This window comes from Anguilla anguilla, chromosome 1 (assembly GCF_013347855.1).
Source record: "Anguilla anguilla isolate fAngAng1 chromosome 1, fAngAng1.pri, whole genome shotgun sequence".
NCBI lineage: Eukaryota > Metazoa > Chordata > Actinopteri > Anguilliformes > Anguillidae > Anguilla > Anguilla anguilla.
In genome coordinates this window covers 33183123-33424853 of record NC_049201.1, presented here as the reverse complement: position 1 = coordinate 33424853, position 241731 = coordinate 33183123, and the positions used below count along the sequence as shown (strand labels likewise).

The 241731-nt window shown below is 39.7% G+C and overlaps 3 protein-coding genes and 1 long non-coding RNA gene across 11 annotated transcripts; 2 read left to right on the top strand and 2 right to left on the bottom strand.

The window, feature by feature from the left end:
- Nucleotides 1–15487: 15487 nt before the first annotated feature.
- Nucleotides 15488–37455, bottom strand: LOC118234617 (dual specificity protein phosphatase 23-like). 2 transcript variants are annotated; one of them, XM_035431285.1, is made up of 4 exons: nucleotides 36715–37455; nucleotides 36060–36317; nucleotides 30643–30931; nucleotides 15488–16721 (listed from the first exon to the last, which is right to left on the bottom strand). In XM_035431285.1, the coding sequence occupies exons 3-4, from the start codon at nucleotides 30910–30912 to the stop codon at nucleotides 16536–16538; spliced, it is 456 nt and encodes a 151-aa protein (XP_035287176.1). In that variant the 5' UTR covers nucleotides 30913–30931; nucleotides 36060–36317; nucleotides 36715–37455; the 3' UTR covers nucleotides 15488–16535. The 2 variants fall into 2 exon arrangements, with proteins under 2 accessions (XP_035287176.1, XP_035287182.1); XM_035431291.1 differs by lacking the exon at nucleotides 36715–37455 and having other exon boundaries at nucleotides 36060–36318.
- LOC118234599 lies at nucleotides 17731–23226 on the top strand. 2 transcript variants are annotated; one of them, XM_035431259.1, is made up of 3 exons: nucleotides 17731–17875; nucleotides 20548–21337; nucleotides 22522–23226. In XM_035431259.1, the coding sequence occupies exons 2-3, from the start codon at nucleotides 20647–20649 to the stop codon at nucleotides 22767–22769; spliced, it is 939 nt and encodes a 312-aa protein (XP_035287150.1). In that variant the 5' UTR covers nucleotides 17731–17875; nucleotides 20548–20646; the 3' UTR covers nucleotides 22770–23226. The 2 variants fall into 2 exon arrangements, with proteins under 2 accessions (XP_035287150.1, XP_035287142.1); XM_035431251.1 differs by lacking the exon at nucleotides 17731–17875 and having other exon boundaries at nucleotides 20184–21337; nucleotides 22522–23218.
- Nucleotides 37456–66318: 28863 nt separating the features above from the next.
- Nucleotides 66319–208707, bottom strand: LOC118229507 (protein FAM184A-like). 6 transcript variants are annotated; one of them, XM_035421500.1, is made up of 18 exons: nucleotides 208504–208707; nucleotides 199584–200384; nucleotides 197734–197869; nucleotides 178141–178322; nucleotides 160249–160434; nucleotides 147850–147972; nucleotides 142689–142850; nucleotides 141581–141702; nucleotides 125973–126123; nucleotides 123946–124158; nucleotides 122305–122458; nucleotides 121912–122039; nucleotides 96704–96888; nucleotides 77420–77602; nucleotides 75841–75958; nucleotides 71594–71698; nucleotides 69979–70187; nucleotides 66319–67478 (listed from the first exon to the last, which is right to left on the bottom strand). In XM_035421500.1, exons 1-18 carry the CDS (start codon nucleotides 208684–208686, stop codon nucleotides 67397–67399), a joined length of 3423 nt encoding a protein of 1140 aa, XP_035277391.1. In that variant the 5' UTR covers nucleotides 208687–208707; the 3' UTR covers nucleotides 66319–67396. The 6 variants fall into 6 exon arrangements, with proteins under 6 accessions (XP_035277391.1, XP_035277409.1, XP_035277430.1 ...); XM_035421518.1 differs by having other exon boundaries at nucleotides 77456–77602; XM_035421507.1 differs by lacking the exon at nucleotides 66319–67478 and adding an exon at nucleotides 67995–68745.
- A 7-nt stretch (nucleotides 208708–208714) lies between these two features.
- LOC118229526 lies at nucleotides 208715–219811 on the top strand. Its single transcript, XR_004765687.1, has 4 exons — nucleotides 208715–208853; nucleotides 215524–215629; nucleotides 215944–216076; nucleotides 219752–219811. It is a non-coding gene; the product is annotated as an uncharacterized LOC118229526 (long non-coding RNA).
- The last annotated feature ends 21920 nt before the right edge of the window (nucleotides 219812–241731 follow it).

Sequence of the window (241731 nt, the reverse complement as noted above, 5' to 3'; positions counted from 1 at the left end):
ATGAATATGCTAACTGACATGTATACACAACTGTAATTTACGGGTAGGTTACTGACAGGAACTACATTCTTATCATGCTGCTGGGAATTGTATAAAATATTCTAAAATGCCACTTTTATCATTTTGGATGTAAAATTAGGCGATTAAACAGATTTGCTTATTAGCACAGTAGTATTTTAGAAAACTACATGCACCAAGGTAAAGTTGACTCACATTATGTGTTGTGACTATAGGTGAAATGTAGTAGATCAAATAGTTTTTCTCTCTTGTGCTGCAACAAGACTTGTTTGGTTCACCAAGTTAAGCTTAGAGGTTAGAACAGAGGTAGGAAATTCCAATCCTGGTGGGCCGGTGTGTATGCAGGCTTTTGTTTCCACCAATTACCCCGGTGAAATGAGCTAAATTGGCCACCACTGGTTCACTCGCTGATGAAGTCACAGTAAAACATTGCATACAGGGACACAAGAACAGTCTCCATGGTCATTCATGTGTTTATCAATAAATCTAGCAAAAATGTCAGATGGCATAAATATTAGGGCTAGGGCTACTTAAGTAATTAAGGCCAGATGTTGGCAGAAAAACCAGAAACAGATCCGGCCCTTGTTTCCCAACTCTGGATTTAGAGGTTCCTTCTATTACCAGTACCACTACTTTTCCACCCTTCTCAGGTCATAACCAGGAGGAACACATTGTGATTTAAATATTGTAATGCGAATGCCCCGGTGTCATTTCTTAAATGGAATGTTAAGGTTTACTGTTGACTAGAGGGAACAGCAGCTCACATTCTTAAAGAGGAGATAAAGCACTCAGTAATGTGACTCTGGTTCATTTACTTTTTATCTTGGGCCTGCATTCAAATCTGAAATTGACCTGTATTTGTTTTAAAGAATGAACCAACTCTTTTTTATCTTTACTAGCACTAGGGTGCGGCCACCTTGGAACAAGCTTGGTTGTGTGAATGGTTTTTTTCAACTGCTCAAGGTATTGCTGCTACTGAATTGCTGACTTTTTGATGAACTTGGACGATTTGTTAATCGGATCACAAACTGACTGAAGCCAGATGCTCAGCGATCAGTCTTTGATTTCAGTGGGTACAGCGTAGGTGAGACTGACAAGCCAGCTGTGAACCAACTGCTGCAATCATCAACAACAGGGAAAGGCAATAAAATGCGCTTGCTAGGCGGAAGAGCAAGAGGCAATCTTAGATTAAAAGGTGTCTTGAATGAATGGTGAATTTTCACAAAATCTGCCTTAATAATGAAATGGTCACTGCACACCCATTGCCCCTGTCCCACAGGTGGACTAATTCTCATTTGACTTTCTTCAGGTAATACAAAAGGACCTTCCTTGGGTTCTGTTTTTTCAGGGTTTTTTTATTTATTTTTTTACTGTGCACAGTCTAGTAGCAGCAGTAGCTTGAGCAGCCGAGACAAACATTGACATGACGTAAAGAATTAGCTTGTTCCACAATGGCCATGCCCTAGTGCTAGTAGTCGCCAAAAAACAAGCTTTTGTTTATTTTTCTAGCAAATACAGGTCAACTTCTGGTTTGAATGCAGAGCTCTGTCTTGTACAAAATAAGAAGCTAATTAACCAGAGTCATGTTAACACGTATTTCATCTTCCCTTTAATGAAGACTTCAAGACCTAGCTGATGAAGGCTAAAGGTTTGGCAACAACAGAGCAGCATTTATGGTGCCATAGATTTCCATGGCATAATACATGTCATTAAGTGTCATATCCATTCATAAATATGATATAGCATTATTATGACACAATCTGCAGTTTGTGTTATGACACAACTGACATAACCTGTATAGAAGGCTATTATGACAGGGGTGTCATACCAATGATTCACCATGACATTTGAAAATGACCATGTCAATTATTAGTTGAAAGCTATGTCACTATGTGCCAGCTTGCCAAATAGTGATACATGCAAAAACACCCTGTCTTGAATTTATATTCTTTTCTGTGTAGGTTGGGATGAGTTTATCCTGACAGATAATGTACCAATGTTCATTTTGTGAGCTGAGAATTAGAAAGTATTTGCATTTTTTTAAAATCCAATATGAGTTAAAAAAAAGAGTAATCTTTAACTGGTTCTTCATATTTAATCATTATTCACAAAAAAAATCAAAACAGACAAAAACTAAACCTATTTGCACATCCCTCTCTGTGCTTGGTGTTAAAAAGTTTCTATCTGCATTCCAATCTGAAATCAATGTCTAAGTTTAAAATCTAAGTCATTATTGTTCAAGCAGAAAAGGGATAGTTTATATTTTTAGAAAAACTGTCATTGGATTCTAGCCTAATTCCATTATGTTGAACGTAATAGTGGTTCTGTCGAGACTTTTATTTTGGAAATAAAAATGATACGAAACAAAAGTCGTTATTGTCACTAGCTTCATATTTCACTGATATACAGACATGGCATGAAAGAACAAAGGGAACGAAAAGCAGATAAGTATGAACAAATGAACAAATGTCGTGTCAATAATGAAAGCGAGGGGTGAGTTGAAAAGATTGTAGGTCATTAGAGGTAATTTCTTGTTAATAGGAGCTAGCTAAAGCCTAGTTCTTTTTATATAGCTTTCTTTCGTTTTGTCGGGTTTTGTCGGGTTATTGCTCTAACGAGATCTAGCACCTTATTCCTGAATTCCCTTCCTCACCCAGTGAGAATGTGTTTAGGAGCCCCAGATCTATAGAGAAATTCAACAACTGTATTATGCTACATCCTAAGCTTGTGCTTAGACTATAATGGACATCTCTCCTCCCACTTTGTTTTGTAGTCAATCATGAAGCATATGTATGCTTCTTGGAGCTACTGTCAGTGTCCCCACAAGATCCATCCTGACCAGTACAAATGGTTCAGACACCTGAGCAGTTCCAAAAGATTTGGGAGTGGACAATGAATTACTTGAACTGGGATGTATTTTTTGTGTTGTGTGATGTTCACTGTGGGGAGTTCAGGAAGAAGGTGCTGTCCTATTTCCATGTATTTTCAATGACTTCTCAATAATGACATCTTTGCCTTTTCACTAAAAATATGGCTGAGGCTCACTTTAGTTTTCTTATGTGCTAACGACGGATTCCCCCCTGAATTTTATGATGGAGTGGTGCTGAGATATCTTTCATGATATCCTGTGATAGGCCTACTACTTAGAGTTGAGGCCAAAAGTTTACATACATCTAAGCTAAAGATATTTGTGGTGGGGTGGGCGTGGTTTGAGCGTCGGCTGCAGAGAGAGAGAGAGAGAGTGAGAGGAGCGGCTCTCGGATCCCTCGTCACAACTGTCAGGTGGAGGTAATCAGCGCCGATAATTATCAATTGTTTGATTGCGCTGATTGCCTCTGATTGTTTTCAACAGTGAGCCTGGGGTTTTTAAAAGCGGAGACCGGGAGTCTTTGGGGCGGAATGCCGGAAAGAAGACGGAACCTTACTGAATTACCGAAAACCAAAAAGTATCTGTGTTCCGTTGTAGCCAGGCGAAGCCGGTGAAATAAAAGAGCACGCAGTGCTACAAAACGAAACCTTGTCTCAAGTGAGTCTGTTGGCGGGTAGGAGGGGTGGCACTCACTTGCCACAGTGGTGGCCCGTGCGGGGGGATCGCGAGTAAGACGACCGACAGTTCACAAGAGACAAACATGGAGCATAGCCCGGAACAGGGCTATGCTCCATGTTTGTCTCTTGTGAACTGTCGTGCGTGCGCAGACCTCCCTCCAGACTCAGGCTCTGCTGCAGCTGGCGGCTGCGGGAGAACCCAGCTCCCGAGAGCGACAGACCGGGTCCCCCGTAGCTCTCCATATACCCAAGATGACCCCGGATGACGACGCGGAGGCGTTCCTCGATGGCTTTGAGGTGGCAGCCAGGGCGTGTCGATGGCCAGAGGAGGAGTGGGTCGTCCGCCTCCTGCCCCTCTTAACTGGGGAAGCCCAACAAGCTGCACACAGCTTAACCCCCACAGCGCGGTGGCAGGAGAGGACCGGCCGTTCGCATACGCCCAGAGACTGCTGGACATAGCGCGTCGGTGGCTGCGACCGGAACTCTGGTCAGCCGACGGGGTGGTGGAGCTGGTGACCCTCGAGCGATTCATTGATGGCCTCCCGGGGGAGACGGCGAACTGGGTGAGGTGCCATCGTCCGACCGGGTTGGCGGCCGCCGTCACCCTGGCGGAGGACCACCTGGCGCACTACCCCCGCGGCCAGTCCCAGCAGCAGCAGCAGCAGCAGCAGCAGCAAGGACGGGCAGACACGGCTGGTTAAGTGGTTATCTCCTCTGGTGTTTGCAGTGCGGGAGGTTCCCCAGGCCTCCACGGGATTTTCTCTCTTTGAACTACTGTTCGGTAGGAAACCCCGGGGGATATTGGACCTAGTAAAAATGAATTACAGTACGTGCTGGACCTGCGAGCAAAACTCCATACACTGGGTAAGTTGTCACGGGAGAATTTGCTCGAGGCGCAGGCACGTCAGCAACAGCACTACGACAGAGGAGCTAAACTACGTCAATTTTCACCGGGAGATAAAGTTCTTGTGTTACTCCCTACCTCTAGTTCTAAATTACTCGCCAAGTGGCAAGGGCCCTTTGCGGTCACACGGCGAGTGGGGGAGGTTGACTATGAGGTAGAGCGTACTGATAGAGAGGGGGCAAAACAGATTTATCACCTCAATCTCCTGAAAGCGTGGAAGGAGGTGGTGGCTGTCTCTCTGGTTACGGTGGATAAGGAGAGAGATGAGCTGGGGCCGGAGGTACCAAATTCGTCCAATCAGATCTCCCCCCTTTCAGATGACCATCTCTCACCGAATCAGAGGGCAGACCTTGCCTTGTTGCAAAAGCAGTTTGCTGATGTGTTTTCCCCCATACCAGGACGCACGCACCTCATACACCACCACATTGACACTTCCCCGGGGGTGACGGTGCGGACCCGCCCCTATAGGTTGCCGGAACACAAAAAGAAATTGGTTCAGGCAGAGATAAAGGCAATGCTAGAGCTGGGGGTAATAGAGGAATCCCACAGTCCCTGGAGTAGCCCCATTGTGCTGGTAGGTAAGCCTGATGGGTCTATTCGCTTCTGTGTGGATTATAGAAAAGTAAATGAAGTGTCACGGTTTGATGCTTATCCAATGCCTAGGGTCGACGAGCTCTTGGATCGGCTTGGCACGGCTCGATTTTTTTCGACGCTGGATTTAACCAAGGGTTACTGGCAGATTCCCTTATCTGCCAAATCTAAGGAAAAAACGGCTTTCTCCACTCGGGATGGTTTGTACCAATTCAGGACACTTCCGTTTGGGTTATTCGGAGCCCCTGCCATCTTCCAGCGCCTGATGGATCGGGTATTGCGTCCGCATGCTGGATATGCTGCTGCCTATCTGGATGACGTAATCATCCATAGCAGCAGTTGGGAGCAGCATTTGCAGCATGTGGGGGCAGTGCTCGAATCCCTAAGGCAGGCAGGGCTCACGGCTAACCCAAAGAAGTGTGCTATTGGCCGAGCTGAGGTACGGTATTTGGGGTACCACTTGGGAAGTGGACAGGTGCGGTCTCTAGTGGACAAAACCGCTGCGATTGCAGCCTGTCCCCGACTCAAGTCAAAAAAAGAGGTAAGGAGGTTCTTGGGGCTGGCCGGCTATTACAGAAGGTTCATCCCGGCATTTTCGGAGCTAACCAGCCCCCTAACTGACTTAACCCGAAAAGGTGCCTCAGATCTGGTCCAGTGGACGGAACCGTGCCAGCGGGCGTTTTTAGAGGGTAAAAGAAGCTTTCTGTGGGGAGCCGCTCTTGTTCACACCTAACTTCTCTCTCCCTTTTGTTTTGCAGACCGATGCGTCAGACAGGGGGCTGGGGGCTGTTTTGACCCAGCAGGTGGAGGGAGTCGACCGCCCCGTGCTGTACATTAGCCGAAAACTGTCACAACGGGAGGCGAAGTACAGCACGGTGGAGAAAGAGTGCCTCGCCATTCGGTGGGCGGTCGGAGCCCTCCGTTATTACCTTCTGGGTCGCCCATTCACCCTCTGTTCGGACCATGCCCCCCTCCAATGGCTCCACCGCATGAAGGATACCAACGCCCGGATCACTCGGTGGTATCTGGCTTTGCAGCCTTTTAACTTCAAGGTGATCCATAGACCGGGCGCACGGATGGTCGTGACTGACTTCCTCTCTCGCCCCCAGGAGGGGGGGGGGGGGGGAAGGGGGGGGGTTGGTCATCGGCCGGATGGCTCCCCGGCCTAAGTCGGGCGGTGGGGGTATGTGGTGGGGTGGGCGTGGTTTGAGCGTCGGCTGCAGAGAGAGAGAGAGAGTGAGAGGAGCGGCTCTCGGATCCCTCGTCACAACTTTCAGGTGGAGGTAATCAGCGCCGATAATTATCAATTGTTTAATTGCGCTGATTGCCTCTGATTGTTTTCAACAGTGAGCCTGGGGTTTTTAAAAGTGGAGACCGGGAGTCTTCGGGGCGGAACGCCGGAAAGAAGACGGAACCTTACTGAAATACCGAAAACCGAAAATGTATCTGCGTTCCGTTGTAGCCAGGCGAAGCCGGTGGTGAAATAAAAGAGCACGCAGTGCTATTCAAACTCAATTTTTCACAACTCTGCACATCATGTTACCATATATTTCTTCTGGCAAGACAATTAGGGCATCTACTTTGTTCACATCAGAGGTAATTGTAAAACAATCGATTAGAGACAGATTTATTTCAGCTTTAATTCACTATATCAGAATTCCAGTGGGTCAAAAGTTTACATACACCAAGTTGACTGTCTCTTTAAACAGTCTGGAAGATTCCAGAAATTGATGTAATGACTTTTTAGAAGCTTCTGATTGGCCAATTGTCATAGCTGTGAGTTCATTGGCACCTTTGGCTGAATTTAAGGGCCTACCCTTAGAGCCACTACTCTTTGCCCTTGATACCATAGGAAGATCCAAGAAACTCAGCCAAGACCTCAAAAAAAATGGTGGACCTTCACAAGTCTGATTCCTCCTTAGGAGCAATTTCCAAACAACAGAAGGTACCACAAGCATCTGCAGAAACAACTGTATGCAAATATAGAAATCAAAAAGATACCAAACCACAGCTTTTGTTCCAACGTAATCTAAATTGCAGTAACCAAAAGACAGCAGAATAGTCCAAAAGAATCAGAGATGAAATGTAGAATGGCAGTCCTAGATGTAGGACTCAGATTCCCACTTACAACTGTTACAAACGTCTTCCCAAGTTGCCCAAAACTTAACAGAATTAATTCAAAGAAAGCCGCATATTTTAACCAGTGAAAAAGAGGAGGGGGCAGGGGCATGGACACTCTCTCTGACACACACCCGCAGACATAGATTCACACCTAACCCCCCAGTTCCTGCTGTTTTATCTCCAAGCTACGCCGGCCGAGCACTTCCTCTGGCTGAGAACAACCAAATAGCGAATTACATGTCTACACCAAATACTAACAAAGTGTATGTAAACTTTTGTCCCACGGAAAATCTGATATAGTATATATAAGCTTAAATAAATCTGTCTCTTAGTGATTATTCTGAAATGGCCTCTTATGGAAATAAAGTAGATACTCTAATTGACTTAACACAGGAAAGGTATGGCAGCATTAAATGTGTGGAGTTTGAATGTTTTTAGCCTAGATGTATGTAAACTTTTGGCCTCAACTGTAAATAAACAGTTTTAGGCTGATGGTAACTTTGACAAGGTAGACCTTAAAAAATTTACTAAGCACACTATTATAGCATATTTTCTTAAAATAAGAGTGTACTTAGTTCACATTTGAATCATTTCTTAAGGAAAATATACTTACGGTTATACTTCTTCTTAACAACATTTAGTAAATGAACTATACAGAAAATGATACTTAAAATACTTAGTAGTTGTAAGCCACTAGTGATCACTGGATGTTTACATTACATGAGTTGAGTGAGCCAGTTGTCAAAGTCAGACTAGTGGGTCTATGTTTAAACTTCATGTGTAGCCTGTTTTTCTGGGTTTTTTTTTGTTTGTTTGTTTGTTTATGTTTTGTAAGGAGGTTTAGCACTATGATGGCATAAAAGGTCACATCTGTCTAGAATGTAAACAAGTTAGGCATTCTTCATGGTAAGGAGAAATTTCAGTTTCACCAACACCTTTTTAGGCCAATATAAAACTTTAAGTTCTATTCTGGGGAAAATGCTGGGTTGAAAATTAAGCCGCGTTTCCACCAAAATTACCCGGAACTTTTAGTCCCAGGAACTACTTTTCAAGGAACTAAAAGGTTCCTTCAGCCCATGGTTGTCTGCGTTTCCACCGCGGTCTAAAGTCCCGCGAAGATTAGGCAAATTAGCCCACTGACGTATGAAAAAGCGACGTTGGCGTCGGTCCATCTGTCCTATGATTTCTTCTGTAACCCCATACTACCACTGAAGTAGCCTTATTTTCTAATAATCAGGACAGCCCGGAGGAGTTTATTCCACTTATATACAACGGGTTACCAACAATGATTATATATGGTTACTTTTGTATTTATTTTTTTTATCAATTTAATCACCTGGAATTGAAATATTCTTCTGCAGCCGTTTGGGCATATTTTACCGTTGTCAAGCAAAACTGTCCTTGGTAGTTGAACAAATGCAACAAACATGTTATGCAACAAATAGGATATAACAGGCCAATAGTCAGATTGTAACTGTTTTATATATCCTCTCAAACACATTCATTATGTTTTTATGCGAACATTCGCTTTCATGTCTTGACATCCGAAGCGACAGAATGCATTCACATTTAGGCTATATGTATAACTGGCAACAACAGCAGAAAACATGCACACGTTGTAAACAATTTGCTGTTTGATTACTTTCTCATCGTCAATTCCATATAGGCTAATCACAAAATGACAAGAATAGAACGAAAACTCAGACTTGCGTGAAAATTTAAATTAGTAGTCGTACAGCCACCGTTTGCTTTCCTTCGAAGTTACTGCTAGCCGAGCAGCGAAGTGTGCCCTCCAGATGCGAACCATTCACCATAAATTAGTCCATAGTCTTCCTGGTCTTTTCGTGGAATTGAAGAATGGCAGAGTAAAATTACGGCAGTCTGAAAAAGCTAAAGGGACGATTACTAGAATTAACCTGTTATTTTACCCTGACAAAAAGTGCGGAAGGTGATTTCCAGTTTGCTTTTACTGTATCACCAATGTGAGCTACGCAGAACTACCGCATACCTCACATAACTGTATCAAACGTTTTGAGTCAATTACAACGGGCTAACAAAGAAAATCCGGAAGAAAATATTCAGCAACCGAATTAATCCGTTTGAATGTTTTGGTACGTAATAGGCTATGCTGTCCCAGCACGAATGCTTTTTATTTAGAAAAATTATAAAACGAATACTAAAGCAAGAAAAGAACAGAAGAGCACACGTTATAATTCCAAGACGTTGGCAGGCTATAACCAAAACTAGGCTACTGCGCCGCATAACATACAAGTTTGATTTGAAGTTATTATGAAAATAAACTGGTTTGTGGCTGCATATTTTTAAACATGGTGGCTGAAAATAAACACAAAAAAATGCTGCGAGTACTCGACCAATCAGAAATGTTCAGCGCTGCAAGCTCCACCCAAAAGGTTCCTGTACTTTCGGAAAGTACTACCCCCCGAGCAGGAACATTTTGGGGGGTAAAATAAAGCCCCCGGAACTAAAGTTAGACCCTAGTTCCTGCGGTGGAAACGCACTGAGTTCCTCAAAAGGTTCCTAGTTCCGGGGTAAAGTTCCTGCGGTGGAAACGCGGCTTTAGTGTGAAACAATTGGGATTGCTCACCACAGAGTGAAAACGAATGAGCTAGCTAGCTAGTTTTATAGCCATTGTTTAACTGGTTAGTTAGCCAGAGTGTTTGCAGCAATAATCTAGCTTGCAGTTATTAAGTACTCTCTAACAAAGGAACTTGACTCTAAAATGCGTCAAGTTTTTGATTCAATAAATATCGTAATGAGTGCCATCCTTAACCTGTATTTGATATGGCATAAATATGTTGAGTTGCAAACAAGCTAGATTCAGTAATTTTGTGGCAGTATTGTCTATGCTTAGCTAGTGTGTGTGCGTGTGTGTGGGGGGGAATACCAAACATAGGCTGCAGTGTATGCAGAAAGTGTATTTTTTCTGTATGTTGAATGGCAAACAGGGCTCCTTTGCCATTTAGCATCAAATACTGTCATATATGTTCTTATTCACCATCCAGAAATGTTTCGTTTTACTGCATGTCATATAATGGTACATACAGCAGTCATTCAATAATGATCATTAAATAAAACACTGCACACTGAAAGCTCAGTATTGAAAGCTAAATATATAACTGACCATATTAATAGTGTGGTTCTCTGTTCTGTTGAATACTTAGTGTGATTGCTTCAGCAACATCTTGTCTGTTCTCTTGCATACTTATTGTTCTTATTTTCTTCCCGCTTAAATTTAAGCACGCTACACTTACTACAGCTTTTAAGCCAGACATACTATTCCAAGTTCATAATATTCAGCTTGCTTCACAGCAGTGATTGTTCAAACCTTTTTGAAATTCCAAATAGTTTTCCAAATATTTAAAGTGTTTTGGGGGAAAGAATTCTATAGAGAATGTATGGGGAATGAAAGGTAAATTGCAACAATGGCAATGACATGAGGGGAACGTCCAAACACTCAAAAACGTGTCTTCCTTTCCTTCACTACCACCTCTCCTCCATGACCTGGAAAACGCTCTTTGTGTCCTCCCTTCCTCCAGTGTTCCAGTATTTGTTGAGATGAGCAAGCAGCTTCATTGTTTTTCAGCGTGGACACTGAACATTGGGAAACAATAACACAATACAAAGTGACATCTGTTTTGCTGATCTGCGAAAATGTTTCAGAATTAGTGTAAGTGAGATGGAATGAACTAGCAATGTAGGCTGTTACAGTATAGCTAGGTGAATTAGCGCTACATATGTTCAGAAGTTGAGCATATTGGGATTCTGGAATTAAATGATGTTTATATATTATGAAATATACAATGTATACTACGTTTACTTTGATCTAATGTTGCCGGTTACATATGAATTGGTGTCTGGACACAAACCGTGAAGTCGGGATCATGTTTTTAGGCTACTGTAGCAAGTACTTGTACTTGCAGCTTTAAATGGGTTGACCACGTGTAAAATCTGTGATTGGGTATGGGACTCTGTGGGCTCTGTAAAATAAATGATCATGATGGAGCTATTTCATCCAGGGATTGCCATTATCCATGAAGCTCATAAATTCCAGTGGTTACTCAAGGTATTGCAGTGTAGTAAACCACTGGTGCCAAAAAGCATATTTCCCCATTGAAGTCCATTAAAAATTACGAATTTACCCCAGCCAAATTAAATTCTTTTAGACAGAATGTTTTAGCTCTAAAATTTCTTCACACCGAACGAATTACTCTGCAGGCACCAATTTTGTTTTTTTCCTGAGTCCCACAGAAGAATATATACGATTTATTTCATTCCAATTTGGTCTGCATGGTTGTCTTTGCCCATATTATACTTTTTCCTGTAGACAATGACTCAGTATTGCAGTAGGTGACAAGCTCTTATTTTATTACTACATTTTGTTTATATACATAGGCAAAAATATAACGCAAATTGCAAGTTTCCATTTGAATGAAAAATAAAACTTAATATTGATGAAATCTTTTGCTTTCTCTCATGCACCGCACAGGCATTCAAGACAAACAAGCAGAAAAATCAAGTGAATTATATAAGCTAGGTGTTCCAGTCTGCAATCGGTTTTCACAACGATGCATTTTGCTTGAGACGAGGGTCACGCTGGCTAGGAATAGCTAGGAACCGTAGGGAGGTCATTTACGGCTTTAGAAAGCACCTGATAGACTACAATCAATCACTGACTTACCGATCATGTTTCTATTTATTTTGGAAGTCACTTGTCTATCTCCTTTAGACAACAGTAGCTAGTAGTAGCTATCTCCTATAACACAGGATGGCTGAGTGCACATTTCTCGACTGTAGGATTTAACCACTTCTCGCAATCCCCCTTATGGTTGGCATAAAGGCTAAAGACATTCAAACTCAATTTTTCACAACTCCACACATTTCATGTTACCATACATTTCCTTCCTCCTGACAGAACTAGTGTAACTCAGTCAGGTTTGTGGGACATTGCTCGGACATTTTCTATGGGATTCAGGTCAGGGCATTGTGATGGCCCTGCTAGAAGACCCAGTTGTGACCAAGTTTTAACTTTCTAGCTGATGTCTTGAGGTATTGCTTCATGTAGGCCTATGTCTAGATAATCCTCCTTCCTCATGATGCCATCTATTTTCTGAAGTGCACCCGTTCCTTTTCCAGAAAAGCACCCTTACATGATGCTGCCACCCCTATGCTCACAGTTGGGATGACTTTCTTCAGATTAAAAACCTCACCCTTTTTCCTCCATATATAGCACTGGTCATTATAGCCAAACAGTTCAATTTTTGTTTCATCTGACCAGAGAACACTCCTTGCGCGACAGCCTTTCAGGCCATGGCAATTTAGGATTCTCTTAATGGTGGATGTAGATACTTTGGTATGTGATATCTCCAACTCCTTTACCAGCTTGTGGTACCTTCAGTTGTTTGGAAATTGCTCCTAAGGAGGAACCGGACTTGTGGAGGTCCACAATTTTTTTTTCTGAGGTCCTGGCTGAGTTGCTTGGATTTTCTCGTGGTATCAAGGGCAAAAAGGCAGTGGCTCTAAAGGTAGTGTCAGGATGCGTGGGGGGTTCGGACCCAAATGCAGAGGGGGAAAAAACACAACTCCAAATAGGGTAGGAACAAAAGACTTTACTTCACAAAAAGGGGACAAAGGGAACAAAAAGCCTCGCAGGGCAATTCTTCCAAAACAAAGGAAAACTTCAGACACACAGGAAAAACCAAAAGTCCAAAAACACGTGGGAACAGAACGTGGCAGGAATACGAGCAAAGACACGCAATCAAATGACCAACAAACAACAAGGATCCAGCACCTGAGTTCAGGAGACGGGAAACTTAAATAGGCAGACACTGACAAGACACAGGAGGGCACCATGAACAATCAGGCCACGGAAGGGAAGGGGAAACGAGACAACCAGCAAACCATAATTAGACAATTGAAAACAATCATACAATTAACAGGGGGGAGCAGGACACAAAACAGAAGTGCCGCCATCTGGCGGCCCAACAAGGGAAACACAGACAGGAAAACACAGAACCATGACAGGTAGACCCTTAAATACAGCCACAAGTGCCAATTAACTCTCAATGAACTCCCAATTATGACAGTTGGCCAATCAGAATCTTCTAAAAAGTAATTACATCAATTTCTGGAATCTTCCGGACAGTTTAAAGAGACACTCAACTTTGTGTATGTAAACTTTTGACCCACTGGAATTCTGATATAGTGAATTAAAACTGAAATAAATCTGTCTTGAATCGATTGTTTTAAAATGACCTCTGATGTGAACAAAGTAGATGCCCTAATTAACTAGCCAAAAGAAATGTATGGTAACATGAAATGTGCAGAGTTGTTTGAATATCTTTAGCCTAGGTATATGTAAACTTTTGGCCTCAACTGTAACAAGCACCCCCTCCCTGTAGTCTTATCTGCAACTACACACCCCACCCATGACACACTGGACAATAGTGTCTATCTGGGCATTCATAAAAATATTATTTCACCAATAACAAAATCTTACTCCGTCATAGAAACAAGATAAACCCAACAATTGCCTTGAGATATGCCAATACAGAAGTGAAAATGCTGCTCACTGAATAACAAAATAAACAAGACAAATTTTTCTAAAATTATGGCATGTCATTCTACTGTCAATATCTCTGATTAAATATGGAATAAATATACAACCTTACCATTGGTTATTCACGTAGAGATGTCCTTTTTGAGACCTGAGTGGTCATATATTATCTTGGACAATCTGTTTATGAAATGTACGCTCATTTGTGATACCTGGGTACCTTCCAAAATAGCTGTGCGTAATACCACACATGTTGTTTATGGTGTTGTTGCCCTCTGTAGTACAGGCTTGATGGACAATTAATCTATCCAACAGGTGATAGTATACGCTTTCTAACGATGTATAACATGTCTAATTTTACTTCTGGAATAGTGTTTTATAAACCTGCGTAACCGAAAGTTGTGAATCATCACCACTGCCTTACGCATTCACTCTGGGGTAGCAGTAAAAGGTACTGCACCGGGCAAAGCGCTATCGTTTAGTCTTATTTTGTAAAATATTATTATTATTAGGACTTCTAAGCATAGCTAAGCCATATGTTTGCTGATGGACCTAGCTGACCCAGTTATCTGGAGTTAATCATAAAAGGAGTATGACAGCATTGATTCTCTGTCTCTGTTTACTGAACACAGATATCATTTTGTCATCGCTATGTAAGTATTACAGCTCAAAATATTTTGGTTATTTATTTATGTTATTATATGTTATTTTTTAAGTTGAGTGTCTTTAAATATGTTAGTGGTATTTTATAATGAGGATATTTCACAATGTAACGTAAGTCTTCACCGGTAGCACAGTAATGTTTTTTTTGTTTTCATGCACCTGATATGACGTGAAAGTTGGAACATCGCCAAAACGTGTTGGATGGTTGAATATTGTTTTAATGTTGTCCCATCCCCATACAAGAAAACATTACGTACTGTAGAGTACAGAAAAAAATCTGATATCAATGTTTCATCTTAAAACTTCATAAGGGGCTCATTTATATGCTTTATAATGGACAAAAAACATTTTATTCAGTTTTGGAGAGATTTTGGATTTTACTGGACCCATAGATATTTTAGACCACTGTATTGACGAAAAGTTTGTAATTCCAACTTGAAAATGATCCAACAGTGAGTTTCTTGAGTTAAAACCATAGACCGTATAAAAATAAGTATTGTACCTTACTGAACCCGTGTTCAGCAGTTGTCTACGACCATGAAATGCACTTTTTTGTACGTCGCTTTGGATAAAAGCGTCTGCCAAATGAATGTAATGTAATGTAATACTGGGGTAAAAGGCTTCACTAAATAGAGGCAAGTTGTTTCCGCTTGGTTAAAACAGTTGATTTGTAGTGAAATACACGATGTTCTGATTTACAGCAATGCATAATTTAGAAATTTGCTTCTTGGATCTTTAGTAGTTCTACATATCCACCCTTAGATTTTATGAACTTGTGGTCAAGAAGTTTTTGATCCAGGACATGTATAGTTTAACCTGCTGTACATATGGGATCTCTCTTCATTGCTAACTAAAAAAGACAAAATTAATTTTTGCTTTTTTGCCTGAACAATTGCATTTGTGGCACTTTATTTCTTCCTAAATTATGACTATAAATTAATATAATTTAGTATTGTAAATGGTTCAAATGTCTTGCTTCATTTAAGCCATTCAAGTCTCTGTGATGCTCACATCTGGAGTTATAAAGCTTTAAATAGGGTACCCCCTAAATGGGCAAGGATTGGGCAGATTTGGCATGTGAGCAAAGGGGTTAAGTAATAATAACAACACAACAAGACAATAAATACAACTACTACTACTATCCCTACTACTACTACTACTAATAATAATAATAATAATAATAATAAACTATTCCTGATTTTACCTACTTAACCATGCTATAGCTTGCCAACTATATGAACCCTTACAATGGTCATAAGATAAGACTGGTAAGATTTTAAGATTATACAGCTCTCAAACTTCATCAGGTAACTGCTAAACAACTTCTGAAGCAACAACACTAAAGTTTATTCATAGACCTTACATTCTAGTTGACCTTGATCTATTACAGTGATGACTATGATAAGCAGGAACAGTCCCTTGAAAAAAAGGCAGCCACAGCTTCTCCAGAGCACAGGGCAGCAGCTAGAGCCCCACCAAAGCACAGAGCAGCAATACACACACACACACACACACAACAGGATTAGAAATACCTCATGTTCTCAAGAGGAAGTGGATTATTTGTGTATCCAGGAGTTTTTGTATTTTATCACAGATGTCACCTCCAGTTGCATAGCCTTAACTGGCATAGAAGAGTACTATCTACAACACACTACCTATCTCCCTTTATTTCAGATTTTATGCCACTAAAAGCTTCACGCTGAGTTTCACGATTGCAGCTCCTAATTAAATAAGTGATCAGGTGAAACTGATCAATGATGTCTGAAGGGACAATAGGTTGAGTGTTTGGATTTTCCAGGAGTGCCAGGGTCAATTGTTGCGAGAGCTCTCCACTTCCTTTTTTTAAAAATATAACTATGATTATAGTTGGACAGCTCTGAAAGAAACCTCTGTAGCTTATTTCAACTGTTTTCCATTAGCAGCCTATTTTCATTTAATACACTTCCTTTGTAACCAGGGAATTTCAAACCTGATGACTTTTAACATTGGTGTATTAATATGTAAATACACCAATAGGTAACAGCTTGAATAAGACACCAAAATAAATTATTCCAAGCTCTTTGTCTTTCATTAACACTGGTATTGCAACTGAGTCATTTTTGGCTGATTATTAGAAACTTATTTAATGTGATAGTGAAACTGCACCACTGCTTTCTCCTGCTCATGAGTCTCGATGGAACCAGGGCGTATTCTGCGGATTTCAGTGATGGCATCAACACCGGTGATCTTTCTCTCCTTCACCAGGTAGCAAGCCAGCATTGTCCCAGTTCTCCCATAGCCGAGTAGGCAATGCACAGCCACCCCCTGTAACAGATAACTTACTTCACTTAGGTGATCTTAACCCCTTAAACCCCACTGAAAACCCAGGACTTTTAGTAAGACCCCCCCCCCCTCTTAAATACAGCACAGACTTGGTTCAAAGCTTGAAATAAAGAGCACATTTGTACATTCTGTAGGAGAATTTTGAGACTCCCCATGAGTGTGATGACATCACATGTTAAAGTTAAGGTATTCCCATCAATGTTGATCAGACTGTTTCCTCCAAACTCTCGATGCTGCATGATAAAAATATATCACATGTATAACTATATCCTAATATAATCAATATGTAATCCAATAAACCTATATCAGTAGTTGCAGCTTAGCTTATGGAAACACAAGAAACCACAGTGTACACTGTAGAAAGAAAGCAAACGCAGAAGGCTTAAAAAAACCATACTTACTCAGCAGAAAATTAGTGCCAAATAGACATGCTAGAAAACTAATACTTTACAGTGACCCATGTGTAACCTGAATAAAGTAAAAAAAGTACAGGAGGCTATAACTCTGTGAACTTGTATGTATAATGGAAAAATACAGAAAGCAATGAAGTGTGTGCACAGTGAGAAAGTACAAAGTAAGGGAAAATTGGGGTACCTGTCCGCTATGATGAAGATTAATTAAGAACATCAATAGAACCGAAAATCAGTTTTGGGGCACCTGTCCACTATGATAAGATTAATTATTGATACATTAAGAACATCATAAGGACCGAAAATCATTTTGGTGCAAAGAAAGTCAAGTTGACCCATGAACAGGAAACTGAAACTCCTTACTGTGCCAAAAAGACCAGATGGCTGGGATTTTCAGGAATGTGTTAAAGGGGGGTTGTGGGCACAATTTGTGTATAAAATGTGTGCAAAACTGACAATCGGGGTTCAATTCTGCTGAATTGATCCGGCTTTGTGCACCTGTGCAATAAAGTCTAAAACTTTCTGAAGAGCTTGCTGCTGTTGTGTCTTTTCCCTCGTGAAGTTGTTTTCTACAGATTGGCGATTGGCGTGGAAGTCTGTCGGTTCCTAGACACGACATTTGGGGGCTCGTCCGGGATACGAAAGAGGGATCACTGAAGCTCCCGGCTCCTGGAGACAGAGGCAGAGGGTACTTGCCCCGTAAAAAGCCGTACAACTTATCAAAAGGTAAGAATATTCCACCATTTTTGTTTCGGACTAGGGCCCTGTCCCCTCTGACCTCCTCTGCACGACCGCCGGGAGTGGAATCCTCTCGTAAAACTAACCCGGACACTAACACCGAAAACTGAGGAGAAGAAGAACGGCGAGCTCTTCAGAAACGTGCGCTACGAACCGTGAGTGAATTGAGTGTGGTATAAGAACAGGACAATATATGTTTTTGTGTTGCACAGTGTGCTGGAACTAGGAATAAGTGTTTAAATGCATTGTTGCTGCTGAAGGTTTTCACTGTTGCTGTTGTTTGTTGCAAAGTGTGCTGGAACTAGGAATAGTGTTTAAATACATTGTTGCTGCTGAAGGTTTTCACTGTTGCTGTTGTTTGTTGCAAAGTGGGCTGGAACTAGGAATAGTGTTTAAATACATTGTTGCTGCTGAAGGTTTTCGCTGTTGCTGTTGTTTGTTGCAAAGTGGGCTGGAACTAGGAATAGTGTTTAAATACATTGTTGCTGCTGAAGGTTTTCACTGTTGCTGTTGTTTGTTGCAAAGTGGGCTGGAACTAGGAATAGTGTTTAAATACATTGTTGCTGCTGAAGGTTTTCACTGTTGCTGTTGTTTGTTGCAAAGTGGGCTGGAACTAGGAATAGTGTTTAAATACATTGTTGCTGCTGAAGGTTTTCACTGTTGCTGTTGTTTGTTGCAAAATGTGCTGAAACTAGGAATAGTGTTTGAATACATTGTTACTGCTGAAGGTTTTCACTGTTGCGGTGGGTTTGTTGTAAAGTGTACTGGAACTAGGAATAATATTTGAATATATTTTTGCTGCTGAAGGTTTTCACTGTTGCTGTTGTTTTAAAAAGAGGTGCCAGAGACTTGGGAGGAGAGAAACCCAAGAAAGGCCACCTGCAAGAGCTCTGGTAAAAGCATGTTTGGGAAAAACACTGTCCTCTGAGGTATAAAGTAAGAGAAAAAGTATTGTTGGTAAGGTAAAATATTGTTCAACTGTGTTTATGCTTAGATTAGATGCTTGTGCTTGCGCGGAACTAACGTTGTATTGAGTAAAAAATTGTGATTTATGTGTATGTACAACTATAAAGGAGAAGGGTGAAAATTAAATGATAAAGTAAAATAGGAAAATAAGAAAAGAAACGGGAGGTGTGTAGAAGGTAGAAGGGAGAAAATAAGTGAAAAAACTGAGGTTAAATATATATAAATCTTTAAATAGGAAAATAGGATAAAAGTGTTAAAGTAAACATAAAATAATGGGAAAAGGAGAGAGAACGCCGGTTGAAATAATCACAGGAAAATATCCTGGATGTAAAAAGGAGATAGAACATATATCAGAAAAATGGAAAAAAAGAACTAAAAGAATGGCGACAAAATGGCCTAAGGGGGGTACGTTTGATAGGGAAATATGCGATCAGATGGGAGGGGTAATAGCAAATTACAGAACAGGAGACAAGTCAGAAAAAAGAAAGCGAAAAAGAGAACAGGAAAAAAGAATTTTAGGATGGTTTAGGTCCGCTTCCCTAGAAAAATATGTAGGAATGAGTGGGGATCGCAGTGAAGAAATAATTCCTCCTCCGTATGCCCCACAGTCATCGGGACATACGGAAATAAAAGAGAAAAGCGTGTATCCAATAGGCCCGGTAACATCTGCAGTAACAGTGTGTCCAGTAGTAAAAGTACAGGTTCAGATACAAGGGTGGGTAGAACATGAGGAAAGTGAGGAACAGCTCAGGATAGAGAGAGCGCGGCTCGAGGAAGAAAAGGGAAAAATAGAAAAAAGGGTAACAGAGCTAAAGAGAGAATACAAGGAAGTGGAGGAATTAGAAGAGCTGTTAAAAGAAAAATATAACCAGTATGATGAATACCATAGCCAGTTAATAAAAAAGGCAAAAGAGATAAGAGACACTGAGAAAAAACAGCAAACGTCTAAAATATGCCAAAAGCCTGAACAGGTGGGGCCAAAAAGGGACGAGGAAACACATAAAAAATGCAAAACTGCGGGGTGGGGAAATTTTAGATGGGAAAAGCTCCCGTATAACACGTGGGAAGAGCTGAAGAAAAAAATTACCAAGAGAACAGATTCCCGAGATAAACATGAGACAAGTTTAACAAAAGGCACTACGAGTAAAAAGCAAATGGTAAATGGTAAATGGACTGCATTTATATAACGCTTTTATCCAAAGCGCTTTACAATTGATGCCTCTCATTCGCCAGAGCAGTTAGGGGTTAGGTGTCTTGCTCAAGGACACTTCGACACTCCAAGGGCGGGGTATGAACCGGCAACCCTCCGACTGCCAGACAATCGGTCTTACCTCCTGAGCTATGTCCCCCAAGCAGAGTATGAATTAGAAAACAATGAAGGGGAGGAGTTCTCCCCAGCAGAAAAAAGTGAGGTGAGCGACAATGAGGTATGCCAGACAAACAATAGCGAGGCAAAAGAGTCAGACGGGGGAGAGGGGCCTGCACAGGTGGGGGGAGATTTAGCTGGGCGATATCAAAACATAAGAGAAAGGCCGCCGACCCGGCGTAACCCAGCAGCAGAAGGATATAGCCATAATTCTAGTAAACCCAATACTATAGCACCATTGTTGATTAAGGTAGGGGGTGTACCCCGATACATTCCCTGGTCCACCCAAGATATGCATAATGTAATAACCAATCTCCCTGATTTGCAGAATGGAGCAAGCCACTGGATCAGGGTGCTGGAGGAGGAAACGACAGGCCGGATCCTGGCTGTGGGGGACCTGAAGGCTCTCCTGGGAAAGGTTGTGGGGATGGAAACAATGCTGGACATATTTGAGCAGGCTGGCTTTGACCGAAACCATGCGCAGTCTCCAGCAGTGGACGGTGGGCCGTTTGATAACGTGCGTAGGGTTGTTTGGACTGCTCTGCGATCCCTGTATCCCGCACGACCGGACATAACGACCTTAACGGGACCGCTGTTAAAAGACAATGAACTACCGGCAACATACATCCACACGCAGTTGCGCAGGTGGAGATTGTTAACTGAAAAGGACGTACAGGCAGATCCCATAATGACCACCCTCTTCCGCAAAGCCATCCGGGAGGGGATGTCACCGGAAGTGGGGCGCCGCCTCGATGAGGTGGTGGGACTGAACACCATGACACACAGAGAGTTTGTAGATCATGTGGTGCACGCTGTGGACAGACAGCGGAAAGAAGGGAAAAAGATGGAAGATCAAACAAAAGACATTCAAAGGAAGCTACTGCAGTTGCAGCTGGAGGAGCTGAGAGCCAAAGAAAAAAAGGCGAGAGAAATAAAGGAGCTGAGAGCCAAAGAAAAAGAGGCGGAAAAAGTGGCATCTGTGAAAATACAGTATATGGACAATGAATTCTTTGATTTTGAAGCCACTCCCCCGCCTGAACCATGGAGCAGCCGGATGGTGCCCCAGCCGACGGTGGTCTACGACTTCTCCGGCATCCCTCACCCAGTGGCCATGCAAGGTAATATGAAAGGGGGGGGGCACCCAACCTGGTGGGTATCAAAGGGGGGGAGGGCCAGGGAATGGTGGTCAAAATAATCAGTGGAAGGGGCAGTTGAATCAGAATAACAACATGCAAAATAGAAATTGGAACCAACAGAGTTTTCCTAATCAACAGAGACAGGGCCCCATATTTTGCTATGGATGTGGTCAGGAGGGGCACATAAAAAGATGGTGTCCAAACACCCAAGGGATGTACCCAGGTAACCAGGGGACTTGGGTACCTAATCAGCCTCAGCAATCGCAAGGTTACCCCAACTTGGCCCCACCTCCCCAGGCTAGGCCCCCATATCAGAGTATGGAACCTGTAAATTACCAAGGTGCCCAATAGGGGTGCCCAGAGAACCCAGGCAGAGTAGGGCAGCATGTAATGATAACAAACGGGCCAGAACAAGAGCCTATAATAAATGTACAAATCGGAGGAAAAATTGTCCCTATGATGATAGATACTGGAGCAACATGTACATGCATTAAGAAAGAATATGCTTTACATCTGCCACTGTCGGGAGAAGTTATTCAAACAGTAGGGTTCTCTGGGAAAACAATGTTAAGCCCGACCACAAAACCGGCATTAATAAAAATAGGCGCAAAAGAAGCAAAATTAGAGGCCGTAGTAGGGGATATTAAGACACAAGTAAAAGACCAAGTGTGGAACACTTGACAAAAATATGTTGAGACCCAGATCCCGCAGGCAGCTGAGCCAGAATATGACTTACATTGCACTATGAGGTTCGATCCCTACCAGGATCCAGATCTAGAAAGAGAGTGGGGTAAGGGAAAAAGAGAACGACAATATATGGTGTCAAGTGCGCTCCTGATAGGACAAGAAGGAGCAGCGTTAAACGTAGAAAGGACCCCATGGATTGAGCAGTGGTTTTATGACGAAGGTGCGGCCCCACACATAACGTTAAAAGTCAATCCAGGCTACCAAGCTAAGGACTTAGGACCTATGGTTAAGAGAGCAGAAGAGCTCCAGTTCAGGCCAACAGAAAATGCTTTAATTTGGTGCACAGCAGATCAAAAAATGATCAAAATTATGGCAAGTGCTCAGATGTGGGGAAAGCCCCAATTGGTGAGGGTACTGTGGGAAGAGAAATCTCAAAAGTGTGGTGTTGCAATATGTTGATGACTTATTACTATGTGCAGATACAAAAGAACAGTGCATAAGGGGGGCAAAGGGGGGACACAAGGTGTCCAGGAAGAAGCTGCAGCTCTGCTCTCAGAAGACGGGGAGAGCGGAGGGACTGCGGGCGCTGACACCAGCCCAGAGAGCAACAGCACCAACAGTGCCCCTGCGGGTCCAGTGCGAGAATCGCAGGCCGGCTTTCCAGTGGAGTGACGCGCAGACCGCGTACTCTGGATTGGAAGATATACCAGGAACCTACCACCTATGAGGACTGCAGCAACACATCGTGCTACGAATCAACGTGTTAAGAAATTGTGTATGATAACTTTGTGGGGTCACTTAGAATAATACGTACAGCTTTGATATGTATAATCAAATTTTGCGACTGGAGAGAGTGTTGGAGGAACCATGGGAACAACGTTACATTGAGGAATCTGATACATTTGGATGCTGCTATGGCAGCAGGGGATGCGCAGGCACCCAACATAATATACATGGGGTGGTGCACACCCGACACTGTCTGACGCTGAGAATAAGAATACAGCGAGGGGTGTTTTTCGGGGCCATGAGGTTTGACCCCGAAAGGGGGGAATGTAGGAGAATTTTGAGACTCCCCATGAGTGTGATGACGTCACATGTTAAAGTTAAGGTATTCCCATCAATGTTGATCAGACTGTTTCCTCCAAACTCTCGATGCTGCATGATAAAAATATATCACATGTATAACTATATCCTAATATAATCAATATGTAATCCAATAAACCTATATCAGTAGTTGCAGCTTAGCTTATGGAAACGCAAGAAACCACAGTGTACACTGTAGAAAGAAAGCAAATGCAGAAGGCTTAAAAAAACCATACTTGCTCAGCAGAAAATTAGTGCCAAATAGACATGCTAGAAAACTAATACTTTACAGTGACCCATGTGTAACCTGAATAAAGTAAAAAAAGTACAGGAGGCTATAACTCTGTGAACTTGTATGTATAATGGAAAAATACAGAAAGCAATGACGTGTGTGCATAGTGAGAAAGTACAAAGTAAGGGAAAAGTGGGAAAGTACAAAGTAAGGGAAAATTGGGGTACCTGTCCACTATGATGAAGATTAATTAAGAACATCAATAGAACCGAAAATAAGTTTTGGGGCACCTGTCCACTATGATAAGATTAATTATTGATACATTAAGAACATCATAAGGACCGAAAATCATTTTGGTGCGAAGAAAGTCAAGTTGACCCATGAACAGGAAACTGAAACTCCTTACTGTGCCAAAAAGACCAGATGGCTGGGATTTTCAGGAATGTGTTAAAGGGGGGTTGTGGGCACAATTTGTGTATAAAATGTGTGCAAAACTGACAATCGGGGTTCAATTCTGCTGAATTGATCCGGCTTTGTGCACCTGTGCAATAAAGTCTAAAACTTTCTGAAGAGCTTGCTGCTGTTGTGTCTTTTCCCTCGTGAAGTTGTTTTCTACAGATTGGCGATTGGCGTGGAAATCTGTCGGTTCCTAGACACGACAATTCGTACCAAAATGACCAAATCCCCTGATCACATTGGAGTTTCACTGTGTAAATATACAGAACATATTTATTCTGAAAAACAACAAAGAAATCCCAAACTTTTCTTCATTCTGTAGTGATTATATGTACTTTTGATACTGGACCATAGTTCTTGTTCCAATCGTACCCCAGGATATATACACCAGGATAAAAATGGATTGGAGTGGATTGAAAAAAGCAGCAAAATTTGAAATGCATTCTTACAAAGATGGGCTCAAATGTCCCCAAAACCTCTCCAGATGCTAATTCCATTGAGTGTGGTACCCTCTGGAATCCCACAAAACAAATATTCTTTATTTACCCATCCTCTCTTTTTGACTAAGCCCCGTATTTCAGTCAAATGGTGTCCTTTTGATGAGCGTCTATATATAAAAAGTGTTCATACTGGTTACTAAAGGTTATCAAACTAAATTCATTGAAACAATCAAAACGCTTGGTTTTATCTTACAGTGTCCTCTGACCTGCACTCACCTGTCCGGCTCGCTGTAAATCAGGCTTGTAAGCAGTAGGCTGATATAATTTACATATGAATAAAATGTAGTACAGTGTCCCAGCACCGCTTTTATTCCTTAACAAAGCTTACAAAGGAATTTTACAAGGAAGTGTGAAGTGAAGGAACTCATGTCTTTCACCAACAGCCTCACATGCAGATACATACAGATCTCACCCTGATCACAACAAGGTGAGAGTCCACAAGGAGGAAAATGACAAAAATATACAATCAAATCAAACAATTTACAATATTGTACACTTTATCACGACTGCAGTGTTTTTTATGCAAGCATTCGCCTGTAAACAAAGCTCCAATAGACAATTGCGCTAAGCTTCCACTGCTGCACAATGCAAAAAAGCAAAGTGAAACTAACCGGGTACACAGTAGTCTTGGCTATCCTGCAGCTACTTTCACTTTGCTTTTTCACATTGCACAGGAGTGGATGTTACAGTAACCTTACAATGTTGTCTTTTTTAAGCTAATTGACTTTCGAACATAGTTTATGGCTTTCCAGTCTCTGTGATGCTCACACTTGGAGTTATAAAGCTTTAAACAGAATGGGCAAGGATTGGGCAGATCTGGCATCTGTGCAAAGGATTTAATTAAACGCTTAACGTTAGATAGTTACAAGTGCCTTATTTTTCCTCTCCGGTTCTGCTACTAGTTGTCCGGAGCCACATCGAGCAGTTTTAAGTTGCGGTCTTGGTGTCTCTGCCTCAGCAGTAACTTACTCTAGACTTAGGGAGAAATAAGGTGATAGTTATGGAGTAAAAATGTGGCCGCAGCTGTGTGAAATTCGATTTCCAGTGGGAGTTTGCCTGCCAGCAATGCTGGCTCATTGAACACCTCGAGACCAAGATCCTTGCTGGACTCCAGAGTTCTAGGAACTAAGTAGCATGTCCTTCATGGAACTGGTGTGCACTCCACAACTGGGAAGGGGGAGACTCCAGAGTAGGCAGGGAGAGAGAGTTGGGTGACAGTAGGGCACAAGAAAAGAGCATGCACACCAAATAGGGCATCTCCAGAGGTTGTGGTGTCCAGACCCTTGACCATGAGAGTGGGAAGACTGATGAGCCACTGGGCACCCAGATGGCCACATCCTACCAGAAAAGGAAGCTGGTGGTAGTCTGGGACTCTATTAGAGGGGTAGACAGCATAGTCTGTTCACACAAAAAGGTGTGTTGCCTGCCTGGTGTACAGATAGGAGATCTTCTGAAGCGTGCAGACAAGCTCCTAGCCAGAACAGGGAGAGACCCAGTGGTTATGGTTCATGTAGGAACCAATGATAATAAGTAAGGGTAGGTTCTGCAGGACAAATCTGTGGAGCTAGCAGAAAAGATTAGGAGCATAACCTCCATAGTACTTTTTCTGAAATATTACCGGTATCACGTGCATGCAGAGGGAAGCAGTTTTATTGAGAGGTTTAACATGTGTCTACAAACCTGGTGTAGGAAAGAGTGGCACAGGCAGGGTAGGACATTTTCATTTTTTAAAGGCTTTTTAAATCCAGGGACATTTTCAAAATAACATTTCAGCTTTGTCACAAACATTAGCAGTGACCTACTAGTCTCATAAGCCGCATTTCCACCAAACGTTACCGGAACTTTTAGTCCCAGGAACTACTTTTCAAGGAATTAAAAGGTTCCTTCAGCCCATTGTTGTCTGCGTTTCCACCGCGGTCTAAAGTCCCGCAAAGATTAGGCAAATTAGCCCACTGACGTATGAAAAAGCGACGTTGTCGTCGGTCCATCTGTCCTATGATTTCTTCTGTAACCCCATACTACCACCGAAGTAGCCTACATTATTTTCTAATAACCGGGACAGCCCGGAGGGGTTTATTCCACTTATATACAACGGGTTACCAACAATGATTATATATGGTTACTTTTGTATTTATAGATTTTTATCGATTTAATCACCTGGAATTGAAATATTCTTCTGCAGCCGTTTGGGCATATTTTACCGTTGTCAAGCAAAACTGTCGTTGGTAGTTGAACTTGGACCGTTGTTATGCAACAAATAGGATATAACAGGCCAATAGTCAGATTGTAACTGTTTCATATATCCTCTCAAACACATTCATTATGTTTTTATGCAAACATTCACTTTCATGTCTTGACATCCGAAGCGACAGAATGCATTCACATTTCCAATATAACTGGCAACAACAGCAGAAAACATGCACACGTTGTAAACAATTTGCTGTTTGATTACTTTCTCATCGTCAAGTCCATATAGTCTAATCGCAAAATGACAAGAATAGAACGAAAACTCGGACTTGCGTGAAAATTTAAATTAGTATTGGTACAGCCACCGTTTGCTTTCCTTCGAAGTTACTGCTAGCCGAGCAGCTAAGTGTGCCCTCCAGACGCGAACCATGCACCATAAATTAGTCCATAGTCTTCCTGGTCTTTTTGTGGAATTGAAGAATGGCAGAGTAAAATTACGGCAGTCTGAAAAAGCTAAAGGGACGATTACTAGAATTAACCTGTTATTTTACCGTGACAAAAAGTGCGGAAGGTGATTTCCAGTTTGCTTTTACTGTATCACCAATGTGAATTACGCAGAACTACCACATACCTCACATAACTGTATCAAACGTTTTGAGTCAATTACAACGGGCTAACAAAGAAAATCCGGAAGAAAATATTCAGCAACCGAATTAATCAGTTTGAATGTTTTGGTACGTAATATGCTGTCCCAGCACGAATGCTTAGCATTTTATAAAACAAATACTAAAGCAAGAAAAGAACAGAAGAGTACACGTTATACTTCCAAGACGTTGGCAGGCTATAACCAAAATTAGGCTACTGCGCCGCATAACATACAAGTTTGATTTGAAGTTATTATGAAAATAAATCGGTTTGCGGCTGCATATTTTTAAACATGGCAGTTGAAATAAAACAAATAACACTGCAAGTAGTCGACCAATCAGAAATTTTCAGCGCTTGCGCCCCACCCCAAAGGTTCCGGTACTTTTGGAAAGTACTACCCCCCGAGCAGGAACTTTTTTGGGGGTAAAATAAAGCCCCCGGAACTAAATTTAGACCCTAGTTCCTGCGGTGGAAACACACTGAGTTCCTCAAAAGGTTCCTAGTTCCGGGGTAAAGTTCCTGCGGTGGAAACGCGGCTATATATGGGCAATTGGCATCAATATCAATAAAAAATAGGTGGGGAAGATTGTGGCATCACTGGGTTTCTGATCACGAAGCAATCCATAGTAGCTATGAGGTGGGTGGCGTCTTGCAATTCAGAACACACAAACTTGATGGGAAATGTAATGATCACAGAATTCTTGTTCTATGAGTGTGATGATGTATGTCCACGCACATCCTTACACGTGTATTTGCCTTTCCAGATTTTTTCTCAAAAATAATAATCCTAATAATAATAATAATAATACATTTAATAATACATTTCCTAACAATAATAATGAATAAAATAATAAGTAATATAATATAATTAAGGCTCATTGTTTTCATTTTTAATCCAAGAATTTACCGATGCTCATTTGGAGTATCTTTTAAAAAGGGTGAAAATCGGTAGAAAAATGTCAAATGCAAAAATATGGGTGCAAATCAGATCATAAGTATAAGAATACAAAGATCAGGGTGAAATTAGATTTTAATTCCAAACACTGATAACTTACTACTTTTCATTGGATAATCAGCAGTTTGTGTGCACTTTCTCCACATTTTTCTCTCCACTATCTATTTCTGGAACCTTGTTTCGAGCCACCCTGCATGCTGAATCACCAATCATTGGGCTCCTGTGCATAGCAATTGTTGCTAACCACCACAAAGTCCACCAAGCTTTTGTTTCAAAATCATTACCTTATGTGAGGACTGTAACTAAAATGAGGAGTTGTAGGAGTCTGTATACCCAAGGGTGAAACTTTAGTTTGAATATTGAGGGTGGCTGAACTGCAACCTTCTAGAGCGGTCTGGGGGCATGCCCCCATGGAGGAAAATTTCTTAGAATTCTTAGGGGAAAATATTTCAGATTACGAATCAGTGAATCAAAATACTGGATGAAGTTGTGGAGCAGTCATGGCTTAGTTACTGAAAATCACAAAAAACTGAGGAAAAAGTAGCAGAAATCAGAGATTTTTAACATTCATTTATTAATTTAATTAATGGATCTCATGCTCAACAGTGGGAAATGATTGAAATAACATACGCAACTATACAGAAACGGTAACAAATGCTTGAAGGTTCAAAAAAATCAACAGGCACTTGCTGGCTACTCGGAACACCCTACGGACGAAACACTCAATCAATTGGCTGGTGCATTTATTCGCTTATTTCGGACCACCACAGAAAAAAGAGCAGGCTTTTTTGCTTTTTTTTTTTCCAGAAAAAATCATTTTAAAAACTGTAAGACATAAAAATGACAGCTCTGAGAGCAATAAGGCTGAATATTGTAATATGTGTGCTAAGGTTTTTTTAAAAACTACGGGAAGCTAAGAGGCTCTTTGAAAGGCAAATTGGCCAAGATGCAAAAAAGTAATCCTGACCTAAACATTTCTTTCAATATTGTAGTAAGAAAAGGAAAGTCAAAGAGGATGAAAGGTGCACAGGAATAAAGGATCATAGCCTTACAAGAATAAGGATACTACTGTTGCCTTAAATAGTTACTTTGTTGAGAGTTTTACTAGAGAGGTTAACGATAGACTGTAGGGCATATTCAATAGTCAGAATGTCTTGGAAATATTTATATGGAGGATAAAAAGTACTGGATAAATTACATATACTAAAGACAAATAAGGCAGCATGGCATGGCATATACCCAGGGGTACTTAAAGAGTTAAGTGAGATTATCTTTAAACCACTGGCAGGTGTTTTCAGATTTAGTCTTTAGAAACTGGAGAAATATTAGAGAGCTGGAAGAAGGGTAATGCAATACTAATATATAAGAAAAGGGACCATACTGTTAGTTCAACTTGCATCGAATGTAAAATAATGGAATCTATCATTATCATATCAAGTAATCTGTCATATCAAGTTAGAATTGTTTCTTGAACATAATATCCCAAGGGATAGCCAGCATTGTTTTTGCAAAGGAAGGTCATGCCTGACAAACCTTTTGGTGTTCTTTGAAGCTACTAGCTACAAGTGTTTTAACTGTAACAAGGTTTATGATATTTACTTAAATTTCCAAAAATAATTTGATATGAGAGTCTTAGTAGGAATCACAGGACGGATTTCATAGTGGGTTTGGAACTAGCTACAGGGTAGAACACAAAGGGTAGTAGGAGGAATCTTATCCAAGCAGGGCACTGTGGGAAGTGGAGTTCCCACAAGGATCGTTGCTGGGACCACTGCTCTTCCTCATTTATATCAATATCATATCAGTAGTGGGCGGAAACCTGGCAAATGAAATTCAATACGGCTAAATAGTAAAGCTCTACATGTGAGATGTAAAAACATGGATAGGATTACTTTATGGGAGGAACCATATTGCAATGTGCTCAATTTGAAAAAGTTGCTCAAAACCTTTCAGGTTCTACGCACTGTGCTGTAAAAGCAGTAAATAAAAGGCTAACAGGAGGCTCGGATGTATAGGCAAAAGTATCGAGCATAAATCCAAGGAATTTATGCTTATCTTATACAACACATTTGTTAGACGCTCTGTAAAAGGTTCAAAGAAGGGGAACCAAATTGATTCCTGGTATGAAAGATAAAAACTATGAGGAAAGGCTTGGAACCACCTAGTGTAATTATGAAAATCTTACTGTGGTGTGGGGATGGCTGGTTTAAGCAGCCACACCTGCCCTGGGTCAAGCTAATTAGACCTGGCCAGTTGGATAATTGGTTAAGAATTAGATAATTGGACCCAGGAACAGGAGTGGCTGCACCTGTGCGTAGTGAGGTAATCACTGCGCACAGGTTAAATCTTCCATCCCCACCCACACAAGGAAGCTTCTCTTTCATGACAGTGTTTTAGATCTGCTCACTTGGCTGTAACATCTTGCCGAACCCTCGTAAATAAATCTGGACTGCTTGAACATCATCTCCCTGTGTCTCTGTGCTGGAAGGCCCCTAGGAAAGCCACTTCGGTGGCCTGTGGCAGGCGTGTTTGTCACACTTACCTCTCCTTTTGAGTTAGCCTCTTCAACAATGGACAGAAACCTTTTTATCTGATCCATACTAGGAGCACAGAAGTCATCTATTTTAACACGGTGTAGTTTCAATTCTGGACAAGTGTCGTAATAGGGAGGTCTCCGCTCACATAAACAGACCAGGTGCTGAATATTATTCTCCAGGAGAAATTGATAGTGAGCAGGTATACGAGGCATAGCCAACCCCGCCAGCTTGTTTGGAACTACCCAGGAAAAGTTTGGTGGTTGTGTAAATGCCATTCTCTGACAGATTTGAAACCTAAGGAGAAAGGAAACAAAATGGATGTCTATAAATGCAGGAACTGATTGGTTAGCTTAAATGAATGATTAGTAAAACAATTACAAAAACCATTTAAGCATCATATTATCGGGTCACACGCCACAGATGCAGAAGCACTTATTAAGTTGGCTTAAAAAGCCAACTCACTCTTCTCCTTATTATTTCTTCTTATTCCACCTAAATTTTCTGTACACTACTCCTCACACAGCTTTTCAGCTAGACCAACCAAATTTGGCCCGTAGCTTCACCTAGTATGGGATTGCATTGCTTGTGCTCTCGGTGTCGATCATTCAAATAGTTTTGCGATATTTACAATTTTATTTTAAGACAATTTCCATTAATTAACATTAATAGAATGTTCAGAATCTGAACAACACACTTGCAGCTGACATCACAATCGGCTGTCTTGCAAGGCTTTTAACAGACAAAATCTCTGGCAAGGTGAGTAATGTTAGCAACATTAATGTGAGTTCAACCCAGTATTTATTTCAACAAACACACACTACACTCTGACCGTCACGGTTCGCCAACAGAGTAGCGCCCCTCCTGATATAGCGGTAGCATTCCAATGCAGCTTGCGCATGGATTGCTCACATTTTTTACATCATAAAACCGGAAAACAGATCGGCCAAAATCTCCATGTGGCAGGGCTGGGTTTCTGGGAGAGGTTCAGGGCAGTCTGAGGACCACGCCTACTGGTTAAGTAGGCACACGCACTTGGAGCGCTTCAATAATTAATCCAGGTATTTTAAGTGTGCTTTCTTCCCAGTAGGAGTCTGTGTGACCGAGGAAGACATAAACAGAGAGAGAGAGAGAGGAACGTACCAGCACGAAAAAGGCTGGAAAGTGCTTTGTAGTTTAATCCCTTAGCGCACATGCCAAATCTTGCCAATCCTTGCCCATTTAGGGGGTACCCTATTTAAAGCTTTATAACTCCAGATGTGAACATCACAGAGACTTGAAAAATGGCTTAAATTGTACAATTTACAATACTAACGCAGATTAGTTTATATTCATAATTTTGGAAGAAATAGTGCCACAAATGCAATTGTCTAGACAAAAAATCAAAAATGAATTTGCACTTTTTTAGTTTGCAATGAAATACTGAGAGATTACATATATACAGCAGATTAAACTATACATGTGCTGGATCAAAAACTTCTTGACCACAAGTTCATAAAATCTAAGGGTGGATATGTTGAATTACTCTCGATGCATGAAGCAAAAAATAAGCAGTGTACCCAGCGTCTCCAAATCTATCCAAAATGTCTAAATTATGCATTGCTGTGAATCACAACATATTCACGTATTCAGTCGGAATTACTGTCCGTACAGTGGTCTAAAATATCTAGGGGTCCAGCAACATATCCAAAATCTCTCCAAAATTGAATAAAATGTTTTTTGTCCATTATAAAGCACATAAAAGAGCTCCTTATGAAGGTTTAAGATGAAACATTGCTATCAGATTTAAAAAATAATGCAAAAAAATATTGTCACACAATGCGGTACAGTACCTAAATGTGTAATAATTAACTCTTGTATGTATTTCTATACTCTGTACTCTCGTATGTTTTCTTATATGGGGATGGGATGACATGAAAACAATTTTCAACCGTCCACCACATTTTGGCAATGTTCCAACTCTCACGTCATCACTGTTGCATGCTTCACAAAAACTATTACACTACCATCCAACACTTACATTGCAGTGTGAAATATCCTCATTATAAAATACCACTAACCTATTTAAAGCCACTCAATTTAAAAAATAACGTATATAACCAAAATATTTTCAGCAGTAACACTTCGGTTAAGCTGATCTATAAATCTTTATTCCAAAAGTAAAATTAGACATATTATACATTGTTATAAAGACTATTCTGTTGCCTATTGGATAGATGAACTGTCGATCAAGCCAGATTGTACTACAAAGGACGACACCACCGAAAACAGCATGTGTGGTATTACGCACAGCTATTTTGGAAGGTACCCAGGCGTCACAAATGAGTGTATATTTCACACCAAAAAATTGTCCAAGACTATATATAACCGCTCCGTCTGGAAAGGGACATCTCTACGCATAAAACCAACGATAAGGTTGTATATTTATTCCATATTTAGTCACAGATATTGACAGTAGAATGACATGGTATAATTTTTGAAAAATTCATCCTGTTTATTTCAGTGTTCTGTGAGCAGCGTTTTTCACAGCTGTACTGGCATACCTTCGGCTATTGTTGGCTTTATCTTGTCACTACAACGGAATACAACATTTTAGTGGTAAAAGAATGTTTTCATGTATGCCCAGATCGACACTATTGTTCAGTGTGTCATGCGTGGGGGGTGTAGTTACAGATGAGACTGCAGGGAGGGGGTGTTTGGTAAATGCACGACCAGCACAACAATGATCGAGCGGCGAAACTCCGTATTCGGCATAATTGTCCTAAATTGTCTACTAATAAAGCTAGAACACCGAGTTTGAGTTTTCAACTCATAATTTGGTTGCAGGAGCACAGAGGGGCTTTGCGCTAAGAGGTTAATTACCCATACTTCAGATGTATATTAAATGCTGTAATATGGAAACATCAGATACCCAAGCATCACAAGCTATTTTTATATGCCTTATTTACCGTACCTAATTCCATAAACCACTCAATGAAGATGAAATAATCTTTAATTATTTGGTAATCAATTTAAAAAATCTGAGCCAATGCTGAAAACAAATGCGTGTGAGGCTATGTATGTATGTATGCATGCATATATGTTATGTACAGTGCAGTGCGTAATTTTAACAGTGACAGTTTTTGTTGCTTATATATATACAAAAGGCTTCAATTCCACATCACCCAATATGGATTTATATACCCTCAAATTAACCACACAGTCTGCATTTTAGCCTCATATTTATTGTTTCATTCCAAATCCAGTGCGCTGCAGTACGGAGCCAACAAATATTAAGAAATTGTCTCACTTTTCAAATATTCATGTACTGCACTGTATATGCATTACCTTTTGTAGATTCATGCATATATGTATGTATGTACACTCCTGGGCAAAAAAATGGGCCAAGCCCAAAATGGCAAAATGTTAATTAAATAATGTGCTACTGTATAAGTGAATTTCCCTGTTTCTAGCTTTTCCCCAAACAGTTCACTGCAGCAAAAGTAAACGAGCAAATGGTGGCACAGGTCTCAGGAGTATATTTGTTTAATTCTTGCTAATTTTCTGACCAATGATTTGTTGTTAAGACCATTAAAAGCTTAATATTTTGCCATTTTGGGTTTCGCCCATTTTTTTGCCCAGGAGTGTATGTATGTATGTACGTATGTTTCTCCCCAAAATAAGATTGTCTCCATAACTTTTTGGGTAATTTGCATAAAATAATAGCATACTGCATGCCGTTTTGACATAATCCCACTCCAAACTTTCCATGTAAGACAATACAGTAATATAGTACTAATTTTAAAATGAGCATTTCGGATTGAGTTTTGCATGCAGAATCAAAATGTCTAACATGACCCTGTGTATGACTGACCAGGTCGTGAATAGGCCTACCTGTAAAATGACTCACTTGAAATGGTACTGCAGCGTATTCAAATAATCCCATACATTAATATAGGTTTCTTGAAAAAAAATGAATATTCTGGATCTGAATTCCTCCCCAATCAAAATGTCTCAAAATTCTAACACTTGTTTATGACATACCATGTCCTGAAATAGCTGTGAAAAAATTTACGTGAAATATTACTGCAATATTTTAAAATGATCTCACTCCAAACTGTCCATGTAAATACAGTAAAAGTCCCTACTGAAAACAGGGACATTTTGGATTGGAATTTCTCCCCAACATCAAATTGCCAAACATTTCGCTCTGATCATTTCAGAGGTCCTGTCACAAACACACTGTCAGATTTTGGAGAAAATTTGAAATTGGGGCAAAAAATACATGTCCACAAATGGACCTGTTTTCTATAGCCTATTCATTGTTTCCCATATAACAGTACTTTTGAAATATTTACTGGGTGGTTTAAGGGAATTATGCACGGTAATTATGGTGTGTTTTTAAAACGGATAACTGATATTTCCATATTAGAGCCTTTAAAATACACCTGAAGTAAACATATTTTAATGCACTCCCACCCTGCCATTTCACCACTTCCTACCATGTCAGTTCTCTTTAAGCATGATTCACAGGAACTATTTCTTGGCCAGCTAGCTTTGATGCAAAGCACAAAACCAAACAAGCGAGCAAGCAAGCCAACTCGTCAACTAACTGCCTATTTAGCATCGCTAGTTTGGTTTAATTCAATTCAGTAACATCAGAGCATCAAATAACGCACATAGATTAAGAAGAGAGGGTATAGATGGAGGGTGTTAAAATATGATCTGGTGATATTGATGGAATAATAAGGTTATTATTCCATTATTATTAATGGAGCTGGAGTAATAAGGTTAAGCTTTTCAAGCTTCAAACTACAACCTCCTTACAGCCTGATTTGTTCCATTTCGATCGGTGCTGGAAGGTCCAGTTCCAGCCTTTGAGGCTGCTAAACAAACTATTTTATGTTATTTGAAGGTTTAGTGCAGGCTCACATTCAGGTAATTACTCAAATATTGCATCGCAGGCTGATGCTTTTCGGATTTAGGGCGTGTACAAGCTATAACAAGCCTGATAGATAAGAAAAGTAGTTGATCATAGTGTATCTCAGGTTGTATTTACTACAAGTGGACAGACGCGCTCGCGGCGATGTTCTGCGAGCGCAGGAGCAGTGCCGTTATATTTAGTCACAGTTCCAGCTAGCTATAAATATCGAAAATATGCTTCCATTCACAAGCAAACTGTCTGCGTCAGCACGAATATAAACTGTATAAAAATGCCCGGAAAACGAAATGCGTCTTTACTTGTAGGCCCACATGCCCGAACTAATGCTCGGGACAAAATCTGAGTAAAATTAATCTCGGCGAACGTTTTCTTATTAGGGTAATGTTCCCCCACAGTCTAGCTTTCAGCTGGCACTCCCGAGCAACTTAATTAGTTATGTCAGCAAACGTTTTCTTTTTGTTTGGACAAAGTCCACTCTTCTAAATACTTATATAATATACACACCTTTTCACTTATCAGTCTTGCTTGGCTGTCTTGGCTTCATCACGGGACCACAGAAAACACTGTCAGGTTAGGTGTGAGCTAGTCTGGACCAGAGACTGTAAAAACGCACGCATGTACTTTCCGGAGCAAAACAAAGGGAGGAGCCTCGTCTGTCCCGCGGAGCCAGCGGATATGTTTTTCCTAGGATGAATCTGGGAAGTTCCCGCCCTCAAACGCCAGGATTGGCCAGGTCAGCCTGTCAGTGAGCCTGGCAGGAGTCTGGAAAGAGAGAAGTTGCACCAAAGATTAACGTTATAAATATCACAGATGTAAGTTTGATTAATTGTCCTGTCACATACGTTTATATTTTTACTATCGTTCATTTAGTCTTTAGCATGTAAGTGAGACCGATGTTATCACCTTAGCGCGAAAGTGAAACCGATGTTATCACCAGTGCTGTTGTACTGGTGATAAATGAATTTACCTCAGGCTCGAGAGCATCTAGCCTGAGGTAAATTCATTGATCATGAACTGAATTGAATAGGATAACGTTAGCTAGATACCAGGTAGCTAGCTAGCTAGCATTCGCAACTACAACACCGGCGTTCACACGTTATAGTGTAGAATTGGCATCCCTGATCCACCCAGACGTACGCGAATTATACATACAACTTACTTGGAATGTATATATCTGATCCCAGGGGTGCATCATGAAGAAAGAAAGAACACACTGAAGAAAATGCGTGATACTGTCCTGGAAAACATCACTGACTGTCCACTGTTGAAGGTCAGATTAATTCACAATAAACATGGTAGATTAATAGATCATAGCTACCACAAATTTTGAGAAAAAGGTCTGACGTGAATTACAAAGTACACATTTTTACACCCATACCATTTGTAGGATTGCCTACCCTCAGGGCACACAACACATATCCATATCCATATCAAAATGTATCTTGTTACAAAATACATCTCAACTAAATGTATCAAAATAAAATACAAAATACTGGAGCAAGAAAATGTATCAAGATAAAATACATGTATTTTGTATTTTCAAAATACAGGAAAATACATTTGTAACATTGGGTATTCTGAATTTGTTAAAAATGGCAGAACATTCAGATTTTTATAATGTACACAAGGCTCTGGTGAGAGTTTGAACCATACAGGAAGCAAGAACAGGAAGTAAAATGCTACTGTATATGCATATGCCTGTACTGTGTATGTACATAGTGTAGCGACCGTATTGGACAGGATGTCAGTGTTTGTGTTCATTTGATTTGTGTCTTTGTGGGCTGCTAGCCACAGACATGCCCTGTGTGGTTGATGACGGGACGTCCTTGTGGCTGGTAGGTCAGTGGGTGAGAGGGCGGGTCGGAGAAGGGCATTATGGGAGGGACCCGGGTTGTCTGTGTTCTTTGGGCGGGATGCTGGACAGGAAGATGGTGTGTTAGAAATGTTGTAAAGAAAAGTTAATCTGTTAAACTGTTGCTTTTGGCGTTGCTACAGCTGCACAGTAGCCTGTTCGACTTAAATAAACCGCAAATTTGCGAACTCTTTTATGATGTGGACATTTCTTTTTCCCCGGTAGCGAGACCGCTACAATATTTTACCCTGGCATAAACACACTTGCACACATATCCACGCATGCACACAAGAACACTCACACCATTTTCACACAGTATATCCCCAAAATGCCAGACAGATTTCACCTTACTGTTCAACCTTTCTTCTTGGACTTGAAATGAAGAAATCACTACAAATAACAAGAAGCTGTGTTCAAATACTTGGATTAAATGTTTCAACAGAGCTTTTTTGCCAACTGCCTGCTTCATTTTTTAATTAATCTTCTGTCATTTAGCAATCAAACACGCACAGTGTAAAACCTGTGGGTAAAAAGGATACGCGCAAATCACCAGTGGTGGTAAACAAAAACGGTACTCAAGAAAAAGTATTGTTACATGTTAAGGTTATCATAAACATAAAATGGGTACAAACACCCAATCTTCCTCTTCCCATTAGCTACCCAACTGACAAGCTAACTTGCTAACCATTAGCTATGCACCAGCCTACAGGGCTCCAGACTAACGTTTTACATTGGTGGCACTGGTGCACCTAACTTTTTAATTTGCACCAGCACATAATTTAGGTGCACCCAAGAAATTGCAGCTCATTCGTGTCACTACAATCAGAAAAATGTATTTACACAAAATTCAGGAACTCAGCTTTGCTCGAAGGACTGCATAATTTATTTTTATCGCAAAATGTGGATCATAACACAGCTACATTCACAGTTTATACTGCTCACCCAACTCTGCGCAGATCAGCACAGATCTGTCTGCCGTGCCGTGAGTTTGCTTACACTGTCTTGCCCTCCCACAGGCAGCTCAGCTGCTGCCAGTATCCCTAGCTAGCTAGCTGGCTCACTCACTTCTTTAGCCACACATGTATCGATTGTTTTTATCTTTAGCCTTTAATCTATGGCTTTCAACATGTGTACATTCTAAAAAGTAAGATATATTTTATATAGTTATTGCAGTTCAGATAAAATGTTAACCTTGACAGACAGTCCACTGCACTGGTTGAGGCAGGAGGAAGCATGTGTTGGCTTGCTTGGGAGATTGACTTACAGAAATACTTTGAGTAGTGTGGGCTTACAAAATCACTGTGTGTGAGTGTGTCTAAGTGTATTGCTCTTCATTTTAAGATGTATTTACATTATTTTTTATGAATCATGGAGAAAGTATTTTGAGTATTTTGAAAATACAAAATAACTCCACTCTAAAGTTTGTATCTTGTTACAAATTACATTTGAATTTTTTCAGCCCTGTCAAATACAAATTACAAAATACTCAAAAGTAATTGAAATACGTATTTCAAATACAAGTAACAGAAATACTGCCCATCTCTGCACATATCGCATATTAAGTTAGCAGGCTAGGTGTGAGATGTGAGACTGTCTAGAGAGCTAACGTGATCTAGCTAACATTTTTTTTAAATCCCACCCTTGGGATGAACAGTTACTATTGAAAGTGCAATTTCCATATTGGTTCAGTATAACAAATAGCTCAGTAATTGTATTGTTAATTTCATACAATCTTCCAAGGGCACCAATGTGTTGTGGTCATTTGTTACTAAACTTTGTAAAACAAGGTAATACTGTTTAATCTCTGCATGACAATAACCAGAACTTGTGTACTACATTTGATTCTACAGCTATATTAATTGGATAAGAAAAGTTGGGTCAACATTATCACGTGCATTCAAACTCAAAAAAATATTTGGGTTCGAACCCGAGCTAGCCCACTAATTTGCTACAGTTACACATAAAGAGCATTACTGTGAAATAATGATTTCTTGGGATGGTTTATTAACAGATGGACGTGATTTCTTATGATGGTTTATTAACAGGCAGACGTGGAGAAGTTGCAGAGTAAAGTAAGACATGTGGCTAACATAACTTGATAAAATTAAGAGATGCATGGTAAAGCGGTTTTAAAAATCCTAAAACCAGTGATTCTGTTTTTATTATCACACAAGAAATTCACGTCAAGGGCATTAATAGTGACATTTCTCACGATGGTTATCAACACAGGTGGACATGGAGTTGCCTGCGTCGAAAAATTAACTCGCGTTTTCTTTTTATCCGTATTTATCGAGCGTCTGATCTAGGATCAGCTTTACCCTGTCCATATCCTAATCTTATTCATTATGACATATGAAGCACAACTGATCCTAGATCAGCCCTCCTACTCTGAAATGGCTACATAGTTTCGTCCAGTCCAACGTTAAGGCTTTTACGTAGTCTGTAAGCACAGGGTGCATACGCTGTGCGGACGGATCAGGGATGGACAGTCCGCAGTCGTTTGCCCTTTCATAGTCCAGTCGTACCAATGCATACCCAAGGCCTATATTTCCCACAATCTTTGCGCATCGTTCTCCTTTTCTGCCGGAAGTTACAGACTGTAAACAACATGGGGTCCTTGCCCAGCGTTGTGCTTATTTCTCTCCATGAATTGTTGTTTTTCTGGAAATCTTTATAATCCCATTGGGATGAATCGTAGAGGTGTCTATACCTTCTGACCTCTTCAACCAGTCTCTCTTCAAACGTTGACTCCATGCCTGTTTTGTGTATTCCGCCTCGCAGCGTGTTTCCCGTGCCACATGAAATGCATGTCGATGTGAAACAGTTTCATACCGAGCCATGATTTGTGTGACACTGGTATGCGAACACTAGGTACGCGCGGTCACAAAAATTGAGCTTCTCGTGGACATGCCCAGGCAGACGTATGCTGAGGTTCGCTATTTCGTCATTTTGACCACGTGGACCCCAGCAGAGTCCGGTCCGTGTATGCTACGTCTGGACCATGATTTGGCCATTATACTCCAAACACAACACAGCGCAGAGTAGGTTAAAACCTGGCTAACATGACTCGCTAAAATTGAGAACTGCGTGGTAAATTTGTTTCTAACAAATCTGTTTCTAATCCTAACACCAGCGATTACATTATTATCACCGCCATGTTTTTTAAAACTTTCCAAGCAAGCGGATCACATGATGGGTTTGGCTTTTGTGATTGTATCAGGGTTTGGCTTTTGTGATTGGATCATTCCTCATGAATTATTCACGAAATTCCCGGATTCTTCCTAGGAAAAAAATATTTGCCCTCGACACTCTCTCTAAGTCCCGACTGAAACACACCAGCGAAACGAACAAAGCTATTGAGCTATCCCAAATTATCTGCTAAAAACAGAATTATGGACATATTCGAAGAAGAGAGTTCTCAACGGCATGTGGTCGAGGAAAGAGCTCCAGAGTTGAATGAGTGTTGCATGAGAGGACGGATTGTTTTGGTTTATAATTTAGAATTATGCGTTTGTTGAAATTGAATTTGGATCACAGATGAAGTGGCTTTAAGAAATCGAGTGTGAAGTGGTGGAAAGAGGAAGTAAGAAAAGAAAAAAGGAATTGAATATGAAGATAAGGATGATAAATATGTAGTTGGAATAAATGTGGATGTGAGGCCCGGGTATGGATGGGAAGCAAATGGCATTTTTAATGACGCCCACGAAATAAGGAAACTCGTAAAGAAGGAGATTGGGGAAGTAAGAGCAGTGAGGGTAACCGGGGGGGATTGTAATCGTGGAGTGTCAGTCGAAGAGACTGAGGGACAAGGCTCTTAAAATCAAAATACTTGAATCGACAAAAGTAGTTAGTTTTTTAATGAGAGAAAGAGCGCTACAGAAAGGTGTTATTAGTGGGGTCCCGTTGTCGGTAGATGCCATTGTTTTTTTAGAGGTAGAAGGAGTTTTAGGGGTAAAGCGGATGATAAGCTATCGGGAGGGAAAAGAACAAGAATGTGGATCAGTGCTTTTAGAATTTGCGGGAAAATTACCGGAAAGAGTCTTTTTAGGTTATGTTTGTTACAGGGTGAGGGAATATGAGAGGATTCCACTAAGGTGCTATTGGTGTCAGGATTATGGGCAAGTGGCAGCAGTGTGTAGGAAAAAGGATCACAGGTGTAGAAGGTGATGGAAAGATGGGTGTTCTGATGATGATTGTATGGTGTCTAAAGAACAGGCAATATGCTTTCACTGTGGGGGAAACCATGAAGCAGTATGAAAGAAGGAAGAGGGAAAGTGAGGTGGAAAGAACACGAGTGCAGAATAAAAGAACATATGCAGAAGCAACCAAGGGAGTGAGGGCAGAAGCGGGAACTGAAAGGAAGGAACAGAATAGAACTGGAATAGAGGGAAAAGATCAAGGGAGATGTGACAAAGAAATCATGCATTTGGATAGAAGAAGGTTTCTGGCATTTATTGCAATAGTAATTAACTGCAAACGAGATGGAAACAAAATCAGAGAGAAAGAGATTTCGAGTATACTGCCCTACAAAGCCTAACGGTGCATGTCCACTGCAGCGTCGAAAGCAGCGCGATTCGACGCCTCCCATTCATTTCTTATGGGACAACCGCCAAGCGGCCCCGCAATGCATTCTGGTAGCGGCGCGCAACTTTATGCAAATGAATCCGTCGAGCACGTTCCATTGAACCAATCAGGTGAAGGCTGTGCTGCTGTTTCTTCAGCCAGCTAGCCAAAATCTTGTTCATTAACAAAAGTTCTGCGCATTTTGAGGATGGAGGAAAAACAGATAATTTCTGTAGCTGCATTCTCGGTGTTATATGAGGTAGAGAGCAGCTATTACTAGCTTCTTGTTGCAGTCCATGGCGGGTTTGTGATATATTGGGATGTTATCTGGATTTAAAATCGCCGGCGAATTATCCGGTTTGATATACGATAGCTAGCTAGCTAGCTTGTTAACTTGGCACTAACTTCGCTACCCCTAACCCAAAAACTTAATAAGTTAAGTCAGTTATACTTGGAGAGTAATGTTAATTTTATTCTGGTTATTCCACTCCTTTGCAAGCTTATTAGACAAAGTATATTGTGATGCTCCTATACTTATACATGTTGCATGAACGGGAACACATTTTCAGCAGGACTTCGTAACACCCACCAGCGCCCACCACATATTTTTTTTGACACGCCCCCAAGCAGCCGGGCGATGTGAAGCGACGCGTCGACACGCGATGTTTGATGCTGCAGTGGACATGCACCATAACTGCAGTAACTACGCAAAGGGTAAAACTGAGAAAAATGATTTAAAGTGTTTTAACTGGCCAGCCGTCATGGTTTTTGGGCACAAAAATTACCTCATGAATACAGGTACAATTAGTGCAATATTACTTATATACCTATAACCCATTTGACTGGCCAGTTAAAACACTTTAAAGCCATTTTTCTCAGTTTTACCCTTTGCATAGTTACTGCAGTTAGGCTTTGTAGGGCAGTATAACGGATGTGAAGGGGGGACGAAATACAGGGAATTTTGGCGAAAGGGTTTGGAGGGAGTCAGACGCCAGGGATATAGCGAAATAGTGAAGAATCGTGGTTCAGGTATGGGAGGGTGGGGCTATTTTTTTATTTAATTTTTTTTTGAGAACTAAATCAGATGCCAATGTACACAGTAGGTGGCGGTAAGGCACCAATTTAGGTTTGCCAACTGTCATTAAAATCAGAGAAGAAGAAGAAGATTTGAATCCTGTTATATCAAAGACTTACTAAAAACATGGCGTGACTTTGTTGAAGGACCTTCAGTGCGTATGTTTGGATACGCTGTTATCGAACAGAGATGCTCGCTTGCTTGCCTACAGGATTTGGCAAAAGTTGAATTTTTCAAGCATGGCCTACGGTATGCAGTCTACTATTAATTTATAGAAAAATGGCTAGAAGAAGCAATGGTTTTGATTGTTTGCCCGTTAACGTTAGCCATTTTCCCCAAATAGTGGCGAACTGATGCAGGTCTGTGGAAAAGTTTGCCTCCGGTAATGTTTTTCTGGTGCACGTTTCAGACCACGCCTGGCCAAAACAAAGGTATTCGAATCTCTTTGGCCAAAATCGTCACCACATTTGGAGTGTCGCCTCTCTGCACTCTGATTGGTTGGGAAAATACAACTATCCCGGGAAGGTTGCCTCCTTCGTTTATGCCTAGAACGTCAAGACATCGGCCAGGCTCTGTTGAATGAAGCGAAGCGAAAGTGGAAAAAAGAGACTGGCTCACGAGGCTAGCTGTGGGCTCACAAGCAACTAGCTGGTTCTGCTGCTGTGAATCAATATTACCCACACTCGTTTCTATGTCAGGATGGCCGAGCGCTCCAAGGCGCTGCGTTCAGGTCGCAGTTTCCCCTGAGGAAATATGAAATTGGTCTCTGTTGGGCTCCCAAAAATAGAAACGACCATTTAAAAAAAAAAAAAAAAAAAAAGCCCGAAACTAAACGCAGTTAAAAAGTTAACTAACAATGTCAGGGGCATAAAACTATTAATATAACAGTTTGGTACAAGTAAAACTGTCATATATTAAAATTGTCAATTTGCATATATAATGTCAATCTATACGTTTTATTGTGCAATCTTGTTTGTTTCTTTAATCATTCAGAATGTTTTTTTCTAATATTCCGATTCTATGTTCAAGAACTCCATTACTTTAAATTACCAGTAGTGATTGTTACATGAATGTTCAGCTTCTACATTTTAATGACATACAAATAGTAATCAATCAATACTGTATGCTTGCTTATAAAAATGTTTATTTACATTGTTTACAATAGTACTGATTCAGAACATTGCTAAACAGTAAACCACAAATCATATTTTCAGATTTTTATCCAGTTATGAATATTTTCTATTTTGTCCATCATGGAAACAATTTTTCTTAAGAATTAAATACAACATATGGCATATTTTAACCAGTGCCATACCAGTCTAAAATGCTTTATAAATGATCATAATGACAACAACAACAATAATAATACAATATAGCTGCAAGCAGCAATGAAGGGGCCAAGCACTAGGGCCAAGCACCACCAGGTAGACAAGTAATCAGAACAACCACTGAACAAGACACCAGTCCATCACAGGCTGAACAGACACATTGACACACACTCTTACAATTACACCTATGGGGAATATAGCATGTCCAATTGACATTACCTGAAAAAACCAGAATACCCAGAGGAAACCCATATGAACACAAGGACAAGGTACAAACTGAAAGCAGACGCACTCCGAACTTGAAACCTCCATATTGTTAGGCAGTAGTGCTACCCATTTGCACCACCGTACTGCCCCCCACTACATATATGTCAAGCTTAAACATAAGCAGTGCCATAAAATGCAGTGTGCCTTCTTGGAACATTGCAATAAGAAGTGCCAATGCTGTCGGAGGAGTGCAATTTTTGGGTATTTGAAAAAATCCAAAATCGTGGGAATAATGGCAGAGAACATACCATATTAGCTGAATATAATAACATGTCCCTGATTAGAAAAGGACCCCCCATTTTTCAACACCTTTTTTTGGTAAAAGACTTTTTGAAGATCAAATCTTAATTTTTAAAGAAAATAATTTCATTTGACATGAATTTAATAAAACTCACTGAATAAAATAAGGTATGCTGATATATTTTCTACATGTTTTAAATGAAATTGCATTTTATTTTCTTTTAAATGTGACAATCACATTTTCAAATGAATAAGTTATTTTAATTAAATAAAAATAAACTAGTCTACTGGGATTTCTAATGCCATTAAACCATCTCTTTGTGAAAAGCAACCATTTTACAGATAAATGGTGCCATCTGCTCTTGTTAATGTATAATTACATTAAAAAGTCTAGTCCTCCCATGTAAGACAACCTCACTTTTCAGATGCAATTTCTGAAAAAAAAGAATGCTGTCTTATATTCAGGCCAACATGGTAAGTCCAAGTGTTTCTTCAACACTATTTAGTGTATTAGTTGTGGCAGTAGGTCAAAAGGTGCAGGAGATGTGCCTATTTTAAGTGTTACAAACTGACCTTTTATAGTTTTGCATAAAATTCAAAATGGCGGAAAATCTAAGTAACCGGAAGTTATGGGTCCTTACAAATTTGTTCCTCATGACGAGTGGCATATGTGTGCAAAATTTAATGATTGTAGGTCAAACAGGGCATGAGATATGCCTGTTCAAAGTTTGCAATTTCAATCGCTTGCTATAGTGCCCCCCTTTGGCCAAGCAATGTAAAATTTGTTTCATGGCCTGTTGGCATAATTCTGTACCATTCTGCAAAGTTTTGTAAAAGCCGACCTGTCGGTTATAGGGGCTGCCATAGACTTCCATGGCAGAAAGCATTTGAAGCATTTTTCAAAAAAGTCTAATTTGCGGAAGATCTAATAGGCGGAGCTTATGGGTCCTTATGGGAAATGTGTTACGCTTGATGAGTGCACATATGTCCAAAATTTCATGACTGTAGCTCAAATGGGGCAGGAGATATGCTTGTTCAAATTTATCCAAAAACCACACCTATTAGCTCATGATAGCACCACCTTATGGCCAATTGGCATAATATTTGCTCCCTGTCCATTTGGAGTGCCCCTATACCAATGTGCCAAGTTTCGAAAAAAAATTGACATGGTGGTTATGCCTAAACAGGAAATGAGCTCTCTAGCGCCACCATTTAGTCTGATCGGGACAAAAATAGAGGAATAGCCTCCACGTATGTGTGCTGATATTTTTAACGGCAAACGGCAATGGGTGCATTGGAACCCCACAACTCTAGGACAAACAGTTCAAAAGTTATAAGCAAAAATGCACCTTGAAATTTGGCCTGTTGGTGGTGCTACAGAGATGGATGGATTGACCCCAAATTTGATGCATGGATACATTGGACTGTCCTTTATCAATGCACCAAATTTAATCAAAATCCACCAAGGGGTTCTACGGGCTGCCATAGACTCCCATTGCGGAAAGTATAATAATAATACTAACGATTACAATAGGTGCCCTGCACCTTCGGTCCTTGGCCCCTAATAATAATTTAACAGTACAGTAATACATACAAGACTATAGATTAAACAGGTGGCAACTGTTATGACATCTGAATGTCATACATGTTTATACAGTGCTATAGCAGTCTAAAATCCTTCATTCCAGGTAAAAAAAATGCTTTGTTTTATTTCATTTTGCTCATTGCCATTTTTTAAGGTTATAATACAGCCTGTGATATTAATGTGCCTGCTGGGCCCCAGCCTACCAGACCTAAATGGGTGGCCAGACACACACATACACATACCCCTTTTCCACCAATGCAAACCTAGTTCTGGGCTGGTGCTAGTGCCGGTTCGCAGTTGGTTCAGCTTGCGAACCTTCTAAGAACCGGTTTGCTTTTCCATGGGCTAGAGAGCCACGTCATTACGTCACTGTATACGTCTCCGCTTTCCCAGCAACATCGTTACCTATTAAAATATATGTCAGGTAAAAATACAGATAATAAACTGTCTAAATGTAAAAAACCAACTTCATACATATACATTTATTTATATTATTACAGCCTTATTTACTATATCAACTTTAAGACAAGCAACACGCTCGGAATTATCTCATCGCGACCCATTAAACCCAATGGCGCAGACATTGCTTAATAATTTCAAACTGCTTTCCTAACGGCTATTTTGCATCCTGCGACTTGGGTTACAACTGTGAATATGTATGGATTCCTTGACGTGCTGACAGCGACCACCCTTTCTCATATTAACCTTAAATAAGCAAGACAGGACACTTATACATTTTCCTGTCTATCAAACGAAGGTGGTCGATAATAGGTGCTCTCACTCTAGCTCGCTAGGTCGATATAGCTAGCTACCTAGCATCGACTATGCTGGTATCGATCACATTGCAGCACAAATCTAATAAATTAATGATACACTGATTTCTATCCAGCCCCTGACATAAGCGGTTCTTGGTTCTAGAACAGCCAAGTGTTGGTGCCGCTCTGGAACCAGTTTTTCGGGCCGAGAGCCGGTTCTTTTGCTGTCAAAACGTGAAGAACTGGTTTGAGATTAGGCACCGGCTCCGAACCGGCCCTCAAAATGTCTTGGTGGAAAAGGGGTAAAAGACTATTTAATTAAATAAGCAAGAATGTTGATTTGGGGTAGACTTGCCATAGATGTAGAAGCACAAATAGGGATGTTCTGATCTATTAAAGCATTCAGACACAGGAAAAAATGGCCATTTGGTTAGCAGACACCTTATTGGTACATTTTATTCTGGAATATGGGTACAAAGCAGGTGCTTGAATAACAATATTATAATTGCAAATGTCCAGCTTTTACCTGGTATGTTTCATGCTGTAAAGGAGGCTATTTTGGCTTTGTTAATAAACTGTTATTGACTTAAGCTTTAGAACTACAAATTTTACTTTACAAATGCCCTCTAAATTTAATGTTACTGAGCATTTAATGTAACATCAACACTATGATAGTTGCAATTATATTATATACTGCCCCTGCACTGTATTGTGAAACAATGAAAACTATGATAGGTTTCTTTTATGATAGGATGGTTTTATGTTTCATTTTTTGGCATATTAAAAGAAATTGACTCATCTAGTGGCATTAAAAAAACATAGTTGACACAGTGACAGGTGATACAGATGAAAATGACCGATCAGGTTTATAATAAATAAATAAATAAATAAAAATGTAGCTAGCTATTGGTTATTTCTAGAACATTTCATTTTCTTAGTGTGAGCTAGGTTATTTGATTAGCTATATATGAAAATGGCAAATGGAGTTCAGTCCAGATATCTAGCTACAAAGGATCTTTCATAAAAAGTAAATGCATTAAATCTGCAAAATTAAATAAAAAAAAACTCATATGAAACAATTCATTAAAATGCCAGAAAAAATACACTTAAAGGTTCTAAATATATTTACCTTGTTGTGACTGATGTAAATTAAGAACAGTTCCTCAGATTAGATCGTCTACCGTAATTTAAACCGGTGAACGTTAGTTGGCTACCTTGTTTGAAGCTGACAGGTATTAACTTGAGCCGCGTTTCCACCGCAGGAACTTTACCTCGGACCTAGGAACCTTTTGAGGAACTCAGTGCGTTTCCACCGCAGGAACTAGGGTCTAAAGTTAAAGTTCCTGCTCGGGGGGTAGTACTTTCCGAAAGTACAGGAACCTTTTGGGTGGAGCTTGCAGCGCTGAACATTTCTGATTGGTCGAGTACTCGCAGCATTTTTTTATGTTTATTTTCAGCCGCCATGTTTAAAAATATGCAGCGGCAAACCAATTTATTTTCATAATAACTTCAAATCAAACTTGTATGTTATGCAGCGCAGTAGCCTAGTTTTGGTTATAGCCTGCCAACGTCTTGGAATTATAACGTGTGCTCTTCTGTTCTTTTCTTGCTTTAGTATTCGTTTTTTACATTTTTTTTATAAAAAGCATTCGTGCTGGGACAGCATATTACGTACCAAAACATTCAAATGGACTAATTCGGTTGCTGAATATTTTCTTCCGGATTTTCTTTGTTAGCCCGTTGTAATTGACTCAAAACGTTTGATACAGTTATGTGAGGTATGCGGTAGTTCTGCGTAATTCACATTGGTGATACAGTAAAAGCAAACTGGAAATCACCTTCCGCACTTTTTGTCAGGGTAAAATAACAGGTTAATTCTAGTAATCGTCCCTTTAGCTTTTTCAGACTGCCATAATTTTACTCTGCCATTCTTCAATTCCACAAAAAGACCAGGAAGACTATGGACTAATTTATGGTACATGGTTCGCATCTGGAGGGCACACTTCGCTGCTCGGCTAGCAGTAACTTCGAAGGAAAGCAAACGGTGGCTGTACCACTACTAATTTAAATTTTCACGCAAGTCCGAGTTTTCGTTCTATTCTTGTCATTTTGCGATTAGCCTATATGGAATTGACGATGAGAAAGTAATGAAACAGAAAATTGTTTACAACGTGTGCATGTTTTCTGCTGTTGTTGCCAGTTATACATATAAATGTGAATGCATTCTGTCGCTTCGGATGCCAAGACATGAAAGCGAATGTTCGCATAAAAACATAATGAATGTGTTTGAGAGGATATATAAAACAGTTACAATCTGACTATTGGCCTGTTATATCCTATTTGTTGCATAACAACGGTCCAAGTTCAACTACCAACGACAGTTTTGCTTGACAACGGTAAAATATGCCCAAACGGCTGCAGAAGAATATTTCAATTCCAGGTGATTAAATCGATAAAAAAAATAAATACAAAAGTAACCATATATAATCATTGTTGGTAACACGTTGTATATAAGTGGAATAAACCCCTCCGGGCTGTCTCGGTTATTAGAAAATAATGTAGGCTACTTCGGTGGTAGTATGGGGTTACAGAAGAAATCATAGGACAGATGGACCGACGACAACGTCGCTTTTTCATACGTCAGTGGGCTAATTTGCCTAATCTTCGCAGGACTTTAGACCGCGGTGGAAACGCAGACAACCATGGGCTGAAGGAACCTTTTAGTTCCTTGAAAAGTAGTTCCTGGGACTAAAAGTTCCGGGTACTTTTGGTGGCTTAAGGTAACTAGCTAGCTAAAACCATGTTAAAATTAATATTTGTTTACATTTGGTAATGTTACCGTACTTATCCGTAGCTAGCCATCTAGCTGGCAAGGTAAATTCGCTTGTCGTAACTTTTTCTCAGTTCTCATTCAGTGAAATTTGCGGTTCTTTACCTACCGAAGCAAGAAAACAAAACAGCGATTTACACATTGAGATGCCATCCCGCCAAGTTACGACCTTGGCGGGGCGGCATGCTCCATACCTATACAGCACCAATAGTTTGCCACTTTTCAGGGTTCCCCATGCCTATACAGCACCGAGTGTTTGCCACTTTTCAGGGTTCCCCACAGAAATAACCACAACAGCCACAGACACTCTTAAAAAAGCCCTTAAAAACATTACATTCTGTACATTTTCACCCCATTTCAACAGACAGAATTCATAAACAAGTTCACATGTCCACTCAATAAAGCCCCAAACTAAGGGGATTTTGCGTTTTTTCCTTCTACTACTTCCTCCTGCCACCTATCCCATAAACAAAATGTCTCCCCATTGGACATTTTACCGACACCAGCCAATCCTTCACCTACACGAGCCAATCAAAATCTTGCATACACAGGCAAAATAGCCATATCTTTTTACTCTGAAACCTTTCTCAACAGCTAGTCTGTTTGTGGCTGAGTGGTCCTTAACCTGCTTTTTTCCTCACTAATAATTGTCTATTACTACTCAATTATTGCCTTTGCACCGCATGTACCCGGCGTTCACCTAATGTATACACTGCATTATGACGTACCACCTACACGTTCAGTTAACCAGCTACAATATTGCAAAGCTATATGGATTCAACGAGAGCACTTCTATTATCACCCAAGAAATGTCCTAGTTTCAACAGCTAGCCCGTTTGTGGCTTAGTGGTAAATGCCACAGTTCACAGATCATGAAGTCATAGGTTCAAGCCCTGCCTCAAGCAAATTTCTTAAATGTGCTTTTTTGCTCACTAATAATTGTCTATTACTTCTCAACAATTGCCTTTGCACCACATCTACCCAGCGTTCACCAAACGTTCACACTGCATTATGACATACCATCAAAAGTATTGATATCAAAATGATGCCAAGTTACTATACTACAAACAATATAGGCTATCTTGCCTCACTGAAATTAAATTCCGAAGCAATGCTACCCAATCTTTCCTCAGTTGTTTCAAGTCACTTGGCCCTGTGTGTATAAGCATACAGTACATGGACAGGCCAGATGTGTGGATGGGTTTGAAAGAGTCAAGACTGATTGAATAGGTGTCAATAAGTTCAATTTGTATTGGTATGTATGCGTTTAGCTGCCCAGCCTTTCTGTTCCGTGAATGACTGTATGTTTCCTGGTATAAATGTTTGTTCGTAAATGTGAATGTAACATGCTGCGAGGGAAATGTCCCCATGGGGATAAAGAAGCATGTATGTATGTACAATATGTATTTTACATGCAGTATTTATTGTAAGTAGCAAATATACGAGAACTTGTACATTTAGTAAAATGAAGTTGACAAGTAAGTATAAACATATGTTTTGTGGAGGAATATGCTTCCTGTAGGTATTCACCAGCAGTTTTGTACATTAATTTAAATGTGTGGCATGAGGCAATTACAGGTATTTGACACTTTGATGTGACACAAAGTTTGAATGACATTGTAAAATGGTAAGATTAAAAAGCACAGGGCCAATGCAACTTGAAACAGTTGAGGAATGATTGGGTAGCATTACTTTGGAATACAGCTTATTTAATTTTGGTGAGGCAAGATAGCCTATTTTGTTTGTAGTACAGTAAATTGGTGTCATTTTGACATCAATACTTTTAATGGCAGGCGTACATTTTGGCAGTTTGAATGAATGAGTTATAGACAGTGCTTTGTATGTGTGAGAAACTTGGCATTTTAAACGTGTTTTTTTCGAGATATACAAGAACTGGAAACAACTTCCGTTTACCGGTTCCATGGATTCCTATGGGAGCTACTCAAAGGCGCATGAAGCCAATTCATGAATGCAGCCATGTTTGACTATGGGCCACTGGCACCAGAGTGTGTGCACTGGGTGAAGGATCACGGTAAATGCAGAAAAATAAAGTTAACCTGCGGGGGTGTGCTCCGAGAAAGCTTTCAAATCATCTGACGAATTGTGGACTTCTGGCAAAATGGCGAACTGAGCACATGTTATTTTGTGAGCTCTGTTTGTTTGTCCCCCAAAATTTAGAAAATAGTCCTTCTTAACATAAAACTTGTTTTATAGATATTTCTGTGCAAAGACTGAACTCTTTGCACAGAAAAGACTTTTTATTTAACGTTATTCTCACCACTGTTTATAATGCCGAAACCTAACCAGACGAAGTGTAACGTTACTGCTGCTATAGCACTGTCTTCGCACACTTACTGTGGTAATGCTAGTGATGATGACATGGAAACCTCATCCTCGAAGGTACGGCGTCCCCTACCTGAAACCCCCACCAAAATTCCGGTCCCACTCAAGAAATTAAGAGAGGAAGAGGAGGTATCCACCATACACCGCTGTGAACAACCTCTCTGCTATGCTACAAGAGCTTAATGTGCAAATGAAGAACAACATTGTCATGATTGCAGAAGTGGCCAAAAGTGTGGAGTTCAACCCCGAAGAAATAAAAGACCCTAAGTCCAAAACTCTTACTCTGGAAAAAGAGGTTACAAAAATAGGGACAGAGAATGCCAATCTGAGAGAGAGAGAGAGTCCTGGATCTTGAGCGTTATAAACGCCGCTGGAATTTGAAACTGCGCGGGCTCAAGGAGCAAGAAAATGAAAACACGAGAGAGACGGTGTCACAGATTCTGGTCAAGATTTCTCCACAATGGACTGACAAGATCAACAGCGTTGTTGACTTGGTACATCGGCTGGGCAAAATGGAGAAAGGCAGGCATCGCCATGTCGTCATGCAGTTCACCATGAGGCACTTCAGAGATGAGCGCTGGCATCTGACCAAGGGCTCTGCAATGTGCAAGGAGCTGAATGTAAGTTTTGCAGAGCACATCCTACCGGCTGACAGGGAGGTGAGAGCAGCAGTATGGCCACAGATCAAGCAAGCCAGAGAAGCAGGTCAGCAAGCATATTTCAGAGGGCCGGCTGGCTACATAAATGGAAAAAGAATTGTGGTCCCCTAATTTCTTGTTCATCTAAGTACATAACTCAAATCACTTTATTGACCTAATACTTGGAACTTTTTTTCATTTCTAAGAAGGACATTTCAGTTGATAGCCTACAAAATGGACATTGCCTTATATTCATATTCTAAAGCAGTCTTTTTCCTACAAACAAACCTCGAGTTACTATTTTTAAGGTGTAAGTTGTTCTTTAATGTTCTCTAATAAATCAGATTTCTGTTTTATTCCACTTAATGCAACGGGCCTTAGAGACAGTATTAAACGAAAGGCAATTTATTTTTTCTGCAAAAGCAAGAAACCGCATTGTGTTTTGCTACAAGAGACTCATTCTAATGAAACTGATGAAAAGTTCTGGACAAACAAGTGGGGTGATAAGATTTTATTTTGTCATGGAACCAATCGCTCTGCAGATACTGCAATTCTATTGAACAACTTACCTGGAAAAGTAATTACTTCCAAAAAAACTAAGGACGGACACTGGATCCTATGTGTTTTGTCAACTGAGCACTCCTTTGTTATTTTGGGGAATATTTATGAATACAATAATATAAATCAGAAAAAGAGCTTACTTTCCGAAAACAATAATATTATTAGGGATCTGGAATTTAGATACCCAACTGATAATATTGTGTTAGGACGTGACTTCAATATGGTGTATAATGAGTGGTTGGACCGCTCACCCACCAAGTTTCATAACCATCAATATAATCCTCATCTAGTCAATTTTTGTAGTAGTCACAATCTGATTGACCCATGGGGCATTGTACATCCTAATTTTAAAACATTTTCTTGGTTTAAGCCAGATGGTTCAAGTAGGTCTAGGATTGATTTTGGTTAATTTCTGACTGTATAAAAGAATTTGTTGCTGACTGTTCTATATCTACCGCTACCTTATTCGACCGTTGTTTTATTAGTTTAACTTCGAAACCTACTAATGCTTACAAGCGAAATAAGGGTTGTTGGAAGTTTAATGCCAGCATGTTACATTCTGAGATCTACTGTCAGGGAGTTAAAGATATTATTACTGAAGTTTCCTAAGATGCCAGCCTTTCTTCTTATCTCTCCAAATGGGAATTTTTGAAAATTATAATAAGAAACGTTTCCATATCTTTCAGTAAACAACTGTAACAATCCAATGAAACCTATTACTTTTGTAGTGATTTATATTCTTCTAATTTCTCACCCGATACAGCAGAAATCTTCTTTGACAAAATCAAAGACTTCATTCCTCAAATAACTGAGGATTTCAGAAATGACTGTGAGGCATCTCATATGAGGATCTAGAGAAAGCAGTGCATTGCTTGACTCCTGATCGCTCTCCTGGCCCAGATGGCCATACAGCAAATTTTTATAAATATTTTTGGTAACACATCAAAGTACTTTTATTTGAAACACTAAAAGAAACTATAGAAAATGTATCACTTCCACAGACTATGAGGCAAGGTTTAATAGTTCTTATTCCAAAACCAGGTAAAGATCCCAAAATATTGGAGAATTTGCGACCAATAACGCTCCTCAACAATGTTTACAAACTGCTAACACACATATTTTCAAATCATCTCAAAGAAGGGCTTTGTCAAATAATAAGTGACACTCAGTCAGGATTTATGAGAGGGAGATCTATACATAACAATGTGTGCCTAGTCCTAAGCTTGCTTGAGTATAGTGATTATATAAATGATGATGGCTTTATTCTTTTTCTTGATTTTTATAAAGCTTAGCTTTCGACATTGTAGAACATCCTTTTATTTTCAAGGCATTGTGACTGTGATTTTGGAGAGAATTTCAGGAATGTAATCAAATGCTTTTATCACGACACTAACAGGTCAATATCTTTATCAGGTGGTACTTACCCTCATTTTACAATTAACAGAGGTATAAAGCAAGGCTGCCCAATTTCACCATCACTCTTCTTAATTGCAGCTGAAATGCTCTCAATTCTTATAAAAAATTCAGATATTGAGCTATTGAGTGTCTTTGAGAACCAAATAGTCATAAGTCAACTGGCAGATGACACAACTTTGTTTTTGAAAAATGTTGAGCAGGTTCCAAAGGCTATTCAGATTATAGATTTATTTTCCAAAGCATATGGTTTACAACCTGAAAAAGTGTGAATTATTAGCTATACACGACTGCCATCTTGTGACAGCAAGACATCCCCATTAAAACTACGGTCAAATACTTAGGTGTGCATATTACAAAGGAGACTAAATTAAGTGAAACTTTGAATGTATGGAACAAAATGGATGAATGAAAATTAAGATTAGACAGATGGTTAAACAGAGATCTTTCTCTTTTTGGTCGCATTTATATAACAAAGATGAAAAGTCTATCAAGGTGCATTTATACAGCTTATTCTCTTTCCATATCTAACAAAGCGGTAAAGACCATCAACAAGTTAAACTTTGACTACATTTGGAAAAGAAAATCTCATTATTTAAAGTTACAATCTCGAAGATTTCAGTTTTGTTCTCTTTGGCGGTGCCAATGGCGAGAAGCGGTAATTGCAGGTGTGTTTTTGGACCTCACTACCCATAGATCCAACCGGATCCAACCAGTGTCGCCTGTGTGACATCAGTCAGTTGGCACCTGGGCCATGCCAACTATTACACTTATTATTTACTGAATAAAAAAGGGTTGTTATACAAGTAACATTATGTACATACTCATTCATTGTCTAACATTAACTTAAGCTGTCTCTACACTGCCGAGCCGGGTTAAAATGCTGTAGTAGACCTGGGGTAGAATTAGTGATGATCAATTTCCACAAACGTTCTTTATCCACCTTTTGCTCGGTATGAACATCTTTACACTGCAGAGAAGAATTTGCGGGATTCGCTGTGGCTCGTGCAATTATGTATCTCGTGCATCATCATCGTGAATGATTGTTGTGTGATATTTTTGAAACAGCTGCCTTGTTTCTGGTTTTGCTAGCTAAACTGTTCGAGAATAATGCTAAGCTGGGTGTTAAATTAGCAATCAGAATAAGAAGAATAAAAGAAAAACAAAGGAGATTTCATCAAAAAAGGGCATCAAGGCTGAAGGAACATATGAGGAAGCGTAATAAAATAATAACAACGTTAATCCATACTGCCGTATTCTTTCATTAATTTTCTCCAGCTTGACATCTTTACACAGAAATCAGACCCGGCTCTGCTCCACCTATACCCCGGCTTATATATTGATGAACTTGATGGCAATGTAAATAACGGTAACGTTAAGACCAGTTAAGATCAATGATTCGCAACGAGACGAAACGGTTTTAGAATGTTGCAGGGAAAATTGCAGCGATGTGAACTGGTTAGTTGCAGAGCCTCCGAAGCCGTTGCCTAGGGTCTCAAAAGACCCACCTTGTCAAATCGCCAAGTGCAGTTTTAGAACGTTTACAATCAGACGTCTTGGAATTTTGCAAGTTGCATCCAGTCTCGTTGCGAATCATTGATCTGAACTGGCCTTTAGTTAGCTACATTGTAACGCTGCAACAAGGTAGCATTGCATTCGAGAGACGGTTTGCGAGATCGGTAGCATTAGCTAGCGTTTTTTCTAATTGTTAGCTGACATTAGATTGTGTTAATTACATTAGCTAGCTAGCTAATGCAACGTTACCTGATATGAGAGAACGATACTGTGCGCAACGTTGTCTAAACTAATGTTGCCTTTATTGACATGGTCCGGTAGCTAGCGTTAGCTGTGCAAATAGCTATGTAATTTAGTAACGTTACATTGTCATCAAATGTAATACGAAATCTACATCAACAAATAATATGACCCCTCATGTTACATAAAAACTTATTAGGGTTCCATAACCCCCCCACCTTTAACTCTAAACTTTTCCGCAGACACCGGAAAAAACAGTACGCAGCTCACACACAAGTGAGTTGAAGAGCAAGCCTGTTGCGTTAGCTCCGCCAACCCTCTCTGGTGGACCAACCACTGATGGGTGATGGAAAACGCGTCACTATCTATGCGCCGCTTGTGATTTTTTCCCGGGAATGTCGCCACAGACACCCAGTTCTTTAATCATAAATAATAATAATAATAATAATATAAATAAATATAATAATAGGCTCAATCACCATTGTGTAACCTAATTCAGCGATAGATAGTGACTTAACAGACATTTATTTTAATGAAAATCTTTGAGATTATTACTTTAGAGAAAGCAACCATGGTAAAAGACTATGAAGATGGTGGTCTTCAGGCCGTTGACTTTGACTGTATAAATGGAACTGTAAAGATCAAATGGTTAAGATACTTTCTAGTAAATAACAACAGCTTTTGGTATTGTGTTCCCAGGGAAATTTTTAAAAAGATTGGTGGTATTGATTTTCTTTTATGTTATGACTTTTTTGTTCAAAAATTACCTGTAAAATTGTCCTCATTCCATTCACAAGTACTGTTATATTGGAAACTATTGTACAAACACAATTTCACACCGCACGATGTTCCCATCTAGAATTGCAGATTCATTCTTTTTAGAAATAGGTCTTTATTTTTCAGTCACTGGATGGAGAAAAAGATTTGGGCTGTCACCCATTTATTAGATGAATCTGGTAACATCTTACCTTTTGATGAATTCTGTATGAAATTTAATTTCCAGTGCAACTGTAAATCATATGATAAGGTTATTAAAAGCATACCAACTTCTTTTATTTTGATGACTAAAAACGTACTACCTCATATGGTTGCCCCCCCCATCCCCCTTCACTGATAATTAATGGACATGATTTCTCTAGTAATGTTTTGCCAAACAAAGTGATCCGTGGTCTCATTACAAATGTTTTATATCCTATGCAATTCAGCAGGAACTCAGCTTCTCATACCTTTTGTCAGCCTACTTTAAAGAAATTACGCATTAACTTCTTAAGCTTACCTTTACCTCCAAAAGCAAAATAGCTTCACTTCAAAGTATTTAATGATATATATCCTTCAGGAGAACTCCTTAGACAAAGGTTCAACTTTGATCACAATGCCTGTATATTCTGTGATGAAGAAATAGAAACTACGGATCACTTAAGCCGCGTTTCCACCGCAGGAACTAGGGTCTAAATTTAGTTCCGGGGGCTTTATTTTACCCCCCAAAAAGTTCCTGCTCGGGGGGTAGTACTTTCCAAAAGTACCGGAACCTTTGGGGTGGGGCGCAAGCGCTGACAATTTCTGATTGGTCGACTACTTGCAGTGTTATTTGTTTTATTTCAACCGCCATATTTAAAAATCTTCAGCTGCAAACCCATTTATTTTCATAATAACTTCAAATCAAACTTGTATGTTATGCGGCGCAGTAGCCTACTTTTGGTTATAGCCTGCCAATGTCTTGGAATTATAACGTGTGCTCTTCTGTTCTTTTCTTGCTTTAGTATTCGTTTTATAAAATGCTAAGCATTCGTGCTGGGACAGCATATTACATACCAAAACATTCAAACGGATTAATTTGGTTGCTGAATACTTTCTTCCGGATTTTCTTTGTTAGCCCGTTGTAATTGACTCAAAACGTTTGATACAGTTATGTGAGGTATGCGGTAGTTCTGCATAATTCACATTGGTGATACAGTAAAAGCAAACTGGAAATCACCATCCGCACTTTTTGTCACGGTAAAATAACAGTAATCTAGTAATCGTCCCTTTAGCTTTTTCAGACTGCCGTAATTTTACTCTGCCATTCTTCAATTCCACAAAAAGACCAGGAAGACTATGGACTAATTTATGGTGCATGGTTCGCATCTGGAGGGCACACTTCGCTGCAAGGCTAGCATTAACTTCGAAGGAAAGCAAACGGTGGCTGTACCACTGCTAATTTAAATTTTCACGAAAGTCCGAGTTTTCGTTCTATTCTTGTCATTTTGCGATTAGCCTATATGGAATTGACGATGAGAAAGTAATCAAACAGCAAATTGTTTACAACGTGTGGATGTTTTCTGCTGTTGTTGCCAGTTATATTGGAAATGTGAATGCATTCTGTCGCCTCGGATGTCAAGACATGAAAGTGAATGTTCGCATAAAAACATAATGAATGTGTTTGAGAGGATATATAAAACAGTTACAATCTGACTATTGGCGTGTTATATCCTATTTGTTGCATAACAACGGTAAAGTTCAACTACCAACGACAGTTTTGCTTGACAACGGTAAAATATGCCCAAACGGCTGCAGAAGAATATTTCACTTCCAGGTGATTAAATCGATAAAAATCAATAAATACAAAAGTAACCATATATAGTCATTGTTGGTAACCCGTTGTATGTAAGTGGAATAAACCCCTCCGGGCTGTCCCGGTTATTAGAAAATAATGTAGGCTACTTCGGTGGTAGTATGGGGTTACAGAAGAAATCATAGGACAGATGGACCGACGACAACGTCGCTTTTTCATACGTCAGTGGGCTAATTTGCCTAATCTTCGCAGGACTTTAGACCGCGGTGGAAACGCAGACAACCATGGGCTGAAGGAACCTTTTAGTTCCTTGAAAAGTAGTTCCTGGGACTAAAAGTTACTTTTGGTGGAAACGCGGCTTTACTTTCCTTCTGTCTTTATAGCAATACTTTCTGGTGTGATATGTATGATTGGCTAGAATCAATAATATTTTCTCTCTCCCATTTTACCAGAAATTATATTACATTAGGAATCATAAAGAAAACTGAACTTCTGTTGAATACTTTATTTATTTTACTGCTTTTACCTGAATGCCTGTTAGGTGCATGAGAGAAAGCAAGAGATTTAATCAATATTAAGTTTTATTTTTTATTCAAAAGGAAAAATGCACTGTGCTTTATATTTATATGTATATTAACAATGTGTAGTAATAAAATAAGAACTTGTCACCTACAGCAATATTGGCTCGTTTTCATTGTTTAAAAGAAAAATTACAATACGGGCAATGACAACCTGTCAATACGATTTGCTGTACTGTAATGTTGTTAGTCATGCTATCCTGAACTCTGGTAGTGACAATCTAAGTAGTACAAGGTGGAAATTATTCAAGATGTCATTGCCTAGTGCTGATCAATGTACCCCATCACTTATAACCTGTCCCGGTTAATTGTGCTTTGTGTCTGTGTGTTTAAAAAAAAAAAAAAAAATTAATTATGACATACACACTAAGATATGACAAATCCACAGAAAAATGAACGTTCATATCCTCAGAAAAGCGAGGAGTAGCCTACAATTAAAAGGGAACCGCAAAGTGAATTCTAAAACAGTGGTATTCTACAAAAAGCTGTAGCCACTGAGGTGATGGTTGGTTTATCACAGCACACAGGCAAATTTTTTTTACCATGTTTATCATCTTCATAACCACTTCATCTTAACCAGCATCATTCGAAATAATTTAAGAGCAAATTAAATATAGCTACTCTCATTATTTAATTTATGTTGTCCTATTTATTTTTCAAAAGTGATTACGTTGTCATCATCAGCACCATCATCATGCAAAGACAGAAATACTACAACTAATAGCATTTTAATGATATTAGGATATTAGTATATCAAAATGAGAATGTAGTCTAAATAATATTGTGGAATTAGCATAATAGAATCTTAATTTAAGAGCCACATATGCATAGCTTTATTAGCTACTAAATATTTATTTGTTACGAATCATCACCATGAACAATGGACACAAGAAAATTATGGCAGGTAACATTACCATTAATATTAATATATCAAAATAACAATATAATCAAAACAATAGTGGCGGTGGATTCATGTTATTCTAGGTCATGGTTTAATACTCTGCATATTCTGATATATTGGTTCTGTGGAAGCAACACTGAATTCAACCCTTTTCTGCATCGATGAGCCAATAACAGTCTCATATTCGTTCATGTATGAGACGAGCGGGTGTGCTCGTCTAAACAGTTACGAGCACTGTGACGTAAAACTATGCTGACCAAATTGGAATGAAATCTAAAATCCTATATCTTCTTCTTTGGGACTCAACAAAAATTGGTGCCTGTGTTGTAATTAGATCAGTGTGAAGAAATTTTAGAGATAAAAAGTTCAAAATAATCGAATTTGGCCAGGGTAAATTCGTAGTTTTGAATGGACTTCAATAGGGAAATTTTTGGCACCAGAGGCTTATTAAACTGCAATATCTTGAGTAACCACTGGAGTTTATGAGCTTCACCGATAATGGCAATCCCTGGTCCCCTGGATTTACCTCACTTAAAATTTGTGCATCTCTCAGCCCTAGACAGTCGAGTAAGCGATTGGTTAATTCTTGGTAAATTCTTGGTAGACATACGCTCCCTGATTGGCTGCGTCTTTCAATTCTTGGTAACGATATTGGATTTCACTACCAAGAATTACAGAGACTCACTTCTTTTTTGGGGTGGTGTAAGATTTGATTGGTAAGTAATGAACGTGCAGAACGGGTCCTGAATGGTAAGAAATGGACCGAAGAGCTGGAAAGATTTGATTGGTATTAAATGGATGGGTCAGAGCACGTGATATATATTTTTTTTGGAAAAATCAGAAAAAAAGGAAAATGGAACCGGAACCTTGTTATTGATTTGTCCTTAGAGTATATAATATGTAGAGACAGCTATAGACTCCAATAGAAACCTATGGGGAGCACATCAGAACCAGGAACTTTCCAAGTACTGTCATTTTTATATATCTCATACTTTGTTTTCTCAAACTCTGTCGTATGGCTTGGTCATACACTGGGGAGTGAGCTTCTCCAACTTCCTTTTCCTTACCTTTGGAATATATTAACATCGTGCCTCTAGAATAACTCTTTTGAACCTGCCCCCACATTCAGTCTTGCAATCAAGAATTTGCACCCAGTCTATTACTTAAATTTGCTCACATCTTATTAAAATTTGCTTGTCTGAAATAAAAAATTCTGGTCGTAGAGGAGACCTTCGCCAAAATATATCAAAACTAACTGCAGAATGATTGCTTGTCCCCAGTGGCTCAATGACCTCCATGTTACAAATCAGTGGAGATTGTTACATAGCACCAGATGCAGAATTAATTTCCCTCTTGTAGGCTTATTTACATACCATGCCAAAAAAGGTCATTTATAACATCAAAAAATTCTTCCTCACTTGTTCCTTGTCCTGTTATCAATTCCTGATTGTAAGGTAACTGAAGTTACCCTTAATAATAGGCTCACTTTCCTGACAAGTTTGTTTTATGTGTCCAAAAAGCATTGAATTCACACTACTATCTGAAGCTGGTGTAGCGCCAGTATTTGGCTCATGTGATCGTCCGGTAAACTTGCAAAATGTAGTTCAGTGATCTTTTTGAAGTTGAATTTTTTACAGTGTATGTGTGTTTGTGTGTGAAATCTTCCATAAAACAGGGAACAGGGAGCAGAGATCATATAGCCAGAAAAGATACTTAATCATTATAAGATAAATAAAAGATGATAAAATGGCCAACTGCATAGAGCCAGTGTGTACTTGGCTTAATTCCCTTTCTCTGCTACTTTATGGTTAACTATTCATTTGCATGTTTGAAAATGCTGCAGGTTTGAAACTCTACTGTCATACCTACAGGATACCTGAGCATACAGTATATTCAGCTGCATAAGTTGAAAATATGAAAAATGTAAGCTGTGTAATGTAATCATATCAGGATAAGGCCATCTTACAAATTATAATAATGAACACGAGTCATTGGACTATGCTGGAGTCGCCACATTAGATGGCACTCCCATTTCACTTTGCCCACATGCTCTACAGGCAGTCTTCATTCATCCTATGCTTCCAGGATCACACTGCACTCATCACTAATCTCTTCTGTGTCATCTGCATGTGTAATGACATAAATGTCATGTAATGAAAGGGAGAAAGTGCAGTTAATTGTACATACTTATATTTATTATATTATCTTTCCTAAAAGAGACCCCAGCGGGTTAACCCTTGCAGCACTGGCATCATGCTACCTCTGAATTTTACAATTCATTTATTCAGATGTTGGTTTATTGCCATTGGTTGATAGATACAATTGGAACAAACATTTAGTCATAATTATTTCCATTTTAGAATGTTTGTTTATTTTTTACAAATTTCATATTAGATTAAATCAACTGTAATTTAAACATCCGTGGTAATATTGTGATCTTTGGAACAGTTAAATATTTAGATTTCAGTAGCTAGCAATCCATGATATAATGACCTCATGGTTTAGATGTGTTTTCATGCACTAGTGTAATAAATATCCAATGTATTTTATGGGGCATTGGGATGAAAATGTGTTTCCTGCTATAGCATGTTAAAAATGATGCAAGAAAATGCTCTTAAACAGAGGCTGTAATACACACCAAAACCACAAGGTTGTAGAACATGCACACACAATCTCATTGCCTCTTGTTTGAGGTGCCTCTGTTGCCTGGTGCTGAATCCACACAGAAGTGAACTCCAGGACGGTCAGAATTCTTTGTGGCATGGAGTCAACAAGGTGCTGGAAACATTCCTTAGGGATTTTTGTCCATGCTGACTTCATAGCATTAAGCATTTCCTGAAGATTTTTCAGCCATATATTCATGATACTGTAAGAAACCCCTCAAACACACGGAACAGGAGAAGTGGCAAAGGAGTAGGTGTAATTTTACCCGGTGCTACTGGAACAGGATTCATTTAATGTTATCTTGGTTATCTGACTCTGACAAAATAATGTTTTAACCTTTCCTCTGTGCTAACAGTTATGTAGTGTGGCTCTGTACGGATCGCAATCTATCATGGTGAACATGGCATGTGTAGCCTGCCTAAATAGAATTGTTTATCTTGCTATGGCATTAATGTATAGGCAAGTGGCTACGGAATACAGATATCCTGAGTTCTGTGAGTTACGTCAGATATGTAGTTTTTAGATTATATTTTCAGATAAGACAGTCACTGTTTGCAAGTACACCTCCACACTTCACATCTCACCAAATCAGCATTGCCAGGTTGACCCCCCCCCCCCCCCCTTAATCATGCCCCCTCCCTTGTAGAACCACTTAAAAATTCATTCTTTTCTTTAGCTGGTTAGTCAGATTCAGGAGAAGGGAAGTTGTTCTTGGGTGCTTAACTTCAGCCAGTAACATTCTGTTGCGGTGGAGTTTCTGGGGTGGATATCGTTACCACCCGAGGAATCTGAACTTTGCATCTGGGCCTGGTGTTGTGATTTGTTTGGTGCACACAGTATGACATTTCTGTCTTATAGCTTACCTGCCATTGTTACATTTTTATCCATTACTTTTTAGAATATCCTGCTCTCTTTTCTTTTATGGAATCTTGGCTTTGTATGGGACTATTTTGGGAGATTTCCTTTCATTTATCGCTTGTGAGACTAACTTGTCTGCGCCTGTAACATTTGTTATTTTTTTATTTATACCTTATTTGTTAAGGTAGTTGAACCTGGTCTTTAGATCAGACATGAATATTTGTTGTAACTTAAATTTCTTAATTATCATCTGGTTGTACATAATGTACAACTGTACATTTGATAAAGGTTGATCCAACAGGTTGCTCTGCCTATCAAAAAATTTGGTGATTTCATTAATAATTGATATCTTTGATAATAATTAACAAATTAAATAGACTAAATTCTATTACATATTGGATAAGTGGTGATTTTAACAGTTGATTTCACTTGATCCTCACTTCACCGACAGTTAGGATCCTGAAACTGCTAGGTGCGCAGTGGTAACAGTCAAAAAGAAATTCCAGGTTAAAGTGAATTCAGTTTATTTTACAATATGTTCAATGACAGTAATATGAAGATGCCTAAGTGTGTGCGTAGTGAGATGGCTTTACGTGAATGGAATGTAGTCGATTGTATTGAGTCTCCCTGAACCACTGCACTTTTCCTATTATGTACTCAAAGATCAAAGCAAAATACCAAATCATCAAATAAAGACAGAAACATAACAAAACATGTTATGCACTATCTCTGTAAGCATATAATACCGGATTAACCTTTGTTTCTGGATGGGTGCTGACCCAAAGGTATCAAGATCTTTAGTCAGCACTCCACCACCAAAGACACAAACTTTTTTCCCAAGATGTCAGCTTTCCAACAATACAAAACATAATTACACTGTATTAGGGAAAACCCAAATTTGACATAATGCTGATCCAGTAGGATGTTCTGCAACTGAACACTGTCTTTTTATCACCCCTGCTGACTCCCGGTTAGCACAGTAAACAGTCTGTTTTCCTTTGGGGGTCTGATAAGGGGCAAACTTCTGTAAACCAGCCTACATTGTGAACCTCCTGTTCACCCCCCTTCCCAAAGGTGCTCTGTTGGATTGAAATCTGGGGACTGTGCAGGCCATTGGAGGAAACTGAAGTCACTGTCAAGTTTGTGGACCCAGCTTGAGATGATGTGTGCTTCGTGACATAGGGCATTATCCTGCTGGGAGTATCCATTTGAGAAAGGGAACACTGTGGCCATAAACGGAAGTATATGGTCAGCAACAATGCTTTCGTAGGCTGTGGCATTCAAATGATGCTCAACTGGAAGCCTAATGCATGCCAAGAAAACTCTCTCCACACCATCACCACCACCAGCAGCTTGCACAAGGCAGGGTGGATCCATGGATTCATGCTGTTTCTACCAGATTCTAATCCTACCATCCGCATGTTGCAGCAGAAATCAAGTCATCAGACCAGGCAACAATTTTTCAATCTTCAATTGTTTTGGTGATCACTTGCCCACTGTAGCCTCATCTTCATTTCACTCAAGAGTAGTCAGTCAACACTATAAAAGCAATAAACCACACATGCAACAAGAACCCACAATAAAATAAGTATTATTTTCATTACTAAAGCTACAAACTGATATTTAAATACTGACAGCAAAGAGCACATTAGCAAACCCCGTAAGATAACATGTCGGATATGTTCTGTGTGGTATATTTATTTATCTTAAAAGCCCTTTGAGTCACAATATAGCATCTCTCATTGGCATATGAATGACTTTTTCTTAATCATAAAATTATTATGAGAATGCAAATAAAAATGTTTGCATTCTCATAATGTATTTTTTAAAGAATTTATCGTCATACTTATAATGAGCACAGAAGGAGAAAAGTCAGCACCATAATATTTGGGACAAAGACATTTTTTATTGATTTGGCTTTGAATTCCACAATATTTGATTTGTATTCAATCAATTCACATGTAGTGCACATTCTCAGTTTTTATTTTAAAAGGGCATTTTTATACATTTTAGTTTCATCATGTAGAAAATACAGCATTTCTAAATGGCTTCCTTGACTTTCATTGGCACAACTCTGGTCCTCCTGTTAAGAAACAACAATATCAGACTCCAAAGGCAATCAAATGTTAGAATCCAAAATAAATACTGAAAGCTTTCTTATACCTGCACTAAGGAAGCAATTGAAATGTATAAAAAGTGTAATTTCTGCATGAGGGAACCAAATACCCTTTAAAAAGCTGGGAATGTGTACTTCAACCACATGTGAATTGTTTTATTACAAATCTAAAATTGTGGAGTACAGTATATATATATATATATATGTATAGTTTCAAGAAAATGTTTGTGAACCCTTTGGAATTACTTAGATTTCTGCATTAATTACTCATTCACATACTATTTCCAACCAAGACTGAATATTTAAATATATGCATTCAGGATTGACAAGAAGTATAATTATTAGTTATTAGTTTAAGCAGACTTAGATGCAGTTCAGACCACATTTAATGAGCAATTAATGCAGAAATCCAAGTAATTCCAAAGTGAACTCCATAATGTTTTTGTTTTTTTAACCAATGTTTGATATATGATTTTTTAACCAAAGTTTGATAACGGCGGGACATCATAATATCTGTTAAGGCAAGGTTGTATTCTGTCTACTGATGTTGATGGAACAGTAGCAAAATTCAAGATGACCAATAACAATGTCACAAAAAAATGTCAGTTGTTTAATTGTAACAATCATGAGTTTTATAATATAAAATAAATTATCACATTATTTAAAAATTCGGCAAGACATCATCATGGTTCTGTTCTACTAAAATTGTTGATGCAACAGTAGCAAACTCCCTGTGCATTTCTAAAGTAAGGTATGGAGATGAGATCCTGTATGGAATTTAAAGGAAATATTAAATATTAATGCACCACTCAATGGGAAATGGCATCAGAGGCCATGTCTGATGTACTTATCATCACTGTACATACACATCGTTCAGAGTGAAGTAAAGAACAGTGTAATGGTTTATCACTGGGCAGTCACTCTGGACTTTCACAAATGTGCTTTGCAACTGCCTCATGGAGGAAAGGTCAGAAGGAGAAGTATCGAGCAAACCACTCTTGTCGTTGGGAGTCAGGTGTTGCCGTGGGTGACTCTTCCTTATCAGGAAGGCTGCATGAAGAAAGCAGACCGAAGCATTGTGACATTAAGATCACATTGCCACCTGAAAAGCAACAGGGTTATGACATGGGTACTCTCAATGTCTTGCACTTTGTTTTTTCTCCAAAGCCCTTTTTAAATACACCTCATGTAACACTAAAGCAAAGTGAACACAAAAAAATGGCACATGCTATTTTCTGGCATATGTATGTTTTTGGTGTGCATTTGATATATACTTAAATTTCCCCTTTCTATTTTCAAGTACTGATATGCACATTAAATGAAATGAAATATATGGTAAGTTTTGGTTTCCTTTATATATAGATATTGCCACTAAAGAACAAGCTTTTGATTTTCAGGGCACAGAAACTATCATTATGAACAGGGCTTACATCTGCTGATTGCTATGATGCTGGAGGTGTGCAAATAAGGGGTTTTCTTGTCCTACAAGGTCAACATCAAACAGTTTTAATTCCAGTTCTTAAGATTCAAATTATATGGCTAAGAAATGACCATATACGTAGCCTGTTAAAATTGTAATAAGACCATTTATTATTTTTAGCTATAAAGTTTCAATCAATGGATAAAAATGCATTAAATCACCAAGTTTCAGTATACCCCAGTCTTTATATAGATGCCACAGTTCCATGGTAACCAATCTACCCTGTTTTGGACAATGCTGTCATATTCACAGCTGCATGCAAATACAAGCTACGTTGCAACACATGCCAAACACCTTAACTTAACTTAAATTGCATAACATCACATGCCATATGGTTGGTCAACATTGCTCATCAAAAAAGGAGTGAGCACAAGACAAACAAGGTTTAATTTATGAAAAGGCAGAGATTCAACGACAAAAAAGGGGGACAATTCAAAATATGCATTATTTTTATGGTTATACCTCCACATTCATTCCAATGGAAAAGTACAAAAACCAAATGATGGAGACTCACATGCTAATATGAACTCAGAACTGACTGTGGACACTGCAACGGCACAGCTTATAAAACTGACCACTCCAATCATAGATAAAAGTTAAAAGAAAAAAGTATGGGATGAAATGTGTAAGACGTGATTTTAAATGATGATCATTGACATGCAGTATATACTGAACAATAAGGTAGTCAAATTAATCAAAAACTACACAAGCATGTACACGTCCATAAATATTCAAATGACCATAATGTTGCATGCTCTGATCCGCTGCCCTTAAAAAGCCCTTGGAGCATTGTTCTTTTCCCCCAAACTGATTGTGTCATTTCCACAGAGGTTTGCACTGAAAAAGAAAATAGATGGGAAATCTCCAATGCAATATCTCTCAAGACACAACTAGAACCAGACAGAACCTTGGGCAAAGACAAAAAGAGCACCTCCTTCAGAAACATGGCTAGCCAAGGGGAAATCCTTACACTGGCTTGCATGTCAGATCTGTTGTCCCAGATCCTTCTTCAGCTGTTAACTACTGAACTTCAAATATAATAATAAAAACCCTTATTATCTATCTGAGCCATTGATAATGTAAGCTAACTCTGTACATTTTGTAATTTCCGCACCATCTTACCTGATTTCAATAATATTTTAAATGCTCAATTTTTGTTCAAACCTGCTGTCTGACTATTGAGTCATTCCTTGTTGGTTTTATTGTGATTCCATTGCTGAATTAGTAAACTATTTTCCAAGATCTCAGAGAGATTGCAATCTCATTGAAACATCATGGTGAAATAAAGGTTAAATGCTGCTAATACAAAACCTAATTTTCTTTATATGCTAACAGGTCTTGACACTCTCAAATCCTCAGCAAGGCTATTAAGAAATACAAAATGCGGATGCATCTTTGTTTTATCTTTGGCAGCAAATGACAGCAAATATAAAGGAAAACTCCAGGCAAAAACACTTACTTTGTTAGCAAATGTGTATTAAACTCCATTGTGCCTGCAGTGGCAATATCACTGTGTGACAGCATGTCATGTACAGAACTGGCGTTTAACTGCGAAAAACTGAAATGCTACACAAAATAGCACAATAGGACTTGGGTTGCGTTTTACATCACCAATATGCTATTTGTTTCTAATGATGTCGAAGTGTTGTAGGCTGGAGTTATCCTTTAAAAATAAGGTACAGTACCATACCCAGACAGCTGTCTAAAACTACAAAAGATGGCCAGATTTTTATTTAACTTTTAAAAATTTAATTATCACAAATATCCCAGTGTATAAAGCTAGTCTGTACAAAAATAATCTATGTGGAGTATGGCCTCTTTGCCCTGAAAGTAGTTTTTTGCTGAATTTGCAGCTCAAAGCAGAGGTTTTTTCTTGCTGAGAAGCACACCTAATCTTATCCTATAAGCACACCTATTCCTTGGCCTTTTAGAAACCAAATACCACCATGCAGAATCACAATAGTATGAGGCAGGCCGGAGTGAAAACCATTAGAGCAATCCTCTGAATTGGAGCATGTCCCTGGTACTGTCGCCCCTGAGGGGATGGATTAGTGATGAGGTGTGCCTCACCTCGTGAGTTTGGTGGACTCTTTCAGAGGAGGGTTTGATGGGGACACAGGTTTGATAGTGTCGAGCTCAGGGTGGTGAATTGGGGAGTTGGGGGCAGGGTCTAGATGGCTGGGAGGGGGAGGCCCTCTCCCTGTCCCAGACAATTCCAGAGCGCCTAGACTTGGAGAGCTGGTGAATCTGTTCCCTGACTTGTCATTCTTTCTCTTTTGCTACACAAAAGAAGACAAACAAAAAAGAATGGCAGGGAAAGTCTAATTAGGGACAAGCTCTCTCTCTTAAAAAGAAGCAGAACACAAACCTGCTGCTGTAAGCATTCAGTCATGAATGGAAAAAGTTATCTTGGCTGCTTTGGTTTAAAAATATATTTTTTTAAATATCATCTGAATGGAGAAGCTATGAAAAGGGACAGCAACAAATAATTTCTTGAAAAGTATAATTGAATCAGATGGATGAACAGGTATATAAAACAGGAACATCTGCATGCACAAACACATGCATCCGTGCACACACATACACACACATTCCTAAAATGCAAACCCAGGTGGGTGCTACACATTGGTCGTGGGTGAGGGGAGTTCCCACTCATCACTGTAAAGCACTCTGAGTGTTCGGAAAAGTGCTATATAAATGTAATGATTAATTCATTCATTCATTCAAATGCTGAACACGTTGGCCATGCAAAGAGATTCATTGTACCAAAACAGGTCTGCAGCATTACTGCTGTAATGGAACACTGCTTTCCTCGGCAATCAAAGTGCTTCTTTCCAAAGATGAGAGTGGAGTTTTTCCAAATTTAGGATAACCTGATCAAACCACATATTAAAACAATTTAAAAGGCTTCAGTTCATACAGCTAGTAGAAATTTAGAACTGTAGAACTGACTTTGGTGCTCTACTCTGTAGCTTCTAAATTGTCCATGAAATTACTTATTCCATAGTTAGATACCAATCACTGATCTTGGATGGTCCCTAGATTTTACATATAATGGTTAGGACAAAGATTAGCAACTAGAGCCCCAATCTCAAAAAGGGAACTTTGTAAACACTTTTCAGGGCAGTGAAGTGAATCGGATCATTGTGAATTTAAGTCTTAGCTTACATTGCTTCCATCACTGTACTGTCTGTCTCTCAAAAGCTGCAAAAATGGGACAGCCTTTGCCAAAAAAGTCATGCAATCTCACAAACACACTGAGTGAGAAGAATGAATTTTGATACTGGAGTGAGATTGTGGACAGTGATATACACTCATAAAGATATTTGGTAAGTGTGCTGATTTCTCAACTAAAAGTATACAGCGTGGTGTGTTTGAATCACATACTTGTGAATGAGGGGGGAAAGTGTTTATGGGTGGGTAACCTGATTAATTGAAAAGGGAGCACAGAAAGTCGAGCACCTAATACAATGACCTTAAGTAAAAACCATACAGTAGTATTTTTTATCACATTTACCAGCACTGCTCTATATTATTTAAATAAACTTCAAACAGTGTGTTCTTTATCAACTATAAAATGAGCATGAATTTTTAAATTAGTTGTATTCAGATGCATTGACGGAGCAAGATCTTGTGAATGTCTGAAAAGGACAAGGTGAATTTAAACCTGTTGTGGTGTACTCACCTTTACGAGGGGGTTAATGACGCCAACATTGGGGCTGGGGTTGAACACTTTGTTGAAGTTAGTCTCTCTGTTCACCAACTCCAGCTGATAGAATTTTTTGTCATCCTGTCCACAACAAGAGGAGAGAGGTGTGCTAAGCTTAAAAAAGAACTACAGGAACCTAAGCTGCTCTTTGAGAAGCAAATTGCCCAAGATGAAAAAAGTAATCCTAAATGTTTTTTCAATACTGCAGTAGGAAAAGGAAAGTGAGGGAGGATGTTAGGTGCACAGGAATGAATAAAAAGCTTTATAAGAATAAGTATATTGCTAATACCTTAAATAGTTACTTTGTTGAGAGTTTAACTAGACGGGGGTTACTAATGGACTGGAAGGCATATTCAGTATTCAGAATGTCTTTGCAGATATTGATATAAAGAATAAAGAAGTACTGGATAAATTAAATATATTAAAGACAAATACGGCAGCAGGCCCTAATGGCATATACCCAAGGGTATTCAAAGTGTTAGGTAAGATCATCTTTAAACCACTGGCAGGTATATTTAAATATCTGAGGACTGAAAGCAAGGTAATATTATACCAATATATAAGAAAGGGGTCTGTACTGATCCAGGAAACTACAAGTCCGTCAGTTTAACTGGCATTGCATGTAAAATACTAGAATCTATCATTAAAGACAAGTCAGAATTGTTTCTTGAATATAACAACATCCTAAGGGATAGCCAGCATGGTTTTTGCAAGGGAAGGTCATGTCTGACAAATCAATCAATCAGATTTTATTTGTATAGCGTATTTTAAGCATTTGTCACAATACGCTTTACAGACAACCCTGGCCTAAACCCCCACAGTAGCAAGCTGAAGGCAACAGTGGCAAGGAAAAACTCCCTGTGGCAGATGGGAAGAAACCTTGGAAGGAACCAGGCTCAAGGGGGAAACCCATCCTCCTCTCGTCGGCTCAGGGTGCTGACTGGTGACCAACATGTCCGTCAGTTTTATAGGGTTTATGATGATATGACAAACCTTTTGGTATTCTTTGAAGAAGCTACCAAGTGTTTTTACTGTAACAAGTCTTATGATATTATATTCTTGATTAAGGTATTGAAAAGGTACCACAAGAGACTTATTAGCAAAATGAAGACAGTAGGGATTACAGGAGGTAAATCAGATTCAGATGGATTCAGAACTGGCTACAGGGTAGAATGCAAAGTGTAGTTGGTGGGATATTATTTGAGCTGGGGACTATGGGAAGTGGAGTCCCACAAGGATCGGTGCTGGGACCACTGCTCTTCCTCATTTATATCAATGACCTTGGCAGAGACATAGAAAGTATATTAGTCACATTTGCCAATGATACAAAACTAGGAGGCCCAGCTAATAGTTTGGAATCTACTAAAGTAATCCAAGAAGATTTAAACAAAATCTAGAAGTGGGCAGAAATGTCACAAATGAAATTCAATATATCACCAAACGTGAAGTTCTGAACGTCGGAAATAAAAACATTAGGCATGATTGCTTTATGGGAGGAACAAAATGGGCATGTGCTCAATTAAAAAAAAAAACTTGGGAGTAATGTTTGATGAAAGCCTTTCAGGTTCTAGGCACTGTACTTCTGAACATCAGAAATAAAAATATTAGGCAGGATTACTTTATGGGAGGAACAAAATGGGCATTTGCTCAATTAAAAAAAAAAACTTGGGAGTAATGTTTGATGAAAGCCTTTCAGGTTCTAGGTACTGTACTTCTGAACATCAGAAATAAAAATATTAGGCAGGATTACTTTATGGGAGGAACAAAATGGGCATTTGCTCAATTTAAAAAAAAAACTTGGGAGTAATGTTTGATGAAAGCCTTTCAGGTTCTAGGTACTGTACTTCTGAACGTCGGAAATAAAAATATTAGGCAGGATTACTTTATGGGAGGAACAAAATGGGCATGTGCTCAATTTAAAAAAACAAAAACTTGGGAGTAATGTTTGATGAAAGCCTTTCAGGTTCTAGGCACTGTACTTCTGAACGTCAGAAATAAAAATATTAGGCAGGATTACTTTATGGGAGGAACAAAATGGGCATGTGCTCAATTTAAAAAAAAAAACTTGGGTGTAATGTTTGATCAAAGCCTTTCAGGTTCTAGGCACTGTACTGTAGCAGTAAAAAATTTCTTGGGGATGGGATGCTGGGATATATAGCCAAAAGTATTGAGTATGAATACTTATCTTATACAATACATTTGCTAGACCAAATTTGGAGTATTGTATACAGTTCTGGGGACTGTACTACAAGAAAGATATAAAGGCCCTGGAAAAGGTTCAAAGAAGGGCGACCAAACTGATTCCTGGTATGAAAGATAAAAGCTATGAGGAAAGGAAACCTGTTAGCACACATGCCAAATCTGGCCAATCCTTGCCCATTTAGGAGGTACACTATTTAAAGGTTTATAACTCCAGATGTGAACACGACAGATACTTGGAAAATGGCTTAAATGATGCAGGACATTTGTACTATTTACAATACTAGCTTAGATTAGTTTATATTCATAATTTTGGAAGAAATAAAGTGCCACAAATGCAATTGTCTAGGCAAAATCAAAAATGAATTTGCTCTTTTTTTAGTTTGCAATGAAATACTGAGAAATTGCATATATATAGTAGGTTAAACTATACATGTCCTGGATCAAAAACTACTTGACCACAAGTTCATGAAATCTAAGGGTGGATATGTAGAACTACAAAAACTAAGCAGTGTACCCAGCATGATGCAACAGTGAGTTTCTTGAGTCAAAACAGTTGATGTAGTGAAACACATGAATATGTTGTGATTTACAGCAATGCATAATTTAGACATTTTGGATTGATTTGGAGATGCTGGGTACACTGCTTAGTTTTTGTAGTTTTTGCTCAGAACTTCTCAAGAATAATAGTATTTTCCAAGAAATGACGAAAGTCATCGATAAAATTTCGCCAGGTGCAGTGTCTTTACTGCTACCACAGACTGTATGTGCAATGCAGCTATACTGAGACAAAACCTTCGGTTACGTTGAGCTATAAAACGCTATTCCAAAAGTAAAATTAGACATATTATACATCGTTAGAAAGCATATTCTGTCACCTATTGGATCGATTAACTGTGAATCAAGCCAGATTGTACTACAAAAGACGACAACAGCGAACACAACATGTGTGGTATTACACACAGCTATTTTGGAAGGTACCCAGGCGTCAAAATGAGCGTATATTTCACAAACAGATTGTCCAAGACAATATATGACCACTCTGTCTGGAAAGGGACATCCCTACGCATAAAACCAATGATAAGGTTGTATATTTATTCAATATTTAGTTCCAGATATTGACTGTAGAATGACATGGTATAATTTTTGAAAACATTGTCTCGTTTATTTCGTTATTTAGTGAACAACGTTTTCACTGCTGGATTGGCATATTTTATGGCTATTGTTGGGTTTATCTTGTTGCTATGACGAAATACGATTATTGAGTGGTGAAATAATATTTTTATGAATAACCAGATATACAATATTGTCCATTATGTCATGGGTGGGGGTCACAGATTAGACTGCAGGGAGGGGGTGTCGTGTATCTTCTACTAATGAAACTAAAACAAAGCGTTTCTGTTTTCAACTCACACTTTGGTTGCAGGAACAATGGATGTTTGAGTTGAACAATCCAGGCATGCCGGGGGTGTGTGCTAAGAGGTTAAGATGATTTATCACTTCAAGATTAGTAAAAGGAGACTTAGGGGTGATCTGATTGAGGGTTTTTAATTCATAAAGGGGATTAATAAAGTGAACTACAAGAGATTCTTCAGGTTTAGTTCTGTTAGCAGAACGAGGGGACATAAATGTAAATTAGTGAAAGGTAAATTCTGCACAGACATTAGGAAGCATTTTTCACACAGAGAGCAGTCATTGTATGGAATAGTTTGCCATGTCATGTAGTAGAGGCAGAAACTATGGGGATTTTCAAGAACACTAGGTACAATTTGATCAGGAAAATGGCGAGCATTGCTGGGCTGAATGGCCTGTTCTCATCATTATGTTATGTTACTGTATGTTATGATATGTTATGTTGAATGTTGCTCAGTCTAAACTGCTTCTGCCAGTACCAGTTGACAATAGGTGAAACTTAATCTCTGAAAGTTCATTTTTAACCAGAGATGTGACGTGATGTGTGGTAAATGGCTGGCCTGTGGAAAAAATGTTGCCCTGGTTTTGACATTCTGTATGTGAATGCTCACCACTAGCTTCTTGACCAGTGCTTCCCTCTCTGACACCATGTCCTTTAGCTCCGCAATCGCCTGGAGATCCTCAGCCCGACTCTCTCTTTTCCGGAATTTGTTCTCTGTACCCTCAAGCCTGAGAAGAACAATGGAAGTGACACAAAACATGACCTCATTAACTTACCTTCAGGTTAGTTTGCTCTGCTTTCGTTAGTAAATATGAATACTTCAGCAATTGCAGTTTATGATAAATATACTTTATCTTAATGCCCTGTGACTTTTAAGTCATTGAATTCTGAGATTCACCCATAATATAGGTAAACCTGTCCCTTCATTTATTTTTTCTTTATGCATTTATTTATTATTATTATTATTATTATTATTATTATTATTATTACTATTATTGCTTATTTTTGAATATGTTTTTATTCTTGAAAGCCCTTATAAAAGGGAATTCCAAATTATATATTGTATGATTACACAGGGCAATGGATAAACTTAATTTAGTATATTGCAAGGACTTCACCCACTCATTTCATATCTAAAAAAACAATAATGACATTGTTTACAATATTTGTGACTCTGTGCCAGGCACCACAACTGCCTCAGATCATGCCTCAATCATAGCTGGGGGGAAATATCTCTTTCAAAGAATTCTGGCCAGTACTGACCATTGATGCCTGTCATCAATGAATATTCATAGCAGGCAGGCCTGGAATGTGCTATGTTTTTCAGAGATTTCCTGGTATAATGTTGTGGCAGGGCTTGGTTTGTGGAAGAGGTTCAGGGCAATCAGAGGACCACTGGTTAAGTGGGCACATGCACCTGGAGTGCATCAATAATTAATCCAGGCATTTAAAAAGTGCTTTCTTCCCAGTAGGTGGCTGTGACAGAGGAAAACACAATCCAAGAGAGAGTGGAAGGTACCAGCATGTAAAAGGCTGAAAAGTATTTTGTAGTTTTGGTTATTTTATCTTTGTTATTTTAGTTTAGTTTTTATTATTTTTACCCGGATAGCCTGAGGGAGAAAGGCAAAGCTGTTTTGTTTATTTTTGTAGTGACTGCATTCACTCTCTCTCTCTCGCAGTTGCTAAATAAACACCGGAATATTCTAGGATTTTCGTATCTCTCTGCATCCAACTCTTCTGTCCAGAAAAGGAGTGTGTCACGGCGTGCGATACATGTTTTTTGGCCCAGGGAGATTCATAACAAACAAAACAAGTAAATCTTGCTGTTGATGAGTATACATAAGGACATGTGAATTCCTTGGAAATATTTAGGTTAATCGGGGTATATGCCAAAATTTTGGTGACGCTTTCTATGAAAGGCACTGTATAGAAGAAATTATCTCTGCAACCCAAAATGAGGCCACTCGACATTGATTAGTGACACAGATCTACTACTAAGCCAAATACTTCCGTGTGTTACACACACTCAGATAATTCCTGACAGTGATTCCAGTTAAAGAGGTTCTAATGAGGGTTGTACTTTTACATCTGGTAAAGAACACACGCATATGTGTGTATGCTTAAATACATGCATGCATGCACTCTTGACACACGCAGGCGCACACACACACACACACACAAATACAAACCTACAAGGGCATGCACATATGTGCACATACACATACAAGATCTGCAGCGCAGAGATCTTGTCCTTCAGCAGCTCCTGAGCCTTGTTGAAATCTGACAGCATGTTCTGCATGTCCTTGCTGTGAGTTGCATTCAGCTCGCCCATCTCCCTCTCATGCTTCTTCAGCAGGTCCTGCTCATGGGCCCTGAGCATGCCAGAAAGGTTTTATAAACACATACAGTTTTTTAAAATATGAAAAAGAGGATGCACATGTAATATAATAGATCTGCAAATTCCAGACATACATTTAATGAATTGTATTTACAATTCCAATACATAAAATGTTTAGCATTGTTTTGTCCCTATGTGGCCAAAGAAGGTAGAAATGTAGTGAAAGAAATTGAGGGGGAAAAATATGGGTTTCAGTCTTTATGCATACATATAGGGACAACTATTAAATGACAGTACATTGCTTGTTAGGCAGTCACATACATTTTTTTCTTGAGATCTCAGTCCATGCAAGATTGTACAGAATCTGGGCTTCCCAGATCATAGAATCAGTGCTCACTGTCTCCAATATAGTCCAAGAAGGGGCCCCAGATTTTTAAGAACTTTAGAGGTATGTCCTTGAGCCAAAATCCTATCTCCTCGCAATGAAAAGAAGACCACTGAGCAGTTTCAATACGGGGGGTTTAATGTTCAATGCTGAGTGTAACCCAAGAATGCCTGACATAGGTTTAATATCTAGGCTTTTCCCAAACATAACATCAATTTCCTTACAGGCCCCAAAAGTCTCTAATAAATGAGAAGTCAAAAATACAATAAAAGTATGACCACTTCACAGGAGTAAAGTGGAGCCTATGAGTAATTCCAAATTGCATCTCTTTAGCGTTGTTGGTGGATATGCAACCAGATAGGCTTAATCAAACACTTTCCCACTCACTATCTAGGATATTTTCCCCCAGATCAGCCTCTCTGGGATCACCTGAGATTGACAAGGATTTGTAGAACCTGGCAGTAGGTGTTCTGATGTCACAGTCTCGAATGACCCTCTCTACAGGAGAATGGGAGAACCCATCAGGGTGTAACCAAACGGTGGAGGAAATATAACTGCACACATGCGGGTACATGAAAAAGGTGATTTGTAGGAAGGCTGTACTGCTCCCAGAGCTGGACGAAATACTTCACAATGCCAACTGCCACAAAGTCTCAAAGTCTGCCATCTACAGCATGAATGCCCTTATTCCACTCTACATTCAAGTGATAAGAGCAGTGTTTGATATACACGATGGTAGGACGAGCATGGGCACATCTTTTTTTTTTTGCTGGGAAGGGTGGACTCTAATCATACAGAATCATTCAGACCGCACCTTTTTAAATATCAGGCGCATTGTCTTTTCTGATTGTTTGGAAGTGCTGAAAAGTTGACCGCTAGTCAATCTGCGTTTGAAACCGCATACTACACACTGCATTACTGTGCTCTACACAGTAGTATACAGCATGCCACCATATATTATTCATACTGCTGTGTAGTGAACAACAGTCCAATGACATCGTCAGAAAAAAAATTTACTACCAAGAGAGCGCCGTTTTACCACAGATAAGTACAGTTTCTACCAGAGTATAACAGCAAGAATCAATAGTTTTTTTTTCTTCCAAAACATGTCCTACCTTCCATTGTTCAATTCAATAATGATGCTCAGAGGAGGTGACGAGGCATTTGGACGAAGAAGGAAAATTCTGCCTTTTTTTCTGATTTTTTAACATGAATCCACTCTAAGTGCAAGCATAATTAGCTAACAGTTCTGCATGCTATCAAATAATTATGATTGTTAAAATATCGGTGCAAAGCTCTTTTTACTGACTCGGGAGTAATGATTTGTTTTCTCAGTTGAGTCATTTATTTTACTTGTTTGATTGACTGAGCGGCTCCGTTGCACTCCAACCGACATGTTTTTAAACATAATAAGAGGGGTGGGCTAAAATTCATATCACAATATTTTCCACTGTCCGGACGATATCGATATGATATAACGATATATGAGAAAAAAATTCTGAATCACTTTTTAGTAGCCCTTCTTAGTTAAATTACAGTATGTATTTTAACCTTATATAACCAGAAAGAGTATGCACCTGAAAAGGTTATTTTTTTATTGTGTAATTGTTTTTCTCGAACGGTGCAAACATGTAACATGAATAAAGTTAGGCCTATATGAATTACATTAAATATTATTTAAAATTAAATAAAATATTTCAAGTACACAGGCGATAAAAAAAATGAAATAATTTTTTGCTACATGGAAAATAGGGTCATTACAAACTCAAATATGTTAAAAACTGTAACCTTTTCAAACTAAACTTTTCAAGCCTCAACCATCAAATATCAATCTTCACATCAACCTTTTTCACAAGTTCCGTGCTAGGAACACCAGCCTGTTGACCGTTTCTGGCTTCAGTGTTGCCCTGCGAAATGTGACATGTGACCACATTGCCCCTAGTGCTGAATGCCCTCTTAGAGGGCGAACTTGTGGCAGGGATGCATAAGTACTTCTTTGCCAAACAACTCACACGTGGGAAATTAGATCCGTGAAATCGCCACCACTCCAAAGGATCAGACTCACTGTCTGCTGCCATCGCCAGAATGTCGCTGTTCAGCTCTTGCTCGATGATCTGCCTCTGTGAACATGAGGCAGGTGCACTGCTGGTCTTCTTAAAGAAGCTCCCAAGGCTCTTGGGCTTCTTGGCTGATTGTGGAGCAGTGGCAGCTTCTTTCTCCCTGTTAATGTGATCCTCTGCAAGAGACGATTATCACAGGGCTGTGTTCTCCACCAGGAGGGCTTCGGTCTCTGAGGCAGCTCTCACGTTAACCTCTTAGTGCAAAGCCCCTAGTGGTCGGCACGCCGGCGTGCCAAGATTACTGAACTCAGACATTCGGTGCTACTGCAACCAAAATATGAGTTAAAAACAGAAATGCGTTGTTTTAGTTTCATTAGTAGACGATACATGATAACTATGCCGAATACGGAGTTTCGCAGCGCCACCTTTGTCGCTCTGGTCGTTCATTTAACACGCACCCCCTCCCTGCAGTCTCATCTACAACTACACCCCCCACCCATGACATAAGACAATAATGTCTAGCTTGGCATTCATAAAAATATTCTTTCACCACTAAAAAATCGTACTCCATCATAGCAACAAAATAAACCCGGCAATAGCCCTGAGATATGCCAATACAGCAGTAAAAACGCTGCTCACTGAATAACGAAATAAACGAGAAAGTTTTTAAAAATGATACTATGTCATTCTACAGTCAATATCTGGTACTAAATATTGAATAAATATACAACCTTACCGTTGGTTTTACATATATTGTCTTGCACAATCAGTTTGGGAAATATTCGCACATTTGTGATGCCTGGGTACCTTCCAAAATAGCTGTGCGTAATACCACACGTGTTGTTTACGGCGTTGTCGCCCTTTTAAGTACAGCCTGGGTTGATTGACAATTCATTTATTCAGTAGGTGAGAGTATAAGCTTTATAACGATGTATAACATGTCTAATTTTGCTTTTGGAATAGTTTCATAGGTCAGCGTAACCGAAAATTTTCTTATCATCGCATTCACTCTGTGGTAGCTACGGTGGCCGACAAGGGCAAACGCGCTACAATGGCCCAAAACATTTCCATTAGGAGAAACGTGCTCCAGCTTCAGAAACGATGCCAATTCAAAAACACATACGAAAATCCAATACAAATACAACAACGGAAACGTGCTCCAAATGAAAAAAAATGTGCTGCGGAAAGCCAAAACAAATACATTAACAGCAAACACGCTGCAAATACAGAAACGATGCAAAATCAAAAACACACAAACTCCGAAAATAAATGCAACAGAAAAACTCTGCATATCCAGTCAACACAACGGAAGTTCTCCAGAAGAGAAAAAAAGAGATTAAAAAAATAAATAAATAAAGAGGCTACATAGAAAGGTAGCCTACGTATTCTTTTTTACATTTGGCCTTAGTCTTTTACAATATTATAAAAGAGCAACAGATTTACGTAGCTAGCATTGGCATGATAGAGACTTTGACTTTTACAAGAGGTTGTTAGCGACAACATTGTGTGCCAGATCTTGCATTTAACTCTAGCTAACGTTGTCTGTAGTGGTAGCTAACTACTTTCCGGGAGACCCGAGTGTTTTGATTGCATTTAGTTTTCTCTCCTCTACATCATCTCCACATGGGATAGGATACTTAATTGATCAGCGAGGGGACATTGCATAATGGTATGCTCTACATAGAGTAGAAAAAAAACTTTTTTTTCAAAACTTTTTTTCTACTCACATAGATCATAAACCCTTGAATATAAAAACGACTCATTGAAATCGGTTGAGAAATGTAAACGTTATAGTGGTTTTTATCCAGAAAAACCGCAGCTCCCCCGTTTACTTGTATTTGTTTTCAGGCCAGTCTTGCCTGGTCCAATATGGCGGTGACGTTGACGGACGATCCAAAGCTAAGGCCATGCGGCGTCTATGTATATATGTCTATGGTTTTCACGGTCGGGAAAACTTTTAGGGCAACGTCAGCTAAAGTCAGTGACTCACAGCGGTTGGAATGAACGGTAACGGTAATCTTATATTTGTAACATTACCTATCAATATGCCAGCTAACGCCAGTGTTAGCTAGCTAGTTGTCAATTAATGAACTATGATATCTGATAGTATGATAAGTAGCTAGCTAGTTAATAGCTGTGAATGTGAATGTGATGTTCACTTAACTTAGAAAACTACCTGGCGATAGCTAAGCAGGGAATTAACGTGACTCCCCATGTTGCAGTGTTAGTAACGTTAGTTTGTGTAACGTCAGGGGCGTTTTTACATTAGGGGCACGCGGGGCAGTGCCCCACCAAAGGTGGCGCTGTGGTGCACGATTATTGTAACATCTGAACATTGTGGCATAATGTATTTTCTATTTAATACAAAATAGTGATTCAGTGGTGAAATTGGCGTGCATAAAATATAATACACTTGACTCACAATCCTTATAGTGCTGTTTTGGAGTAATTTCCTTTGTGTGTACGTGTGTGCTCGCGCTGCAGACTGCGCTCCCTCTCTGCTGTGGGGCAGCGGAGCACTCTGCCCCATCGTTGCTAGGAGAACAACGTGAGCGTGATCTGCATAAGCAGGGAAAACCTCCCGCAAATTATGTTGGACGGAGGGGCAGAAATGTTTCTGCCCCTACGAATTCTGCCTAGCAACAGGTGAGCCACCTGAGGTGACGAAAAAATAATAAACGTAACCGTTAATCGGTTGATGTGTGTCTTTTGCTAATGCTAGAGTGAGAGCACCTATTAGCGACCATTAGCGAAATATCGGTAACAACCTGTACTTAGTTATATATGAAAAAATGTCATTGTTTTCCTTCAGTGGTTATTTTTTCAGTACTTTCGCGATTTTGTTCTGTGCCGGCAAATAAGTAAGAGGTGGTCCTGCGCTAGCTTTTGGTTGCTAAGAGGACATGTATCGACCACCCCATATAAATGAAGGAACTTGACATAAATTTGCTAGCATACTGTATAAGTGTCCTATCTTGCGTATTTGAGGTTAATATGAGAAAGGGCGGTTGCTATCAGCACGTCTAGAAATTCATACATATTCACTATTGTATTCCAAGTCGCAGGACGGAACATAGCCGTTAGGAAAGCAGTTTGAAATTATGAAGCAACCTCTGCGCCATTGCATTTAATGGGTCAGGAAGAGCTAATTCTGAGCGTGTTGCTTATCTTAAAGTTGATATTGTAAATAAGGCTGTAATAATGTAACTAAATGTATATGTATGAAGCTATTTCTTTTTTTTGTTTGTTTTTTTACATTTAGACAGTTTATTATGTGTATTTTTACAGGACTTACATTTAACAATGTCCAGTTCTCTCTAATAAATATGAAGTAAATACACTACCGGTTAGGGTGGTTGATATACGCCCCTCCCCCCCTTCCGGTGGTCGATAATAGGTGCTTTCATTCTAGCTAGCTTTATTTTATTGTTCAGTTTGGAAATCTTTCTGCTCCCTTGCACTTACAGCGCAACCCATATAATAGCATAGGCCAACCGTAGACTAATTGGCTACCTTTAATTTTTGTTATGGTGACGTCATACAAAACTGCCCCACCAAATGCCATGCTAAAATCGCCACTGTGTAACGTTATGGACACGTCTTGCAAAATTACAAATTTGTTTTAGCTATTGATATCTCTTTTTAACGTTAGCTCTCCCTCAATATTTAGAACATGTGCATTTGTCCCCCTGAATTTTGTGTTTTCCTTTACATTTCCACCATAAATTAATACAGAAAAGGCACAAATTGGTGCATAAAAATTCACCAGAATGCAGGAAATGAAGTGTTTGACACTCAAAATTTCCTGGGGGAGGACCCCCACACCCCCCTGCTTAATGTGTCCCCCCCAGTGTTCAAACGAAACCTACGCCACCAGACATTTGGTTAGTGTTACATAGTTTAAATATTGTTTTCTTTTTTCACAGGGTAATGGCCCCCGGACCCCCCTACAAAAAGTGGATGCTATAATTTAATCCTTTTGTCCCACCCCCCATTCTCAAAATTAAACTACGGCCTTGTTTACATACCTGTAGCAGCCAATAATGTAATAACTACCGTTAATGTAATAACTGCCAATAACGTAATAATTTTTCCGTTCTTAATGTAATAAAAGTCGATAATGTAATAACTGACCAATAATGTAATACATTTTCTGAACCAATAACGTAATAACGTTTTGCATATAATGTAATAAGTTATTACATTATTGGCTGGTTATTACATTATTAGCTGGGTTTTTAAAAAATCATAAAAAAATGTAATAACAGGAGCCGATAATGTAATAATATACTTATATCGCTTTAAGGTTTATTTATTGGCTATAAAGTGTCACACTTCCATGACACTTACCCTTGTTTCCTCTTTCAAATAGCTGCTCAAAAACCTGACCACATGCGCACACACACACACACACCTACTCTCTCTCTAGGAATTATGACTATTTATTTGTTTGTGGTGCTTGGTTAGACTTATCTCCAGCCCTGCCTTCTACTCCTTAACCATTTGAGTATCAAATGAAGTGCGAGCACATATGTTTGCAAACACAGACAATTACTCTTATGTCATATAATATGAAATCTATACCTCTTTGAAGATGCTTTGTCCACGAATACAAAGACCACCATTTCTTTTCATGAAAAATGTCATCTTTAATTAAATGTATTTAAATAACTTTTTCAAGCAAACTGTTTCAACCACACTATTATAGCTATTCAGCACTCTCTCTCTCTATGTATATATACCAAACCTGACTCCTGAAAGGTTACATGAACATGTATTACCAAATCAGAATCCTTGCCCTATTGACATCCCTGGCTATTTGAATACAGTCATGACAAGCTCAACAAAGAGCTCAACAAAAACCGAAGCAAATTATATCTATAGTTCATTCTTTTTTATTTTTGCCATTTTCTCCAATTTTAGTTGTTATACCAATTCTCTGTGTGTATCACGGTCCTGATCGATGCGCTATCCTCTGTTGGTCTGGGGAGGGTGTAGACTACCACATGCCTCTGATACATGTAGAGTCACCAACTGCTTCTTTTCACCTGACAGTGAGGCAGAGGTGGGAGTAAGTCACACTTGTGCAAGTCACAAGCAAGTCTCAAGTCTTAACCTCCAAGTCTCAAGCAAGTCCCATGTCACTGTGTTTAGACTCAAGCAAGTCAAGTCGAGTCACTAGTAAACGTCAAGCAAGACAAGTCAAGTCATTGCTCAGGTCAAGCAAGTCACAAGTCAAGTCACCATGAAAGAAGTGCTTAAAACAAGAGAGAAAGGGGCACAATGGCAAGCCATGTCATGAGAAAACTGCACCTGTTAGTGAGTTAGTTAGTTTCTACAATTAGGGATGGGCATGGTTAGGATTTTATCAATACCAATACCACTATTGATACTGCTTATCAATACCAATACTTATCAATACTCTTATCGATACTTCCTAATTTGGAGTGCAAAATACATGTTGTTAAAAGAATTATCAGTACTACTTTTATATTAGTTTGGGCAAAAAATATTTAACAAAATAGTTCTGCTTAAAAAAATGAAACATTGTTTTCTGAGACAAAACATGATGCTGGGACCAATTGGTATAGATACTGTAAATGTAATGTGTATCAAGAGAATGTTTATTTCTTTAACCATCCTTTATTATTATGATAAAACTGAAAGATGTGTTACCAAAGTTATCTTTGTAGGTCATGTTATATACTATATTTTACAGTTTTTTTTAACATAATTTTGCATTAAGAGGTTGAAAGTTGAGCACAAGGCATAATAGTGCCAGTTTGGTTGAAGAAGTTATTTAAATACACTTGATTAAAGATTATATTTTTCATGGAAAGAAGTGTTGGTCTTTTTTATTTGAGAACACAGCATCTTCAAAGAGGTATAGATTTCATATTATACAACATAAGAGTAATTGTCTGTGTTTGCAAACATGTGTGCTCCCACTTAATTTGGTACTCAAATGGCAAAGGAGTATAAGGCAGGGCTGGAGATAAGTCTAACCATTAAGTTACACAAACAATTAATTCCTAGAGAGAGAGAGAGAGAGTAGGTGTGTGTGTGTGTGTTTTCTCAGAGTTAGGACTAAGATTCAGGGGTCAGGATTGGCCTGGTTTTTGAGCAGCTATTTGAAAGAAGCAACAGTAAGGGTAGGCCTAAGTGTTATGGAAGTCTGACACTTGATAATAAATAAAACTTATACATAGTGGTACAAGTATATTATTACATTATCGGCTCCTATTATTACATTTTTAATGATTTTTTTTAACCCAGCTAATAATGTAATAACCAGTCAATAATCTAATAACTTATTACATTATGTGCAAAACGTTATTACGTTATTGGTTCAGAAATTTTATTACATTATTGGTAAGTTATTACGTTATCGACTTTTATTACATTAAGAACTGAAAAATTATTACGTTATTGGCAGTTATTACATTAACGGTAGTTATTACATTATTGGCTGCTACAATACCCTATAGGAAAAGCAACATTTTTGTTGTTGCCCACCTAAATAATCCAAATGCCCACCTAAAGATGGCATCCTAGTAACACCTCTGTTGTAATTCCCACTTGAAAATGATGCAACAGTGAGTTTCTTGAATCAAAACAGTTGATTTGTAGTGAAATACGTGAATATGTTGTGATTTACAGCAATGCATAATTTAGACATTTTGGATAGATTTGGAAACGCTGGATACACTGCTTAGTTTTTGCTTCATACATCTATAGTAGTTCTACATATCCACCCTTAGATTTTATGAACTTGTGGTCAAGAAGTTTTTGATCCAGCCCATGTATAGTTTAACCTGCTGTATATATGCAATCTCTCAGTATTTCTTTGCAAACGAAAAAAGTGCAAATTCATTTTAGATTTTTTGTCTAGCCAATTGCATTTGTGGCACTTTATTTCTTCCAAAATTATGAATATAAACTAATCTGCGTTAGTATTCTAAATTGTACAAATAGCTTGCTTCATTTAAGCCATTTTTCAAGTCTCTGTGGTGTTCACATTTGGAGTTATAAAGCTTTAAATAGGGTACCCCCTAAATGGGCAAGGATTGGCAAGATTTGGCTTGTGTGCTAAGGTGTTAATGTCCTCCAGCTTCTCAGTGGACATGTACATGGTCTTGAATCTTGGGTCCAGAAAGGTACCCATGGTGAGCAGCTCATCTGTTGCAGGGTCAGTGTACTTGTCATTCAAGTAATCGAGAACCTTAATCTTGATCTCCTGGGTCAGTTCTGTATCGCCCTCATTCTGATTCAGAACCTCATTTAACAGATGGATGACAGGCTTCAAATAGGACATGCTCACATACGCTTCTCCTGAGAGGGCATCTGCAAAATCCTGGAGTGGCTTCAGTGCTGCTGTGACCGATTCCAAGACCTGGATGTCTTGTCAGGTAGGTACAAGGTGCCGTGTCTTTTTGTCTGCTGCCAGGACTTGTGTAATGGCCTTTTCCTGCTCCAGGACTCTTTCAACCATCTGCAGACGAGATCCCCACCTTTTCAGGGATTCCGTAATGAGCGTGTGCAGGGGCAGGCTTCGTTCATTCTGTGCACTCATCAGGGCCTTGTGCTTTTTCCAGCTGTATGAGAATGTGCTGACTATATTCTTGCACACCCCTGTGGCCTGGGAAACCCGAGTTTCGTTTTGGACACTCCTCTCAGGAAATTGGAAATAAGAAATCAAATAATTACTATAGAATCACAATACAATAGCAATCACAATCTGCTATAATTACAACAATGTAATGTACAACATGGACACTGGACATTACAAATCTAACACATGCATAGATTTACATTCAACTGTTAGTTGTGATACAAGAGCTAGGTTGCTTTATAAGACTGGTTCATTTATAGAGTAAGGTATGTTAGTTGTTAATTAAAAAGAGGGGTGATAAATTCATGTATTAAATTAATATATAAATTCATATATAATCTATTCATTATAAATAAATAAAAATGCAATTTGGGTACTGTTTGGATATTGCACACATTTACAAATCTGATGTGCTTAGATTTAGCCTACATGACTGATGTGAGATGTATTTTTTCTTTATAATAAGCATCATACACGGTAGGCTACAGTCTTGAAACTTACAGCCTGTGTCCGAAACACCCAAGGTCTGTCCACTTATTCAGCTGCAATGCTTTGATTATGTTCGATCCGCTGTCGGTTGTCATACATACTTGACGCGACACTTTTAAGCCCCAGCACAAAAGTGCATCCCTCAGCCCGGCTGCGATTATTTCCCCGGTGTGGTTGTCTGGGAAGTAAGAGGTCTGTAGGTATTTGCTTTGCAGTTTCCAGTCACCGTCAATGTAACGGATTGTGAGGCTTATGTATGGTTCTGTGGTACGGCTTGACCATAGATCTTTCTACACAGTTTGAATGGGTATCACGTCCTGCGCTATGTAATGACGTAATGTGTTATTGCACTTGTTATGTCATGGCGAGTACCGGCAGCGAATGATGACTTGATTGATTGCTGAGTGGGAGTCGCGCTTGTCTTTGGGTGCGCTCCGCGGCTAACTGTTGCATGCATTCAGGCGCATTCTTCATATTGACGGACATGCATGGTTTTCATGTGGGTAAACAGATTGCTGGTGTTTCCACCTTTGGCTAAAACAACACGGTGACACAACCTACATAATATTGTTTGTTGGTCGAGGTCGGAGATTTTGAACCCAAACCAGTTCCAAACGACAGAGGAGCCCCCCTTCTTTTTAACTAATTCGTCATCGTCCTCTTGCTCTTGATCAACATCACTTTCTGCGTGTTTGCTCATCATTGATTGTTCACTTTTGCACTTATAATATATATATATTATATGGGATATATTGTTATAGCCTATTCTTCAATCTCACGAGTTGTTCACGGTGTTTGCAAACTGCAGCTGTATATGCACGCTTGTTTGTTGCTACATGCGCACAACGAATGCATGCAACGTCCGCTCAAAAAAATAGGTCAACATATTAACATGCTTCTTTTTTTCCGTGAGAAACTCGAGAGGCAGTATGTTTTTATTAAAACAAAAAATAAATGTAGCTACTAACTACTATCACTCAATTGAAATTTTGAACAAAACAACATGAATGTCAAATTATAATTTATGAATATATAACGGTATGCACGGTATAGCAAAATCCATATTGTGGCACAACATAATACCGGTAGTCACGTTAATACAAGTATAGCGCCCACCACTACATGATAATTTATCGCATTGTGCAAAAGTATTTAGATGACGTGATGCAGGACATAACATTGTAAAACCAAAAGTAAGCCCATTAGCTGCTGACTGCCTAAACTTGTGTTTTATGAGCGAAGGAATGGGCATTACCCTAAGCTACTGAACAAAATACACGATAATCACAACTCTTTCGGGGCTTGAGAATAATGACTCTTTTGAGTTCTTCTAATCAGGTTATCTAGTTGTGCTTGCTATCAGGATGATACATTGCAATGGTTTAGCGCTCATGGGACAAATTAATCTATCATGCCAAATAACAATATCACAACATCACAACATTTTCGAGTCTTCTTTCACCAATAACGGAGTTCCTATGCGCCCTGGGAAAGAGGGGATTACTGAATCAGTTGTCTAATATCTGTGCAGAAGTATTAGGGTTGATCAATTTAATTTCCTGTCTATTGAGGCTTGGAGCAAATGCAAACATTTCACATAAAACAGTTTTTTAAATTCATTTCCTTAGTATTGGCACCAGGAGATTTAATATTTGGTATTATTATGCATGCAACATTCACTGGAAATTACCATATCATCCTAAAACAAGTATTAGATTGCAAGGAAGTGTATCAAATGTTCAAACCATATTTTCAATAGCACTGAACTACATATGTACAATGAGTATAGCACCATTGGTGTGAGAAACATCACTACCAAACTTACTGTGCCTATAAGCCCGCATTGAATACCACCATTTTGTGAATTATCAATTTAGGAAATATTGGGTAGCATTGCTTTGGAATACAGCTTGTTTCATTTATGTGAGCTAAGATAGCCAATATTGTTTCATGTAATAATTGTGATATGAATACTTTTAATGGCAGACCTAGATTTGAAAGAATGGCCTGTAGACAATGCTATGTATGTGTGAGCCACTTGGCATTTTTGTACGTTGAAAACGTGTTTTTCATCAGATATGTATTTACATCTAGCTAGCTAGCAGTACGATCTGAAACGTTAGTGCTAGCGAGACATATCTAATTAGTTTGACAGTTACTAGTCTGGCTAGTCAGACATGAGAGTTGCCACGATATAGCCCAGCGTCTCCCAACCGGTGTGCCGCGGCACTCTGGTGTGCCGTCAGGCGAGGTCAGGTGTGCCGAGTGAAAAATCCTATAAAATTTTTTTTAATGTTTCAAATGAATTAAAAAAAATTAAATGAACAAATCCCATTCACAAAAGCCTAAATAAATGTAATTAAAATACATATAGCTTAATTAAAACCCCAAAAGAACATTTAGGCCTACATGCGTGTGTGTTTGGAGGGGGGCTGCAGTGTGTTTATTTTTTAAGCTTTTGAGAGTGGTGTGCCATGAGATTCTGTAAATTTGGAAAGTGTGCCACAGAAGGAAAAAGGTTGGGAAACGCTGATATAGCCTACCAAAAACATACTGTTATTCACCCCTAACCCCATTGCTAACAGATAGCAATGACAATATGGCCCTAATGTTAACAGAACTGGCTAGTCACATGGTTTTGCTGTTGCTTTACTGGAGCCAACACATTATAATTAACTGCCTGCTTGCCACTTCAGACAGAGTCAGTGTATGAATGACTGGCTACTACTGTGCCTCAAAGCTGCCTATGTGCACTGGTTACAGCAGCGCTAGACATAACAGTCTCCTGTTGTTCTCAATGTTCATTTAGAACTTTATAACGATTTAATTATTCACACTTGGAGAAGCTGGCCTGATTTTGCAAGACAGCATTGTGTTTACCCATGTTACCCATGTCTATGGACAATTCAGTATCCAAACTTCTCATTTTGAGGTCTCATTCAAATTTAATCATAAAAAAACTTGACATGTCTCAAAATGGCTGATAGAATGAGATACCTTGCAACAGGTTATGTTTAAATTTTACACAAAAAAGTCATAATTTTTTACACCAATTTTTTAAAGGGGTATCCATAACACAGTAATGGCATAAAATGGCACAAATTAACTCCCAGGGCTGAATAAACTTTGGTCTGAAAGTTTCAGCTGAACCCCAAGACAACAACAAAGGAACTGGTGATGGAGTTGGAGGAATCAGGTACCAAAGTATCTACATCCACCATTAAGAGAATCCTACATCGCCATGGCTTGAAAGGCCGTCGCGCAAGGAAAAAGCCCCGACTCAAAGACCAGCATAAAAAAGCCAGATTGAAGTTTGCAGTCTATCACCAGGATGAAGACCTAGCCTTTTGGAGGAGGGTTCTCTGGTCAGATGAAACAAAAATTTAACTGTTTGGCCATAATGATCAGCGCTATGTATGGAGGAAAAAGAGTGAGGCTTTTAATCTGAAGAACACCATCCCAACTCTGAAACATAGGGGTGGCAGGATCATGCTGTGGGGGTGCTTTACTGGAAAAGGAACTGGTGCACTTCAGAAAATAGATGGCATCATGGGGAAGGAGGATTATCTAGAAATACTGAAGCAATCAGCTAGAAAGTTAAAAGTGGGTCTTCCCACAGGAAATTGGGCCTCATTCACCACTATCTTCCTAAGTTTTTTCTTAAATTTGTTATTGAGAAAGGTCCTAAGAAGAGTTTACGTCAGATCCATGACGTGTTCTTAAAACGCAGAATTGTTCGCAACCGTGTTCTTATAATGATGAATCCCGTTGTCTTTGTGAACTGAAAGCACGTGCCAGTTGTTCCTAATTAGCATAGGTAAACACCCCGCCAATCCCCATAAATGGGCATGAAATGCAGGGCCGTGTGCACACACAGAAATCACACACAGAAATTGAAAAGAAAAGTTGAGAGAGAAGTCAAAAATGCCCACACGAAAATCTAAAGCACCGGACTCCAAATGTAAGAAAAACTTCAGTAGTTCTGAAGTGGAGGTACTGCTGCAGGAAGTGAACAGCAAACGACCTGTCATATGTAGTAGCGTCAGTAGTGGACATAAAATAACACAAAAAAAGATGCATGGGATGCTATTACTCGTTCAGTGAACACTGTATCCGGAGGTCGCACAACTGATGAAGTAAAAAAAAGATGCTTTGATGTCAAATCTGAGGCAAAAAAAAAACTGCTGGTGGGAGTGGTCACAAGGAATTGCATGTTATGCATTCAAATGACAAAGCGCTTCTCGTCACATTAATACCGCTAATTAAATCAACCGGCAGTAAACTGCATCGGAGAAACTAGCTGTTTCAACCCGTCGCTGCACAAAACACTGCACAAAAAATTTATTGCCAGTCATTTTGGTGTCACCCCCCTCTGATGGTGTCACCCGGTGTGGTCCGCACCCCCCTAGTGACGCCTCTGAATAAGCGTTCTCTTCTTCAACAAGTCCACGTGTTTAATAAAAAGTGCTACCTAAGTGCTTAGTTTGTATTCAAAATTTAAACATTTGCTTTTGCAGTATAGACCAAACATTGCATAATTGAAACCCCCAAAAATAAAAGATCACTACAATGGTTTGATTTTTATCATTTATTTACAGATGAACTCCCACTGAGGCAACCACCATCTGAGGCGGAACCTGGCACCTTAGTGCTTTGTAAAATAATGAAAATAATTATTAAAAAATATTATAAATGATAAAAATATTATTGTAATTTAAATCCTATAATATTATACAACTATAGAATTGAAGAAAACGCAATAACCAATTATTTTGCACAAACATGTCAGCATTCAAATGTGCGTAAGTGTGCTCTTGAGTGTGCATAGATTCTGTTCTTACCTAAGAACAAATCCCAAATAAGAAAACATTGGTGAATGTCAGAATCTTTGTGAAAACTGCGTAAGTGGGTTTAAAGAAGAAAATTCTTCTTAAGAATGGTTGGTGAATTAGGCCGTTTGATTCTAAGCACACCTACAAAGTTGTAACAAAATGGCTTAAAGACAACAAAGTGAAAGTATTGTAGTGGCCATCACAAAGCCCTGACCTGAATCCCATAGAAAATTTGTGGACTGAACTGAAAAGGCATGTCCGAGCAAGGATGCCCACAAACCTGACTGAGTTACACCAGTTCTGTTAGGAAGGGTATGGGCAAAAATTCCGGCAAAGTATTGTCAGAAGCTTGTTGAAGGCTACCCCAAGTGTTTGATTCAAGTCAAGCAATTAAAATTCAATGGCACCAAATACTAACCAAGTGTATGTAAACTTTTGACCCACTGAAAATCTGATATAGTACATAAAAGCTGAAATGAATATGTCTCTTAGCTATTAATTTGAAATGACCTCTTATGGAAATAAAGTAGGTACCCTAATTGACTTAACACAGGAAATGTATGGTAACATGAAATGTGTGGAGTTGTGAAAAATTGAGTTTGAATGTCTTTAGCCTAGGTGTATGTAGAGTACATGCTGTTGTGCTCAGTGTAACAACAAACTGTTGAATACTCTGCTTGTATTCAAAAACCAGCTTAGTTAAAAGCAGCCAAGTAATCATAACATTACCTAGCTAGCTATGTGATGTGACATGTAACTGCATAGCTACCAACATTACACATCAAATTACATCCTATGTAGTTACATGTCACATCACATTATGAAGAAACCAAAATACAAATGACGATTTTTATGTCTATGTGCATGTGTCTGAAATCCAAAATGCCTCTGCTCGTATTCAAGCTAACGCTGTTAGTTAGGTCGGGCACTATTTTCAAATCAATCCAACAAGAATGCATTTAGAACATGGCTGGTTTATCTGACCACCCCATGCTCTCTCTAGTACAGTGGTATTTTGTATAGCAGATGTTTGCTTATCTGAACAGAGATAGGTTTACTTTTAAATCAATCAATTACAGAATGAATTAAACAAGACTGTAACCTTTCAAATGAGCCCTTTTGAAATGCTATTCCCAAGTAATCTAACTTCATACTGCCAGGGGGGCTCTGCGTCAAGACCCTGTTGATAGTGAGTGAATCCGTGCAGCTGAAAAGCCAGCTGGTCCCCCTACAAACTCCGCATTGTTTTATAAAATGTATTTATAATTATAGCAGATTGGAGAAAAATGTTCTAAGCAGTGACGGAAGTATTTTAAGAGTTTGAAAAAGCCAGAATGAAGTTTACAATTTCACATTGGATAATTTTCCATTGATTAATACGTTCAGGATGTGAACAACACACTTGCAGATGCAAGCTACAATAAGATGCTGCTGCTGCCGTAGGTACAGTCTCTCTTGCAAAGCTTCTAACAGTGTGTTCACACAGCGAGCAACTCTACTAGGCTGAGGGAGGGGCAGGAGCTTCCCGTTGTATCCTCTTAGCGGTCTTGTGCAACTGCATATTATTGAAGAGAAGTAACAGCGTCATCAAAGACTTATATTTGCCATACAGCCATTATGTCAGGACATAAATATTTGTTATTGTTATCTTAGCCATATATCTTTCTATATCTCTCTCACTAGTTAGCCACCTAGCTAGCAACCTCTCTATCCCTCTCACTAGCTGGCTAGCAATCTCTCCATATGTCTCGCACTAGTTAGATGCCTAGCCAGCGATCTCTCTATCTCCCTCACTAGCAAGCTAGCAAGCAAGTTGAGACTGCCGTCCAAGTGTCATTTTCAGACGCTTATCCCTGTACTCTTTTTTTAAAAACGAGCAGAACAATGATTCGCTGTTGATGGGTGATGCACGCGAAAAGTTAAACTGTGGGCAACGTTTTTCGGGCAATTTTGGTGGCTTGGTCACCCAGTTGCTTGTGTTGCTGGGTGTTCACAGCTCCATAGAGAATGAATGGACTTGTGGCAATTTGGTTGACAAGTTGTTGCTGTGTGAACACACCTTTACGGACAAATTCCCTGGCAATAGGTGGATGATGTTCGTCGCAGCAAGGTTAGCAACAGCACAGCACGTTCAACCTGAACTAATATCAGCTTTCAGTTTCAAAATGTGCAATTTAGAGAGTTTTTAGGACATCTTGGAAAACAAGCTTCACTGCTTTTATTTATCTACAAAATTTTTTTGCAGTACCCACAAAAGGTTAGGGGTAGATTTTTTAAATAATAATATAATTTTGATGCTGGCTCATGTGAATTTGTGAGATAAACAATACAGTTGCATTTTTATATACATTTTGTCTACTATGAATAAGTCTTCACATATTTCCTCAGTTTTGATACATAGTCTTGATAGCACACGTGCCATTCAAATAATACCATAAGCCATCTGCTGTGTGATGCTACAAAATGTGTAAGGCTTTGTTTAAGAGTAATACACCCAGGTGAATACTGCCTTTATAGAAGCTTTGAAAAAAGGCTTAAAAGTTGCAAAAGTGGATTGTGGATGCCCTTGAGTATTTAACCCGAGTTGAATACCCCTGGATATACTCCTTCCATCTAAACAGATTCCCTGAATCTACTATACAATGTTGCTATGTTATTTTTATTTATTTATGCAAGTAAAATGAAAACTACAGAGTGATAGCGTAATCAAGAGGCCGATTTTACAAAGTTGGGAACTTGCTAATATTTTGGTTAATGAATAGCCAACCACTTGCACTGTAGAATACGATTTACATTATTGAATAGATCGACCTTTTCTTTTTATCATAAGACCACATTAGCAGCTACGTGTTGTCAGAAAAACAAAAAAGCAACTAAAGAGGTTTGTTTTGTTTTTTTTTAAGTTTTTTTTTTTTGTTAAGCATTAATAAGCAGTATCTTTTTTAACTTTTGTAATGGTAGTTCAGCCAGTCTAATAAAAATATCAGCAGTCCCTCCTCTCATGCACAGATTTCTCAGTCTGTAAATCTGTGTTTTTATAATTTTGTCCTTGCCGTCATGGCCTTAATACACAATGCAAATTTTATTTTAGTAATTGGTTGAGCAACCTCTCTGATATATACAACGCATTAATTGGTAGGCCAATTTGGAGTCATTCTTTTAGGCCACATAGTAGATTTTAAGCTTATCAGTTAATCATTGTTAAATGATTTATTGGCACCAATGATCGATTAAAATAATTGCACAAAATTGTAATCGACAATACTGATGGACTTCTTCTGTAAAAAGGGGAAAATGGCTGATGATAGACCAAAACTAAGACCAACCCAGGCCAGTCATGTAGCAGGCAGAAAGCATGGTCAGGTTGTGGCAGTTAGGACCGGTGTTGAAATGACCACTGACTAGCATGTCATCATGTACCAGCTACTGTTGAAATCTCATGCTTTGGAGGAGAACACATGCTCGAGGTTGCAGAAATCATTGCTGAAAAAATTAGGATTCCACACTGGGGAGTAAATTGTGGTGAAAGCATTAAAAAAATGTTAATTAAGTGTTGGTACCGTCTTAAGGAACAAATTAAGAAATGCCTCAAAGCCCCACCTCCCGCTTATGTCAGGCCCCGCCCCTCTCAGCCCTGCCCCCTTACTTCAGGCCCCTCCCCTCCCAGCCCTGCTTCCTTATGTCAGATCCTGCTCCCTTACTTCTGGCACTGCTTCTCCCAGCCCTGCCCCCAAGTGCCAGATCCTGTCTCCTTCACCTCATTTGTTGGCTGGCCTCGCTACGAATCCTGAGTACTTCTTGGCCCTTGAGCTCCAACTCCTTGGTGAGTGTGCTTATGGTCTCATTGAGAGAGTGGATCTCATGATCCAGGTTGGTTATACGGTTCCTCCTGCTGCTCAGCTCCTCCTGCAGCTCCACAATCTGTCCCGTAAGATCCCTCTCCTGTGTGAAAAAAAAGAGATAGGGGTAAAGGGAGGGAGGAATTTATGATAGTATGAATGTCTCTGCACAGCCTGTCGTAATGACAAGTTGTGGTTATGATTAATCATTGGCATTGGTAGCACTGAAAGGCTTGTATGTTTTTCCTCAAAGACATCTTCAAGATGCATGTTCAAGATTTTCATTCCCCTGGTGGTATAAACCATGCACCTTTCCAGCAATTGTGGCTAGCCTTGCTAAATTCCACACAATAGTTCATATGCATCTACAGTGCCCTCCAAATGTATTTGCAATTTGTTACTTTTGCTATATATTTAAGGCATTTGGATTTGAGAGAAAAAGATGAATATGAGACAAAAGTACAGTCAGTCAGCTTGTATTTCATGGTATTTACATGCATAGATGTATTACCATTTTACAGTAAGCTGTTTTTGTGTTGAGCCCCATTTTCAGATATACAAAAATGATTGACAGTGGCATGACGCTTATAGTTTTTGAAATGTACTGTTGTGTTCAACTACCGAATTTAAAAGGTCATATATAAAAATGTTTTCCTTCTCTGAATGTTAAACATGACAGAATTATGTATAATTTCATGTTTATTGATCAGAACAGGCTTGCCTTTGGTTAAACATGATGTTAACATGTTTGCACCACTGCAAAAGCAGCACAGGAGTGACTTCCTCACTCTTTCAGTATGTATGTTTGCATAAAGTATGTTTGTAAAGTAGAGGAATCATTTATATTTTAATGTTAATAATGATCAGATCAGGTTAGTCAGTTAGCTTTGGTGCCATTTTTAGTTCTGTTGAACGTGATGTCAATACGCTTGTCAAAGACACTACAAGTGAATATGAACATAGCCTATAAAAATGGCAGGTTTAATACTTCACTTTTGTTCACCAAAAACTTTATACTGCTGCATTACACTTTGTAGTTACTGGAGAAAGCGGCCTATGTGAACTGTATTAATTTCATATAAAATAGGTTGCAATCTCGTTTTGTTTTGGAGGGACACTGCTGTATAAATAAAAGTAGGAGTATTGGTTTTTATTATTGTCTGCCATAGTTTGATTGAGGAAGGATGTGATGATTGCTGCACAAAGCAACATAGCCTATTAATCAGAAGAAGCTGTAGCCAGCTAGCTTCAGTGTCATTTTTCCTTGTTAAATGTCACTGTGGCAAACAAGCCTGCCACAGGCCACCGAAGTGGCTTTCCAAGGGGCCCTCCAGCACAGAGACACAGGGAGATGATGTTCAAACAGTCCACGTTTATTTACGAGGGTGGCAAGATGGTACAGCCAAAGATCAGATGTTAACACTGTCATGACCGAGAGGCTCCCCTTTGTGTGGGTGGGCATGCAGCTCTGCAACAAACAGTACAGGAGCACAAACTTATTTGAAAATATCAAAGGCTATATATCATGGATATTACTAGTCTGTATAGGCTACACCGTCAGCGTGTTCTCCAAGACAGAATTATTGAATGGGGAACTAAAATTTGACAAGGGCAACAATTTACACAATGATCACATGGGATCTGATTGTGTGTACCCAAATTGTCACTCCTAAATAGACTCATCAGTAGAGCAGCATTGCTTATCCCTCTGTGTAGATCTCACCGACCAGATTTCTACTTGCAAAAACTTGCAAAAAACAACTAAAAAAAAGACTTGAAACTGCAAAAACATGAAAGTGCTAAATCCTGACCTCGGAAAAAGATTGTAGCATGCAAAAACTTAAACACGCAACCAAAATTTACACGCGTAATATTTTGCACTGAATTTATTAATTCAAATGTGTTGTGTTGAAACAGTTGAATTCATATTTCTGCATATAGTTACTACTGCTACTGCTTTTATTACTGCACACTACTATAAAATTGATTGAGAATCGCATATGAGACCAAGATGACATGCTAAATAGTAATAATACGAAATTGCAGTTGTAAAAAGCTATTTATTATTTTTGGCTGGTAAAAAATGTGTCTGGCCTGTAAATTTTTTCATCTACCAGCCACCTTGACAGGTAAGCCAAAAAGTTAATTTTGGACCCTGTGCACTTGCTATCTGGGGGTTCAGGCCTAGTGTTCAGGCTCTTTTTGCCCTGTCTTCTTGTCTTGCTAATCTGTAAGCAGTTTTCTGTAAAAAATACAAATAAAATTTTATTGAATAGAACTGAATAATTGGTGGAAACAAATACCTGCATACACTAGCCCTTCAGGACCAGAATTGCCGACCCCTGCTTTAGATAGTACTACTACTGAAAGAGTCCCCCCATTAGAAATAATTGGGGATCTGAACTGATTTCACCTTTAAGTTTCATGAAAACAATCTGATACTAAAGCTTAGCTTCATACATAGAAATAGACCTTGCTTCCCTGTTTACCAGAAAGAAATTCATTGAATCCACTTTTCTTTCCACTGATCCACTGTCATTGGGCCTCATTCACGTAACGTGTACGATCACAGTTGATCGTAAACTGTCTGTAAGAATGCTGCCAAGAACATTTCGGCGTTCATCATTTATTTCTTATCTGTATTTGCTCATGGCTGTTTCCTTATGCTAATCACATGAACAGGATTGCACATAAAATTTACAAACAGTCAGCATTCATCATCTCATACACCTGCAATACGCACAAAAAAGGTCTGCACATGTGTCATGAATTCCATATTGGTTTTTCGCAGGAAGAATAGTTATAGTTATAGTTATAATTTAAAGTTATAATTTAAAGGAGTAACATGGTGGTTTTCACACTTTCTCGGTTTTATGTGCTATTTGCACAAGAGGCATTGAAGAAACATGATGAGTAAAGTGTTAAATATGTCCGTTCTTTATTTTTGGAGAAATATGCGTTTTAAATTTATCGTCCTATTTTCAACCGGTTGAGAATGTTATCAACTTAGTGCGTCACAAGTACAGTAACCACTCCCCTTTCCACGCCCCGTAAAGAAATCTGACTGGACACACTGTCCTGATAGTGTGCTGTGAAGTTTAGGTAGACAACAAGGCTGAATCCTTCTGACATAATTTACGCTCAGATCGCCTAGTTTCACTCACTGTGGCCAAGCGGAATCGATAACGTTTGAGAAAATACATAACTTTAAAAGGTTTAATTCAATCTTCTACTGGGACTTTTGCCGTTCATTGAGGGTGTGAAAGAAAATTTCGGTGCCGCTGACTATAATCGAATGTTTTTCAGATTTACCGTTCGATTGAGCAAGTACCATTCAAAGTACATTTTTATTAGGGATGAGCGAGTACACCATTATCTGTATCTGTATCTGTATCTGTTCAACCAACAAAATTATCTGTATCCGTATCCGTACTCGGAATGGGTGGGGCTTAACCGGAAGTTGGTATTTTAACATCTTAGCAAAGCCCCTAGTGGTCGGCACAACGGCATGCCCAGAGTACTGAATTCAGACATTCAGTGCTACTACAACCAAAGTATGAGTTAAAAACAGAATGGCTTTGTTTTAGTTTCATTAGTAGACGATACATGACAACTATGCCGAATACGGAATTTCGCCGTGCCACCATTGTCGTTCTGGTCGTTCATTTAACACGCACCCCCTCCCTGCAGTCTCATCTGCAACTACACCCCCCACCCATGACATAATGGACAATATTGTCTATCTTGGCATTCATAAAAATATTCTTTCACCACTAAAAAAATCGTATTCCGTCACAGCAACAAGATAAACCCGATAGCCCTAAGATATGCCAATACAGCAGTGAAAATGCTGCTCACTGAATAACAAAATAAACAAGAAAAAGTTTTTAAAAAATGATACCATGTCATTCTACAGTCGATATCTGGGACTAAATATTGAATTAATGTACAACCTTACCATTGGTTTTACGCGTAGAGATGTGCCTTTTGAGACTGAGTGGTCATACATTGTCTTGGACAATCCCTTTGTGAAATATACGCGCATTTGTGATGCCTGAGTATCTTCCAAAATAGCTGTGCGTAATACCATACGTGTTGTTTACGGCGTTGTCACCCTTTTTAGTACAGGCTGGCTTGATTAACAATTCATTTATTTAGTAGGTGAAAGTATAAGCTTTCTAACGATGTATAACATGTCTAATTCTGCTTTTGGAATAGCGTTTTATAGGTCAGCGTAACCAGACATTTTCTTATCATCGCATTCAATTACGCATTCACTCTGTGGTAGCAGTAAAACAAAGACGCTGCTAACAAAACGTTGTTAACGATTTTTCGGAATTTCTTGGAAAATACTATTATTATTGAGGACTTCTGAGCATAGCTAAGCCATATGTTTGCTGATAGACCTAGCTGTAATAGTTTTATAGTGTAAGACAGGAGCGGATAGAACTATATCATTGGTCTCTCTCTCTATCTACTGAAAACAGATAAGATTTCATCATTGCAATGTAAGTACTACTGCTCAAAATACTCCGGTTATATACGTTATTTTTGAAATTGAGTGTCTTTAAATAGGTTAGTGGTATTATATAATGTGGATATTTCACACTGTAATGTAAGCGTTAGTTAGTAGTGTAATAGTTTTTGTGAAGCATGCAACAGTGATGAAGTGAGAGTTGGAGCATTGCCAAAATGTGGTGGATGGTTGAAAATTGTTTTCATGTTGTCCCATCCCCATACAAGAAAGCATACGAGTACAGCGTTTTGAAATATGTACAAGAGTGAATTATTACACATTTAGGGACTGTACCACATTGTGTGACAATATTTTTGCATTATTTTTTAATTTGATAGCAATGTTTCACCTTAAACCTCCATAAGGGGCTCATTTATATGCTTTATAATGGACAAAAAGCATTTTATTCATTTTTGGAGAGATTTTGGATATGTTTCTGGACCCCTAGATATTTTAGACCACTGTACTGATGGAAAGCTTGTAATTCCCACTGGAAAATGAAGCAACAGTGAGTTTCTTGAGTCAAAACAGAAACTCGTTTGCAGTGAATATGTTGTGATTCGCAGCAATGCATAATTTAGACATTTTGGATAGATTTGGAGACGCAAGGTACACTGCTTAGTTTTTTCTTCATAAATCTATAGTAGTTCTACATACTTAGATTTTATGAACTTGTGGTCAATATATTTTTGATCCTGGACACGTATAGTTTAACCTGCTGCATATATGCAATCTCTCAGTATTTCATTGCAAATTTGTTTTGGATTTTTTGTCTAGACAATTGCATTTGTGGCACATTATTTCTTCGAAGATTATGAATATAAATTGGTATTGTAAATTGTACAAATGTCTTGCTTCATTTAAGCCATTTTTCAAGTCTCTGTGGTGTTCACATCTGGAGTTATAAAGCTTTAAATAGGGTACCCCTAAATGGGCAAGGATTGGCAAGATTTGGCTTGTGTGCTAGGGGGTTAATGGATATAAGTTACCTTCAGTTAGCTCTATGAAAATGTTAAATAAATGGATTTGTCACTTTACACTATTTTCAGAAATTATTTTAAAATGCGGTTTAATAACAAGAATATGAACTGTCAATGAAAAAGCTTGTATTGTTTTTTTCAGTAACTACAGTCAATCTTGATGGCTATGACCCAAATTGGGCTTGTAGGCCCAGCCTAAAGAACAAGACAAAAGCCGCGTTTCCACCAAAATTACCCGGAACTTTCAGTCCCAGGAACTACTCTACCAGGAACTAAAAGGTTCCTTCAGCCAATGGTTGTCTGCGTTTCCACCGGGGTCTAAAGTACCGCGAAGATTAGGCAAATTAGCCCACTGACGTTGTCGTCGGTCCATCTGTCATATGATTTCTTCTGTAACCCCATACTACCACCGAAGTAGCCTACATTATTTTCTAATAACCGGGACAGCCCGGAGGGGTTTATTCCACTTATATACAACGGGTTACCAACAATGACTATATATGGTTACTTTTGTATTTATTGATTTTCATATATCCTCTCAAACACATTCATCAACAGCAGAAAACATGCACACGTTGTAAACAATTTGCTGTTTTATTACTTTCTCGTCGTCAATTCCATATAGCCTAGGCTAATCGCAAAATGACAAGAATAGAACGAAAACTCGGACTTGCGTGAAAATGTAAATTAGTAGTGGTACAGCCACCGTTTGCTTTCCTTCGAAGTGTGCCCTCCAGATGCGAACCATGCACCATAAATGAGTCCATAGTCTTCCTGGTCTTTTCGTGGAATTGAAAAATGGCAGTAAAATTGAGTAAAATTACGGCAGTCTGAAAAAGCTAAAGGGAAGATTACTAGAATTAACCTGTTATTTTACCCGGATAAAAATTGCGGAAGGTGATTTCCAGTTTGCTTGTGCTGTATCACCAATGTTAATTATGCAGAACTACCGCATACCTCACATAACTGTATCAAACGTTTTGAGTCAATTACAACGGGCTAACAAAGAAAATCCGGAAGAAAATATTCAGCAACCGAATTAATCCGTTTGAATGTTTTGGTAGCCTACGTAATATGCTGTCCCAGCATGAATGCTTAGCATCTTATAAAACGAATACTAAAGCAAGAAAAGAACAGAAGAGCACACGTTATAATTCCAAGACGTTGACAGGCTATAACCAAAAGTAGGCTACTGCGCCGCATAACATACAAGTTTGATTTGAAGTTATTATGAAAATAAATTGGTTTGCCGCTGCATATTTTCAAACATGGCGGGTAATGGCGGAAAATAAATACAACACAAATGCTACGAGTACTCGACCAATCAGAAATGTTCAGCGCTGCAAGCTCCACCCAAAAGGTTCCTGTACTTTCGTTAAGTACTACCCCCCGAGCAGGAACGTTTTGGGGGGTAAAACAAAGCCCCCAGAACTAAATTTAGACCCTAGTTCCTGCGGTGGAAACGCACTGAGTTCCTCAAAAGGTTCCTAGTTCCGGGGTATAGTTCCTGCGGTGGAAACGCGGCTAAAGAGAAACAGGTAGGCATTCTCATTTGAGAAATAAAGTAAGTGCTTCTATTGTGACTGACAGCTACATTAGCAAGAATGTAGAAGACAGAATTACAGTAATTATGTGGCAAACTATCACATTAATGAACATGCAAATCGGAAGCTAGCATGCTAGTTTGTTTGCATTTTTCACCTGAAACCCTCACTTCCTTCAAAAAGGGTGTTTAATGACATTTCACTCACTAAGCATTTGTAATAATGACAATAATAAATTGGACAAAAAGCATTTTATTCATTTTTGGAGAGATTTTGGATATGTTTCTGGACCCCTAGATATTTTAGACCACTGTACTGATGGAAAGCTTGTAATTCCCACTGGAAAATGAAGCAACAGTGAGTATCTTGAGTCAAAAGAGAAACTTGTTTGCAGTGAATATGTTGTGATTCACAGCAATGCATAATTTAGACATTTTGGATAGATTTGGAGACGCAAGGTACACTGCTTAGTTTTTGCTTCATAAATCTATAGTAGTTCTACATACTTAGATTTTATGAACTTGTGGTCAATATATTTTTGATCCTGGACACGTATAGTTTAACCTGCTGCATATATGCACTCTCTCAGTATTTCATTGCAAATTTGTTTTGGATTTTTTGTCTAGACAATTGCATTTGTGGCACATTATTTCTTCGAAGATTATGAATATAAATTGGTATTGTAAATTGTACAAATGTCTTGCTTCATTTAAGCCATTTTTCAAGTCTCTGTGGTGTTCACATCTGGAGTTATAAAGCTTTAAATAGGGTACCCCTAAATGGGCAAGGATTGGCAAGATTTGGCTTGTGTGCTAGGGGGTTAATGGATATAAGTTACCTTCAGTTAGCTCTATGAAAATGTTAAATAAATGGATTTGTCACTTTACACTATTTTCAGAAATTATTTTAAAATGCGGTTTAATAACAAGAATATGAACTGTCAATGAAAAAGCTTGTATTGTTTTTTTCAGTAACTACAGTCAATCTTGATGGCTATGACCCAAATTGGGCTTGTAGGCCCAGCCTAAAGAACAAGACAAAGAGAAACAGGTAGGCATTCTCATTTGAGAAATAAAGTAAGTGCTTCTATTGTGACTGACAGCTACATTAGCAAGAATGTAGAAGACAGAATTACAGTAATTATGTGGCAAACTATCACATTAATGAACATGCAAATCGGAAGCTAGCATGCTAGTTTGTTTGCATTTTTCACCTGAAACCCTCACTTCCTTCAAAAAGGGTGTTTAATGACATTTCACTCACTAAGCATTTGTAATAATGACAATAATAAATTGGACAAAAAGCATTTTATTCATTTTTGGAGAGATTTTGGATATGTTTCTGGACCCCTAGATATTTTAGACCACTGTACTGATGGAAAGCTTGTAATTCCCACTGGAAAATGAAGCAACAGTGAGTATCTTGAGTCAAAAGAGAAACTTGTTTGCAGTGAATATGTTGTGATTCACAGCAATGCATAATTTAGACATTTTGGATAGATTTGGAGACGCAAGGTACACTGCTTAGTTTTTGCTTCATAAATCTATAGTAGTTCTACATACTTAGATTTTATGAACTTGTGGTCAATATATTTTTGATCCTGGACACGTATAGTTTAACCTGCTGCATATATGCAATCTCTCAGTATTTCATTGCAAATTTGTTTTGGATTTTTTGTCTAGACAATTGCATTTGTGGCACATTATTTCTTCGAAAATTATGAATATAAATTGGTATTGTAAATTGTACAAATGTCTTATAAAATAATAAATTTATTTTATATAGCGGTTTTTGTGGTCACAAAGACGCTTTACAATAAATGGTACATACATACAGACATACATACAATGAAACATACAATTCAGAGAGAAACAAAGGGCGGAAGACAAACATCAAGGGAAAGCTAGGGAAAAGAGGTGGGTTTTAAGACTAGATTTGAAGGAGGTGAGTGAGTCTGAGGTACGGATGTCAGGGGGGAGGGCATTCCAGAGTTTGGGGGCGGCAACTGAGAAGGTGCGGTCGCCAAAAGAACGGTGCTGAGAGGGGATGGTGGTGAGGAGGCCGGCAGTGGATGAACGTAACTGTCTGGGTGGCTGGTAGGGGAGCAGTAGATCAGAGAGGTAAGTGGGTGCGAGGCCATTTAGGGATATGGAAACTAGGAGGAGGAGTTTGAATGTGATGCGTGATGTGATTGGGAGCAAGTGTAAATCTTTCAAGATAGGGGTGATGTGAGACCGGGAGGATGTGCGGGACAGTATTCTTGCGGCCGAGTTCTGAACCAATTGCAGTTTGTGTAGGAGGTCGGGAGGGAAGACCAGTGAGGAGTGCATTGCAGTAGTCCAGTCTGCTGGAAATGAATGTGTGAATGAGTTTTTCTGCATCGGGATGGGTGAGAGAGGGTCTGAGTCTGGAGATATTGCGTAGATGGAAAAATGAAACCTTGACAGTGTTGTTGATGTGCTTTTCAAAGGAGAGGGATGGATCGAGTATGACACCGAGGTTGCGGACCAGGGGGGAGGTGGAGACAGGGGTACCGTCAATGGTGAGGGAGAAGTTGTGTAGTTTTGTGAGCTGGGAATGAGAATGATTTCAGTTTTTTCACAGTTGAGTTTAAGAAAATTGTGTTGCATCCAGGATTTGACGTGTGTCAGACAGTTTTCAATGATGGCAGTGGATGGCTGATTTGTGGATGTAGAGCTGATATAAATTTGGGTGTCATCTGCATAGAAGTGGAAATTGAGACCAAAGCTGCGGAGGATGGGGCCAAGGGGAAGCATATAGATGATGAAGAGGAGGGGACCAAGAACAGAACCTTGTGGGACACGCTGTGTGACAGCAGCAAGATCTGAGCTGTGACCATGGATAGATATGAATTCTGACCTATTTGAGGTATGAGTGAAACCAGTTGAGAGATGGGCCAGTGATGCCTAGGTGAGACAGACGGGTGAGGAGGATGTTGTGGTTGACTGTGTCAAAAGTGGCAGAGAGATCCAGGAGGATGAGTATGCTATATGCACCAGAGTCAGAGGACAGGAGGAGAGGTCATTTACCACTTTGGTGAGGGCTGTTTCTGTGCTGTGATGGGGTTGGAAGCCGGACTGAAGGGGCTCAAAGAGGTTATTGTTGGACATGTATGAACGGAGTTGGGAAGCAATAACTTTTTCCAGAAGTTTGGACATGAATGGGAGGTTGGAGATGAGGCGGTAGTTGGAGAGGGTGTTTGGGTCCAGGCCAGGTTTTTTAAGGATTGGGGTGACGGCAGCAGTCTTGAAGATGGAGGGGACAGCACAGTGGGTCACGGACAGGTTAATGAGCTTGGTGAAGTAAGGGCAGAGAGTTGGGAGGCAGGCTTTAATCAGGGCAGTGGGAGCGGGATCTAATGAGCAGGTGGTGGATCTGGCTGAGGAAATGAGTTTGGTGAGTGAAGCACTATCAATCTGGGTGAAGGTAAAATCGGGGGGGGGGGGGGGGAGTTGCGATGGCAGCAGTAGTAGGGAGTGGTTCATCTAAAGGGGGTGTGGATGAGGTGAGAGTTTGGTGTATGTTGGTGATTTTGGTGTGGAAAAACTCTAGGAAGGAGTTGCAGAGTGATGGGGAGCCAGATGTAGTATTATTGACAGGGGGGTTGAGAAGTATGTTAACAGTGGAGAAGAGGGTGCGGGGGTTTCCGTTGGAGTATTGGATTATGTTGGAACAGTTAGAGGATCGGGCAGCGATAAGGGCATCTCTATATGTCTGAATGTGGAGTTGGTGGGCTTGGGCATGGACAGTGAGACCAGTTTTTTTGTGGCGCTCCAGGCGACGGCCGGGCTGTTTCATGGCACGAAGTTCGGGGGTAAACCAGGGGGATGAAGTGGCAAAAGTGACCAGCTTAGTTTTGAGGGGGGCAAAAGAATTAAGGGTACTGGATAGTGTGGTGGACAGCTGAATTGCGAACTCTAAATGAATTTAGTATTGCTGCATAAAAATGTATAAAAGAATATAAATATACACTTACAATGTGGTATGTTCTTGTGCATTACAGGATAATCCCTCTGCATGCTTCAGCTAGCTTGGATGCACTCTTCAGAACTCTAGTGGTGGTGGAAAGTCTATATAGGCTTGGACACTTCAACACCATCCGTTCTTACCACTTCTTTTCTGCTTCTGGTGTCTGCTTCTTTCTTTGTCACCATGTCAAAACGCCATATACTGATTGATCTTGCCCAGCCTTCTACATCTAAGCATTCCAAGCTGCATTGCCCCACTAACTGGGAACTTTGTGCTCTCTGCTAAGTAGAAACGGGAAGATTGGCAATGCCTGCCTGGTCAAGCAAGCCACCAGTAGGTAACGGTTATGCGTCATTGGCCAGGGATCTCCTTGAATTTCAGGAAATTAGACAAATACCAGCTGAGCTGGACCTGGACAGGCTGGATGATGGGAATAGCATAAAAGCCACACTGATGACCAACAGGGCACAGTGGCACAAGACCTGTCGATTAAAATACAATCGAACCATGCTGCAGCGACGGCGGACGTTATCAGAAAAGGTGAAGCAGTCTGATGCACCCAAGGTTCAAACACGGCCTGCTCATAGCCATGTCAACACTAAAGAGCCTGTGTGCTTCTTCTGCAACAAGCCAGCTGGCTCTGAAGTTCTCCATGAGGCATCAACAAAACAGCTAGAGTTCAATGTTAGAAATGCTGCCTTGGAAATAAAAGACGTTGAGTTGCTTGCCAAACTTGCCCCTGGGGACATGATAGCCCTTGAGGCAAAATATCACCGAAACTGCCTCCGGATGCTCTATAACAAAGCACGACAGGCTGTATCAAAGGATGAGCATGAGGAAGAGGCTCAGCTGCATGGCATTGCTTTCGCAGAGTTGGTAGCCTTTATGGAGGAAACAAGAGGTGATGATTGTGCCCCAGTGTTCAAACTGGCAGACCTGGGTGACCTGTACAAAGTCTGACTTGAACAGCTAGGTGCCACTGTGGGGCATCGGATCCACACAACCAGACTGAAGAACAGGCTTCTCTCTGTGTTTCCCGACTTAAGGGCACATTCGCAGGGGAGAGACACACTTCTCACATTTCAGGAGGATATCAGAGATGCTCTCAAGAAGGTCTGTGACCATGACAATGATGCCATGCATTTGGTGAGAGCAGCACAAGTGGTACGCAGAGAGATGTTTGTCACCAAGTTCAACTTTGACGGCTCATTCCATCCTAATTGTCAGAAAGAGTCGGTACTGCCATCTCTTTTGGCCTTGGTGAACATGATCCTGGATGGGGCGAACATCAAGCACCAGACTCAGCTTGTGGAAACAGCTACTACAACCGCCGCTCTAACAGTCTCACAGCTGTTGGTTTTCAACAGTGTCAAACATACATGGGCAGCAAAGTCATCAGTTACAGTGCGTCACAGCCGTGACCGTGAAACTCCACTTCCACTGTACGTGACAGTGAAAGTCCATGCTGTCACACGTAAGAGAGGGCTAATTGACACTCTTCAGTCTGGGGATGTGTGTGTCATGTGATCGCCTCCTGCAAGTGTCAGCCGACATTGCCAATGGAGTCTGCCAACGCTTCAAGCTGGAAGATGTTGTGTGCCCACCAAAAATGCGCAAAGGTCTCTTCACAACAGCTGCCATGGACAATATTGACCACAATCCAAGTTCTGGAACAGCAAAGGACTCATTTCATGGCACTGGTATCTCTTTGATACAGCACCCCACACATGAATGTGCAGGCTCTGACCGTGGGGTGCTTGTCATGAACCAGTCCACTCCATCCACTAGGTCAATCATCCCTCTGACACAAGCATACACCAGTGTGCCACCAGTTGCTCTAATGACAAAGCAATTCACAGTGAATGGCCCCGTGAGACCCCTTAATTTCCAGATGGCAACAAAAACAAGAGATGAAGAGTATGAGTGGCTGAGAGCAGTGATGGCAGCCCTGGAGGAGCAGGAAACAAACAAGGCAAGCTGGGTATCGTGGTCTGCCTACCATGCTGGTATCCAGCAGACAGTGATCCCCCCTGCAGCCATTAATGCACTACTGCCTTTATTTCTGGACAACGCACACTCTGTTGCCATAATAAGACATTCAATGGACATTGTCAGAGCAGCAGTTCATCACCTGAACCCTAGGCAGGTGCCTGTTCTTGCTGCGGACTAACCTCTCTATGCCTTAGCCAAGGAGATCCAGTGGACGTGGCCAGACAGCCATGGAGAGAACCACTTTGTGATCATGTTCGGTGGGATCCACATCGAAATAGCTATCTTGAAGGTAGGACCCAATATTTCAGTTTAAAGGTAATCTGTGATTATTGTCAGATAAGTCTAAACACGTATAAGTTTACTATTTTAGAAGTATCATACATAAAAGGTAAATAATGAAGATACAGGGAAGGGAGCTGAATTTTTGCCAGTGTAGGTCAGTAAGGTTTGTAATTTTGTAATTTTGTGTAATGTGGACAAAATTCCATCTGTGTGTGCTTGCAGCTCCTGGGGGACTGGCTTGAAGACAGTGGATGGACAAATGCTCTGGTGCAGGCTGAGATCGCAAGCCCTGGCACTGCAGATTCTTTCATCCATGCCAGCCATGTGACCAAGACCCGTCATGCCCACCAAGTTACAGCTGCTAGCCTGTACAAGCTACTTCACCAGGCTGACAATGAGCACTGCACATCTGAAGCAGTCCTTCCAATATATGAAGAATGGTGCCTACAGCGAGTCAGCGAAAGCATGCATTTTGACTACTGGCTAAAAACCCTATCACTCGAGGTCCTCATGCTCATGTACATCAGATCACTGCGGGAGGGCAACTTTCAGCTCTATGTGGAAACCCTCACACAGCTCCTACCCTGGATGTTTGCTCTGGACTACACTCTCTACTCCAGGTGGCTCTCGGTACATCTCCGTGACATGATGGTCCTCTCTGAGAAACACCCAGCAATCTTGGAAGAATTCCATGCCAGGAAATTTGTTGTGCATAAAACAAGCAACAAGTTCTCAGCCATGGCAACTGACCACTGCCATGAACAGAACAATGCACTCATCAAAGGATCTGGTGGAGCAGTTGGCCTTACAGAGAATCCTGAGGCGCTGCGACGCTGGATGGCAGGTCCAGAAATTGCCAGAATGACTACAGAATTTGAGAATGAATGCTCCCCACAAAGTGAAAACCATCACCATGAGCAGCAGTCAGCAGTGCAAGAAGCCTTTGTGAAGCATGTTAGGTCCCTTACAGCAGTGATCGAAGAGATGGGGAACCCATTTCTTGAAGAGAGTCAAGATCTTCTGGTGCTTGACTCCAAAGATATCATGAATTCATCAGTCGCAGACACAGTGAGGAAGGTGGAGTCCTTGGGTACACAACAGTACAAGACCTTTGTGGAAGAACGGCTGGAGCAGCGAACAAAGCCAGTCACAGATACCCTGCCCAAGAACAAGGTGCCTCTCTTCAGCCACCCACCAATGAAAACACAGTCAAAGCAGAAGATACAACTTGAAGCACTGAAGCGTGATTGCAATCTCTTCTCACGGCTGTATGTGTCTTGCCAAATACGTGATGGCAATCTGGATCAATTCTTCAGCCACGAAAATCAGGCAGCACCACCATCTTTTGTCTCAGGGAGGGAAGATGCGACTTGGTACAAAAGCAGACCTCTTGCACGGCATAATGACTGAAGACACTGACTCACAACCTGCTCCTGTGGTTGATGCTATGTTCATTGATGGTGCAGCTGTGGTCCAGATGCTGAATCCTGGTACAGCAAAGACCTTCCAGGACTATGCTGACAGTGTCTTTGTGCCATATGCAAAATCCCAGCTTGAGAAGACGAGCCGTCTTGATATTGTCTGGGATGTCTACATCCCTGACAGTCTGAAAGGCACCACCCGACAGAAGAGAGGGAAGGGAATCAGGAGACGGGTGATTCCAACCACTGCACTGCCAAAGCACTGGAAAGACTACCTGTGTGTTGATGAGAACAAAACAGATTTGGATTCATCTCCCAGCAAGTCACTTGCGTCCCAGTAGATGATTGAAAAGAAGTCTACACAACTTACGGGGAGATGGTGCTCTGCTCTCCTGCCCAGTCAGACTTGACAAATCTCACTCCATGTTCTCATGAGGAAGCAGACGCACGATTGCTTCTGCATGTGTCAGATGCTGTTCAGAAGGGTTGCAAGAAGGTGACTATTCGTACTGTAGACACTGACATTGTTGTCCTGGCTGTGGCCATGTTTAGGAAGATTGAGCCTGAGGAAATGTGGATTGCTCTTGGTACAGGCACCAACTTCAGATACATTGGGGTTCATGAGCTGGATCCAAGTACCTGTGCCACTCTCCCATTGTTCCACACACTTACGGGATGTGACACAGTCTCAGAATTTGCTGGAAGAGGAAAGAAAACTGCATGGGAGACTTGGAAGGCTTTCCCTGAAGTGACCGAGGCCTTCAATGAGCTCATGCAGATGCAAGGTGATGTGAGTGAGCTGTCCAAGTCACTGTTGGAGCGCTTTGTGGTGCTGATGTACGATAGGACGAGCGACACCATGGAGGTGAATGAAGCTAGAAAACAGCTCTTCACTCAGAAATCCAGAGCTCTGGAGAACATCCCACCCACGAAGGTTGCGCTAGAGCAACACATTAAGCGAGCCACCTATCAGGCCAATGTCTGGAGCAAAGCTTTAGTACCTGACCCTGGGCTGCCAAGCCCTTCTGATTGGGGCTGGGTGAAGGAAGCAACGGGATGGCAGCCACTGTGGACCACCCTTCCAGAAGCCTCACAGAGCTGCTACGAGCTTATCCATTGTGGCAGCAAGAAAGGGTGCACTATGCGCTGCAAGTGCAAAAAGGCTGCCCTCAAGTGCACTGCCCTTTGCTCATGCTCAGGAGACTGCTAGGCTTAGAAAGGACACACATGACCATATTGAACTGATAATGTCATCGTAGGGTGGGTTAAGTGATGCCGACATGACAACAACATTGCTCAGTCAAATTTAACACGTCAAATCTATCCTGTGTGAAGTCCACTTTTTGGGTTTTTGTGTGTGTGTGTGTGTGTGGGGGGGGGGGGGTTCCCCATTTGTTCATGTTTTACTTTATTAAAACACAGTTTACAGCAGTTCTGTGCAATCTAATGTCTAATAAGAGCGTAAAAATAAAACATAATTGATGTATACCGCCTTTATGCCTGAGAAAAGTGAAAAAAATTGAAATTTGACAGCCTGAAATTTGTTTGCCCTCTGCCTAGTCCCAGAGGTCAAATCTGAAATGTCTCCATGTCTAAAAATAAACTTCATGGTTTATAGAAACACTGGAGAAAGTTTCACGCTTTAGTCATAAAATGCACAATACCTTCCATATACGAGCTCATCTGCTCTACTAGTAGCAGTAAAAGAATGAAACGTCAACGATTTTTCATAATTTTTTGGAAAATATATATTATTGAGGACTTGTGGGCATAGCTAAGCCATTTGTTTGCTGATAGACCTAGCTGACATCGTTTTCTGGAGGAAGACAGAAGCGGATAGAACTGTATCATTGATTTACTGTCTCTGTCTCATAAGATTTCATCATTGCTATGTAAGTATTACTGCTCAAAATATTTCGGTTATATACGTTATTTTTGAAATTGAGTGTCTTTAAATAGGTTAGTGGTATTATATAATGTGGATATATCTATAAGCTAACGCTGGTCACACACCAAGACACCTGCCCAGTTCTCCACTGGTTCTCCTCACACCACAACTCAATTTCTCTCCTCTGACCGTTATTCCTTCTAACTCTTGTCTGTTTCTGGTCTCTTGGACGCCTAAGCAGGCTCATAATTATAAGGCTGTGGTCCGTCATATGCATTTGCATAAACATTTACAACCTCTTCAGTGTCCAAAACTAGTGTTGAGATCCATTCTTCTTTATTGTTCAACTTGACCGACTGATCTCCCTTCTGTTACGTCACTTCCGGTTTGGCGATTTTTTTTTTATTGAACAAATTCTCATATACAAACAACATGGCTTTCAGATCTTCGCATCAGACCTATATGATCAGGTGCATACAATAAAAAGACAGAAAAAAAGACAAATCAAAACAGACAGAGATTGAAATGATATTAAAATAAAATATATACAGTGTATATATATATATATATATATATATATGTATATATATATTTACGGGCTAGGGCTTTTTTGTCAATCATATTCTTCTATTATGCTAAAACGTTCCATTGCATTTTTATTTTTCATGACTTTAAGGGCTTTTATATAAGAAAGAAACTCATTATGAAATAAACTAAACCTAGTTTTCACTTTCATATACTTTGATTTGTGTATATAAAATTTTCCAAGAATAAGAATGTTATTAACCAGCAAGTCATCTTTGTTATTGTCCATGATGAGTCCATAAACAATGTCCTTTTGAGAAAAGTTTTCAAGTAGAAAAACCTTTGGGTGAAGCCAGTCATGTACATCAAGCCATAAAGCTTCAGAATACATACATTGGAAAAATAAATGATCAGTAATTTCAGTATCATCGCAAAATACACAATTCTTGGTTTCAAATCCAAATCGTTGTGACAGTTCACTGGATGGATACACTCCATTTAAAATTTTAAAATGTATTTATTTTGTTTTGGGAGTTATAGGGAATTTGACATATTTAGTTTGTAACATGTGAATAGTTCTTTTTGAACAGAATTGTGAAATTGAGATTCTGTAAGATACTATAGGGTATGAAATGTTATTAAACATATTTCTAATTGTTTTGTTTGGGATTTTGATTACACATAGATTGGGACAGCCTCCAACTAAAAGTTGTGGGAGACAAGGGGTGATAGGAGTAGAATTGGTTAAAATTCCTTTAATTAAACAAATAATAGAATTGGGGATAGCTTTAGTTATTGAATTATGATTGCCAATGAAATCATATCTTAATTCTTGTATGAAATGATACTGACACTACTATCAGTGAGTCAGTGAGTGAGTCACCGACCAAATACCTTTCTCCATCCAGTCCTTGTTATACAATGATTTGTTTTTTTTACCGTAATATATCTAATATTCCATATTGGTGTATTATGTGGGGTGAAATTGTGATTGTATAAGAGTTTCCAATATAAAATGGCCAGCTGGTAAAAAAGGGATAATTTGGGAGTCTTTGAATTGTGAAATTACATTTAAGTAAAAATTCTATACCTCCCAATTTCTTGAATATTTCTCTGGGAATATGGTACCAAATGTTATTGTTGTTCAGAAAAGATTTTAACCAATTCATTTTCAAGGTTCCATTTATAAAATCAAAATCGATAGCTTGTAGGCCTCCATCTTTAAATTCTTCGGTCATCTCTGCTCTCTTAATATAGTGAATTTTCCTTTTCCAAATATAATCAAAATTAACCTGATTGATCTTTTTAATAGCTCTATTTGGAATAGCCATTGAGTATGCCAGATAAATACACCTTGAAATGCTTTCCATTTTAGTCAGAAAGATTCGACCCAATAAGCTAATGTCTCTCAATAACCATGAGTTAAGTCTAGGTTGGCATTCATCTACTACCTTCCACACATTCATATTTTCATTTTCAGTTGAATCTTTAGATATATGTATGCCCAAGTATTTAACAGTGGATTTTATAGGAATGTTGTATGCCTCTGTTAAATGACTTTGATGAATTGACATTAACTCACACTTGTTCAAATTTAGCTTTAGACCAGAGGCTTTGGAGAAAGTATGAATCAATTGTAATATCTTGGGCACTTCAGTTAGCTGCTTCATAAAGAAGGTTTTATCATCTGCTAACTGGCTAATGATTACTGGTTTCCCAAGTACATCTGAGAGAGCAATATTTGAATTTTTAATAAAGATAGAAAGCATTTCAGTAGCTATTATAAAGAGAAATGGAGAAAGAGGACAACCCTGTTTAACCCCATGTTTGATTGTAAATCGGGATGATGTACCTCCTGGTAAAGAGATTGAACTATTTGTATTTTCATAAAGAGATTCTATAATGTTTCTAAATTTATCCACAAATCCTAATAACCTTAAACAATGGAAAATTGAATCAATTGAATCAAATGCTTTATAAAAATCAAGAAATAAAATAAAACCGTCATCTTCTATTAAATGTCTATAATCTAAAAGATCAGCACTAAGCAAATATTGTTGTGAATGGATCTACCCTTTATAAAACCAGATTGGAATCACTTATAATTTTATGTAGATTCTGTTTTAATCTATTAGCATAAATCTGGGTTACAATTTTGTAGTCGTTGTTCAATAATGTGATTGGTCTAAGATTATCTAATATTCAGGGGCGGACTTTACCATTAGGCAAAGGTCGGCAATTGCCTTAAGCCCCAAGCTACCAAGGGCCCCATAAAACGCCTCATAAACTTATGGTTAAGAAAGTTTTTTTAAACTTTTCGCTAATTATGTCTAAAATCCATATGCTAAAATGGCATCAGAATGCCTAATTCATGAGTGTCTCAGGGGCCCCCCCTCAGTCCCCACTACATTGGACTATTCCATGATCTTACGCATCTGCAGAAATGATTCAGGAAGACAGTAGCCAACTCGTGTAGAATGATGAAAAATAAAGCGAAGCTACCCCAGCGGTGCTGAAAAAAGTAAACAGTTTGTAGCAAAACTGCCAAAGGTAACAACCTTTTTCACGGCGGCTACTGACGACACTAGCATTACTACAGAGCAGCAAGAAGCCGCTGCTTGCGCTAGCACTAGTGTTAGCATTGCTAATACTAGTAGCAAAGAGGAGCTACCCGTTGCTGCCAGCAGTGCCAGCCCAGGTTGCTCAAGCGATGCTGCTGCTACATGCTGCAAGACAACCTTATAGGATCCTTCAACTTCGACTGGAGATAGTAACGGAACTGACGAAGATGGCGATACAGATAATAATCAACAACTAGTAAGTAGCAGTCACCCTACTAACCAATGTGTTACACTTGAAGATGACCCAGCACTCTGGCTGAAACAGCTGTCAGACAAAGAGCGCTGCTCAAAAGTGCAGAGAGGACCAGTTCAGGTCAAGGACAGGATTTCATTGTGTGGTACCATGTGTTGTTCTAGATAAATAAAGTGAGCAAGATCCTGCAGAGCCCCAAAGTTTCAGTCGAGAAATCAGGGTAGTGACAGAATTCCTTCGAGATCATGGATTCAACTCTGCCAAAACAGATGCCAGGGAGATAGCAGAGAGGCTTGAGGTGGAGATGAGCTGGCCAGAGGTGCGTCAGAGAAAAACAACTGGACAGTTTGAGTATGAAGGAAGAGAGCAAACTCAGTCAACTGCAGAAGAGCTCTTCAAAAGAGAGTTTTTCCTGCCTCTAATAGATACAGCCCTTGTCACATTAGAGGAGAGATTTTCACACATGGAAACCTTCTATGAGCTGCATGGATTTCACTACTCCATTGACATAATGAGAAGCACTGAGAAGGGAGGGAAGCTGAATGAATGCTGCCACAGATTGGAGCAGAGAATGGATGATATTGATGCAGAGGACCTGAAGCTTGAGATAAAGGGTGCAGTTAGATCCTTCTACACACATATCTCATCACCATCTGAGATGCTTGATTTTATATATAAGGAGAATATCCTTGACATTATATCCAAATCTGAGTATAGCTCTCAGACTTCTTCTCACTCTCCCTGTGACCGTAGCTTCAGGTGAGAGAAGTTTCTCATCACTGAAACACTAAAACCTACCTCAGGTCAACTATGTCACAGGACAGGCTGTCTGCACTTGCTGTTCTCTCCATCGAGCATGAAGTCAGGAAGTCACTGGATTTGGAATTAGTGATAGCACGATTTGCTGAGGCCAAGGCTCGCAAGGTCAAATATTAGTATGGCCATCTAAACTGTGCCTCCCAGCCATACACAATATAGCCTCATGGCATATGACCTAACACAACTTCTGAGAATCCATGAAAGAGATCCATCACTGTTCTGATTACTCTTGACGCAACAATACAGCCCAAGATTCCCTTCATATGTTCCCCACCCACTAAAGCTGAGTTGATTAGGGAGAGAAAGCAAGACAAACTCAACCCATGTAAATAAATAAAAAAATACATTCAAGAGAGAGGAAGAGAAAGACAGGGACAAAGAGAAAAGGTAAACATTTTTATTATTTTTGTCTCCATAATTGACCTCCTATTGTCTTGTGTTTTATCTTCTCACTTTAGTAACACAAAATAGAAGACAGAAGACCATAAACAACTTCTATCAGAGAACTTGCTGGAAAACCAAGGTAAATGATGACAACCAATGACAGATCTCCCATGTGAATGGACAATAAAGTACAATCTTATCATACAGAGATCATATTGTTCATGAAAATAAGATTTTACAGTGGGTGCATTTGTTAACCCATTTAGACATAAGGTGCCCTCTAAAAAAACATTCTAAAACCTAAGGCATTGTTGTAAACAACCTCCTAAAACCTGAGGGTTTTCTGAAACTTGACAGAATTGTCAACATTAACTAAAACCTTTATTTCTCAGCCTCTGTTGCAGATAGAAACATGAAATAAAAAAACAAGGGATGTGGAGGGCCCCATGCCTGTGTTTGCCTTAGGCCCCAAAATGACTAAATCTGCCCCTGCTAATATTTTGGGGTCCTTACCAGGCTTGGGAATTAATATTTTTATACCTTGTTTCATTGCGGAAGGAAATGTCATATTATCAGTTAAGAATGGATCTTTTAATAAGTCCCAAAAATGTCTATAGAAATTGACTGTAACACCATCACTGCCTGGAGATTTGTCTAAAGACAAACTCTCTACTGCTTTATCCAGCTCAACCGAAGTAATACCAGCATCATACAACTCTGCGAACTCATCGTCTGTACGGGGAATAAGATCTTTGATATGGTTGAAGAATGAATCAGCATCATCAATAGAGAAGGCTGAGGAATATAATTTACTATAGAAAGAAACTGTTTCCTTGGCAATCAAGACTGGATCTGTAATTACTTGGCCATGAATCAATAAGGCTTGATTGAGTTTCTCTCCTGCCTTCTCTTTTCTAATCGACAGAAATATGATGTGCTTCTTTCCCCTTCCTCTATCCATTTCGCCCTGGATCTTATGTAGGCCCCTTCAGCTTTTCTAAGATAGATTTCATCAAGTTTAGTTAGCAGAGTTTGTCATTTCTGTTTATCGTTTTCAGTAGGTGAAGTCTTATTGCAACAAGTGTTCATTTCTTTAATGATGTTAAATTCTGATAATTTGTTACTTCTGTTTAGCAATTTTCCAAAATGAATGGAATATTCCCAAATTTTAAATTTCAAGAATTCCCATTTAAAAATATAGGATGTCACAGATTCATCAGACATCACATTAGAGATTATGGTTTTAATATCATCATAAAACGATTGGCATTTTAATAAACTAGAATTAAATTTCCAGTACCCTTTGTTTCTGCCACAAACACCAGGGGGTTTAAAAATCAACTTAATAACAGAGTGATCTGTAAGAGGAGCTGCTGACATACAGCAGTCAGACACAAAGTTCATTACAGAAAAAGAAATTAACCAGAAATCTATTCTTGACTTTGTTGCATTATTTGGTTTGAACCAGGAATATTGCTTGGTGTCCGGTTGTTTAAGGCGCCAAGGATCTAAAAAGCTGTGAGTGCTACAGAAATCAGATAGGATAGGGTTATAAGAGATGTATTGACATTTGGGAGGATATCAGTCAAGCCATTCGTCATTAACCATGTTGAAATCACCCCCCATAATTACATTTGGAGTTTGATAGATGAGCTTAAGGTTTTCAATGGCATCGGAAACATCTGAAATCAACTGTCAGTTTTGAGTTAGGTTATTAAATCCATAAACATTAACCAGAGTACTGTATTGCTCATCAATGTTCAGGACGCAAATTAGCCGATGACCATTATTACTAATTCTAGATGTCACTAGTTTACCAGGTGAGTTACAGAACAGGTTAGCCAACCCTGCTGATCTAGTGGAACCGTGATCAAAAAGAATTTTATCTCCCCATTGGTTTACCCAGAATTTTTCATCCTCTGGTTTTGAGTGAGTTTCTTGCAACAAAATAAAATTAGCTTTTTCGCCCTTACAAAATAAAAATATTGATTTTCTCTTAATGTTATCACTTAAGGCCCTGGCATTAAGTGAAATACAAGAAAAAAAGACATTCATTTTGACCAAATAAGCTACCAACCGCTAGTAAATATTAATGAGTCCGACTGACTGTGATTGAAGAGAAGTGAAAAAAAGAAGCCCAAAAGATAGGCAATGTCCCTTCAATATGAAATATTACAAATAAACCATCCAACCTGTTTATTTCAATCAAAAGGCCTTTTTAGTGCTTATTCATATGGACCGCCGTCTATATATCTTATGAGCCCCCTAAGTGATTCTCTGTCCATTGATGTATCCAGCACCACCTCTGTAGTATTCCCGTTTTCCAGCTGCTCTTGCTTGTATCTTTGGCCACAGCGTTGCTCGGGACTCCCCGTCAGCCTTCAGAGATCTTCAAGGAAGCCGATCCCAAGTTCTTTACAGACCCTGGAATCCTTGGTCATCTTCCACAGCGAGTTCTGAGTGAACTGGATGATGACATGACTTGTTTTGTTTTCTTCACGTTTGCCTAGTCGGTGAACCGAGTCCACAATGTGGTTGATGTTCGGGGACCATGATGGGGAGTTTTGCAGTCTTTGATCTCTGCCGCATTGAACTCGACTGCCTTAACCATGCTAGCCAGCATGATGGTGTTCTGCTGTAGCTGGGTACTGAGTGTGTACACCTTATCAGTTAGCTGTTTTATTGCTTCCAAGACGGAATTCATTCCTTCTCTACCTTCTGTCCCTGTGTCCTTCCTTTCAGTTGCTGGTGGGTTCTTGATCGGCGAGAATGGGTCTTTTCTTTTGGAGTTCTCGGTGGAAAGTTCCGTCTTAGCAGCATAATCATGGCAGCCAGTTGCCTCGTTGCAGCGGGCTAAGATAGGGTTCTTTTTCGTCGTCATGGTGCAATCCTTTTTCAGTATTTTACAGTTAAAATAGTGGAGGGAGTATAAGCAGTTCAAAAGGACCGAATAATAAGAAATGGATGGTAAAGAATGTATAAAACTGGGACGAGCCGACAGAGCTCAAAGCATAGGTTGCACCCGGTCCGCCATCTTGCCCCGAGTCCGGTTTGGCGTTTTTAGATGCAGAAGTAAAATTCTCTCACAAAAACAACTCCAGAAGTCACTGTAGTGTATATATAAGTATATTTTTTATGACAATCTAGTTCCTACATAATTTTCCGACACATTGATTCACTGGGGTCTTCAACCTGAAATATGCTCTTTAAGAACATTAAAAACATTATTCCTGTATATTACTGTAAATAATTAAAATGCACTTTTTTACATAACTGCAACAAATTGAGTTCACTGTATGTTCATATTTCCACCGCTTTACTGGTTTGAGCCGCCATTAATTTAATGAAAGCGAGAAGGTAATTGATATGACCTATGGGATGCATCAGATGTTGCCTTAAAATTTAACCAAATTAATGCACCTTAGAAGGCCACATTTTTTAATGACTTAGGTTTGGGACATGCCTACAAAGGACAAGTGTGCAAAATTGTGAAAATGCTGCCTTCTAAGGCAGCTGACTTCATACTGGGACACAGCCGATGTGTGACGGACAGTTCTAGGAAATAATGGGTTTGTCACAGGCACATAATACTACAGTGTGACAAATGAGAAAATGAACGAACAGACAAAGACAGATGCATAGTCTATAGTCAGTTATACGTCTGGCTGAATTGCGAACTTGCTTTGTGAAACCTAAAATTCTGGATTCAAAATGTCAACAAACTAATTGGGTTAACTCACCACGTACATGACGCAGGGTTCTGGTCCTGTGTGCTTAATTAGCACTATCCTTGCCACTCATGATAATGAAGAAATATGTAAGCTAATAACAAAAATGCTACTGTTTTGGTATGGGTATTCTTTGAATTGCGTGAGAGTGACTCTATATTGTATTTTGTGCATGCAGTCTGACACATAAGGTCCAGCACACCCTATGTCTCATACAGATAAAGGAAGACTGGTGAGGCTCACTTGTTTCTGGGTTTGCTCCAGAATGTGATTCAGCTCCAGCTTGGCAGCAGCTGTTTCCTGTTGCTGGGTCTGGCGCAGGTGCTCGATGGCTGAGGCATGGACGTGATTCAGCTCCGAGCGCAGGGATGCTGCACAGGAAATGGTAGTATGGATCTCAGCCTCACCAGATTTTCCACTGATGATGCATTAGAATAAAAACTAACGCACATGGCAGTGCAAATGATGTGCTATTGTCAATGGCGTGAACACATTTAAAGGGCTATTCGTGTTGAAGTGAGAGCATGCTCTGACTACAGTCATGTTAAATTGTTGAGAGGGCGCTCTTACTACAGAGATGTTAACACTTTCAATGGAAAATGCGCTCTGACAGATAGAGAGACACTCATTGGTTACCCAGTTTGGCCTTGCCCTCATCTTCCAACTCGAAGCGCAGCGTCTGAAGCTCCTGCTCTGAGTGCTGATGCAGTGTCTCCAAACTCCGCCGGTGCCCCTCTCTCATCGACTGCAGGTCCTTCTTCTGCTTCAGTCTCAGACATGCCTCCAGCTCCTGCGCAGGTACACACACACAGACACAAATGCACACATACATGCACGCACACACAAACACACATGTGTATGAAAAACAGACAGACAGGCACAGAGAGATATACAATGACCAACCCAGTCAGACAGAAACCAATAGAAAGCAATGCAGACAGAGAGAATGATAGAGAGATAAACTCAGTGAAGCACAGGGACATACACAGACAGATAGATATGGATAAATGATTATGGGCAAAGGAAAAAAGAGACAGACATGCAGACACTGAGTAATAGACAAACATACACGGACAGAGACAAACAGTTACACAGAAAGACGTACAAGGAGACTGATGGCTTAGAACCAGCAGATCACTGGGTTTGGTGCAGCAGTGATGATGCAGTCAGTCTGGATATTGCAGGACTTCAAAGTCTGGTCATTTCAGCAGTGAAGACATGCAGAGCTGATGATCAGACACAGACAAACTGCTCAAGGCTGAATAATAACATGTAACCACAAAGCAGGGGTATGATTATGTAACTTCAGAAAGCGCCGGTAAGCCAGGATTGGGTAAAGTAAAACGGTTCTGCAGTCGCTCCTGACCAATAATCAGTTCCAGTAAATGCTAATACCAGCAGCATGTACAGATAAGAGTGACAGATCCACCCCCTCTCTTCTATCTACTTCATTCATTACAGGCCCCCTTTCACATGCTTTTACAATTTCACTGAATGGGACTCAAATGGAGGCAAGTGGTGAGGAGAGAGGGAGGTGGGGGGTTTAAAATATTCACTCTCAAATTAATACAGTACCAGTGTTTTTGGTCATGATCCTCTCCCAGAATATTAAAAGTATAACACCAACCTACTGATAATTGGCCTTCAGTTGTATTCTATTCAGTTGTATTCTTTCTTGCAAACTAACATATGCTCCATATAAATTAACATTCTAACTGTTCCGAAATTATATAGATTATCAAGCTTATTCAAGTTGTCATTCATAATATGTTATATTAAATCAATTCAAAAGAGTACATTTAACTCTGATGAAGTCCCTCAGAGTTGAACCCTATTCAAATGAACAAGCTTGTTACCAAACTCACTCCATTTTTAACCTTGTCATATGGTTTACAAGCATAGCTACCTGAAGCTAATTGCTTTTCAAGCTTATTAACTATCTAGCCAGAAGAACTCTCAACAAGGAATTATCTGTAGCTATGAATTTGTTCAGCTAGGTCATTTCTTTTGCTTTGACACAGCATTCTACTTGATGTATTACATTTGAGCTGCCTATATGGCAAAGTCATGGGCCATCAGCTTTGTTCTTCTGCTGTGCAGTCTGTGCAGATCAGAATGTTCTCCTCCTTCTTGTGAAATTGGGACATGACTATGGCACGTACAGTAACATGCTCCCAGTGATGAAACCTGGCCAATGAGGGTGTAGGGGTGGAAACAAAGAGGGGTGATGAAGACAAGGACAGTCCAAAGAAGAGGAGTCTGTGTGGGGCAGAAAACCTTGATTTCCAGCTGGTGAGCCTCCTCCTGTCTGCGGGTGGCATAACGGTGGGTCTCTTTCAGGCCCTGCTCCCTCTGCTGGTGCTCCTGGTTCAGCTCCTGCAGTTGCTGGCTCAGATGCTCCCTTTCCTGACTGAACTGGGCCTGTAATTGCTGCAGGGATTTCTGGGACTGCAACAGCTGCAGCTCCAGGCTCTGTTTGAGCAGTGATATCTGGGCAAAAAGAGGTGAAGTGGGTAGGGCTCATGTGTAGTTTCAAATTACACCTCTCGAGCCTGGTGCCTTTCTCTTAAGCAAAAATCGCATAATCTCAGGCATCCCTGGGTTGATCTCTTAGGAATAAAATTAATTTAAAAAGACTGTATGTGTTTTGTGTACATTTGTTGTAACCAACTTAAAACATTCTCCAGGGTTAATTTTTCCACTTCTGTTATTCAAAACCAATGTTTACAAACAGCTTTCAGAATGAATTGGCTGTTGCACATTGAACAGTATTGGTAAGATAAAACATAATTTTTCAATAAACAACAAGGCACCCTTTATTGTGCTGTCAAAGAGCTTGTGGGCAATTTTTGGATTCAGCCTCTCATACCAGTACACAGTGCAACATTCATATACAAATCAATACTGGTGTTGGTCTAAATGAACATAAAGCCCATTGTGTCATTCACATAGTTAAAAAATACAAGACAAAAGCACTGATATCCAAAATGTTTTGGGGACATTTATGATGTATTTCTTCACAGAGACATGTAAGACATCTTCAGACAAGCATCTGATATTACAGAAGCAGGACTGCTGTTCTCCTTGCCTTGATTCATAGAGCTAGAGTCAAACTCCATTGCTAGAGTGCCACAGTGAATGATGCTTTTTGCTGTATTTCAGCCCAAGTGATTAACTTACGTCACTGACTGCCTAAAGAGTCCTCGCAACTTGCTCTTAAAGGAAAACCCCAGCCATTGTTAGAATTTACATATTGGTAATGTAAAATGCAACCCAGGTCCTATTTTCCTGTTTTGTGTAGTATTTCTGTTGTAATTGAAATTGTAATTGTAATTGTAGTTTTTTGCAGTTAAACTTAAGTCCTGTAGACTATGTGACTTACACAGTTATATACAGGTGCAGTGCAGTTTAATAGTAGTGTGTTTTCAACTTTCTATAGTTCTAACTATAAATATCAGACCTTCATTTCAGCCCATTAGGGACAACAGGTCAGAGGTTTTGCCTGGAATCCCCACTAATCAACTTTTTACAATGCTCCTACAGAGAGAAATCAATATCCAATTTATCAAGAGGACATACTGAGTTCTGCCATGCAAGCAGCCTCAGTAGTCCAGAGTGCGGGGGATTTGGAGTATGGCCACGATCTCTGATATTGCTTTTAGCTTTTTAAATAGCATTCCCAGAAAGGGTAGGCGAAAGTAGTTATGGATAACATAGAAAAATAACACTGGAGCAGATCTGAAAGAAGCTGACTGGATAGCAAGTGAAAAATAGGACATTTTTAATAAATGAATATATATTACAAATTTCCGATAATAAACCCTGGAATTAATTTCAAATTGCTGATACACATTTACTAACAATGCTCTGTAAGTTTTTCAGCCTTTAGTTTTCTTTTAATGCCTTTACTGACTGCAGATTGAAAGGAAACCGCAAATATCTGCAGCCATTACGGTCCTCCAGGACTGAAGTTAGACAGGTTCAGAGCTACTGAGTCGCTGTATTTCTTTGCGTGAGTTTGGCTGTTAAAAATATCACATAAAAATAAATTATAAATAAAAGAAGTTCTATGATTAGGCTTCTTTTTGACCATCACTTGTGTTGCCTCTCTGCATGCATGTTGGGTCATCATATTGGCCATAATCCTAGTTTATTGGCCAACACTGATATGTATATACTAAGCCATTATTAGCCGATACTGAAATAACCTCGTATCCCATATTTATATAAATGCCTGACTGCATAAACAGCTTGCATCTGATGACATATGTCCAATATAAGCTGTATAAGGGCTCATAAATTACCTGCTCCAGCAGGTCCTCCCCTCTCCTCTGCCAGCCCTCTCTAGCAACACTCATCTCCTGGTCCTTCAGTTGGGACAGCTCTACCAGAGCCGCCCGCTTCTCCTCTTCATGTTCTTCCCTTAACTCCTCCCTCAGTTTCTTACACTCCTGTCTGTAGAGAGAGACACAGCTGGTTTTTACAAACTTTCATTTTAACAAAGTGTATCAACACATTGCTGGCAGACAATCATTATTGTCTAGGAAATAGATTGCATCCTCAATGCACTGAGCTTAGTTAAAGCTTAGACCAACACAATTCATTAATTTGTAGTACATGGTAACTTTTTTGCTTCTCTATAGCACACTTTTGAAGTACTTTACATTTATTTAGGAGTGATACCTTGAATATAATTTCAATTTGATCGGTTCTCTGAATGAGATTACATTTCAACATTTATGAGAGATTTATATACAATCCGTTTATGCAGCTAAATTTTTCTACTAGATCAACTGAGGTTAAGAACCTGCTTCAACCATACTACAGTTGTGTGTAATTTAGATAATCTTTTTTAAACTTGTCTCAACTGTTGCTAGTCAGCAAACTTAGTTGTGCGTTAGCTCAGAATCTCTGTAGTTGACTCGCTGTTGTTAGTTAAACGCGTTAGTGAAACTGTGTGTGGGGGTTGGTGTTTAATTGCCCGGTATTGTTGAGCTAATTTCGAGTAGCTTCACCTGGTGCTTATCTGCCCTAATGAAGGTAATGCAAATACGTAATTGCCACCCCGTATTTATAGCTCCAGCGAGGCAGCCTCGTGGTCAGTTCATCATGTTTATAAATCCAATTCCCTTGTGCGCGCTGCCTCGCCCCAAATGGTCTGTTCACTGCAGGCGCAATTTATCTAACCTGATCTACCCACCCTTATCCACACCTCAGGAATTCACTGTCACAGGTGGACTATGGAACTGCCAGTCAGCTGTCCAGAAAGCTGACTTCATTACTGCCTTTGCCAAGACGAAGTCTCTTGACTTCCTGGCTCTCACAGAAACCTGGATCACTCCCGATAACACCGCCACCCCAGCTGCACTGTCTGCGGGATACTCCTTCTCGCACACCCCCAGGGCCTCTGGCCGAGGCGGGGGTACCGGTTTGCTCATTTCCTTGTCCTGGAAGTTCTGTGTCCTCCCCAGTCCTAACCCTACTTCCTCCTCCTTTGAATTTCATGCAATTACTGTAACTCATCCCTCAAAATTTCACATTATTGTTCTATACCGTCCTCCAGGTCCACTCGGCTCTTTCCTGGACGAGCTGGACACTCTCCTGAGCTCCCTCCCTGAGGATGGCACTCCTGCTATTCTACTGGGAGACTTCAACCTCCCACCAGAGACCTCCCAACTGTCCAGGGTAGCCTCACTCCTCCAGTCTTTCGCCCTATCCCTGTCCTCTTCCCCCCCCCACACACAAGGCTGGTAACCAACTAGACCTTGTATTCACCAGAAGCTGCTCCATTCCCCAACTTACAGTGACTCCCCTCCATGTCTCGGACCACTTCTTTCTTTCTTTCTCCCTCTCCTATTTACTCCCCCTCAATTCATCCAACAGCTCACTCACAGTAACTTTCAGGAGAAATCTCTCTACTCTGTCACAATCCTCCCTCATCTCCACTGCTCTGTCTACACTTCCCCCTCCTGCGTCTTTCTCTAACCTGCCAGTTGATCTTGCTACCTCCACCTTCAACTCCTGCCTCTCCCAGTCCCTCGACTCACTTTGTCCTCTTGTCTCCAAACCAGCACGCTCCTCACCCCCCTACCCATGGCTGACTGAGTCACTACGCTCCAGCAGAACATCTGCGGGCTGCAGAGAGGAAATGGAGGAAATCCTGATCCTCTGATGACCTGACCGCATATCATACCCTGCTGGCGACTTTCACATCTGCCCTCACGTCAGCTAAAGCCTCATTTTTCCAATCTAAGATCAGTGCATGTGTCTCTAATCCACGCAAACTATTCTCCACCTTCTCTTCCCTCCTCATTCCTCCTCCACCCCCACCTCCCTCTTCCCCCTCCGCAGATGACTTTCTGGCTGCCTTTGAAGGAAAGGTGGCTACAATCCGGAACTCCTTCTGCCTCTGCTTCTCATCCCCTTGTTACGGGAGTGCCGCAGGGATCTGTACTAGGTCCTCTGCTGTTCTCCTTATCCTTATAGATCCCTTGGTTCAGTCATTAATTCACATGGCTTCTCCTATCATTGTTATGCAGATGACACACAACTCTTCTTTTCTTTCCCCCCCTCGGCCACACAGGTCAATGATAAGATATCTTCCTGCCTGGCTGACATCTCCATCTGGATGGCCAGCCACCATCTGAAGCTCAACCTCAACAAAACTGAGCTGCTCTTCTTCCCGTGCAAGACCTCTTTACTTCGTGAGCTCTCAATCACATTACATTACATTACATTACAGGAATTTAGCAGACGCTCTTATCCAGAGCGACGTACAACAAGTGCATTAGTTCAAGGTGCAGAGGTGCAAAAGAAACACACTAGAGTAAAGTAAAGATCGTAGTGCCAGAAGTGACACACAGACACACACACAGAAGTGCCAGAAGTGACCACATAGATCAGGATCATAGATCACGGTCGATGACACCACAGTGACTGCCTCTCACTCTGCCAAGAGCTTGGGGGTGGTCCTGGATGACCAACTGGACCTCAAGGAGCACATCAAGGCAACACCACGGTCCTGCAGATTCCTTCTGTACAACATCAGAAGGATTCGACCATACCTGACGACGCACACCACCCAGCTGCTCGTCCAGGCTACGGTGACCTCTCGTCCTTGATTACTGCAACTCACTCCTTGCAAGCCTGCCAGCTTGTGCCATACAGCCACTACAGATGATTCAGAATGCCGCTGCCCGACTCATCTACAACCTTCCCAAATTCTCCCATGTTACTCCTCTGCTGCGATCACTCCACTGGCTACCGGTCGCTGCCAGGATCCGGTTCAAAGCCCTGACCCTTGCCTACACTGCTGCCAACAGGACAGCCCCCATCTACTTGCAGGACATGGCTCGATTCTATGTGCCTGCGCGACCACTCCGCTCTGCGGCAGCAGGGCGCCTTGTAACCCCTCCCACCCGCCCAAGGGGATCACAAAGCTTCTCCACCCTAGCTCCCCAGTGGTGGAATGAACTCCCCGTCCCTCTCCGAACCTCCCCCTCACTACCCATCTTCCGCCGTGGCCTGAAGACTCATCTCTTCAGACTATACCTAGACTAACCACCACCACGCTGTATATTTCACTCTAAATCCCCCCCCCACCCCACTTGTTACATGTTGCTCCATCCCAGCACTTCTTGGTAATTTGTATTTGTCCTAATACTGTAGCTTATTCTTCTGCCTAGTTGGCTTTGCAGAGGTTAGGTCTGAATAGTGTTCACTGTGTGAACTAAACTGTGTTCTTGGTTAGAAATAGCTGTACAAAATAAGTATTGTACCTTACTGAACCTGTGTTTAGCAGTTGTCTATGACCATGAAATGCACTTTTTGTACGTCGCTTTGGATAAAAGCGTCTGCCAAATAAATGTAATGTAATAATAATGTAATGTACAGCTGTAACCCAGGTCGGAATAAAACCCAAAATATTTGCATTACAAGCACATAATATTACAATGGAGAACGGAATGCTCACCAGTTGTGTTTTGCTTTAAACAACACTTTTTCGTGGATTTATTAGGTATGTGCAACCAAAGGGAATATGTTTGGCAGAAAATGCTGAGCATTTATAAAAAGCATTTATAAAGCCTTCATTGTGACCCCATCACTGCATGTCCTCCAAAAGTTCTGGTTAGCACAATGGGTCCACCTCTTGTGGCAAGTGCTCCTTGTGTCTATTTGTGTTCAACTTCTCAGGTTCTTTTCCCCCAGCTAAACTGCTAAACAAATTGCAGCACTCTTACTGCACAACTGATTCCAGGAGCTGGCAGAGGCCCAGCAAAGTAGTCCATATGCAATCATCGGGTGACACTATGAGTAAGAATTAATCACTTCATTTTTTGAATGAATTACTGGCACAGTAAGGATCCGATCCAGAAAGTACTTTCGACTTATCATAGAAATTCAGATTCAGGGCATTGCTTATTAAGTTTCACTTTGATCTGAATGTACTGACAAACTGAAATCAGTGGTCCTCAACCCACAACTTCAACTTGCAGAATGGTGTATAAACTAAAAATGTCCATATATTTTCTTGTCAATACAAGCAAAGGACAAAAACAGCCTATTTTGATTGGATTTAAATGCTATATATTAGTGAGTCCCTAGTCTCTACAAAGATGAGGGGCCATTTTCTTAGCAGTTTCTTCAAACTACAATAACCACAAGGGAGTGCTGTGAAGAAATAACCTGCCGTAGTGCAGTTGTTGAGTGGAGAACTGCCCATATATGGAAGATTGAACTTCAGCAAAAGGCAATGCTCTCCAGAAATACGGGAACAGTAACGTGAAATTTGTTATTTTTGCTAGACACTACCGGTCAAAAGTTTTAGAACACCTCTATTTTTCCAGTTTTTATTGAAATTTATGCAGTTGTCTCAATGTACTCTGAAATTAAAGCATAGAACAAATAAACAATTGGAGATTAAAATAAATAAATTATGGAATCGTTCTGCTTAACACAGTTTATTCAAATTTTTTGACTCATCAAAGTAGCCACCTTTTGTAGATATAATAGCTGAACACACTCATGGCATTCATTCTGCAATGGAAATCAAATATTGTTTGGAAAGATCTTCCCAACACTGTTGCAGAAGTTCCCACAAATGTGTTGTGCTTGTAGGTTGCTTTGTTTTCACCCTTCTGTCCAGTTCCACCCAAACCAGCTTGATGGTGTCCGGAGACTGTGCTGGCTATTCCATTATTTGAACCCTACCGTTTTGTTCTTTTCTTCTGAGCTGGTTCTGAGATAGCCTGGAGGTATGTTCTGGGTCATTATTTTGCTGTAGGATGAACCCCAGACCAACTAGGCGTTGACTAAAGGGTATTGCATGGCGCTGCAAAATGCTGTGGTAGCCCATTTGGTTCAGGGTGCCAGTCACTCTGTGCAAGTCACCAACTCTGGATCCAGCAAAAGAGCCCCAGACCATCAAGCTTCCTCCTCCATGTTTGACAGTTTGTGTCACACACTGAGGGACCATCCTTTCACCTACTCGACGGCATACAAAAAACCTGTGTGATGAAACAAAGATTTCAAATTTTGATTCATCGGTCCATAAGACCTTCTTCCAGTCTTCAGTAGTCCACTGCCGGTGCTTCATGGCCCAGGCAAGCCTCTTTTTCTTACTTAGCCATTTTAGCAATACCTTTTGTACTGCCACACGACCTGTCAAACCTGCAGCTTGAAGTCTTCTCTTCACAGTTGAAACTGAGTCTTGCTTACTTTGACCACTGTTAAGCTGTGCTTGAAGCTGTTGTCCTGTGAGCCGCCTATCATGCATGCGGTTGACTCTCAGAAAAATGTCCTCTGATTCTGTTGTGGCTTTGGGTCCACTGAACCTCTTCCTGTCAGAGTTTCCTCCAGTTTCCAAGTGCCTTTCGATGGTGTAGGAAACTGTACTCACTGACACCGTAGCTTGCTTTGCAATTTCTCAAAAGGAAAGCCCTACACTTTTAAAGGTTATAATGGTCTGGCCGTCTTTCTTTGTTAATTGCTTTTTTATCGCCATTATGATAGAAATATACTAGGTCCTGCAGTGCAATATTGTCCAAATAATGCTTTGAAGGGTGTAGTAATACAGTCTGTTCCAACACTGATTTTATACAGCCAGAGGGTTTGTAAGTAATCAACAAAAGTTGGGTCACCTTTAGGAATTGTTTGCATCAACTTTCAAGGCTTAATTTACTTCCATTGCTGCAGAAAAGCTTTAAGTTGTTAACCCGTTAATTGTTCCCTGAAAAAGGCCTTTTATTGTAAATCTGATATTTACATTTTTTCAGTTTTTGGTAACCTAAACCTTTTTTTTTAAAAAAAAAAAAACCTCAGGCAGTTTACCACTTACCTTACGTACAATTTCAGGTCATTCACTGGACTTGAACTGCTTAAATTTCAATAAAACTGGAAAAATGGTGTTCTAAAACTTTTGACCAGTAGTGTATACTTAACCTTCCTATAATTTTAGCATTTTACTGTCATTTGTGTTGTTACGGGTCAATATGACCCAACAAAATACCCCCATCTAAAGGATATTACACTGTAGGGCAGTTGTAAGTTGTTTCTCTGCAGTCCTCTCTCTGAGGGCACAAAATACTTTATTTCTGCATACGCTCCCAAATGAGCCTGTGTCTGTCACTTTCAACATTCCAACACTATCTTCCACTTCCCTTCAGCATCACCAGATACTCATAATTCTAAGACCAAAGCTATAGATGACACTGGGGGGATTAACAACCTCCTTGAATCTAGTGGAGACATAAGCCGCGTTTCCACCAAAATTACCCGGAACTTTCAGTCCCAGGAACTACTTTACCAGGAACTAAAAGGTTCCTTCAGCCAATGGTTGTCTGCGTTTCCACCGGGGTCTAAAGTACCGCGAAGATTAGGCAAATTAGCCCACTGACGTATGAAAAAGCAACGTTGTCGTCGGTCCATCTGTCATATGATTTCTTCCGTAACCCCATACTACCACCGAAGTAGCCTACATTATTTTCTAATAACCGGGACAGCCCGGAGGGGTTTATTCCACTTATACAACGGGTTACCAACAATGACTATATATGGTTACTTTTGTATTTACTGATTTTCATATATCTCTCATATATCTCTCAAACACATTCATTATGTTTTTATGAGAACATTCGCTTTCATGTCTTGACATCCGAAGCGACAGAATGCATTCACATTTATATGTATAACTGGCAACAACAGCAGAAAACATGCACACGTTGTAAACAATTTGCTGTTTGATTACTTTCTCGTCGTCAATTCCATATAGGCTAATGGCAAAATGACAAGAATAGAACGAAAACTCGGACTTGCGTGAAAATGTAAATTAGTAGTGGTACAGCCACCGTTTGCTTTCCTTCGAAGTTACTGCTAGCCGAGCAGCGAAGTGTGCCCTCCAGATGCGAACCATGCACCATAAATTAGTCCATAGTCTTCCTGGTCTTTTCGTGGAATTGAAAAATGGCAGTAAAATTTAGTAAAATTACGGCAGTCTGAAAAAGCTAAAGGGAAGATTACTAGAATTAACCTGTTATTTTACCCGGATAAAAAGTGCGGATGGTGATTTCCAGTTTCCTTGTACTGTATCACCAATGTTAATTATGCAGAACTACCGCATACCTCACATAACTGTATCAAACGTTTTGAGTCAATTACAACGGGCTAACAAAGAAAATCCAGAAGAAAATATTCAGCAACCGAATTAATCCGTTTGAATGTTTTGGTAGCCTACGTAATATGCTGTCCCAGCACGAATGCTTAGCATTTTATAAAACGAATACTAAAGCAAGAAAAGAACAGAAGAGCACACATTATAATTCCAAGACGTTGACAGGCTATAACCAAAACTAGGCTACTGCGCCGCATAACATACAAGTTTGATTTGAAGTTATTATGAAAATAAATTGGTTTGCCGCTGCATATTTTCAAACATGGCGGGTAATAGCGGAAAATAAATACAACACAAATGCTGCGAGTACTCGACCAATCAGAAATGTTCAGCGCTGCAAGCTCCACCCAAAAGGTTCCTGTACTTTCGGAAAGTACTACCCCCCGAGCAGGAACGTTTTGGGGGGTAAAACAAAGCCCCCAGAACTAAATTTAGACCCTAGTTCCTGCGGTGGAAACGCACTGAGTTCCTCAAAAGGTTCCTAGTTCCGGGGTATAGTTCCTGCAGTGGAAACGCGGCTATAGTAACAAATGTTCATTCATTGTTAACCACGCCCCCGGTGTGAACCCCCCACGGTGTGATAGCTTCGAACTGCGCCAGCTCGGCGCCTAGATAATTGCTGTGTATCCCCTATAGAGCACCACCGACGACTAGCGGGCACCCTCGGTAATTCAAGGCCACTCCATTCACACCAGAGAAAAGTCTAATTGTATTAAGCATAATTAGCAAATACCATTCCAATATCCAACAGGTCTGAAAAACTCTAAGTGAGTGCAGGCTATTAGAATCTTTCAGTATCGTGTTTCTGAGTTCCATAACCTGCACAACTAAGAAATAATTATTCATCTTCCCGTAACCTGAACTGAAAGTAATCATGTTTGGTATGGTTATCTTTTAATATTCACAACAAAGGTCGGGGTACAAAGTATATTCACCTTTCTTGCATTGCTAAATAATTATCCAACTAGATCAACATTGAATAAATATTCACCGAAGTTATTGAAACCCATCCCCAATGGGAAAGGTGGATCTGATATGAAGGTTTGCCCTCCAAACAGCCAATGACAGCTCAGACCGCTCTCTCACCCGACCAGGTTTTTAAGTCATTTTTTTAATTAAAAAAAAAATGTCCACCGAGGCTGCGGCGCTTCTTTTTCCTTTTTCAAAATTGTCCTTTTTCCTCCGTACCCGAGCCGGGGCTCATGTTGATTTTTAGGACGCTACCCTAGCCTCGGTGTCCCCGTCGAATAACCCTGGATTGCTGTACCGTTGGACTTGCACCGAGTGTTCGCACCGCTTTGGAATCGTGTGTCTACGGCTTGAAGTAGGGGAGATCGGGGTTGGTTGGCACACTTTTCACTCTCTGTCATATTTCTCAGGCGTGCCGTATGTTAAAATAGTCTAACCAGTAACAACTGAAAGATTAAGATCTCAGCTAAAAAACAGATACATTTAATGTTCACAAATGATTCCTAAAATGATTTTATTCATGATTAAAGTCAAGTTGTGCACTTGTGCCAACCAGCCCCAACACGGGGGTTGGTTGGCACAAGCAATGGGGCTGGTTGGCACAAAGTTAAAATGCTATAGTTACAAAGAATGAAGTGACACATAGAAATAATTTGAGCATTTAATTCAAACCAGAACCATAAAACATAAGCTGAAAGGCTAGCTTTTTAACCTCCCTGGGTGATAGGCCATAATAAATGTCGGCTAACTTGGACAGATACACAACCAGCTCCCTTTCCAAATCTGGGAAAAATATTTGTCTATTCCTGATGGAACCAACAACTACACCTAGCTCCTTCTTGCCTTCAATCTCATCCTGGCTGATCTTGTGGCAGTATCTGGTTAGCGTGCGGAATGGCATATTGAACTCCTTCACTGTACTCCTGATACTTTTGCTTTGAGTCTTCACCTGTCTGACTGCCTCTAGCATAATGTGTGCTGGTGTCTTTCCTCTGTCTGTTTTTCTTTAAAATTTTCTGACAATTTTGACCCCTACAAGAAATTTTTAAATGTTTAAAAATGTTTCCAAATACAAAATTCATATTTAATACATAATAAGCTTATATTAATGAGCAATGAACCTACAATCCCGATAAAAATATAATGCATAATTTATAATAATATAACATACTACATATAATAGTATTATATAATATTCATTATGTTTAACATATGTAAAATGCACAAGTTAATACATTTGTAACCAAATGGCTATACTGAGGTTTGGTTGCCGCATGTTGCCAACCAACCCCAAAATCAGTGTGCCAACCAACCCCACCCACATTATGACACACCTCTGTAATAAAATGTTAGCCAGCTAGCATCACTCACCACAGGCTTTCAAATTTCATATCAAAATATAGCTGATTCCTATCTCTATCAACTGAAATTAGTACATTTTCTATATCTCTATTTAACACAGTTCTATAATGTATTTAGTGGGGGGACCATTTTTTTTTTGTTTTGACACTGCAAAATTAAAAAGTTGTCCTCATCTCAACAGTTAGTGACTATAAGAGATTGACCGGTGGCTGGACGATGGTAAGTAGCGGAGGAGACAGTGTTTTCCAAAACCAGAGATTTTTTATTTATTTTTCAGCAGGTGGATAGCCAGTGTCAAACTATATACAGTTTATGGTACATCAAAAAAAAAAAAAAAACCAAACAAAAAACTGTACAAAAAAGAAATTAAATGGGCATATGTTGCCAGGCTATGTTTTCCTCAGACCCTGCACACATAACTACCCGTACTGTCTTTACTGCACTGGTGACGACCAGTAACCTCAACTGTAAAAACCCAACTCCCCTGAGGAGCCTAATGCAAGCCCTTTAAAGCAGCAGCTCCTACCATTGCAGTAATAAGCAGCAATTTAAACAACAAACACTACCAATTGCTTATTTAAAATCAATAAGCAATCACAGTAATTACAGACAAGTAACAAACATAGGAATTCACCTTTCCATAATCTACAGGGTTCTGAACAGCATTAATATACGTTTTAGTACGCTGCTCACTAAATCACCCCTCCTACAATGGCACAGCCCAATAACACCCCCAGAAAATCCTCTACAAAAATACCACTTGGTGGCCGCGCCTGTTTTGCAGGAGAAACAACACGGAAGAACACTGAATGAATGTATGTTGAATATAGATTGTGATTTTCTTGTTTTGGCAGAATACTAAAAATAAACGCTAACAAATGTATTTGTAATACCAATGTTGTGTTTTTCTTCCAATGTTTTTAAATTTACGAATACCGCTAGGCCTTTCCCGGCACTCTAAATGTATATGGACACGCTGTTAATAGTGGGTACGGACAAACCGGAACATATGACACGTAACTGCTACAATTCAGCGTAAACTAAAAGATGTCAAAATACCAATGATTGCAGCACGAAAAGTGTTCCACGAAACGGCTTACTCCGTGACAGTGACCTTCAGATGTTTTTACAGAATGGATGTGTTCAGGTCAAGAAGGCAATCATTTTAATGTTAGATTTTTGTGGCAGCACCCTATAGTGGCCTGGAAATTAACTGTGTGCCAACCAACCCGTGTGCCAACCAACCCCGATCTCCCCTATTAACGAGCTTGTGTTGGGAGTCTGGTGTCTTCCCAAACTGCATTTTCCGGCTTAGAGTCCTATGTGCAGCTTTTTTTTGTGCTAAACACAACCTGATACAGTGCTATTTTACTGGGCATTGTAGGAGCCTGTAGTACCACCTGTAGGTAAGCAGGTACAGTACATGTACAGTAGATCCCAATGTTTACATTGGAAGCCTGGAAATAGGCATACATTTCAATGTGCTGAACAAAATCTGATACAATGCCATCTGAGCAATGTAGGAGCCTGTAGTGCCACCTATAGGTCAAAGATTAAACTCAATGCATACCCCCATTAAAAGTCTGTAAATTGATTTAATGATGTAACAAAGATGCATGCACATTTTGGTAACAGGACAATATTAGAAAGCAAGCCGAGTGACTGTGAAACAGCTAAACTTCCAAGGTCAGCCAGCACTGCTATAATGAAGGAGCAACATTTTGGGACATTAATGGTTTGGAGAAATGGCTCTCTCAATACACAACATGGTAAGAACTGATCGACCTTGTACAATGGTTTCAGAGTTAGGAGGGAAGAATTACAAGCCTACAATAAACTCATTCAGTGGATGAATGCATGCTGAATATTGGTTCGCAGAAAATTAATGCATTTAACAATAAACCACCTCTTAAGGCTGCCGTCTAGTTTGTACAAAGATGAAATTTTATTTATAAAAAAAATTGTGTTACAACAAAAAAGTCTAGGAGCACACACAAAGACCTGTGTGCTCCCCTGGAGGGGTAAAGCAAAATGGGAAATAGAAAAAAATGGGAACTTCAGAAAAGGCCCTTATATGAGAAAGGAATCACCTTTGGATCTCCTTACATGGGTCTCCCACTGGAGACCACAATTCCCTAAAAACAAGCAGACCAGCCCATACAGTTCTAGGCAACAAGCACCCCCACTTGGGGCAGAGGGACATTAACACTAGAGCCTGATCGATTTATCGGTTTGGCCGATATATCGGCCATTATTTGACTTTTTTGACGACATCGGGATCGGCAGTTATGCAGCCGGTGTGTCCCGAATTTTAAATAAGAATAATAAACAAAAAAACATTAATTATTTATCTGTACTTGTCTGTTCGAACGTTGTAATTGCTGTTTACTAGAATTATCCAGTAGAGGGAGCTCTAATACAAGTGTGAACTGCAGCAGCTGACGCCCTACTTGTGTAAATAAGACGCTTGTCACTCGTGCCTCATCCAATATTCTCCACTGCAAGACTTGTCTGCACAGATTCGATTGCCGTAATAAAGGTATGTATATTTAGTGAAAGTTCTTAATTAAATGGGTTTATACTACCACTATGTTTATCAATCCTCATTATCAAGCGAGCGAGCTAGTTAACATATTTGGTTCACTTTAGCAAGCTAGCTGGCTAGCAAGCCTTTATGAAGTGGCAGCGTGGGATCTACATTTCCAGGGGACATCGCTGTATTCTCAAATAAATAACCAGCCAAAATAAAATGGTGATTGAATGCATCACACATTTGTTTTTTTATCTCAGATAATGATATTAGCTACTATATGATGCTGTGTCAACAGCCAACCAAGCGGCCAAAACCAGACTTCGTTTTTGAAGCTCATTTCCTGGTGTTGTAGTTCCTGGTTGCTCACTAGCGCCACTATGGATGGCTCCAGTATAGGTGTTTTCATATCCGGTTTCCACGGTACAAATGCGATCAAAATACAAAGCCAATAATTTTTTCTCACAAGAACAAATAGTCATAATAGGTGTATTTTATTCGTCTTATGACTGTCCATTGGTCGACACACTGTAGATCAGTTATTAAAATACTTGGTAGATTTGATAATCACCGCTGACAGTGTTAATTTTTATTCGGTAAAAAGTGACTTGCGAACGATCGGTCAGCTAGCGTCACCCAGCAAGTAAACACCACAAACGGCGATGGAGTAGTAGCAGTTAATGGTTCATTAACGGACTGTGGCGAAAACCTACGACGATAACTTGCTTGGTTAACAGCAGGTCTACCAGACAGTTATATGAAAATTAGCCTAGTCAAATCACCAGTACATTACATTACATTACATTACAGGCATTTGGCAGACGCTCTTATCCAGAGCGACGTACAACAAAGTGTATAACCATAACCAGGAACAAGTATGACGAAACCCCTAGAGAGAAGTACCGGTCCAAGTACAGGAAACAACCGCATAGTTCAACTTGGACCCTGGTGGTTAAACTGATTAACACTAACAGCGAGAACGGCAGCAACGCAATCTATGGAAAAATAAAAATAAATAAAAATACAAGTAGTCGTTAAGACTGGCGCATCAACAAAGTCACCTATTAAACAGCTGCCTAGTTACAACCCTAAGTTTAGTCATTTACAGGGGGGGAAGGGAGGGATGGGGAGAGGTGCAGCCTGAAGAGGTGGGTCTTCAGTAGTCTCCAGTAGTCTACACATCTCTGATTGATTGACCATCAGTGCAGTCGATGTTCTTTCCCTGTAGTTCATATTGCTAATGCGTGAGCTAACCACGGATAGCTTACCTAGCTCACTGGCAAGCTGATATGCTAGCTAAGCATATTCGTTTTGCCGAGAAACATAAATTGAAGATAACTGAACATAATTGTATTATTAATGTCATACATATAACGTGATTACATGACACAGTACAGTCACGGATGGAAATTAAACTCCGTAAACATTTGATCATATATTTTAAAACATAACGGCAGACAGTCAGCTAGCCTGAAATCGTTCTGAAATCGTTCGTTCAGGTTGATGGGCTTTTCCGCACCGGGCTGTCAATCACATTGTAAAAATCACAAGACCGCTTAACTCTATGGTTTTGGCTCCAAATCGAGAACATGGCCGCGCCCGCCATTGAGCTTCAAAACGTGTTTTACAGACCCACGGAGAGGCAATGGGTGATGTCACAGTAGCTTTGTCCATATGTTTTACAGTCTCTGCAGCCAACGCGTTATTGCAAGCGAGTGTGTCATCTAGTCACGCGTCATTGTAGCAAGCTAACCAGACAGTAAAAACGCCGATAAAACACTTCTAACGTGGATCATTTTAAGCCATGTTATCTAGCTTTGTCGCGATAACATGAGAGAAGGATTGCTGTTGGAGAAGTGAATCAACCAACAGTTAGTGCAGGTAACCTGCACGAAAGTGCATTGTAGTTTTTTTCACCACCGAATTCTTATGGACAAGCCTCACCTTACGTATTTCATCCAGTCAATTTAGTTTCATCTAACGTTACACTTGATTCACTCATTAGCTCCGCTAAAAGTCTTACTCTTTGAGATCATGTAGTAGGAATAAAATAAGAAAATATAATTCATTTAACTTACTGAGAATAAATAATAAGAAATAATGAGGCTATGTCAACAGCTAATGTGTTATTGCAAGTGAGTGTGTGTCATCTAGTCACGCGTCAGAGCGCATTGTAGTTTTTTTCACCGCCAAATTCTTATGGACAGGGAAGCTCGCTAGATAAAGTCTTACTCTTTGAGATCATGTAGTAGGAATAAAATAAGAAAATATAATTCATTTACTGAGAATAGATACTAAGAAATAATAATAACAAATTAATAACAACAACAACAATAATAATATTCATAAAAATACATGTTTGAAACTGGAAAACTGATTTTTTAAAATTAATTTGTTTATAGATGGCTGGAAAAGAAAGGAGTAAAAGCAACCTGTCAAGTTATTTTTAATTCACACCACTTTAAGGTGGTGTTATTATATATATTTAATCGAATACCATCTTTTACATTTTTTTATCTATCAAAAAGTTATTTGTGTGTTTATTTTTATTTATTTGTTTGCTTATAAGTTAAATGTTCTCAAATATAGAAACTTTGATAAAATATAAGTTTTTCAAATTGATTTGAAAATGTTGCACTTTTTGACAAAATATCGGTCAAAACATCGGTAATCGGCGGGCTAGGACTCTCCAAAATCGGGATCGGGATCGGCATCGGACCCAAAAATCTGGCATCGGTCGGGCTCTGATTAACACCATTATTGTATGAAAACAATGAAGGAAAAAAAAACTTTGTATTTTTCTTGATGAACATTGTAATGTATTGAAACAATCAGACACAAACAGCGCATCAATCTACTCTTGAGGCTGATTACTGTAAGAGGTAATTAAATAATTATTCAATATAAAAGACACAATTAATTGAATGATTGATAGGTATGTGGCTTGAAATAGAGGTTCCATCAATCTCTTGGTGGTGGAGGATTGAAATATATGTGACATAAACTGAGGTTTTCTGCAGGCCCTCTTTATAATCATCAAGTTTTACAGCAACCTAATTCACTCTATATTTCAGCCCCATTAGCTGGCATTATCAGCTCTGCCTTTCTGCCACTGTAGGACATTTAGGTAATATATTTCATTTGTGAGTCTTGTGACCTTTCTGTTTCTTCACACCATTAGTTTCTAGAGTTTTGCATTGTACTCAGGTAGACATGGCACTTGCATGTTCTGTTACTCCATAAGACTGCCCAGGCAAGATCTGCCTAGTAAATAAACATCATCATAACAATGAAAATGCTAATGCAGATAATAGTAATATCACTGTTGCAACCAGCCACCTGAGACGTATAAGCTATTTACTTTGACTGAAAGGGAACCACACCTTAGGGTCTCAGTCCATTTGAGCTCCAAATCCAAGGCAGTCTTGTCCATTTTCAGCTTCTCCTCAGTTTTCACAGCAACGAGCCTGGCCTCATGCTCCTCTTTCTGGGTCTCCATCTGACTCTGTGGAGCAGTGACAGGGTCAGATTAGGACAGGGTCTTGGGAGGGCCATGAAACAAGGAAAGTGGAAACCATGCATAACAATTGGGGCTTGCAGCTTGACTGGCTTTTGCCTGAGGCTTGTATTTGTTTGTATGTAGGATGCATGTAGGTTGATGGTGATGGGTTATGATTAAAAAGTTGACTTACAGAAAATGTTATATAAGCAATTATATAAAATATATAGATCTTATGGTAACTTGACAAAAGTACTTCTGAGAGTGTACTTTTACATGTCTATAGCCTATATCTAAGTGCATGCTGTTTCACCCCATGCCATGTTCCTGTTGGAATGTAAGCTAGAGGAGATAGACTCCAGCTGTGGTATATATCAAGTGCTTTGCGGGATTAGAGGACCTCTAGACCTGCATGGTCAGCCTTGGTATGGACTCCCTGATCCTAACTGATGATTGGCTAAATAGAATCTTTGCATTTGGTGATTAAATGGATCTCATAGGCTGAAATGACAGTTCTTTGCATCTGAAAACTATATACACTCATATATTTGACTTTTTATTTTTGAAGAGTGTACTTGTACCTCTTCCCGACCAGTCATATTATTAAATTATATAAAGGAGCTCCTGACTCTGCCATTTGTTATCTTTATCTCCAACACCATCACTTTTGTTAAGAAATTCCTACAATGGAAACAGACCCAACTGGATATGAAATAATGATTGTATTGAAGATGACTCAAGATCTTGTTATCGTACCATATACGCATCCCCTTGTGCTGCTGGGGGTTCATAAAGTGAAAAATACATAAAATGAAAGGACAGACTGAGATCGTTTAATCAACAGCCCTAATCTGAAGTTAGATAACTTTTTTTATTTTTGCATGAATTTTTTCTTAACCACTACACCAGAGTTTCACATTGATTTTACAATTTAGCCTGTATTTAACTCTGAAGTTCTTGAGCATGTAGGTCAGTTTGGTTGTCATTCCTACCTGTAGTGCAGTCAAGAGGTTGCTGGTCTCCCTCAGTCGAGCCCTGGTGGCATCAAGCTCAGTCAGCAGCTTCTCTTGGGCTGCTTTCAGACTAGCAATGTGGCTCTGGGCTGAAGTGAAGGCCAGCTCACCCTGATGCACCTTCTCCTGCAGGTGTGTCATCTGAAAGTGAGGGGGAGTGGGGGAAATCTTCAGGTGAACACCCTAGGCAGCAAGCAGGATCTAATATTATGGTCCTACATCTAGGAGTGATGAAACTTCAATAAATAGCTTAAATATACTTCAGTAAACACTAAAATTGTATTGGCTATTCAAACAAACAAAAAAAAAAAACATTTACTAAAACTGAAGTAATATATAAAACCTGGTTTGGTCTAAATCAGTTGCAGATTTAAGGTGAAAACAAAAATAAATTTACCCCACCCCAAGGTGTACTCTTGTGTGCTCACACACTAAGGGTTGTCCCTTATAAGTAGTTTTCAAGTGGTAAAGGGCTTGACCCAGCCCTAATTAAGCTCTTATTTGAAGTCCACATCTCCACATACATTGGGGAAGGGTATTCATCTTAATTACAGGCACTTTGACATTTTTGACAAAAAACAGTTGCAACTTGGAGTCGACGCAAGAAATTAACAACTTTGATTTCAATTAATCAACAGAAGAGCATTAAATGTATTGAAAATAGTTATTAAACAACTATATCCACAATATTTTCAAACGCCCCTCTGTGTAGACCACTTCTGGCAGAAGTGCTGCTAAACTGTTATTATATGGCCAGTTCATAAATCCTGTTGCTAATACTTACAAAATATTGTGTTTTAGACAGTATCTCACCACTCAATTTTAATTTAAAATTGCACATATGACAAAATTCACATATTTAAATTTTTTTCATGGGTTGTAGACTGTTGTGGTAGTGTGAAATTGTGAGATTTGTGAATTTGTTTGTTAAGAGATTTTAGGTGTAGCTGAGATTTTTATTTCCAGACCTGTGTCAAAATACTGTTTCAGGTATTCCAATTACTTCCACTCAAACTAATACAAACAGAAATGGTAATTTGAAAAAACGGAATATTTGAATGCATTTGCAAATGTATTTTGGAAAGTATTTGAAATTACTTCAAATAGTATTTGAAATAGACTTTTTGGCCAACGGATTTTAAATGACTTCATGTATTTTTAAATAGTTTCTATACCCTTAATTTCTGGAATTTGAAACACAATCAACAAACTTCACTTGGCTCATTTTACTCATTTAATTGGATCTAATTCACAGTACACTTTCACAGGCACAGGACAAAAGTGGGCTGAAATGTGATATTTTTTCATCATTGAGGGAAACTTAGCATATTACACTTTAAGAACTTCAGTGTTTCAAAAAAGGCTATCAGAATGGCGTGAATACGCAGCCTTCAATGCTAAATATGCTCTAAAGCAGAGGATGCAGGAACATCCAAGTATTCAGATGCCAATTTGCTCAGTACAGTTATTACTGTGTCCCTTCCAGAATAACAGTGGATTGGTAGGATGATGGGAGATGTGGAGAGCTAAGGTACTCTTCCATTTCTGTAGTCATGGGAGAGACGTCTGCTTAAGATGTGATTTGCTGGTTCATGAAACCAAACAGTATGTATGTTGTATGTTTCTGCACAGCTGGGTCAGTGGGTGTGATGGCTCTGCTGTGATTAATTTTGGAGCAGCATCTTTGACCTCTGCTTTCAGAGTACTATTCTCTTTTTCACTGCACCATGCAACTGTGAAGTGTGAGTCAAGGACTGAGGCAATTTGGTAGAAGTTTTTCTGCCCATACATGGCCAGGTGCTTCACAGTTGCCTCCTTGAGAGCTTTGAAATGCTTTCCATTGTACCTGGTGAGCCAATGAATGAGGCTGTTGAGCCCTCTGATACATGGAATAATTTAGACGGCAGTGACAACAACCAAGCTTTGAACATAATCAGCAGTGTCTTAAGATATCCACAGCATCTGTGAGTAACAACTTTTCTGAGGTGGAAAGTTTTGTGTTGGGCAACTCATCCAACTTCTCATCAGCATTGAGAACAGAGTGAAGCATGTTTAGTTGAAAGTTCCACCTTATCAGGGTTGCAGGCTGAAGACAATTCTGCCCTTCAAAGAGATCCTGAGCAAAAGATGATTTATGGTAGTGAGAATTTTTTTTGAGGCTTTAGATGATGGCTTTGTTAAGATGATCGGTTGATTTAAGGCAATTTTTGATGACAAGCTGCAGAGTGAGGGCAAAGCACCTTTCATGCTGGGTAAAGTAAGCTTTGTCCGGAGAAGTTGAACTGACAGGCTACGGATCTTCCTCTTGATCATCTTGATCATAAGTGATGTTTTCTTCAGGGGAAGAATCATCTTCAAAGTGAGCAAAGGCAGTCACCATGATGCTGGTATTGACAGTTACAACAGTATTGATTTTTTAAGTACATGGTTTCCTCATATACACTTGCAATTTTTTCTCCTGTAGGGCAACTACTGGAACATTTGTAGCATAACACATTCCAGTAGAAAGTGCCCCGTTATTCCCAGGAAGGATTTTATTTGACTGGACCAGAGATCATACATGACACAGTTGAAGGACGCAGACTCAAGAAGAGACATTAGGTTCTCTTCCATATTTTTTCTTTGGTTGATTAGTATGTTGCCTGACTTGGTTCTTTGAATTGGCATAGTAGCTTGGATCCAAACATTCACAGAACCTCTTGAAAATAGAACTTTCCAAGGGACTTAAAGGTGTCATGTTCAGCAATGACACTAGCCAGGACACTAGTACTCTTCATGTGGCAGGGATGTGTAGAGCTGTATTTCCTTATAGACCGCTTCAAGCTGTTTTAACCCCTGAAGTGGCACCAGCTTATATTTGGACCACAGTGAGTTTATTTGCATTCATTCCACAATTTTACAGTGAAATTTTCAATCTGTCTGGTCACATGATACACCATTTGAAAGTATTAAAACTCATGGTTCTATCTCTATAAACTATTTTACCATGCCAATGTTTTAGAAACAACAGTTGCTTATTTTGTGGGATGGCAGAACATGCTTGGGGGGTCCATCACCTTCTTTGCATTTTGGAACTCCACAGATGACACAAATCACGATAAAGTTGATATGCTTCTCACGGCAAGAATCCATAGTCATTTTAGCTCCAAAAACCTACTAACTCGGAGAAACCTTGATAGAATGTCCAGTGTTTACTTCCGAGGAATTATCACTGCTGTCTGTTTGACCGTGGCATACACACCTAAAGTACTGTGTACAAAATAACATTATCTCTGGTTTGCATATTCTTTGAAACAAAACGAGCCCACATATAAGCTTCTCTGACAAGTACTGGCCAAGTTGTCCCTAAATATAGCCAATGGGACCTGCAATGATGCAACATGGACAGGATAACTTCTGTCCAGTACACTGCCAGCCAGTGGCAAGCCATTATAATGGCAACTCAGAAGCATTTTAGATAATGGCCTCAATGTTCTCAATACTAATTCTGGTCAGCAGCCGCCACTGATTCGTTGGTATAGGATATCATCACTTTGAAGTCTTGTGAAGTACATCTTGTGAAGTAACGTTCAACAGAAATAGTTGGAAAATTATGTGCCCAAAATTTTCTTTTCCTTCCCTACCCAGGATTGGTGATGTGGATTTTTAAGGCTTTGCCTGGGCTTGAAATGAGCTTGTATTGATTTCATTACATTACATTACATTACAGGCATTTGGCAGACGCTCTTATCCAGAGCGACGTACAACAAAGTGTATAACCATAACCAGGAACAAGTATGACGAAACCCCTAGAGAGAAGTACCGGTCCAAGTGCAGGGAACAACCACATAGTTCAACTTGGACCCTGGAGGTTAAACTGATTAACACTAACAACGAGAACGGCAACAACGCAGTCTATGGAAAAAATACAAGCAGTAGTTAAGACAGTTAATGCACCTAAGTCACCTACGAAACAGCTGTCTAGTTACAACCCTACGCTTACAGGGGGGTAGGGAGGGATGGGGAGAGGTGCAGCCTGAAGAGGTGAGTCTTCAGTCGTCGTTTGAAATGGGTCAGTGTCTCAGCTGTTCTGACCTCCACAGGGAGGTCATTCCACCATCGTGGGGCCAGAACAGACAGGAGACGTGTTCTGGAAGTGCAGGTGCGAAGAGGGGGAGGTGCTAGGCGTCCTGATGTAGGGTTTGAATATCTTGTGGAGGTATGCTGGGGCTGATCCCTTGACTGCCTGGTATGCTAGGACCAATGTTTTAAATTTGATGCGAGCTATAACAGGCAGCCAGTGGAGGGTAGTCAGCAGGGGAGTGACGTGGGAGTGTCTGGGGAGGTTGAAGACCAGACGAGCCGCAGCATTCTGAATGAAATGCCTCATTAAACACCTCCGACTTTGCTGCTATGCAAATATTGATATGCCTCAGCATTCTTCAGGTTATTAATCATCTCCCCATTGCTAGCACTGATCTGGACAAAGTAGCCGAAAATGCTCCCATATATAATTCTCAGTCACTCTCTAAGATCATCCTCTGTCGATTGCAGAGAGGTGAGGGATAAGAATGTCACCGTGCTTTAAATGAGTTTCGTTATGCTCCCAACCATGATTACACATCTTTGTTTTGTATAGCGAGCTAGCAAGTCAATTGGCTCTGTTAATGGAAGTTCAACCAATAATTTGTGTGAAGCATCAAGGGCGTTAAGAATATTATGGACAGAAATAATATCGTAATTAGGCCTACCTCTTGATCATCCAACAAAATCACCCTTCATTTGTATTTGTTGTCTTTGCCTTGTTTCATAGCTTCATTTCATAGCAAGAATGTTCAGAAATGCTCATAATCAAGCACCATTGCTATTACTGGAACTGGGACCATGTTTAAATGAAAATACATGGGTGAAGTCATTATATAATGTGTCCCATTACAGCACATTGCTAAACAGATGTGCACTCAAGCCCCAGTGCATCTGGAAAAAATACCCAGAAATTCAAAATTGAAAGTGTGTAAGTACATATATGCACTTTAGTTGTTGAGGACTCAAGGGTAGACATTTGGATGCAGGGTATCAGACTTTGTGGCTGACCAGGAACAGGATTGGTCACCGTAGGTCTACGTGGATTTATTGCAATTATTAGTGGGGTTTGTTTTACCTCCTGATTTGTTGTGTTGAGCTTACTGCTAAGCTCCTGGCCCAGGGTTTCCAGTTGTTCTCGGAGACAAGTCTTCTGCTCCTCCAATGAGAATCGTTCTTTATCAAACTGCTGCTCCTTCTCCTGTTCAGGAACACATTGGTAGCAAATTCATAAACCATTAGTTCTTTGATAATATACACATAATACACAAACTGGATTATTACAAGCTATAGTTTCACATTAGTTAATCATTTGTAAAGATGTGAATAATTGCCACTTCACAATAGGATGCACAAACTGGATTAGCTAATGATAAAGTAACATTAGTTTATGCTTAACCAGCTATGGTTTTATAATTCAGGTACTATAGGGTACACACACTGGATTAACTATAAGATAACTATAAGATAAATTATCAGTAAAAATAGCAAATTCATAAACCATTAGTTCTTTGATAATATACAGATAATACACAAACTGGATTATTACATGCTATAGTTTCACATTAGTTTATTATTGGTAAATATGTGAATTGGTGCCACTTTACAATAGGTTACACAAATTTGATTAACTAATAACTAAGTAACATTAGTTAATGCTTACCAAGCTCTGGTTTTACAATTCAGGTACTCTGTTATGAAAATATATAATAATCATGTGACTAATACATAAGTTAATGTATTTGTTAACTACTAACTAATGAAAAGTTAATCTGGTACTTTATTATTGTATTATTATTGTATTTTATGTCATTTTAACAGCTACACTGCCTTCGGAAAGTATTCAGACCCCTTCACGTTTTCCACATTTTGTTACATAACAGCCTTATTATAAAATGGATTCAATTCATTTTTATTCTCATCAATCTACACACAATACCCCATAATGACAAAGCGAAAACAGGTTTGTAGAAATCTTTGCAAATTTATTAAAAATAAAAAAATGTAATCATATTTACATAAGTATTCAGACCCTTTACTCAGTACTTTGTTGAGGCACCTTTGGCAGCGATTACAGCCTCAAGTCCTTTTCTTTGGTATGATGCTACAAGCTTGGCATACCTGTATTTGGGGTATTTCTCCCATTCATCTCTGCAGATCCTCTCAAGCTCTGTCAGATTGGATGGGGAGCGTTGCTGCAAAGCTATTTTCAGGTCTCTCCAGAGATGTTTGATTGGGTTCAAGTGGTTCTGGCTGGGCCACTCAAGGACATTCGCAGACTTGTCCCAAAGCCACTCCTGCGTTGTCTTGGCTGTGTGCTTAGCGTCGTTGTCCTGTTGGAAGGTAAACCTTTGCACCGGTCTGAAGTAGGTTTTTATTAAGGATCTATCTGTACTTTTGCTCCGTTCATCTTTCCCTCAATGCTGACTAGTCTCCCAGTTCCAGCCACTGAAAAACATTCCCACGGCATGATGCTGCCACCACCTCGCTTTACCCTAGGGATGGTATTGGCCAGGTGATGAGCGGTGCCTGGTTTTCTCCAGATGTGACGCTTGCCATTGCGGCCACAGAGTTCAATCTTGGTTTCATCAGACCAGAGAATCTTGTTTCTCATTGTCTGACAGTCCTTTAGGTGCCTTTTTGGTAAACTCCAAGTGAGCTGTCATGTGCCTTTTACTGAGTGGCTTCCGTCTGGCCACCCTACCATAAAGGCCTGATTGGCAGAGTGCTGCAGAGAAAGCTGTCCTTCTGGAAGGTTCTCCCATGGGCACAAAGGAACTCTTGAGCTCTGTCAGAGTGGCCATCGGTTCTTGGTCACCTCCCTGACCCAGACCCTTCTCCCCTCGATTGCTCAGTTTGGCCAAGCAGCCAGCTCTAGGAAGAGTCCTGGTGGTTCCAAACTTCTCCCATTTAAGAATGATGGAGGCCATTGCGTTCTTCAGGACCTTCCATGTTGTTGAAATTTTTTGTACATTGAACGTACATAGCATACACAGGAGGTCATGTGATCAATGTGATCCAAGAGATTAATGTTGCTGGTTGAGAAGCCTGATGGCCTGAGGGAAAAAACTGTTTGTGAGTCTGGTCGTCTGTGCCCGGATGCTCCGGTAGCGTCTACCAGACGGCAGCAGTGAGAACAGACCATAGCCTGGGTGGCTGAAGTCTTTTATGATTTTCTGTGCTTTCCTAAGGCATCGTGTGTGGTAGATGCCTTGCACAGAGGGGAGGTGGCAGCCAATGATGCGCTCCGCTGTCTTCACCACCCTCTGGAGGGCTTTGCGGTCAGCAGCGGAGCAGGCAGTAATGCAGCCAGTGAGGATGCTCTCAATGGTGCACCTGTAGAAATTGATGAGGGTTTTGGCAGACATGCCAAACTTCTTGAGTCTCCTCAGGAAGTATAGGCGCTTTTGGGCAGTTTTCACTGCTGCGTCTGAAAACTGCCCAAAAGCGCCTATACTTCCTGAGGAGACTCAAGAAGTTTGGCATGTCTGCCAAAACCCTCATGTCCGTGAGCTGTTAGGTTGTTAGCCAGTGCTATAAGTTTTCTAAATTAATGTTACATCCCATCAGTGTACTGTTTCCAGCTTTGCAGATATGGCTCGTCGTAAAATCAGCGACCACTTTACAAGGCGAGTTCGTGAGGAGGAGAATCAAGAGGGCAGGTGAAACAGTGCAGACATCTGATTGTTACAGGCAGTTAAAAAGTAATAATTCATGTTACTGATGAGATGCGGTAAATTTGTCTGGTCTGAAATTAGTGCATGACCACAAGAAGTGGAAGGGACCGGTGATGGAGAGGATCACCCCTGCGTAACAGACTAAAGGAGAGGCACTTGGATGTGTGTTGCAAGGTGGCCATCGATGGACTAGACCAGGAGGCCTTGGACTACAAGGAGTGCATGAAGAGGTTTTATAAAATGAAAAATAGGAGGCTGAAATGTTCTGTGTCTGGTTGTGAACTGTGTAAATTTATGTTGCGTTTAATGTTGAACAGGGCACCTTTATTTATTTTAATTAAATATGCTTTAACGTGATAATTGTTCTTTTCTTCAATCATAATTATTAGAACTCCTAAAATATGTTGCTTGTAAAAAGTGTTCGCTTGAGCCGCCAGTTGACGGCATGGTACACATGCATGTGTGTGCACGCATAGGTGTAGATTTTGGGGGGACGCAGGGGATGCGTCCCCCTCAATATTTAGAACATAAAATGAATCCCCCTATTTTGTGTATTCCTTTACATAAAGACATTTCCACCATACATTGATGCAGAAAAGGCACAAATTGGTGCATAAAAATTCACCGGAATGCAGGAAATTAAGTGTTTGACGCTCAAAATTTCCTGGGGGAGGAACCCCAGACCCCCGCTTAAGGTGCCCCTATGCCACCTCTACCTCATTTTGAGCCTGGAAAAACCCTGATATATATATATATGTGACAGGTGCTGGTGTTTTGGTCCTCAAGTAGGGCAAGGTCATTTTTCAGTTTTTTACAGATTATGAAAGTGCAGATTATATTATATTCAAATGATGTGTCATACATTGAAATCTGAAAATAGTTGAAGAAGATATGCTTATTTGAATGTTGGTACTCCTAAAATCAAGTAGCAGAGAAAATCCCCTTGAAAGATCTTGAACTTTTCACACTTCTCATAGGGAGATAATGGGTGGGAACAATAGCTAGTTAACTCCACCCCAACCACTCCCCCACTAGAGTACCTGTCAATCCTTGCCCATTTAGGGGTTACCCTATTTAAAGCTTTATAACTCCAGATGTGAACACCACAGAGACTAAGAAAAATGTCTTAAATGAAGCAATACATTTGTACCATTTACAATACTAGCTTAGATTACTTTATATTCATAATTTTGTAAGAAATAAAGTGCGACAAATGCAATGGTCAAGGCAAAAAATCTGAAATGAATTTGCTCCTTTTTTAGTTCGCAGTGAAATACTGGGAGATTGCGGGTTAAAGTATACATGTCCTGGATCAAAAACTTTTTGACCACAAGTTCATAAAATCTAAGGGTGGATATGTAGAACTACTAAAGATCTATGAAGCAAAAACTAAGCAGTGTACCCAGCATCTCCAAATCTACCCAAAATGTCTAAATTATTAACACTGGTCTAAAATAGCTAAGGGTCCAGAAACAAATCCAAAATCTCTCCAAAAAGGAATATAATGCTTTTTGTCCATTGTAAAGCATATGAGCCCCTTATGAAGATTTAAGATGAAGCATAGATATATTTTAAACATAATGCAAAAATATAGTCACACAATGCTGCACAGTACCTAAATGTTTAATAATGAACTCTTGTATGTATTTCTATACTCTGTACTCTCGTATGTTTTCTTGTGTGGGGATGGGAGAACATGAAAACAATTTCAAACAACCGTCCACCATGTTTTGGCAATGTTCCAACTCTCACGTCACCACTGTTGCATGCTTCACAAAAACTATTACACTACCATCCAACGCTTACATTACAGTGTGAAATATCCCCATTATATAATACCACTAACCTATTTAAAGACACTCAATTTCAAAAATAACGTATATAACCGAAATATTTGAGCAGTAATACTTACATACCAATGATGACATTTTATCTGTGTTCAGTAGATAGGGACAGAGACAGTAAATCAATGACAGTTCTATTCACTTCTGTTTTGCTCCAGAAAACTATGTCAGATAGGTCTATCAGCAAACATATGGCTTAGCTATGCCCAGAAGTCCTCAATAATAATAGTATTTTCCAAGAAATTACGAAAAATCGTTGACAACGTTTCGTTAGGTGCAGCGTCTTTTACTGCTATCGCAGAGTGAATGTGTAAGTGAATGCGATGATGAGAAAATTTTTGGTTATGCTGACCTATAAAACGCTATTCCGAAAGCAAAATTAGATATGTTATACATCGTTAGAAAGCTTATACTCTCACCTACTGAATAAATTAATTGTCAATCAAGCCAGACTGTACTAAAAAGGGCGACAATGTCGTAAACAACACGTGTGGTATTACGCACAGCTATTTTGGAAGGTACCCAGGCATCACAAATGCGCATATATTTCACGAACGGATTGTCCAAGACAATATATGACCACTCAGACTCAAAAGGGACATCTCTACATGTAAAACCAATGGTAAGGTTGTATATTTTTTCAATATTTATTCCCAGATATTGACTGTAGAATTTGCTAGTTCACGTTACTCTCTCTTGCTGTTGTGGTATTTTAAAATGGCGGTTGCTGCCGGTGAACAAACATAAACATGGGATGACGTATTTGTGACGATTTCCATTGACCAATCAACGGTCTGCAGTATCGAATTTCAGCACGGATCGTACCTTTGGTACCTACCCCAGAGCAGTAGCTAAAATCAGCATGGGTACTTGCGGCCCGGCACGGGTCAGTTGGCAGTGGAGAAAGCAAAACAAAGCAGGAGCACGGATTCCGGCACGGCACGGCACGGCAAAGTAGTGGAAAAGCGCCATAATTCTAAAGGTCAGGGTGTTTGTCAATCCACAATAAAACAAATTGTCTACAAATGGAGGAAATTCTGTACTGTTGCTACTCTCCCTATGAGTGGGCATCCTGCAAAGATCATGGCAATAAAGTAACGTACAGCTCTGAAGGAGATCAAAAAGAACCCTTGGATAACAGCAAAAGGCCTGCAGATATCTGTTGAACTTGCAAAAGTTTCTGTTCATGAGTCCACTATAAGAAAAACACTAAACAATAATGGTATTCATGGGAGGACATCACAGAGCTGCTCTCCAAAAAAAACTTCTATTCTATGAAATTTTACAGGAGAATGTCAGGGTAGCGGCACCATCACCTGAAGCCTAATAGAAGTGGGTGATGCTACAAGACAATGACCCAAAACACGAGTAAATCAACAACAAAATGGTTTAAACAGAAGAAAATTCATGTTTTGGAATGATTAATCAGAGGCCAGACCTTAACCCAATTGAGATGTTGTGGCATGACCTGAAGAGGGCTGTTCATGCAAGAAATCAGAAAAATATCAATGAAATGAAGCAGTTTTAAGGAAGAATGGTATAAAATTCCTCCTAACCATTGTGCAAGTCTGATTGGCAGCTATAAAAACATTTGGTGGAGGTTATTGCTGCTAAAGAGGTACTACCAGTAACTAGATACAGTACAAGGGTTCACATACTTTTTTCCAGACTGAACTGTGAATGTTTAGACAATGTGTTCAATAAAGACATGAAAAGTGTAATTGACTGTGTGTGATTAGTTTAAGCACAATGTCTTTGTTTATTATTATGACTTAAATGAGGATCAGACCGTACTTACATGGCCAGTTGCAATGCATTAGATATGTAGTTTAATGTGCCAGTGTTTTAAGGATTTGGTTGAGGAGTGATAGTTAACTCTTATTTAAGACTTAGTTAATAGTCCGCTCCACTATCTTCTATTAATTTTGGAGCACAAGACAGAACACTGTAGCATATTCTCACTGTGTGTGCCCTTTTCATCCATTGGAAAGTTGAACAGATTTGCTGATCTTAAACTTATCAGGGTGGCCCATATGTTCTTTGCAGATTATGTGGTATTTCTGCTAAGTGAGTGGTTTACTCAGTAACACTGTATTTTAAGGTCTGCTAATAAACTACTAATAAACCACTATTAACTCAATGAACCCAAGGGTGATTTTGACATTTGACATTTCACTACCCTCAGTTTTTTTTTTTTACATATTAAACAGGTTTATCCAGTAGATAACCCATATTAAAACCCCTAATTTTTTCACAAGACTTGTCCGTATCTAGAAATGTCAAGCTTAGGCCTGGATATGATTTGGATTGGTTGGTAGGCCCTATTATAGGAGGAAAAAATTATTTTCCCTTACAAAAAAATGTGTTCACTGGAGTATATCTCCAAAACAGCTCAGGTCGTTGCACAGGCAAAATGGAATTTTTAACCATATAGTTTGACGTGTCTGAGCAGTTTGGTAATTCTGTGACTCACCGAAATAGGGAGCTGCTGCTGGGGGGGGGGGGGGGGGGGGGGGGGGGGGGGGGGACATTCCAGTCTATCATTCGCACCATTTGTCACCTGCCTGCCCAGACTACGTCTACAGTGCACGGCGCAGGCCATCGCCTGCTGGATTGGTCATTTTTGGGCTTTACCAGGCAATGCCTGCATGTTTCACAGTCTATTCAATAGGCAACCAACGGTTTTTGTGGGTCATATGCAGTCCAAATGCATTTATTGTCTTTTTTCTTTTTTTAATAATTTGAATTCCTGTATTTATTTTTATTTTTAATTGTTTATGGTTCTTATACTGCATTGTGGTCCTGTATTTTGTTTTAAAATCATTTTAAAATCAGCTTGAACATGTATAGCCTTGTCCAGTATTTTTCTAACTAAAATAGTAATATTTGTACAAAGAAAAAAACTATTATTGGGAAAATATGAAGGGCAGAATTGGCAGAATTGTAATAATTTGAACTTTTTACTCAATTATAAGTAATGCAATCAAAAGTTGTAAAATTACATTAACAAGAGCACTCGTCTGCTACCCTAAATCCGATGTTACAACTGTGAAGTATGTGCAGGACCATTAAAGCAGAAGTAACAAAGTATAACTGCATAAATTATTAATATCTGCAATATTTATGGGACAAAATGCTGTTGGTTCTACAGAGCACACCGTGCATGGATGTTAGAAATAGCTCTTTTTTTTCGTTGTTGCCAAAAACGGTGCCTATGCAGGATTGGATCAGTCCATGTAGTCAGGTCAATACAGAAGAGTAAAGAAACCTTTTTCAGCCAATCTTGATTATCTGTAGGCTGTATGTCATTTGTTGTCCAGTTACTAATCATGTGTGAGGTGGAAACCAGGTTTCACCTCTTCTATATCTTTCTACAGTATATGTATGTTCTATTTACACTCTATATGTAGATGTGACAGCCGTGTCGCATAGGGACAGACCTTCTGTTTCGTTGCATAGCAATGTCTATAAATAGTAAGTACAAGTCAAACCTATGCTGCTTTGGAACCAGGAGATAAATAATCAAAATAAGTGTATTTACAACATGACTAAACCACCACTCATCCAATCCTGCTCAGTTCGGTTAAGCCATGCCATTGTTGTGAATTAATGATGGCCTTAATTGATATAATTGATATAATGATATAATTTTTATTTCTATCATTTGAGCAACACCAAGTAACCCCCTTGGTTTTATTTTGTTTAAAAAACTTAAATATACTGTTGTTATTATTTCTTAGTTATAGAGCATTTAAGCTATTTATCTACATGTTTAATGAGAAATGAAATTATATATGCTTAGGCAATGTTCTAATTCTGGCGGAAAAAAAAGTTTCTCTTATTTATGAGATTCCTTCTAACTCAATTTTTGAAGGAAAAAAGAAAAGAAAAAGAAAAGTGACAGCCCAGCTCTGCTCTTCCTGCAAAAGAATGTCTTGTAAGAAATATCGAAATGATTAGTGTATCATTACCCTCATCTTCCATTGCAGTGGTAGACAACGGAAATTAGCAGCACGCCTTGCACAATGCACACGGCTCTTAAAAGGGAATGAAAAGAGGTAATTTCATTGGGTATTAAAAATGCAGCTGCACCACTGATAATACATTCAGTATAATCCAACCCAGCCTGTAGGTGTGCCACTGCGCTTTCTGCTCTGTGCTGCTGGCCAGTGTTCCTGAAAATACCTACGATCACAGGCCACCTGCAGTGCACCAGCGCTGTGCCACTGACTGCACCCATGTACCGTGCAACATTCATTCTGAAAAAGAGAGACCATTGTATTATATATCATTTGATTTTGCAATGTGTTTGTCATGAGAAAGTGATAACACTAATGCATATAAATGTAGACTATGAGAAGTATGCTTACAAATACATGCATGCAGACACGCATACACCATAGCCAGTTAGGGATCTAGACTAGTGTGATTGGGAGGCATAGCGAGGTTTTGGGGGGGCCAAGTTAATCACATAATTTGTGATGAGTATCGCAGTGGACCTGGGTGTAAAAATGTGAAGTCATTTTTTAAGAAACGCTTGTGGATTACGGCTATCCTTATGTTAATTTTTACAGTCTTATCAATGTTGACCGTTTAGCACTGGCGCTTTGCTATATATATAAAACAATGGCTGTGACAAACGGTGTGGTGGCGCCGTATAACAGGCTGGTACCATCAGAAATGCAACAGAAATCCACCCACTTTATGTACTCACTGATTTGATGGCCATCCAACAAGCCTTCATTACAAAATTATGAGCAATATCCTCCAATTACAGTTCTCGAGCTCACAGCCTGCTCCGTTTTCTGTGTTTTCTTCTGAGATCCACTGTTTGTGGGCTTTCCAGTAGATCTTGGAACACGGCTGTGAGGATTCGTTTCTATTCAGCCACAAGAGCATTAGTGAGGTTGGGCACTGATGTTGGGCATAAGTCCTGGCTCGCAGTCAGCATTCCAATTAATCTCAAAAGTGTTTGATTGGGTAGAGGTCAGGGCTCTATGCAGGCCAGTCTATTTATTCCCCACCAAACTCAGAAAACCATTTCTTTATGGACCTTGCTTTATGAATGGGGGCATTGTCATGCTGAAACAGGAAAGGGTCTTCCCCAAATCATTGCCACAATTCTCTAGAATGTCATTGCATACCGTAGCATTAAGATTTCCCTTCACTGCAACTAAGGGCCCAGCCAAAACCATGAAAAACAGCCCCAGGTCATTATTCCTCCTCCACCAAACTTGTCGACTCCATGATGCTGTCCATAATTCTCTTTTCCAATCATCTACGGTCCAATCTTTGTGTTCTTTTACTCATTTTAACCATTTTCTTCTTGCCTGTCAGTTTCAGAAGTGGCTTATTCTTTGAAACTTTGCCTATAAGGCCAGCATCCCGTCATCTCTTCACTGTTGCAGATGAAACTGATGTTTGGCTTCCAGCTGAGGACCTGTGAGGTGTCTGTTTCTCAAACTAGAGACTCTGATGTACTTGTACTCTTGTCTAGTCATGCATCTGGGCATTCCACTTCATTTTCTAGATCCAGTTTGCTCTCATCTTTCAAGACAATTGTGCACACCATTGTACGGAATCCTCAGTTCTTCAGCAATTTCATGCATGGAAAAGCCTTCATCTCTCAAAAGAACAATGAACTGATGTGTTTCTATAGAAAGCTGTTTTTGGCCATTTTTTAAAACCAAACTTTCAAAATGCCAGTTATAGTTATAGATACTGTAGCAACTGAAAGATATTTTTTGCTTAATTAACCACTTACTAATGGCTATGAATTGTGACTTGACCATCATTATCTTGTGCCGGTTCTTATACGACCGGCAACATTACCTAATATAACATAATGACGAGAACAGGCCATTCAGCTCAACAATGCTTGTCATTATCCTGACTAAACTGTACCTAGTGCTCATATTACCTACAGACTACATTTTATTAAACACCGTAACAAGCCTGGTCTTGAAAATCCCCAGAGTTTCTGCACCTACTACATGACCTGGCCGGCTATTCCACACATTGACTACTCTCTTCGTGAAAACATTCTTCCAAATGTCTGTAAGGAAATTACCTTATTTTTTTTACCCTATTTTCCATTTATGCGCCCACATTCTACTAACAGTACTCAACCTGAAGAATCTCTTGTAGTTCACTTTGCAAACCGAATCGCAAAGCACATTTCCGTGGTTAATTTCGGTGTTGTCTGTACTAATCACTATACATTTGCTCAGTCAACTTGTTAGCAAGCTAGTTAATGTTAAACTTGGTCAAAATGCCAGAAGTGAAATTAAAGTGTTGGTGTATTTTACCCAGAAGTATTCAAAGAATAGGACGTGCAAAAAAAGAAACGTTCTTTAATATTGTTGTTTGCTTATTTTTTTAAAGAAGGTAGACGACTCTTTAAGTTTTGAAGAGTGTTGAAATGATCAAGAATGGATTTCAGAAATATAAATGAGTATCCCACAAAGATTACTAAGGTACAAAATAAATTTAAACAATTATAGGCAGTTATTAGAACGGAAACCTACCCTACATGAACACAAATGACTGCAAACGCACATCCTAGTTTTATATACTAAATGTGCTTCTTATGTCCAAGTGGAGGTAATAAGCCCGAGTCCTCAAGCGATCCAGGACAGTTGTGAAAGACTAAGCAAAAAAAAGCACAAATCGAAGAAGACAGCTTCATCCTGTTGTTATCTGCTATAATGCCCCTTGCTGTGATGTTTTAAACTGCAGCTCACACATGCTTTGAATGAGGAATTTCAGGATTCACATTTTAGAATGCAACGACGCATGAAACCAACTTTCCATAGATCGAAGGGCCTGTGTTTGCGTTCTTACAACAGGGTATGGTTCAGGCCCTAGTTAGCAAGTAAGCCAGTATAACAAGTAATAAGATATTTGCCTGAGTCAGAGGTGGGATTTGAACCCGTGCCTCTCGCTCATCTGAAGGTTCCCTCAGCAAATGCATTACCGCTGAGCTGCTGGCAAACTAGCTACAGGAGGAAGTCAGAAGGTACAGAAGTTAATGTTCTTAAGGGCTGAGAGTCTGTAGTCATTGGTTATTTCTGTAGGAGACCCTAAAAAGTGTCAAACTCTCAATGCTGTCTAGGATGCTGTCTTGTGGCATCACCCACCTTCTATAAAGCTTCAGGTGATGGACCACTACTAATTTATTGATATAATTTTGAATTCTTCATTCCCTCAATGATTGCAAGCTATTCAGGGCCTGAGGCAAAGCAGCTGCAAACCATGATTCTCCCTCGCTGCTTCACAGTTGGGATGAGGTTTTGGTGTTGGTGAGCAGCGCTTTTTCCCTCCCAACATGTTGTGAATTTCTGCTAAAAATTTTAACTTTTGTCTCATCCGTTCACAGAACATTGTCCCAGAAGCTTCATGGAACATCCAGGTGGTCTTTTGCAAACTTGAGCTGTGCAGCAATTTGTTTGGGAGAGCAGGTTTCCTCTGTGGTGTCCTCCCATGAATACCATTCTTGTTCACTATTTTTCTTATTGTGGACACATGAGCAGAGACTTTAGCAAGTTCAAGAGATTTATTCAGGTCCTTTACTGTTACCCTAGGGTTCTTTTTGACCTGCTTCAGCATTGCACGTTGTGCTCTTGCAGTAATCTTTGTTAGATACCCACTCCTATGGAGAGTAGCAACAGTACTGAATTTCCTCCATTTGTAGACAACTTACTGTATTATTAGTTTGAGAAGATTGTGTTTGTCTATTATTGTGACATAGATGAAGATCAGGCCACATTTAATGAGCAATTAATACAGCAATCCATGTAATTCCGAAGGGTTCACAAACTTTTTCTTGCAACTGTATGTGTAAGTTTTTTGTGTATGTTTCCGTATGCTTGTATGCATATGTATGTTCATGCTAGTTTGTGTGTGTGTGTGTGTGTGTGTGTGTGTGTGTGAGAGAGAGAGAGAAAGCACACTCACAGCCAGCAGAAGACGTTTGTCCTTCTCAGCGGAATTCTGTGTGGTCTCCAGCATGGCCTGATGCTTCTCAGACAGCTTTGCTAAAATGTGGGCTTGGTCCTCCTTCAGACGAACTGTTTCCTTCTCATACTTGAGGCGCATGTCTGTTACCTCCTTTTCATGGGCTTTCTTCTCCCCTCTAAGTGTCTGAAAGGACAGATGAATCAGTCAATCAAATTCAGCAAAATAAAACAGCTTTCCCAATTTCATACAGTCCAGAATGCAAATGAAATTCAACCAGTATATGGAATGGTAAATATCAATTTTAGGGTTCGAAAATCTAAGTGTATACTCTTTTTATATGTGTCACGAGTGCATAGTTGCACTCACACCTACACATACACACTTTTCTTGTGGTTTCTTTTTTCTTTTCTTTTGACACCAGCTGCTTACATCATTCCACAGCTGATGGTCCCTTGAGGGGAGGGGTTGCCTCTGAATGTCTTAAAAGCAGTTCCAGGTGATCAAAGGTGTGGCAGAATCTGGCATGCTTGGGTAGAAAGTTTAAATGGGGTGTTGGTTTGCCTCTCAGAAAAGAGGATGTGAGTTTGACCAGCTTGTGGTCATAACGTCGTAAAGAATACATGCGCATTTTGGATAAATAAGAAAAATCACGGCTCAACCATAGAACAATGCCAAAAAGGGATGCCAGCTACACCTTCCAAACAGCTGGAGCTCGCTGCCAGTGCAGACAAGACACTACGGTCATGGTATCTACACTTGTAAAAATATCAGTCAAATTAACTGCATTTAAAATGTTAGTGAGCAGTCTACATTACTTTTTATGGTGGCCCCATTGTGACACAAATGTACTGTCATTGTCATGATGATGATGACAGTGATGATGATGATGACGACAATGATGATAATGATGATGATGGTCCTATATACAGATCTTGTTATAATCTGGGATTAGAAATATAAACTATGCATTGTCTTCAATTAATGTATTGTGTTGTGATAATCCACAGATTGAGTTGAACATATACTCAGATATTATACATAAATTATATCTATCTCTATCTTATCTGTTTTCAGTAAATGGAGACAGAGACAGGAAATAAATGATATAGTTCTATCCACTCCTGTCTTACACCAGAAAACTGTCAGCTAGGTCTATCATCAGCAAACATATGGCTTAGCTATGCTCAGAAGTCCTCAATGATAATAGTATTTTCCAAGAAATTTCGAAAAATCGTTGACAAGGTTTTGTTAGCAGCGTCTTTATTTTACTACTACTATGTGGATGCGTAATTGAATGCGATTATAAGAACATTTCCGGTTACGCTGACCTATAAAACGCTATTCCGAAAGCACAATTAGACATGTTATACATCGTTAGAAAGCTTCTACTCTCACCTACTGAATAAATGAATTGTCAATCAAGCCAGACTGTACTAAAAAGGGCGACGACGCTGTAAACAACAGGTGTGGTATTAAGCACAGCTATTTTGGAAGGTACCCAGGCATCACACATGCGCGTATATTTCCCAAACGGATTGTCCAAGACAATATATGACCACTCAGTCTCAAAAGGGACATCTCTACACATAAAACCAACAGTAAGTTTGTATATTTATTCAATATTTAGTCCCAGATATTGACTGTAGAATGGCATGGTAGAATTTTTTTATTTTTATTGTCTTGTTTATTTTGTTATTCAATGAGCACAGTTTTCACTGGTGTATTGGCATATTTTAGGGCTATTGTTGGGTTTATCTTGTTGCTATGTCAGAATACGATTTTTGAGTTTTGAAAGAATAGTTCTATGAATGCCCAGATAGACAATATTGTCCATTATGTCATGGGTGGGGGGTGTAGTTGCAGATGAGACTTGAAGATGAACGGCCAGAGCGACAATGGTGGCGCTTTGAAACTTTATATTTGGCATAGTTACCGTGTATCGTCTACTAATGAAACTAGAACACAGAGTTTCTGTTTTCAACTTATACTTTGGTTGCAGGAGCAATGAATGTCTGAGTAGAGCAATCTAGGCACGCCGGTGTGCCGGCCACTAGGGGGATTACACTAAGTGGTTAATAACTCAACTAAGTATTTGCTTATATCACGCCGGTCGCCATTTTGAAATTTTCCTGTGCGAAAACGAGGCTATGGTGGGAAGTGTTCTAGGAGCGGTGCTTACATGAAGCAAAAATACATGAAGCAGAAAAGCGATTTCCGGTGATGCTACTATGGCATATTGTTGTGTACCACGCTGTACGTCGTATCAAAGACGAGAATGTGATCAAGGCTTGTCTTTCCATCGATTTCTGAGTAACCCGAACACCCATCGCCAGTGGATTGCCAAGATAAGGAGAGATGTGGGACCTTATTTTCAGGTAATGTAATGAGCTAGCTAAGCTAGCGTCTAAGTTAGCTAACTTATCGTTAGCTTACCCTGATAATAACCTCCAAAAGTTTGTAAGATTAATCAACACTCACCTTTACACATCTCTCATCTCAGATCACAGACAACACAAGAGTGTGCTCCAAACACTTTTCCAAGGACTGCATATTAAGATCGTTTGAACAAACTGAAAACCGGGAGTGTGCTGTCTTTGTTTACATGGTGTCAGCCCAAGACCAGAAGGACAATTCAACGCTTCCAGAGGTAACTGTCATCTGACATTAGCCAAATCATTTCCGTATCAGCATGAAAAAGATAATAAATGCATTGGTATTTGTCCCCAATTGCCATGTCTGTATAGGGATCCTGTTTGTAAGAGGGGTAAGAGCATCAACATCAGGATCAGAAAGGGAACCATTGTGAGTATTTGCAGTTATGTTTTTAAACCTTAGCTATACTGATAGGAACTGCCTGAGATCACTGAACTAAGATCATCAAGAATAATGTTTTTGTCATGATTTTGTAGTGTGACTGGTGACTTTGATGAGGAAGAGGAAGAAGTGGACGTTTCGAATCTGCATGAGGAAGAAACATGAGTTACCAGTTATGTACAGGGCTGCAACTAGTGATTGCACTCATCAATAAATCTATCGCTTATTACCTTGATTAATTGCGTGTCTTATCTGTAAAATATAAAAAAATAATGGTCTAAGCCCATCACATGTTGGTTCAGAGCCTAAAGTGATATCTGATAACCACCAGGGTATTCATTTTATGATGATATGCATCATAGCACTTTAGCCCAATGTTAGTATTTTTAAAACTGTAATCAGGAAGTGTGTGGTATTTTAGTTCATAAATAACAAAATGGTTAATCCTTCATTAAAATTATATTTGATTTATTTGTCGAACAATCTTTTAATTGTTCTAACTGTAGTTGTGTTGTTTTGGGGTGATGACAGGCCTGGAAGATCAGGCTGTGCAAAATAATAATCATAGGATGAAGGTATACTGCATATTTGTATCTAGAATACTCCTGCGATATTTATTGAGTCTTCTGATTTCCTTCTTCACATGGATTTTTTAGAGTAGTGTGGCAATAGCTTATCTACTGCCATGTGCTCCCTGCCTCACAAAGCATGAAAAAGTACATCTGGTAAAATAAAAAACTGAAAACATTTTGAACAAATAATTATACTATTTCAATGTTTTTAGAGATCATTTTTACTTTTGCTTAGTTTTTAGTTTATTTTTTTTTATTATGTGTTGTTAAGTTTTGCATTATTTTTATTTATTGTTTATAAAATATATTTGGATAGTTTCAGTCTTACTTTTACAATAACTTTTTTTTGTAATCCCATTTTCTTTTCTCTCCTCTCTAACACACAGTTCTAAGCAGGTTTTGGAGGCATTATGTGATCATGACTATCAGGAGGAGACCCTGTCTGTGGAAGAACAGCTTGATGCAGCACAGAGGGAGATTGCTCGTCTGCAGGAAGAAAATGAAACCCTGAGAAGTGAGCAGTTTCATCTCCAACGCTTCCAGTGTGAGCCCATGTTGATCATGTTTTACACAGGATTTAAAGATTATGACACCCTCAAAGCAGTCTTCCTAGCTCTAAAACCTACAGCAGAGTCTATGGTTAGATGGAGTCAAATGCAGAGGCTAAATCACACAGAAGAACACATTGTGAAAGCTGGGTTCCATGCACAACACCTATGCCTCTTCGACCAGTTCTTCCTGTTCCTTTGTCGTGTGCGGCAGGGGTTTTTCACTATGGATTTAGCTGTACGGTTTATGGTATCACAAGCCACAGTCAGCAGGACTTGTATAACATGGGGCAACTACCTGTTCTTTATGCTTGACACACTACCAATATGGCCAAGTATAAAGGCTATAGATGAACTGATGCCACCATTCTTTAAAAATACATTCCCCAAAGCACAGGTGGTGCTAGACTGTACTGAGATCCACATCCAAACTGCAAGCTCAAAGGTTCTGAACACGGTCACATACTCCCATTATAAAGGTACCACAACGCTAAAGTCACTGATTGGCATTACTCCTTCTGGGTCAATTAGCCTAGTCAGCAACCTGTACACAGGCTCCATCTCGGATAAGGAAATTACCAAAGAGTCAGGCATTCTGAGCCTCCTGCAACCAGGTGACGAAGTCATTGCAGATAAAGGGTTTCTTATCAGAGACCTCCTCACTGACATAAATGTAAAACTTGTAATCCCAACATTCTTGGGGCCAAGTGGGCAGTTCAGTAAAGAAGAAATTACATACACACAGGAGATTGCTCGCTTGAGGATCCATGTAGAGAGGGCAATCAGGCGCATCAAAGAATACCATATATTCGACGGCGTCATACCCCTTTCACTGTGTGGTTCAGTTAACCACCTATGGACTGTTTGTGCTCTGCTTACCAACTTTCAGGGACCTCTCTTTTAATCCTGTGGTAACATCTATTTGAAGGGGGTTATCCAAAACTCATTCTGCATTTTCCCAACAATATACGTAGTTCATGATTACAATGACTATAAACACAAAATATTAAATTTTTCTGAATTTCAGTATTATTTTTATGAGCCCATTTCTTTTTAAATGCAAAAACTCTCCAATTTAAAATAACAAAATGTGATTTTTTTTCTCCCCAAAATGCATCAAAGTGGATTTTGGAAGTTCTGGATAATCATTCTTCCTTTGAGAAACATTGTAACACAACATTGGCAGTTCAGCTCTTATGTACTTTTATTGAACTGAAGATAATTAAATGTGATTAAATGTTTTTATAATTACATGAATGTAAGACAACCTGTATGCTGGATAATCCTGAACCAATAAAACAATGCATTGACATTTTTTAAATAATTCTCACAAGTTTTTTTGAGGAGTTTATATCTACGGTCTCCTCATCTTCACAGGGCAGGCAAAAAATACTCAAAGAAGAATATGTCCAGCTTAGTTTTCATAGACTCCCATTTCTCGGCATCAAAGTGGATCCGCTCCAAGTGGTAGTCGTTGGTGCAATGGACAAAAAAAAATCACACCACATCATCCCTGTGATGCCCATCTGTCCCATTACCTGGTAATGGTATTCATGGTTGGGTTTAAGGGCAAAAGCACCATCTGGCCCTGCAGAAAGGTAACAGCACTCAACCAAACTGTCCACATCTGGACCCTTTATCTCCAGAAGCCCCTGAAGAAGCCCAGCGCTGTCAACCACCTTACGATCAGGTGAGGCACCTAAATGGGGGGCATGAGGATTAATGATGAAGCCACAAGGTAATGTGTGATTACCCGTTGCCTGTTCATATTGTGCCGCTGCAATGGGCTCCATCTCTAGCCCCCTTTTCATTGCCCTTGTCTGCACAGCCCTCTTCTGTCTCTGCATACTGGCTGCTAAGCTGTCGAAGTCTGCAATCCTTGAAATTATCCTTTTAAAAGCAGATGAAGTCAGACGCTGGGAGCGAACACGGTGCCAGGTCTTGTTTGTGCTCTGTTCCCTTGTTTCCATCGCCAGTGACTCTGCATCAGAGAGGGTGATAGTCATGCCACAGTAGTAGTTGCTCTCATTTTCATTTAGAGCAGTGGCATAATTATATGTCTGTGGTGGCAGAGGAAATGGTGGGTGATGGTCAGTGGTAGTGGTGGTGGGCAGGGCGAGGGCCTGGTAGGTCAACACTGATCCACAGGGCAGGTCTCCAAACTCTGTTGCAACCTTGTCCACTGGATGTCTGTTTGATGCTAGCAGTAGGTGATACATTTGACAGTTGCTTCCAATATCAGCAAGGTTCTTTTGAAGGTCATGAGCAAACTGATCACTTGGTAGGGGGACTGGAACAGGGCAATAGAGGTTGGGTATGTTACCATCACAGGATCTTTTATATTTATTTGGGAGTGTATTTGCTGTGGATGGCTTTAATTTTGAAACTTTTATTATATTAATTGGTTTTGGGGTGAGGCCTAATGTACGTGGAAGAACATGCCATGTCTGTGGCAGTGACGTTTTACTAACTGTAGGAGCGACAGATTTGCAGTCTAGCTTAAGAAAATGTGCAAGAGTGTATAGTAGTCCAACTTGATGACTGCAGTGACCCTGGCTAGCTTTGCAATTGCACTCTGACTGCCCAATAAAGGGGCCTTCAGATGGAAACTCCACCTACAGTGACAGAAAAGAAACAAGGTAAACAAACCATAAAATGTTTATTTTAATAAGATACATCCTTAAGCTTTAGAATGATGTTTATAGAACCAAGTGATCAAGAAAGAAAATGAAGGGACAGTCCAACTTTCCTTCCCTACACTACATACTGCGCCTTGAGGGAGTACAAAACAGAATATGATACATGCTCCTTATTAAATGGAGATCAACATCGTGGAAGTGTTCTCTTTCCAACTAAGCTGGTAATCCCTTGAAACTCTTTGGAAATGGCTGAAGTTACTTTAATGCTGAGTCTGTCAATTAGTTTTTTCAAACTTGTAAAATAAGCCTACAAGTGTAAGCTCCTTCCATGATGTATTGTTAACTGATAAAAGCTTAAAAATAAAGTTTGAACTTAGTATACACACTTTTGTAGAATCATGGGTTTTCAGTAGTGAGGATATATAATCAAACAGCCTCCTGCAATAATTCCTTACAGTGGTGCTGAAGATTTTTTTCTATGTGAAAACCCATGATCCGTTTGAGCGGAAGTACCTGACCCTGCTGGGACTTGAAAACAATTTATTCATACTCATTTTATTTTAACATCTCGCTTTTTACAATAGTCCTCTTTGTATTGTTTTAAACAGGCAGGGTAGCCGAATGCTAGCGGCTAACTTGCAGCACGCTGTACAGTCCTCTCCACGTGACTGACTGTTTACCTCTCCTACACACACCCCCGAACTCCCCTCTTCTTCTCAGGTTTTACCCCAGGCCTCTGTTTCTAGTACTAGCACCCCCTATCTGTTAGGAGTGCAATTTTTTCCTTCGTCCTCAGTGGCCTTTCCCTTTCCTTCTCCTCCGGTCTGTACCACTGGCTCTCCCTACTCTCGTATCCTTAAACTTAATGTTCAACAGTATATCTCTCCTCCCATCATTCCTACCCGAATCTCTGTTAGATATCCCACTCATTATCCAATCCGTGCTGTTACTGTTTCCAATTTAATTACAATTCCCCTTCAGCTTCCTATCACCAGCTCTGTTCCCATTCTATTTAATCCAACTACCTTTAGAAACAGAAAAGGATTAGGAATTATTCACTTAAATATTAGAAGTTTACTTCAGAAATTAGATCATGTAAATATACTAGTCGTGCAGACTGACCTGGATATACTGGTTTTAAGTGAAACTTGGCTTAAAAATAGCATCAGTGACTCAGATGTAGCTCTATTGGGTTACAACTTATACAGAGTGGATAGAACTGGTAGGGGAGGAGGGGTGAGTATATATGTTAAAACAGGTTTCTCTGTAACAATCTTAAAAGCTGTCACAATTCCAAGAAATTTTGAATTCCTTGCACTGAAGGTTCAACTGGGGCCTAACTCAGTAATTGTGGTTGGGGTCTATAGACCCCCATCTGCTGAGTTAGGCTCCATTGATGCAATAGCGGATCTACTGTCCCATTATTCCAATGCTGAATTGATTGTTATGGGTGATTTTAACTTGAACTGGCTGAATGTTACTTCCAATCATTTCAAGGAGGTTAGTGCTGGCCTTAACTTATTCCAACTAATAACAGAACCCACTAGGCCAAATCTGAAAGACAGCTCAAAATCTACCCTAATTGACCTTATTTTTTCTAATAGGGTTGATAATATCACTGCCTGTGGTGTCTTTGAGCTTGGAATCAGTGATCATTGCCCTGTTGGCTGCATTAGAAGTACTCGGCTAATGAAAACAAAATCTCACAAGGTTATGAGGAGAAATCTAAGACATTTTAATGAGCAAGCCTTTTTATCTGACGTTTCCCATAGTAACATACAATACACATCTGAGATTACTGATGTCGACTTGGCTCTGGATTTCTTCACAAAGACTCTTCTTTCTGTCATTGACAGACATGCTCCACTGAAAAAACTTAGGATTAAAGATAGAGTCACCCCCTGGTTTTCACCTGAGCTAGCAGCTTTACTCAAAGAAAGGAATAGAGCCTGGTCTCTTGCCAGACACTCCGGTGACCCTTCACATTGGGCAGCTTTCAGGCAAATCAGGAATAGATTCACATCTTCGGTAAGAGTAGCCAAATCCAAATATTACCTAGATCTAATTACCTGCTCCTATGCTAACCCGGCTAAATTCTGGAAGGCAGTGAACTCCATCAAAAACAGACCCACTACTTCCCTACCTTCACACATTGATTCTGGTGACTGTTTGATCTCTGATCTTAATGAGGTTTGCCTAGCTTTCAACAAGCACTTTGCTGAGGCTGGGCATTTATTCGAAAAGGAATATACAGCACCCCCTCTTATTAGTGATGATTGTGTATATACTATGAACCAGGCCTTTCAGTTTTCCTTTCAGCCCTTCTCTGCTAGTGTTGTTTTTGAGACCTTGCAAACCATTGATCCCAGGAGCGCTACTGGAGAGGATAAATTAGATCCCTTTTTTCTAAAAATGGCTGCTCCATTCATTGCAGAGCAGTTATCACACATATTCAATCTTTCTATTTCAACAGGAATATTCCCTAGTATCTGGAAATTGGCACATGTATTTCCACTGCACAAAGGAGGTGATAGAAATAATCTAAACAATTATAGACCAATCTCCAAATTACCATGCCTAGCTAAAATTCTGGAATCTCTGGCAAATAATCAACTCAAAGTATTTCTTTCTAGTCATTCAGTTCTAAGCCCACATCAATCCGGATTTAGAGCCAAGCATAGCACTATCTCAGCTGTTACGCTAGTTACAAACAATATTATGTCTGCTCTAGACAGTAAGAAACACTGTGCTGCCCTTTTTGTAGATCTGTCTAAAGCTTTCGACACAGTCGATCACGCTTTGCTTTTACAGAAGCTGTGCAGCATTGGTTTAGATGGTAAAGCTTGTGATTGGTTTCATAATTACTTGTATGGGAGATTTCAGTGTGTGAAGTCTGGGAGCACCCAGTCTGGGTTCCTGCCTGTGTCGAAGGGGGTTCCGCAGGGATCAGTTCTGGGCCCTATCCTTTTCACCATTTACATTAATAATATTGTTTCCCCACTAAATGATTGTCAAGTCCATCTATACGCAGACGATACTATTGTATATTGTATTGCTGATTCTGCTCAGCTTGCCATTGAGAAACTGCAGCTTGCTTTTAATGCCCTTCAGGAGGCTCTTGTTAAGCTTAAGCTGGTTCTTAATGCAAGCAAAACAAAATTCATGTTGTTTACTAGGGCCAGAAGCACTGATTATGATAGCATATTTATATCCACTGCAAATAGTTCTAAAATTGAGAGAGTTTCTGAATATAAATATCTTGGCATCTGGCTTGATGAGAAATTCTCATTTAAATTCCATATAGATAATCTTGTCAGCAAACTGAGACAAAAAATTGGCTTCCTTTATAGAAACAGATCTTGCTTCCCTATGATCAGTAGAAAAAGAATTGTTGAAGCAGTTTTCCTTTCAGTATTAGACTATGGTGACATTATTTATAGAATTGCTGCTCCTTCTTCCCTTAAGCGCTTGGACACAGTCTATCACTCTGCCCTCAGATTTATTACTGGCGATAGTTATGGTACCCACCACTGTGTCCTCTATGCCAAGGTGGGTCTGTCTTCTCTGGCAGTGAGGCGTGATAAACACTGGTTTTTGTTTATCTTTAAGGCCATTGTCGGAATGCTTCCACCTTATATTACAAGGTTGTTAGAGTGGCGCTCTGGACCCTATCAAACCCGATCAAATGGCTTGCTTATGCTTAAGGTCCCTCGGGCTCGATCAGAAATTGGGAAGTCAGCATTCCATTTTAGTGCCCCATCCTCCTGGAATGAGCTCCAACAATTGCTGAAAATCAGCTCTCTACCTACTTATGGGCAGTTTAGATCACTGGTTTTGAACATTCCTGTCTCTGAGTGCATCTGTTTTTGATCGTATCTGTGCTGATTTTATTTATTTTATTATTTTATTTTATTTTTATTTTTTATCATATTTTACTGTATTTTATTACTGTTATTTTATTATTTACTATGTTAGTTGCTGTTGCTATATTCTATGATCTTTTATTACACCTATTGTGTTTTAATTGTGTTTGTAATCTCGGCTACATTGAAAATGAGGGCCTGGCCCTCAATTGTACCTCCGAGAATTTAAATAAAGGTTCTGACTGATTTGTTCTGTTTTGTCATTTTTCTATGAGTGCAAATCAAATCAAATCAAATACCCCATCAATTAATTGTGCAGACCATTGTGTAATCTATCATATGTGTTTAGTAATATGCATCCAGCTCTTTTAACCTGGCTCAGGATAATAGTGCTTGTGCAGGTTGTCCAGCAGGGAAAGGTGATAACGTTTTGCAAGCAAATTCGTGCAAATTGAACAAGATAAACTTGAACTTGAACACTTGTCTACTACCCAAATGCCTGTATATTGTAAGGGGTGTCATTTTTTCTCAATGAGCGAAACGACTTGGCCCTCACAACACAGCCTGCCTCGCTGGTCCTGACTGAAAAATCATTGTAGCCTGTAATGTTAAGCTCGATGACCCAACGTTGTCACAAATGTTGGTTAACACAAAATGTAACGTTACCTTGACAAAATACAGCACATTTAATTTCTTAACAAGCATTTTGTGCAATGTATCAATAGTTTACCACAAATTAGAAAATTAAATGAAGCTTATTTATGACTAACGCTAGCCGATCAAGCTGCTAACAATATTTAAAAATTTTTCCCGTGAAAACTGCCATACTTGTTTACATTTTGGACAGATTTGGCTAGTTGGTAAATCTATCGCTGTTTCCGTCGCAGCACTTTCGACACAAGCAAAATCGGAAACGCTATCCTAAAATTTCTTCTTACCGTGAAGAGTGCCTGACTCGCAACCGTAGTAATGTGTTAACACGACGGCACAATTATGTCGAGAATTACCATCTTTGGGGAAAAAATGCTATATTCTGTAAATGCATTTAGATCAAACCTACTAGACTATGCATAAAAAAACAAACTTTCGTAAATCTCTCTTAATTTGTGTCGAAAGTGCTGCGACGAAAACAGCGAAAGATTTACCCACTAGCCACATCTGTCCAAAATGTAAACAAGGCAGTTTTCACGGTCGGGAAAAATTTTATGACACCGTTTGCTGATAAGCTAGCACACCGACACATAGCCTACGGATGGCAAAATCGTTAACTTACCTTCGATATCAGTAATGTACCCCTCTATCCAGTTGCTGTATCCTTTCAATAAAACTGCTCTTGGTATTCGACATCCCTCCTCAGCCCATTTTTCGACGTCGTTCATCATAAAATGTGGTAGCAGCTCAAGGTTTGTGGTCCAAGCCATTGTTGTTTGATCGTACTTTCACTTCAGGTTTCCACTTGGGGCGACGCCCACCTCGGCCTCTCTTTGGATTTCAAAATGGTGGCCACGTGAAATAAGCCTATTATCAACCTTATGACACCACATACAGGTAAATACAAAATTACTGGAACAGTGACACTGTTTTTTTCATATTTATGGCTCTGTACCCTGTCCTGTGTACCACTTTTTAGAGATAGTCCCCCATTTTAAGGGATCAAAAGTAATGGCACACATAATCTGAAATAAAATCATCATATTTAGTACTTGGTTGCACATCCTTTGCATTCAATGACTGCCTAAACTCTGCAATCCATAGGCAGAGGTAGCGAATCCATGTTTAGAAAGTAAAAGTCCTCCCCATTATTTTCTTCCAATCACCTGGATCTGCTAACGAGTACAATTTTTCAGCCATGAGATAGAACAGATAATTAAAATTGGCTGCTAAGTCTAGATAGCGCAGTAGCGCTTCCTATAGGGGAGTTTCTGAAAAAGGCGGTTGGCTGGGTGTGAGGGGTCATTGGCGATCTTCTCTGCTCTCCTTTTGGCCCTGATGCCATCCAGTTCCTTTATAGAGGGCAGCTGCTGACCAGTCAGCCTTTCCTTAATTCGAGTGATGCGCTGGATATTGTCCTTGTCATGGGCAGGAGCTGAACCACACAGTTATTGCTGAGAATTGAGTCAGGACTGGTTGCAAGATGTTGAGTCTTTTAAGCTGACAAAGGAAGAACATCCTCTGGTGGGCTTTTTTGATGATGGAAGTAGTATTGCTTTCCCAATTGAGGGTAGAGATGGTGGTACCCAGGAATTTAGTGGATTCCACAACATTCACTGCTGTGTCATTTATTGCCAAGGGATTATACAGGAATGATTTTTTGCAGAAGTCAAGCTGCATCTAGACTATTTTTTGAGTGTTGAGCTCAAAATTATTTTCTGCTCACCACGTTGCCAGGCAGGCCACCTCATTCCTGTTGGTAGACTCATCGTTGTTCGTGATGAGGCTTATGAGGGTCATCTGCAAACTTTATCAGTTTGACAGAGGGGATCACTGGAGGAGCAATCATTGGTGTAAAGCGAAGAAAGGAGGGGTGAGAGCACACATACTTGTGAAATTCCTGTGTTAGTGGAAAGGGTGTCCAACAGGTAGTGACCCTGCCTCAAATACTGCCTCCTATCCCATGGAAGGCTGTACATACAGTTGAATCAGTTTGCTGTTCAGCTGCTCTGGTCTGACTGGATTAAATGCAGAACTGTAGTCTACAGAAAAACATAACCCTTGCATACGAGCCCGCAGAGTCCAAGTGGTTGAGGGCATGGTTTAGACACAGGTTGACTGCATCCTACACTAATCTATTTGCCCTACATCCAAATTGTCCAGTAGGAGGAGGTAGGAGGTAGTGGTCTTCAGGCAGGACAGGACCAGTCAAAGCATTTCATGACTCCAGATGTTAAGGCTACTGGCCAGCAGTCATTTAGGTTGGTGATCCTGTCTTTCTTTTGGATGGGAACAATGGTAGAGGTCTGAGGCAAGCCGGTACTTATGCTAGGGAGGTCAAACCTGTTTTGCCGATCTTTCAGAAAACATATTTTGTCAGTTCATTCTTCATCCATAATGTCATAAATGCTACAGTATAATCAAATAACAACATATAAATTGTCAGTTTGCCAGGATATAATTGTTGTTCTCTATAAGATTTTTTTAATTAGCCACTTCCCTCTGCATGTAATCACTGTCGTTGGAAGGAAACGCATCATCACCTGTGCGACTTTTAGGGTGGGGTTGTCTGTTTTCCTTCAACGAAACGAACCAATATTTTGGTATTTGAGCAGTGAAACTAATATACTATATGCATTTACTGGTATATATTGTTATGGGATGCGTCATTTAATGAAAAGCGTACACTCAAAACGCAATATGTGCCAAAATGTCTCAGCTTCAAACAGCAGCCCCGTAGCTTCAAAATTCCATTGCAGTTGGGGACTGGAATCGACCAGGCTCATGTCCCCATTTTCACTTTAATAAAAAAAAATACCCATTCATAAAACTCTAATGCTGTATACCACACTGTAGATAAGACCTTCACGAAGACATACATGTAAGAATTGTGTTGTTCAAACGAGTTTTCCTGTTGACTTAGCCACCATTAAACATGTACATTGGCAGCAGTTTATAGCTGGCTATGGAATACTATTCTGTTGGCAGGGGATTCAGATTCCTGAGGGTTGCACATGTCTCCTTTTCACAGTAATTACAAAAAACACCCATTCGTAAAACTCATTCGTGGAACTCCCATTGTGATTACATTGCAGGCAGAACATTCGACTTCCCAACTTATGCATGCATGTTCAATTGGTTTCAGGACAAGTGAATGATTTAGCCAGTTAAGAACATTCCACTTTTTGGCCATGAAAAACTCCTTGGTTTCTTTATCAGTATGTTTTGGGTCATCGTCCTGCTGCAAAGTGAAGCACTGTCCAATTAGTTCTGCGGCATCTAGTTGAGCAGATATCATGTCTCTTCACACTTTCCATCACTTTGGTACAGGTTAATACTCGTCTCATTTCTCCATAAGACAGTTTAAGAACTGTAGTTTTTTTAATTTACTGTTCAGCAAACTCTAATCTGGCAATTCTGCTCTTGAAGCTTATCTGTAGTTTGCATCTGTTGGTGAACCCTCTGAGGTTATGCTAGTGTAGCCTTATCTTTATGGTAGTCTTTGACACCATAAAGAGAGTGGTCCTGGAGAGTGGTATTTATCTGTTCTACAGTTGAATTGTTTCTTCACAATTGTAGGTATTCTTCCATCATCCACTACAGTGGTATTCTGTGGTCTACCAGGTCATTTGCTATTATTGAGCACATCAGTGTGTTCTTTAGTTATATTTCTTGTGCCTGAATGATGCAACATACAGCTGGTCAAGAAACAGCTGATCAACCAATTGTACCATTACTTCTGCTTCCCATAAAATGGGGTACTAGGTATAAAAAGGGCTATAATTTCAACATGGATCACCCAATATGAATGGAAATTCGCTCAAATTACGGCTGTCAGTTTTCTCTATAACCTTATATTCATTGTTTCACTCAATGTGCTGAAGGATTTGGCAAAAACAAAAACTGTTATACTTTCATAATACTCTTGCATTTAGCTGTATATAAGTGGGCAAATAAACAAAGCCACAAACTGTGTGTGCGTGTGTGGCACAAAAATGACGTTATATATTTATTTAGTTTATTTTTGTATTTGTTGTGGCTTGCATTTTTTTAATAGACAAATATGTATTTAATATTTTTTCTAAGCAAGTAAGAATCTACCTATGAGTACACGTTTACTCAAGTAAACAGTCTCAACCATTGTTGAAGCACAATATCACACAAATTTTTGGTGCTTCAACAATGTCTCCTTCTCTGTTCTCCATATTGGGATGGCAGGTATGCCATCCCGCCAAGTTACGCCTTGGCGGGGGCATGCCCCATACCTATACAGCACAGAGAGTTTGGCACTTTTCAGGGTTCCCCACAGAAATAACCACAACAGCCACAGACACTCAGCCCTTAAAAACATTAAATTCTGTACATTCTGACCCCATTTCAACAGACAGAATTCATAAACAACTTCACATGTCCACACAATAAAGCCCCAAACTAAGGGGATTTTGCGTTTTCTCCTTCTTCTTCTTCTTCTTCTTCTTCTCTTTCTTCTTCTTCTTCTTCTTCTTCTCATTCTTATTTTTCCTGCCGCCTATCCCACTAACAATGTCTCCCCATTGGACATTTCACTGACACCAGCCAAATCTTCACCTACATGACCCAATCAAAAACGCGCATACACACGCAAAATACCCATACCTTCTTACTCTGCAACTTTTCCAGTTTAAACAGCTAGTCTGCCTGTGGCCTAGTGGGCAAGGTTACAATCTTGGGAAGACGGGGTCGTAGGTTCAAGCCCAGCTAGGAACATGTTTCTTTAACCTGCTTCGACCCTCACTAATAATTGTCTACTAGCCTACTTATCAATTATTGCTTTTGCACCATATCTACCCGCCGTTCACCGTTCAGTTATTAACCGGCTACAATATTGCTAAGCCATATGCATTATGACTTACCATCTGTACGTTCAGTTATTAACCGGCTACAATATTGCTAAGTCATATGGATTCAACGGGAGCTCTTCTGTGCTTATTGGCCTGTGTTCTTCTTTAAAACCACCGGCAGGTTTGCTAATGATATTTCACGCATTGCATAGCTATGGCATGGTGCTGCACTAACGAAGTCACAGACTGGTAAACCTCTGGTTTAAGGCTTGAATCCCGACTCGCCCTCAGGCAGATCATTTCCTCTTTTACACTAACGTTTTCTTGCGCTTATATTTGCTTTACCAAAACTCACTCACGGCCACCCATATGCATTTCATGACGGCAAATGTATTCCTTTTATTTAAAAGTTACACCAGTTTACCACTGTGCCATTTCTACTAACTATATTTCTTCACTTGGCTACCGTACAAAACCTTCTTATCAGCAAACGCCACGTTTCTACATTCATGTTACCTCGCCCTGTTCTCTATCTAGCCACATAGGCTACAAACAATTACTACGTCTGCACGTTCTGCAACTCCGCATTAAAACATTACATTTAAAATCATGATATATATATATATATCATAAATATAACTACTAGCACTGAACATGAGAAAAACACGTTAATGTAATAGATTGCACACGTTATTTAACCCTCCACTTCAACAACTACCGTTAAATACAGACTGTTATATATACCAGATAAGGAAACTAAGCTTGCTCATGGTCACTTCATTTACTTCGCACTATAGTCTGTGATCATGTCAACCTTCACCTACATGCCCATTCTGCTAAAAAAAACATATTGTTTCAACTACGCAATTTCATCATTTGGCTATCCTTGTGTGAATTTGTACAGTCTGATGAGCGTGTACGTTTAGCAGTTTCGGTTTGCTATATATGTAAAACAGTGGCTGTGACAAATGGTGCGGTGGCATAATTGTAAAAAACGCATCAGAAAAGGTGAAATATGGGCAGTGTAGCTATGTAGGCTACTCACGGATTTGACGGGCATCCAACGAGTCTTGATTGACAAAAGAATCAGCAAGCCCATAGAATTAGAGCTGCCTAGGTAGAAACTTGTGTACACTTCTGTCCTGCTCCGTTGTGTGTTATTTTGTGAAGATGCACTTTTAGTGTTTGTAAGGTTTATAAGGCATTTTGATAGGCTTATCTGCAGATAGGAATCCTCTTTGCTGTTTTGTTAAGCTAGAACCGGAAAAGTTGATAGTGGAGAATAGGAGCAGACGCATATGTCCCAGCAGGCTTTGTAGCCACATAGGCTACAAACAATTACTACGTCTGCACGTTCTGCAACTCCACATTAAAACATTACATTTAAAATCATGATTCACTCATAAGTATAACTACTAGCACTGAACATGAGAAAAACACGTTAATGTAATAGATTGCACACGTTATTTAACCCTCCACTTCAACAACTACCGTTAAATACAGACTGTTATATATACCGTTTGATAAGGAAACTAAGCTCGCTCATGGTCACTTCATTTACTTCGCACTATAGTCTGTGATCATGTCAACCTTCACCTACATGCCCATTCTGCTAAAAAACATATTGTTTCAACTACGCAATTTCATCATTTTGCCTAATTTATCTCACACTGTTGTTATTTTCTCATATGCAAAGCCTGCTGGGACATATGGGACGTCTGTATTTAACGTTTTTTATGAGATCTGATATACTGAGGGAGATGTGGGTGGGCAAGACCTTTCACTAACAAGAAATATGAAGGAGCAGTGTTAGTCTTGCAAGAAAACAAGAGTTATGATTTGTAAATACAAAATGGCCAACCCCTTCATTACTGAAGGTGCAAACTGACATGTTCAAAGGATAATTTCCAGACCAGTTAGTCATTGCTATCTTGCTAGGGATATATCTAAGGGTTATGTCAGGCTAGATGAAATGTATTCACCTTCTCCAGGGCAAGGATCTCCTCCTTCTGCTGATCATCAAGTGCCTGGCTCTTGCTCAGGACTGCCCCTCGCTCTTCCTCCAGCCGATGGACTTTTTCCTTCAGACAGGACTTCTCTAGCTCCAGCTCACGAAGGGATGCCTCGTAGGTCACCTGTATGGCTTGTAGAGAGCCAACCTGGCCTGGAAGGGTTGTCATGGAGTAAGAGGTAATCGCTTAGTCACAAAAAGCAAATGTATCCAAATTATTTTTATTAAAAACAAGAACAAAGATGACCTGATAATGGACATGTGTAAACCATTGTTATTTACCTTTGATTTGCACGCCAAGTGTCTTAGAAAGGCTGCATTTTTTTTACTACCTTTTACCGCCAAGCATTACAGCATTGATTTCTGCACTCACAGTGGCATAATTTCATAAGAATTATGAAACCATAAAGCTATTTTCTTAAAATAAAGGACACAAGTGTATCAATTTTTAAAAAAATCTAAATTTCTAAATTATAGCAGTTCCTGCTAAGGGAAAATGTTTCAAGGCTTATTACAGACACACTGAGTTCTGAAATGTGTTCTAAAGTTCTAAAATGTGCAAAACAAGACAAAAACAAAATAGAAAAAGTAGTTACAGAAAAGTTGAACAGTGCAAGTTTAAAAAAGAAGTCATAGTAACATAACATTACATTACATTACATAAAATGATGAGAACAGGTCATTCAGCCCAACAATGCTTGCCATATTCCTCACTAAATTGTACTTAGTGCTCCGATTACCTACAGGCTAGATACAGTACTAGTATCTAATACTGTATCAAGCCTGGTCTAGAAAACCCCCAGAGTTTCTGACTCTATCAGTGGTTCTCAAACTCGGTCCTGGGGGACCACTGTGTAGCTGGTTTTCATTCCAACCTCAACAGCAATCCCAGAATTTTAATATGCTGTTAATTTTTCTTAATTAGGTGCTTTTCATGTTTTAGAGCTGTGGTCCCCAGTCTTATCCAGAAAGGGCCAGTGTGGGTGCACACACCTGATCCTGATTCTACTAATCTTAGCAATGACTCTAGCTAACATTAGCTAGCTAGGTAGTTTGCTTTCATAAGGCAATGTTATCGATAACGTTAGCTAGCTTGTTTGCTTTTATGAGGACGTTATAGTTGTGCTTTTATCTTAACTTGGCTAGCTAGATAGCAAAAATTATAATTGGATATAAGTCAACCTCCTTACCTTAGCTATCTATCGACACTTGATATACTACTAAGCTAGCTAGCTTGTGAAAAGTCTCCCAAAAAGAGCGCGTATCATGGGGGTAGCTATGGTAACGGGGCACGGTCTGTCAATCATAGCTAACTGACAGTTCTCATTACCACGCCCAGACGGTTCGGGTGAACTTTTATAGTGGGAAATTTAGGCTTAGAAAAATACGTTTTAAAGTATATTGAAATGACTGAATAATCAAAAAATTATGCACATTTGTTTTGTTGTTGCCTAAAGACAACTGGGAAGTGTCACGTTCAACCACCATGTTACTCCTTTAAGTGTGTGAAATCAAAATAACTCCACACCTTGCTTTTACTCCTTTCTTTTCCAGCCATCTATAAAAAATTAATTTAAAAAAATCAGTTTTCCAGTTTCAAACATGTATTTTTATGAATATTATTATTATTGTTGTTGTTGTTATTAATTTGTTATTATTATTTCTTAGTATCTATTCTCAGTAAATTAATTATATTTTCTTATTTTATTTTATTCCTACTACATGATCTCATTTGCACAGCCTCATCATTTCTTATTATATATTCTCAGTAAGTTAAATGAATTATATTTTCTTATTTTATTTCTACTACATGATCTCAAAGAGTAAGACATTATCTAGCGGAGCTAATGAGTGAATCAAGTGTAACGTTAGATGAAATTAGACAACATGGCTTAAAATGATCCATGTTAGAAGTGTTTTATCTGCGTTTTTACTGTCTGGTTAGCTTGCTACGATGACGCGTGATTAGATGACACACTCGCTTGCAATAACGCGTTGGCTATTGACACAGCATCATATAGCAGCTAATATCATTATCTCAGATTAAAAAAAACAAATGTGTGATGCATTCAATCACCATTTTATTTTGGCTGGTTATTTATTCGAGAATACAGCGATGTCCTCAGGAAATGTAGATCCTACCCTGCTTATGTGCTCACTGCCACTTCATAAAGGCTTGCTAGCCAGCTAGCTTGCTAAAGTGAACCAAATATGTTAGCTAGCTCGCTTGATAATGAGGATTCATAAACATAGTGGTCGTATAAACGCATTTAAAAACTTTCACTAAATATACACACCTTTATTGCGGCAATCGAATCTGTGCAGACAATTCTTGCAGTGGAGAATATTGGATGAGGCACGAGTGACAAACGTCTTATTACAGAAGTAGCGCACCAGCTGCTGCAGTTCACACTTGTATTAGAGCTCCCTCTACTGGATAATTCTAGTAAATAGCAATTACAACGTTCAAACAGACAAGTAGGCCGACAGATAAATAATCAATGTTTTTTTTGTTTATTATACTTATTTAAAAATCGAGACACATCGGCGGCATAACTGCCGATCCCGATGTCGTCAAAAAAGTCAAATAATGGCCGATATATCGGCCAAACCAATATATATATATATATCACTCTAGTTAGCAGAATGGGCATTTAGGTGAAGTCTGACATGATCACAGACTATAGTGCAAAGCAAGGGCGTAACTTTGGGTTGAACATTGGAGGGGTTGAGGTCTCCCCACCCATGTAGGGGGGGGTCTGGGGGCATGCCCCCCCAGGAGATTTTTTTTTGCAAAAAGGCTGTTAAATGGCTGTTTCGCATACATTTTAAAGGGAAGAGACATACCAAAACAACATGATCTGCATATGCCAACTAGTGCAGTGGAATAGCATAAAATCATTCACTTTGTGATAAAAGCACCAAATTTGTAATGCATTCATTTGTTGTTCCAGTATTAGTAAAATGGATATTTATCACTTCCTGAACAAAGATGTTCTGAACAAGATTCTGTGGTAATTTTCTGTCCCTGGTGTACATATTTTGCAATATACCCTCTGTTTTGCTGCGAATGCCATGTAAATCATAGGTATGCATATATGTACGCAATCTGGAAGCATAGCATTAAGGGTAATTAATAAATTACCTAAACTATTATTTGTTAACAATAAAAAACACTTGATATACCTTAGAACTAATCACTATTCATACCTCATACTAGCAAGATAATCGCAACCAGGGTGTAAAATTAACACCCGCCAAATGCGGGTGATTTTCCGGAGTGGCTGGTCAATTTGTGAGGCTCACACGCCACAGTGGCGGACGCCCAAAGTTTGTCTGTACTGTGTTATCGCGTTATTTACATGGCAGTAACCTGGCAACCTATCTCGCGTCACAGCCCTGAGATGATATTTCAATGAGAAATGGCGACATGACAGGTGTTCGAGCCGTCCAGCAAAAAGTATTGCTCCTACTGTAGTATTTAGCCTTTTAGCGGTAACTGGTGAGCTGAAAACTTTCCAACTATTCATTGATCTCAAACTGTTTTAATTAACTTTCAGTGATTAACAAGCATGCAAACGATCTGACTAATCAATTAGAAAGTGACACACAGCTTCTTCACATTGTGTTAGGGAGATTAAATGATAAATGCGATTTAGAAAAATCTGTTTTAATCTCTAAGCAGTGGTGGAAACTTCCCCTGATTATCCTTGAGTATCAATACAATTAATCCACAAAATAGGCTACTCGATACTATCATATATAGCCTGCTCTCCCCAAATAGGCAGTTTTAGCGAGTAGCCTAGGCCTTATAACTAGAGCCCGACCGATATATCGGTGTGGCCGATATATCGGCCATTATTTGACTTTTTTGACGACATCGGGATCGGCAGTTATGCCGCCGATGTGTCCCGATTTTTTAATAAGTATAATAAACAAAAAAACAATGATTATTTATCTGTACTTGTCTGTTCGAACGTTGTAATTGCTATTTACTAGAATTATCCAGTAGAGGGAGCTCTAATACAAGTGTGAACTGCAGCAGCTGACGCGCTACTTCTCTAATAAGACGTTTGTCACTCGTGACTCATCCAATATTCTCCACTGCAAGACTTGTCTGCACAGATTTGATTGCTGCAATAAAGGTATGTATATTTAGTGAAAGTTTTTCATTAAATGCGTTTATACGACCACTATGTTTATCAATCCTCATTATCAAGCGAGCGAGCTAGCTAACATATTTGGTTCACTTTAGCAAGCTAGCTGGCTAGCAAGCCTTTATGAAGTGGCAGTGAGGACATCGCTGTATTCTCAAATAAATAACCAGCCAAAATAAAATGTGATTGAATGCATCACACATTTGTTTTTTTTAAAATCTGAGCTATATGATGCTGTGTCAATAGCCAACGCGTTATTGCAAGCGAGTGTGTCATCTAGTCACGCGTCATCGTAGCAAGCTAACCAGACAGTAAAAACGCAGATAAAACACTTCTAACATGGATCATTTTAAGCCATGTTGTCTAGCTTTGTCGTGATAACATGAGAGAAGGATTGCTGTTGGAGAAATGAATCAACCAACAGTTAGTGCGGGTAACCTGCACGAAAGCGCATTGTAGTTTTTTTCACGTATTTCATCCAGTCAATTTAATTTCATCTAACGTTACACTTGATTCACTCTATAGCTCCGCTAGATAATGTCATACTCTTTGAGATCATGTAGTAGGAATAAAATAAGAAAATATAATTAATGTACTGAGAATAGATACTAAGAAATAATAACAAATTAATAACAACAACAACAATAATAATAATATTCATAAAAATACATGTTTGAAACTGGAAAACTGATTTTTTAAAATTAATTTTTTATAGATGGCTGGAAAAGAAAGGAGTAAAAGCAAGGTGTGGAGTTATTTTGATTTCACACACTTAAAGATGGTGTTAATATACATATTTAATTTAATATCATCTTTTACTTTTTTATCTAAAAAGTTCTTTGTGTGTTTATTTTTATTTGTTTGCTTATAAGTTAAATGTTTTTAAATATAGAAACTTTAATAAAATATACGTTTTTCAAATTGACTGGAAAATGTTGCACTTTTTGACAAAATATCGGTCAAAACATCGGTAATCTGTGGGCTAGGACTCTCCAAAATCGGGATCGGTATCGGAATATCTGGCATCGGTCGGATCGGTCGTTTTCAATGCACATTTTTAATCAACATTATTTGCGGATACATGCACTTCTTTCTCCGCACTCGTATTCATGGCAAATATCTGCAATGCGTAGATTGTAAACAAACTTGAAGTGCAGGTTTGTTTTTGCTGGTTATTCTGTAAGCTAACACGGTAGATAACAGACTGGTGTATCTTGTTTGTTAAGTGTAAACTACTTGGTGATTAAAACGGATTTTTAACAGTTAGATTGAATTTATTATTTAATCCCCCTAACACAGTATGAAGACGCTGTGTTAGGCTACTTGTCATTTGATTAGTCCTATCGTTGGCACGCTTGATAATAAAGGAAAATGAATGAAAACAGTTTGAGATCAATGATTAGTTTTAAGGAAAGTTTTGCGCCCAATCAATTTTCAGCTCAGTCGCCACTGCTTTAATATAGATTTTTAAAAAGTGGCTGGTAAAAAAAGGTGAGTGGCTGGTAGAAGTTGAGAATCTACCAGACACAGTGGCTAGTGCGTAAAAAAGTTTAAAAAGTTAATTTTACACAATTTTACCTGATCGCAACTAGCTAGTAGCTACTGTAAAAGTGGTCTGATTCTATGATGGCTAGTCTAGCTAGCTAACACAATGAAACCACAGCAGAAAATAAGACTTTCATTCAATTATTTGACTCATGAGTGGTAGCAGCATTACAGTAGCATACCTCCTGTTGGGAGGAGGTTTTTCTCTTTTTGTTAGACTAACAACTTAAAATTGTTGGTTGGTCTTTTGTTGCTCCTCTTCTCATTTTGTACGCCGATTTGCTACGGCTCGCACCAGCTACTACTGCTGCTTGAGAAGACGCGGGAAGAGGAGGATGGGTTTGGCGCAACCAAGTCTTACAATACAGAGGTGGGGGGGGGTTGAAAAAATGTTATTCTTTGCTGCTAATTACATTGAATCGAGAAAACCAACCACTTTATCATGTTTTATAACAGTTAGTATTTTTCATTCATCATGATGATATGATTATTTGGGGGGGGGGGTTGTATTGCCTGGTTTTGATTATTGGGGGGTTACAACCCCCCCATCCCCCCCGTAATTTACGCCCATGGTGCAAAGAAAATAAAGTGACCATGAGCGAGATGAGTTTCCTTATTCAACGGTATAAAAAACAGACGGTAGTGACCATTGTAATTAGTGGTTGAAGCAATGTGTGAAATTGCGCAGCAAAACTGTTGTATAAATATACTTTTCTCACGTTTTAAATGTAATGTTTTATTGGGGTGTTGCAGACAGTTCATACATAATAATGTAGGTGGAGATAAATAACGGCGAGGTAACATGAATGTAGAAACATGGCGTTTGCTGATAAGAACATTTTCTACAGTAGAAGAAATGTAGTTAGTAGAAACGCCACAGTGGTCAGCTGGTGTAACTTTTTAAGAAAATCAATACATTAAATGTCATGAAATGCATATGGCTGGCCGTGAGTGACGTTTGGTAAACATCTGCATTGGAGATTCTGATATTTTGATAAGTGCAAAAGCAATAGTTCAAAAGCAATTAACAAATGGAGCATTGCGTAGTTCTGGCAGGCCAATATCTGCTGCTTTGTAAATCGGCGCTTCTTCCCGCAATCCAGCTACGGCATGCTGCCAGTCTAAACCATGTCTGCTCGCTACATGTTCGCTGCTAGTCTAAGCTCACAGCCTAGGCACTACGAGGAAGTCTTGCTATTTATTTGCATTGCTGTTTACCTCTAAGCTCTATAGCTGCAGCAGGCAGGCGATCCATTTGGGGCCAGCCACGAAAAGCGTTGTTTTAAGCGACAATATTCCAGATATTGAGGATACCGATGCACTGTCTTCACTGCTAACTGGCCAGGGAGCTTCATTCAAGGAGCGCTGCTTTGCGGCGGCCGCCGCCCCTCCATGGAGGACGCCATGTTCAAGCCTGGAAGCTGCTGCCACATCCATATCTGCTAGCTGCAGATTCTAGCCAGGTAATGTCACCAACCTTATTTAAATTCTGCTGAGCTCTGAGTCTAGCGGTAAACGCATAATATACACAGCGTTGCCAACTATTTTCTATGGAAAGTAGCTATGGCCTCCTAAAAAAGTCGCTAAATTGACAACACCGAATATGCATATTTGATTGCGGGGACATCTCACAAAGGGGCTGGTTTCACGAATATCGCAAGTCTTTCGCTAAAAGCAGAAATGTTCCAGCATATGCGGGCAGAAGTTAATGGCATGCTTATTGTTGAGTTTCTCACCACCAGAGTCAACGCTAGATGCTCTCACTGCTAAAGAATCCCTGGCGTGAATGCTTTCGGCTACCTTCCGGAACGCAGTAGAATTGGGTCGTAGGCTACTTCCCCTAGTTTATCAGAGCGGGGTCTTCCAATCAATCATTTTTACGCGAATTTGGGATTTGTGCACGTAAAATCTAAGCGGAAATGTCTGAATTGGGAAACGCCAAAGTTCTCACGCTTGGCTGAGATGGAAAAGTAGGCGTATCGATAAAGAATCTCTGTTCATTGTGAACGGCTAATGGATTATGGGCAGTTGCTACTACGCAGCTACTAGATAGCCCCCATGTCTCACACAGGCCTAGGCTATAGTTTTTGTATTTGTAGGCTAATGGCCTACTTCCTGGTGTAAACAGTCATTCCGGGAGGATTGGGCTGCAAGATGGCCAGTTCAGCTCTGGCTGTTATAGGTTTGGCAGATTGAACATGGGCGGCAGGTCGTGTTGCAAAGAGCAGAGATGCAGAGTCGTCTAAATTGTTTAAAGCTGCATTCTACCCTTCGCTGAATCGCTACACTACAAAGAGTGTTAGACTGTTACCGGCAAGTAGGCTACAGCCAATGTTGTAAAATGCAAACCAGCTTTCGGCTTTCAGCTTCAGAACCACATAAAGTTTTCTCCACTGATTCACGATTTGCGCTTAAAAAGCCGGTTTCCTATCGGGACCCAATCATCGCGACAGAAAAATGAAAACATAAATTCATATCGGTGTTAAATCTGCGAGGATACAATTTGGTTGGCTATCTAATTTAGCTGTCAGATCACGATGCTGAATGTTTAGGGATTGCTAATGTCCATTTTAATTAGACAAATTAGGCTTAATGTTGACTCGTCCACCTGGTTCTCTCAATATCATGCTGTTGCAAGACGCAAATGCGTACGTTCCGCATTCATACGTGTATCGTTGTATTCCATGACACTTAAATGGCATTTAGGCTTATCACAGTGGAGAAGGGATTTGATGTAGCCTTCTCCACGTCACTGCTCTGCCTTCTTCACCGTGCATGTGATCAGGCATGTGACCACACGACTGAGCACATACGTTGAGGAAAAAAAAAAAATTATACCTCGTGGTACGGACATGCTCCGCATAGCCTAGGTATTGGCCTCGCTGTCTCTACAATTGCATGCTCACACGAATGGCGTTGCGCGTCATCCATTGCATCTGCTCCCGGTTATGGCTGGTTCCAGGCAGCTTTGTAGCATGTGCTTTCGCAACTTTGTCATAGTTTTCTTTAATCGTACATTGCATTTTCGTCTTAAATAAAGAGTGCAATACGATGGTTAAAAATAAATAAATAAATAAATAAATAAAAAAGACTGGTTCCAATTCCTCTCCTAATATACTCATTCGGTAAGCATATTAGTAATGCAATGTGGCACTTTAAAGCACCCCACTGTGCCCAACTGTTAAATAATATTTAAATAGTGACGCATTGAGAAATAATTATTCGAACCTTATTGCTTCGATGCCTGCCCTCGCCCGGAGTGGCCCTTATGTCAGCGAATTAAGCGAAACTCAAAAACGCGATCGCCAATCGTCTCGGCTTTCGGGACCGGGCTATGCATCTATGCATCCAGCGTATCCATTTGGCAGGAGTCGCTTCCGATAGCGCAACGCAAGATTAGCCTCATCGTGATGCCTGATGGGCAGAAGCAGTAATATGTTCATCCAAGCTCTGCAGAATGCATTTCCCCCCAATTTTTAAAAGATGCATAGACTCTTCAGCCTCATATAACTCCGTTCACCAACTGGTCTCTCTTTTAATGCAAGAGTTTCAACCCTGAAGTACCCACTGTCGGAAACTGCATTTCCTTATGCTTCATGGTTCTTTATGTGATCTCACCATGGCAAATATGCTTAAATTAGCTATATTTTGTATACACCTCAAGCTTTTAATCTGAGAAAATGAAGTGTCATTATTGCATACTAGCACTGTTTTCCATCCTCTCCTCCATGACCCGGTACCTGTGGTGGCGCCCCCATGCGAGCCCTGAGGAGCCTTTATTGGGAAATGCCATGACGAAATCTGGTTGCTGTCCGCCTCCGTCTCATTGGCAATGTGGTCCCCATTCTGGAGTTCTACACCACCACTCCTGCTCCAGTGCGGCAACGACAGCAGTGATGGTTCCCGGCATCCTCAGTGAAGCTACGGGGCTTTGGACATGTGCTTCTTTCATCCGTTGGCATTGAAATAATTTCCGTTCAAAAGCTATGAGCTTTGCAGTATAGGAGCACGGCTGCTACTGTCTACTTGCAAGTACCGGTGTCGCAGCTGCCAATGTTTCCTCTATAATCAGTTTCCTGCTGCTGCTAGTGCTGCTGCTGCTTGTAATGTTTCTGCTGCTGCTGCTGCTGTTACTGCTGCTGGGTGCTACTGCTGCTGCTGCGTTACTGCTGCCACTACTGCTGATGTTACTGCTACTGCTGTTGCTGCTGCTGATGCTACTGCTCCTACTGCTGCTGCTGTTTATTGCTGCTGCTGCTGCTACTACTACGAGGATTCATTACACTGATATGAGTAGTATATTTCCCTCTAATTGGTTTAAATCTCGGTGCTGGGGGAAAATACCAACAAGCTGTTGGTACACATAGCCTAATAATATTTGGTGATTAGTTTGAATGGCCTTGGGCTTACGAGGTAGCTAAAGCCGCGTTTCCACCGCAGGAACTATACCCCGGAACTAGGAACCTTTTGAGGAACTCAGTGCGTTTCCACCGCTGGAACTAGGGTCTAAATTTAGTTCTGGGGGCTTTGTTTTACCCCCCAAAAGGTTCCTGCTCGGGGGGTAGTACTTTCCGAAAGTACAGGAACCTTTTGGGTGGAGCTTGCAGCGCTGAACATTTCTGATTGGTCGAGTACTCGTAGCATTTTTTTGTGTCTATATTTTCAGGCGCCATCTTTGAAAATATGCAGGCGCAAACCGACTTATTTTCATAATAACTTCAAATCAAACTTGTATGTTATGCGGCGCAGTAGCCTACTTTTGGTTATAGCCTGCCAACCTCTTGGAATTATAACGTGTGCTCTTCTGCTCTTTTCTTGCTTTAGTATTCGTTTTATAAAATGCTAAGCATTCGTGCTGGGACAGCATATTACGTATTAAAACATTCAAACGGATTAATTCGGTTGCTGAATATTTTCTTCCGGATTTTCTTTGTTAGCCCGTTGTAATTGACTCAAAACGTTTGATACGGTTATGTGAGGTATGCGGTAGTTCTGCGTAGTTCACATTGGTGATACAGTAAAAGCAAACTGGAAATCACCTTCCGCACTTTTTGTCAGGGTAAAATAACAGGTTAATTCTAGTAATCGTACCTTTAGTTTTTTCAGACTGCCGTAATTTTACTCTGCCATTCTTCAATTCCACAAAAAGACCAGGAAGACTATGGACTAATTTATGGTGCATGGTTCGCATCTGGAGGGCACACTTCGCTGCTCGGCTAGCAGTAACTTCGAAGGAAAACAAACGGTGGCTCTACCACTACTAATTTAAATTTTCACGCAAGTCCGAGTTTTCGTTCTATTCTTGTCATTTTGCGATTAGCCTATATAGAATTGACGATGAGAAAGTAATCAAACAGCAAATTGTTTACAACGTGTGCATGTTTTCTGCTGTTGTTGCCAGTTATATTGGAAATGTGAATGCATTCTGTCGCTTCGGATGTCAAGACATGAAAGCGAATGTTCGCATAAAAACATAATGAATGTGTTTGAGAGGATATATAAAACAGTTACAATCTGACTATTGGTCTGTTATATCCTATTTGTTGCATAACGGTCCAAGTTCAACTACCAATGACAGTTTTGCTTGACAACGGTAAAATATGCCCAAACGGCTGCAGAAGAATATTTCAATTCCATGTGATTAAATCGATAAAAATCAATAAATACAAAAGTAACCATATATAGTAATTGTTGGTAACCTGTTGTATATACGTGGAATAAACCCCTCCGGGCTGTCCCGGTTATTAGAAAATAATGTAGGCTACTTCGGTGGTAGTATGGGGTTACAGAAGAAATCATATGACAGATGGACCAACGACAACGTCGCTTTTTCATACGTCAGTGGGCTAATTTGCCTAATCTTCGCAGGACTTTAGACCCCGGTGGAAACGCAGACAACCATTAGCTGAAGGAACCTTTTAGTTCCTGGTAAAGTAGTTCCTGGGACTGAAAGTTCCGGGTAATTTTGGTGGAAACGCGGCTTAAGCCACTGACTGACATGATTGTCACAATCAACAACCTGAGCCGACCAGAGGAGGATGGGTTTCCCCCTTGAGCCTGGTTCCTTCCGAGGTTTCTTCCTATATGCCACAGGGAGTTTTTCCTTGCCACTGTCGCCTTAGGCTTGCTCCTGTGGGGGTTCAGGCCAGGGTTGTCTGTAAAGCGCATTGTGACTACTGCCGTAAAATACACTATACAAATAAATTTGATTGATAGAATCCAAGGCCATACACATAGGCATAGCCTTCAACATTACAAATAGTATTTTCCCCAGGTTTAATTTTACTCTTGCTTCAGGGGAAAGGCCAAAAAAGCTTGGTACACATAGCCACTGACCCACAATGTTAGAACGGCCTCGAGCTGACTGGATGAAGGGCCCTTCCGGTAGCCGAATGGCGTTTCACATAGTAATCACTTCAGCCGGAGACTAAGTACTAACAACATGTCGGCGTATGGTTTTTTTGGGGGTTTTTGCTGCTGCCCCCTCCCGTTCTTGTCCATGCATGCTTGTATGGATGGCAATGAGTGAGGATTCATTTACACTGATGCAGGTAGTAGTATATTTCCCCCGGTTTAGTTTAAATCTCAGCGCTTGATGGGAATTACCGACAAGCTGTCGGTACACATAGCCTAATATTACATCTCACATAGTATGTTCCCCTGGTTTATTAATTAATAATTCATCTAACTATTGGCCTCAGGGGAACGTCCAACATGCTGTTGGTACACATAACTACTGATCCGCATAACGCTAGACAGCATCGAGCTGACTGGACGAAGGGCTTCTTCCAGGTGGGGTACACATAGTCATCACATCATCATTCAACATGTGCTTCGCTGCTCATACTGCTGCTGCTGCTAAGGCTCCTACGCTGCTGCCGTTACCGCTACCGCTGCTCCTGCTGCTGCTACTACTGGCACTTCCGGTAGACTTATGCAACGAGTGAGGATTCATTTACACTGATGAAGGTAGTAGTATATTTCCCCCGGTTTAGTTTAAATCTCGGCACTCGAGGGGAAATACAGACAAGCTGTCGGTACACATAGCCTAATAACATATCACACATAGTATGTTCTTCTGGTTTATTAATTAATAATACATCTAATTATCGGCCTCAGGGGAATGTCCAACATGCTGTTGGTACACATAACCACTGATCCACGTAAAAAATAGACGGCCCCAAGCCGAAGGGCTTGACTGGACGAAGGGTTTACTCCAGGTGGTCGTACACATAGTCATCACATCAGCCGGAGACACTTATTAATAGCATGTTGCCATATGGTTGTTTTGGGGTTTGGCTGCTGGCCTCCCGGCCTTATCCACGCGGGCTGCGTGGTTGGCGGGAGAGCTCCAGAACAGAGTCATAGCGCCAAACATAACTGTATTGCCTTTATTGTCAATAAAGATCTATTTTGATGACAGTGGTCCTGACAGAAATGGAGCATCGCGTAGTTCTGGCAGGCCACGAGAGTCAAGCGCTCCGGCTGAATCAGCTGAGTGATGTTCGCCTATCACAGTACATTCACTAACAGGGCAGTCTACTTAAACAGCCTCCCTCTACTCATTCGGCTGCTCCTCCTGCATGCAAGCTGCTGCACGTTGCTTTGTAAACCCCCTCCACCACCCCAACTCCATCCCTATATGTCAAGAATTTGCATTTCTCCATTCCCATGTGTTAAGAATTTGTATTGCTCCATCCGTATGTGTTAAGAACTTGCTTTGCTGCTGGATCTGTTCTGTGTGTAACCCTCTAGGGGGGTTTGGCTGCTGACCTCCCGGCCTTATCCACGCGGGCTGCATGGTTGGCGGAAGAGCTCCAGAACAGAGCCATACCGCCAAACATAACTGTATTGCCTTTATTGTCAATAAAGATCTACTTTGATGACAGTGGTCCTGACAGAAATGGAGCATCGCATAGTTCTGGCAGGCCATGAGAGTCAAGCGCTCTGGCTGAATCAGCTGATGGCTCAGCTGAGTGATGTTCGCCTATCACAGTACATTCACTAACAGGGCGGTCTACTTAAATAGCCTCCCTCTACTCATTCGGCTGCTCCTCCTGCATGCAAGCTGCTGCACGTTGCTTTGTAAACCCCCTCCACCACCCCAGCTCCATCCCTATGTGTCAAGAATTTGCATTTCTCCATTCCCATGTGTTAAGAATTTGTATTGCTCCATCCGTATGTGTTAAGAACTTGCTTTGCTGCTGGATCTGTTCTGTGTGTACCCCTCTAGGGGAGTTTGGCTGCTGGCCTCCCTGCCTTATCCACGCGGGCTGCGTGGTTGGCGGGAGAGCTCCAGAACAGAGCCATACCGCCAAACATAACTGTATTGCCTTTATTGTCAATAAAGATCTACTTTGATGACAGTGGTCCTGACAGAATTATTAGTTAGCAATATAATTGTAAGAAAATGATAGTTTAAGATATGAAAAGATCTGCTTGAGGGCGAGACAGGATTCGATTATCCGACCTTGTGCTTCGCAGTCAATTGCATTGGCAGTGCGCCATCCTTATGTAGCTGCCTAAAAGCATGAATTATTTTGGTGAAATATGTTGGTGGTTTTAAAGAAGAAGACAGGTCAGTAAGCATAGCTGAGCTGTTGTGTCTATATGGCCAGGCGATATTGTAGGCGGTTAACTGAACATGTAGATGGTATGTCATAATGCAGTCTATACATTCGGTGAACCACAGGTAGATGTGGTGCAAAAGCAATAGCTGAGAAATAATAGACAATTATTAGTGAGCAAATAAGCCTGAATAAGAAATGTGCTCCAGGTGGGATTTGAACATGTGACTCAACAATCCATAGACCATGACGTTACCACTGAGCTATGAACTGGCTAAGTATACAGACTGGCAATTTTCTTGGGTAAAAAGATATGTCCATTTTGCGTTTGTATGTGACATTTTGATTGGCTGGTTTTGGTGAAGGATTGGCTGGTGTATGTAAAATGACCAATGGGGAGACATATTCTTTGTGGGCTAGGAGCATTTCTGGCAGGAAAAAGAAGAAGAAGGAGAAAACGCAAAGTCCCCTTAGTTTGGGGCTTTATTGTGTGGACATGTGAAGTTGTTTATGAAATCTATCTGTTGAAACGGGGTCAGAATGTACAGAAATTAATGTTTTTAAGGGCTGAGCGTCTGTGGCCTTTGCGGTTATTTCTGTGGGGAACCCTGCAAAGTTCCAAACTCTCGGTGCTGTAAAGGTATGCGGCATACCCCACCAAGGCGTAACTTGGCTGGATGGCATACCTGCCATTCCAATTAGTTGTTCTATTGCAAACGGTCCTGAAGATAGCTAACAAGCGGGCCCACACAATTACAGCATTGTTGCAGAATTACCAGTTGGTTGGTTGTAGCCAGCCAGCTAAATAATATCACAGACTGGAGGGTAACTGATACGTGAGTTGAATACAAGTTAACGGTATTTTTTTTTTCTTGCAGTTAGTTAAACTCAGACTGGACATTATTGTCTGGTGGGGACCACATCTGTACAAATGACCTAATTAGAAAACCAGGGTTAGTTGGCCTAGTGTCATATCTATGTTACCTTAGCTAACATTAACTAGCTCTCCTACTAGTGAAATGGGATGTTGCTAGCTAAACATAAGCTTTTCGATGCAGCCTCTGATTAGCTCTGTTTTGAATTATTCTGGTTTACTGGATCGTTAGTATTCATGTTCTGCAAATACAACGTGATAGGCTCCACAAAATTACTAATTTTATCCCGAAGTGAAATATCCTTTTAAGAGAACTGCATTTGTATTGGTTTACACAGAGACAGATTGGATAATATTCATAGAGAACAAAATTTGTTCTCAAAAAATCTGACCTAGTGTCATCTGTAGACTAAGTAGTTTTTTTTTTTCTGCAGTCTACAAAATAAATTGAAATTCAAAAAATAAATCACTGTTGCTCACTGTTAAGACAGTTCCAAAGATTATTGTTTTTTACACTCATAAGTAGTCATCCTTCAACAAAAGTATATTTTGTGTAGAGTTCCTGCAAGTTAAAATGACTAAAGGTATTGGAACAAATACTCTACAGTAAATAAACGGTGTTGTGCAAGTCTGTGTATGTTGCAAATCCTGTTCTAGCAGTAACTGCATCAAGCCTCCATTCCAGTTCAGTTGAGTTCACTTGATTTAGAAGTCTCCTGTACGCTTACAAAGCCTCTAGTAAAAGTACAAGGTTCAACTTCAACTTTATTATTGTCCTGAAGGAAATTTGGTTGCAGCCAGGCATTAGATCACAATATAATAATATATATATACTGTACATATAAAATATAAAAGTGCTAGTGAGGTGTAAAGTGCTGTGGCAGTAAGGTGTACACTACTGGTCAGAAGTTTTAGATAACCTCCATTTTTCCAGTTTTTATAGAAATTTACGCAGTTGTCTCAATGTACTCTGAAATTAAAGCATAGAACAAATAAACAATTTGAGAAAAAAAGAAATCATGGAATCGTTCTGTTTAACACAATTTATTCAAATTTTTTGACTCATTAAAGTAGCCACCTTTTGCTGATATAACAGCTGAACACACTCGTGGCTGTTATGAACCGGTCTCGGACTGGACCCAAATGCAGGACTCGGAGGCAGCAGTAGATGGAATACAAAAAGGGGTTTATTTGAGTACAGACAGAGACGGTAGGAACCCAGGCAGGCTTGGAGCAGGGAGCTGTGAGGTTTTGTGGGGAGATCCGGAATCCGGCTTGGCGCTGAACGGACTACCTCCGGTGTCGGTGGTGGAGCTGGGCTGGAGACTGGGAGGCCGGCGAAGGACGGGCTGGATCGGGAGGTTGGAGCTGGGGAGGTAACTGGGGAGAACAGGGGAACACGGAACAAGACGCGACGCAGACAACACGTAGGCACGACAGACAGGGGAACACTGAACAAGGTACATGAACAAACAATCTGTGGCCAAGGAAACAGTGCGAGGTGAGGAAACCGAGGAAGGTGCAGAGAAAACGGGGTATAGAAAATAATGCTAGGCTAGGTTTTAAACGCGATTGCAAGGTGTGACGCTGGGCAACAAATCAACGATCTGGCAAAGACAGAAACAAAAAGTGTGGCTTTATAGTCTGGTGCTGATTGGAATTAATCAGGGAGGGTGTGAGGAATGCGACCTGAACGAGTGTGAAAATTGCTGAGGGCTGGAAGTGATTAGGGAGTGCATTGGGAAAGATCACGCCCACCCTGTGGGGAAAAGCAAAGACATGGTGAGGAACAAAGCACACGGAACAGAAATAACCGGAACACAAGGGAAACCATATGACAACCGAAACACGGGGGCATGACAGTGGCATTCGTTCTGCAATGGAAATCAAATAGATCTTCCCAACACTGTTGCAGAAGTTCCCAAAAATGTGTTGCACTTGTAGGTTGCTTTGCTTTCACCCTTCTGTCCAGTTCAACCCAAACCAGCTTGATGAGGTTTAAGTCTGAAGACTGTGCTGACTATTCCATTATTTGAAGCCTACCATCTTGGTCTTTTCCTCTAAGGTAGATGTGACATAGCCTGGAGGTATGTTCTGAGTCATTATCTTGCTGTAGGATGAACACCGGACCAACCTGGCATTGACTGGAGGGTATTGCATGGCACTGGAAAATGCTGTAGCCCATTTGGTTCAGGGTGCTAGTCACTCTGTGCAAGTCACCAACTCTGGATCCAGGAAAAGAGCCCAAAACCATCACGCTTCCTCCTCCATTTTTGACAGTTGGTGTCACACTTCTGAGGAACCATCCTTTCACCTACTCGACAGCATACAAAAACCCTGCGTGATGAAACAAAGATTTCAAATTTTCAGATTCATTGGTCCATAAGACCTTCTTTCAGTCTTCAGTAGTCCACTGCCGGTGCTTCATGGCCCAGGCAAGCCTCTTTTTCTTATTTACCCATTTTAGCAATGGTTTTCGTACTGCCACTCGACTTGTCAAACCTGCAGCTTGATGTCTTCTCTTCACAGTTGAAACTGAGTCTTGCTTACTTTGACCACTGTTAAGCTGTGCTTGAAGCTGTTGTCCTGTGAGCCGCCTATCACACAAGCTGTTGACTCTCAGAAACTTGTCTTCTGATTCTGTTGTGGCTTTGGGTCCGCCGGACTTCTTCCTGTCAGAGTTTCCTCCAGTTTCCAAGTGCCTTTTTTATCGCCATTATGATAGCAATATACTACTTCTTGCAGTGGAATATTGTCCAAATAATGCTTTGGAGGGTGTTGTAATACAGTCTGATCCAACACTGATTTTATGCAGCAAGACGATTTGTAAGTAATCAATAAAAGTTGGGACACCTGTAGGAATTGTTTGCATCAACTTTCAAGGCTTAATTTACTTCCATTACTGCAGAAAAGCTGTACGTTGTTAACCCATTACTTGTTCCCTGAAAAAGGCCTTTTTTATAACTATTTATATTATAAATATTTTTATAATATTTACATTATTTTTCAGTTTTTGGTAACCTAAACTTTAAAAAAAAAAAAAAAACCTCTGGCAGTTTACCACTTACCTTTGTACCATTTCAGGTCATTCACAGGACTTAAACTGCTTAAACTTCAATAAAACTGGAAAAAACGGAGGTGTTCTAAAACTTTTGACCAGTAGTGTACATGTCTACATATTACATTAAAAGATGAAGCCTTTACAGTGGCAACAAGATTAAAGGTGTGTGCGCACACCTACGTTTTACATTAAGAGATTTAGCCTTTCAATGGCAATGGGAATGAAAGAGACTCTGGTGCGCTGTGTCTTTGTTTTGAGCATCTTATAACGTTGGCCCAAAGGAAGAAACTCAAACTGATTATGAAGAGAGTGATCGAGAATATTAGTAATCAATAGCTTACAGTAGACGTCCTGAAGCTGGGCTTCCTTCACCCCGATAACTTTGTTCTCCACCTTGACCAGCTTTGCCTGACTGCTTTTATTTGCCACAGTAAGGCCACCAAATCAAGCCACTATACAATACTTAAGAACACTTTCAATAGAACACTGATAAAACAAAGTCATTAGGACATTGCACACTCTGAAAGAATTCATCTTTCTCAGAAAGAATAAGCGCTGCTGGACCTTTTTACATACAGCATATTGGGCTCAAAACAGCCAATTGTCAATGACAGCGCCCAAGTATTTGCACTCAGAAACAATATCAATGTCCATTTTCTGGATAGTAGTGTAAGTAATAATACTGGACTGTGTCCTTCTAAAATCAATGACATTACATTACATTACAGGCATTTAGCAGACGCTCTTATCCAGAGCGACGTACAACAAGTGCATATTTATCTCCAGATAAAACTCTTTACACCAAGACAAAAAATCATCTACCATCAGTCCATGCTCAAACTCACTGTCACTGTTAGTTACGAAATCCACTATCCAACCAATGAAATTAAGGTTTATATTAAAATTAGAGAGCAGTTTCTCAGCGAGTACATATGGCTGGACAGTGTTAAATGCAGAAGAAAAGTCAATAAATAAGAGCCTTGCATGAGATGTGGGGGCCTCCAGGTGTTGAAATAGAAAATGTAAGAAAGTGAGGGTGGCATCCTCGACACCTCTACAAGTCCTATAAGTAACTCAGGCTTAATCAGTTTCTGTATGTCAACTTAGCTGTGCAGCACACTGCACTCAAGAGTAATCTGAGACATGTGGAATACATGGTTGCAAAGAATTGAATTAAACTTAAAACCCCAGACTCCTCACCAGATTGGTCCCCCCCATTGTATGACTCACTATTTTGCCCTTGGATTACATCATCCTTCAGCAGTGATTGCATAGACAGAGGGGGCAATCACATAATCACTTAGCAGTGATTGAAAAGATTGATATTACTCAGCAGTGTCAAAGGACAGAGATGTCTCACTGGCTTTGAGGAGGATCTCTGTGGCCTGCTGCTGGACTCTGTCCCGGGATGCTTCCAGTTCACAGTCAGTCTCCTGCAGCCGAATTGCAGTAATCTCTCTATCCTGCACTGCCTCATCCAGCTGCCTGTGCAGGTCCTGAAATAGAAAGCCATTAGGGTCAAAACCAACATCATTAATTTAAACTCCTTAACGCTATCCACTGTAGCCCTCTAGTGATGGGACGTCCCAATATTTTATAGCAGCGCTACTCAACTCCGGGTTCTTTTGGCAGGTCTCTAGTATTTGCTCCAACCATGCACTACGCCACCTGATTTCACTAATTATCATACCACCTTGGTTCAGGAAGCAGTGGCGGCTGCTGAGCTGAAAATAGACAAGGCAGAAAACTTCCCTTCCATTGCAGCCCGCAGGACCTGGAGTTGAGTAGCGATGATATTTCACTGTATTGTGCCAAAGTAAATACAGTGAACATCTAATGGGCAATGCAAACAATGGGCCTCATTTCAAATGCAAGCCTAACGAATCTGATCGCAAATTGTTTGTAAATGCAGTTACACAAATGTGGGATTTATCAAAGTTTTCGTATTTCACTTTGTTTGTAGGATCAAAACAGTTTTCACGAGTGTTCTAAACAGTTCGTATTGTGTGCGCAAATGAAAAAAAAAAAACCTGGTTGTAAAGCTTGTTTTGTGTGCTGGTGCTTTTATTATTTCATTCATACAAATTTTATTTAGATTTTCAAAAGTAGCTAAATTATTTGAGTGAACTATTATAATGAATATGATTCAACATTAAAACAGGTGATACTTCATTTGTGTAATCCTGATTAATCCAAATAATGCTCAGCTGCAGATGAGCATTATTTGAGTATAAAATTACATAAAACACGTAAACTAAGCATATAAATAGCGTGCAGAAGTCATAGCTTAGGCCTTCATTACTATGGCTGACCTCACATTATTAGGTGGTCTGGCGCATGGCGCACTTCAGAGAGAGAGTATCTTCAAAGACTAGGCCAGTTTGTTTGCAGAGGATGATGAATGGCTGATGAGTCTGTGCAAGGACAGGGAAAAAATATTGCTGTCACACTCTGGTGGATTCCACACAGCGTCATCTGTCCTATAATTTGGCCAATGCATTCATCCAGGGTAGACAACTCGGCCAAACTCTGACCTCCACCTGTGGCTGATGTGCTAGGATTTTCTTCTTTGCCTCCAGTTTCAGGTCAAACCATTTTTGTTGTACCTGTTGCATAGTACACAGAACTCCAGGCACAGACTTCACAACAACAGCTATATCTTGCCAGGCTTTAGTCCTCCCCAGCCCTGACACTCCACTGCTTACACTACTGAATAAAATATATTTTTTGGGTTGTACTTCTATTTACAGCACTTTTTCTTTTGTCTCTTCTCAGCCATCTCTTTATATAGTATGCAAAGGAATTCCAAACTCTCTAAGATTATGCTAATCACAAGTTGTGAATGTGCTTTTCATTTACAGTTGTTTAGTATTCATCAACTTACACATGCAGATACAAAAAAAAGCTGGTTCTACACATGTTTGATAAATCCAGTGGAATTTGTTAGCTTGTTTCTGATTACGCACAGACTCACAGTCTTACAAAAACATTGGTAAATGAGGCCCACTGTATGCACATACTACTCCAAAGAATAAATATGTGGAGAAATGCAACCTTGGAATGCCACCTTTCAATTATCTGAATGTCTCTGGCATTATGTGAATTGCCACATAGAATTAAACTGTGTTTGCATTCATAACGTGGAACTAATTGAATCATGTCTCATCGATCAACCATGGTTTATAAGCATGAATGTGAGCAGCTCTTTACCCGGATGATGCTCTCAGCAGTGTTCAGTGAGGTCTGCTGTCTGTTGGATTTCTCCCAGTTCTCCCGGGCCTCCTCCTGCACCCTTTGCAGTTCTGCCCGCATTTTTCCCAGTGCCCGCTGGAGTCCCGCCTCTTGCACCTGGAACTCCTTCCGGAGCTCTGCCTCTGTCTTCTTCCAGGCCAGCAGGCTTTCGGCAGTCAACCGCTGAGTGCGCTTGGCAGCCTCCAGCTCATGCTCGTAGAAGGCCCGGGCCTCACACAGCCGGGCCTCATACTCCTCTGCCAGCCGCTGCCGGTCTTGCCGGAGGCCCTCCATCAGTTCCACCAAGGACTCTGCCTCAGCCCGGTGGAGTAGGCTGGGCTCCTCAGGCTCCTCGGCATGGGCATGGAGAAGCTCCTCTAAGGTGCAGCACTTGTCACACTCCAGACGGGACCGGGTCTGCTTGAAGACATGGAGGCTTTCCTCAAAGTCCCGGCACATCTCCTCGGCCTCGCCAGAGGCAGCGATGATATGCTGGGTGTGCTGCACCTCAGTGCATAACTGGGAGCCCTCCACGTGCTGCCGGTAGGCCTCAAACTCAGCCAGCGCCTGCCGCTTGGCCCGCTCGTGGAGCTCAGCAGACTCCTCCAGCGACTGGAGCCTTCGCCTCAGGTCAGTCTCCTCATCGATGCGAATCTGGTATTCCAGGATCTTCTCCTGGGTTTCTGACAGGATCTGCTGCACCTCCTCATCATGTGCCTCCTTGAGGGCCTGGAGGTCCGCTTCCTGCTCGTCGTTCTTGGTATTGAGTGCATAGATCACCTGGGTTGGTAAACGTTAAGGGGGGTTATGGAAGGAACTGTTGGAAAACCATAAACACAGGGTGGATCGTTGCACAATGGCAGTGTCACACTAATTTTCAAAGAGTCTACTTTCCAACTCAATTCCATTCAGAAATTCATAGTTCCCATTCAAAACCAATTGATTAAATATTCTTCTAATTCAATTGTTTCATGAACAATTTCCCACCTGAATGGGACAATTTAAAATGCAGCTGTCCCATTTATTTAAATTTGTATTAAAATTCACCCAAACCCTGCACATTGATGCTGGTTCAGCAGTGACCCCCTTCCTCTTAGTGTAAACTGAGCGAAGAAAGACACTATGCAATAACACTCACTATTTTGGGACATGTTGAATCTAGTCCTGAGTCTCTATGTTAAGAAACCAGTCTGTCTTTAAGAAATTAACTACTTTTAACAAAAACGTTACCAACCTATAGTGCAGAAATAGGCTAGTTGTTGTTTGGTCTTAGCTCTTTTATTCAGTTTAAGTAATTTGTAGAGGAAGTCGTTTCCTCAGCTGTATCAGGAGTTGCTAATTGAAAGGTACATCCAAACCTGTATGATTGTAATTGACCCTTTGTCATGAGGAATTTTTAAAAAAGACTGATGTGGCTGAAACACATTGGCGTTAGACTGGTTTTTTTTTTTAAATTCCTCATGCCAATTGAATAAAGGCTTTTTAAAACTCATTCCTTCCTCCAACGAGAGTGCCTTGAACTGTACTGAAGTAAGTACAGTTTTATACTTTTTGCACTGAGGCACCCTTCTTTGCTCCCTTTGAGTTATCTCTGCCCTTGGGTTCAGTGAGCACCTTGTTGGTTGTTCCTGATCTCTGGAGCTTGTAGATATTTCTATATTTGAGCACCCAGTGATTATTCTGTTTTTCTCCTTAGTTACTGTTGGTAATTCCATCAACTTTCGCTCTAGAAAGCAAGTTTCCTTAGAAATAAACGTGATCAAATTGAACACAGACTACTCCCTTGTAAGTGACTCTCTGGTACGTTACAGTGCACTGCATTTATACAGTGCCTTCGGAAAGTATTCAGACCCCTTCACTTTTTCAACATTTTGTTACGTTACAGCCTTATTCTAAAATTGATTAAATTCACTTTCATCATCAATCTACACACAATACCCCATAATGACAAAGCCAAAACAGGTTTTTAGACATTTTTGCAAATTTATTAAAAATATAAAACTGAAACATTACATTTACATGACCCTTTGCAAAAACTGAGCTCAGGTGCCTGTTTCCATTGATCATACTAGAGATGTTTGCAACTACAACTTGATTGGAGTCCACCTGTGGTAAATTCAATTGATTGAACATGATTTGGAAAGGAAGACACCTGTCTATATAAGGTCCCACATTTGACCGTGCATGTCAGAGCAAAAACCAAGCCATGAAGTGGAAGGAATTGTCCATAGACCTGCGAGACAGGATTGTGTCGAGGTACAGATCTGGGGAAGGGTACAAAAAAAATTCTGCAGCATTGAAGGTCTTGAAGAACACAGTGGCCTCCATCATTCTTAATTAGAAGAAGTTTGGAACCACCAGGACTCTTCCTAGAGTTGGCCGCATGGCCAAACTGGGCAATCAGGGGAGAAGGGCCTTGATCAGGGAGGTGACCAAGAACCCGAAGGCCACTCTGACAGAGCTCCAGAGTTCCTCTGTGGAGATGGGAGGATCTTCCAGAAGGACAACCATCTCTGCAGCACTCCACCAATCAGGCCTTTATGGTAGAGTGGCCAGATGGAAGCCACCCCTCAGTAAAAGTTACATAACAGTCCGCTCGGAGTTTGCCAAAAGGCACCTAAAGGACTCTCAGACCATGAGAAACAAGATTCTCTCGTCTGATGAAACCAAGACTGAACTATATGGCCACAATGCTAAGCGTCACATTTGGAGGAAAGCAGGCACCACTAATCACCTGGCCAATACCAATCCTACAGTGCATGGTGGTGGCAGCATCATGCTGTGGAGATGTTTTTCAGCAGCAGGAACTGGGAGACTAGTCAGGATCAAGGGAAAGATGAATGGAGCAAAGTACAAACAGATCCTTGATGAAAACCTGCACCAGAGCGCTCAGGACCACAGACCGGGGCAAAGGTTCACCTTCCAAAGGCAACAACCCTAAGCACACAGCCAAGAAAACACAGGAGTGGCTTTGGTACAAGCCTGTGAATGTCCTTGAGTGGCTCAGGCATAGCCCAGACTTGAAACCGATCAAACATCTTGGGAGAGACCTGAAAATAGATGTGCAGCAATGCTACCCATCCAACCTGACAGAGCTTGAGAGGATCTGCAGAGAATGGGAGAAATACCCCAAATACAGGTGTGCCAAGCTTGTAGCGTCATGCTTAAGATGACTTGAGGCTGTAATCGTTGCCAAAGGTGCCTCAACAAAGCACTGAGTAAAGGGTATGAATACTTATGTAAATGTGATATTTCAGTTTTTTATTTCAAGTTTGCAAAAATTTCTAAACCTGTTTTCTCTTTCATTATGGTGTATTGTGTATAGATTCATGAGAATAAAAATGAATATAATCCATTTTATAATAGGGCTGTAACGTAGCAAAATGTGGAAAAAATGAAGGGGTCTGAATACTTTTCTGAAGGCACCGTATGTCATGTCACGGTAATCTTGAAAAAAAAACTGCTGCAGAAAACTGCAGGTGAAAATAGCTACAGACTGAGAAGAAAGGAATTTAACAATATTCATAAAACAACAAACAGCCAAAGCTACCATGTAAAAATAGATTATTAAGCTAAACATGTTAATTCATGTGAATTTAATTACTTTTTTCCCCATAGTACTGTACAGTACTCAAGCAGTCCTTGTCATTAGAGTACTCAAGTCATCGAGTACTCATGCCCAAAGTGTCAGAACCTGCCCCCCTCCCCTCCCCACCTTAGATAATATAGCTTCATGTTCTATTATCAGTGAGTTTGTTAGGCTGCGATCACAGTGGATGCACTTTAAAAGCTGCCTTTTCTGTAATTATGTTCAATGCATGGAGCTAATAATCATCCTATTTTGATGCGCTCTTTTCTCTGTCGTCCAATTTCATGAAAATAGAGGCAGGCATTGATTCTGCCATTAGCTTCCACTGTAAATGAAGAAGATGAAAGAGAAGTTAGTCATTAGTTTCAGCCCACTCAAAGTTCTATGATTTCACAAATCATGACTACCATGACAAAAATAAGCGGTCCAAGGTACGGCAACAAATTTGTGCCATGATGAACATGGATAGCAAGTTATTTTTGAGCTAATGCCATTAAATATGTGACTGAAAGGAGCAGAGTGCAGTTGCCTCGCAACAGCAAAAAAAGATACTTCATGGGCCTTTTTCAGACTGGTAGTGCATCTCCTGTGTTCAAGCCTACAAAGTGTGTCCACTGTAATTTGTAGTTATTACACATTGTGCAATACTGAATTCGGATTGAAAAAATATGAAAAACAATTAAACAAACATTTGTGCTAAATAATGGCACTTTCATTTGCTATCGCGAGTTAAAACTAGAGCCCGACCGATGCCAGATTTTTGGGTCCGATGCTGATCCCGATTTTGGAGAGTCCTAGCCCACCGATTACCGATGTTTTGACCGATATTTTGTCAAAAAGTGCAACATTTTGAAAAACTTATATTTTATTTAAGTTTCTATATTTAAGAACATTTAACTTATAAGCAAACAAATAAAAATAAACACATAAAGAACTTTTTAGATAAAAAAGTAAAAGATGATATTAAATATATATATTAACACCATCTTTAAGTGTGTGAAATCAAAATAACTCCACACCTTGCTTTTACTCCTTTCTTTTCCAGCCATCTATAAAAAATTAATTTAAAAAAATCAGTTTTCCAGTTTCAAACATGTATTTTTATGAATATTATTATTATTGTTGTTGTTGTTATTAATTTGTTATTATTTCTTAGTATCTATTCTCAGTACATTAATTATATTTTCTTATTTTATTCCTACTACATGATCTCAAAGAGTAAGACTATCTAGCGAGTTTCCCTGTTCATAAGAATTCGGTGGCGAAAATAACTAGAATGCGCTCTGACACGTGACTAGATGACACACTCGCTCGCAATAACGCATTAGCTATTGACACAGCCTCATTATTTCTTATTATATATTCTCAGTAAGTTAAATGGATTATATTTTCTTATTTTATTTCTACTACATGATCTCAAAGAGTAAGACATTATCTAGCAGAGCTAAATAGTGAATCAAGTGTAACGTTAGATTAAATTAAATTGACTGGAAGAAATACGTGAAAAAAACTACAATGCGCTTTCGTGCAGGTTACCCGCGCTAACTGTTGGCTGATTCACTTCTCCAACAGAAATCCTTCTTTCATGTTATCACGACAAAGCTAGATAACATGGCTTAAAATGATCCACGTTAGAAGTGTTTTATCTGCGTTTTTACTGTCTGGTTAGCTTGCTACGATGACGCGTGACTAGATGACACACTCGCTTGCAATAACGCGTTGGCTATTGACACAGCATCATAAAGTAGCTAATATCATTATCTCAGATACAAAAACAAATGTGTGATGCATTCAATCACCATTTTTTTTGGCTGGTTATTTATTTGAGAATACAGCGATGTCCTCTGGAAATGTAGATCCTACGCTGCTTATGTGCTCACTGCCACTTCATAAATGATTGCTAGCCAGCTAGCTTGCTAAAGTGAACCAAATATGTTAGCTAGCTCGCTCGCTTGATAATGAGGATTGATAAACATAGTGGTCGTATAAACGCATTTAATTAAAAACTTTCACTAAATATACATACCTTCATTGCGGCAATCGAATCTGTGCAGACAAGTCTTGCAGTGGAGAATATTGGATGAGGCACGAGTGACAAACGTCTTATTAGAGAAGTAGCGCGTCAGCTGCTGCAGTTCACACTTGTATTAGAGCTCCCTCTACTGGATAATTCTAGTAAATAGCAATTACAACGTTCGAACAGACAAGTACAGATAAATAATCATTGTTTCTTTGTTTATTATACTTTAAAAAAATAAGTATATCGGGACACATCGGCAGCATAACTGCCGATCCTGATGTCATCAAAAAAGTCAAATAATGGCCGATATATCGGCCACACTGATATATCGGTCGGGCTCTAGTTAAAACCAGCTTCTGTCTGTGTGTGCAATGAAGACACTTCACCAACCCTGCTAGGCAGGAACTGTGAGTGGATTGGCTAGCAGCATTAGCCCTGCTAGCTGCCTAGCTAGCAAGCAGTGTTCTTAATCAGAAGAACCCCTTGACATTAGACTGATGTAGCACTGTCATGATGAAACTTAACTTGCGTTTTGTGTTTTTGCAACTTCCTTTCACTCTTAAAAAGTATTTTCACTCATTCAATATTTTTTTTGTATGCATTATTTGACCTATTTGCAGCTTATGTTGAGAACGGATGTGTGTAGAGTGACTTGTAGTCTAATAGCTATACAATAGCCTAATAAGACCTACTAGCTATAATTTTATCATTCAAATGTATATTTACAGTGCTGCTGCTTTTGTCTGAATGTCTGAGCAACCAATGATCGTGAGTGATCCCACCCTGCTTGTGTCGATTGACAGGAGGTCTTACCATTTTGAAAAGTTTAATACAAAATGAAAAAGGGAGTTTGGAAATAAAAACACTATTCGAAAAGAAGTCATACAAAAAAGTGTTATGATGAAACTAGAAATACCGCCTCGAGGTTGTATGCCTCCGCCAACCAGTAGCCAGTGCTCTGTTTGACCGTTTGGATATAAAATGTCATCACTTCATCATTTTATCCTATTAGACATTTGTGTGAAACTTTGTCATAATTAGTGTATGAATTCTTGAGTTATGGCCAAAAATGTGTTTTGTGAGGTCACAGTGACCTTGACCTTTGACCACTAAAATCTAATCAGTTCATCCTTGAGTCCAAGTGGACATGTGTGCCAAATGTGAAGAAATTCCCTCAAGGCGTTCCTGAGATATCGTGTTCACGAGAATCGGGACGGACAGAAGGACGGACAACCCGAAAACATAATGCTTCCGGCCACGGCTGTGCCGTCGCAGAGGCATAATGAAAAAGCAATTTATAAATACAACATGTTATGAAATAAAATATAATCATGTTATTGTGAAAAAGAATATCATGAGTCGGCAGTTATTTAATTATTTCGGAAGAAAATGTATTATTTATTTATTTAATTCCATATGTATTTATTTCATGATTTATTTAATTTGGGCACATTTAGTCCTCCATATAAATATAGCTGCAAGCAGCAATGCACAGGGTCCAATCAGACAATAAACACCAGAGGAGGACAAAACTATTCCTGCAAGGCTTCCAATAAATATTTATTTACTGAAAGAATAACTTGCAATTATTCACAGATGTCAACTCACACACCATGCCACTTTGTTGAGGTCCTTTCACATGGTCTCAATGCATGTCTCAGAAACATACAGGAGAGATGTTTCTTTTTGTATTGCAGTATCCACACATTCTCATAATTGTAAGATAGTTTTCCATACATAACATTAATCTATCATTGGCAGGAACCCACATTTGGCTATCTATTTTTCATTGATATCTCATCTTTGGCTCACACCCAGCTGGGGGTATAGTTGCTGGTCTAGTTAATAACAGCACATCATTTTAGTCCTAACGTTAATGCAGTGTGACAAGAAGAATAAAAATATCTGCTTATGAAAACACAATAAATGCAATTTATCAATATCTGAATATAACTATAATACTCTAAAAGCAGATTAATTTTATATACATACAACTCATAAATTCTTCATAAGGTTTGTTGTATGCATGCCATTGAATAGAAAGGAGCCTGAATATTTTGGATACTGCAGAAAGGACTGTTGTCTACTCTGCACTTGACATATCTGAATATACACCCTCCAGCCAATGCCAAAGGGTATTCTCAGTAGCGAATTCTCAGTAGTGAATGAAAAAATCAACTAAATATGAAATTTAGTTGTCAAGGGACAAGACCAAACTTGACACTTATTAGTACTAACTTCCTTTTTGCCCTGGTGAACAAGTAACTCGTAAACAATAGAAGCATTGCTCAATAAAGCTTGCATACATCCATTCTCACCAGAATTTTGTTGCAGGGAAAATACTGATCACAGACATATAAGTAATCATACTCTGCCCCAATAACTATTGCTCTTGGAAAAAGAGACTACTTTCACAAAGAAAATATGGTCCCAACTGGATCCGTTGAAGTTGATTGCTGTTGAAGTTGATTTAACTTTAATTTTGCTGCGTAGCCTTTTTTTATTTCAAATTCATAGCTTGTCGTGACTATGTTCTTTAACATATCACCACGAAATTTAGAGACATGGAGGGCCACACACTTGTAGTACGAAATATATGGATTGCATGCAATGGTTGTTATTTCATACCTTATATGTAGGCCTATTAGGTCCAAACAGCCGACTGGCGCATAGTGTCCATATTATTACATGCAGAAAAACAAATCAGTAAAAACGTAACATTCAAAGAACACAGCAGCGGCATTTCCCTATGCTACAAGATCTCGGAGGGTATACAATTTAAACATTTTACAAATCTAGGACGTCAATTACACGTCAATTAGAATAAGGGCCTTTGCTGTCAACAAAGCTATGTAATGTAATTCAGTAGAATATATAGGCCTACGTGTTTATAAATATTTTTCTTAGAAAAAGGTTTTACACAATTAACCTTAAACGCAGTGTGTCTGCCTAGCACTTAGCCTGGCCTATTACACTGAAATATTATAGAAAATTGAAATTTAAAAAATCACAGTATTCCCTTCTCGTGACGCGCAAATAGAAACACGGCTAATCAGTTACCCCATCAATACTACATGTCCAGATTCTCCTCCTTCTGCAAAAATGTATTCAATAGTGAATTCGATTAAAGTCATGTTCCAGCCAGCAATCTAACTGGGTCACACCCGTAAAAACATAACCACAGTAGTGTGCACGAGGTTTGCTCTCCCTGACATTTGTGATAGGCGCAAGCAATTCCTATCCTTTGTCAGCAAGCATTTCACATTAAACAACAGAGACGCGAACAGTACCTTTGTAAGCTGTGCTATTTTCTTGCTCATTTTCAGGTGCATATCTTTGGTATATTCCGTGGTTAGGCTCGACTGCTGGTAAGACATTTTCGATGATATTATTTCAGGATTATATTTCCCTGGCCCAGAGGATGAATTGCCAGTACCATAATAGTCTTGCTGCCAACTCGTTCCTGACGCCATCTTCAAGGTCCTTGGCTTGCAAGTGCTCCAGAATTGAACGGTTATTACAATACGAAAGCATTAAATATACATTTACCCCTGCACATCAACGACAGCCAGGCAAATCGTTTCCCCTATTGGACTTCAATAGTCACAGCTGCAAACGTAAAGAGACTACATTACAATCGGTGAGTTCAACAAGCAAATCGACTTAAATAACCTAAATAAATATTAGATATGCAAATCGACTCAGCCAATGTAAGTGTACAGGCTATGTATCAGTGAATAGCCAACATCTTCTTAGTGGTTAGCTGTCGTCTACTTGTCCTTCCAACTTTCCGCAGACTGGTGTAGTAGGCTAGCCTACAATGCTTGGCAGCTCACTGAAACCAATCGGTCATTTGGCTACAAACATTCTTTTTACCTGGCGTGTTGCCACGATGTTTGTGAGCCTTAAAACTTTCTTGAGAAAGTAAAGAGCTAATAATGAGGGCTTGTTCCTTGATCGTCTCTGTTCTCTGCCAGTCACCCGTAGAGAATAGCCTACTAGTGTCAGCGCCATACAAGGAAATTGATAGTTTTAGGACAAATCGCGGATTCAATACAATATCGCTGTTGTGTCACTCCTGACAATATCCGACCAATTATTTAAAGGTTTTGCGTTTTTGTACTGGGGCAAAGTTTGTTTTATATTGGGAAATTAGGACTTTCTGCTTCAATAGCTCACGAACGAAACGTCCAAATAAGATACTAACAATACTAACACTAACCTCTTAACCATGGCAACCTACTTAATGGACAACAACCGCTTTTTCGACAGATTTGCTTTTGAAAATGAGAAATTACATTGATCTCTCTATGGAAATCCGTCGGCGCACCGAGTGTTTAGGGACCGTCTACAAAGTATAGCGACAAGAAACTGAGGGGTTGCAAGATGTCAAAGCCATCGATCAACGTGTATAACACTAATTGGTTTTACGTTCCTTGGACTGTGGGGTAAACTTATGACGACCATACTACAGATTTTAGGTTTGGACGTTTTGCATCTGGTTGATTACGTTTTTAATGAGCTGGTTTTAATTTTGTATAAGTTTTCAATTTTCTAAAATTAAATAAATTCTCAATTGTGCAATGGGATGCACTAAAATCAGCACCCATTGCACTGCATCCCGTTGACAACATTACAGCTTTTAGGTTTGTAAATCTTGCCATGTTTTAATTTGCTGTTTAAAAAAAAAAAAAATTCAATAGATTTTCAACTGTGTGGTGGACAGCATTGTAAGCCGCCACTTAGTACATGCTCCATTGACAATACTGCAGCTTTTACATTTTGGTTTAATTTTGGTACACCTTTATTACAAAACATAATTTCAGTGGCTTGACAACTACAAATAGGAGAACAGAAAAGCCCACACACATAATAGATGACTTCCTATTAACCATACTGCAAACATATTTACAAATTTTCTAAACTGTTTAATTTAGGAAAATTTGTATTTGGAAAAAAACTCAAAAGCTTTGCAACCATCAGTTGAACCACACAACTCTTTACATAGCATTTACATTGTATACATTTATGCAACCGGTGGTGGTTAACTTGTCTGTGTTGTGTTTCGAATAAAATGAATGCCAGACCAGAATATCTTCGGATCTCTGTTTATTCTGTTACAAATATAAAATAACGGATTCCTCCGGTCAATCATGCACATTAGTTTGGGCTCCTACACAAATTAGATAACACAGGAAACATATTAGCATACTACACAGTGCATTTAGCTAACACGTAATCTTATACATATCATTTAATAAAGAGACCATTATGTTGCTTACCTCTCCAATGTAGTACAATAATTGAAAAGGGAGAGGTAGAGGTGGAAGACCTCGTTTATAGGGGGAATCCCCGGAAGTGCACGTAGGAACACAGAAACCGAGTCTCAATGGTTCCACATGTTGACCCTGAAGGCTTAACATCAGGTAACTATTTACAAATTTTGAGTAATTATAAAAATGTACATTTGACATTACTGCTGTACAATTGACCCTGTTACATTTATACAGTTGGTTATATACAGCAGAAACAATGCAGGTTGAGTATCTTGCTCAAGTGTAAAACAAAAGCATTCTACCTGAGAATCGAACTAGCAAACTTCCGAATGCAAGGGCAGTTCCTTACCAATTACCCTACAGCACCACCATGACAGTCGATTCTGTTGCAGTGCTTTAAAGAGGTCTAGATTACTTTAGGTTAATTATTTTCTTTTCTTTTTTTTAGTTTTTCTTCAATTAAGTTTTTAGTTGGCATGCCATAACTTTGCAGCCGTCAGTAGATCAACACTAAAACCAACAATACTTTATACAAGGCCCCCTTGGAAATGTTACTTCCGATTTGGGAATGTTACTTCTGTTTAATTTTGGTGAATTTATTTGGGAAAAAATTCAATAGCTTTGCAACCGTCAGTAGGACAACAATAAATCCAACGATACTTATTAGAAGGCCCCATTCTGGGCATACTAAAACCTTCAGATTTGGGAAAAAGTTCAATAGCTTTGCAACCATCAGTAGGACAAAAACTTACTATACTTAATAGATGGCCACCTACTAGACATACTACAACTTACAGATTTGGAAATATTACGTCTGTTTAATTTTGGTGAATTTTTATTTGGAAAAAATTTCAGTAGCTTCACAACCATCTGTAGGACAGCACCAAACCTACCAGTTTGATAGAAGGCCTTCTACTGGGCATACTACAACGATTTGGAAAGTAAACTTTCATTTAATTTTGGGGAATTTTTCTTTTGTCTTTTTAGGAAAAAAATTCAATAGCTTCACAACCACCAGTAGGATGGCACTAAAACCAATAATACTTAATAGAAGGCCCCCTACTGGACATACTACAGGATATGTGTGTGGCATTGTGGTAACAGAAAAAGCAAAATTGTTAAATTAGAACAAACATTTACCATGTTTACTGGATTTCTGTGTTAAGAGTCAAGTTATATTTAAAATAATGGATTAATCTTTTCTTTAATTTTAGTCAATGCAGAAGGAATCAAGTTGGCCAGACTGACCACCCTCCTATATTCACTCAATCCTCACATGCAGCTGAAAGGAAAACAAGCACGTCCAGACCCACGGCACAACTTGGCGAACTATATTTTTTGGTTGATTTGACACGCTCATATATATGGCAGTTGGTTCTCTCAGAATTCTGACTGATATAGCCAGGTCAATATTTTCACTGGAGACTTCATACATCCCGCCTTATAACTTCAAAGTCCCAGGTCATTTGTGAATGATTTAGATAGATTTTGAAAATAGACACTTCATGCTACAATCATGATAATGGCAATGACTGTGCTGTGAAGTTTAGGTAGCAAACAACAAGGTTGAATCCTTTTGACGTAATTTACATAGAAACTATACGCTCAGATCACGTAGTTTCACTCACCGTGGCCAAGCGGAATCGATATTGTTTCAGAAAATATACAACTTTAAAAGATTTAATTCAATTTCTACTGGGAGTTTTTCCGTTTATTGAGGGTGTAACAGAAAATGTTGGTGCCGCTGACTGTAATCGAATGTTTTTCACATTTACCGTTCGATTGAGCAAGTACCATTCACGGTACATTTTTATGGGTTAGTGGTGTCAGATTGTGCTAGCTACTTTATATTAACCTTGTACAGTGATCAATAAAGGCTAACGGCACAGTACCACTTCTTGTCACTTCTACCACCACTGTAATGAGCTAAAAAAAGGCTACAAACTACGATTTATATGAGAAATGTGTTGTCAAGTTCACACGCATACACTGCTGGCAACATTCTAAAACACGGTTTTGCCCTCCATACTATATAGCTAGCTAGCTATGGCACGTCATCACCTCTGTAACATTATTTGTTGTCCTCCGTGTGTCAATACATCTGTATCGGTGGTTGTAGCTGTGTGTCCTTAGCTCCTACTCATGCATGCAGGATAGCATCCGTACACGCTAACGAGGTTACCTAAAGTAGGCGAAACGCAAACATGCTAGGGTTAGCTAAAGTAACGTTAGGCAATAAAGCTGTGCTTAAAAATGCGCATGCGTCCCACCAAACCTCCCTCAAAGGTCGTCCGTGAGTGAGTGAGTGAGTGACCACAATTTGCCTTGCACAGCCCACGGCGGCAGTTTCTGCGCGCCATGGGGAAAATGGTGTTTAATGTTTATCTGGGGTTTAACTGTTCCTCAGTTTTTAAGTCCTTGAATCTAGATGTGTTTCAATGTAGTTAATATTATGTCACAATACATTATTTACCAAAAAATCTAATGTCAGAATTTGTGGTTTGTTTGATTATTTGACATTTCGTTCGTGAGCTATTGAAGCCGGAATCTGAATATCCCAGTATGAAACCAACTTTACGTCTACTGCAGCACTCATTTAGCGCTTGTTTCCGCGGTAAATATGTACAATACCCTATGCTTTGACCAGTACGCTACTGCTGAATGGAGCAACAATAGGATATTATTGTCAGGGACGTTGGTTTTGCGATGCAAATTCCAAAATTGAGATTGAGACTGGGAGATTGAGGAATTCTGCTTTTGTGAAAATCCACTAATGTGCCAATTCACTGTACAAATTATACGGCATTATCAACTATTAAATAATAATAATAATAATAATAATAGCCGCAAGTCGCAATGATCGGGGTCCAAGCAGATTGGGAGCATTTGGATGCTTGTTTGTTATTTAATTGTTAATGAAATGTGGCTTTCATGAATGCAAGCTGAAATGACGAGAGACAGTCAGCCCAAGAACTTGAAGATTTAGCATTAAGACCAGGTGAAGTAAGGCAAAGGCAAGGTTTGAACCCTCAACCTTTGGATTGGGAAACAAACTCCTTTTCACTGAGTTACTGGCAAAGTCAGTGTTGAGTGCATGTACAGTATGCATGAACAAAAAATATGAAAGTGTGTAATTCTAAAAAGTTTTTGAAACACATGAGATACATTATGAATTGAATGCCCATTATGAACACAAGCGCAGATCCAGATCAAATGAAGATTTGAAGCAGTTGACGATACCACCACCAGGATTTGAACCCTCAACCAAAGCTAATTTTGACACATAGGCTAAATAATGAGGTAACATTTCAGCCTTGGTACTTGGGTTACATGTGTACTTTTTGTGCAATTTGATGCAAATTAGAGATTGGAGATTTGGCACTGGAAATTGGTGATTTAGATTTGAAAGTCCCTAGTCATTCCAGTCATTGGAGTCAAATGGGAAAAGGAGCAACGACATTGGTAATTGACGATATTTGAAAAAATCATATGCTTTTAAAAAAAAACTGGCTACAGTAAGCTCACTGATGCAGGTTTACCTTTCACCAGTCATTCAGAAGGCCAAGCCTATGTCGGGATTTGAACTGGGGTCCTCTGGCATGTCATGATGTGGGGTTAACCCCCAGCACCACGGAGCATCCTTGATCGGACCTACCGAATTCACGCACTCAAACTGTTGAATTGTCAAGGCTCCAAGCAACGTAAACATTTATTAAGAAAAATATGAATAATAAAGGTAATGAATGATAACTATTACCAAACATCTAACAATTATGATGTTCTACACCTGTATATTAAATAAAATGTTGATTACACATTCAGAGTGGCTTATTTAGCCTGCTTAAAATTCATTGCCTCATGACAAAATTTAATCTGAGAAAATAAATCAAACTGTTTGACGTATCCAACTTTCTTTGATAACTTGTGGTAAGCATGGTCTGTTGATGTTTCACACTGAATTGGAAACGGTCTCGGATGAGATGATAAAAGTAGGTATTTCAGACAGTGTGAATAGGCAGGAAGACTAACATGTAAAAAGTCAAATTTATGAAGCAAATTGATAAAAGTCCATTGTAGGAAACATAAGAAAAAGGAATTTTGAGTCAAGTAATTCCTGAGATACAGGCTAAAAGGTAAACGTCCTTGCTGTAGCGCCACCTTTTGGCCGTTTGCTCCAAGGTTGTACACCCCTTCTTCATGATGTCATAAACGTCTGTACCAATTTTCATGTCGATTGGACATTCACAATGGAAATTAGAAGCTGCTGAATTTTGATTGGCTGCTGGCAGCCACATTGATTAAGTTATCAAAGCAATATTTTGACAAAAGGGTCAATGACATGACGTGATTTTTTGTGTGTCCAAATTCATTATTTTCCTAAAAACAATAATAAAAAAAACATGTTATATATCAAATTGCACTATAATATCTCCTTCATGAGAAACCCTTCTCATTTTATTGAAATTCAATTTACTTTTGGAGTTTTGGTGTTCTAAAGTCCCAAAATGTCAGGTGGTGCGCCCATCCGAACATACATGCAGAGAACAAAGCTGCAATAAAAAGGTTAGTTTTCTTAATAAAATTCCTAATCAAATACTTCGCATGATTTTATGTTAGATTGCTTATAAATGACGGAAAGTAGTGTAATAGTCCTATTTCAAAACTATTCTATTACTTTAAAAAATTTTGTCTGAAAAATGGACTTCTCCAAATGTCAGGGAGAAGTCAGACTTCTCCAAATGTCAGACCAACATAAAACCATCATTTTATGTACTGTGCCTTTAAGAAAACCATGTAACAGGGTGTGACATCTCACAGAAGACCCCAACTGATCTAGTAGCAAGATTAGTAACTCTCCCACAAATATTACATAATTTGATGTTTTTGAGTAATGGTGAGTTTGGTTCAACTTACCATGTCAGGTGGTATGACCCCTGGAAAACTATAAAAATGTGTATTTGATTTAAAAAATGTATGTATAACCTTGAGTACAAGGACAAAAATGCAGCTTTAAGTTATTATTTTTTCATTCAGTTTTGTAGATGCCATTATCAAGCAAGGAAAAAACAGCACGGCATAGAGATCGTTTAAAAAATGATCCAGTTGCAAGGGCAGAGTACCTTGCCAAAAGAAAAGCAAGGTATTGTGTTCATTGTGTGTATCTGTATATTTCACTATGGTGTAATGTTCATTTTCATGGTAACTACAGTTATTACATGATAATACATACTTAATAGCAGTGCAACATGCAGTATTACAGTAGAGCATAGTTTTTATTACCCATGCTATTCAATATTTTAACTATAAAATATTATGTCCCATATATTTTGATTGATTTAAATAACAGGGGTCTGAAACTTTATGTCTTTTTTTAGAGATAGGTATGTTACATTTTCATTGGTAAGCATGTTTTGCTGTTAGTCACCTGAATCTCTGTCTCTGTATTTTTTTTAGTTACCAAAAAAGGAAGAATGAGGGGAAAATACTGAAAACACCAGTAAGTCAGCTCTCCAAGGCACAACAAGAAAAAACAAGGCAGCAGTGGAGGAGCTACTGTGGTGGAAGTTACCTTAATTTCCCCCAGTCGGTGAGAAGAGTCCAACAGACTTGCACACAATATTCAGTTCAGATATATTTATTCAGCCGAATAGGAGAATCCACACAGCGCCACAACACGTCTGTATGAAAGCTCTCAGAACAGGTGAAAAGCCATTCATTTTATACAGTTAAAAGTAGGTGAAAGGCGGGTTCTGGAATTTTCCCAAAACCTGTCTCAAACTGTTTTGCAGCTTGTCTCTGATTGGTTAAAAACATTGGATTTCTGAGATACAGACTTGTTTAGACGTTCTGACTTCTTCAAGGCTATCATGTCACAGTGACTAAAAACAATGGAGAAATACAGAGACAGTTTTCTGGGGAAAATGAGGAACACACACGGGAGGGGCTATGCATTCCTAATAATTCTCAGTTAGACAGAAAAGAAATTTAAAATGATTTCTTAAGGTTATATAAAAACGAGTAAATATGTAAACAGTAATTTCTCATATTTCCCTTACACTACCAAAAAAAGCACAGGGCACTGGACAAAATAATGAACTTTACACCTGAATCTATGAATTCATCAGCAGGTGATCCAGTTGTTCCTCTAGTAGAGGCTCCGCCTAACCCTCCTGATCAGGTTATTTCCAACATGAAGGTGCAGGATGGGGAGCAACCACAAGCATCCTCGACACCAGAAAAAGAAAGAAAGGTCAGGAAACGCTGTAGAATTTTGCAAAAAGAGAAGGCAAAATTACGGAAGAAAATGCTAAAACTGAAAAGGGAATTGGCAACCACAAAAAAAACTTCAGAGAAATTGCAGAAGTGCATAGAAAGGTTAAGGAAAGGCAAAAAAACAGTCAGTGAAAGAAACAAGCCAAGAGGTACTAAGAAACTTTCCCTGGTGAGAAAGGAAGAAGTGGTTAAATTTCTCTGTTGGGACGAGAACAGCCGCATACTATCGGGGAAAAAGGATACAATAACTGAAAACAAAAACAAACACCAGAGGCGAGTGTTAATTAAACCCCTCACTGAGCTCCATGTTCAGTTTAATTCTGAAATGAAAAAGCCTTTCTTGCTGTCATACAGACAGTTTGTCCATTTTATGACACCACCCAAAGCATCAGATCGGAAAACACATGTGCATGCATTGACCATGAAAATGTCAAGCTTTAAGTAGACAAACTGCAGCAGAAAGGTCTGCTGCAAACTGCCAGCATTTCAGAGCTACTGACTTCAATTGTATGTGATCCACAAAGCAAGGAGTGCATGTATCGGATCTGTGCGGAGTGCAGTTACAATGACATCGAGGTGGCAGTACCTCAGGAGGAAGTACCTGTTACATGGCAGCAGTGGTAATGAGAGACAAAATCGGATGGACAGAGAACATTTGCAAATTTTGCTAAGACGACGCAAGGTGGAACATGGTCTGATCTATTGGAGCTGTTCAACCAGAAATGGAGCATCGCGTAGTTCACGAGAGTCAAGCGCTCCGGCTGAATCAGCTGATGGCTCAGCTGAGTGATGTTCGCCTATCACAGCACATTCACTTACCAGGGCGGTCTACTTAAACAGCCTCACTCTACTCATTCGGCTGCTCCTCCTGCATGCAAGCTGCTGCACGTTGCTTTGTAAATCCCCTCCACCACCCCAGCTCCATCCCTATGTGTCAAGAATTTGCATTTCTCCATTTCTATGTGTTAAGAATTTGTATTGCTCCATCCCTACGTGTTAAGAACTTGCTTTGCCGCTGGATCTGTTCTGTGTGTACCCCTCTAGGGGGGTTTGGCTGCTGGCCTCCCGGCCTTATCCATGCAGGCTGCGTGGTTGGCGGGAGAGCTCCAGAACAAACTGAACAAACGCCAAACATAACTGTATTGCCTTTATTGTCAATAAAGATCTACTTTGATGACAGTGGTCCTGACAGAAACTTAATTTTCTGGCTAAACATCACTTCAACTGGTTGCACCAAGCCGAAGAGGGCAGGGGATTAAAAGAAACCCTGATGGAGAATGAAGTTTTCATTCATGTAGACTTTTCAGAAAGTTTTTCATGCAAGCTGAATAGTGAAGTCCAAGCTTTTCATTTCGGAGGAAGCAGGAAACAGGCCACAGTTCACACGTGTGGCCTATTAAGCACATGGATGTCAGTCATATGCCACCATCTCTTCATCCCTTCAACATGATGAACGTGCTATATGGGCCCACTTAGAGCCGGTGCTGAAGGATGTGAGGGAGAGGTGCAATCCTCCCCCACAACTTTGCATGTCATGAGTGATGGACCTGTCACACAGTACATGAATAAGAAGAACTTTTACCTTCTTAGCACAATAGCATTTCTCTCCGGCATCAAGTGTGTGATGTGGAACTTCTCAGAGAAGTCCCATGGCAAAGGGGCTCCTGATGGAGTTGGTGGGGCTGTCAAACGCATTGCAGACTCTGCTGTTCAAAGAGGTACAGATGTGCAGACCCCAGAGTCAAGCATCAAGTACTACTGGATCTCTGATGAAGACATTGAGAGATATGATGAGGCTCTTCTAGACAATGTTCCAGCTGTGAAAGGAACACTAAGAATCCACCAGGTGACCTCAGTACAACCTGGCCAAATCCAGCACAGGGAGATCTCCTGTTTCTGTAGCAGACCAGAGATCTGCCAATGTCATAATCCCTCAGAAGTGGACTTCCAGAATACAACTGAGGTCCCTCCCATGAGTCCCCAAGCCAAAGAAAACCCCCATGATCTGAGTGGGAAATTCATATTTGTGAAGTATGACGGTCAACCTTTTGTGGGGCTCAAGTCCTCAAGGTGGTGGGCAATGAAATCGAGGTGAGCTGCATGCAGCAGTCAGGAGGGAAGAATGCTTTCATTTGGCCTCATCCTCTTGACATTATATTCTACTACACATCAGATGTGCTGGAAGTATCTCCGAGCCAGAGCGCCTCAATACACGCCACTCAAAGCTGAACAGTACAGATTGGGACAGTTTCAAAAGAAACACCTGAATGAAAAAAAAAAAAAAAGAATTCACAATGCCATAAGTGCCTGAAAGAATGTTTGATGGTTTATCTAATACACTGAATTTCTTTAGGCTTGTAAAATCAGCAGCTTCAGGTAGCAAGCCTTTTTTTTCAAACATTTTTGCACTGTTTTATGTGTATTCAGAAAGTATGAGTCCTTAATATTAGTGTAGAGATGGTCCAGGGTGTTTTGTCCCCTAGTGGGGCAGGAGACATGTTGATGGAATTTAGGTAAAACTATCCTGAGGTTAGTATGGTTGAAATCACCGCCTATGATAAAGGCATTGTCTGGGTGTTTGGTCTGTTGTCTGCTGATGGCACACTGTAGCTGCTTAAGTGCTACCTTAGCAAGTATTAGGCTGATCGGCCCAGTAGTATGTGAGATTAGCTGCGGACAGATACACAAACACACACACGCGCGCGACCAAACGCATAATCCCCTCCAGGCTCTCGCCTGGCGGAGATAATAATTGTTTTGTTATTGTTTCAAGAATTAAAAATACTATGATGGCATAAGGGACATATACTGGGCTGGTGCAGTATCGGCACCTTGCCCCCTTGCCACAGGAGTTCCCCAGGCTCAGTCCTTGGTCCCCTCCTGTTCTCCCTGTACACCCTATCCTTTATTCTCTGCCCATGGTTTGTCTTATCACTGTTATGCCGATGACACCCAACTCTTTCTCTCCTTCCCCCCCTCTGACTCACAGGTCTCCGCTTGCATCTCTGCTTGCCTGAGGGACATCCAGAGCTGGATGGATAACCACCATCTTAAGCTGAACCCAGGTAAGAGACAGAGATGATCTTCATTTCTGCTCCATCCTCTAACCTCCTTGACTTTTCTATTTCCCTAGGGGACACCGTAGTGTCATCATCACCCACTGCCAAAAACATCGGAGTGGTGATGGACAACAGACTGTCCCTCTCCCAGAACATCGCGGCGGTGAGTCGAACGTGCAGGTTCTTCCTGTACAACACCCGGAGAATCCGTCCCTTCCTCACCACCTACGCAACCCAGCTTCTGGTTCAAGCGATGGTCCTGTCCCGCCTGGACTACTGCAACTCGCTGCTGGCTGGTCTGCCAGCATCCACCATCAGACCCCTGCAGCTCATCCAGAATGCTGCAGCTCGTCTGGTCTACAACCTTCCCAGACATTCCCATGTCACCCCCCTGCTCACTCACCTTCACTGACTGCCTGTTATGGCTCGCATCAAATTTAAGACTTTGGTGCTTGCATACCAGGCGGCTAAGGGGTCAGCACCAGGATACATCCAGAGGATCATCAGACCCTACACACCAGCCAGACCTCTTCTTTCTGCCACCTCTGGACGCTTGGCACCTCCCCTTCTTCGTGTCTGTACTTCCCGTTCGCGTCTGCTGTCTGTCCTGGCCCCTCGCTGATGGAATGACCTTCCCGTGGCGGTTAGTACAGCAGAGAATCTGACTTACCTTCAAGCGCAGACTAAAGACTCATGTCTACAGGCTGCACCTCTCCCCACCCCTCCCTAGCCTTTAGTTTAGCTCTACTCTACCTCAATGTACCTAGTTAGGTTAATGCGATCTCGTTAGTTTTGTATTTGGCAGGATTGTTTTGTTTGATTCTGATTAGGCAAATGTGATTTTAGTGCTAGTTTTGTACTTGGCAGGATTGTTTTGTTTATTTGCTGAACAGGTTACCCTACAGGGTTGGAGTCCTGATCTATGTGGTCACTTCTGGCACAATGATCTTTACTTCACTCTAGTGTGTTTTTCTGCACCTCTGTACTTTAAACTGATACACTTGTTGTACGTCGCTCTGGATAACAGCGTCTGCTAAATGCCTGTAATGTAATGTAATACTATTCAAGAAAAGCTCACTATTGTTTAACATTTACATTATTAACATTTTTTGATAACTATGTATATGTCCCTAACAGGGTGGAATGCCAGTTCCTGAACAATCTACCCATAATTATTATTTATTATTTTTGAGTCCCTGAGCTTGACCGATATGTATTCCTACTAGTTAAACATGTCACTATTCTTATAGAATGCTAAAAACAAGAAAAACATGTAATTTTTTCCCAAAAATTATAAAGCCAAAATGTTACCGGATAACAGGAATGACTCTTGTTTTAGTTTCATGAGATGATACAGGACAACTACGCCAAATACGGAGTTTCACAGCGCCACCGTCATCACTCTAGTTGTTCATTTAACAAGCACACACATGCATCTGCAACTACACCCCCCACCCATGACACAATGGACAATATTATCTATCTGGGCATTCATAAAAATATTTTTTAAGTTTTCAAAAATGATACCATGTCATTCAACAGTCAATATCTGGGACTAAACATTGAATAAATATACAACCTTACCATTGGTTTTACGCGTAGAGATGTCCCTTTTGAGGCTGAGTGGTCACATATTGTCTTGGACAATCCGTTTGTGAAATATACGCACATTTGTGATGCCTGGGTACCTTACAAAATAGCTGTGCATAATACCACACGTGTTGTTTACGGCGTTGTCGCCCTTTTTAGTACAGTCTGGCTTGATTGACAATTCATTTATTCAGTAGATGAGAGTATAAGCTTTCTAACGATGTATAACGTCTATTTTTGCTTTTGGAATAGCCTTTTAAAGGTCAGCATAACCAAAATTTTTCTCATCATCGCATTCACTTACGCATACTCTGTGGTAGCAGTAAAAGATGCTGCACTCGACGAAACATTGTCAATGACTTTTCGTACTTTCTTGGAAAACACTATTATTATTGAGGACTTCTGGGCATAGCTAAGCCATTTGTTTGCTGATAGACCAAACTGACATAGCTTTCTGGAGGAAGACAGAAGAGGATAGAACTGTATCATTGATTTACTGTCTCTGTCTCTATCTACTATAAACATAAGATTCCATCATTGCTGTGTAAGTATTACTGCTCAAAATATTTTGGTTATATACGTTATTTTTGAAATTGAATGTCTTTAAATAGGTTAGTGGTATTATGTGGATATATCTATAAGCTAACACTGGTCATTCACCAAGACACCTGCCCAGTTCTCCACTGGTTCTCCTCACACCACAACTCAATTTCTCTCCTCTGACCGTTATTCCTTCTAACCTTGGTCTGTTCCTGGTCTCTTGGACGCCTAGCAGGCTCATAATTATAAGGCTGTGGTCCGTCATATGCGTTTGCATAAATATTTACAACCTCTTAAGTGTCAAAAACTAGCGTTGAGATCACGCCTGAAATTTCATAATTTTAGGGGCAAGGCCACTTGGCCTTTGATGTAGTCAATTTTTTGAGGGCACCAAGGCCAAATGCCGGGGCAGCAAGGCCATTAAATAAAACAATGATTTTAAGTCCGTGGAAATAATGAATTTAACTTAAGGGTTAAGGATGATTTTATTTTTAATACATAGTATAACTATCAGTGAAATAAATAAATAAAAAAGCTGTTTATTTCACAAAATAATTTATTTTATTTAATAATATTTGTACAAACTCCTGAGTCAAAAATTCATACATGCTCAGTCCTGGACTAATCAGAGTCACTGGACTCATTTGAAGATGGGGATGGGGAGTCAGGGGGAGTTGCAGTGTATGTTTTGGGTTTCCTTGGACCAGATGGATGAATGTTTGGTCTCTTTTTGGTGATGCCAGCTGCCCACCATTTTGCCACTGCTTCTTGGCTTTGATAATCTGCAGGAGCACAACCCTGTGACTTGATGAGGAGGAGGTCTTCAATGGTGGACGTATGCAGGCTTAAGCGCCAGTCTCCCTGCATTCTCTTCATGATTGAGAACTGCCACTCTACCTGAGAGGTAGAGACAGGGAACACTAAGATGATTCTAATAAGGTGTAGCAGGTTGGGGTACATGCTCCCCTTCTCCATCAGAAACCTTGACAATAGCGGGAGGAAAGTTTAGCCCTTGTGGTGGCGCACTATGTCAACTTTCGCACTAAACCACTCCCTGTCTATCTCAGCCACATTGCAGCCATTTTTGGCGAGAAGAGGCTCAAAATGCTTGCATAAGTGATGTAACTCTTCCTCACCAAACTCCCCCAAGAGCTTTTCTTCTGTTGGGAAATTCACGGGATCAAACATCTCTGCAGCCAGCAGCACAGGATCAGTGGAGAAAGTGGAAAATCCCTTGCCAATGCATGCAATGATGTTGTCCACAGTGTCTTCCCTATAGTCATAGAAGGCCTCTGCAGTTACATTGGAGTTTCTGATCTTCACTCCATTGTATTGAAATCCCTCAGTGGTGATGGTGAAGGATTCAAGGACTGGGCGGAGATAGGGACCTGGCTTCTGAGTTTGCTTATGCAGCGCAGCATGAATATTATGAATCACAATATTTCACCACCTTCTAAAAAAAACGTCCATTGTTTTGCAGTTTTTAGCTGCATCCTGAAAGCACTTCTTCAGAATCTTCTCCCTCCGCTGCTTGTTCGGCATTACGGTTGCTCCGATGCTGGGGGAAAAAAATGAATGAAAGCAACATTAATGTTGTAATGAAGCCAGCTACCGATGTTAGCCTACCTAATATAAAAAAATAACATTGATTTGACATCTAGCTAGCAAGCGTTAGCTAATGGTACGTTTGTTAACATTAATGTTACAAACATTAGGCTTTAATACTCATTAGGCACGTAACACTTCTTGGGCCACTGGGTCAGCTAAGTCAACGTTGTTGTACTGATATGCGAGCAATGCGTAACATTATATGTTGGGTTTCTTGTCTTATTCGTTCACTAATTTATCAAACTTCCTTACCTCAGCTGAGTTGACCTTCTCTTCTCAGAAGTTCACTCAGTCACAGCTTTGCGGCATTGGCACATCAGGATGAGTTTCCAAGTTGTCTGGTTCAAAATTTGTGTCAAACTATATGGCTATTGAATTGTGTTGCTCTGTCTGTGGGTGTCGTGAATGTGGAAGTAAACAAGACATTGTGTTGACGCTACGGCTGGTGTGATCCTTTCGAACACATACTATCGTTATAAATAACCCGATTTTCCAGCGGACCAGGCTCGAAATCGAACCCACCACTGCTTATGTGCGCAGCGTTTCACTTGATGTTGCCCAATAAGAATTCAGAATCTCAACAAAAGACTTTGGTGTCTAAAAACCGTATTGACAGGAAAGAGGCAGAGGAGAAAACGGCAAAATCAGCTGGGGCAGTGCAGGCCACTGTGGCCGCAGGGCATATAATTTTTTGAAGGCCTAAGGCCAAACTGACGGGGCATGGCAGCCATGGTCCTCATGGTCCCCGTGAAATTTCTGCCCTGGTTGAAATCCATTCTTCTTTATTGTTCAACTTGACCGCTCTCGCTTCTGTTACGTCACTTCCGGTTTGGCGTTTTTAGATGTGGAAGTAAAATTCTCTCACAAAAACGACTCCAGAAGTCATTGTAGTGTATATATAAGTATATTTTTTTAATGAAAATCTAGTTCCTACATCATTTTCCTACACATTGATTCACTGGGGTCTCCAACCTGCAATATGCTCTTTAAGCATTTACATGATAGTTAGGCTAATGGATCGTATCTGATTATACATTTTTTTTCCCCGATATCCGATCCAGTGATTTTGACCAGTATCGGACCGATACCGATACTGTGTATCAGATTGGCGCATCCCTATTATCAATACCTAATGCAGGGTACGCAGTAATTTTGTTGAGAAATACTGGGGAAACAGTGCCATAGGTGGTGTCAAACTGGCTAACAATAAGTGATATAATAAAAAAATAAATAACTATCGGACGTATGAGGTGCTTCAAATCTAAAAATCTGTTAAATTGGTATTACTGGGAAAACGGCTCCGTTTTGACTTTGAATGTATTGCCTCATTTCTGAATTAATTTCTTTACTGCAGTCTTAAAAGGATCATTGATTGTCATTTTTTAGGCATCACACCACCACCGCAGTTTCCACCACCACCTCAGCTTCAAACAATGAAACAAGTAAACACCCCTGTGATGAGACATATGCAGAGCGAGGTGGCCAATCGTAAGTAGTTTTAACTTGAATACATTCAAAAGAATGAAAACAGAAATACAAGGCTGATAAGTATGTCCAGCTGTACTGTGTACAGGTAAACAAGCTTGCATTTGCAATTAGCTCGACTTGCATGTGAACACACCATTGGTACTTGTTGGTATCGACAATGAAAAAGTGTTAATGCTGCATCCCTAATATTCAGCCAAGCGCTTGAGCAGTATAGACAGTGTCCATACCATGTGCATGACATGCTGTATAACATAGACATGTGTCAATTCTTTATGGATAACTTTCTTGGAAGCATTCATTTTTCATTAATTAATAATGAAATTAATTAATTTCATTAATATTTCACAGCCCTACAGATTGAAATTCTGAAATGGCTGGAAATAATAAAACAGCAGCAGGCCCAAATCCTGCTGCTGTTACAACAGCAGGACTCACAAACTGTGCTGGATACAGATCACAGAGACTTAGCAGAAAAATTCCGAATCACAGGAAGGAGTGGCCTTACTTCACTGGAGCAGGAGATCCGTGAAAATCCAGACTTTAAAATAAAAGTAGTGAGTAAATTTAACATTGGTGGTGGGCAACCTCTATGGGAATAGATTTACTGATTTAACTGTTCCACTAGTTAATCACTGGTGCTTCTTTTTGAGATTGCCAGTCTGACCACCACCTTATTAGTTTCCAGCTAAACGTATTGTAAATGCCCTTACATGGCACCCTATTGCTGTTTTTCTTCAGATAAACTATTTTGGGATGATTGGGGATGTGTCCGTTAAAGAAACGACAAGGCTGCTGTCAAATCTCATGGCCAAGTCCAAGAATTGGAAAGGGGCCAATAGAAAGGTCTCATTCTCCATCTCATCTTTGCGGAAGCTAGTCATGTAAGTCAACCAACTGATCATGTATTGATAAGGAACCATCCCTACAGTAAATCTGTTTTGTACTGTCCCAGAAGCAATTTAAATTTCACATTACCTTGTTCTGTTGTCTCAAATTCATCTGTTGATTCATCTTTATTCATTTCTATTTTTAATCTATGAAATAAGAGGGATGGTTAATTAGGGAGATTATGAGGGGATAATTGCATTTAAATTTTTATATCAAATAAAATCTTTCATTTGAATTAATTTTACATGTAAATTCTAAATGGATTTCTAGTTCATAAAATGTAATTGTCTTGATAACGTAGAAGAGACTGGGGATGGTTGCCACATGAGTTGGTTGTCACACTTCTTATATCTTGGACATTAGAGGTCACTGTTGCAAAATTCGGATTTTACATCACACATTTACTCGTTCTACAGTGATTCATCTTTATTATTTCAGTCAAGGTTACACATCTTTGAGTTGAGGACAATATTTGAGTTTTTCATACCTAAAAGTAAAATTTGAACATTGTAATAATATTGAAATATATGTTCTCTGTATCATGAAATAAAAAAGTAAGAATGCTGTCAAAATAAGTAAAAAGACAGTATTATTTTAGTGGTAAATCTAAGTTGCTAGGGCTAGCTATCAGGTTGTACCAAGGACAAATGTCAGACAAGAGAAGATTGAGGCAGGTTGTCACATGTGTTCCTAGTTATTATAATAATTAAATACTACAATTTTAAATATTTTGATTGTATTTGCTTTTCACTTCATCAGTTCACCTAACCTTGTTGAAGAGATTGATTATTCTGTTTTGAAAGTTTGATCAAAACTAAAAACCTAGAATTAATCTCAAACTCATGCATGCTTTTACTTAATCACTCAATGCGCTCCAAATAAATTTAAGTGAGTTTTCTCACTGAAAATTAAAATGTATTTGTTTTTACATTTAAGAGATCTATTATGAAGTGCTTTTGATTTTCTCACATTTAAAAACATAACTGGTGTATCCAGCTTAAAAAACAATAATGTTATGAATGTTTTTAAAAGCCAACATTTTTTCCTAAAAATGCATTGAAAAACATTGTGACAAACAAATCCACAGCCTGTGACAACCAACCCCGTGATGTCAGTGTGCCTTTGATATTTTGTAACCTTTTCATCAATTAAATTACAAATATAAAAGGGATACCAATTTTTCACCAAGATCTAAAGCTTTTTACAAATGTTGAAATTACTTGTGTATAATGTGCTGAAACTGAGAAATACACACGAGAGTAAAAAGTGTGACTACCTAAGACGCCAAAAAGGTCATTTTACTTAAACCAAACCTTTGCTTGAAAGATTTACTGCCATATCATTGTATAATCCTATACTAACGGTCATGCACTTCTTTTAAATAAACAATTAGTGTTCCCACCATAGGATAACCTTTTCTTGTATCTTGATCTGCCAAAGTTGTTCTGTAGGACTAATTTTAATGCATATATACAAATTAGTAAATAAAGATGAACAGCGTAAATATAGGTCTATCGTCCATAATTAATAAGGTGAGATATTTTTAAATAAACTGTCGTCTGTGGGCTGTTACGCAAACTTGCCTCTCTGTATTGCTGCATATGATTAATTACAATGCAACTATTCTCAATACTTATAAAACACTAAAAAGTAATGACTGAATTATAATTGAGACATTCATATGTCTAAAGAGCCTGAAATGTGAAATTTGTACCTTTCTGGGAAACTGTGACAATACTTCTAAATTCTAAAATGTCTTCGCATCAAACTAATTACTCTCCAGGGACCGTTTTTTTTCTGAGCTGCACAGAAGAAGACATAAGATTTTTAAAATTCCTATTCATCCCTTCCTATTTAGGTACCCAGTGCGCATACTTGGTGCCAAAAACAGCCCCAGCGCTCTGGTGCCAAAAAGCCCCATAGTCAAACATGGCAGCCTCCATGAATTGGCTTTTTGAGCCATTTAGCAGCTTCCATATGAATCTATGGAACCAGTAAGCAGAAGCTGTCTCCAGTTCTTATATATCTCAATGTTTCCAAGTCATTCCCCAAACAAGGAGCTGACCAATCAGCTTGTACGGGCGTGAACGGAACCGGTAGCATCAGTTTTCTGTGCTGAGTGTCCGGAACACAGTAAGCCTGCACTGTAAATGATTTCTGTAGTTTTCACAGCATTATTACTGTATAATGAACAAGTCCTTACTGTAGAACCTGTATACAGTATGTAGCTGTTGATATGCAAAGCAATCTTTTCAAAATTTGATGGTAGGTGAAATTTACACTAAATATATTTTCACTGTAAATCTAAATACAGTAATTGGCCTATTTGACTGCCAAGGTTTTCCAGCCACAAAAGGCTATGCTAGTTTTGCTGTCCTTAATTATCTCCGCCAGGCGAGAGCCTGGATGGGATTATGCGTTTGGTTGTGTGTGTGTGTGTTTGTGCGTGTGTTTATGTACCTGTCCGCAACTAATCTGGCATACTACTGGGCCATTCAGCCTAATACTTGTTGTGCATGCTGGCAGCAGGCCAAGGACCAGAATTTTTTAATATTTTGCAAATCGGTCAACGACAAGTATTTTATTTAAATTAATTTCCATCATTGTCCATTGAAATACACTGATTTCTAACTCCTCACTCCTCCTAACCGCCTGGTAGGGGCCGCAAGTGATCAACAACTGCTTCTGTTTGGAATGAAAGACCAGCGATGTAAAATGTCAATTTCAATGTTAAAATGGCAACAAAACAATCCGCCAACTAACGGGGTATGTTAATGTTTGAATCTGTGGCAATTATTTTGTTGCCATTTTCACATTGAAATTGATATTTTACATCGCTGGTCTTTTGGAATTGTTCCCATCCAGATTGTTCCTGTCTGGATTTGAAACGAAAGTTCCAGACTATAACGTCAACATTAGCTCTGTCTAACACATCGTGACTGATATGAATGAAAGCTCTGTGTAACACATCGTCACTGATATTAATGAAATTAGCTAACATGTCACCACCTTTAGCGTTACTTCACTGAATCAGCGTTTTTGGGATTTTCAGTGGCACATGGTAAAAACTTGTAATATTGCATTTGTCTGGTTGCATTGATTGTGTAGCCTCTATTGTTGCATGAGCAAAGCTAACACGCCTGGCGGAGATCTGCACTCTACTGAGTGCACTCTTCTAGTTGCATTTGCAATTGCATTTCATTTTCATTCGATGTGAGTAAAAATCATGACATAATGACATAAATCAGCTGCAAAAATCCAGTTTGCGTTTTCATTTTCGTACACACTTTATCTGACAATTTGAAAATTTAAATGCAAGGTCTATTTGACTTTTCATTTTCCACACCAAACATGCAGTAGCGGACCCTGCATTTCAGACCTAGGCCTTCAGTGAGTGTCTCCCGCAAAACCACCTCAAAATCTCACTGATGCCTTCTGCTCTGTCGTGCCACATCAACATCAATATCACCATAATACAAATTACAAAAAGTATCCTTGAAAATGAAACCCGGCCGGCAACACATACAGACAATTTATAATTTAGAGAATAAGAAAGCTATTAAAATTGTCAATTTGTGTACCCTGTTTGAGGTATTTATGAAAATGTATCCCCTGGATGTTTGTTTCCATGCTTATGTGTATTTTCAGTTTAAAAAAAAAAAAAAAGAAAATAAGTGTTCCCCACTGGAAAGGTCCACATAAACGCCTCATTATGTAGGATGATCAATTTGAGGAAATCAGGGCTCTAGATGCAATATGAATTGGCCAAGTTGTGACGTGCTCACTCTTGCAAACAAAACCCGGAGTCCTCCGTGAACAGTAAGAAATGTTATACACTAAAGCCATAAATGAACCACAGCTGCAAATTTAAAACACACAGACATCCCTTGAAAATCCTGATCTGAGCACCCCCACCTAATATTTGTCATTTTTCTCCATTTGTGACAGGTGCTGATGTTTTTGGCCTGCAAGTAGGGCAAGGTCATTTTTCCGTTTTTTACAGATTATGAAAGTGCAGATTATAAACTTTCAAATGATGTGTCATACATTGAAATCTGAAAATAGTTGGAGAAGATATGCTTATTTGAATGTTGGTACTCCTAAAATCAAGTAGCAGAGAAAATCCCCTTGAAAGATCTTGAACTTTTCACACTTCTCACAGGGAGATAATGGGTGGGAACAATAGCTAGTTAATTCCACCCCAACCACTCTGCCGCTAGAGTACCTGTAAATCCTTGTCCATTTAGGGATTACCATATTTAAAGCTTTATAACTCCAGATGTGAACACCACAGAGACTAGAAAAATGTCTTAAATGAAGCAATACATTTGTACCATTTATAATACTAGCTTAGATTACTTTATATTCATAATTTTGTAAGAAATAAAGTGCCACAAATGCAATGGTCAAGGCAAAAAATCTAAAATGAAATTGCTCCTTTTTTAGTTCGCAATAAAATACTGTGAGATTGTGGGTTAAAGTATACATGTCCTGGATCAAAAACTTCTTGACCACAAGTTCATAAAATCTAAGGGTGGATATGTAGAACTACTAAAGATCTATGAAGCAAAAACTAAGCAGTGTACCCAGCATCTACAAATCTACCCAAAATGTCTAAATTATTAACACTGGTCTAAAATAGCTAAGGGTCCAGAAACAAGTCCAAAATCTCTCCAAAAAGGAATATAATGCTTTTTGTCCATTGTAAAGCATATGAGCCCCTTATGAAGGTTTAAGATGAAACATAGATATAATTTCAACATTACATAATACCACTAACCTATTTAAAGACACTCAATTTCTAAAATAACGTATATAACCGAAATATTTTGAGCAGTAATACTTACATAGCAATGATGAAATCTTATCTATGTTCAGTAGATGGAGACACAGACAGTAAATCCTCTTCTGTTTTGCTCCAGAAAACGATGTCAGATAAGTCTATCAGCAAACAAATGGCTTAGCTATGCCCAGAAGTCCTCAATAATAATAGTGTTTTCCAAGAAAGTACGAAAAGTCATTGACAATGTTTCGTCGAGTGCAGCATCTTTTACTGCTACCACAGAGTATGCGTAAGTGAATGCGATGATGAGAAAAATTTTGGTTATGCTGACCTTTAAAAGGCTATTCCAAAAGCAAAAATAGAGCTTATACATCGTTAGAAAGCTTATACTCTCATCTACTGAATAAATGAATTGTCAATCAAGCCAGACTGTACTAAAAAGGGCGACAACGCCGTAAACAACACGTGTGGTATTATGCACAGCTATTTTGTAAGGTACCCAGGCATCACAAATGTGCATATATTTCACAAACGGATTGTCCAAGACAATATGTGACCACTCAGCCTCAAAAGGGACATCTCTACGCGTAAAACCAATGGTAAGGTTGTATATTTATTCAATGTTTAGTCCCAGATATTGACTGTTGAATGACATGGTATCATTTTTGAGAACTTATAAAATATTTTTATGAATGCCCAGATAGATAATATTGGAGCAATGATGGAATCTTATGTTTATAGTAGATAGAGACAGAGACAGTAAATCAATGATACAGTTCTATCCTCTTCTGTCTTCCTCCAGAAAGCTATGTCAGTTAGGTCTATCAGCAAACAAATGGCTTAGCTATGCCCAGAAGTCCTCAATAATAATGGTATTTTCCAAGGAATTACGAAAAATCGTTGACAATGTTTCGTTAGGTGCAACGTCTTTTAATGCTACCATATATAGAGCGAATGCCATGGTAAGAAAATGTTCGGTTACGCTAACCTATAAAACGCTATTCCAAAAGCAAAATTAGATGTGTTATACATCGTTAGAAATAGGCTACTACCATACGGCTTTATTTATGGGCGGTAACTTGACTGAAACAAAGTGACAATAGTCAACGAAATCAAACATGCTAATTAAACTGCAACCCCTTCACGCTTCCAAAACCCGGCTGTAAGAATCACTAAAACAAGCCGACTTTGCCAAATAAAGTGCCAGTCATTGTGGGAGAGGAGAAGCCTGTTTTGGTGGGTGGTCGTGCCGGAGAGGATTCTGGGGCCTCAGTTCTACAATAATTTTTGTTGTCATTTCTTTATTTAAGATTACATATTATTGCAACGGTTTTATATTTTTAAATTGTTACGAAAAGAAAACGTGAAATGTGCTGTTATTGTTCTATGTTCCAAATAAACTAAATGGTCTTTCTTTCCTGCTCCTCACAATTCATGTTATCTTTTTTCAATAATTTCCATGCTGACCACACCCCTCCAAGACATGAACCACTGGTAAGTTACACGTCTTGATAACCTCACGCTTCAAATAAATGCAGCTTTTGTATTGAAGCTGTCTCATGTATGTTGAATCATTAAAAACAAATTATCTTTCTCTTGTCTTTTTCAGATGGAAAGAAGTCCATCCAGTCCACTCCCATGCATACACACACAAACTGAAAATAACCAAGTGAAGTCATTCTTGGAAAAAATGTTCTGGTGTTGTTTTAATTTCAACAACACTTTGCTGTTTTTATTTGAAATATCAGGTATGTGTTCACTCTCAATAAGGATGTGTTAATAGCTAACACTTTTTGTATCACTACTTTTGTGGTACTTTCAACACTTTTGTGTCAAAGTTGCTACCTTTTTTTGTAACCAACATACAGTAAATGCATTGCCCTTTACTGGAAATGGAGGAGTGTTAAAAAATTGCATGCTGTGTTTTTCACATGTTTTGAAAGTGGCACACTTGGTCTGTATTATGTTTAATATTTAGATTACGCATAATACACTATCTAAAAATAGGACTTCACACAGCCATTTAAGTGTTATATTTTCAGTGGTTAAGGCTGTAATTAATATATTTGTAATATCTGGTGGGTGTACTATGACTACAAGTATGTGATAACATTTAAAATCAGCATTTTTTTTTTTTTTTTGGCAAATGAAGTAATCACACAGATTGACATACTTCAATTCTCTGATGAAGTAAACACACTTTTTTTTTTTTCAGGTAAGTGTCCTGCCAAAAACCTGTTGTATCTATGTTATATCTTGATTAGCTACCCAAAAATGTTTTTATTTATTTCCAAGGATACATTCCCTTCATTGGCAGTACTACTTACCACTGAAGTATATGATGCCAGGGATGCCAGGGAAATTACAATTCCCCCATTCTGAAGCTATCTTTTCTGTAACAGCAGATGTGTAATAGCTAATAGACAATACAAATGCTAATTTCTATTCTCTGAAGTAAAGTAGATTCCATTTGAGGTGAAATTTAACTTGTTAACTTGCATTTTAACTTTGAGTAATATTCCAAGCAAAATTTACTCTAACACCAATTGATGTCATTCAACTATACTACACACACGGCATTACAATTATCATTTTTATTACTTCTTATTCCTAGCTTGATTGTAGGTGAATTTTAAGGCAGGTGACAAAAAACATGGCCGATGCTGTGACGTGTGCTAGTCAATGGATCAACTGGCTGACTGAGAGTACCAAGGTAAGTACAGAGTCTGTGAGTAGGTTTAATGGTATATTCATTTTTGTGCAAGGAGTGTGCGTACTCCTAAATTGTGCTAAAAAGTGCTAAATTGGTATTAGTAATTTGGTGACTGCGGCTGTGTTGTTCTTTTTAGATTTGGGAATATCTATTAGTTCAGTATTTCTCAAATTCGGCCCTGGGGGACCACTGCGCATGCTGGCTTTTGTTCCAACCACAATTGCAATCCCAGAATTTTAATGAGTTGATAATTTTTCTTAATTACACTATTCATATTTAGAGGGATTATTTACCCTTTTAAACCACATTATGTCAGAAATAGCTATGCGTGGCATGAAGAATAAAAGTCCAATATTCACATTGTGCTATAATACAAACGGCCTCATAAAAAGATTACCATAGGTTGGTGTATGTTTTACAGCAACCCTGCCCCAGGCATAGCGGGGGGCGATTCTAGAACAGTGGAACGTACTTTTGAACCTTGAAAAATAGCTAGATTGTGCGAACAGATGTCTCACTCTAATCCACTTCCAAATGGCGCTCAGGTGCGAGCGCGTATTGGTGCGGGCAGACAATATGGCAACAGTGTTATATACAGTGGGATCCAGAATTATTGGCACCCTTGATAAATATGCACAAAAAATGCTTTAAACAAAAAAATAATACAGTTATTGACATAAGCGTTATTTTCCAACATGTGTATGGTGTGCTTTATTAATGATTCACTGGAATCAACCAAAGTCTTACATTTTTTTAATAAAAAAAATATTTCCCCAAAAAACAGGTTCCACAATTATTGGCACCCCTGGTTTAATACGTTGTGCTGCAGTACAACATTTTGTTTGCAGACTACAGTAAGCACACACAACAACGACTGGTCTCGCGCATGTTTTTGGTGGCCAGTGGCCACAGAACAAAAAACAATACAGCAAGCAGAGGATCTTTGCGTTGTTCCAACCATCCCGCTTAGAACAATGCAAAGGAAAAGCGATTTTTAACACAAACAATAGATAAATTTACTTGTTAACATTCATTCAACAATGTTTTTCTATGTTCGGGTTACAATCTACCATCGTTTCACAATCTCGTAGCTCATGGTAAATGGTAAATGGACTGCATTTATATAGCGCTTTTATCCAAAGCGCTTTACAATTGATGCCTCGCATTCACCAGAGCAGTTAGGGGTTAGGTGTCTTGCTCAGGGACACTACGACACGCCCAGGGCGGGGATCGAACCGGCAACCCTCCGAATGCCAGACAACCTCTCTTACCTCCTGAGCTATGTCGCCCCTCATGGTAGCCAAAGTTAAGTCTACCTTTCACGGATATGTTGTTGTGTTGTGGTGTTGTCTCTAGAAGGGTCTATACTACAGAACTGTATAAAAGTTCTGTGGTTAATACACGTTGCCTTCTAATCAAATTCCCTATGGAAAATATTTGGTATTTACTTCCGGAACCCGACTTTTCAGCTCTATAATGCAAACTCTCCTTATGATGAGAAAGGACACTGCTGCCCCCTACTGTCAGAACCTTGTAAGTATTTCAGACAGCTATGGATTAGAGTGCTCAGGTGGTGGTTGTGTGTAGTAGTTACTGTGGTAAATGGTAAATGGACTGCATTTATATAGCGCTTTTATCCAAAGCGCTTTACAATTGATGACTCGCGTTCACATACACTCACACGCCAACGATGAAAGGCTGCCATGCAAGGTACCAATCAGAATGACAAAATGTACAACATCCTTCACTCTTTTCGTATAATAGTATGTATCATAAATTAACTTTAAAGTCAGCAAAGACATAGGGCACTGAAGAACATAATTAGCTGTACTTTTTATTCATAAGACAAGTGGCTCACAATCAAATGTATTCTGAATAAAATTATTGACTAAAAGAAAGCAAATACCAGATGTAGATTCTGACACTTCAACATTTAAACTTTAACATTTGTATTTCAGATAACAGTTTTGGGGATAGTCAGAGGAATTTCCACAAAAAAGAGGACACTTTTGAAGCTACCATCAACTGCAGTGGCGAAGCAAATAAACTGGAGAGGGGCAAACGGAAAACAAGCATTCTAGTGACTCACATTAAAGGGCATTGTTTTTGGTAAGTTTTTTTACATGCGTTTAAAAAACTACATAGCTTAAACAGTAAATTGATTAACGACCTCTGGAAAACCAAATATGTCATTAAACATGTGTCAGTGTGTGTTAAATTAGACCAATGTTTCCAAACCTCAGTCCTGGGGACCCCGTGTGTTGCAACGAGGTGACCTTACAGTATATAATTAGGCCGATACAAATTATTCATTTAACAACGTTGCCATTCAGGCTCTGAATATAAGTTCATTACAAAACTGTATTGCCCGTGTGGAGAAAATAACACCACTTTTGACCCTAGTAGTGGCGCCTGCAGGATTCTCTACCGAGATGCACAGATGCAATAGACAACGTGAAATTATCTGTAATAGGCTGCAATTAAATTAAGACTCCTGGGTCGTTTTGTTTCAAATTCATTTACATTTGCACAGGACTTCAATAATGTTGAACGTCAGTCCATTTTGTGATCACATTTGGTGACGGTAAAATGTGTTGCTTCAGTGGAAAGACCATTGATCACAGAAACATGCATAAAACCTTGGTTTAATTCAAAGGTACATTTAATTCAAATATTTTTTCAATGAAAATTGCTGTTCAGCAACACAGGGAATGTCTCATCACTCATCATTCTCTGAATAAGCATGTCAGAGGAATCGGGAAAGTTAACACACATTGAGCACCATTACCTGGCTTTTGAAGTCAATCACCAGAATTAACATGTTAATATTGACACCTTCGAATATTTGCTTTGTCTTTTGTTTCAACCTAGTTTATGATCCATTTCAATTGTTATAATGATAATAGAATAATGATTTTCTGCTAAATTAATTCTTATTCTTTTATTCCACACTGCTGTTCTCACTAGGACCCCTGTATATCCTGTTCTTCCACGGTGGCCAGAGTACAGCAGCCTGGTTTCATAGAGGCCAACTAGACTTTCTGCTTCTCCTTACTAGAACATACAATCACCATACCACTGCTTTACACATCTCCCTCCTCATGACCCCTGACACTATGGGAATTTAGTGTCTGCAGATCTCTACAGTCATACCTTTATCCAGCAACCCGATGAAGTAGAATGAATGCAGGAATATGATCATGAAGTTGAGGTAAACAAAATGGAAAAGATAGCGGTTCTTGATGCTCTGGACTGGTGACCTGTCTGTTTGGCTTTGTTTATGTTATTTGTATTTAATGGAATAGCACCAGAATCCTAATACTGAATTTTGATAACGCTTTAAAACACTGTAAGCCCTCGAGATTTCTAGGATCTGTTAAGAAAAGGTTTTCTTTTTATGGTCCTTGATAATGGAATACACCTCCAGATCTAAATAATGTTCCTGTTAATATTCTAAAATCTTTACTTCAAGGGATGCTTGATGCTTGAATAATTAGAATTTTAGTTTTTCCCCTGCCCCCCCCTCCTCTTTTTCTTTTGAAGTCAAAATTAGTTTCAAATGAATGAATGCAGTCGCCTATGTAATTCTTACCTATTGATGTTGCATATACCTTGTCTGCTAATTCCCAGTTATGTGTTTACCAAGATTTGTCTACTCTGATTTTGGCTACTTAGTTTCATATATTGCAATATTGTGACCTCCTCTATCATCATCAGTCACGTTGACCCCAAAACACTTTTGAGTAGGATAGATTGTAAACCTTCATTTTTTAGGATGTGTGCATGCTATATACAGATATGATAAAAATTTTGGATTTCCTGAATAAAGTTATGGACAGTGGGTGCACGCAATTAAAGCAGGCTATAGGCTATGTGTCATCTTAACAGTAATTAGGTTCTCACAGTCTACTTAATAATTTTGCATGCAACCACTGTCCAATGATTTACCCGCCGACTCTCCCCTGTACAGCGCTTTGTGCTGGCCAGTGGAAAAGTGTGGGCACCCCTAGTAGGAATATTTCATATTACTTTTTTTTCACAGACGCAACGAGGAAGAACCCTGTGTCAAGGGCCATCAGTGAAAAAGCAGTAGGCCTAGAGGGCTACATAATTCCCTGGCTGAATTACTCGAGCGACCGAGGAGGTGGACGAAGGAATAGGGGGCTTTGTCGTAATCAGAATTAATGAATAAATAAAAAAACAAATAAATGAATAATATTAATCAACTTATTTCTTTTTAGCTTTATTGTTGTTAAATATTAACCATCTGTCAGGATTCTGCCATTTTTTGTTCCGGTTATTCCTTTTTTTGGCCGCCAGATAGCAGCATTTCTCATCTTCGTACTTTGGTTTGTTTGCCTCATTGCTTTCTCCTGTGTTTGATTCTATTATTGTGTTCATTTATTCAATCATTGTTTTTGACTGTGTCTCGTTATCCCTCCCCTCTCTGGGTTAATTGTGCATTGTGTTCTCCTGGGTCTTGTTATCCCTCTCCTCCTGTGTTGATTCTATCAGAGTTCTCACCTGTTGTCTTGTTTAACCTTCTTGTATTTAAATCTTGTTTCCCTGCTCTCATCACTGGTTCCTGCTGTTGTGTTCCTTCGCTGCGTGTTCCCTGCGTTTTGAGTATTCTAGTTCCCTCACTCTTAGAATTAGGAGAGCCTCAAGAAACTCTGGGGATATTCAAGGAACCTTGCTTGCTTGGGGGGTTCCTGGAGGAACCTTTAACAGTTCAATTTAGAGGAGAGGTTACTGGAGATACCTTTAATAACTCAAAAGAGGTTCCTGGAGGATAAAAGATAAATAAATTGCAAGTAGTGTTTTCCAACAGCAGTGTGCAGGATTTTCTTAATTCATTCATTCAGCTTTATTTTTCAACTCCTGCATGCCTCCACCCAATAATTCTGCTCATGGGAATACCCCAGTGTAGTTAAATTTTTATTTATTTATTTAAAAGGGACAACACACAGTAATCAACATTTCCACAGTTGCGTCAAATGGTACTGTGCCAGAGTTAGCTCAAGAGCTAATTTTCATCTGTAGTCCCTTAGCAGGTGAGAGATGTTGAATAAAACTATTGTCTTAATCTGATTACTCTGTATTTGTGTGCATGCATGTAAACATAGTCAGTGTATAGCTGGAAAGTAGGCGGTGGTACACTTCTTCCACTGTCCACAGTGAACTGTGGATTCCAAAATTGACCAGCAACTCTTACCGTCGAAAGTTACTTTTAATAACATTACAGAAAAGACCTACAAACAATGGTTGGCAACCTGTCTGTAAGAGTAGAAAAACATATCAGTCACAGCCAAAATGTGTTCATGGCTGGTCATTTTTCACTCTGGTAGGTTAATAACCACTCACCATTACAAACTCCTCCTTTCACGCTGCATACTCGGGTTGCGCCAGCTTCAGCAATTCCAACGGTGGCTCGAGCTTCATGGGCCAAACGTTTCTGACTTCTCCAACTGTCAAAAAACAAAGACTAACATTACATATTGAACACGGTAAGTTTAAGTGAACAAATACGGGGGAAATCTTGATGAAAGACAAGTTGTACAATTTAATGTTGTAATATCAGTAGCTTGAAGCTAGCTATATTTGAATGAAAATAATTATTTTATTTAACATTTGACGTTACGTCGGCCAGCTAATGTTAGCTAACTAACAAACGTTAGCTAACTGTTTTTTAAAAAGATATTTAATGGTAGGTTAGTTGACTAACGTAAATAATATTAGCAACCATACTAACGGTAGTTTACATTACCACGAAAGGTAACGTTGTCATAACATTTTTCCCGACCGTCACGAATGCCTCACTTGTTTACATTTTGAACAGATGTGGCTCCTGGGTAAATCTATCGTTGTTTCCGTCGCAGCACTTTTGACACAGCAACATCGGAAGCGCTATCCTAAAATTTCTTCTCACCGCGAAAAGTGCCTGACCTGCAAGTGTAAACATGTGTTAACTCGGCGACCTGATTACATTGAGAAATACTATCTTTGAAAAAAAGCGCTATATTCTGTAACTGAATTTAGATCAAACCTACCATGCACAAAAATATAAAAATGCTCTTCAATCTGTTTATAATGCCATCATAGCGTGGAGTGTTTAAAACCATGAAACCACCCCTTTAATAATTAAAAAAAAAAAATGCATTTAGATCAAACCTATATCAAAAAAAATATATATATTCGTCAATCACGCTCAATCTGTTTATGGTACCATCATAGCGAGGAGTGTTTTAAACCATATAGCGCTGAACCCACTTAGAAACAAGCACGTAACCGTCTGGACCCACGGCGCAACTCACTTCCGCAGACACATTTTAGCTGGCACCACCTGCGTCCCACAAAACGTCCGTGAGTGAGTGACCACAATTTGACATAGCCCACGGCAGCAGTTCCTGTGCGCCGTGGGAAAAATGGAAAAGAAAAGGTGTAGGCTACATGTGAACTTTAAATATATACCCACTAGCCTGACTTTGACAACTTTGGGACTAAACTTAATAAAACTCAAAAGTAACTAAAACATCCGATCAGAACATGGCTTAATAGCCTACTAGTTCTGTAATTTATCATAATTTTCTGGAGCCTACATGAGTATACTTCATGAACTAAAAATTGTTAATTGTTCAAGCACAATTCAGGGGAGTAACCACAAAGCATGTAAGAAAGGTGAATGAGCCTCAACCATGTTCTTGGGTTCATGAAACTGTCTGCACAGGCAACATGTTATTATTGAGAAATCATTGAAAATTCATGGAAATAGGACAGCACCGTATTCCTGAACTCCCCTCAGTGCTAGAAACAACACAAAATACATCACAGTTCAAAGCTTCATGTATTCATGTCTCTTTGTACATAAAGTTACCATATGTCATTGTCCACTCCTAAATCTTTTGGAACTGCTCAGGTGTCTGAACCATTTGTATTGGTTGGGATGGATCTTGCTGGGAAACTGACGGCAACTCCAAGAGGCAATATGTACATATGCCTCATGGTTGACCACAAAACAAAGTGGGTTGAGGCATATCCACTAAAGTCTAACCAAGTTGAGGATGTATGAAGAGGCCAAGAATGGATGTGCAGAAGAGTCACACAGAGGTAATATTAAAACCTATCAATAATAATAGAAGCAATTACATGGGCAATTTCTGGCTGCGATCTCTGTAATTGTGTTTTGATATATGTAAATTTGGTGTTGTTTTTGTTGGCATGTCATTTTTATGTTTAAATGTTTATTTATCTTTCCAACACAAGGTCTGCAAGTAATCCTGGCTCCCACATTTATTCAAAGAGGACCCCAACACCCTCTACATGATCAACAAGGTATGCCTATAGTTACAATGACACATGGGTTATTGTCAGTTGGCCATATAGCATTTAGAATGTTGTTTTTTTGTCTGCCCTAGAATCCAGAGGTCCCAACGCCTGTCCTCGCAATTACAGGAAACCCCTTCTTGGAGGCTAGTTTTGGCATGCATCTGGACTACACAGACGTCCTCACCCATCAGGTTGATGACATCACCATGGGGCTGGGGATCTTGATGTCTATTTATTTTGTTTTTAACATCCAGTACCACAAGAGGGTCAAAAACACTCTTACTTTCATTGAAAAATACCTCATGTCAAATGTACCTCAAGGAAAGATCTTGCCCACTGACATCAAGATGGCTAACTATTTGTTTTCTTAAGTAGTCTCCTGCATATCCTCCCTGAACCCCCTCTCTCACACACAAACATACTTCCATGTTATTGTCTTTAGTTTAAGCATCGAATAACATCCAGTCTTGTATTTGTGTTGATCTGGACAGTCTTTATTGAAGTTTAAGCATTGTGGTGGAGAAACCATTTGTAAAAAAAAGAAAAAAAAAGAAAGGAAAAATATTTTAGCATCTTCTATTGTTTCATGTAATAGTTTAAGACATTGTGTTTTTTTGTGAATTATATATTTATGCAAATTATATGTATATTTCTACTACTACTACAACTACTACTTCTAATATTATTGTTACATATTTTTATGAATGTTGCTTTACTTGACTTGTGAATTGTATTGGTAATATTGTAAAGATAAACTTGTTTCAACAATGAATTTTGACTTTAATAAAGCTGGCCGGTAAGCTTTATTCAAAAACATCTGTCGCACCCTCGCCACACGACACCAGTCACGTCAGTGTTGGGAGTTTTCTTCACTGGATCTGCTCCAACAGAAGCTATACACTGAGACAGTGCGTATTGTCCAACTAAGAGCCCTGCCAATTGAAATAAAGAAAGGAATTGAGGAGAAATGTGGA

Excerpts from the sequence above, each read along its gene's own strand:
- LOC118234599 (XM_035431251.1), top strand. The coding sequence starts at position 20,512 with ATGCATAATGTAATAACCAATCTCCCTGATTTGCAGAATGGAGCAAGC. Across the intron at positions 21,338-22,521 it reads TCACCCAGTGGCCATGCAAG|ATACAAAAGAACAGTGCATA; the intron begins GTAATATGAAAG and ends TACTATGTGCAG.
- LOC118229507 (XM_035421500.1), bottom strand. The coding sequence starts at position 208,686 with ATGGCGTCAGGAACGAGTTGGCAGCAAGACTATTATGGTACTGGCAAT. Across the intron at positions 147,973-160,248 it reads ACAAACGTCTTCTGCTGGCT|GAGAAGGAGCAGCAGTTTGA; the intron begins GTGAGTGTGCTT and ends GTTCCTGAACAG. Across the intron at positions 67,479-69,978 it reads GAGTCCACCAAACTCACGAG|CCTTCCTGATAAGGAAGAGT; the intron begins GTGAGGCACACC and ends TTCTTCATGCAG.
- LOC118234617 (XM_035431285.1), bottom strand. The coding sequence starts at position 30,912 with ATGGCATTTACACAACCACCAAACTTTTCCTGGGTAGTTCCAAACAAG. Across the intron at positions 16,722-30,642 it reads AGGCTAACTCAAAAGGAGAG|GGGGTGGCTGTGCATTGCCT; the intron begins GTAAGTGTGACA and ends TATCTGTTACAG.